We start from the raw sequence: 257,500 nt of genomic DNA, 5'->3' as shown, positions 1-257,500 counted from the left end.
GATGATCCACGACTGTTTTTTGTGATGGTTGTTCACGAGTCCCTTGTTTGTTCTGAAGTTAAACTGAGCTCTGTTCTTCAGAAAAATCCTCCATGTTCTGCAGATTCTTCAGTTTTCCGGCAAACCTTTGAAGGGGGTTATTTTAATTTTAGCTATTGTTTTTGTCTTGTGGACTAAATGTAAACATCTTTTATGTAAAATATCTTACTCAGGACAGTAGTAAATAAAACATGCATTAATTTTGTATGATCTCTCTTATTTTGTTAAAATTGCTCACATTTCCACAGACTCTGCAAGGGGTTCACAAACTTTCAACCAGCGCTGCATATACCTCCGTTTGAATGTGCTTTTGTTTAGTTAGTTATCGCTGCAAAAGACCGTTTTGTAAAATATCACACTGCAGGAAAAACTCATATGTACACTACCAGTCAAAAGATTTTGAACAGCAAGGTTTTTAAAGAATCCTCTTCTGCTCACCAAGCCTGCATTTATTTGATCCAAAATACATTAAAGCAGTAATATTGTGTAATATGTAAAACAGCTGTTTTCTGTGTGAATATCTGTTCAACTGTAATTTGTTTCTGTGATCAAAGCTGCATTTTTAGCATCATTACTCATTAAAGAAATGATAGAAATTAATATTTAAGGTATATAAGGATGCTTTAAATTGATCAAAAGTGATGATACATTTTTTTTTGATGTTACAAAAGATTAATGCTGAACTTTCTGTTCATCAAAGAAACCTGAAAAAAGAAAATACTATGTTTTCAATATAATAAATGTTTTTGAGCAGCAAATCAGAATATTAGAATGATTTCTGAAGGATCATGTGACTGGAAAATTCAGCTTTGAAACCACAGGAATAAATTACATATTAGAATATATTCAAATAAAAAGCAGGTATTTTAAATCGCAAAAATATAAAAAAATTTTTTTTACTACTTTTGCTGTATTTTGGATCAAATAAATGCAGGATTGATGAGCAGAACTTTAAAAATCTTAATGTTCAAAAAACTTTCGACTGGTAGTGTAGGAAAAAGCAAAGGTTTCTGGGGATTCTCTGTCATAACATTATTCATTAAGTGCACAGATATTTGCTTTAACTACAAACACAATGCAATGAGTCCTTCATATCTCATTTTCACAGGTTTTTGCATTGAATATCTGGTGCGAACGGCCTCTTAATGCATTGATTTCTTCATAATGTTTGGGGATTTTCATAAGAAGCTCAGATGTGCTCTACTGCTAAACAGAATAAAATGTTTGCCCATGACTAAATGAAGCGCTCTGTTGTTCCAATGATTCATAAAACACATGAACTCAAGGAAAACTAGTGCTTTCAGACATGGTTTCAGCGCAAATGGGCTGTAATCTATTGGAAGCTGATGTTGGATAAATGTTTAAATACTTGAAGTCAGTTATCATGCTGATTAGTTTTGTTTATTAGAAGAGAATAGTGAAAGTGATATTTGCATGGATGGGGGCAGTATTGCACAACAGAAAGAAATTGTGATGAAAAACAAACAGCATAAAGTAAACAAAACAACTTTCAAACACACATTTAGAATTAATTTTAATCATCATGTGGACAGTCAACATGCGCTTATGCCTCTCACACTGCAAATAATATCTCTACCAAATATTTCACAAAAACTTCAAAGTTTGCATTAAAGGTATGGACTTTTAAATCATTTCCTTGTGCTTTTATGACATTCTGAATTAGTTTAAAAATAAAATAAATTATTTTGATAATTAAAAGAACAAATGCTCTACTTCAGCCCATGTGACAAGTTATTTACAAACAAAAATATGAATTAAAATAAGCTCAAATTAAACGCTGATTACTGTTAGGAAGTGCATTCGTATGATTTCTATACGAGTTCTACTAGCTACAGTGGGTGACATCATTTGGCACCGGAATCACAGAAAAATCCAATAATGATTTCGTCTTGAGAAATAAGACTAGCATTTATTTAAAATCATATCTGGGAAGAAAACCGAACATTATCCAAACAGTGTGGTTTGCATCTCGCAGGATCACAACGCTAGCGCTGCATCTCTTTCACAGAAAAAGAGCCGTTTCCATCCTGCTCTACTGAACCTGACGCACTACTGTAGGGTTAGTTAGCTGTTAGTCCTCCGACTGGATCATACAGTTCTTCAGCGTTTAGGCTATAAGCAGCCAGAACATGATGAGGAGCGCCACGAACAGGAAGAGGCGCGAGAGGAACTGCTCATCTGCCTGCTGAGGGGTTCCTGGAGCTGCTGCCGACACACAAACAGAGAAAACAGGCTCAATGCATCAACACTGCTCTTCACAAACCAACACTCTTATAGCTCACAAAGAGCACAATCACAGCTCAAGAACATCACAATAATCCACAGCACTGCAGTCCATCAGTTAACATCTGGAGAAGACCAAAGCTCAAACACATCCAGCATCAAGATGTTATTAACCCAAATACATCGAGTCCATAATAAAATTGTTTAAAATCTCATAAACATTGAGATATTATCCACCCTTATAATAACATTATTTTTACTGGATATTGTATATAATACAAAGCTGACAATTCTGTGAAGCTATAGGTATTTTATTTTTAAGGTATGCACAGGTGAAATATCTCAGTTTCGTGCTGGAATGCAAGGACTGTTTGTCTAATGATACAAGAAGGATTTTCCTTTTATGATTTATTGTTATTTCTACACATTGCCTAATTTGTCCGTAACAGAGTCGACAAACAATACCATAAAGATATCTGTCTTTTCATTAAAAAACATTTCATTTGGCAAGCACTGAATTATTAAAATGGAATATGTTTTCAATAAGATACTGGAAATAATTTCTGTTAGGGAACAGTTTTTTTTATTAACTTTATGAAATGCTAAATGTATCTCCAATTATAAAATCACTCATAAACCAGATCTTTTCTTCTGTGTTGTGAGTGCAACATTATTATTATTATTAAAGTATAAATGTAGGGCGGGGCTTGGCTCTGTGCATCAGTTGTTGATTGGATGTTGAGATGTGGGCGTGGCTCTCAAAACATGTATGCAGATGAGTTTAAGCTTGCAGGGGCGGAGCTTGGAGACTGGAGAAGTTCTGCATATGGCATCTTTACAGAAACATGCAATTGTTCATAACACCTCTAACATGCATGAATAATTTCTCTTTATATTTTCTTTTCATTCAGTGAAAACATGACTTTTAGTGATATCCTACACTTCCCAATCATTTCTTGATGCCAGTGTTTTTCACACGGTTCAGCACACACCTGGAGGCGGTCGTCCGTCATTGATGTTAAACGCTGTCGCAAAGATCCCGAAAGGAAAAGCCCCGATACCGAAGGACATCTGGAAGCCTCCATCGCCGAAGCCAAAGCCCTGAAACCCCTGCGAACACACAAACACTGCGTTATATTACACTTACATTACATTTATTACTTAAAAACTACATGCAATTTACATCATTTGTGTCATTCCAAACTTTCTTTCAAACATTACTAAATAAATACATTTAAGAGTTAATTTGCAAAAAACCGTGTTTTTTTTTTATTGTGTATTCCAATTAATCTCAATCCACCTGCAGTCATGTAATTTTGATCAGGTAACACATAATTAACAAATACAGCTAACTAACACAAAAACATGATACCGTAATAAAAAACATGATTTTTGAAAACCGAGTTATCTGTTTTTGCAAATAAACTTTTCATAGAATGATAATAAATGGACAAAATTACAACAAAACCCTAAAAATTAAATTCAAGTTTATTTGTATAGAGCTTTTCACGATACAAATCATGGCAAAGCAGCTCTACAGGACACTGTACGTTTCTACATTATATTTAGGAGTAGGTGACTGGCAGAGATGTACAGTAAAAATCATGCAGATAGTTACTAATGACACAAACAGACACTCAATACTATTAACTGCAATGATTATATGCGCTTAAGCAAAATTTGGTAGTTTTATATGTTGTTCCAGGGTTAGCATCAAAAACAAAACAAAATAAAAGCATGAATAAAACAGCGCCTCTGGAAGTCATATGATGGATGTGTTTAATTCAGCAGGTTTGATCCCAGAATAATCAAGTAAATGTGGGTCTGTTCATCATCTGAAGACTCCTCGTCTGAGAGTTTAATGGTGGTTTTTATTCTGTATGATAACGAGCAGCGTGAACATCCTGCTAAACGTCTCCGAGATTAGTGACTAGATGATGACTGCATTCCCATTTAGAGGAAAACTTTAGTTTTTGAATATTTGCATAACTATAAATGAGTTTTATCATGATAAATAATCCTTATGCAAGACCTTCAGGAGTTGAGCGAGAGCAGAATGTGATGCAATCTTAATGTTGTCATCGCGTCGCTGAGCTCTTTCCAGCTTCTGTCCACAGAGACGGTCTTAATAAGCCCCGGCGGGACGCTCGTTTGACTAATGAATTATCAACAGGCCATCATCCACCACACAGTTTCATCACAAACGTCTCGTGCAATGATCCACGCCGCATTGCAAACATCTTTTAGGAGCTTCGGTGGTGCATACATCTCAGAAACTGTCAATGGTCATCGTCTTTTTTTTTTACTCAGAAATTGATAATAAAATCACAAAAAATATCAAAGAAAATGGCAATAAATGAAACAAGCAATGTTGAAGTAGACAGACTGAAATGGAATCTTCTAGTAAAATATACTCCTATAATCTGTTTGGTTTACAGCTTCAAAAAGCATTTTGATGAAACGAAGGAAAAGCTTATGAACCTGGTTATATTGAGTAATAATGAGAATAATTCTCAATACGCAGCTAGTTTACTGTGTGAGAGAAGACTATACTCACGCCACGGTTCTCTGGTTCTGGCCGCTGTCCTTGCGGTCGTGGAGGAGTCCTCTCTCTGAAATCATGAAGGAAAATACACTTTGTGTTTTATATTTCAGTGCATGGTGTGTGTATCACAAGTCAAGTCACATTCATGTCTACAGCGCTTTACACAACACAGATCGAGTCGAAGCAGATCAACAGGACAATTACTGGTAATGTTGTAAAATTGATCAATTATGAAACTAATTTGATTTCAGCTGTCAAGCAGCTCTAAAGAAGACAGTAGAGTCGTTAATCAGATTAATTACACTGCCTGTTCATCAGTTCAGTGTTAATTTAGTATCATTCAGATACTATTATGGTTTTGAATTATTTTTATATGTTTTTGTTTTCATTTCATACTTTAAGATTTAGTCATTTTCTTGAGTGTTTTGTTATTTTTATTATTATTTTTTTTTAAAGATGTCTATTTATTTATTTCACTTTTAGTTTTTTTTTTTAGATTTTAGCACATCAAGTTAAACTGAATTAAACTGAGAAATGTTTCTTGGCAATTAGGTGAAATAAAATGCTTTTATATTTTGTTTCAGTTAGCATTCATTTTATTTCAATTAACAATGATTTTTTTAATTTTTATGATTTTAACTTGAGTTTCAGTTTTTGTATTAGTTAACTATAATAACTCTGGTTAAGGAAGTTAAGGGATATATATATATATTAGTGCTGTCAAATATAAATAAAATGTATTACATGTATATAAATACTGCATGTATGTTATGTTTATATATTAAATATATTTATATACAATATAAATTATATGAATATAAATATAGGCATGAAAATACATATTAACTAAAAAATTTCTAAATATATACAAGCATGTGTGTGTATTTATGTATAAATAAATATAGACAGAACACACATATATTAAGCAAACAAAAACTTTTATTTTGGATGCGATTAATTGTTTGACAGCACTAATATATGCAAGTAAAAATCACATTAATATTTATTTTTGTATAATCAAACAAATCAAATGGGTTTGTCTCATTTGATTATTTTATTTTCTCTTTTGATTTGGATCTTGATGGACACAAAGTCTACTTCGTGCTGCTGCATGATTTCGTCATATTTCTGAACACAAGCATGATTGATGAGGATCACAGAGCTGTACCTGGGGTCCTGTTGGCCGGTGCTGCCTCTGCCGTACAGCGGGATCACTTTATCCCGACTGATGCCGGCCTTACACACGGGACACACCTGTCTGTTGGGCCTGGTCTCCAGCCACTGCAAACACACAGAGACACGGTCAGGAGACTCATACAACGCTCACGTCACAGGAGCATCATCACTGAACACTCACCTGATGCAGACACGGCCAGCTGGGAGGAGAGAAAACACAGCAGTTATTACACGCTCAGCTTTCCTGAGAGTCTCGTGAGCATCACTCAGCAGGCTCTCACCAGAAGAGATGTCCACACAGACTGATGACGGCGTCTTTGGACGTGTCCAGACAGATGTTGCACTCAAACGTGCCGTCTTGAGCCGCCCCCCCCGCTGCTGTTCTCTCCGGACGCCTGTCCATTCACTGCTGATGAAGCTGAGCTCTCGCTGGCCGCTGCGCTGGCCATTCTGCATTCACCTCGATGACCTCAGCACATACACAACCTACACACACACACACACACACACACACACACACATACAGACACACACACACATACAGACAGACAGACAGACAGATCACACCACACACACACACGCACACACACACACACACAGACAGACAGACCACACACAGACACACGCACACACACACACAGACACACAGATCACACACACACACACACACACAGATCACACACACACACACACACACACACACACACAGATCACACACACACACAGACACACAGATCACACACACACACACACACACACACACACACACACACACACACACACACACACAGATCTCACACACACACGCACACGCGCGCGCACACACACACACACACACACACACACACAGATCACACACACAGACATCACACACGCACACACAAATATAAACACACACACACACACACACACACACAGAGTTTGCGCATTTACATAGTAATCTAATTTTAGTTAGATTTTAGTTTGCTGTTTTTTTATGTTTATATAGTTTTTATTCAGTTCTGTTTCAGTTTTGTTTGAGCGGTTTTAGTAAATATACTCAAATGCTGACAGCATACATGACAATGAATACAAATATTTAAGAAAATGTCGATATATATTTACACACATGTGACGGAATGATCTCAGCGCGTCAGACTGATGCTGATTATCTGGTTTGATCGATTATCTAACGCGCAAACAGCTATAGTTATAGAATCAGTGATTATGTTTGTAATAAAGCAGAATGAAACACTACCTGCTCGTCTGCTGCTGTCTGAGCACTGCGTCACAGCTACTCCACCCGGAAGTTAAAGCTCGTCAGACCAGTGGCGTCACTCCTCTCGAAGTGAAATGTCAATTGTATTCTTTGTTGTTTTCCTGTATTATTTATTTTACTCATACTGTCATCCAATGTTGTATTTAATTGCTGTAGTTATTCTTGTTTATACCTGCAGTAATAATAATAATAATAATAACTCCTATCGAAATGAGGCGCCTGTGATCGATACACAAGGCATACTTAATATTTATTTCTATATTCTAAAACAATATATATATATATATAATTCAATCAGTTCAGTGTTTATCAACGACTGTCACGTGATCGCTGTTACTTTTCTCAGCGCTGCTGCGGATCGGCCAATCGCTGTCGTTGTGGTTAGTTGCTAGGTAAGAAATCTTATTTAAGCATTTCCTAGAGATTGATCAGACATTTGATCTCGAATCACTGGAAACGATACATTACATGATTATACATTACACTGTACAAGAGGTGTTTAAGACAGAACTTCTCCTGAGATTTGTGTCTCTGAGCGCCACCTGGAGGAATATCCAGGTAATATATATATATATATATATATATATATATATATATATATATATATATATATATAAAACAATAATAGTAACAATAAATAATAAAATGACAATACTTCAAGAATGTTATGCCTGTATGTAATTCAGTTCTTGAGTGTATGCACTATGCAAAAGATCTTACATACAATTCACCAATCAAGAATATATATAACCTAATACCAATATAAAGTAAATAACATAAAAATATAAATAGATAACTGCAAAGATAATAAATTATAATTATAGTTCACCCACAAATGAAAATAAATGTGCTCATCCTCAGTTCATCTGAGATCAGGATGAGTGTGTTTCTTCATCAGGTTTGTAGAAATGTGTCTCTGCATCAGTGTCTCAGCAATGGATGCTCTGCAGTGAATGGGTGCCGTCAGAATGAGAGTCCAAACAGCTGATAAAAACATCACAATAATCCACACCACTCCAGTCCATCAGTTAACATCTGGAGAAGACAAAAGATGAAACACATCCAGCATTAAGACGTTTTTAACTCAAATACGAGTCTATAATCTATAATAACTCTTCCTCCAGTGAAAAAGTGCATCTGCTGTTGTCTCTCTCATCACAATCCAGCCACATATTTTAGAGCAGTTTTAATCTCTGCTTGATCTGTGCAGATTTCTCTCCTGATTCAGACCAGAACACTTTTTCACTGGAGGAAGCGTTATTATACGTCTTGATGGATTTGTTTCAGGTTTTGTCTTCTCCAGATGTTAACATCAAGGCCTCCTTATACATCCTTATACTTCTTATATCATCTCTCATCATCACTATGTAACAAACATAATTCTGCTGGGAAGGATGTGATTCATTGCTGTTTTTGCATTCTTAAAATAGCATTCTCAGAACTAACTTCCATCAGTTTTGCATCCTTGTTTTAAGTCAACGGCTGTTTTAGTGATTTTAGAGGATCTACAGCTTTTCTCACCAGCAAAGTGCTGCAATAGTGTTTGGACTTCATTTTCAACACACTTCGATTCAGTGTTAGTGCGTGTTGTTTTCTCTGAATGACCCCAGACCTCATGTTTAGTTCTAATACAGCGCGTGAGGAAAGGGGCGGGGCCTGCGTCTGTCTGTCGCGGGGGCGGGGCTTTCGGGTCAGCGGGGGGCGGGGCTTGCCGTTGCCAGGCGCTGGGTCACTTGTGCGGGAAGTGCTGTAACTTCAACGCGTCACAGTCGCGTTACGCACGGATCCACGCAGATTCTGATCGCCGACGAGCTCGAGGGAACGACGCGTTTAACGCGTAGAACTAGTCCTCTATTTAATAACTCAGCAGCTAACTAACAACTACAGCAGCAGCCCGCTAGGTCTCGGATATTAACACTTCTGATCGAGCTGATCGATCAATCAATGATCATGGAGAGGAAGAAGACGGACTGTCCGGCGCTTCCACCCGGCTGGAAGAAGGAAGAAGTGATCCGGAAGTCCGGTCTGAGCGCTGGGAAGAGTGATGTGTATTATTACAGGTGAGTCTGGCTTCTTCTCTGCTATTGTGTTTGTTTGAGTGTGCGCGCGCCGAGGATGCGTTAAAGCGTTACATTGTATCCAGAAGAAGAGCTGAACTCTCTCAGATACACTGTAACTCCTGCTGCGCCGTGAAGTGTGTGTGTGTGTGTGCGCGCGCGTGCGTGTGTGTGTGTGCGCGCGCGTGCGTGTGTGTGTGTGTGTGTGTGTGTGTGTGTGTGTGTGTGTGTGTGTGTGTGTGATGAACTTGTGCGCTTCACCTGTTGAGTCCTCCGCTTTAAATACTTTAAACAGGTACTGCTCATTATTTATGAATAAAGACGTATTTGGAGCAATCATTGTTAAGAATTTGTAAGTAAACAATCACTTACATAAATATGTTTCATTATTCATATAAGTTCAGTGGTGCATGTGTGTTTTTGTGTAAGATGTGAGACTGTGTCATTCTATACATAGACAACAACTGAATGAAAGCAAAATGTGCGTGAATTTTACAATATTTCTCTGAATTTTACTGTACAAATTAAAAAACAGATTTATTTTATTATTGACGCATGGGGAATTAATGATTCAATTAGGGATTGAGTGTAAACCCTTTAAAATAGATTTTTGAAACTGTAAATATGTGCATATGTTTGACAAGAAAATTGTGAAATTTACTAGCAATCTGAAAATAGTTTTCAAAAAAGATCAGGGTTAGATTTAAACTAAAACCACAAAAACATTTGTTATTTTAAGTCAAATAAACGTTAACTAAAATAAAAATATATAAAATATAATATATTTATATCAAAGCCTATAAACATAATAAATAAAATATATAAAAACTAGGCAAAATTTCTCACTTCAACTTGATGTACTAAAATTAAAATTAAAATGGAAATAAAAGTAATGGCGACAACAAAATGACAAACACACAAAAAACTTGAAAATATAAAATAAAAACGAATTCAAAACGTGATGCTAAAGTACTATAAAGTGTCTATAAGAGTGATGCTAAAATAACACTAAATCATACCATTTCCTTCCCTGTAAGGAACTCTCTGATTGTCTGATATGAGCAGATGAGTCTAGTTCTTGTTTCTCGGTGAAGTGAGAAGGCCGAGTGTTGTTCCTGTTTGAACACGCTGAGGCCGTGACCTTGATCTGTGAATGATTCAGTCGTATTAAAGTGAGGAAGAGACTGCAGCAGAGCTCATGAACGGCTCATGTGTCCAGCAGATGATCACAGGCTAGTGTCCGATCCTCCTTGTGCTTGTTTCAAACCCATCAAATCACGATGTGCATTTGTAGCTTCTCCAGACCTCAGAGTTGTCAGTAATGTATCAGCATTGTGTTGCAGTACGTGTTTAGTTTAGTCTCTGATGATGTGTTTCTATGAGTTTAAACATGCAGTCGTGGTTTTGAGCTGGTCACTGCCTCTGAGGGTCCGTCACTGTCTGTTTGATGTGTGTTTGAGATCTGCAGCTGCAGTCTGAGCGGCTTCAGCCAGAGCATCAGCTGTTCACCTGGAACACATTTACAGTGGACCTGGTGTATTAAATGACTGATTTTGAGGAAGAAGTATTCATTTTCATCTGTCTTTTCTGTCTAAGCGTGTGGATTTGAGCTAGTATTAGCTGACGTTATGCTGATAATCAAAAGGCTGACGTTATTTTGGAGCCATACTGAACTTACTGAGCTGAGTTTCACTTCTCAAAACCCTCAAGCGAATCATCTTGCCTTTATTCAGATGGCTGGAGTGTGTTTGTATCTGATTTGTTTTATGTATCTGACATGATAACTGGACACTCCTTATTGAAATAAACAATGAGGTCATGTGACAATATATACTGTATAACTTGCTTTATAAATTGCAGGCGCTGATAGTATGTAAAACAATATTTAAAAATAAAATGGTTAATATTCTCTTACACTGCATACAATATTTAAAATAATTATATGCAATGTTTAGTTAGTATTAAATGCAGAATTTATTTAGTTTAATTTCTAGCATATACAGTCTTAATGAAATATTACCCCAGGATGCCATATATATATATATATCAGCGTTATATCAGTAGGTATCAGCAATGGTTTTTGATAATCTGCATTAGTCAGACACTAAATCAAGGGCAGTGGTTGTGTGATGTGACGGTCTGAAAGCAGACGAGACTCTCGTGCTCAGATTACTGTCGTGTCTGATTACTACTCAAAGTTCATCACACACACGACGCCTGCTACTCTTCTTCAGTCCATCTGGAGAGATTCATGTGTTTTCAGTGAGTCGAGCGCCATGAAGCTGCTGCGTTTCTCGCTGTAAGTGTGTTCACGCACCATGGGGGAAGGGTGTGTGTGAGAGAGTGTGTGTGTGTGCGCATGTGAGAGAGTGTGTGTGTGTGTGTGTGTGTGTGTAAGGTGCCATCATGGCAGCGGAAGGCCTGCAAACTGCTCTGCCATCAGAATATATCTGCAATCCTCAAGTGATGGACTCGGTCTGTGGACATCTCAGGACATCTGAGTGACATCACTTCCTGTTACATTCCATTTAAGTACATGTAGAACTCAATGGATGCTCTGGAGTGAATGGGTGCCGTCAGAATGAGAGTCCAAACAGCTGATAAAAACATCACAATAATCCACAGCAATCCAGTCCATCAGTTAACATCTGGAGAACACAAAAGATGAAACTAATCCAGCATTAAGACATTTTAACTCAAATACATAGAGTCCATAATAACACTTATGAGGCGTTTTGCTTCACACCATCAGCGTGTGTAGATCCAGATGAGAAGGTTTTATCACACTACTTATAGGTGTTTGTTCAGAGGTCAGAGGTCATCCTGATTACACTGAAGGATTCTGGGATTAGTCTTCTTCATCTTGGCCGACCTGTCTCTCTCGCTGATGTTCTCGGCACGCTAATGGAGCTTCATTAGTTTCATTGTTTCTCACTCGAGTGCAAACAGGCAACAAGCCAACAGACGACTTCCTGTTAGTGCTGCGAACTGTGAACTGTTATTGAGTCATTCCCAATAAACTGTGGAGCAGCTGCATGCGTTCGAGAGCTTCATTCTTCTAGCGTGAAGCAGAACGACGGCCGAAGCGCTTCAGTGTTGATGTGGATGGAAAACTGTAGTAAAATCCTCCTGTAGAGCATTTCCTCTCGTGTGACTCAATCTACTAAAATGATGTTCAATGTGAGTGTGCAGTGTGAAAGAGACGCTTAAATTCACCATCGAGTCTTTTACAAGTACAGCAGAGAGTTTTAACAGCATAATGTCTGTACATTAAAATATATAAGTAAAACAGGCATTTCCAACCCAGATATTTATTTATATTTTATTTATATTTTAATTTCCTCACTACAGATAAAAGGTCAATGGTCGCTAATTAAAACAATATATTTTTCTTAATACATTTTTAACACTATTTAAGTAATAATCATTAACAATTATAATTGTTTACAGTTATTTTTTCTCAATTCAATTCATTTGCTTTATTGGCATGACATGCTTAGATACATATTTCCAAAGCATTGTACATAGCAGAATAAAAACTAAAATATATAATATATATCCATAAATAAACAAAACAAATGTAAAATACATCCATATATATATTTATATAAACATTAATGGTACTACTAATGCAGATGTGTTCACTCTTTGTGGCATTTATAAATATGTTGTGCTACCAAAGAGGAAGCAGGTCCTTCAGCGAGTAATATTCTTAATTTGAACTCAGGAATAATGTGCTGTATTTGACTGTACAGTGCGTCTCTTAAAGACGTGTATTTGTCTCAGTGGAGGAGAAAGTGTTCCTCCGTCTCAACTGATCCAGATCTACATTCGTTACAGATTCGCTCTCTCTCTCATATATATATACATATACATACATACATATCTGTCATCTATAAATTATATAGAAATTATATATATTTTAAATGTATAATTTATAAAATCTTTATATAATACTTTTTTGTACTTTTTTATTGCAGGTAATTTTTTATTTACACAGGTGTGTTAACACTTTAAACTGGACACAAATAATTACTGTAATTTAATAAATAATTTTACAGTAATTATTTGTAGTAAATTATTATTGCAAATAATTATGGCAAATATTTTAATTTTTTGATAAATTATTTATTAATGATTACTGATGAAATGGTAACAATTATCTTATTTTACAGTTATTATTTGTGTATGTGTTAGTGTTAGTTCATTATTGACCTTTGACCTCTTACCTTGTCAAAAACAAAATGTTTACACTGCAAATGGGTGTTTTAAACTACACAAATAATAACTATGAAATAATTAATCTTTCGTCATTTTTATTAATACATTTTTTAATAATGATTTGATAAAATAAGCAGTGAATGATTGTTTAGTATCAAATATATATATATATATATATATATTGGTTTATGGAATTGTTAAATAATTCACCCTAAAAAACAAAAAAACAAAAACAAGGTGTTCAGCAGAGTGGCAGTCTCAGCTATATTCACTCTAAATGCTTGTGTTTTTCCATATAATGAAAGTGAATGGTGACCGAGAGCGTGGGTCTGATGCATATCATCTGAGTTTAAGTTCCACAGAAAGTCATGCAGCTTTGACGTCATGAGGGCAAGTAAATGATGACAGAGTGATCATGTTTGGGTGAACTGTGCCTTCAAGGAATGGAGTCAAAATGAGAACGAGTAGCTGTTTAATTGTGTTTTGGTAACTGGTTGAGTGAACTAGTCTGTGACTCTGTGTGAAGCGGGTCAGTCAGATGGAATCTGTCTGTCTATCCATCTGTCCGTCTGTCTGTCTGTCTGTCTGTCTGTCCGTCAGTCTGTCTGTCTATCCATCTGTTCGTCTGTCTGCCTGTCCGTCTGTCCGTCTGTCTGCCTGTCCATCTGTCTGTCTGTCCGTCAGTCTGTCTGTCTATCCATCTGTCCGTCTGTCCATATGGCTGTCTGTTCATCAGTCCGTCTGTCTGCCTGTCCATCTGTCTGTCTGTTCGTCAGTCTGTCTGTCTATCCATCTGTCCGTCTGTCCATATGGCTGTCTGTCCATCAGTCCGTCTGTCTGCCTGTCCATCTGTCTGTCTGTCCGTCTGTCCGTCAGTCTGTCTGCCTGTCCATCTGTCCGTCTGTCTGCCTGTCCATCTGTCTGTCTGTCCGTCAGTCCGTCTGTCTGCCTGTCCATCTGTCTGTCTGTCCGTCAGTCTGTCTGTCTATCCATCTGTCCGTCTGTCCATATGGCTGTCTGTTCATCAGTCCGTCTGTCTGCCTGTCCATCTGTCTGTCTGTTCGTCAGTCTGTCTGTCTATCCATCTGTCCGTCTGTCCATATGGCTGTCTGTCCATCAGTCCGTCTGTCTGCCTGTCCATCTGTCTGTCTGTCCGTCTGTCCGTCAGTCTGTCTGCCTGTCCATCTGTCTGTCTGTCCGTCTGTCCGTCTATCCATCTGTCCGTCTGTCTGTCTGTCCGTCTGTCTGTCTGTCCATCAGTCCGTCTGTCCGTCAATCCATCTGTCTGTCTGTCCGTCTGTCCGTCAGTCCCTCTGTCTGTCTGTCCATCCGTCTCTGTCTGTCTGTCCATCCGTCTCTGTCTGTCTGTCTGTCCATCCGTCTGTCTGTCTGTCCATCCGTCTGTCCGTCAGTCCCTCTGTCTGTCTGTCCATCCGTCTCTGTCTGTCTGTCCATCCGTCTGTCTGTCTGTCTGTCCGTCAGTCTCTCTGTCTGTCTGTCCATCCGTCAGTCCGTCTGTCTGTCCATCCATCTGTCCATCAGTCCCTCTGTCTGTCTGTCTGTCTGTCCATCCGTCTGTCTGTCTGTCTGTCTGTCCATCCGTCAGTTCCTCTGTCTGTCTGTCCATCCGTCTCTGTCTGTCTGTCCATCCGTCTGTCTGTCTGTCTGTCCGTCAGTCCCTCTGTCTGTCTGTCCATCCGTCTCTGTCTGTCTGTCCATCCGTCTGTCTGTCTGTCCATCCGTCAGTTCCTCTGTCTGTCTGTCCATCCGTCTGTCTGTCTGTCCATCCATCTGTCTGTCCGTCAGTTCCTCTGTCTGTCCGTCTGTCCCTCTGTCTGTCCATCTGTACCTCTGTCTGTCCGTCAGTCCATCTGTCTGTCTGTCTGTCCGTCTGTCCCTCTGTCTGTCCGGCAGTCTGTCTGTCTTTCTGTCCGTCAGTCTCTCTGTCTGTCCGTTCGTCCTTCTTTCTGTCCGGCAGTCTCTCTGTCTTTCTGTCCGTCTGTCTGTCTGTATGTCTGTCTGTGTGTCTGTCCATCCATCTGTCTGTCTGTCCATCCATCTGTCTGTCCATCCGTCAGTTCCTCTGTCTGTCCGTCAGTCCATCTGTCTGTCTGTCCGTCCATCTGGCCGTCTGTCCCTCTGTCCATCTGTACCTCTGTCTCTCCGTCTGTCTGTCTGTCAGTCCATCTGTCTGTCTGTCTGTCCCTCTGTCTGTCCGGCAGTCTGTCTGTCTTTCTGTCCGTCAGTTTGTCCGTCTGTCTGTCCCTCTGTCCGTTAGTCTGTCTGGCAGTTTGTCTGTCTGTCTTTCTGTCCATCCGTCAGTCTGTCCATCAGTCTCTCTGTCTGTCCGTTCGTCCTTCTGTCCGTCTGTCTTTCCGGCAGTCTGTCTGTCTGTCTTTCTGTCCGGCAGTCTGTCTGTCTGTCTGTCTGTCTTTCTGTCCGGCAGTCTCTCTGTCCGTCTGTCTGTCTGTATGTCTATCTTTCTGTCTGTGTGTCTGTCCATCAGTCTCTCTCTCTGTCCGTCTGTTCCTCTGTCCGTCTCTCTGTCTGTCTGTCCGTCTGTCTCTCCGGCAGTCTGTCTGTCTGTACTTCTCTCCATCAGTCTGTCCGTCTGTCTGTCTGTCCGTCTGTCTGTCTGTCTGTCCATCAGTCCGTCTGTCTGTCCATCTGCCTGTCTGTCTGTGTGACGACGAGTGGAAACGCCTGCTGGAGCGTCTGGTGTCTCTGTGCCTCGGCCTCGGCTCATATCAGCTTTCAGAAACTCTCAGAGCTTGCGGTTAGCACACTGTGTCTTACTGTGTGTTAAAGGCAGAGTGTGTGTGCAAGTGTGTGTGTTTTCTCGGTTTTGACTCATCTCTGACTCAGCTCATCCGTCTCTGTTGTGGACTCTGCTTCTCACCGCACCGCTGTCAGCGTTCACTGGCTGCACTGCTCTGCTACTCTCGCTGTTTTGCAGCCTCGCAATTAAAGAATACGAGTGTAATGACTCATATGCTGTCAATCCTGCTTAGATTCCTGATTTTTAATTATTGTAATTCTCAGTGAGCTTATTTGACCACATTTACATGCATTAACAAACGATTTACATTCATGATATGTCAACACTTATTGGAAACAGATGTCATGTTCATATTAAGTGCCACCCATGAGTGTAATTAAACATGAAGCATGATTAAAAATGAAACACATGAAATTTGTTGAATTTTAAATCAGTGTCATTTCATGTTTTTAAGAATATTTAAAATGTTTGTATTGTATTATTTTAATCATAAGTTACATTTCCTGCCTTTTAATTTTGTTGAGTATTTATTTCTCTTATATTTCTTTTCCTGGTGCAGTTTGGCCACATCTGCTAATTATATTGCATTTTAAAAGGCCATGTTTTGAGAAAAACATCTTTTGCAAGTCATTTTGGATAAAAATGCCAGCAAAATTTAATGCACTAACTGGTGTCGCTTTATTTATTAGATCAGTTGTTTTTGTGATATTGGAAGATTTTAAAAGGCACACACATTCTAATTGGAAATGATAGTTTTATTTCTGCGTGTTTGTGTTGAGTGTGAATGAGTGGAGGTTCTGTGCGTCTGCAGTGCTTTACGTTCATCCAGCAGTGCTGCAGACTGATAATCATCTCGCCACCGTCTTCACTGTTTACTGCTCTTATTACTGTAACTACAGCGCTATAAAGTGTATTTTTGTCTGTGCTGCCTGTGGCAGTGTGTGTCCCCATGTTCTTGTCCTCTTTGTGGTGAAAAGGGGTAAACCAGAGCGTTACTGCAGATTTGCACATCAGGCCAGAACGCATGCGCCTGTGTGTGTTTGTGAGAGTGTGTGTGACACGTCGACAGATTCACACTGATGATCCAAAGCAGAGTTGCAGAATACAGGTTTATTTATGTGAAGTTCAAAGGTCATAAGGTGAATTTTGGCAGGTTTCCACACGGCAGGGTTTGGCTTTTGAGTTTGGAGGCAGAAATGTGCCGACACTTGTGTTTTGTAGACGTTACGGACGAAACCTGAAGAGGAACGCTGGAGATGAAGGTGTTGCAGTGATTCAGTTAAATAAAACATTTTACACTTATTACTTCAGTTTTCCTCTCATGTTTTAAACTGATTTATTTACAAATCTCATCGGTTGATGTTTTTAAAAGACTTCTCCTGCTCTAATGCCTTTTAAGCAGTTTTCTCTCAGAAATTAATTGTAATTTTCACAAATAAATACTAAGAAACGGCAAGTAGACAGGCTGAAATAGTATTTCCTTGTAAAATATGCTCCAGAATGTTTTTTTTTGTTTTATTTAATGTTTTCATTTCAATATTTTACAACTTAAAAAAACAAACAAAACAATAAATTATTATTTTTTTCACATTAATATTAAGCTAATAGAATTCATATCATTTATATTTTTATTTTATTGGAAATATTTGTTTGTAGTAAAATGTTGTTTTAATAATTTTAATTCTAATAATAATTAGAATTTATTAAAGTTTTTTGTTATAGAATACAGAATACTGACTAACTGAAATATAATACATTTTTGAAATATTATTTTATTTCAGCTAGTTTCCAAAACAACATTTTTATTTAGTTTAACCTGATGTACTTTAACCAAAACTGAAATAAAAACGAACTATATAGACACATTAAAAAAAGCAGAAAACACAACAGAAAATGCAGATAATACATAAATTCAAACAAATTCAAAATATTTAGAATCAAACTATAGTAGCATCTTAATCATTTAAGAAAACATGGATTGAAACATGCATTTTTCTGTGAAGCTGCTTTGCAACAATATGTATTGTGAAAAGTGCTATATATTAAAAAAAGATAAATTTGAATTATGATTATTTCAATTTCTCCAATTTGTTTGCCATGAAAATAGCCTTTGCTGCTGATATGACGTTACGTAATGGGCGAGTAAGTTGGTGTGGACGTGTCAGCCGTACAGCGGTCACTGCAGGTGAACTACTCCTGATGAAGTCTGGTCTGCTGCGGTCAGTCCAAGGGTCAGCACTCCTGCGGACCAGAGCTTATCTGAGAAGATTAGCGCTTTAGTCTCAGGCTGGAAAACATTCAAATCAACAAGAAACAACTCTCACAGCACACTCCACCTCTCTAATATGACGGGTCTCTGAGAGAAACTGCAGGATGGGACTTCATTGTCTGATATCATGAATTGATTGGGTGGTGAAAATGTCTCTATATGAAGGTGGTTTGAAATAATAAAAGGGATTGATGTCAGCTGTTTTGTATTTTATGTTTGTAAGAGTCAGGAACATGAAGATGATAGAGCCTACAGCCAGTTTTGATTTCATGTGAAAAGTGGATCTGTATGTTTTCATTTCTGTTCTTCAGCAGCTGTGACCGCAGTCATGTGCGTCTGCGCAGGTGTTACAACAACCAAAACATACAGCTTTTAATAGTATCACTACCAACAGTTTTCAGTCGGAAGGACTTTTTTTAAAGAAATTTTATTCAAGCATGCATTAAATTGATCAAAAGTGACAGTTTATAATGTTAAAATAATAAATGCTGTTCTTTTGAACTTTCTATTCATCTGTGAATCCTGAAAAATAAAATGTATCAGTTTCCACAGAAATATTGTGCAGCACAACTGTGTTCAACATTGATAATAATCAGAAATGTTTGTTGAGCAGTAAATCAGTATATTATTATGATTTCTGAAGATCATGTGACACTGAAGACTGCAGTAATGATGCTGGAAATACAGCTGCAGATCACAGAAATACATTACAGTTTAACACATATTCACATAGAAAACAGCTGTTTGAAATTGTAAAAATATTTCCCAATTTTTACTGTATTTTTGATCAATGCAGCCCAGGCAGAACTCACCACTATGAACATGTTCAGTCTGAAGCCAGAAGATTACGTTTTTAGAATAAACTAGGTTGAGTCATTCATTGTGTTGATGCTGATGTTTTTTGCTCCAGTCCCACAGGAAAGAAGTTCCGCAGTAAACCGCAGCTATCCCGCTACCTCGGGAACTCTGTGGATCTGGGATGTTTCGACTTCCGCACGGGCAAGATGATGCCCAGCAAGATGCAGAAGAACAAGCAGAGACTGCGCAGCGACTACCTCAGCCTGAGCAAGGTACTGAACAACACAAGCATCTCAGTCTCTCAGAACGCCACACACAGCGCAATCTCGCAGGTCATTTGGTTCATTGGGTTCAGTGGGAAATACCTGTGTGATAATATTTGTATTTGACATCTTCTATAGCGAAATTGATTGGTGATGTACAGCAGTATTTAAAGGGATAGTTCACCTAAAAATGAAAAATCCATCATCATGAGTTGAGTGGAGTTGCATGGAAATGTGTGGAGTTGCGAGAAGATGCATAGAGTTCCATGGAGTTGTGAAGAGTTGTATGGAGATGGGTGGAGTTGTGTTGAAATGCATGGAGTAGTGAGGAGTTTTGAAATGTGTGGAGATGCAAGGAGTTGCGTGGAGTTGTGCGCAGTTGTGTTTATGGCAAGCTCACACTACATGTATGGAAGTCTAGCCGAATCACTGTGCAAGGAAGTTTCGTCTCGTCTGTCGTCGTCTTGTTATAGCTACGCTCATACTACACAACACTGATGAGGTGCACACACTACAACACATTTGGTGAAGAGGCGTTCCCGACCATCAGCGAAAATACGTTTTCTCATAAATTACAGTGAATTATAGGCCATTTCTTCAAGCATGGACGATCAACTCATCCTTTAATTGGTCTGTGCAGTTATTTTATCAGAAAAAAGAAGAAACCACGACAAAAGAGAATATATAGAAACAATGGCTTGGAAGACAGGGACCGTCTGTACTGCAGAAAGAGTTGGAAGTAATTAAACAGTAAAATGAAACGTGGTATTATATACACAATCTATGCCTTTGTTAAATTTATTTCTAGTTAGTTGATTTAATTAATTTAATTATGTGGCTTTTCATTTCTGTTCAAAAAGATGCACGATAAGACCATCTGCACTGTGATTGGCTGGATTAGTTCCATCTTGTCATTGTGTCACTCATTACCAGATCACGTGCGATAATATCAAACAGGATTGAGACAGCTTGGGATCACATTGCTGACCTGCTCATACTTAACAAGCTTGGGTGACCGCAACGAGCACCAGTTTGGTCGTAATCCAGGGGTTTTGTTGCAGACTCTGGAAATGTGTCCGCAACAGCAAAATCCAGCCAGAAATCACGTAGTGTGAGCTTGCCATTAGATGCGTGGAGAGTTGTGTGTTGCTGTAGCGCTCTGATATCTGGCTACCGTAGCTAGTAAAACATGCTCTCTCACCTTTATTTTTTACAGTTCTAGGAGGAGTGGGATTTTTGTGGATTCAAAAAAATTAAAAATAAAAGCCTCAATCGGATTGTAATTTCAGATGTGTTCCGAAGGGTATTTTTACTGCATGTTTTCATGATCAAATAACTACCCAATCAGAGAAAATGCATGTAAATTGGCAAAGTGAGTTCATTTAATCTAAGAAAATTTTAAATTTTTTAAATACATTTTCAAACCAACATTTATGCATGTGACCCAGTTTGGTTTGTGAAACTGAGCTGAGCTGCTGTCTCGTCCGTCCTGTAGTTCTGCTTGCTGATCCTGTGAAGCGTGTCTGGGCACTTCTCTCTGGACTCTGATAGGATCTCAACCTTCATATGCTTTCATTTTCTGTTCAGCAGGCTCTCTGTATTCTTCATTTGCCCTTAATGAGCTGGTTGAAAGAGAAAATCTTCGTCATTATGAGTCATAACGTCTGATGAGGCAGGAAAAGTTTGGCTCAGATTTCTGAGATCATGCATTCATAACTTCCAGAACAGGTCTGTGTTCGGATGTTACAGAGGTGTGGTGACGCGCCTCGCCCCATGACACACTTCTGCCCTACAAATACACACACACACACACACACACACACACTTGCACACACTTGCACACACACACACTCACTCGTGTGTGTGTGTGTGTGTGTGTGTGTGAACGTGTGTGTGTGTGTGTGTATGTATGTGTGTGTGTGTGTGATGTAGACCAACAGAACGGAGCTGAATGTGAATGATCTGTAAACATATGAAAATCACTCATTCTTCTATTATAATCAAGAATGAATGGAATCTTCCTTTTTACAGTATTTATTTATTTATTCATTCATTTATTCATGTATATTAACTGTATTCATATGAATTTTATTATTTTAATGAATTTTACTTATTCTATTAATTTTATTGAATTTTCTTGTTTTATTTATTTTAAACAAACACTTATTGTACATAGTATTTCCTAAATATTCACTAAACATAATCAGCATTGGCTACTTGATCATACTTATTATTTATATGAAATTTATTTAGTTATTTGTTTATTTATTTTAATGAACTGTATTATTTTTATTATTTTGAATTTAATTTATTTCATTGTAACAAATTTCATTTTTATTTTTTATCGTATTAATGAATTTGAATTTATTTTAAATGAACACTTATTGTACATAATATTTCCTCAAAATTCACAAAACAGCAATCAGCAACAGGACGTATATAGTCTATTAATAAGAGACTGGTTTGACTGATGAAGTGTGAGCAGCTTTGTTTGAGGACGGATATGAAGCTGAATCAGCCGCTCTGTTCTTCTGGAAGATCTCTGTATGAATGCCCTTTTCCAGACGGTCCAGCAGTTGTCCTGACTCCTGACCAGATCTTTGAGTTCAGTTCGGTCCGTCACTTTCACTCATCTGATTCGTCTCGGAGAAATATAGTGCAAAATGTGTTTGATTGTTTGTTTACATCATAATAAGTTTTCTTTGTTTTGAATATCTTTCAGTGCTAAAGCCTTTAGTGTATTTTCCTGTTGAAATGAGACCGAAGCGGCAGATTTTCAGCGTTTGGATCCTGATGTACTTCTGGTTGAGTAGTTTGTAAATGCGTCTCTGTGTCTGTAGGGGAAGCCGGATCTGAACACGGCGCTGCCCATCAGACAAACAGCCTCCATCTTCAAACAGCCGGTCACTAAAGTGGTCAATCATCCCAACAACAAAGTCAAGACAGACCTCCAGAGAGCCACGGAGCAGCCGCGACAGGTGACTTCATTCACAGTTTGCAGGTTTAAATGAGCAATTTTGCTATTCACTTTGTTCAGTTCTATTTGTTTTTAAATATTCCTATTTACCTTCATTTTTGTCTTTAATTTAATTTAAATTTAATTTAATTTTATTTTTAATTTTTTAATTTAATTTTTTTAATTTATTTTATTTTATTTTATTTTATTTTATGTTTTGTTTTGTCAGTTACCAAAAACATTTTTAAGTTTTAGTTTGTATTTAACAAGAAATCACTTCAGCTCCATCAAATTGCAATTTTAGTTGAGGTTTGAGTAATTCTGTCATGTGCTTTCATTTTTATTCGTTTTTTATATTTCTATCTAGCACTTATGTATTTAGCAATTTTAGAACTTCAGCTTAAACTTATTTTTACTTCAGTTGATTGCTAATTCAACATTTTAAGTTTTAAGTTTTTCTTCTAGTTTTTATATTATATTTGAGCTTTATTACAATGACTGAAAACCTGAGCTGAAGCTTGTTTCATGTCGTCCTGTTGTACATTTTTGCATAAATACAGCCATAATTAGACCGTATAGTCTGAATATTACATTGGCCAGAAGTATTAATAATGGTAACACTTTATTTTAAGGTGTCCTTGTTACACGTTACATGTGCTTACTATTATAATAACAATAAATTACGTATAATTACATGCAAGTAACCCTGAACCAAACCTAAACCCTAATCATATAGTAAGTACATGTAGTTAATTAATATTAATCAGTACTTGCATGTATAAGTATTAATTATAATTCAAATGATTACTCCTCTCTCTGGAATACTCTTGAAATAAAGCATGCATTTAGTTGCGCTTTAAAGCTGTATCTTCTATTCCCCAGTAGAGGATGCTGAAGGAGCAGTTTTTCTCTGGAGGTTTGGCAGACAGAATGAGCAGAGATGGATGTTCTGTTTTCATTAATACACTCACATTCATCACATGTCAAGCTGCATATAATGAGCAGTTCTGAGTCTTGTTTTCTAGACTCTCAGATATGATGCCTGCTCCAGAAAATATCTTAATAAAGTCAGAATAGTTTATGCAAATTGCAAAGGAAATCTGCTGATTGTGTTCTATTTCCTATATTATTAGAAAATACTAATATTTTCTCACATATATGATGTGAGATTTATTTATTAATTAATCCATGCATTTATGATGTGCAGATCACAGAAATACATTACAGTTTAACAGATATTCACACAGAAAACAGCTGTTTTACATTCTAGTAATATTGATCTATTTTACAGTATTTTTGCTATCACACATCCTGGCGAGCAGAGAGATCAGTAGTTGATGCGTGTCATTAGTTTGTGAAGGTGGTGGATGTAAATGAATATATCTGAGGTTGGATTTATTTATTTCTACGGGTCCCGCGGTGCTCGTGGCCCAGCTGTATTTAAGCTGTCTGTGTCTCAGTAACTCCTGCTGTGTTTATGAGGTTGTTGGGTTTATGTGTCCCGCGGGCCGCCGCTGATGTCTGACCAGCAAACACTCCTCCAGGCCGGACTCGGAGCAGACCTCTGCTCTCATTATGACCTCATTTAGACTCTGAAACACCACCACGTGGCTAATTAGATTCATTATAAGCCTTGAAGATGTTAATGTTAGTGAAGAGCGGCCAGCATCTGCTTATTTAGCATTTATCATGATCGTTATCGTTTACTCATTATCCTTCATGTCGATTCAAAGTGTTTGACTTTCTTTTATACGTGAAGGACAGAGTGGGAAAATTACATTTTCATACACAGTTATTTATACTATTTTTGTGTTTATTATATTTATGTAATACATCATAATATAGCATATAATTATAATGCATTAGTATAATAATATAAAATATTGTTTTGTAAGTATAGTGTATAATATATAAAATATAATTTTTTTATATTTTCAGTTTTAATTTTAGTTGGTTTTACTAACTTTATGTATTTTTGGTAATTTTATCATTTTTAAACATTTCTTTTTAGCCTCAATTTTTTTTTTCAGTTTAATTTTAATATTTATTATTTATTAATTAGTTTTGAATGAGCTTTTATTTTTGTATTTTCAGTTTTCATTTCAGTTGTAGTTTAAGATTTAGTAGTTTTGTTAAATGCTTTTGTCATTTTCATTTTTTAATGTATTTCTACATTGCCTTAATTTTTTTATTTCTGTTTTAGTAATTATAGTACTTTAACATTCATTAATTTGTTTTGAATTAGCCTATTTTATATAACAGTGTTTATTTCAGTTTTTATTTCAATTCAAATTTTAATTCAAATTTGAGTTTTAGTCATCAACACGAAACTCCACGGAAAGACAAGAAACTAAAGTAAAAGAATAAAAGGATGTAAACAATGAGTGATTAAAACAAGGATAGTCAAATGTGTGGGTTACAAACATAATATGAGGTTCTGCATAGAAATGTCCTTTTAGGATGATTTTATGTGCATATGAAAAGGAAAGTCTTTGTGTAGTTCTATGGAGAACGAAGGCATGTTCTTTAGACAAAGGAATTCAAGTCTGTCTTTGTCTTGTATGGGAAGACCTGCCCAAGAGAGTCTGTAGCTCGTGATTTCCTATCACAGGTTTACATGTGACCATCAGTCTTGATTACTTGCAACAAATCTGACGGTCTCCTTCCTGAATTAGAATTATCTATAAGTGTTCTTTTGTCTCAAGGTTGTAAGCTGTTCTGTGAAAGAGGCTTGCTGGTTAGTTTGCTTGCTTCAGACTAGATTGTTACAGCTTTGAGGCCCGTCTTTGAATCTCAGCTCCTCATGAATCGATGTTCTGATGGAATCTTAACTTTGTCTGATTCAGTCTCTGATATCTTACACATTTAACAATTTTTGTGCTTTTTTCTTTTTTTAAATGTTTACTTTTTATTATTTAAATATTTTTAATACTTTAACATGTATTAATTAGTTTTGAATGAACTTTAAGTGAAATATTTTAATTTTAGTTTGTGATTTTGCTCTTTTGTTTGTATATTTCTATTTTAAGTTTTTTGTTTTCAGTTTTAGTACTTAAACTTATTTGATTTCAGTTAGTTGTCTAAGCAACATTTGTGTTTTTGTATTTCTATTGTATTTCACAAAAGCAGTCATAAGGGTAAAGTTTGTGAAATCTGAATAAATAATCTTTCCATTGATGTATGATTTGTTATGATTGGACAATATTTGTCTGAGATACAACTATTAGAAAATCTGGAATCTGAGGGAGCAAAAAAATCTAAATATTGAGAAAATCTCCTTTAAAGTTGTTCAAATGAAGTTCTTAGCAATGCATATTACTAATCAAAAATGAAGTTTTGATATATTTACAGTAGGAAATTGACTAAATATCTTCATGGAACATGATCTTAATATCCTAATGATTTTTGTCATAAAAGAGAAATGTATAATTGTGATCCATACAATGTATTGTTGTCTATTGCTACAGATATACCTGTGTTACTGATGACTGCTTTTGTGCTGCAGGGAGATATTTAATTAGATTTCAGCAGTGTGTTCTTCACAGAGTCTTGATTGGTGTCTGGTGTGTTTTGCGCAGCTGTTCTGGGAGAAGCGTCTGAAGGGCTTGCGGTCGTCGGATGTGTCGGAGGAAGCGCTCAGGACGATGGATCTGCCCAAAGGTTTACAGAGTAAGGCTGGTTGGGTCTGGTTTGAATGGCGTTTGCCGATGGCTGGCTAATGTGGGTGCTGTGGCGCAGGTATCGGGCCGGACTCGTCGGACGAGACGCTTCTGTCGGCCATCGCCAGCGCTCTGCACATGAGCTCGGCGCCCATCACGGGTCAGACATCCTCGGCGGCCGAGAAAAACCCGGCCATATGGCTGAACACGTCGCAGCCGCTCTGCAAAGCCTTCACCGTCACAGACGACGACATACGGTAAGACCTCTGGCAGGTCAAAGGTCAAAGTCATCGTCAGGGTTACGCCACATTACTGTATATGAAACATCAAATGTGTAACTTTATAACATTAATTTTTCATGCATTATAAAAATATTTTAATGCATTAGTTACGCTGGAGAACCCATGTAATGAAGATAATTCCACACGTAACTGCAATCGCAGGTTTCCAACAGAGAGGGAGACAACGAGGCAAAACTTACGGACTGCAGTTTTAAGTTTTTCATCTAATATTTGATCATCTATTAATTTAATGCATTAATTGCATTATTGTTATGCATTAGTTATGCCTTGTAATGCACCTAATAATGATCTCATGAATATTCAGTTATAATACATTATAATGACATACAAGTATTTAATCATTTTAAAGTTGTCTTCTAATATTTATCTTTTATTTTTGCTCAGCTTTATTTAATTTAACAAAATTATTTATAACTTTTAATTTAACAGCAACAATACTGAGAAATACTGGAAGCCTTTATATATAATGCATTATAAAATATTAATGCATTAATTGCCCTGTAATGCACTGCGTGATCTCATGAGTAAGTGTATCACTGAAATATCATTGCCAGTGTTTTGTGATAAAGTTCTGAGCTCATCCGCTCTGTTAATTCTGCCGTGAGGTGGATGTTTTCTGTATTCATCGGCGCAGGGAATCAGTGTCACAGTTCACGCCGAGCCGAAACCCTTCCGCTTCTCCTGAGATTGATGCGCGAGAGTCATTTCACTCCGGCTCCGACGCTAAATTGGATGCTTGCTGTTTGAAAAACACAAGTGAAATAAGATTTTCCTGCTGTAGTTGTTTAGAGTTTCTTCAGCATACTGATGAGACGCTGGGCCTGTGCTGTGGTGCAGTGCTTAAACGCTGGTTAGCAGATTCACTTTCAATAAATGAGTCGGACTGATCAGGGACAAATCAGGCCCGGTTCTACAGGGGTGCACCCTCAAACGAAATCAATAGCACCCTCCGTTAAAGATTTGGCAAACTGGAGATCGGTTTCTATTTCAATGTGTTTTTGCAGCGTTGAGGAGTGTAAACAGTCACAGACATATCTATTGATTTCTTGAATCAGAGGCGTTTTAAGTTTTAATCCACTCACCGAGCTCAAATTTGGAGTTTTTGTTCAGGTGTTGTGTTCAGCACAAATCATCTCATTATAACTAAGTGTAGTCGCGGTATATATACAGTGCCCTCCAAAAGTATTGGAACAGTAAACAGAAAATTGCTCTGTTGGCTGTGGAGTCAAGACATTTACAAATATGATTAAAAGATGAATATGAGATAAAACTACAGAATGTCACATTTTATTATTGGGTGATTCAACACATAGATGTTTTACCAGCTAAGAAGTTCAGCACTTTTAGAGTTCATCCCTCTATCTGATGTGAGCATAAGTATTGGAGCAGTTTCCTCTCAGGTCTTTCTAAGTGATCAGCTGTGTCCTGTTGCATTAATTCTTCAGATATTAAAAGCAGGGAATGTGTCGTATCAGTTATATCCATTACTTCTGTATTCTGAATCTTGCATTCGATGATGACGACACACACAAACCAGGATGAAGATGAGGGAGCTGACTTTGAGAGAAAAGCAAGCAATTTGGATGCTAAAAGAAAAGAGGAAGTCAGTTAGAGCTCTAGCAAAAACAAAGGGCATGGAGAAATCAAGAGTTTGGAAACCACCAGCGACACCAGCAACCAACAACGACCTGATCGGCTGAGAAAACAACAGTAGCTGATGACAGACAAATCATAAAAACTGTGAAAATGAACCCTAAAAGACGTGTCTGTAAAATCAGCAACAACTTCCAGAAAGCTGGGGTGATGCTCTGACAATCTACTGTCCTCAGGAGACTTTGACACAGAATTACAGATGCTACACAGCAAGATGCAAACCTCTGACCAGCACCAAACATAGAAAGACAAGAGTAGAGTTTGCAGAAAAGCACAAAGGTGAGCCAGAAGAGTTTTGGAGCTGTGTTTATGGACCGATGAGACAAAGATGAACCTTTATCTAAGTGATGGGAAAGCACTAATGTGGAGAAATAAAGGGAACTGCAATGATCCCAAGCATACAGCCTCATCTGTAAAGCATGGTGGAGGTGGTGTCATGGCATGGGCATGCATGGCTGTCTCTGGAACAGGCCCTCTCAACTTTACTGATGACTTCATGTATGATGACAGTAGCAGAATGAATTTGGAAGGGTTCAAAACCATCTTGCCTACCAATATTCAAGAAAATGCCACCAGATTCATTGGGAAGTGCTTCATATTGCATCAGGACAATGACCCAAAACACCCTGCCAGTTCAGTCAAGGAGTTTATAAGAGCAAAGAAATGGAAAGTCTCAGATTGCCCAAGTCAATCTCCAGATTTAAATCTGATTGAACATGAATTTCAGCAGCTGGAGAGGAGAGTAAAGGCAGAAACTCCCCAAAACAAGCAACAATTGGGATTGGCTGCATTAAAGGCTGGGAAAAGTATTTCAAAGGATGAGAGCAAGAGTCTGGTGATGTCTATGGGTCACAGACTCACTGCTGTGATTGTGTGCAAGGGATCTGCAACTAAATAATAGCTTTTAATCTTTTATATCTGCCTTATGTTCAACTGTCCCAATACTTATGCTCTCATCAATGAGTGGGATGAACTCTAAAAGTGCTGAACTTCTTAGCTGGTAAAACATGTATGTGTTGAAACGGCTAATAATAAAATGTGACATTCTGTAGTTTTGTCTCATATTCATCTTTTAATCATATTTGTAAATGTCTTGACTCCACAGCCAACAGAGATATTTTGTCTTTACTGTTCCAATACTTATGGAGGGCACTATATATATATATATATATATAAGAAGCACCCTCAGCGATTTTATTCTGGATCCGGGCCTGGGATGAATGTAATGGAGCACAATCTCTCTCTCCTGGAGAAAATTAAATATTTATTTAAAATAAATTATTTTTATTATTACGTTTGATTTAATTTTGTTTGTTTTATTTTTACATTTAATAATTTTTATTATGTATTTTAAAATGTATTTTATTATTCTAAATTATTTATTTAAATGTTTAATTGTTTATTATTTATTTACATTTTTAAATTATATTAACTTTTAGTTACTTTTATTTACTTACTTGCAATGAATTATTTATGCATTTATTTTATATAAATGATTTAAAATGTTAATGATTTTTCATTTTACATTTTGTTTTAATTATTTTAGTTGTTTTAAATGAATTATAAATATAAATAAATAAATTCGTTTACAGTGTTATTATATTAATTAATTGATTGATTAATTAATGCATTATTTATGTTTCTTTTAAATGAACTATTTATTTATTTGTTTACTTAAATACACTTTAAAACTATTAATTATATTTTTTTATTAATTTTCAAATGTTTTTATTTATTTGTTTATTTTTTATAATTCATTAATTTGTTATAATGATTTCGTTGTTGTCTATTAATAGTTCTGTTATTGTTGGTTATTGTTGACACAGATATGTTTCCATACTGAAATATGGCTGGCAGATGGATAATAATCTGATATTTCTCCTACCAGTTCAATGTCTTAAGACAGTTTTCCAGTCCAAAACACAAGGTGGCAGTAGATGCACACACATGCAGCATATGTGTGTGTGTGTGTGTGTGTGTGTGTTCAGACTCATGCATTAGAGATGTGTGTTGTCTGTGAGGGCTGGAGAGATTTCATTCTCTGTGTTTTTCATTTTCTAAGAAGGAAGCGATTGAGAGGTTCATATGAGCAGGACAGTAATAGTATGGCATGCATTAGCGTGTGTTCAGTGCAGATCTTGTGTTGGAAACGCAGGACTGTCAGCCGCTTCATGTGCATCATTATCATTCAAAACGCGCAGCAAATGCTCGCTCCTTCCAACGTCTCGTAAGAGCTGCGACAAAAACCTCCATGAGTGTGTGTGTGTGTGTGTGTGTGTGTTTATGAGCATCTGTTGACAGCAGCATCTGCAGGAATCTACAGGATCTTCCCTCAGTGACACTTAGAAACGTTGAACCCAAACAGTCACGATTTAATTTTTCATCATCATTTTCCACTTCTCTGACCTTTCCCATTAAAGAGATCGTTCAGCCAAAAATGATCATTCCTGTCACTTTATTTCTTCATGGAACACAAAAGATGGTTTGAAGAACATTTGGAACCAAACCTTCTGAAAATGTTTCAGCTTTAAAACAGTCTGTGGAGAACAGCCCTACATAAATACATTTCAGATTGAGATTTGAGACAAACAACATTGGAGCTCATCAGGGTTATTATCAAAAACTAGAACTAATAAACATTTTTGGGTTTGAAATAAAATAAATCAGAATCAGAATGAGCTTTATTGGCCAGGTATGTTTGAACATACGAGGAATTTGTTTTAGTGACAGAAGCTCCACAGTGCAACAGAGAGACAGCAACAGGACACAGATAATAATGATAATAATAATAAACAAAATAATAATAATGTACAAAATGGACAATATTAAAAATAGCACAAACACAATATACAAAATAGATAATTCAGTATGTACAGGTATGTTAGGTGCAAGTTTGAAATGTAATAAGTATGTATGTTAAATAAAAAATAAAAAGTGTGATAGTGTTGTGTGTTTCATGTTTATTGTTAAGAGTTCAAGTGTTCATGAGATGGATTGACTGAGGGAAGAAACTGTTCCTGTGTCTGGTCGTTCTGGTGCTCAGAGCTCTGTAGCGTCGACCAGACGGTAACAGTTCAAAGAGGGAGTGTGCTGGATGTGAGGGGTCCAGAGTGATTTTACCAGCCCTTTTGCTCACTCTGGATAAGTACAGTTCTTGGAGAGTGGGGAGGGTTGTACCAATGATTCGCTCAGCAGTCCGGACTACCCTCCGTAGTCTTCTGAGGTCAGATTTGGTAGCTGAGCTGAACCAGACAGTTATTGAGGTGCAGAGGATGGATTCAATGATAACTCAAGCAACATACAGACAAGTAACAGTAGCCTTAATCATTCAATCAGCACTCAACCAAACAACCTCATGCACTGTATATAGCATCAAAATCTCAGCTAGTAAAGCAGAACTTAGTTTGTAACATTAATGTTGACTCTCAATGAACCACATCTTTAGGTGAAACTTAAAGGAGGTATAAGTATTAAAATGTGTAATGTAAGGTGGCATGGAGTTCCACATCAAGCTCTTCCATCTCAGAAGAAAAGAGAAAGCCGCTGTTGTTGTGGATTTGATTGACAGGCCAGGTCAGAGCCTTCATCAGCTCTCCTCCTCTTCCTCCTCAGGGAGCAGGAGCTGAAGGTGCATCAGGCGCGCCGCAGTCTGGAAGAAGCTCTGATGGCCGACAGTTTGGCGCGAGCCGCCGAGTCCAGACGAGACACACAGGGCAGAGCGGCGTGAAGAGAAACAGGTGAGCAACCTCCAGAGAGGACTTCATTACTGCTGCGCCTCACAGAAATACTCCATTATTCAGAAGATTATATTCAGATCAATTCAGCTCAGGTTTGGTCTCGTCTGACAGTGTCACTGACATCAGATTGATAATGTTACTGTAATTCAAAAGAACAGGTCATCTGAGATCAGGATGAGTGTGTTTCTGCATCAGGTTTGTAGAAATGTGTCTCTGCATCAGTGTCTCAGCAATGGATGCTCTGCAGTGAATGGGTGCCGTCAGAATGAGAGTCCAAACAGCTGATAAAAACATCACAATAATCCACTCCACTCCAGTCCATCAGTTAACATCTGGAGAAGACACTGATGCAGAGACACATTTCTACAAACCTGATGAAGACACACTGGGGACTGAGGGTGAGAACATTACAGCTAATGTTCATTATTGAGTCTTTAAAATAAGATGTATTGGTGCTTCAGTTAGGACCTCTAACTTTATCAACATGGGTTTTGCAGCATCAGTCCTGTTTAATTTCTCCAGGTGTGTAATATTTGATGTTGATGATCGCGTCAGTGATCTCTGTGATTGTGAAGAGCTCACGGTGATGATGGAGTCTCTCTCTCTCTCCGGCTCGGATATCACGCAGCCATCAAATATTCAGAGCCTCATTAAAACGCAGTCACATCACTTCAGCCTCTTCATCATCATCATCTTCTTCTGACTCTTTTTTTTTAATGGGAATTAATAGTTAATATTCCGTCAGTGAGATCCGTTTTTTCCTCCGTCTGAATGCTGATGCTGGACGACAGAAACACGCTTTCCTGAATAATCAGTCCATTGCTTCACTGAGCTCGTTCTCTCTCTCTGAACAATAAAATATCAGAAATATCTGCCAGCTGGAATTAGTGCAACGGCTTTATCTCCACAAGCTCATCTTTATTTTATTTTCTGCCATGATAAAAGCTGTAATGCACATCATGTGGTGTTTTCATGGCTCTTCTCTGCAAACATGCATTAGATGACGACTCTGAGCGCTGTGCTCGTGTCGTTCAGACTGTTTTTGGAGCACTTGTTTTAATTCATGTTGCTCTACTTCTAACTTCTTTTCAAATACATTCAGGGTATGATCATCATGTTCTGGGTCAATTCAGTACAGTGCACCAAAAATCACACTGAAAAACCATATTTGACAACTTTTGCTGGAAACAACCATTGTTTTCTGTGAAATGTGAATATCACAGTATTTCAAGTATTTTGCCTTATTTTATATGTTTAGATGTAGATTTGTTTTTAAATTTTAGAGATATGACGAGTCAAAAGAATTGTAACAAACTCCAAACTACATGACATAAAGGTACAAGAGAAGAGATCAGAAAGATGTTATCTTCTGATCAAGAGCCACTGTGATAAACTGAGCACTCAGTGCTTCTAGAGTCTACTGCCCTAATGATCACTTAACAAGGGGAGCGAGGAGAAAAAGAAATGGATGAAGATGATACTCAGTAACACACACATTACAAAAAAGTAAAACGTGAATATTATAAAAAGTATTTAACACATTGCAAAAAAGTAAATATGAGAACATTAAAAAACTGTATTTGACAGCTTTTGTTAAACAATTGTTTCATGAAATGTAAATATTATAAACAGTTTATTTTGAATTATTTAAATTATTTTTATATAAATATTTATTTTAAAATTATTTAAAATTTATAATAAAAACGATGAAAATAATGTTTTTTGTCATTTGTAAATAATGTTTTTTTTAGCAATAATGCTTCTTACATATTACCAAAACCATTTTTATGAATGTAAATATAAACAAAATTTAAATATTTTGCTTTATTTTATTTAAAATGTAGTTTTTCTTTTACAATTTTACTTAAATAAAAATTAAATTGTAACATTAATACCTCTCACACATTAGAACATTTTTAAAACTGTATTTGACAAATGTTGTTTTTCCTGAAAGAGTATTCTAAGTATTTTGTATTACATTTAATTTTATTTTTTTATGTGCTATCCTGATCATGATTGATGCACATGGATGAACTGATAAAACACCTTCAATGTAGCACACATTTCTTCAAGTAAAATTGTCTGCCAAATGTATAAATGTAAATCAGAGAGTCCAAACTTTCCAGTTCCTGACTCTAAATGAGAAATAGTCTCACAATTTCAAGAAAGCATCCTTGGTTAACCAGTATTTCCAGCATCTCACAAATGCATTGTGGGTCAGATTGATCCAGAACATAATATAAGTTAGAAGAAGCTAAGTTTTTTCACCTCCACTGCCCTGCGTCTCATGTTTTTAAATGCAAAAATACCTTCTGTGTGAATGGCCTCTAATAGTTAGAGTTAGTTAGGCTTCTTGCATTTTAATATTTATATAATTTTCATCATTTTGTTCTGTATGTGAAATGAGTAGCATGAGCTGATGATTGTAAATCATGGTGATTTTATCACACAGATGAAGGTCAGTGAAGTGTTTGCTGAAATGTTGTTTATCTCTGGATGGGATTGAATGTGTTTATGAGGTGACGGCTGCGAGAGGAGCTCCGACACAAAACACAATTTAAATACAAATTAGTGTACGCTCGGAAACCAATAGCATTTGCATTAATTCCACTGGTGTGTTTGTAAGATAAATGAGTCTGTCCTCAGAATCCAGAGCATGCTTCCTTTCATTCAGATGAGCTGGAGCCGCTTTCACACATTCCCTCGCTTTTGTCTGTAGCTCTGCTTTGTTGTGTTTGTTGATGAGGATGGATCGTATGTATGAAGCTTTTCTCAGGAATTTCTCAGTGTTTTTTAGTGCTTTAAAAAACAAATGCATGCAACACCTTTTACTGACACGGGGGCTGCAGGTTATTATAGTGAACTAAACATAAACCATACAATATGTGTTAAATGAAATGTAAATGTTAACTGAAAGGAAATAAAATATTACAAAATATTTGAGCTATTTTCTCATTTTCATTTAGTTTAACTGGATGCACTAACCAAAATTAAAATGAATAAACCGATATAGACATTTAAAACAGTGTTGTTATAGTAAACTAAAACAATACACATATTTTTGTTACTTGAAATAAAATTTGTTACTTCATCTGAAATAAACAATCATTTAAAATTATTTTATTTCAGCTATTTTTTTATTTTAATTTAGTTTAACTTGAAGTTCTAAATAATAAAAAAAAATAATAAAAACTATATAGATATTTAAAAAACAAACCTAATAAAAATCACAAAAACACACAACACAATTACTAAAACTTTAACAAAAATAAAGAAAAAATGAAACTAAGTCAAAATATTAATAAAACATTCCAGTTACACAAAAATAACACTGATTTAAAAAAATTTAAATAATGACAAACACAAAATTACTAAAACTTTATCTAAAATTAACATCATATTAACATCATATTAAAACAATCAAAATATTAATAAACTATAATAGTATTTCAATTAGACTAAAATAACACTGACTTATAAAACCCTTAAGAATGACAAAAACACTAAATTACTAAAACTAACTAAAATGAACATGAAATGGTAATAAATCAAATTAAAACTAATTCAAAATATTAATAAAAACTTGAATGATACTAAAATAACACTTGTAAAAAATGATCTCAACACCATGTTGCTTTTTTCTTGAATTAATTGAATTTTTACAAGATTTAATGAGGAAAAATGTGTAAGTAAATATGCACAGAATATATATATATATTTTTGTTTCATTGAGACTTTTTTTGAAGCAGAAACAATTACAAAGAATTACAAATATTGAGCATAAAATCCTTTTATTTTTGGTTATTATTTGTATTTTGTTTCTCAAGTTTCTCATCTTTTTGAACGAGCAGATAAAAATACTAAAGCAAAGACATTTCAAAATAAGAGTCCCAGTGTATTTCAAGCTAATTTATGAATAAAATCTATTTTTTTTCTGGCTATTATTGGTATTTTGGTCACACAGAAAACAATATCTGGCATTTAAATGAATGTAAACTCTTGTAGTTTCTCTCTGAACTGCCCCGTCACAGAAAAGAAAGACTAGGAACATTATTTAACCTTCAAGTTACGTATAATCTGCACAATAATCTTTTGATTGCCATTCTTTAAACACATTATCAAATATGATCAAAACCAATATCAATGGACCTCCACTTCATGTGTATTGATATATGAGAGCATAAACCAATTTCAATACACATGTAAATATTGAATAAAACATGTCTTGTGTATTTAAACTCACAGTGTTGCAGTTGAATTAAATAAAATCATTTGAGAAGCCTGATTATTTTGAGATTGTATTATTATATTATTCATTTGATTTGTGCAGGTCTTAAAGTAGATTTTAAGAGCTCTGTGTGGATCCGGTCACATTGACCAAACACAACGAGCCTCGTTATAATAGCGCTGTGTTTGTACCCCTGTGAATGTTTAATTAATGCTTGTGCTTTCAGGCAAACTCTTAAATTGTGGGGCAGTTTGTGTTAATTACCCCTTTATCCTGAGATCTCAGCGTAAGTGAAAAGCTTCTGTAATGAAGATGCAAATTACCCGCGCAGCTCCTGGATTGATTGTACAGCTCTCTCTTTATTCCTGTGATGGACACGCATTACAACTTAAAAGCGCCGTATTTATGTACATTACGCATTATTTTTTCAACACTCTGTGTGTGCAAGATGATTTGTGTTTCCTGAGGTAATTAAAAACTTTTTATGATGATTAGGTTTAATTGTGCTTGTAAATATGTGCCATGTATTAGGCCAAATTACTGAGGAAAAAATCTGCATCCACACAGAGAGATACAAGTGTTTTTATATCATTTACTTGTAATTGAATATGGCAGCTTATTGTACGGAAGGAATTAAAGCTCTATTGAGCTCTATATAACAAACTAAATCATGTTTACATGGCATTTCACTGATAAACTTTAAAAGAATAGTGCTAAAATGTGCTCATCCTCAGTTCATCTGAGATCAGGATGAGTTTGTTTGTTCATCAGGTTTGTATAAATGTGTCTCTGCATCAGTGTCTCAGCAATGGATGCTCTGCAGTGAATGGGTGCCGTCAGAATGAGAGTCCAAACAGCTGATAAAAACACCACAATAATCCACACCACTCCAGTCCATCAGTTAACATCTGGAGAAGACAAAAGATGAAACACATCCAGCATTAAGACGAGTCCATAATCCATAATAACGCTTCCTCCAGTGAAAAGTATTCTGGTCTGAATCAGGAGAGAAATCTGCAGATCAAGCAGTGTTTACAAGACAAAACAGCTCTAAACAAATCTGTGGCTGGATTTTGATGAGAGAGACAACAGGAGATGCACTTTTTCACTGGAGGAAGAGTTATTATGGATTATGGACTCGTCTTAATGCTGGATGTGTTTCATCTTTTGTCTTCTCCAGATGTTAACTGATGGACTGGAGTGGTGTGGATTATTGTGGTGTTTTTATCAGCTGTTTGGACTCTCATTCTGACGGCACCCATTCACTGCAGAGGATGTGAATGTGTTTGTTTTCAGTCAGGCGTGAGTGAAATCATGATGTCGATTACTCAGAAAATGCTGTCGATGGAGCTTTTAACAACGCTGTTCTGCTTCTATTGACCCTGAATATTCTTTTATATATTTCCGCTGGTCTCTCGTTCCGTCTGTTTCACTCTGTCATGTCGAGTGGATTTTCCGTGCAGCCGTTATTGATCTGTGTGGATCTCTGAGGGCTTTTTAACATCCGCTGTAGTGAAAGACTCTTCCTCTACTGTAACACTTCATCTTCATCATCTGACCACACACACACACACACAGACAGACACACACACACAGACACACACAGACAAGACACAAACACACACAGACACACACACACACACACACACACACACACACACACACACAGACACACACAGACAAGACACAAACACACACATACACAGACACACACAGACACACACACACACACACACACACAGACACACACACACACACACACACACACACACACAGACACATTTCTATGTTTTATGGAGACTTCCCATAGGCGTAATGGTCTTTACTGTAAAAACTGTATTTTCTATCCCCTAACCCTAAACCCAACCCTCACAGAAAACCTGTTTTTTTAATTGTCAGAAAGCCTGATGTTGTGCTTTATTTTGCAGGTTTGTTAGTGCACTGGAGTCCAGCTCTGCCCACCGTGGATGCCAGGATATGATGTCATCAGTCTGTGTCAGCGGCACACGTTCAATAATCCATTACCGATAGCTTCAACCAAGGCCTTTTTCAACTAGAGCGTATATTTTGATGTACATATCTATATATGATTGAGAACAATGCTTATTTTGTGTCAGACAGAAGAAAGAAAGCGCGCTTTCATACGGGCAAACAGAGCAATACTTCCTCTCGTCGAATCAGGACAGCGGCGCTGGGTTTGTATCGCCAACTCTTTACTTTCGTTTGGTGTCATTGCTCTCTTCAGGGTTTGACTAATTATTAATACATCTGCAAATGTATGAATGAAAAATGCTTATTTAAGAAAAAAATTTTATACCATGAGATACAAATGTGTACATTTCTTGCATTATACTAGACAGAGTAATTAAAAGATTTTATTCACAAATATGATCTTGTGTTTACTTCAACAGACTTTCATCTTTTCTTCTTTAAACTCAAATGTTTGTGTCCAATACACCATTGTTTATACATTGTCTATATATAGAGAGAGAGAGAGAGTTTTTAATAATATATATTATGCATAATTAATTGTAATAATTATATAATTAAATATTACAATTAATTATACATGTTATTATTAAAAAAACTTATTGATGCTTCCATATGCACTTATGCAGATAAACAATTATTTGTGTTTTTTTCTTACATTTTCCAGTGAACATATGTTAGACAGTCTCACTGTGAAATCTGACACAGAACTATATATATTTTTAGGGTCATTTTTGTTAACTTTTACATTTGGTTTTGATGGAATATCAACAGTTTGCCACTTGGACTTTTTTTAGTGTCATTTGGAAGAAGCTTTTGGCTGTGGATCAGATGATTGGTCTGCATGTTGCATCTTTTTGCAGTTCCTGGCCAACTGGTTATATTCAGTGTAACCTAAGCCAGTTTGTTTCTCATTCGGTGTTTGGTGAGTGTTGCTTTGGTCTCCGTTATGACAGAAAATCACTGAATGTCAGCATCTCTCGAGACGCTCACTTGTCTTAAACTTTTCTGCTAATTGGCCGATGCATCAGAATCGACGTGTTCTGCAGAAATGTGTGTAATGAGAACACCAAGATGATCTTCATCTGCTCTTATTTGGACTGAAGCCGGATCCTGTGCATGTGTTAAAGCAAACCACCGAGCATTTGCTCTCAGTTCATGAGAACTTCCTTGATTCAGAAGATTTTCAGATGATTCGCAGAGTTCATTCTCTGCAGCCTGTGGAGTGCAAAAAATACTATTCTGCCTCAGAATCTTTGTCTTGGTTTCCAGTACAATATCTAAACATCATTGCTCCTCTGGTGCGCTTAAAAATTGATGTATTTATTTATTTTTTTTAAGAATTATTTCATCCAAATGGTACGGAACTTGGTAAAGATTTTAGCACATGTAAACACAAAAAATCGTGCATGATTCAAAAAGGTTAAATGGTCCTGAAAAAAAGTAATGCTTGTATTGTTTGTGGTCAAAAATGCTGGCTTTGGAAATGAATGGAAAGTGAATTTCATCTAGTGGAAGCGTTTGGTACTGCGCCTGAACAAAATCTGACTGAAAGCTCATTTTTTGCAATATCATCCTCAAATTTGTAGCACAGCTTCTTTAGATTTATGGCTTTGATTTTCATGCAGTTTTAGAGTGAAATATGTTTTAGAAAATATTTTTCATATACAATTTGAAAGTAGTGTTTTTGTTAACTTTTAACTTTTTTGTTTACAGTGAAGACACTTGGCATATTATTGCTGAAATGGAAAAAAAGTGAAATAAAATCTGTAGAAGTTTGTCAACCAGCTTCAGCAGATTTTTAAGTTTTCTCAACTTGTTTTCAGTTACAATAAAAAGTTGAGAACTCAATTTCTACAAAAACAAGTTGAGAAAACTCAAAAATCTGCTGAAGCTGGTTGCCTTAAACTTTTAAGTTTTCTCAACTTTTTATTTTTTACAGTGTTCTTTAAAAGAGTCTGTGCTCTAAAGCAGTCAAGATTGATGAGTTTCAGTTGAAAATGTCATTTTCATGTCTATGATCAAAAAGTGATTAACGGGTAATAAATGCATTGTAATTAGTGTTGGAAGAAGTTACTTTTAAGAGTAATGCATTACAATATTGTGTTACTCCATAAAACAAATTAACTAATTGCATTACTGGGTTACTTTAGTAGTTACTTGAAAAAAGTAATTTTATTATGTAACTTGCATTACTTGTAATGTGTTACACCCAACACTGATTATAAATACTGCATAAAGAGGTGATTTAGCATAAAATCTAGATTTAGATCGCATCTGCCTCTATTCAACGGGGTGTTTCCCACTCTGGTGGGCCCCAGAGCAGGCTCTGGTAATGGAACAAGAAGTAGCTACTCTCGCAGTTTGGCATCAAGATTTCGTTTTCGCTCACGTGAAAGACTTGGGGTTAAGACTAAACGCAAAGAAAAGTGTGCTTCCTCCAGTACAGAGGACCACTTATCTGGGTGTGGTGTGGGATTCGACCACGATGCAGGCACGTGTCTCCTGCTTGTATCGAGTCGATCCTCGCGACAGTCAAGAGAATGAGAGAAGGCCAGTCACTCACTGTGAAGCAGTTTCTGAAACTGTCGGGTCTGATGGCAGCTGCGTCCAACATGATACAGTTTGGCCTGCTGTACATGAGGCAGTGGTGGCTTAGGACCACAGGGTTTTCCCCGAGGGCCAACCCGTTTCGTATGATCAAGGTCACGCAGCGATGCTTACGTGCCTTAGACATGTGGAAGAAACTGTGGTTCCTGTCACAAGGTCCCGTGTTGGGGTCTCTGTGTCGTCGCGAAACGCTAACGACGGACGCCTCCCTCACGGGCTGGGGAGCTGTCATGAGGGCCGCTCTGCCCAAGGTCTGTGGGAAGGTCCCCATCTCAGTTGGCACATCAACTGCCTGGAGATGCTGGCAGTATTTCAAGCATTGAAGCATTTTCTCCCAGATCTGAGAGGCCATCATTTGCTAGTTCACACAGACAATACGTCTGTGGTCTCTTACATCAACCGCCAGGGGGGTCTGCGCTCACACCCCTGTACAGGCTGGTGCACCAGATCCTCCTGTGGGCTCAGGGGAAACTGCTCTCCCTGAGGGCAGTGTACATCCTTGGGTACCTCAATCAGGGAGCAGAAATCCTGTCGAGATAGGGGCTGAGGCTTGTGGAATGGATGCTCCACACCGAGGTGATGGAGCAGATTTGGAAGAAGTTCGGTCGAACCCAGATGGACTTGTTTGTGTCTCGAGAGACCTCACAATGTCCCCTCTGGCTCCACTGGGGCTGGATGCCATGGTACAGACGTGGCCGAGGCCAATATATGAAAATGAACATGATTTTCATGAAACATTTGTTAATCCCTTATTCTGTGACTGTATAAACTTTATAAGCATTGTGTTGATTTTCTTGTGATATGTGTGAATATGAAACGCTTGCTCAGTGAGAGCCAGGTTGAGGTTCTGGAGAACAGAAAAGTGTTTGTCTGGTTCCTCTGTGTGATGAATAATGTGGATGAGCTGATGAACACGAGTGATCAGAGATGACGGATGAAGGAACGCTGAGCTGTGCTTTCTCTCATAACGCTCATCAGTCTCTGGTTAATGTGTTTGTGGCGTCCACCGTCATTACAGCAAATCACACGTTCAATCAGAAACACACAAACTATCATTTATTTACTACTGCATTGGTCTTCGTGGACAAACAGCGGCTTCACTCGTCTGACTCAATCTTTCAGTCATAAAGCCGTATATCAATATTACACTCTATAATAGCATCCATTAAGCCATTAACAAATATTTAGACTTTCTGTAATGCATCACAGATCGCATTCATTCAAATATTTATAAATATCATTAATGATTCACTAGCAATTTATATTCTTTTGCATATATTTGAAGCTAATATATCTTAGAAATGAACTACTGATCTGTTATGCTGTATGTTGTTTCACAATTTAATGTTATATATGGTACTTGAAATAAAATAAAATGTAAAAAATAAAGCTGTTTTTATTTTTGTTAGTTGCCAAGGAAACGTATATGTAAGTTATATAAATTTTAACTTGATGTAAATTAGCAAAAACTGAAATAAAAAGTAATAAAAGCTGAGTAGACATGTCAAAAACAACAAAAACTAATAAAGATGACAAACGAAAATTTTTATGTATTTTTATTATACATAAAAATAAATCTAAAAATAAAATCTATTCCTATATATATCTATATATATATATCTATATATATATATATATATATATATATATATATATATATATATATATATATATATATATATATATATATATATATATATCTATATATATATATATCTATATATATATATCTATATATATCTATATATATATATATATATATATATATATATATATATCTATATATATCTATATATATATATATATCTATATCTATATATATATCTATATATATATCTATATATATATCTATATATATATCTATATATATATCTATATATATATCTATATATATCTATATATATATCTATATCTATATCTATATCTATATCTATATCTATATCTATATATATCTATATATATATCTATATATATATATATATATATATAGATATATATATAGATATATATATATATTTATTTATTAGGAATAGATTTTATTAATAGATTATTAATAGATTATATAATTTTCAGTATTATCCAACTGTCAGATATGGACACATTATTTTTGTCAATAGAATTAAAAAATAATTGTGTTACTTGTGTAAAAGTTTTTAAATATTTTTTATTTAGAATTTTTCTTTTTTATTCCATTGCCGAAAACAAAACAACAAAAAAGAACGAAATGAGGTCAACTCAGAATTCAGATTAAAAAAGTCAAAATTACAAGATGTAAAATTGTCAAAATTGTGAGATGAAAAGGTCAGCATTCTAAGTTCATCTCACACAATTCAGAATTTTTTTCACAGAATTGCAAGAAGAATGTCTGATTTGTGATTTTATTTTATTTATTTTTTATTCCGTGGCATAAACGGGCTTCCATAATCAGACATCAAATATCATTCTGGTTCATATCATGCGGTTACACCAATTATTCTCCAAAGTCGCTGAAGTCTGACAGCAGCGCTGGTTTAATTGCTGTCCGTCTGCCAAATGAAGCTACACACTAATGAATGACGGCTGGTTCTTCAGCTGATTCCTGATTTCTTGATGTGGATTGTATGATGTGTTTGATATGGTCAGATGGGTTGAGTTCATTGCCCCGGTGATCCAAACGAGCATCATAAAGCAGCCAAACTGTCAGGACCCTCATTAGATCCGATTAACCTACCTGTGAAAACCAGCAGCTTTAATTAAACTCTTCAGTGAGAGTGACAGCGAGTGAATAACAGGGTCGAGTGTGTGTGTGAGTGTGTGTGTGTGTGTGTGAGAGTGTGTGTTAATTAGCGGCCAGCATAACAATGTTTTGACACTCAGAGCTCAGCACACTTAACCGCCTCAAATGTGTCCTTTGACCAAATTAGTGTTCATTTCTGTTCAGCTCTCTTTTATTCACCATCTGCCCGCTTTGCTCGTTTTGTTCCTCATTTTTAAGTCGCTTTGGATAAAAGCATCTGCTAAATGAATAAATGCGACACAACATCTGCTTTGATCAGCAATTAACCCGGAGAAAAACGCAAGAAAGGAGGCATTGCGTCACACCACTGCCTTTCTCTGATGCTGGAATGAGTTTGCAGTGCTGTATACTGAGAAACATTTACTAACTAACAGATTACAGGACTAGTTTACCTAAAAACTCACCCACCATCATGAGCATGTTATTTAATGACATCTTAAACCAAGATGGCGCCGCGCATGGCAGCCATTGTGATTGGCTCTCCAGTTGTTTTAGTGTTTTTGTTAGTTTTTCCTGTTTTTTGTTTGTCTAACACGATCACCAAGAAAGAACTGCTGAACATTCGGCAGAACACTTCCAACACTTTCCAACCGGTTATCGATTATTCGGATGTTTTGCTGAACATAGTAGTCGGCGGAGCATTCTTTAGACACTTTAGGACGCGCAGACGGGGGAAGCGAGCCAGCGCACTTGTGAAGCTCAGACAGCGGGGATTTCGAATGCCGTTGCCTAGCATCCAGCTGGCTAATCTCCGCTCTCTACCCAACAAAACGGACAAACTCCTTCTACTCTCCCGGTTTAACAAAGACTTTTCAAACTCATGACACCATTCCAGACAGCGACTTAAATCTGTCTAATTACCAGCTGATCAGAACAGATCACGACGCGGAATCAACGGGGAAATCGCGCGGTGGCGGGACATGCTTCTACATCAATGAGAGGTGGTGTACAGATGTAACTGTGTTAAAGAAGATGTGCTGTTCAGATCTAGAAACGCTCTTCATTAACTGCAAGCCGTTCTATTCGCCGCGGGAGTTCTGCTCGTTCATTCTCGTGAGTGTCTACATTCCACCGCAAGCGCACGTGAGCACAGCTCTACAGAAACTCGCTGATCTGATCACAGAGAGTGAGCAACAACACCCGGACTCTGTTTTAATCATTCTCGGGGACTTTAATAAAGCAAATCTCTCCCGTGAACTGACAAAATACAGACAGCATGTTACATGTCCCACCAGAGACAGTAATATATTGGATCACTGTTACACAACAATAAAGGACGCATATCACTCGGTTCCACGGGCAGCTTTAGGACTCTCTGATCACTGTTTGGTTCATCTTATTCCAACCTACAGGCAGAAACTTAAATCTGTTAAACCTTTATTAAGGACTGTAAAGAGATGGACTAATGAGACAGAGCGGGCTTTACAAGCCTGTCCCGACCTTACTGATTGGAGTGTTTTTGAACCAGCTGATGATCTGGACGAGCTCACAGAGACTGTAACATCTTATATCAGTTTCTGTGCGGATATGTGCATTCCTACCAGGACTCATCTAACTTATAACAACGACAAACCGTGGTTCACTGCAAAACTCAGACAGCTCCGTCAGGCCAAAGAAGATGCTTACAGGAAGGGGGATAAAGTCTTGTACAAACAGGCCAAATACACTGGAAAAGGAGATCAGAGTGGCAAAGAGGAATTATTCTGATAAGCTAAGGATCCAATTCTCTTCCAGTGACACGGCTTCAGTGTGGAAAGGTCTGAAAGACATCACTAATTACAAGACACCATCCCCCAGCACTGTGGAGAATCAACAACTGGTAGACGATCTTAATGAGTTCTACTGCAGATTTGAAAAAACACCATTCACACCTCCTGCAACCCCTCTCTCCCCCACACCTGCACTGTAGATAAGAGAAGATGACGTGCACCAGGTCTTCAAAAAGAACAAGAGAAGGAAGGCACCAGGCCCAGACGGTGTAACAATCCTGTGCTGACCAGCTGGCCCCCATGTTCACACAGATCTTCAACAGATCACTGGAGCTATGTGAAGTCCCCTCATGCTTCAAACGCTCCACCATCATCCCCATCCCAAAGAAACCCAAGATTACAGGACTTAACGACTACAGACCTGTGGCGCTAACATCTGTGGTCATGAAGTCATTTGAAAGACTGGTTTTGGCTTATCTGAAGGACATCACGGGACCCTTACTGGACCCCCTGCAGTTTGCCTACAGAGCAAACAGGTGTGTGGATGATGTAGTCAACATGGGACTGCATTACAGACTGCAACACCTAGTCAGACCAGGGACTTATGTGAGGATCCTGTTTGTGGACTTCAGCTCGGCCTTTAACACTATCATTCCAAACCTCCTCCTGCCCAAACTAACTCAGCTTTCTGTGCCCACCTCCGTCCGTCAGTGGATCAACAGCTTCCTGACAGGCAGGCAGCAGCTAGTGAGGCTGGGAAAATACACATCCAGCACCCGTACCATCAGCACTGGAGCTCCTCAGGGCTGCGTACTCTCCCCACTGCTCTTCTCCCTCTACACCAACGACTGCACATCTAAAGAGCCCTCTGTCAAGCTCCTGAAGTTCGCAGACGACACCACACTGATCGGCCTCATCCAGGACGGTGATGAGTCTGCTTACAGACAGGAGGTTAAGGAGCTGGCTGTATGGTGCAGTCTTAACAACCTGGAGCTTAACACACTCAAAACTGTGGAGATGATCGTGGACTTCAGGAGAGAACCCCCTGCTCTCCCCCCACTCACCATCATGAACAGCACTGTGACTGCAGTGGAGTCATTCAGATTCCTGGGCACCACCATCTCTCAGGACCTGAAGTGGGACAATCACATTGACTCTGTTGTGAAAAAGGCCCAGCAGAGGTTGTACTTCCTTTGCCAGCTGAGGAAGTTCAACCTGCCACAGGACTTACTGAAACAGTTCTACTCTGCCATCATTGAATCCATCCTCTGCACGTCTATAACTGTCTGGTTCAGCTCAGCTACCAAATCTGACCTCAGAAGACTACGGAGGGTAGTCCAGACTGCTGAGCGAATCATTGGTACAACCCTCCCCACTCTCCAAGAACTGTACTTATCCAGAGTGAGCAAAAGGGCTGGTAAAATCACTCTGGACCCCTCACATCCAGCACACTCCCTCTTTGAACTGTTACCGTCTGGTCGACGCTACAGAGCTCTGAGCACCAGAACGACCAGACACAGGAACACTTTCTTCCCTCAGGCAATCCATCTCATGAACACTCAATAAATAAACGTGGAACACACAACGCTATCATACTTTTTATTTTTAATTTACACACATACTTATTACATTTCAAACTTGCACCTAACGTACCTGTACATACTGAATAGTCTATTTTGTATATTGTGTTTGTGCTATTTGGCACATTGTGAATTTTTGTATATTTGTACATTAAATTAAAATTAAAAATAAAAATAAATAATTTAATTCTTTTTTATTATCTGTGTCCTGTCCTGTTGCTGTCTTTCTGTTGCACTGTGGAGCTTCTGTCACTACAACAAATTCCTCGTATGTGTAAACATACCTGACAATAAAGCTGATTCTGATGACAATATATACAATTATATAGTGCTTATTACATTTTTGTCACAATTCTGAGGTGAAATTAGGTTAATAGTTCAAAATTAGGACTGACTTCTTGTATTTCTGAGACAAAAGTTCACAGTAGGATCCATAACATGCATATAGGAGGAGCTTCTTCCCCCAGGCCATCAGGCTCCTAAACTCTAACTCCGTGTCATAACATCTCACGACTCCATGTAAATACCACTCTATCAATAAGTTATTCATATTTTTTTTCTACCTCGTATTGCTGCTATGTACATACCCTGAACAACTTTTTGCACATTCTTTTGCACATTCCTTCTTATAGTACTATTTAAGTCAACAAACATACCTGCACATTTATATTTTTATCTTTTATTTTATTTTATTCTTTTTATTTTTTCTACTTTTTTTTTTCTTAATATTTATGTACATTCGGTGTTTTGTATTCTATATAATTGCACTGTCCTTGGAGCGGACCTGACTTACATTTCCCTGCTGGTTATACTCTGTATAATTGTGTATGTGACAAATAAAAGTCTTGAATCTTGAATATATGTAGAAAACAGACCGAATTTTCTTTTCTTGCCAGCTTTAAGAAACAGCCCTATAGAAGCTTCTTTTTGCAAAAAATAAATAAATAAAATGAGAATAAATAATTAAAATAAAAAAGACAATTTTTTTTTTAGAAAATATAAAACAATTGTAATTGTAAGTAATTACATATATATATATAAAATAAGTAATTGTGACTTTTTATCTCCCAATTCAGGCTTTTTCCCTTGCAATTCTGAGAAAATAAGTCAGAATTGCTTGATAAAAAGTCACAATAACCTTTTTTTAAAAAATGGAATTGCAAGATATAAACTTAGAATTGCAAGATTTAAGTTCAGAATTTTGAAATATATTTAGAATTTCAAGATATAATCTCAGAATAGCAAGATATGAAGTCAAAATTGTGAGATATAAATGTAGAATTTTGAGTTATAAAGTCAGAATTGCGAGGTGTTAGGTGCGAATTGTGAAATAAAAAGTCTAAATTAGGTTTTCAAGTTAAATGATGTTTTCTATTCTGAAGCGAAACAGGCTTCCGTTCAGCTCTGCTCTGTGGAATGAAGATAAATTAGAGAATTGATTTGCCTCTTTTAATGAATGAGTCAACAACAGAGCAGAGCATTGTGGGACGTGTCTGCCATGTGATTGATTCAGCTTTTATGTAGTTCGCTCATGCCCTGAGTTTGTTTTTTAGAAAAGCCCTAAAATCAGGTGTTATTTCTTCCGTGATAATGTCACGATCCCGTTAGGTTGCTGTCAGAGCTTCTGTTCAGTGGCTTTCTGCTAAAATAGCGACACAGACACAATTGAAGAAGGAAACATTAATCAGGAGATAACAGCAGGAAATGAAAGCATTAATGTCTTTCTGTGAGGCAGAGGCAGAATTAAGGAGAAACACGGAGTCGGCCTGAGCGCCGCTTGATTATGCAGATGAAAAATGTCTTATTAAAGTACAAAGAGCACGGCATTAATGCACGCCGAGCGCGTTTCAAGATGAATTAAGTTGGTTGAAGTTAGCCAGTCGTGAACATGGTTTTATTGCCGGAGGGTCGAGATGTGAAAGCAGCAGACTCTCAAATTGCTTTTGTATGCTGGGCTCGTTTCATATATCTACAGTGACAACATCTGAGGAGCGTCTCGCGGGGCGAAAGAGGCTTGTGGACTATAATAATAGAGAATCCAGAGCTGCTCGTACTGGAGGAGACTCATGCATTTGATGGGCCCTCATTAGCAGCATGCGATGATGCACTGTTGTATTTTTAGGGTTTGTTTGTGTAATGCCCCATGAGGGAATATGCGTATCCACATACTGCTGCAGTTAGACGAACACATGTGAATCAGCTCCACTGCTTCTGTTTGGCCTTCAGTGACTGTTGTTTTATTAGAGAGAGAGAGAGAGAGAGAGTGAGTGAATGTTATCTACAGCTGCTGAGAACATGTTCGTTCAGAGTTTGGACTGTATTCAGTTTTATTGCTCTCTGTCTGTCTGTCCGTCCATCTATCCATCTGACTGTCTTTCCGTCTGCCTGTCTATCCATCTCTCTGTCCATCTGCCTGTCTCTCTGTCCGTCTGTCTGTCTATCCATCTCTCTGTCCATCTGCCTGTCTCTCTGTCCGTCTGTCTGTCTATCCATCTCTCTGTCCATCTGCCTGTCTCTCTGTCCGTCTGTCTGTCTATCTATCTGTCCGTCTGTCTATCTGTCTGTCTCTCCATCCATCTATCGGTCCGTCCGTCTATCCATCTGTCTATCCATCCGTCTGCCTGTCTATCCATCTCTGTCCATCTGCCTGTCTCTCTGTCCGTCTGTCTGTCTATCCATCTCTCTGTCCGTCTGTCTGTCTGTTTATCCATCTATCTGTCTGTCTGTCCATCTGTCTGTCTATCAGTCTGTCCATCAATCTGTCTTTCTGTCTGTCTGTCTGTCTGTCCATCCATCTATCCATCTATCCGTTTGTCTGTCCATCCATCTATCCATCTATCCGTTTGTCTGTCCATCCATCTATCTGTCCGTCTGTCTATCTGTCTATCGTCTGTCTGTCTATCCGTCTGTCTGTCCATCCATCTATCAGTCCGTCCGTCTATCCATCTGTCTGTCTGTCTGTCCATCCATCTATCTGTCCGTCTGTCTATCTGTCTATCCGTCTGTCTGTCCATCCATCTATCTGTCCGCCCGTCTATCCATCTGTCTATCTGTCTATCCATCTATCCATCCATCAATCTTCCTGCCTATAAAATTGCAGTTTTATTTCAATTTCAGTTCTTTTAATTCTGCTTACTTACATTCAGATTTATATTTCAGTTCTGAATCCTGTTTGCTGCCTCATTTCAAATTCAGAAGCCACTCTCAGTTCAGTATCTCTCTCTGTCACATGAGCTTCAGAATCTTGTTGTAAGTAATACATATATTTTTATCCCTCTGTGTCATCGATATTGTCATTTGACAAACTGTTGTTGGCAGAGTATATAGTAGAGAATGAGTCAGTGCACACATATCCGCTAGGAAACACAAAGCACGCTAGAAAAACAAAGATTTATTGATGATGCATGTATAGATACAGTCAGTATGTAGTAACTAGATCATATTTATCATATGCAGATTGATTGCTCTCAAGGGTCTCCTCCATCTTCATCTAAACATTCTATGGAGATTTTTGTCTTTGGCTGCTCACTGCGAGCTTTAAGATATTAATGCACCGTTTTCTCTAAAGCTGCTTTGGAACAACATGGATTATGAAAAGTGCTAAACAAATAAAAATGACTTGACTTATACTGAGGGCAGCTGGAGGGAAAACTAATCCGGGTTACCATACTTACCCTGGGAAAAACACAGAGACACAAAAGATTTACATTTATTCATTTAGCAACCGCTTTTATCCACAGCGACTTACAAATGAGCAACATCACAAGCAATTTGCTGTAACAGCTACAGTATTCATAGTACACAAGCTGGAGGAGAAATGCAGAAAGAGAGGAATGAGAATAGCTTGCTTTTAAATAAGAATACGACTCATGAAGATATCTACGTTACACTGTTAATTTGAACCCTATAAAGCTCCTGTATCATATTTAATATAAACCTATTTCACACTCAATCTACTGCATGTCTTCTGGTTGATAGTTTAGAGTGTTTTATCCAGTAAAAGCTCTTTTAGTGTAATTGTAGAAGGTCCAGCTTCAGCTGCTGCTTCAGAGTCAAATCTTGTCTGATTTTGATCAAGTAAGCGTCAGAATAACTGCAGTCATATCTCCAGATGAACTCTTACTGGACTGAAGCAGCTCAGCTTTACTTGATTCTCCATCAATCAATGTCTCAAATCTGATCATCAGGATCTTTTGAGGAGCGTTTGTTTCCAGAAGCTTTACTTTCTCTGTTCCTCAGCGGAGGAATGATCTTCATCTCACATCTTCTGAGGAGCGTTTATTTCTTCATCTCTCAATCAGCATTGCATTATATGTTTGGATCATTTACATCTCATCTTACTGAGACATATTACTGGAGATATAGGTGATGACTAATATTTAGATAATTTTATGTCAGTATCTGCTGCACTGTTCTCACTGATTTACATTACAAGCATCAGAATTTCATCATCGATAACAGCATCTGCAGCAAATTCATATTTTTGCTTAGTTTGAATAAAACTGAGCTGTTTTTTCCTCCATATTCTCACTGTATCAGACAAAGGTTCAAATATGATACTCAAAAAAAAAAAAAAAATATGCAAACTTTATGCAATATATTGTCTGAAGCTTAATAAACTGATGTTCTGTGAAATTCTTTCATGCTTCACAGAGTTCAGGGCTGGTATGGTTCAGCACTGAATCCTCTGAGGCTCATGACAGGTTGTGAGGTTGATTCAGTGATGAAGGTGTTAATTACAGCCGGTGATTCCCATCAGTGTGTCTGAATCCCGCTCCTCATCTTCACTTTCTTCCCACACAGCAGCTCAATTAAACCTCTGTGTGTCTTTCAGGAGATCATCACAGGACGTCAAGACTGACCTCATTTACTTCATTAAAACACAACCCTTTGCAGGATTCATAAGTCAATGCTATTCTAACTAAAACACATTGTTTTATCACTCAGAAGCATTGCAGAAGAATGAAGTGTGTATGTTGTTTAATGCTGAGTTTCACATAAATGCATGTTCTGGAAGGAAATAAACAGGGTGAATTGTGACGATCTGTTGACTGTAGAGTTGTGAGGCGTCTGTAGTTCTCATCAAGTGCTGCAGTCGCTCATATCCAGCTCTTCTCTTTCATGTCAGAGTTCAGCGCGGTTGAAAGCGGCCGGCGAGATCCTTGAAGCCGGACCTTCTTCATCTGAGCACAGAGATCACAGCGACCCCAGAGATGCTCATCTTTACTGAAGAACATGCGTATGCAAACAGATGCACGGCAGAACTCCTTCTGACAGTCCTGCTCAACAGAACCAGTGTAAGTACTGCTGTATTTACATCCATGCACTAGGCAGACGCTTTTATTAGAGCGGCCAGCACTGCATTGCATTGCATTAAAGATTTGTGTTATATCATTATATTGTGTTATAAGGAAACACCCGTGTTTTGACTCATTTTGTCTGTGCATTATTGCATTGAATCCGGTCATTGATGTTTTTTTGTCTTAAGTAATATTATATATAATAATATTATGCATTAATGCCACCCACTTTTTCAGTGGCACTGGTTTCAGAAGTATTTTTCCATTCATTTAAGCCGTGAATCAAAACAAGCAGCTACAAAGTGAATCACAAAATTACAATCTTTTATTTGAAGCAAAAAACTACAGTAAATGAAAATCAGACAAAGATACAAGACTGTGAACTTAACTGCTTTATTGAGAGATAATATCCCAAAATCCCATGAAGCAATGCAAATGACAAAACAATAAAGAAATTATTTAAAGTTAATGATTACATGTATAGAAACAATATATTTTAAGGTTATTCTAAATGTGCATAAAATATCTAAGTATTTTGAGAACAACTCGATTATGTTATTGGCAGTATACCTCATGGGAGTGGGCGGAGCTCTTTTGATGCATTTTGCTCATCACGACTCTCTGATTGGTTGAATTTTCTGAACAGCATCATGGCTAATGTAAACATAAACCTGATTATTTTGAAAAATAAGTTAAATAATGCAAGCAAATCCATTCAACAAAAACATATACCTTTGGAGCTCACAACAGGTCTGTGTTTAAAAGCTTCTACATTTTCATTAAAAATCACTTTCCCTATAGAGAAAAATGGAGGAAGTTTTCACTGCCAGAATCCAACCGGTAAATCATCACTAGAATGTGAGCAACACACGTACACACACTCACACACTCACACACACACACACACACACACACACACACACACACACATCAAAGTATAGAGAGAATGGCCAAAAAAAAGCATTTGCTTAAATATATTTTAAAATATAAGTAAATATAATTTCTACCAGTATATTTTGGCCTTTTTTGTATAATTTTGAAAAAAAAGAAAAAAAAATACAGATAAATTTAAAAATGTTTTATACAGTATTTCAATCTGAGAAAATATGAGCACATCAAATTCAGCAAGGAACATATCTCACAATGTTCCCAAAAATTATAATATTAAAATATGTAAAAAATGAAAAATTATTAAATCCTCTAGTTCTGATCTGAACCTGAAACAGTATTCTCCTATAAAACATACAATAGTCTTTATACTTTAAAAAATATATATACAGTGCACTACTTTCAGCGGCTATGCAAATAATTCAGAATTCCTCTCTTTATCAAGTACCAAGTCTTTGTTTACTGAATTATAGCTTCTATAATCTTGCATTGTTTTACTTTAACACCGTAGAGTATTATTGTAATGTGATGTTGGTTTATGCTTGATGTTATTATTCAGATCGTCCTCATGAATCATTAAAGAATAAAATCCTCATTGATGCAGCGAGTGAAAGTGACTGAGCAGTGCTAAAGAAACTCAAGATGTAAAGGAAAATAACGCATAAATAAGAAATACTACACAGTGGATGCTTGGATTGTTAATTTTCACAACATCAGACCGTCCAGAAATATAATCCGTTATCAGATCCTTGAAAAATGGGCCAAAATCAGGCCAGCTGCACAGTGCAGGATCCGAGAATGAAATATTAATGCAAACAGCAGTTTTTGGGTGATAGTTTCCAAGTACAGTAGGAGTCCTGGAGCAAGGCGCTGTGTTTGTGCCGCTGCTGGAGGGTTTGATCTGCTCTTGGTGACGAATGGAAACTCAGCGGCTGAGCTGCTCGAGTCAATAAAATAAGTGCTCAAGCTTCAGCTTCATAACCTCAGGCTGCTGTTTGCTTGGAAAGTGCTTCCTCCTCCCGTATCTTTGTCCTTTATCAATATTTCATGGCTTATCATGCCCTCTCGTTTGTTTCCAGATGTAATCAGATTGCTCCCTGCTGCTGCGAGTTTGGACAAAGAACAACCCATACAGAAAAAAAAAAAAAGATATATATATATATATAAAAATATCAAAATATATATTTTTAAATATATATTAAAAAGAATAAAATATATTGTGTGTATAAATATATAGTGTGTGTGTATAAATATGAACTGAAATAAAATAATAAACTTACACTTATTTTATTTTAGCTAGCTCCCAACACAACATTTCTCAAGTTGAAGAACTAACATAACTAAAACTAAATAAATTAAAACCAAAAAAAAAATAATAATAATTTGAATACAAGCTACATAGACATTTCTTTAAAAAAATACACAACTAGAAATTTAACTAAAAGAAAATATAAAAATAAATTTCTAAATATTAATAAAAACTATTATATCATACATATTGTATGCATATTATAATATATAATATATATTAAATAATAATTATATATTATATGAATCTCAATGATACTGAAATAACCTGACGTCGTTGTTCTTGTTCTGTCAAACACAAGTGAGATGTTTATGTTTTCTTCTGAAGGTGAGTGAATCTATATTCAGATGAGATGATTATCATTCATAGAAACTCTGATTTCTGAACACAAGACGAGATGAAACAGCAGTTCAGATGACTTCATTCTGTGCTCTTTAACTCAATGATTTCATTCAAATGTAGACACAAATACTGTCTTTGGGATCAGAAAATCCTTGTGCAGATTACAGAGAGAGCGAGACATCATCAGAGATCTGGAAACGAATCCCTGAACACAGTGAAATGATAGAAGTCTGGCTGTTTCTATGCTGACGCTCACTAAAGCTTCATCTGGACAGAGTCCGTGTCAGTGTGAGCCCATATGAGCTATAACGAGCTGATCATGTGTGTGTGTCGTCTGCAAAATCGACATGATATCACTTTTTTGCATCATTTCTAGCGTCTCCTGTATTTAATGTTATTGCTGGCAGGTATTTTTACGTGATTAGCTGATGATTGTTGATGAATGCTCTTGGAGGGCAAACGCTGCTCATAATAAGAGCTGATTTTTCTGACTTAATGACATTTGAAGCTCTGCAGACGTGTGCTGCTTTTATCCTCCATCACATTATTCCAGCTCCGGCTCTGCTGATTTGAGTGAGCTGACCTTTATATTCAGCGTTACAGCAAACCCAGACTTTCGCTTGACTTCCAGAGAAACACCGCAGATCTGCTGATGCTCCTCTAAACTCCTTCAGACGTCTGCAGTGAGTTCAGCCCAAAGACTGCTCTCTACATCACTGCCGTCTCTCTTTTCTTCTCGTTTACAGAATTGTGATGCCTCATTTGCTTATTTTAGATTGTTTTTTCCTCGAGTCTCTTTCTATAGGAGGCCAGGAGCATCTCAGCGTCTGCTGTTCAATAAAAACGCTTTGTGAGGAGTCTGTTTATCAGACTAGAAAAATCATTTTTGTTTCTTGCTCAATTTGCTTAAAATGAACTAATGTAACACACTTCTCGATCGTTCCCAGCATGCTTTGCACAGGCAGAGTAAATGGTGAAAGTGATGTTTCCAAGCATTTTGGATATTAGATTTTGAAGTTGTGTTGCGTAACGCGTTTGTGTGAAACTGGAGCTTGTGCTTATTTCCAGAAGTTAAAAATAGACTGGAAAGTAAAAGATGCCAGAAGACTGATCTGTCGCACAACGCTTTCCTTTCGCCAGCAAACGCTACAGATGCAAATAAATCTGCTCTTTTGCCAGCGAGTCGAGACTCATTTGAGTGTGGTCTTCTGATGGCTGATTCTAGTTCTCTAATAAACCTGGCATTGAACGTTATGAATACGGTTGGTTTTGTTTCTCTGTATGGCATCCCTGCAACCTTTCAGAAACTTTATTTTTAAGAGGAAGCTTCCTGATGTTCAGAAAGCACACAGTGTTCTTCACACTTCTATGGCAAACTTTGTAAAACCAAGGGCCAAAAATCAAGTAAATATTGCATTATATCGCACTATATTGTATTAAGATGTTTTAAATTTTAAAATATTTAAACCAAAATGTAAAAAAATCTATTTATTTATTTAATTATATAATTTTATTTTTAAGTGTATTTTTAATTTATTCACTTTTGGGAATCCAACTATATCCTTAAAATGTATTACAAAAAAGTTAAATTATTAACTAACTTTTTTTAATCAAATCCACTTTTGGGAAACAAATAGTTCTTCTATGGAAAATGTTTTAATACAAAAGGTCCAAAAATAAAAGGATAAGTGTTGCATTATATCCAACTATGTTTTCTTAAAATACATTACATTTTTTTTTTAAACTTTAAATAATTTTTAACAAAACAAAATTTAAAAAAAATTAATTTCAATGCAAAAAAAAAAAAATTAAAACAAAAATATAATTAATAAATATTGCTACATGCAGTTTGGGCATCTCTGTTCAGTGGCTACGGATAAAATTGTCTAAATGCATGAAGGTAAATTGAATTTTCAGAAAACAAGGCTTGGACTCGATTAAACACATTATAAAGACACATTTCCGTGCTTGTAGATCCAGTTTGTCTTTTCATGGAACAACCTTCATCCCTCAAAAGAACAGATGTCATTTTCAACCAAAATTGGACTTTATAAATGTAAGACTCCAGAACATGAATGAAGACATTGTGCTGCTTAATGAAGAGCGGATATCTGGCTGATAAAACCGCTTTCTGCAGATCAACATTTATGCATTAGAATAATTAAAGTTCATACATTTGTTTTGCTTTTTGAGTAAAAAACGAAGCTTTGTCAGAAACCCTTGTGCTGAATGTTCCTGCTCAAAAAAGACTGTCCTTCTAAAAATAGCTTGTTAATCTCTCATTATCACTGAATCTTGAATGCAATATTTTTATCAAATAATTATATATAATATATTAATATCAAACTTATATAAGTTTCTGTGTTGTGCCTCTGTATCTGTCAAATCAGTCTCATTTGTACACCGTAATTTAGTTTTTTTTAATGATTGGAATACGTTTAAACCAGAAAACAATATTTGAGGTTTCCTATTTCAAAATTTCATGTTTGAGTCAATGTGTTCCTTATAATTTATTTGTAATTATTTGTGAAATTTACAAGCAATTTCTAAAAAAAAACAATTCCAAAATCCTACACCAAAAAAAATTATATTATTTCTCAGGGTTTTTATTGTTAAACTAAAGTATTTTTGCTACTTATATAAATAAAATAAAATGAAAGCAAATAAAAACTCATTTCAGCTAGTTGCCAAGGCAACAACTTTAATTTAAACTTAAATGTACATTATATCTACAAAAACTATTAAAAATTGTGATAAAAACACAAAAGTAGCCAACTAAAATTTTAAAATGAAATATTATGAATTGAATACGTAAAATAAATATATAATACAAATAAATAATATAAAACTAAAGACTAACTGAAAATAGTAATACTATTATTTCATATATATATATATATATATATTAGTAATAATAAAAGCTATAATAGTAGTACGAAGATGTTTTCCCAAACCATGTTGTTTCAAAGCTTGATCTAATAACTCTGAACAGCCAAAATGAAAGTAACAAGAGCAAAATCTCCAGGAGGAGTTGAGGAGTCAGAAAGTGAAGCATGATTTCAGCCGAGAACTGAAGCTATCAGTCGCACTGAATGTTATTTGCTCCAGGAGAGACATTTAACACTCAATAAACGCTCTCTTCTGCTGTCTAACAGCTCAACGCTGCTCAAATACTCTGAAAATCTCCTTAATGAATTGAATTAGAGGACAAATAGTGTCATGAAGAGTCTGAATATGATTAGCCTCCCGCTGCAGATTCAGATTTTATTAGCTGTTTGACACAAAGAGGCTTTGACGTTCAGTACGACAGGAACGGACCACGGTGTCTTCATAGTGTTCACCAATGATGACGCAGGAGAAAACCTATGAAGGTAGATCAGTAGCAAAACTCGAGAGCTTGTTGATCTGAATGTGAGAACTTGTCATATTAACATTCGTATTTGTAAGTTGAAATTTACACTCACAGCTCTGATCTGAAAAGCTGAATCTTTCCATTTGCACACACAGACAATAATCAAAACACCCGTGTTTTGAAGTTGAAGAATATTCATATGAAGGATGTTGCATTATTTGTCTACCAGATAATACCTGTATGACAAGATGAATGCAGTGTCTTAAAATCCTGTAAAAGCTAAGGATATTCAATGAAAATAGTTTCCAGTGTTTTACAAATAACTGATACATATGCATAAAAAACATGTTTCTTTCTGCATGGCAAGTCGAGATGGTTGGCGTTGTTCTTTGGTCAGGCATCGACCAATAAAATGTCTTCATTCGAAGCCCAGCCCAGCCCCGCCCCCGGCTCTGAGCTCTCACATCTGCATTCACAAGTGCACAAGTGAGTTTTGCTACAGGAATACTGCAGGAGTAGCAAAAGTCAAAGCGCTAAGATTTGAAGTTGTACTGCCAGATCTGAGAGGTTGTAAGTGCTGACTTGAGGTTTTACAGTGAAACTGAAGTAAAGCGCAAAAGTACACGTTTGTGTGTGTCATTTTGTGTATGTGAATGTCATTCTACACGTGTAACTATTAATCTGCAACTTCGACTCCAAAACACGGGTGTTTTGATTATTGTCTGTGTGTGCAAATGGAAAGATTCAGCTTTTCGGATCAGAGCTGTGAGTGTAAATTTCAACTTACAAATACGAATGTTAATATGACAAGTTCTCACATTCAGATCAACAAGCTCTCGAGTTTTGCTACTGATCTACCTTCATAAAAACCGTGCAGTGCTGTTAGACTGAGCTGGAAAAACAGCAGAATGACTTTTGAAATCTATAACATTATAGAAACTAAAAATTCTGTGTGTGTCGGAGCAGTTCTTTAGTTCTGTCACATTAGAAATCAGTGTCTCTGGATATGAAGTGTGTGTGTTTTTGTGACATATGAGGACACAAATGTGTATAATGACACAGGTATGACAGGTGTTACAAGGAGAAGGTGATTTATGAGGACATTACCCCATGTCCCCAATTTTCAAAACGCTTATAAATCATACAGAGTGAGTTTTTTTGAGAAGTAAAAATGCAGAAAGGGGTAGGTTTAGGTGTAGGGCGATAGAAAATACAGTTTGTACAGTAAAAAAAACATTACGTCCCCACAATTCACAAAAACAAACGTGTGTGTGTGAGTTATCCTCAGCGGAGGCTTGGATCACGGTTCACTACTATTGATTGACAGTAATATCTGGTTTTCTCGAGTGTGAAGCTGCGTTTGCTGTAACCTCAGCCTGAAATCAGCCTTAAACTGCCTGCTGAGAGTACACACACACACACACACACACACACACACACACACACACACAAACACTTTGTCCAAAATTTGTCATTTTATGCTCAAGAACTGACATTTCTCAGCATGCACTTTAACATAATTTGTGATATACTAAATCACGTTTTGTCCATGTGTAAATGCATGTTGAGAATAATTAATTGCTGAGCATGAAACGCTGAATTGTGCATAAAAAGGCATGATTTTTAGTGTGTAAATGTGCTTATGTGCCGCTCCTGCATGCGTGACCTTTAGTTCAGACTCAGAGATGCTTGACTAAATCTGTTTGGTGTAATTCAAGGCTCTCTCTCATCGCGCTCAACGGGCTCCTACGTCCAGAGATCATGAAGCCGCATGCGGTCTCTCAGCAGAGCCTGAAGCCCACCGGGCCATCGCCAGCCGCATTAACACACAAAACAGCAGCACGTTCATGTCCATGAGATCAGAACTCAGACTCGCTCCTGATGCTCCTAATCGCTCTAAACCAACATCTGACTGACTGAGCTGCTGTCGTGTTCTCATAAAACCACAATCAGACTTTCAGTTTTAGACTGGGGAAAATAAACAGGTGTAGGATTTACTTTGAAGCAATCTTACCTCAGAAATTGCTATTAAATTTCACAAATAAATACAAAAGAAACATTTTAGCTACATTACACACTAAATTTATTTAAATGTAGCTAAAATAAATTGATTACAACCACTTACCTTAAAAAAATTTGTAAATTCAATGAGTAATTTTTTTTTCAGTGAGCATTAAACATGACATTTTGAAATAGAAAGATTGAAATAGTATTTTTTTATTGTTATCATTAACTAAATTATTCAAATGTATTAAAACGTCTCGGGTTTTAATATGTAACCCTGGTTCCCTGAAGGGAACGAGACGCTGTGTCGAAAGCGCTAGGGGAACGCTCTCAGCGTGTCCACGCTCTGAACCAGAGTGTAATCTGTCCAATGGAAGGGCGAGACGTCATAGGCGGGTGACGTCACAGACCGGAAAGCATAAAAGCATGTGTGGTGGAGCCGGCGATTGCTTCCAGGAATGAAGCAACCGCTCGCAGGGATACAGGAAGTATGGCCTCGAGACGCAGCGTCTCGTTCCCTTCAGGGAACCAGGGTTACATATGTAACCCGAGACGTTCCCTTCCAGGAACTCGAGCAGCGTTGAAAGCGCTAGGGGAACAAGATGCCAGACTTCTAAGTACCTGCCCTGTCTGTATCACTAGGAGCACAGCGAGGGTGAAAGAACAGAAGAGCCCGGAGTGGCCCTAAGATCAAGGTCATAGAACCGAACAAAGGTGAGGGGCGTGGACCAACCCGTAGCACTGCAGATATCCTGCATCGAAACACCTGCCAGAAGGGCCTTGGAGGCCGCCATACTCCTGAGGATTCATAAGCAGAGAAATAGTATCCACAATCCACCGACTAAGGGTCTGCTTAGAAGCAGGCAGACCCCGCTTGGCACATACAATTAAGCTTCTGGTCGGGCTCCCCAAAGGGAGCGACAGGCCGTGGTATAGAAGAGGGGACCTAGGAAATAACCCGCTCGAGGGTAGAAAACCGAGAAGGGTGTGGTAGGCCGATAAAGCCAGCACGTAAACCTTCAGGGTGGTGTGAGTTACCCCTGCGGAGAAACGGGCCTGCAGGACCTCCAGCACTGTACCAAACGGGCAGTTAACTGGGCCAAAGTGGCGGTCTCCGCACCAAGAAGTGAAATATTTTCACTTTAGGGCATATGGTTTCCTCGTAGAGGGAGCTCTGGATTGGAGGATGGGCTCAGCAACCTCGGTTGAGAGACCGGAAGCTATGAGCTGCGCCCCCTCAGAGGCCACAGCCACAGCTCTCACAACTCCGGGTGGGGGTGATAGGATAGTGCCCCCGCCTGTGAGAGGAGATCTCTTCTGACGGGAGTCTCCTACGGAGAGCCATCGAGGAGAGAAATCGGGTCCGAGAACCATACTCGGCCCAGCCAGAATGGTGCTACCAAAAGTAGGCTGACCTCGTCCTGGCGCACTCTCGCCAGAACTCCCGGGAGCAGAGCGATCGGGAAAATGTACAGACGAAGCCTCGGCCAAGTCTGTACCATAGCATCCAGTCCCAAGGAGCTGGAGGAACTAGAGGGACAAGCGCTGACTCTTGAGTCGCAAAGCCAAAAACGTTCCACATCTGCTAAAGTGCAAAAGTTATCACGTTGGACGCAGCTGCCATGAGCCCCAGCAGTTTCTGAAACTGCTTGACAGTGAGTGACTGGCCCTCTTTCACTCTCTTGACTGAGGTGAGGATCGACTCGATCCGAGCAGGAGACATACGTGCCTGCATCGTGGTCGAATCCCACACCACGCAAAGATAAGTGGTTCTCTATACTGGAAAAAGCACACCTTTTTGGCGTTCAGTCTCAACCCCTTCATGTGCACGAGAACGACATCTCGATGCCGAATCGCCACCTGCTCTGATCGAGCTAGAACCAACCAATCGTTGATTTAAAAGTGCGGGGTAAGAGTACAAGGCCAACGGGAAGAACCTGATATTGGTAAGCTTTGCCCCCCAAAAGCAAACCTTAGGGACTTCCCATGAGAGGGAAGGATGGAGACGTGAAATATGCGTCCTTAGATCCATCGTGACAAACCAGTCCTCGGACTTGGCCTGAGACACGACTGATGAGTGTAAGTAAGTAAGTAATTTTATTTGTATAGCACTTTTCATACATAAAATGCAACTCAAAGTGCTTCACAAGCATAAAACAAATATTAAAAAAACAACGTCATCAAAAGCAAAATATAAACAAGTATAAGTAAATATAATACACACAAATATAATACACACACTTCACACACTATTATGATCATAAGCAACTGTAAAAAGGTATGTCTTAACACGCTTTTTAAAAATATAAATACTGGTTGACTCTCTCACTTCATTTGGAAGACAGTTCCAAATTTTTGGAGCATAGTGACTAAAAGAAGTACCGCCAGATCGTTTGAGATTTACTGTATAATATGCTAAAAGTCCAGCACTAGAGGATCGTAACGTTCGATTAGGAATATATCTTGACAAACAATCAGAAATATAAGAAGGTGTCAAGTTATGCAATGCTTTATACACTAATGTAAGAATCTTATAGTCAATCCTTTGATGCACAGGTAACCAATGTAATTCCATTAAAACCGGTGTAATATGTTCTCGTTTCTTCAATTTCATTAATACTCTGGCTGCTGCATTTTGTATCAATTGCAGCTTAACCATAGAACCCTTAGGTAGACCAGTATACACAGCATTACAGTAATCAAGTCGAGAGAAGATAAATACATGAATTAGTTTCTTAGCATCGTTAAAAGATAAAAAAGGACGAATCTTGGCAATATTTCTCAAATGATAAAAACATATTTTTGTAACTTGATTAATATGGGACTTAAAACTCAGATCACAGTCCAAAGTGACACCCAAGTTCTTTACCTCTTTCTTGGATTGTAAAGCTAAGGAACCCAATTCAGCTTCAATCCTCTCCCGCTCAGGTTTTTTACCCACAATAAGAATTTCGGTTTTATCTTTGTTTAGTTTTAAAAATTTTGCATTCATCCATTTTACGATGCTGGACAGACAATTAGACAATCTTTCTATTACATCAGTGTCTCTGGGTTCAACTGAAATATATAATTGTATGTCATCAGCATAAAAATGGTAATTCATTTCGTATTTCTGAATTATGCTACCCAAAGGAAGCATATATAATGAAAAAAAGCACCCTGAACTTCAGTCACATGACTGAGCGGTTCAACTGACGCAGATCTACCATCCTTCTTTGGAACAATGAAGTACCGGCTGTAGAACCCGGACTCTCTTTCGTGAGGAGGGACCACCTCGATGGCCTCCTTCCTCAAGAGAGTGTCTACTTCCTGTTCCATGATCAGAGCCTGCTGGGGGCCCACGCACGTGGGAATCACCCCGTTGAAAGGCGGTGGCGGAGCGCTGAACTGAATACAAAGGCCTTTCTCTACAGTACGCAGGACCCAATGAGATCCATTTGGCAGTAGTTTCTACGCTGCCTAAATGGTCTACTAAGGGAACCAGTCTCTCGAGACTGGCCTCTGATGTACCCAGAGCTGCTGGCTCGGTGCCCTGAAGCGGAGGACCGGCAGGAGATGGCCGAACCAGGAGCTCTAGAGACCCCCGCAGGGGTGGCGAGCTTCTCAGCGCCGCTACACTTCGGGGCGGAAGGAACGTCGCTCGCTGGAGCCAGCTGCGCCCTGGAACACTGGCAGGGTTGGCAGACTGATCTCCCGAGGGCACTGGGGGGAGACGGACACCCGATCTGCCCCAGAGGGGTCTGCCCTCGTAAGCCCTGGGCCATGCCCATAGGCTTCTTGGCCGAGAACCCCTTAGACTTAAGAACGGTCCGCAGATCCGGCTTAGCCTTAGAGGTCCCCGACCCAGAGCATTTGTCGCCACGGCCCCACCTCGGTGGGGTGCGCGTAGCCACGCTCTGTTTTGTGCCTCTCTGAAGAGGGGCTGGCACGCGGCGAGGGTTGCTCCCGCCCAGCAGCCCCCTGAGCTAAAGATAGGTGAGGGAGAAACCGCCGAAACGCCGCCGCTTGTCTACGAGCGTCCTGGTACCTGTTGACGACGTAATTGACGGAGTCGCTGAACAGGCCAAAAGGCGCAAGCGGAGCGTCCATGAGGAAGACCCTATCTTCTCCATGTCAGATAGGGTCAACCACAGACAGCGTTTCTAGGGAGCTCAGAGATCAGCTTATATTTCAATCAAATTGAGCCCCTATACCTCGTCCAGCTCTCTAAGTAGGTACGTCAGCTTGGTGCGCCTGGTAACACTTTTTTTCTGCCATTCTTTTCTTTTTTTTTCTTTTTTTTGGTGTGTAGACACGCACCAGCCTGACCTGCAGCCGCGAACCTTCAGAGACAAAGCCACGCAAGGGAACGGATAGCTCGCGAGAGTCTGTTCCACTCGGCGTCGTTTCTGACATGAATGAGAAATGCACGCGTCGTCTCGGCAACGCGCGCTGCAACAGCGAGCTCTCACTCAAAGGGGGAAGAACCGCACACGCGGGCTTCCCCGAGCGAGAGCGCTAGATCTGGGGAATGCAGGAGGAGATAGGGCGAACCCGTCTTCAACCCGTTCGCCAGATCCATGTTGCAATCCCCGCAATCTCACTCGCAGCCGTGCCTCAGCAGCGGCGGGAATGCAAGATGTACAGCGAGGAGAAGCACAATCAGCCCCTTTTTTTTTGGAGCTGACTGCGCGCTGTTCTCATTCATAATATGCTTGTGCAAACACTGTTTCATTGACGCATCCACCTCCTCGGAGGAAGACCTTAGGGAAGGGAAGAAGATAGGGGCTCGCCCGTCATCGTTCCATACTAGTGATAGCTCACTTCAGAGAGCAAGCACAAAACGTGAAAAAAAGTCAGCTCCCTCAAGAGCTAAATCTGCGTGCTCTGGTCTCAAGCAGACCACACACAGACTGCGTGTATCCCCAGCAGTGATATAACGTGTGCAGGGAGGAACACACAGCCCGTAATGCGATCTGCTATCGCCCAAGTGCTTGCACTTATTGCTGGAGACAAATTCAAGTGATTGTGCCAGGACAAACAACACTAAATAAGACTCACAACACAAATCGACAGACACACAGACAGAGTAGCGGTTGCTGAATGACAAACAGCAATCGCCGGCTCCACCGCACGTGCTTTTATGCTTTCCGGTCAGTGACGTCACCCGCCTATGACGTCTCGCCCTTCCATTGGACAGATTACACTCTGGTTCAGAGCGCGGTCACGCTGAGGGCGTTCCCCTAGTGCTTTCGACGATGCTCGAGTTCCTGGAAGGGAACTGAATATATATATATATATATACATATATATACATCTTTCTGAAATATGTAAATCTGGTTCTGAATCTCAGGTGAAATTTGTCCCCCAAATTTTGACCCTCTTCTAGCGGATTACTCAGTAAATATACAGCCTTTGCTTTGACATTCAGGCTTTCAAAGCTATTTATTTGTGTTTCTTCAGAAAAATATGAACTTTTTTTTTGAGAAAAGTTGATGTGCAATGACCCAGTTGATATTTTCCAGAAATATTACAGATGAAATCCATTTTTACTTTCTTTCTGACTCCTGCTTAAATAATAAAAACAAATAAACAACATGCTGAGAGTTCTGCACCTATACACTTCACAGCTGTTTTCTCTCAACATGCTTTTCTTAAATGAAGCTTCACTTGCCCTCAAACCCAGAATCTGCCTCTAGAGTTCCTGCTTTGACTAACCAGAAATATCTGTGCACATTTCAAACAGAATATTACATTTATGACCGCAGCTGGTTATAGAAACAGAATCACACATGCTCTGCAAAGCTTCTATGGAGTCTATAATGTGAACGGTCTATTTCAGTGCAGCATGTAATGAAAGCGTGAGGTCAAATCAATGTCTTATTATCACAGTGAGCTTCAGCCTCCCGCTAAGATTCTTCCCCGCGACCGGAGGTGAAGAAGCCATTAGTACTTGAGAAAAATGATCTATTTATATTTCACATCTACAGCGAGTCATTCCTACAAAAATAATCGCAACTGATTTTATGCAACTCCTACAATTGGTGAGCTGGACTGGCGCCTGTGAATAATGGATGGCGGTCATTAATGAGCAGCTGATTTGCTTGTGCCAGTTCTGCAGGTCTATGAAGACGATTATGAAATCTCCATGGCCTGATGAATCACTCAGCTGCTGTGTAATGGAGGGTTTGTGCTGCGATTTGGCATTAAACTGCAGTATATTTTCACAGCGCTGCGACAGACTCAGTTACAGGTTAGAGATTAATGATCTCCATCCACCTCCTCTCCATTCAGCAGAACCTCATCTATTTGTGATTAAACACATCATGCTGTTGAAAAACCCTGAGTTTGCTGAGATTAAATCAGCCACGAGCACACATTAGTAATCAACAATACAATCAGGAAACATGGCAGGACACTGGAAGGGGCAGTATCCGTGGCCATTTGGTAGGGATGCCAATTCGTCGGTCACCCGACAGCTGGATGCAATAATTGCATGCCAATGAAACATTCCTGAGTTTGGAATATAAAAAAATGAAATAAAACGGTTTTCAGAAATTGCTACTTTTATTTATCAGGGACGCATTAAATTGATCAGAAAAGCAGTAAAGACATTTAATGTGACAAAAGATTTCTATTTTAGTTTCTATTTCAAATAAATGCTGTTCTTTTGAACTTTCTATTCATCTGTGAATCCTGAAAAATAAAATGTATTAGTTTCCTCAAAAATATTGTGCAGCACAACTGTGTTCAACATTGATAATAATGATAAATGTTTGTTGAGCAGTAAATCAGTATATTATTATGATTTCTGAAGATCACGTGACACTGAAGACTGCAGTAATGATGCTGAAAATACAGCTGCAGATCACAGAAATACATTACAGTTTAACAGACAGTAGTCAACATTTGAAGTGGATCAAAAAAGTTAAAGTTGTCCAAAGACAAGAACGCATTTTGGCTTTAGGACAACTTTGATGAAAGGTTTCGATCCACTTCAAACGTTGACTACTGTAGATTCACACAGAAAATGGTTATTTTAAATTATAAAAATATTTCACTATTTTTTACTGTACTTTTTGATCAAAATGCAGCTTTGGTGAGCAGATGATATGTTATTATTATCATCTTATGTAAAAATGTAAGATTTTCATTCCAATTAAATAAGTCAAGAAAAAGATGTTGAACAAGAAAAGTAATAAAAATATTAGATAAAAAACTTGAACTTTAGTTAGTTGCCAAAGCAAAATGTATCATTTTCATTTAGGTTAAGCTGAAGCTCCAAAATTACAAAAAAAAAAACCGACCTAAAACTAAAATGATAATAAATTGAACCTACATTGTACAATTTTAAAACAAAGGTAATGCAATTCATGAAAAGTAAATAAAAAAATTTAACAAATTAAATTTAGTTAGTAAAATAAGAGCTAATTCTAAATATTAATAAAAACTATAATAGTACATGCATAAATCTAAAATAACAGTGGAGTGTACCTGTCTGAATTAATTTATTACTTTCAAACATTAAAAAGACTCTACTGACCTCAAACTGAAATGTTTTATATTCTACTCAAGCCCATTAGGTTTAGCCATCTTTAATTCAGTCTTTGGTCCAGTGATCTCAGAAATCAGATAAGAAACTGAAAGGCAATATTACTCTTATCTTGTGTAAAAAGAAAGACGTTCAGATGTTAGAACTGTTAAATGAGCAAAAGCAATATGCTGAAGTTGATCCTGTACTTTCAGAGTGATGAATGAACCAGAACCAGACGTTTTAAACCAGAACTGTAACATCTCAGTCTTGACTTACAGTTTAATCAGAATGACAAGATGTCCAATTATCAAATTATGGCTTTTTTCATATAATGGCTGGATGCCACTCACTGAATTACAGAAACTGATGAGGACCATGTGAATGTTTCAATGTTTGAATCATTTGTTTTGAATAACATATGAATAATAATAATAAAAAAGCAGGTGATGCAGCTGTTAAATCAGATATCTTTATTATTACTCAGGTATTCTGATATAAACATGTCAGGAGTTTAACTAACTTACTAGTTCAGCAAAAGACTGCCTCCGTCACGACAGCAGTCGAGCTGAAAGATCAAAATGGGAAACTGTGATGATTGTGATCTGACACATTTCAGCATTTCATTTCAATCCACTGAGTGTGTGTTTGAGGATCTCCTGCTGGTTTTGATGGGCTCTGGCAGATTAGAGCCTCCCGCTGTTCCACCAGCAGACCACATTTCCACCACTGAGCCATATGTAGGTCAACATCCCATCAACATACAGTCTATCAGCACAGCTTCTGCTCGGGTAAACAGGTCAACAGGGTATCGCTCTACTGTAGGAACATCAGAACTGTGAAGCTGCCGTAGGACCGAATCACTCACATCTTCTGTTTAGGACACTTTTATTACGAAATTGAAGTTTTATGCTGGCAGATGCATTCAGTGCAGATGTTGAAATGGCCTAGTGATATTGCATTTATACAATATATCTATCTATCTATTTAAAAATTTTAACGAAAATTTGAAATGTTGCACTGGTTGAAATAAAAGTTTATGATTAACAATTACAACAACTAAAACATTTAAGTTAAATAGAAATATAAAAACCCCAATGAAAACTAAGAATATAAAATTAAAGCGATATCAATCTATTGATTCTATAATAGTAAATTAATAATGCTGATTGACCACATAAAAATAGCACTGGCACAAACATCCCTCAAATTTTCTTCAGGAGATATAAACATTTCTTTCATTCATTCATATTGAGCACATTCATTTCAATCACAGTTCTGTTATCCCAGAATTGTTTTTAATCAGTTGAGTGTTTTTCAATCATTTGTTCTCGCGTCTCTGCTCTGCTGATATCGTGAGAGCGGCTCCTCAGTGGCCGTTACAGGTATTCTAGTGAATCACAGGAGATTCACAGCTGATTCTGTCTTCATTATGGATGCAGCAGCAGCGCTTTGTTCAGGTGCGACACACACATCAGCCACACAAACACACACACAAACACAGCTGTAAGCAGCTTACAGCGCTGTCGCCCACCGGTGCAACGCTGCACCTTTTGTTGGCAGTAAATTAGCAGAGCTGTCAGTGAAGCGTGAGAGACTGACAAAGATTCTCTTTCAGCTGAGAGGATCAGAAAACAGCTGCATCCCGAAGCCCAGCGAAGAAAGAGATGCTCTGCTCTTAGACGAAACCTTCATGAGATCTTAAACAGGTTTTTAGCTTTTCTTACAGCAGTGCTGTTCAGATCATTGCTGGAGTGGAAACTGATATATGGAAGCAAATATTTTCAGTGTAAAAGTGTTGCAATGAAACCTCACAGACCTGATTCACCATCTGATTCTGGGACAGAACCATCATGAACCTTCATGCATTTCACAACTTCAAGAGGAACTTCAACTGATGCAACAAAAGAAATGCATATGCATAATTGTTCAAATCAACAGAGATGCTGATTTTAAATAGAACTGTGTCAAAACCAAAACCTACTTAAATCTAATTAAAATGCATTACTCAAGGCTAGACACCACAGGTGAATAGGGTCAAATTAATTTGAACAGAAATCACCATACTTGCCCAGATGATTCCTCACAGTAGATTAAGACATTACATTCTGTATTACAAGTTTATAAATGGTCAAATTTGAATACGCAAATGAGGCATTATCTAATCACATATGCTACAATTACTAAAAAATTATTCCAATTAAAATGTAATTAATTTATTATTATCTTTGCATTAATGTATATTTAAGTAAATAGTAATAAATAAAAATTTAAATAAAAAAGTAAATGAACATAAAAAGTTGACATGGCATCTAGCCGAAATAAGTTTAAAGTGAAGTAGTAAAATTACTACAACAAAAAATTAAATTAATACAAATTAAAGCTAAATAGAAATAAAAAACATAATAATAATAATAATAAAAAAAGAAAATTCAAAATGTCAAAACTGAAAACAGTGTCAAGTTTTCTAAATTGTAAATGCGCAAATGAGAAATTCTCTAATTAAATATGCACTAATTTACATACATTTCCAATAATATATATTCATATTTGCAAGAAATCTGAACATTAGATAAACCCAGGTTTGTTTTTTTTGTTTGATTTTGTTATCACATTTGAGTTAAAGGTTTTTCCAGAGGGGATTCTAGATTTCCCTTTTTATCGCTCCATCAGAAAATAATCAGAAAATACTCCCAACAGACAGAAAACAAACACATTTTCACCATGTTTTTAGGAGGAAAATGTTCATTAAATCAGCGTAAATTAAATATGAACAAACCTTCATAATATAGAGAGGAGGAAAACTGTAAAGATTGGTGTGTGTAAGAAAAAAAAAAAACTAAAGATATTGTTTGGAATTGGAATCTATAGATGCAGATAGATAAAGTGTAATAAAATTAACACTTTATTGTGTACTTTGGATGCTTTCTTTCCACTAGTCTGAAAGAAGACATGTTATGGAAGTACAATAGACCCAAATCTCATAGGTTTCACCCGCAGTGTCAATATGCATATGTCCTATCTCGTTCACCTGGCTGTGGAGCAGAGCCGTCGTGTTCCTGAGGGACGGGCGTCTGATGGTCACAGTGTTTTACACCGGTAAGTCTTCTCATGTCATGCAAAGCATCTGTTGAAGCATATGTCACACACGGCCTCTATTAATCACAGGCATTTACAGGACATCTGCTGTGTGCTGCGAGCGCTGCGGGTGATTCTGGAGCTGACACAGGACTCGTCTCAGTGCAGTATTATTAGAAACATGGTTGATGCATCCAGATCCACTGACTATACATGAGACTGTGATGATCATTGCCCAGGGTTTGCTGGATTCACTTCAGTTCTCGGCGGTTTGATACGGGAACACACTAAATCAACCCGGACACCTTTAGCAGACAAACTCAATACAATAATAATAAAAAAAACCCTTCATATTAAGCACTTCAGAGCAACTCTCATCAACAAACACAGTCAAATGGTGTTCTTTAGTTTTACATGGAAATAAACACTCAATTGTTTTTAGCTGCTTTCCATTTAGTCTCACAATCTTATTCTGAACTAATTAACTAACTACAGATAATAACTAACTGATTAACGACAGACAGACAGACAGATAGACAGATAGATCCAAAATTGGTCTCAACCCACCGCCTTTCTTTGGCACAATGAAGTAAGGGTTGTAAAACCCTGCCTTCATATCGGCTGGAGGGACTGGCTCCATTACGTCCTTCGCCAGTATGACAGTTATCTCCCCACACAAGACATGAGCATCTGCTGCCTTCACTGCTGTGAGGTGGATGCCCCTGAACTTGGGAGGACGCCGGGCGAAATGAATCGCATAGCCGAGTCAGATGGTCCACAGGAGCCATCGAGATGGGCTGGGTAGCGCTACCAGGCACCCAGACACCGTACAAGCGGGACTAGCGGGACCACCGATGTACCCGCAGTGGGGAAGCGAAGTGGAACGCAGGGACCCGGCCCGTGGCGGACCGAAGAGGGGTCTGAGTGTGCGGTGCAATGCTTACCTGGTTCCACAGTCCTGCGGCCTACCTATGCCCAGCTCAACGGAACTGCTTCTGCAGGCTGCTGCGGATGCGGTGCGGGAGCGGACGCAGGGGGCCGCCCTCAGTGACGAGCAGGCCGTGTTGGATTGCCTCAGTCTGCTCCTGTGCAGCCGAGAACTGCTGGGCCATGTTCTCGACTGCGTCGCCGAAGAGGCCAGTCTGGGACACAGGAACCTTGAGGAACCGAACCTTGTTGGCATCCCCATGTCAACCAGACATGTGTGGACATCGCACGACCCAGAGACCGCGCAGTGACCCTCTTTGCTTGTAGCGCGAGGTCAGTAGCGGTACGAAGCTCTTTCAGAACTTCCGGATTGTGACCACCCTCGTGCATGTCCCTCAGTGCTTTTAGTCTGAAGAACCTGCAGTAACGCCGTAGCGTAAGGTGGAGGCAGCTTCTCCACAGGCCACATAAGGGTCGCCGAACAGACCAGACGAGTACCTACAGGCCCGGAAGAGGAGGCATGGTTTGCGTTAAAAAGACGCACCCGTGAATGCTCTTTTAGGGAAAAAGCTCTTTTAGGGTGCTAAAGCGCACAGGGGAGATGGTCGCATGCAACACGAACAGGGGGTAGTGCAACCTGTGTGCAATCCACTTGACACAGGAAGAACCACTGCCTCTGAAGCGCCGTACCGCCAGCACGAGAGTCTTCTGAAGAGCGTGCTCAACTCGTTGAATTCACTCGTCAGCAGAAGTCAGGAGCAGAACGATGTAACCGCTCGGCTCTGAAGCAAAAACCTGAATCTGCGCTGCACCTGTTGCCTACTTATACTCACGCAGTAATCAGCGGCAGCTGGATGCAATAATCTCATGCCAATGTGCATTGGCTCGTTTAGTTAAATTCGAAGTGGATTGGTCTTTCTAAGCGAGATCCCAATTCGTCGGTCACCCGACGTGACCGACTGAAAGGGAACTAACTAACAATAGATAGATAAGTTTGCTAGATAGATAAAAACTAACTAATAATAGATGCAAGATAGCTAGATACAGTAGATAGACAGATAGATAGATAATTAACTCACTAACATCCCCATCATATCAGTTTATTAATCTGCACACATCTATATGATCAATCAGGTTGTGCTTAAACCCTTCAGGACTTTTTGAGAGGAGATATAAAGGCCTTTCTGCAGCGGTTACCCAATCACAGTATTATAATCCTGCAAACAGAATCGAACACAGACACGGTTTATTATCAAAGGCTTTATTTATCAAACAAAAAAGAATGCACCATTCAAATAACATTTCTATATAAAAAGGAACATTGGACTGTTCTACAGTGCATTACAAAACCAGTAATCGTATACAACGTCATGGGTAGAAACAGCCGGAGGGTTCGACTCGGCAGCGGCTGGAAAACCGCATTTCAGATCTCAATCACTACTCTAATTTGGTTAACGATGCTAACATTGGACAATTTAAGGATGAAGTAAAATACACATAAGAATGATTCCTCCTCTCGTGAGCAGAGAACATCTAACACGCCTCATGTTCCTCAACGCTGCCTTCTGATTCTATCATTAACACGACTAATTAGTCCCTGCATGAAGGTGATTCTGAGACACACCAGTGATCAGCTGATCGAGGATCAATGCTGAATTACAGGAAGTTCACTGGAAAATGACGTACAAACGCTGTCAATAAAACAAACTAATAAAAAACATATGACACTTGTATTGTATTCATCAGGAAATGAACTAAGATGTAATTTAAAAATAAGAAAATAAAAACTCTGGACTTTTTATTTTTACAATTCAGACTTTTTCTTGAAGTTCTGAGATGCAAACTCTGAATTCTAAGAAAAAAAGTCAGAATTACGAGATCTAAACCTGCAATTATGCGAAAACGTCAGTCTCACAATTCAGACTTTTTTTTCTCAGGATTGCAAGATATAGACTTAGAATTGTGAGATATTATGTCAAATGTTAGATATTAAGTCAGAATTGGTTAGAATTCAGAATTCAGAATTGCAAATATGAGAGGAAAAAAGTCACAATAGTAAGATATTAACTTATAAACTTGTAATTCTGAGAAACAAACTAAGAATTTTTACTTTTTTTATAGATATAAGAGTTTATATCTCTTTATAATTCTGTTCTTTTCTGCCATGTAATGTTAAAAAAGTTAACTTAAATTTTTTGTCACACTTCTGTACTTTTTCACCAAAATTGTTTGTTTCTGTCAATTGAGTCAATTCAGACTTGTTTTTTTCTGACTTTGTTTTTATTTCACAATTTTGCGTTTATACCTTGTGAAAACTGCAAGAAAAAAGTCACTGCAAGAAAAAGACAGAATTGAGATATTACAAAGTAACAATTAAGATTTCAGACGTAGAAAAGAGCTGCGAGAGGATTCTCGGTTTGTTTTCTACGGTTTGAACTGAATTACATTATTTTCAGGTGAACTTTTCCTTTAAAGCAGGAACTGTGTGAGAAAGATGAACAGACTGTGAGGGAATGACTGCACATCCACACAAACTCTACGCTTCAGATGAAACATTGTGGGAGAATCCAAACGTCAGGAATGTTGTCGATCACATTTAACGTGACACACAGAAAACGTCAGACAACCGAAGGTGTGTTATGATGCTGAAGCAAAATATCTTCGTTCAAAAACACAGTGAAAATCCATCCCAGATTTCCTCCTCCTTTATTCTTCTACTGGGCTAAATAAAAGCTCTAGACTTAATCACATCGTCTTCATAAATTACTGTGAAAGGAACAGTCTAAATCATATATTAAATATATCGTAGAAACCCAACACCCCCGTCCCGAGTCTATGACGCCACAGCGATCAGTCATCAGTCGCTCGCTGCATCTGTACAGTAAAAAACAGCGTGTCGCTACAGGATCTGCACGCTTCCAGAAAAATATCAAATATAGGGACGCATTTCATCCTCCATTCATCATCCATCTTTTGTCTTGCAGCGCAGCAAATAAATAAAGTGACCAAAAAGTGAACAAAAATCTATATAGGCACATAAAAAGTCTTGTTCGTGCTTCCTGACATAAAAACAAACAAACAAAAGAGATGAACGGAAAAGCTGATGGTGTGAGACGTCTCAAAGCTGTCACATTAGCATTATTTGACAAATTAATTCACTCATCTGCCATGTTTGTCCTCCTTTTTCACCCTCTGCTGCCTGACTGATCACCGTCACAGCAAAACCAAACCAAGACCAAAAAACATTTTCTTCTTCAGTGTTTTTGACTTGCTTTCCAGTACAAATATTGCAACATTCCAAAATAAAAGAAGAAAAAAATTATTCTGGTCAAAATGTATTTTAAATATATGTTGTAAACAATGAAGTTAATCAAAATATTGAAAATATATTTATATTCAACCTTCATATACCAAATATATATTTCAAAATGTATTTTAGGGGCAAGAAAATACATTTTGAATCTTACAGCAGCTACATTTTTTGATCAATTTTTTCAGATGTGTTATATGTTCACGTGTTATAGACAACAAATACATTTTAATTTTTTTTCTATAATTGTGAAACGTGAATGCATTTTCTATGACTGAAAATATATGAAGGGCCAAATAATTATTTTTATATTTTTAAAAATACACTAAAAAAAGGCCAAAAATATATTGTAGAAAATATATTTACATAAATATATTTTAAAACACATTTAATATATATACTTTTTGGCCCATTTTTGTATGTTTTAAAATATACTGAAAAATTTGGTGCATGGGGCATTTACTGGAGAAACAAAAGTCTTAGTTTCAAAAAAAAAATGCAGACGGGTTCAGAAAAATAAACAAGTTTTTTTCCCCTTTTTTCTATTTTTAAGTATTGACTTAATTTCTATACCTTTATCAGAAAAGAAGACTTGTTATCTGATGCCATTTTGCTTCTCATGTAAATGCATCTTGATTTAAGATTTCGATATTTTTACCGGAAAACAAGGCAAAAATACTGAGAAAGAAGATCATTTTCGGTTCATTAATCCCTGGATGGAGATGAAATGTGTAATGTGAACTCAAGAGCACACCGCAGGGGTTTACAGTTTCACAGCGGTCAAATAATAAACCAATATGTCGTTTGTGTAGCAAAGAGATTTACAAAGAGACACAACAAACAATCAACAACAAAGATCAGTGCTGCGTGAGCAAAACGATGCGATCTTCTCATCCACGCCGACGGCTTCATCCGACCGCTTTCATACAGGTCCCTAGTGAAGTGTTTTTAAGGGATTTTGGCAGCAATAGATTGGCAAGATGTCAATGAAAGGTTTGCATTTTGGCAACTCGGTCGAGTTTGAGATTAATCGCTAGCAATCCCATGGGAAAGGTTTCCGTCAGTAGATGAAGCTCAGGAATCCTCACAGTCTTCCTCATGGATGGATCTGCGTTCAGCGGGATGGATTCACACGGCCGTGTACGTAAACCAGTATAAAATCTCAGACAGTGTTAGAAAAGAGACGCTGCTTCTCCAGCGGAGATTTGGTTCAGAGTCATTTTCCCTTTATAATCCCGTTTGAGGGGTTCGGGTGAATCAGAGAGAGTCTGCGTCTGCGTCTGCGTTAAAAGGCCGAACCCGTGATAGCGTTGAGCTGCTTCATCAGTCCTTCCAGACTGGCCATCTGCTCGCTCAGATCGTCCTGCTCGTACACCTGCGGAGCAGAAGAGCAGAAGATACTTTTACCTGGTTTGGGAAAGGCCACAGCAATATTGAAAAGATGCACGCAAACAGTTAGTGAGGTTATTGCATGGATGTTATTGATGCGGTGCTCTGGATATCTGCAGCTTTGAGCTCCATCTATAACATCAGACGGCCGTATGAAACACTCACTGCCATCGATGGCTGTGAAAGCTTCAATCGAACTGCTGTTAGCCACCGATCTATTGCATTAGTCCAGAACCACTCAGGAAAGATTGTTTGCTTTAAACGCTCTGACAGACCGATATCGGATTTTAGACGCATGCAACACAGACTGAACAGCACCGATTCTCATTTCTACTGTACTTCTATATTCATGATGCCATAGAACCTTTTTGTCTAAATGGTTCCATAAAGAAGCTTTAACATCTGAAGAACCTTTCTGTTTCACAAAATCTTCTTTGTGGCGAAAGAAGGTTCTTCAGATTATAAAAAGATGGTTCTTTAAAGAACCTTTGACTGATGGTTCTTTGTGGAACCAAAAAAGGTTCTTCTATGGCATCGCTGTGAAGAACCTTTATTTTAAGCGTGTAGTTGTGCAGAATTCATCATTCATTCATCTGAGGACATTCAAAATATGAGGATGTGATATTCTTTATAATCCATATCCTGTCCTTATATTTACTGATGCTTGAGATATTTTAAAATCATTAATATACTATTATAGTTTTTATTCATATTTTACTTTTTATATTCTATTTTCATTTTAGATCAAGCTTTAGTAATTTTGTTTTGTGTTTTTTCATTTTTATTATATTATTATTATTATTCAAAAATATGTCTATTCATTTTTAGTCTTAGCTATTTTAGTTATACATTAATACATTAAGTTAACTAAAAACTAGTGCTGTCAAGCGATTAATCGCATTCAAAATAAGTTTGTTTACATAGTATATGTGTTTGTACTGTGTATATTTATTATGTATATATAAATACAAACACATACAGTCTATATTTAGAATATATTTACATGCATATAATTTATCAGAATCAGAATCAGAATGAGCTTTATTGGCCAGGTATGTTTACACATACAAGGAATTTGTTTTAGTGACAGAAGCTCTACAGTGCAACAGAAAGACAGCAACAGAACACAGATAATAAAAGAATAATATACAAATATACAAATAGGCAATGTACAAAGCAGCAAAAACGCAATATATAATATAGACAACTATGTATGTACAGGTCAAGTATGTGCAAATTAGAAATGAGAAAATAAAAATAAAATAGAGTCTGGTGAATGGATAAAGTATGATAGTGTTGTGTGTTCCACGTTTATTTATTGAGTGTTCATGAGATGTATTGACTGAGAGAAGAAACTGTTCCTGTGTCTGGTCGTTCTGGTGCTCAGAGCTCTGTAGCGTCGACCAGACGGTAACAGTTCAAAGAGGGAGTGTGCTGGATGTGAGGGGTCCAGAGTGATTTTACCAGCCCTTTTGCTCACTCTGGATAAGTACAGTTCTTGGAGAGTGGGGAGGGTTGTACCAATGATTCGCTCAGCAGTCCGGACTACCCTCCATAGTCTTCTGATTTATATTAATACATAAATGTAACATATTATTCTTAAATATATACATGCATGAGTGTGTATTTATATATACACATAATACATATACACAGTACACACACATACTGTATACTATGTAAACAAAAACTTATTTTGGATGCGATTAATTGTTTGACAGCACTATTAAAAACTAAACTAAATGAAAATCAGAAATGTTACCTTGGCAATTATATTTTATTTCAAGTACCAAAATAGTTTTGAATGGTTTTAGTTTTAATTAACTATAATAACCCTGACTGATACTCATAAGTTGATGAAAAGCTAATAATTATTTAAATAATAATTAAACTAACAAAAGTAAAATTAAAATAACAAATAATTTTAAAATAGACACATACATCAATTAGAGTTATTATAGTTAACTAAAACTAGAAATAAAACTATATAAAAAAAACATTTTTGTTGAAATAAAATGAATTTTAATTTAAATAAAATAATACATACAAAAACATTCATTTATTTCAGCTAGCTGCCAAGGCATTTCTAATTTTGGTTTAGTACTAAAATAACTACAACTAAAACTAAAAATAATTTTTACTAATAAATGCCTTAGATTATGGAAATATTAACTTAAAATTATTTTTATTTAACATTCTGAATTCAATTATTCAATGTTTTAGATCAAAGGGCTTTGGCTGATGAAAAAAGTTTGTGAATCCCTGCTTTAATAAAATCAGGAAATGCATTTGTAATGTGTCAATTGTGTAACTGTCTCTTGCATAAATATATCTACCGTAGTATTACCGGTAAACTCTCTCGCACGGGCTGCACTGAAGAGCCATATGAGTGTCAGTTTGTTTATTTGCTTCATCTCTGACGGGAAAAGGCCATTCCAATTACACAGATACCTATCGGATGGACAGAGTCTCCTGACCTTTCCGTCTCTCGCTCATAAACTAGAAAATCCACAGCCATATCATCCTGCAGCCCAAGACTGGTTGCCCACTGAAGCTAAGCAGGGTTGAGCTGGTCAGTACCTGGATGGGAGACCTCCGGTGAAAACTAGGTTGCTGTTGGAAGAGGTGTTAGTGAGGCCAGCAGGGGGTGCTCACCCTGTGGTCTGTGTGGGTCCTAACGCCCCGGTATAGTGACGGGGACACTATACTGTAAAAAAACACAGACTTTCGGATGAGACGTTAAACCGAGGTCCTGACTCTCTGTGGTCATTAAAAATCCCATGGCACTTCTCGTAAAGTGTAGGGGTGTAACCCCGGTGTCCTGGCCAAATTCCCTCTACTGGCCTTTGTATATCATGGCCTCCTAATAATCCCCATACACTTGATTGGCTCTATGACTCTCTCTCCTCTCCACCTGTAGCTGGTGTGTGGTGAGCGCACTGGTGCTGTTGTGCCGTCACATCATCCAAGTGGATGCTGCACACTGGTGGTGGTTGAGGAGAGACCCCCACATGATTGTAAAGCGCTTTGGGTGTACAGCAATACACAATAAAGCGCTGTATAAATGCATCATTCATTCATTCAAAAGTGAGTTGTCTGAGGCCAAATCAAATCCCGAGCACAAACTTCCCACTTTCTCTTGTTATTGTGACATCAATAGTTGAAGACTGTGTGCGCTTTCATCTGCCTGTTCAATGATTCACACCGAAGACGGTACGCCTGCTGTAAATCTTCACAAAATATTAATAACTACACCCGATAAAGCAGAGGCAGGATTGGTCTTTGAATCACAGAAGCATCAATCATTCTTTTCAGAGAAGGAAAACGAGCCAAATTGTTGCTTGAGGTTTCATGAAAATGTTTCTTGTCAGTTATTAAGCGCTCGGCTTACGGCCGAGATTTAAAGTGAATCCCCGCCGAGTCTAAAGCCCTCTGAGAGATTGAAACGAGATGAGGAGATCTGGATCAGTGTGTGTGTGTCTGTACGAGTGTGTGTGTGTGTGTGAGTTTGTTAATGTGTGTGTGAGAGTGTGAGTGTGTGTGAGTGTGTGAGTGTGTTAGTGTGTGTGTGTGTGTGTGTGTGAGTGTGTTAGTGTGAGTGTGTGAGTGTGTTAGTGTGTGTGTGTGAGTGTGTTAGTGTGAGTGTGTGAGTGTGTTAGTGTGTGTGTGTGAGTGTGTTAGTGTGAGTGTGTGTGTGTTTGTGAGTGTGTGAGTGTGTGTGTTTGTGAGTGTGTGTGTGTGTGTGTGAGTGTGTTAGTGTGTGTTTGTGAGTGTGTTAGTGTGAGTGTGTGAGTGTGTTAGTGTGTGTGTGTGAGTGTGTTAGTGTGAGTGTGTGTGTGTTTGTGAGTGTGTTAGTGTGAGTGTGTGAGTGTGTTAGTGTGTGTGTGTGAGTGTGTTAGTGTGAGTGTGTGAGTGTGTTAGTGTGAGTGTGTGAGTGTGTTAGTGTGTGTGTGTGAGAGTGTGAGTGTGTTAGTGTGAGTGTGTTAGTGTGTGTGTGTGTGTTAGTGTGAGTGTGTGAGTGTGTGTGTGTTAGTGTTAGTGTGTGTGTGTGTATGTGTGTGACTCACGCTGGCCGGGTCGTCTTGCTGCTTCTGTCCGTCTTCAGTCGTCTCAGGAGCGGTCGGCACTGAAACAGGCAATAACGGAGAGCGGGCCTTCCCGGCCTGACCCAGAGAGGCTGTCTTCACCTGCGGTTTGGGTAAACTCCCACCTGAGAGCAGAGATACACACAGAAAACATCAACACACCACTCATTACAAGCAAACATACATAAACATAATCTGACATGACTCATTCTCAAAATCCATGAGTTTCTTTCTTCAAGTCAAGTCACCTTTATTAATATAGGGAAAGCCGATTAGTCACCAGAAGAGACGGACGACAGCTCGCGTAAGTGTTTTGAATAACTTGGTCGCAGTTCTATTGTTAAAATTATTTACTTGCTGCTAGGAAGGAATAGTTTGTTTCCTACCTATTTCTACTCTGCATTTTCGAAAATGTATTTTCCAAAATACAGACAGCACATGACATGTCCCACCAGAGACAGTAATATATTGGATCACTGTTACACAACAATAAAGAATGCATGTCAACATGGGACTGCACTTCATCCTGCAGCATATGGACAGACCAGGGACTTGTGAGGATCCTGTTTGTAGACTTCAGCTCCGCTTTTAACACCATCATCACGGAAACCCTTCAGAATAAACTAACCCAGCTCTCCGTCCCAACCTCCGTCTGTCAGTGGATCAACAGCTTCCTGACAGACAGACAGCAGCTAGTGAAGCTTGGTAAATTCACATCCAGCACTCGTACCATCAGCACTGGAGCTCCTCAGGGCTGCGTACTCTCCCCACTGCTCTTCTCCCTCTACACCAACGACTGCACATCTAAAGACCCCTCTGTCAAGCTCCTGAAGTTTGCAGACGACACCACACTGATCGGCCTCATCCAGGACGGTGACGAGCCTGCTTACAGACAGGAGGTTAAGGAGCTGGCTGTCTGGTGCAGTCTTAACAACCTGGAGCTTAACACGCTCAAAACTGTGGAGATGATCATGGACTTCAGGAGAAACCCCCCTGCTCTCCCCCCACTCATCATGAACAGCACTGTGACTGCAGTGGAGTCATTCAGATTTCTGGGCACCACCATCTCTCAGGACCTGAAGTGGGATATTCATATAGACTCCATTGTCAGAAAGGCCCAGCAGAGGTTGTACTTTCTTCGCTAGCTGAGGAAGTTCAACCTGCCACAGGAGCTGCTGAAACAGTTCTACTCTGCCATCATTGAATCCATCCTCTGCACTTCAATAAGAAGTCTGGTTCAGCTCAGCTACCAAATCTGACCTCAGAAGACTACGGAGAGTAGTCCGGACTGCTGAGCGAATCATTGGTACAACCCTCCCCACTCTCCAAGAACTGTACTTATCCAGAGTGAGCAAAAGGGCTGGTAAAATCACTCTGGACCCCTCACATCCAGCACACAACCTCTTTGAACTGTTACCGTCTGGTCGAAGTTACAGAGCTCTGAGCACCAGAACGACCAGACACAGGAACAGTTTCTTCCCTCAGTCAATACATCTCATGAACACTCAACAATAAATGTGGAACACACAACTATATTACATTATCCATTCACCATACTCATTTTATTTTTATTTTCTCATTTGTAATTTGCACATACTTGACCTGTACATAGTTGTCTATATTATATATTGTGTTTTTGCTGCTTTGTACATTGCCTATTTGGATTTTTGTATATTATTCTTTTATTATCTGTGTTCTGTCCTGTTGCTGTCTTTCTGTTGCACTGTAGAGCTTCTGTCACTACAACAAATTCCTTGTATGTGTAAACATACTTGGCCAATAAAGCTCATTCTGATTCTGATCCTCAGTCTGGCCAGACGAAACCAGCAGTTTATTTCTAGGCTGCAGCAAAGTTAGATTGAGCAGAGGACTCACCTAGTTCCTGTGGCTCTTCAGAAGAAGATATTTTAAATTTGAAGAACCAAACAGTTGATGGTCCCCAATGACTTACATAGTATGGAAAAAAAAAAACTATGTACTGTTAGTCGATGGCTACCATCAACTGTTTGGTTTCCAACATTCTTCAAAATATCTTCTTCAAACAGAAGAAAGAAACTCATACAGATTTGAAACAACTTGAGTAAATTATTTTTTTTAAGACAACTAATGAAAATGATATTACTACCCTATTATTTTCCAGAATATAAGTTGCTTTTTTATCATCTATAACGTGCTGTAACTTATATTTCAAAGCCACTTGTATAATACAATTAACATCAAGCATGCAAAACGTTTGGAAGTTTACTTGTGCATTTCCCCAGTTTTCCTTTAAATCAAATAATTTTAGGCATGCCGTTTATAATGCACATTGTTTACAATGGATGCTCTGCACTGAATGGGTGCCGTCAGAATGAGAGCCCAAACAGCTGATAAAAACATCACAATAATCCACACCACTCCAGTCCATCAGTTAACATCTGGAGAAGACAAAAACTCAAACAAATCCAGCATTAAGATGTTTTTAACTCAAATACATCAAGTCCATAATCCATAATAACGCTTCATCCAGTGAAAAAGTGTTCTGGTCTGAATCAAGAGAGAAATCTGCACAAATTAAGCAGGGTTTACAAGACAAAACAGCTGGATTTTGATGTGAGAGACAACAGCAGATGCACTTTTTCACTGGTGGAAGAGTTTATTATTGATTATAGACTCTATGGTATTTTAGTTAAAAACATCTTAGTGCTGGATGTGTTTCAGCTTTTGTGTTCTCCAGATGTTAACTGATGGACTGGAGTGGTGTGGATTATTGTGATGTTTTTATCAGCTGTTTGGACTCTCATTCTGACGGCACCCATTCACTGCAGAGCATCCATTGCTGAGACACTGATGCAGAGACACATTTATACAAACCTGATGAAGAAACAAACTCATCCTGATCTCAGATGAACTGAGGATGAGCACATTTACAACACATTCTCAGTGTGACTTATGTGTGTTTTTTTGTTCTATTTCAACAATGCGATTTTCACTTTTTGCAACTATCCAGAAAAGGTAGTTACAAATTATTTTCATTATTTTCGGCACCAGGATACAGCCCAGTCCTGCTGACCCTGAATGCAACAAAATCATGTGGAAAAATGAATGTAGTTAAAGGAGCCAAATCCAAATCTCCATCCAGAGCTGCATTGGCAGACCTCCAGACGAGAGAGAGACTCAGACTGACAGAGAGAGAGAGAGAGAGACGGGCCGGTCTGCCAGGAGGTGAGACAGGACAGATGGATGGGGTGATAACATCCCTGCTCATCCGTGAGTTTTCTCTCTAAAGACGCAGGAACCGACGAACTGTAATGATGGATGCCGATAACAAGCTTCCAGAATCTCTCACATTCCTCCACCTTAATGAGAGACCTGCGCTCAGCATTAACAGCGCAATTTAACTGCAGAAATTGGCAGCACCTGCTCCAGGAACGGATGCTTTGAGTCAGAAAACCCCAGAAGCTCTTCTGCTTTATCAGTGGCAGTTATTAGAGAGCAGAATTATTGTTGACTGTTAATGTAGAACTCATCTAAGATCCAGGTCTATGAAATCACGATAAAGCGGTTTCATGTTGTTCAGCTGGATGACTTTATCATCCTTAATTTGCAATGCTGAAGTAAGACTTCTCATGCATAAACCCTTTGTACATCAATTAAAAAAAGTTACACAGAGGTCCTTGGAGAACAAAATGTCAAAAAATGGGTCATAAAAAATATTATACATATATAATATAATAACTAATAATAATGACAAAAACACAAAACAAAATTAGTAAAAACTTTAACTAAAATTAACATGAAAGCAAAAAATATAAAACTTAAATTCAAAACATTAAAAGAATAATAATAAATAAAAAAAATAAAAACTATAGTAGTAAAACTATAGTAGTACCCCACTGATACTAAAATAGCACTGGTTTGCATTAACACAGCCAGAAAAAAAAAAAATTATATATATATATATATATATATATATATAAATTAATGCTGTCAAATGATTAATCGCGAATAATCGCATCCAAAATAAAAGGTTTTGTTTACATAATATATGTGTGTAATGTGTATATTTATTATGTATATATAACCACACAGACATGCAGTATATATTTTGAAAATATTTACAGACTGTGTATATATTTATATTCATATAATTTATTATATATATATAAATATATATAAACATAACATATTTTCTGAAATATATACATGCATATGTGTCTAGTAATGTGTATATATATATGATTAACCGTTTGACAGCACTAATAAAAAAAAAGAATAATATATGTCTAAGGACGCATAAGGATTAATAACTGGAAGAATGACAAAGAGCTGCTCTTACATTACACATACAGTAGGTGCATATAACACAACAGTCTCACTACACTAAAGAAAAGCAAAACTGAGCAGCCAAAATATCATATAACCCCATTATGAGTACATTATGAGAAAAGACATTCATGTGCGCAACATCTCTGAGAGATCCAGACCGCCGGAGGGGCTTGTTAGCATGCACACCATGCTAACTGCTCAATGTTTTTCTGATATGGATTTTCAGTCAACTGTAAAGCAATTTATGGGTCGTGTACGTGCTGCTACTGCAACTCGCTGGCTCGTGAACGCTTGTGCTAATCACTCTTCAACTCAACGTTCAATTTCAGACCATTAAAGAGCGATACAAATACCCAGGCTGATCAACATTTTGCTAAACGTATGTTACTTGTATCCTGAGCAGTTTAAAGGTGGTTTTGATGGTCTAGTGTACTAAAACTGGCCTGATGAACCACTTTAGATTGGTTTTGTCCAGCAGGATCTGGACGTGACGCTGTTTTCCCTCTGTTAGAGGTGCATTTGAGTGGTAAGTGATATATTATCACTGTCATTTTTCTTCTTGTCGCTCGGCCAGAGATGATTAGCGCTCATTAACTTCTGCCACAGATCCAGCCGAGAGCCAGAGAGCATCTCATTCAAACTTCAGCTCTCACAGAGACATGAAAAACCAGCCCTTAGAAGATGCTTTAGAGAATACATCTTCAATAGCAAATCATGGCCTTCTTCTGTTCCAAACAGACCCTTGTTCAGCGGGAATGAGGTCACGACGAGTGCCGAGCATTAGATTGAAACACAGATCGGTCACTTCACTCAGAAACACCATCATAAACACAGCTGGGTCACATTTCAACCCCAACCTTTGCATGATGAAAATTAAGCCTGTTTTTAGAGCCTGTTTTCATTATTTTTCTTTGCATTTCAGTAATGAGAATTTCAGGGTTAATTGATGATGCATTATTCAAAGGGTAAAGTATTTATACATATTAGTAGTATTAGCTGATTTGCATTTAATTAGTGCTGATTTAAATAAACAAAACGCTGTACTACAACAATGAGAATCTAATGATCATATAAATAACAATTTAAGCTCCTTAAATGTCCAAACTCATACAGAAACCATAATTATTTGTGTTTGACTGGCATGAAAATAATGTCCTAATGCAAAAAGCCAGAAGAAACTTTTATTTTGCATGACTATTTTTAGAGCCAGTGCATTATTTTTCTTTGCATTACAGTAAATGCACTACAAATGGTAAAGTATTTATTCATAATGGTATGGATTTATGCTGATTTACATTTATTTTATGCTTATTTAAATAAAACATTATACAACAACGAGAGTCTAATGAGAAACAGAAATGAGAAGCTCCTTAAACATAGAGTCCCATATAGCAATGGAAATATTTGTGTTTAATTATCATGAAAATAATGTCATAATGTAAATAAAAACAATACTGGCCTTAAAATAAGCTTAATTTTCTTCAAAACCACATTAAAGGTCAGATTTAAACTCAAAACAAGAATAAATATGAAAATGAAGTCTATTTTTAAAGCTGTTTATTTATTGGCATTGTGCATTATAATTAGGGCCCAAGCCAGTAAGGCGCAGGGCCCTCTTGTTCGTCTAAGGATTTTTTTTTTTTTGACTATCCGGGCACTTTTGGATGCCTTAACGTGCCCAAAAACTCTTGAAAATTGGCACACACGTTGGAATCCGTGGCCATTAGGACACCACAGAGGCTGGGACCCGGGCGTGGCACAGGGGCTCTACAGCGCCCCCTGGAAAACTGTCAGAAAACTTGATGTATAGCTCGCACATACTTGCACGTATTCATATGAAACTCGGTACACATATATAACTCAACAATAGTTATCATATAGAACAACTTCCGCGCAGCATGTCATAGGCTCCGCCCAACAGGAAATCGGCTATTCAGGGCTGTTTAAAAAGTGCATGCTCTGGAATTTGATATACTCCTCGGAGGATTTCCAAACGATTGCCACCAAACTCGGTGAACATGATCTCAAGACATTGGGGATGCTAAATTGCGAAGAGATTTTTGATATCTCGAACGGTTTGCCCGTGGCGAGGCGATGAAGTTATGGCGAAAAATGAGAAACAGGAAATGCCTAATAATGTCCACATACATTGTCTGATTTTAATCAAACTTCAGTGATTTGTTCGTTGTATGATGCCGATCGGATAGATGTGACTATTATGACTGAAAGTTATAGCGCCACCAACTGGCTGCAGGAAGTGTGTTGTTTTCAAAATGCTTTGAATTCAGCATCTTATTTTTACTCGATTTGCTTCAAACTTCATAATAATAATGTCAAAACACGGCCGATGTAAAACTGTGAAGGGAATATTGATATCTAAAATTCTGTTGCCATGGCAACTTGTCAAACTTGAAAATTCTTTTCTGGTGATTTTGAGGCAGATGACATGTTTAGAATGTCATGAAACTCAACACACATATCAGTATTAATGATAGTTAGACACTGGAAAAAGCTCATAAACGGGCGTGAAAGAGGCACTCTATAGCGCCACCTTTTGTCAAAAATGGGGGGGTTAGTTTAAGCTACAGACACCAAACTCGGTACATAAATTGTTCTAATCAAGCCGGACAACTTTCTAATTTACAGTCATTAGCTACGACCAACAGGAAGTAGCTAATAAATATTTTTGACAAAAAAATATTTTTATTTTAATGTCAATTTTTGGGAATTTCAAGCTTCAAATTAATTCATACTCCTCCAAGCAGAAACAAGTAATTCACACCAAACTTTTTTCAACATGATGCCAAGATACTGAAGATGCTAAATTGCGGACGGATTTAGGATATCTTGAACAGTGTTTTAATGGCAATTTATTAAAGTTATAGTAAAAAAGAGAGCACTTTTTTTTATCTTTTAAGAGCAGCTTCCAAACACTTCATAAAACATTACATACACAGAACAAGTCATTCTGAGGAAATGTGATTAATTTCATGAATTTACAATACACTATGGAGAGAAGAACATTTCAAAACTATCAGACAGCTGATTTAACTCTGCTTCTGTGTGACGGGTGGGGGTCAGTTATCTTCCTAACAGAAAAAATAAAAAATAATAAAGCATTTATTAACACACTGAGCAATTATTATGATGTGTCTAAATAATATGATCTATAAATGTATATTTAAATAGTTTATTAATCATTTACTTACACTTCCTAAATGATCTTATGATCTACTGAAAACTCCTAAATAACTGGTTTGTAAATAACATAATAATTTAGAAATGTTAAATTGATCATTAATAAAGTATGACAATACAATTATTAAACATTATATATATGGTCGAGAACAAAAGATTTATAGCTGCCTCTAAATACCTTACGACATCTCTTGAGTGCATGAATGTTTATATAAAACTAATTGTATTAGTAGACTTATGTAAGGTCGGTAGAATGTTCACATACTTGCAAAGTATCCTATACTCAGTTTGTCTGTTGAGGAACCATCAAAATAAAGTGTTAGCATACAGTATATTCATCAGACGCACTACTAATACTCTCATGACTGCTAGTTGACATGTAGTTGCAGAGTTATTTATCAACAGCTGTCTAAAGGGTGCCATCAAAATAATCAAACTGATATTACAATAGAAATGTCTCATATTACACATTCATCTGATCAGATATCTGATCTTATGGCTGTTTGAGAAAAAAAAAATAAAAAATAATAATAATACTAATAATAATTACTGATTTAAGTAAAGTAACATACGTAACGTGGCAAGATATGAGACTTATAATACATAACTATGAGAAATATAATCCATTGTAATTTAAACAGATGGATCGTATTCAGTGTGTTATAAATCATCATACTCTTAAAAGCTATAACCACAAATAAGTAGCTATTATAATACATTAAAATTGTTCTTATGAATATTCTTGAGATTATATAACATATTATAAAGTTATTTATAATGCATTATGCATTCATTATAATGCCTTAAGAATACCTGTATTATGTTTTATAAATACGGGCTTCATAGAAAGTGTTACCATAAATACTATATACTTATTGTTCGAGTTAATTAATATAGTTAATGTTAAAAACTGCTTGGGCCCATCATCGCTGCTTGCAGCTTTAATTTGTCTTTGCATTACAGTAATTAGAATTTGAGGATTAATTGTCATGAAAATGATGATTCAAGTATTTATACATAATGGTAGTATTTGCTGATTTGCCCTTAATTTATTCTGATTTAAAAAAAAAACAAAAAAAAAAAAATTCATTGTACTACAACAATGAGAATCTAATGAGAAACAAATGAGAATAAGAATTTAAGCTCCTTAAACAGGAATTATTTGTGCTTAATTGTCATGAAAATAATGCCATAATGTGAAATAATCATACTGGCTCTAAAATAAGCCTCATTTTCGTCATGCACAATATCTTTTCTTTTGTTTTGGGGTGAAATGTGAGCTATTTTCATGAGATTCTCCATAAGTCAACACTCCTCCCTCTCTCTGCTCCTCTTTGTCTTTATATTCTGACAAATTGCGTTTCTCGGTGGAGGACAGTGTGTGTTATGGTGTGTGAAATGGCTGGATGGTCTAAAGCGCTTCAGGTCCCTCTGCCATGTGATTCCTCACATCATGGATAGTGCTTTAAAAACCCCATTTAACTGGTGGTGAAGTGGTCGTCGCAGGTGTCAGCTCTGAGCAAACGGCCAGTTTCTGTGTGTTTAGATCACAATGTTTCTTTCGCTGCTGCTTAGAGACGCCTGATCAATATTTCACCTCATCCTGGGAAAATAAACGCTTGATAAAAGCCAGAGGAAATACTTTCACCAAAGATAGAACAAATTTGAAAAGCCGAAAATGTTTCAAATTAAAATGCATGGAGGATCTCCGGTGTCAGAGCTTCTCTGGACTGTCTGATGCCATTATGCTGAAAGAGACTCTGGCATGACTGACACACAGGCTGATAGATTGATCCGTCTCTCTCGGGCAGGAAGGAGACGGCTTTAAATTCTTCTTTAAAAGACAGATGGACTCTTCTGAAACAAGAGGAACAAAGGCGAGTCTGTGAAGCTTGCAGACAGTAAATATAAACCCGACAGCCCTCAAACGCTCGGCCGTCTCCTGAGGCTCCATGGCTTTTATTCTGCTGTATTTCATGTGTTTCCATCGTGAGAGTCGATGCACGTCTACAGCGTTTCACCCCGCGGCTGATTTACACTCTCAGCTCCTGACGACAATTAATTAACATGAGTATATCAAAGCATTAGGAATACAACACAAGCTGTGATAACGAACTAACTGGGAGCGCTTACTTGATCGGTTATAACTCACAACGAGAGGGAATGAGATACGATACAAAGTTCAAACGAATGATTAATTTGTCAAACAAGCCTTATTCACATGTGTTTCATGTCAGAGAATAAAAGAGAGACAGAACAACACCGACACTGCGGTCAGAGAGACTCAACAAGAACAGAAAAATGTAATGAAAGAGCCAAGAAAACCATGACTGAACCTCACAGACAGTCAGAACAATAGAACGACTAGAGAGATAGAGAGATAGATAAACAGACATATACAGATAGATAGATAGATAGATAGATAGATAGATAGATAGATAGATAGATAGATAGATAGATAGATAGATAGATAGATAGATAGATAGATAGATAGATAGATCGCTCAGACTGAGTTTCTCTGCTGGATTTCCGAGCAAATCTTTTCATCAGATCTGGGAACGTTTCATCTGCTCTCACTGCTGGATCTTATAATCGGATGCCTGTCGAACATCTGAGCGGAAAGAGTGTCCATTCAGACTCCATTCTCAAGCATAATGGAAAAGCGTCTGGAGCGCCACATACACGAAACGGCTTGAGCAGAACCAATTAAATCCTTACTGTGGGGGAAAAATTTGCTGCTGCGTCTGTCTCTAAATATCTGCTGCAGCTCTGCAATACAGGACTGAAGATCCAGAGAGAGTCAGATCTCCTCTGAGGAAGCAGAAGCCCTGGAGCGTCAGTGTTTGAGAGTGTTTCCACACTGTTATGATGTCTGCAATCGATGAACATTACAGCCACCGATGGGAACTCAACACACACAAACACACACACACACAAACATACACACACACAAACCAAGCACTTTATTCACCGATTCCCACCGAGAGACCCTCAGACCCCAGACTCACAGCAGATACAGCTTCACGTCTCTGCCTCTGGCTACAGACAGCACAACACAACCCACCAGATTCCCTTTTCTGATTCCACATCTCCATTGCCCTCATTCACATGACCAGCACAGCCTACACTTTATTGGTACTGATGCTCCATGAAGAACCTTCAACATTCATGAATCTTTCCATTGCACAAAATAATCTTTATAGTGGAAAAAGGTTCTTCAGATTATTAAAATGTTCTTCACACTAAGAAAGCATGGTTCTTTTAGGAACTGATCACTGAAAGCTTGGTTCTCCATTTCTGCTACAGTTGTTTTCTTGCCGCTGTCACCTTTTGCTTGCTTAGTTGTGCGCGCTTAATTTCTGGTAGTATTGTCACATGATTGCAGACACTATTTGAAGAGAACTGAGCTGGACGATAACATCACTAAATCAACAATGAAGCCACTTTAACTATGGAAAACTGATGTTTACTATTGTCCTCCTGCATTCTCGACACATTACGCTGTAAAGCTGCTTTGACACAATCTGTATTGTATAATGCGCTATATAAATAAAAGTGACTTGACTTCACTTTAGGGAATAAGAAATTATTCTTCTATGGCATCACTGTGAAAAAAAACCCCATTTTGGAACCTTTATATAGAAGAGTTTCTTTAAAGGTTCTTCAGATCATTAAAATGTTCTTTCCTTAAAAACGGTTCATTGAAAGGTTCTTTGAGGAACCAAAAAGGGCCAGAAATCAAACTTGACTAAGGGCCGTCGACCAAAAGTAAATGTTGTATTATATCCAATGATATTATATTAAAATATATTAAATAAAAAATATATAATACTATTAATTAATTATAAATAATATCAAATAATAGTATAATGTTATTATAAATTAATAAAAATAATATAATAAATATATATATAATGATTACACAAACATTTTAATAACATTGTTTTTTAAAATATACAATATGTATTATATTACTTAAAAAGTAACAATTTAAAAATATATATTTTTTAATTAAATTCACTTCTGTTGTTAAATTTATATAACATTTGTAAAAACTAATAATTTTAAATTACATTTTTTACATAAAAAAAATATATATATATATATTTAATTATTAAATTAATTCTCTTACATAATTTTTTTTATTTACAATTCAATGCTAAATAAATAAATAAATACATATACATATATATATATATATATGCATGTATGTATTAGATACTGTACGCATGTACAGAAATATCAATTAGAAATGTTTTTTGCTATTATTCCCCCATTCTTGTAATTTGGCATGGCGTGCAAATCAAAGGTCATCAGGGGCCAGCTAATTTGAGCAGCTCTGTTCTCTTTCTTTCATCTGTTTATGTTTAAGAGTGCAGTGAGTTACTGAATAAAAGCAGACACTAATATGAATGTTTTCATGACTGAAGGAGCTGTACCTGTCATGGGCGTGTAGACCTTGGGCTCGATGGTGCCCATGGGTGGAGGCAGGAGCGGGTTGGTGAAGCTGCGCAGGGGATGCGTGGGCCGCACACAAGCGGTTGGGATGGTGCGGCTGGGAATCTCCTCTGACCCCGGCGGCTCCGACTGTGCCGTGGGAATCAGCGGCTGCGGCTGCTGCGGGGCCATTGGAGCGGCACCCTCCGCTGACATCGCTGAGAAAAACACACAAACACACAACGATTGGGGAAAGCTGAACTTTATGAAAAGGGGAGCCTAAAACCCCAGACAGCAGCCAATCACATGAAGATTTGATGAATTTCAATTTCAAATTCTTTGATGGTGTTTCAATGAATCATGTCCAGAGTTTTTTTTTTTTTTTAATCTCAAAGAAAATATTTTTTTTTATTTGGGGGTTTAAAAGACAATTAATATTCAGTAATATTATCGATTTAACTGAGATCAAAACTTGAACTGAATTAATCTGAATAATGACACTATTGCCTTCCGTAGAGCTGAAATTTACATAATCATTTTATCCAGAGCGACTTGATGATTTGTTTCATAACTGATGAATTTTGCAACATGAACACTGTTATCTTCCTACACATTACACATTACACTGCCCTCTGATGTTGATTTGTTTAAACTGAAGACATATCTTTTTTCTCTGGCTTTTGGATCAGTGTAATTTACTAATCATTTACATTTATGCATTTAGGAGACGCTTTTATCCAAAGCGACTTACATTGCATTCAAGTTACAGTTTTTACATTTTTTATCAGCTCTTGCTTTCCCTGGGAATCGAACCCATGATCTTGGCGTTGCTAGCACCATGCTCTACCATTTGAGCTACAGGAAAGCCATCAGTGTGCTCTCTTATTAGTTTATCTATTTTAATGTGTTGGATTTCCTTGTTAGTTTGTGTATTTTACTGTCTAAAGTTTTTAGAGTATACAGTTGCTGTTCTAAATGTGCTTTAGAAATAAAAATGCCTTAACTTCCTGTTTAATTACTGTGAAGCTGCTTTGAATAAAATGTGTATTGCATAAAGTGCTATAGAAATAGATGTGGAATGATATATCTGAAAAATTAACTTAAAAATGTGAACTTCTTTTTATTTAAGCACATTCTCACTACTATTATGCTAAAATATTCTGATGAATGTAATGCATCTGGGTTTATTTGAACAGGTTTTGTTGCGACGCACTCATTCCATGTCACTGTAATTAATTCAGATGCAGTTGGCATGTTGATAATGTGAGTTCGCCAAAGTCTATTAAAAGTATGAGTGTCCTAGTCATTTGAAAACTTTTTCCAGCTGTAATCATGCATATATATGATGACTGTGTATTAACTGAAGTCAGTCACTGTAGCGTTCGGCCGGTGTTTAGTTTGTGTCAGTAGTCATGAACGCTCAAAGTCTCGGTTGAACTTCTCTAGCTCAGAGCTGTAGTTTGTGTCTGTTACGTTCTCACTAAGAGACGCTTTGAAAATGTCATTTATTTCAATGATGCAAAGAGACTCGCAGCTGCTGCTAAAGGACCAAATCAAATCAATTACTTCTGCTGCTAACAGACTCATTTAAAGCGGAGACTGAAACAGTGCGAGACAGCAGGAGCTGCTTCATTCAGTGCCGCCTCGTCTCTAAACAGCATGTGGTGATGTAGTAACAGCTGACGTTACTCACAAATAATGCTACACTCTAAAAAAAACTATTTTTTGAAGCTATAAATAAAAGATTTTTGGGGTATGTTTTACAGCATGGAGCATGTTATTTGCTAGATAGATATATAGATATAACAAACAACATAATGAATGATAGATAGATAGATAGATAGATAGACAGACAGACAGACAGACAGACAGACAGAGACAGACAGACAGACAGACAGACAGACAGACAGACAGACAGATAGATAGATAGATAGATAGATAGATAGATAGATAGATAGATAGATAGATAGATAGATAGATAGATAGATAGAGTTACCGGCAGCGTAACTGCGGTCGACGCTCAGCGTGGAGAAAGGCATGGGCCGCAGGGTGAATTTGGGGTGTGTGGTGAATCCGCAGGTGGGCGATGGCAGGATGCCCGGATACTGACTGCTGTCCAGCGTGGGAACTGGGATGGCACTGACCACCGCTGGAACACACATAAAACACCACACACACATCAGAAACACACAGCATCTCACCACAAACACAGACATCAGAAATGCAGCAGGTCTGTTTTAGCAGCCTTTCTGGCTGGTTGCAGAAGCGCAGCGGACGGTAATCTGCTAACCGAGGCCGATCTATTTGGGCGATTCGTTTCGCTCATTAATCATGTTTAAATATTTAAACACCTACAAGAGGAAAAGTGTTTAGAATTCAGACCCTTGCAAGCAAAATGTGGACCTCCATTAGTCTATTATAAACTCCTCAATAACCGCGATCCATCGAACAGAGCAGACGGAAAACAGCAGAATAATTATATCTATAGTTATCACTGTAGTTATGATTTTTGTTGTAAACAGGCGTTAAATGTTTGAATGCAGTGGCTCACGTGTGTTGCTGGGCTGAGAGTCCATGGGAATCATCATCTTGGTTCGCGTGGCCCGGCGGGCGGCTAACGATCGCTCTAACGTGGAAATGCTGCTGGAAGCCTCATCCCCGTCTGCACCTGAAGAGAACCACATGACCTTCAGCCACTGACACACACACACACACACACACACACGCTTGCGGTAGAATCAATGAACGCCTCACCTGAGTGGCTGCTCTTGCTGCCCATCTGGCTCTCTGATTGGCTGTGGCTGACTGGTGCCATGTCCTGGCAGCTCTGGATTGGAGACTCGCGGCCGGAGGGGGCAGAGCTCGAGGGCTTCTCGATGTTCTTCAGCTCCATCTCCTCATGGTGGATCCAGAGGTCAGGAGGTCGCAGGTCTTTCTGGCTGCCCTTCCGTTTCCCAGCGCTGTGTGTCGCACGTTTCCTACAGGAACACAGAGTTATATTATATTATATTAATGTTTTGTCAATGTAAATCTAGTGAATAAATATACATGGATCCATATCAGTGTGACTCATGTGATCTCTCTCTTTCTCTCTCTCTCTCTCTCTCTCTCTCTCACACACACACACACACACACACACACACACACACTAAGAGAGTAATAATATCACAGTTCTTATTTTGGAAACATAATGATGTTTTTTGTCTGCAGGGCTGCTGCTCTCAGACTGAACTGTTTTGAAGTGTGTGTGTGTGTGTGTGTGGCAGGTGCTAATGAGGTCTGAACTTGTGGCATCTCACCTTCACACAGACACAGTCTCAAACACTCTTATCTAGAACACACTTCAGCTGGTTAATATCATCTTTAGAGACACTGATGATGTCACACGCATGTCACTAATCTTTAGTGTAACTCATGCCTGTTAACTCTTTCCTCGCCACTGAAGGAATTTTCAGGCTTTTTGTGTTTTCACTGTTATGAAGTAGGGGGCGCTATTAAACATCTTCGGATAGAATACTGAATCTCCGGAAATCAAACCAGGGCAAAGAAGAAGCAGAAACAAGCGATAGTGTATGTAATCAGATGCATATGTAAATTAATGTGATCATCAAGTATTAAACAGCATATGAATCAAAACTTACTGAATGAAATGTTGTCAGGAAGTGGTTTATTACCGTGAAGCTTTTGAATTGTTCGTTCAAAAGATATGTTCGTTCATTCTCGTGAGTGTCTACATTCCACCGCAAGCGAACTGATCACAGACACAGAACAACAACACCCGGACTCTGTTTTAATCATTCTCGCGGACTTTAATAAAGCATATCTCTCTCGCGAACTGCCAAAATACAGACAGCATGTTACATGTCCCACCAGAGAGAGTAATGTATTGGATCACTGTTACACAGCAATAAAGGACGCATATCACTCTGTTCCACGAGCAGCTTTAGGACTCTCTGATCACTGTTTGGTTCATCTTATTCCGACCTACAGGCAGAAACTTATCTGAAGGCCTCCACTGGATCCTTACTGGACCCCCTGCAGTTTGCCTACAGAACAAACAGGTCTGTGGATGATGCTGTCAATATGGGACTGCACTTCATCCTGCAGCATCTGGACAGACCAGGGACTTGTGTGAGGATCCTGCTTGTAGACTTCAGCTCCGCTTTTAACACCATTATCACACCCACATATATACACCCTTCAGAATAAACTAACCCAGCTCTCCGTCCCAACCTCCGTCTGTCAGTGGATCAACAGCTTCCTGACAGACAGACAGCAGCTAGTGAAGCTGGGAAAATTCACATCCAGCACTCGTACCATCAGCACTGGAGCTCCTCAGGGCTGCGTTCTCTCCCCACTGCTCTTCTCCCTCTACACCAACGACTGCACATCTAAAGACCCCTCTGTCAAGCTCCTGAAGTTCGCAGATGACACCACACTGATCGGCCTCATCCAGGACGGTGACGAGTCTGCTTACAGACAGGAGGTTAAGGAGCTGGCTGTCTGGTGCAGTCTTAACAACCTGGAGCTTAACACGCTCAAAACTGTGGAGATGATCATGGACTTCAGGAGAGAACCCCCTGCTCTCCCCCCACTCACCATCATGAACAGCACCGTAACAACAGTGGAGTCATTCAGGTTCCTGGGCACCACAATTTCTCAGGACCTGAAGTGGGACAATCACATTGACTCTATTGTCAAAAAGGCCCAGCAGAGGTTGTACTTTCTTCGCCAGCTGAGGAAGTTCAACCTGCCACAGGACTTACTGAAACAGTTCTACTCCGCCATCATTGAATCCATCCTCTGCACCTCAATAACTGTCTGGTTCAGCTCAGCTACCAAATCTGACCTCAGAAGACTACGGAGGGTAGTCCGGACTGCTGAGCGAATCATTGGTACAACCCTCCCCACTCTCCAAGAACTGTACTTATCCAGAGTGAGCAAAAGGGCTGGTAAAATCACTCTGGACCCCTCACATCCAGCACACTCCCTCTTTGAACTGTTACTGTCTGGTCGACGCTACAGAGCTCTGAGCACCAGAACGACCAGACACAGGAACGGTTTCTTCTCTCAGGCAATCCATCTCATGAACACTTGACAATAAACACGGAACACACAACACTATTATACATTATTTATTCATCACACATACTTATTTTTTTATTTCAAATTTGCACATATCAGACCTGTACACACATAATTATATAATTATACAAAAACACAATTTTCTTGGCTTTTTGATCAAAATGTTACTTAAAAAAAAAAAATGAAACGTACCCACATTTAAGTGTTGATAAAAAAGTATGCATAAAACTAGAATATATTTATATATATATATTTAAGCAGAGGCATTGTATGCTCAGATATTAACACAAAATATTCTGGGGCCATGAAAGTTTTGTGAAAATGATCAAAAATGCGGGTGGTGGCTGGCAACTTTAAAAAAAAATGCAGGCAGGTAAAGAGACAAAACACTAACACATTATATTATATATTAGAGACGACTTTAATGGTGTGAACATTTCTTATCATGATTATAGTGGCCTAAATTATCACGGTTTTCAGCATTATCATGGTATTGGTAAAATGCTTCAAAACTGACACATAAAGTGTTTCAGCAAGTTTATAAATTTTATCATGATTTATCGTCAAACTGGTAATTGTTCCATTCCTATTATATATTAAGTTAAATTCATTAGCAGACACTTTTACAGCATTTAAAGTTATATTATATTAAATTATATTATATTTAGGGCTGTCAGTCGATACATTTTTTTAATCTAATTACATGATGTTTTGATTAATTAATCTAATTAATTGCAAAATAAATTTGACTGTGAAAATACCCCAAAAAGATTATTTAAAGCTATTTTTGTGTTACGTGAGAAAGTATCAATTAGACATTACAAATTGTAGCTTTAGAAATAAATATTTTATTTGATTCATGATAAAATGTATTACACAAACGTTTAGGCTACAACAGCCTAATGTAAACTATGGAACACAAAAGAAGATCATATGAGAAACATCTCAGTATTTTTTGTTCCTACAATGAAAGTAATTGGTAACTAAAACAGCTTTATTACCAACAGTCTTCAAAATATCTTATTTTATGTTCCACAAAAGAAAGTAAAAAAAATAAAAATAAATTATACTCTAAATAAGAAACTAAATCTGCCAGCAGGTGGTGGTAAGTCGTGGCCTAATGGTTAGAGAGTTGGACTCGTAATCCAAAGGTTGTGGGTTCGAGTCTCGGGCCGGCAGGGATTGTAGGTGGGGGGAGTGAATGTCCAGCGCTCTCTCCACCCTCAATACCACGACTGAGGTGCCCTTGAGCAAGACACCGAACCCCCAACTGCTCCCCGGGCGCTGCAGCATAAATGACTGCCCACTGCTCCGGGTGTGTGTTCACGGTGTGTGTGTGTTCACTGCTGTGTGCTCATTGGTTCACACGATTCATTCAAAATGCGGATTCATTCAGAATGCTCGGAGACGTGCAGCAATTCTATTATGGCTTTAAAGGTACATGTATGTTCTCTGCAAAATTGTGCATAATATTGTGTTTAAAATATTAGGCAATATCAACTTCTTATTTACTGAACTGTTATATAAAATCACATTTGCACTCGTGGTATTTGGACATGAACAGTGGTCTCGTCTGGCATTGCTCTCGTTGCTGGTGTGATATCGCTTATAGTTTGATATAAATATGAGACAAAAACTCATACAGGAGTATTTTACCCCAATATCTTCAATTTTATGGCATAACTGCATTGATGGAATATTTGTCATCTGTCAACTGTATGAAATGTAAGATGACAGGTCTGGGGGCGGGGCCAGTGCATTAACTGCGTTAAAATATTTTAATCGCGTTATTGTTTCATCACGAATGAATTAAATTACATTTACATTTACATTTATTCATTTAGCTGACGCTTTTATCCAAAGCGACTTACAATTGCTATATATGTCAGAGGTCGCACGCCTCTGGAGCAACTAGGGGTTAAGTGTCTTGCTCAGGGACACATTGGTGTCTCACAGTGGATTCGAACCCGGGTCTCTCACACCAAAGGCATGTGTCTTATCCACTGCGCCATCACCACCCCATCAAATTAACGCATTAAACTGACTAATTATATTATATTATATTATATCAACAAACTCACTTCCTCTGCTGGGCGGATGAGCGGCGGGTGCAGATCAGGGCGACGATCACCACCACCACCACAGTCACGGCTCCCACAGAAACAACGATGATCACCAGCAGGTTGCTGTTCTTCTGCGGCGTGACGCTGCCATGAGGCGGCCGCATCTGACCGATTGGAGGCTCTGAAATCAACAACACTGAGCTCGCAATGCACACCTCAACATTAGCACTCGTGTTTGTGTGTGTGTGTCAGTTTGGTCCCCTGTGTTCATCAGCATTTCAGATAAATTAGATATTTTGATTAAAATCAGTGCTGCTTCACCCACATCATGTTCAGTCACTTAAAGGCACGGTTCAATTTCATCATCATTTGCTCTCCCTCATGTCCCTCTAAACCTGTGTGAGTTCTTTCTTCTGTTGAGCACAAAAGAAGACATTTTGAAGAATATTTGTTACCTCCATAGTAATAAAATTTACTATGAAACTCACAAATGTTCTTCAAAATTTCCTCTTTTGTGTTCCACAGATTAAACTCAATGACATAAGGGTCAATGCAAATGTCAAGTTTATTTCTAGAGCACAATTTAAAACAACAGAGTTGACCAAAGTGCTTTACACTGATACAAGTATAACAACATTCAAGACAAGACAAACAATAAAAGAGATTATATTAATCTCTTCAATACATTAAAAGCCAAAGAAAACGCATAATGAAAGGTTATTCCACATTTGAGATGCAATAACAGAAAAAAGGTGATGATGACAGAATTTTCATTTTTGGGTGAACTGTGCCTTTAAAACACAAGCCATGAGTGCCAGTGGATGATAACTGCTGACTTCTACATGTCTGAATTGATCATGTTTATTGATGATCTCTAATCATCATGTTGCTTGGCAACTATAATCAGTCCACAGGGGAATGAGCTTAAGAATTCAAATGAGGAATTAATTTGAGTTTACTGTGATTATGACTGTTAAAAGGGTAATTATTTCACTGTTTATTTTACGCTTTATTGCATTCGCAAATGAATATTTTACACCGCCTTGGTCACACACATTCACACATACACATTTAATATCATGTGCTTACAGTAACAGCTGTGATATTCTGCTCATATAAGATCATTCTCACCATTCAGGCTGCTCATGTCAATCGGGTTATTGTCAGAAGGCCAGTAACTGCTGTCTCCATGACGACCTGAGAAAAGAGAGAGAAAAACACTGAGGTCAGAGTGACACACACACATACACACAAAGTGTGCTTTTAAAGCTGTTACTAGGGCGGTACATTTTTGAAAGGTACCAATTTGTACCAATATACTACATGTACTAATATGTATGTACTTTAGGCACTAATATGTGTCTTTAAGGTACTAAAAACGAGGGCTGTGCAAATAATCGAATGCGATGATCATGCGCATCTCGTCAGTAAAGCCGGTTCTGTCTCCATCTCCATCACCTGCTTTCAGATGGAGCAGCATTTACTCCAAAGCACATCAAATGGTCACTGGGGCTCCTCAGGGATCAGTTCTTGGACCCCTCCTCTTCTCCATATACACTACATTACTGGGTCTCATCATACCTACCACTGCTAATGCTGATGACACACAGCTCTATCTCTCATTTCAACCAAATTATCATTTCAAATGCCTCTTAAACACGGTAAAACTACAGTTATTTTGCAACATTGTAAAAAGTGATGCTCTTCCTCAGTGTTTTTGTCATTTTCCAGCACAAATGTCTAACGATTCTTAAATCAAAATACATTTACTGGGGATAAAAAAATGATATTAAGATATTAAGACTTATTTTCTGGGAAATGTATTAAAATAAAATGAGTTAAAGATTTAAATAAAAAACAAATATTTAAAAGTGAGGTCAGATATTTTTCAAATTTTTTTCTTGTTTTAAGTGTAAAGTCACTTAATTTTGATACGTTTTGAAAACAAGAACAAATATCTGATGTTATTTTGCTTCTCAAATAAATGTATCTTGATTTAAGGATGTTTGCATGAGAAGTAAAATGACTAAACCAGGTTTCTACAGCCAGTACTTCCTAGTTCCAAAGAAGGATGGAGAGTTGCGTCCAATTTTAGATCTGAGGCATCTGAACCGCTCAGTCAGCAGACTGAAGTTCAAGATGCTCACACTCAGGCAGGTCGCGTCTCAAATCAAGTCCGAGGACTGGTTTGTTGTGATCGATCTAAAAGACGCATACTTCCAAGTCTCCATTCTTCCCTCTCACAGAAGGTTCCTGAGGTTTGCTTTCGGGGGCGAGGCTTACCAGTATCGGGTACTTTCCTTCGGCCTAGCACTCTCACCCCGCACTTTCATGAAGTGTGTGGACGCCGCGTTAGCTCCGTTGAGGCTGCGGGGCGTCCACATACTCTATTACATCAACGATTGGTTGATTCTTGCTCAGTCAGAGCGGAGGGCGGCTCAGCATCGAGATGCTGTTCTCGCCCACATGAAAGTGTTGGGGTTAAGACTGAACGCCGAGAAAAGTGTTCTTTCGCCAGTACAGAGAACCACTTATCTTGGTGTGGTGTGGGATTCGACCACGATGCAGGCACGTATGTCTCCTGTTCGGATCGAGTCGATCCTCACAGAAGTCGGGAGAGTGAGAGAAGGCCAGCGACGGACGCATCCCTCACCGGTTGGGGAGCGGTCATGAGTGGCCACCCTGCCCACGGTCGGTGGAGAGGTCAACATCTCGCCTGGCACATCAACAGGCTCGAGATGTTGGCCGTGTTTCAGGCTCTGAAACACTTTCTCCCAGACCTGAGAGGTCACCATTTGTTAGTTCGCACCGACAACACATCGGTGGTCTCCTACATCAACCACCAAGGAGGTCTGCGGTCGCGCCCCCTGTACAGGTTGGCACACCAGATGTGTGGGCCCAAGGCAAGCTCCTCTCGCTGAGAGCTGTTTATATCCCTGGGCATCTCAACGTGGGAGCAGAGGCAGGGTGTATTATCCGGGGAATGGATGCTTCATACTGAGGTGGTGAAGCAGATTTGGAGGGTGTTTGGCCAGGCTCAGGTGGACCTCTTTGCTACTCAGGAGACAGCGCAATGTCCCCTCTGGTACTCTCTACGTCCTCCAGCTCCCCTGGGGCCATGGTATAGACGTGGCCGAGGCTGCGTCTGTACGCCTTTCCCCCGATCGCTCTGCTCCCGGAGTTCTGGAGAGAGTGCGCCGGGATGGACACCGGCTGCTATTAGTAGCCCCATTCTGGCCAGGCCGAGTATGGTTCTCGGACCTGATTTTCCTCCTCGACGGCTCCCCATGGGAGATTCCAGTCAGGAGGGATCTCCTCTCAGTCAGCAGACTGAAGTTCAAGATGCTCACACTCAGGCAGGTCGCGTCTCAAATCAAGTCCGAGGACTGGTTTGTTGTGATCGATCTAAAAGACGCATACTTCCAAGTCTCCATTCTTCCCTCTCACAGGAGGTTCCTGAGGTTTGCTTTCGGGGGCGAGGCTTACCAGTATCGGGTACTTTCCTTCGGCCTAGCACTCTCACCCCGCACTTTCATGAAGTGTGTGGACGCCGCGTTAGCTCCGTTGAGGCTGCGGGGCGTCCACATACTCTATTACATCAACGATTGGTTGATTCTTGCTCAGTCAGAGCGGAGGGCGGCTCAGCATCGAGATGCTGTTCTCGCCCACATGAAAGTGTTGGGGTTAAGACTGAACGCCGAGAAAAGTGTTCTTTCGCCAGTACAGAGAACCACTTATCTTGGCGTGGTGTGGGATTCGACCACGATGCAGGCACGTATGTCTCCTGTTCGGATCGAGTCGATCCTCACAGAAGTCGGGAGAGTGAGAGAAGGCCAGCGACGGACGCATCCCTCACCGGTTGGGGAGCGGTCATGAGTGGCCACCCTGCCCACGGTCGGTGGAGAGGTCAACATCTCGCCTGGCACATCAACAGGCTCGAGATGTTGGCCGTGTTTCAGGCTCTGAAACACTTTCTCCCAGACCTGAGAGGTCACCATTTGTTAGTTCGCACCGACAACACATCGGTGGTCTCCTACATCAACCACCAAGGAGGTCTGCGGTCGCGCCCCCTGTACAGGTTGGCACACCAGATGTGTGGGCCCAAGGCAAGCTCCTCTCGCTGAGAGCTGTTTATATCCCTGGGCATCTCAACGTGGGAGCAGAGGCAGGGTGTATTATCCGGGGAATGGATGCTTCATACTGAGGTGGTGAAGCAGATTTGGAGGGTGTTTGGCCAGGCTCAGGTGGACCTCTTTGCTACTCAGGAGACAGCGCAATGTCCCCTCTGGTACTCTCTACGTCCTCCAGCTCCCCTGGGGCCATGGTATAGACGTGGCCGAGGCTGCGTCTGTACGCCTTTCCCCCGATCGCTCTGCTCCCGGAGTTCTGGAGAGAGTGCGCCGGGACGGACACCGGCTGCTATTAGTAGCCCCATTCTGGCCAGGCCGAGTATGGTTCTCGGACCTGATTTTCCTCCTCGACGGCTCCCCATGGGAGATTCCAGTCAGGAGGGATCTCCTCTCACAGGCAGGAGGCACCCTTGTGCACCCCTGCCCGGAGTTATGGAAGCTGTGGGTGTGGCCCCTGAGGGGGCACAGCTCATAGCTTCCGGTCTCTCAATCGAGGTTGTTGAGACCATTCTCCAGTCCAGAGCTCCCTCTACGAGGAAACTGTACGCCCTGAAGTGGAGACTCTTCACTTCATGGTGCAGAGATCACCAGCTCGACTTAGTTAACTGCCCAGAAGGTACAGTGCTGGAGTTTCTGCAGGCTCGACTCTCCGCAGGGTTAGCCCACTCCACCTTGAAGGTCTATGTAGCGGCAATTTCTGCTTACCACACCCCTCTTGCTGGATTGACAGTGGGCGCACAACCCCTAGTTACACGTTTCCTCCGTGGTGCACTGAGGCTAAGGCCTCCGGTACAGTCCCGGGTCCCACCTTGGGACTTGGCTGTGGTGTTGAACGCTCTCAGATCGCCATCTCACTCTGAAGACCGTGTTTCTTCTGGCGATGGCATCTCTGAAGAGAGTGGGGGACCTGCAGGCCTTTTCTGTGGCCCCTACCCATTTGGACTTTGCGCCTGGTATGGCCAAAGCCTTTCTATAACCTCGTGCAGGGTATGTCCCCGAGGTTCCTTCTGTCACACCACAGCCTGTCGTACTGCAGGCCCTTAGTCCTCCTCCCTTTCGGAACCTGACCAGCTAAAGCTAAATCGTATGTGTCCAGTGCGAGCACTGGACGCATACGTCCACAGAGCTGCCATGTGGAGAAGGACGGACCAGTGGCTAGTTTGCTACGGTCCTCCTAAGAGAGGTCTGCCTGCTTCCAACCAGACCCTCGGTCGGTGGATTGTGGACGCCATCCAGATGGCATACGAGACTTCTGACCTCCCCTCGCCCTTGGGAGTCAGGGCTCATTCCACTAGGAGTGTGGCGGCCTCCAAGGCCTTTCTCGCAGGTGTCCCCATTCAGGACATCTGCAACGCTGCGGGTTGGTCCACGCCTCTGACCTTTGTCAGATTTTATGGCCTGGACATGCGAGCCACTCCAGGCTCTTCCATTCTCTTGCCCTAGCTGTGCTCCTTTGGATACACACAGGGCAGGGGAAGTCTGGTGCCGTGGGTATCTCATTCCCCAAAGCGTCGTCAACGCAGCTCGAGTTCCTGAAGAGGAATGTCTTAGTAACCCCAGTTCCTCGAGGGAACGAGACGCTGCGTCACGGGGCCACAGTCTAATTTGTCAAAAACATGAGTTAAGACTTTTTTCAAGGATTGCAAAAACCCTGCTTAAGATAAGTCTTGTTTTCTGAAAAATTTATCACTTATGCTTACACTTAAAACAAGAACCAAATATCTGTCAATGGAGTCAGAAAAATCTCTTTAATATAAAGGGAAAATAAGATATTTTAAACATTGATAAACAGTTTTTCTCTTGTTTTAAGCATAAAGTCATGATGTTAAGATGTTTAGATAAAACCAGACAGAAATACTGAGGAAGAGCAGTGAAGCTGATCTCTGCTCGCTCTGAAAGTGATTCTGCAGGCTCGTCTTCTCTATAATTTCACCAAACTCTTCAGATATAATGAGGTCCCCAAATACGTGAGGACAATCATGGGAAGGTTTCTAGTGTGTGTTGAAGAGCTCCAGTCATTCCCAGTGAAGGTGAGCTGGGTTTCAGTGTAATAAACCGAGGATAAGGCTCTGGAGGAGAATTTGGAGTGTTTGGAGTTTGTTTTCAGTGCTGATGATCTTCAGACTCCAGTGTGTGTGTTTGGTAAGTGGAGCAGGACCCGAGGAACCTGACAAACATCAGTCTCACAGCTCTGATGAAGTTTATTGTGATTTATGAGCGCAGGAATACACACACACACACACACACACACCTTCATTTGCCTTAATTGACTGTGCGTGTTGAGGAGAAACAGTAAAGCTCACTGCACTATTCAGATAAAAATAACTCCAGTTTCGTTTCACGCCCAAGTGAAATGTTGTCTTCTGTTTCTATGCTCCCAGACAAAACTCTTGACTGTCTGTCAAAGATCTGATGTGATGAAGATCACAAACTCTGCTCCTCCTGTCTGGAGCTCATAAACACGAGTGTTTCTTGCTGGACTGAAATGAACCTGAACACGAGAAGATCAGACGAGATTCCTGCCTTCATTCTGTGTATAAACATGAGTAGAGATGTATGACATCTCTTTTATTTTTTCAAATTCAGTTCTCTTTTCTGTTTAAACTGGTTTTGGATGCTGCTTTTTCTGTTGTAATTTTTCTGGATTTTGTTTAATTTGATCAAAAAGTCTAATTACTTGAAATCATAAAGCAAACTATTTAACAACGATTTATTCCAAATTTAACTTTTTTTAGAGTCGTATGAAATAATTTTTATTAATCAAAAAGTACATCTATAATGAAATCAAGAAAAGTATATTAATTGAATTAATTATTTTTGAACAATTTAATAATTATTGCTTTTTTGATTAAATGTTTTATTTTATGAAATGTTATTTATTTATTTTATTTTTCATAGAAAGTTAGTGCTGTCTGTTTTATTTTATAAATATAAATGCCTCATTCATTCATTCATTTTATTTTTTTCTGGATTTATTTAAATGCCTCATTCATTCATTTAGAGCAAATTATCTAAATTTTATTACAGTATTAATAAAATTTATTATCAAAAATGTTTGGAATCAAATAAAGGCATAAAATATTAACAATTTAATTAATCTTTAAAATTTTATTAAATAAAAAGTTAACAATTATTTTATTATTCTGGCAAATAATTTGTGATATCCCTTAAATATAAATTATTATTATTATTATTACTATTATTTTTGTGTCGCTATTATTTCTTATAGTTATTCCAGACTTTTATATTGACATGTTGTTGTAAAAACCTTTTTTTTGTGTGAATCTGATAATAGTTTTCATATTTTTTTTGACATTCTGCATTATAATATAAATTCAATTTTTATGACTGTATTCTGGGATTCCATCCGTGTTCGCAGAAACCATACAAAAGTCAACTGGACAAACACAGCCAATCACACCGATCACATATTGAGAACATTAAGCTAATTGTCAAATAAAATACTGTGTTTATTCACACATATTGTGTTTGCCGACACATTTCTGTCTTTTTCTGAACGTTTCTCTCTGGATGTCAATTAAAAGTATCTGAGGAGTTCCTGCTGCTGCGCGTCTTAATTAACGCCGGGAATCAAAGGAAGGAACTCTCATTAAAGATGGTGCTGACAGTGACCCTCTGTCTGTCTCTCCTCACCGCCGTTATCAGCCCACTATTCCTAACACAACACAGCACTCAAAGACTGTTAACAAACCCCTTTACAATTCAGTCCATTCAGATGGAGAATTATCAGCAGCGGACCAGAGACCAGACACTCTGAAGACAATTCGTAGAGGGGAATTTGTTTAAAGGAAGACGAAAGATGGAGATTAGAGCTGGGAGTTTGGCAAGGAAGCAATTATTCGTGCTCCTTGACTTTAAAACATACACTCTCTCTCTCTCTCTCTCTCTCTCTCTCTCTCTCACACACACACACACACACACACACAAACACTTTAATTTGGGGTTTACGGGGACTCTCCATAGGTGTAATGGTTTTTATACTGTACAAATTGTATTTTCTATCGCCCTACACCAACCCTACACCTAGACCTACCCTTTACAGGAAACTACTGGCAATTTTTGAATTTCATAAAACACCGTTTTGTATGTTTTTTAAGACTTTTGTTTTACGGGACACAGGAAGTGTCCTCATAAACCATATATACCAGTACACACACACACACACACACGTCTGGTTAGCTATCGTTGTAGGGACTCTCCATAGGCATAATGCTTTTTATACTGTACAAATCATATTTTCTATCGCCCTACACCAACCCTACACCTAAACCTACCCCTTACAGGAAACTACAGGCATTTAAACTTTCTCATAAACCATACAGAATGAGTTTTTTTTTTAAAAGTTTTTGTACCCATGGGGACCTCAATTTAGATCCCCAACGTGAAACAAGTCCCCATGAGTCTGTGTGTATGCAGGTTTAAGTCCCCACCAGGATATAAAAAAAACCTGTACACACTCACACACACACACACACAGTTTTGTTTCTTCATCAGGTTTGTAGAAATGTGTCTCTGCATCAGTGTCTCAGCAATGGATGCTCTGCAGTGAATGGGTGCCGTCAGAATGAGAGTCCAAACATCTGATAAAAACACCACAATAATCCACACCACTCCAGTCCATCAATTAACATCTGGAGAAGACAAAAGATGAAACTAATCCAGCATTAAGACGTTTTTAACTCAAATCTGAGTCCATAATCCATAATAACGCTTCCTTCAGTGAAAAAGTGTTCTGGTCTGAATCAGGAGAGAAATCTGCAAAGATAAAGCAGCTTTTACATGCTAAAACAGCTCAAATATGTGGCTGGATTTTGATGAGAGATGACAGGAGATGCACTTTATCACTGGAGGAAGCGTTATTATGGATTCATATTTTAGTTAAAAACGTCTTAATGCTGAATGTGTTTCATCTTTTGTCTTCTCCAGATGTTAACTGATGGACTGGAGTGGTGTGGATTATTGTGATGTTTTTATCAGCTGTTTGGACTCTCATTCTGACGGCACCCATTCACTGCAGAGCATCCATTGCTGAGACACTGATGCAGAGACACATTTCTACAAACCTGATGAAGAAACAAACTCATCCTGATCTTGGACGGCCTAAACGTGAACACATTTTCAGCACATGTTAATTTTTTATTAATTATTCTTTAAATAAAAATAAATTCAATACTTGGGTACTCTATATATTTGTCGCCACTCTACATAATTCATCTGGATCATTTTAGCATTTAAAGATTTTCATATCATGAGAAACAAATTAACAAATGAGGAGCAAATGGACTTATCACGTGATCATCTGCTTACCTTGATCATTGGCCATCTTATCCGGATGCTCAACTATAAGAAAGAAAAAGAGAGAGATGCATCATTATGATACACTTAGTAAAGTACTAGTGATGATTAACACTTATTATGTGTTAATTACGTTAATAACACTTATTATGGCCTAAACACAATTATGTATGTAAATGAACACCCTGAATGATACAGAGCAATAAAATGACATATTCCATGCATATCACTCTGTCCCACGGGCAGCTTTGGGGCTCTCTGATCACTGTTTGGTTCATCTCATACCAACCTACAGGCAGAAATTGAAATCAGCTAAACCTGTATTAAGAATTGTTTAAAGATGGAGTAATGAAATAGAGCGGGATTTAAAAGCCTGTTTCAACCTCACTGATTTGAGTGTTTTTGAAGCTGCTGACAACGATCTGGATGAGCTCACGGAGACTGTAAGTTCATATATCAGTTTCTGCGAGGATATATGCATCCCTACCAGGACTTATTTAGCATTCAAAAATGATAAGCCATGGTTTACAGCAAAACTCAGACATCTTCATCTTCATTAGGCCAAAGAGGATGCAAAGAAATCCAAAATTACAGGACTAAATGACTACAGAACTGTGGCTCTAACGTCTGTCCTCATGAAGTCATTTGAAAAACTGGTTCTGGCTTAAGGTCATTGCACACTGAGTCCGAAATTTTCGCATGAGTTTTTCAGTTTTTTTCGTATTCCCCATCCTTTCCTATCAAAATGCATGCTACGGATGCGAAAACGCAGAAAATCAAACCTGATCCAAATTTTTTTTTGACGGACGGAAGTTTTGGAGGCAGTGTGCAAATGTGATTGACACAACGTTAGGTCGTATTTATTTTTTAACATGCAAAAATTTCGGACTCAGTGTGCAGTGACCTTTACAGAGGCGTCATACCCATTCAAAGTGATTTTTGAGCCAAGTGGATTTTGAATGCAGCTTCCAAAAGACAAAAAATAGCCAATTACTATTTTCTATATTTAATACAATCACATCGGCGTGATTAAATCGTTCATCGCATTATATCATCAGCTGCTAAATTAAAATCTGTGTTCACTGGCTGGCGCTGAGCCAGAGACAGATGCGTTTATATAGCGCTGTGCATTACAACCAATCACACAAGATTCTGTTGAGCTTATGAATGCAATGACCAATCAGAGGCGTTCAGAAGAGTCATCGCTAAAATTCCAGTGTTTTCTTCACTTGCTCGCTGACTGAATACCTCTTTCTGGCGAATTCTCTCGTCAGAAACAACAAAGTGCAAATGTCTGTACGAATCTGTAAGTAAGATATTAATTTCATAGTGTAAACAGCTTCAGTGATTGTAATGGGAGTTTTTGAGAGTGCTTTAACGCTAGACGGTCAGTAAAAATGTTCATTGATAATGTAAATGTTCTTTGCTCTCTTTCTGCAGCTACAATGAAAGTGTTATGCTTAGTAACCTAACTTACAATGTTTTTATTCACAAAGTCAGTCGTATTAAAATATGCACGACACCCATATCTGTTAATTAAGTAAACAGAGAGGTTTTTGATTATTAGGTTACTTTGACCATACTAGATCAACTAACATAATCTATAAAGGTGAGAATCAAGATATTTCATGATATAGTTTATGCATTTGGGAATATTTCGAATAAAAAGGAAAAAATAAATAAAACATAAGTGCTGTTGTGGCTGCTGTGTGTCACATGACGACCCTCCCAACTCGTGCTCCCTCAAAAATAATGAGTACATGACGCCCCCTGCTGGCTTATCTGAGGGACATCACTGGACCCTTATTGGACCCCCTGCAGTTTTCTTACCGAGCAAACAAGTCTGTGGATGATGCAGTCAACATGGGACTGTATTACATCTTGCAGCATCTGGACAAATCAGGGACTCATGTTAGGATCCTGTTTGTGGACTTCAGTTCGGCCTTCAACACCATCATCCCTACACTCCTCCAGACCAAAATAACTCAGCTCTCCGTCCCAACCTCTGTCTGTCAGTGGATCACCAGCTTTCTCACCAGACAGATAGGCAGCAGCTAGTGAGTCTGGGGAAATCCACATCAAACAGCCGCTCCACCAACACTGGTGCCCCTCAGGGTTCTGTCCTCTCCCCACTGCTCTTCTCCCTGTACACCAACGACTGCACCTCTAAAGACCCCTCTGTCAAGTTCCTTAAGTTGGTGTTAAGATGTAACGTTAATATACATCCAGCCTGTTACTTATGTTTTAATCCATTACCATGTTCAAAACAGTTTTTCTGTAATCAAATTCTATAAAAAGAGTCTGATCTACCATGACACATAAGGAAATTGCCTGTGACACATATTACAAAACCATACAAATAAAGTATTTCTTTATGACATACATCGGGGTATTCAATTAAAGTTCCAAGAGGTGCGGCCTCTATATTTTCTTCCAAGCAGAAGTCCAGACAAAAAATAAAATAAATAAAAAAATATATTATATTTTTACATGTATTGTATTAATACATTTAGATACATGCGAGGCCATGAGACAGAAAAAACCTTCTATTTATTTGTTACCACCTACATTCTAGTACATACCTGGATCTCACTCTATTCTACTCCTGTTCTATCATCTATGGCACAACTGTACAATCTATTTAATTTTTTCAATGTATTTTTTCAATTTTTGCCTATTTATATTTACATATGTGTGTATTTGTGTGTGTGCACATCTTGTTCCTGCAGGTCAAAGGTCACAGCAGCAGCTGTTGAGTGTGATAGTGAACATGTGTGAGTGTCTGACCCACGAGAGCCTCAAACAGCTGTAATGATGAAGATTCACCACGAGTCTGTGACCCTTCACACAAACCAACGCATCATAATTAACACCAAACGCCTCATGCTGCCATGAAGAGTTACTAATGAACCCACATAAAGATTTTATTATGAAACGTCATAAACAAAACAAGCAGTGCTTCAATTTAAATTTATTTATGTTATTTGCTAAGGCAACATTTCTAATTTCTTTTAGTTGGAGTTTTCCAACTTATTTTATATTTTATTTTGAATTAGCTTTTATTTTTAGCTTTTTATTTTAGCTAAATTTTTTAGTAATTTTGTTATGTGCTTTTGTCATATTTTATTAGTTATTGTTCATTTTAAATATTACTATTTTGTTTTAATTTGTTTTTATTTCAGTTTTAATTTCAATTTTAGTTTGTATTAATGTCTGGTTAATAATTTTAATGCTTCAAATTAAATGTATTCCCTTTTGTTTCCAAGGAAACATTTCTAATTATTATTTTTTATGTAATATTTATATTTAATTTTGAATGAGTTTTTATTTTTGTACATTTTCACGTTTTGATTTATTTATTTCTGTAATTTCGCATTGTGATTTTGACATTTTTAAATAATATTATTTAGGTTTGTTTTTATTTCAGTTTTAATTCTGGTTTTAGTTCAATTTTAGTATGGAGGGCCAAATTACTCAAAATTCAATAATTCAATAAATGTTGAAATATATAAATAAATCGTTAAATACATAAAGAAATAATTAAATACATAAATAAATCGTTAAATACATAATGAAATAATTAAATACATAAATGTAGAAATAAATGCAGAAATTAATTAATTTATTGATGTATTTATTCATTCATTCATTTATTATTTATTCATTAATTTCTTCATTTATTTATTTACTTTTTCATTCGTTCATTTATTTATTTCCTCCCTCTGCATTTCATTTTCAGGGTTACGGTTGTCGGCACGTCACTCAGTGGGCAGCGTCACCTTTCAAACTCGATTTCTTTGGTCTTTCTAATTTAGGCGTCTTTTTCTTGTTTTTTGCATCACAAGCTATGGCTGAGTATGGTACAGTAATGTTTTTATTTCAGTTTTAGTTTTTATAAATTTACAGTTATAATTTTTGCACTTCAACTGCTAATTTATTTGAATTGCTTAAGTTTTCCATCTCATATTTATATTTTATTTTAGATTTATTTAACAAAAATGTTTTAATAGTTTTAGTTTATGAGAAAAGAATAATAACAATAATAATAATAATAATCATGGTAATTAAATATTGCATAAAATAAGTGTCATATTTATTTAAAAAATGGACTCTTTGTGCAGGAGTATTTTTTATGATTATTAGAGAATCAGATTGCTTCTTTGGCAGCATCCAAGTGTTTACTAGCGTGTATTAATGAAGCACAGGTGATGATTTGAGACACAGCCGCTCACCTTTGGCCGTCCTGTACTGCACGGGCTCTGACAGCGGCCCCACTCCTTTGGCGTTCTTGGCCTGGATGCGGAAGTAGTAGACGGTGTCCAGGTTGAGGTCCATGACCTGGTGCGTGAGCCGGTCTCCGCCGATGGGCTCCATCACCCAGTCGTCGATGGGCATGTTCTTGTCCAGCGTGTAGTACAGGATATAACCTACACAGACGAGCAGGGTTAAATGGGTTAGTGCAGCGCTGACTCTGAGGTCAAAGGTCGAGTCTCTGCTGAGTGAGAATGTGAGTGTGACGCGAGGAAAATGAGGCCGAGATAAAGACACACGAGAGCTTTCAAATGCCAGACGGACCCTCAGCAGCCTCTTAATGGGACTGTGTGTGTGTGTGTGTGTGTGTTAGGTTAAATTTTTCCTGCTTCTTATCAAACTCAATTCAGTGTCTCTGCAGGGACACACACACAGAGATGAAGGTCAAGTGAAGCATCGCGTTTGTGCTGAGACACTAAAAACATCTGTGTGAGCCATCAGAGCAGCATGAGTGTGTTTTAATCACTTAAATTAACAGTCTGTTATCAATTTCTGACCCTCACAGCATCACGACTCTTTTATATCCCTTATAGCATGAATAAATAAATAATTTACTAAAATACATTTACTGAAATATATTTTATACCAAAATATTTCTTGAATATTTAAATATATATATATATATAGTTTTAGTAACGAATAACAACACTGGGAAACACTTTCCTTGAAGTCTTTATTTATAATGCATTATTAAAGTATTTTTATGCATTAATTATGCTTTGTAAGGCACCTTATATTGAAATCATGAATAATTGTAACCACAGTTCAGAAACATAAAAACACATTGTTGCACCTTTATAAAGTATAATGCATGCAATGATCCTCCCTCATTTATCTTACTGTGCTACAAGTTGGTCCCATACAAGTATAACTATGTTAAAACCATTATATACTATTTATAAACAAGCTGTGAAATTGACTTTAGTTAAAAAGCCAAGGAGTTATCATCACTGCAATATTATTAAAAATGATAAATTATTGACGTTTGACAATTTTTTTTATTTTTTGCTGATGTGTGTTTGATGTACAAATTATCTCATGATCTTGCACCACCACCTCTTAAATAATGTGTGACTTTCTGCAGACTAGGACATCAGTTAGAGGTGACTTTTCAACTAAATTTAAGAAAACAGTTTTTGGACAATCAGCTTTTTCAGTTAGAGCAGCAGAAAGATGGAATTTAATACCTGTTTATATTGGAGAGTGTGCAACATTTAGTATTTTTAAAACTACGCTTAAAGTATGGCTTAAGGAAAATCAAATATGTGATCATTGACTTGATTTTTTAATTTAATAGAGTATGATGTGATATTGTATGTGTTGTATGTATTGTTTTTGACTGAATATTGTAATTTTGTAACAACATCCTGCCCAGGGACTTCAGATGCAAATTAGCTTTATAGCTAACTCTAGCACAACACTTTTGTTGTCCATTGTCCCTGTATAAATTAATGAAATAAACTAAACTAAACTAAATTAAAACACAAGACAAACAATAATTTTCAGACGTAACAAAAAATCTGCAAACATTATAATGCATTTTAACTATTGCATAAAATTGGCATTTATCCTAAATATAGCTAACGTAAGATTTTGAAATGTATTTTTAAATACAATTTGAAATATAAATATTTTGGCATATAAAAGGTTGAAACTAAATATATTTTTAATTTAAAAAATATAATTCATTGATCATTTATTTTACAACATATATTTAGCTAAATATTTTGGCCATAAAAAAAAAATCTGTATTTTTGCCGCATGGGATTATTTGTGTCCTGATCAGATTATTATTCATTTATTATTATTATTTGGATGGACATACAAAACAGTCTCTAATTGAATTAATATCCTGTCATGTCATGTGTTTGAGCGTCACCTGTGATTCGTCCGTTGGCCTCCAGCGGCGGCTGCCAGCTAATCAGAATGGCTCGTGGACGTCCCTCTCGGCCAATCACAGTCAGGTCCTTTGGGGCAGAGCTCGGTGCTGACCAATGGAAAGAGAGAGCATTTGTGCTGTATTCTGCTCATGTCAGATTGAGACATTCATATTTAATACCTGTGACTTTACTATCCAATGCTCAGAGATGACGAGCAGTTCTTTAATTCCAGAAATCCACAGAAACTAATTAAACAGCTTCATTAACCCGAGGCCTCCTATGATTGTGATGTTTCATGTTTTCACTACAGTTAGTTTAGACAGTGATATATGGGTCTATTCCTGGAGTAAAGACGCTTTTATAAACACTGTTTTTCTACATGTACAGGTGGGTGGATGAGAGCCATCATAAACCACAGGAAGAGGTGTTTTATAAAGTAGTTATATATACCAAAACTGAGTAATTATATTAACAAACGTTTTGTCAGTGGAACCCCTTTGACATCAAAAGTTAATATTTCTATAACTTATTGCATTTGATTATTTTATCCTCTTTGTTAGGTGTTGATGGACTCAGATCAGATACTAAGGTGGATGTTTCTGCTATAGCACAGTATAAACAGCTGTATAATCAGTGTTTTATAACATAAAATGTACAGGAATGCCTGTGTGTTTGTACCTGCTTCATAAGTGGTGGCGTGTGCCGTCATGCTCCACGTGCTGGACTTGCGTCCTTTAGTCACCATAACAGAGAACTCATACATAGTGTTGGGCTTCAGACCTGTGACAGTGTGACTGAGAGCTGTAGTATCAGCTGACTGAAACACACAGAATCACACGTCATAATCACACATCAAATTCACAATCACATATAATCAAAATTACATGTCATAATCACACCTCACAATCACACATCACACATAAAATTCACAATCACACATCACAATCATACATCACAGTCACACATATCACAATCGCCAATACATAACACATACATCATAATCACACATCACAGTCACATAACACATCACATCACATCACACATCAAATTCACAATCACAATGACAATCACATATTACATCAAATTCACAATCACAAATTAAACATTACAATCACAATACAACACAAACACACATCACAATCACACCTCATAATCACACATCACAATCACACGTCATTATCACACATCAAATTCTCAATCACACATCACAATCACATAACACATATTACAATCACACATCACACATCAAACTCACAATCACACATCACACATCAAACTCACAATCACAAATTAAACATTACAATCACAATACAACACAATCACACATCACACACATCAAATTCAAAATCACACATCAAATTCACAATCACACAACACAATCAGACATCACAGTCACACATATCACAATCGCCATTACATAACACATACATCATAATCACACACCACAGTCACATAACACATCAAATTCACAATCACAATGACAATCACATATTACATCAAATTCACAATCACAAATTAAACATTACAATCACAATACAACACAAACACACATCACAATCACACCTCATAATCACACATCACAATCACACGTCATTATCACACATCAAATTCTCAATCACACATCACAATCACATAACACATATTACAATCACACATCAAACTCACAATCACACATCACACATCAAACTCACAATCACAAATTAAACATTACAATCACAATACAACACAATCACACATCACACACATCAAATTCAAAATCACACATCAAATTCAAAATCACACAACACAATCAGACATCACAGTCACACATATCACAATCGCCATTACATAACACATACATCATAATCACACATCACAGTCACATAACACATCAAATTCACAATCACAATGACAATCACATATTACATCAAATTCACAATCACAAATTAAACATTACAATCACAATACAACACAAACACACATCACAATCACACATCATAATCACACATCACAATCACACGTCATTATCACACATCAAATTCTCAATCATACATCACAATCACACAACACAATCACACATCACAGTCACATATCACAATCACACATCAAATTCACAATCACACATCACAATCACACATCACAATCACATAACACACACATCACACATCAAATTCACAATCACAAATTAAACATTACAATCACAATACAACACAAACACACATCATAATCACGTCATTATCACACATAACAATCATATATCACACACACACACATCAAATTCACAATCACACATCACAATGACAACGACAATCACACATTACATCAAATTCACAATCACAATCACACAACAATCACACGTCATAATCGCATAACACAAATCATATCAAATTCACAATTACACAATCACACATTATAATCACAATCACACATCACAATCACATCAAATTCACAACCACACATTACAATCACACAATACAATCACACATCAGGGTTTTAATCAAACTAAACAATACAATTATTATTTAATTTCAACAATTATAATTTTTACAAAATTCCTAAAACTTTAAAACAGAAAATACAAATTAAATATAGTTCAAAATATTATACAAAAATAGTATATCAATGATACTAAAATAACATGCTTCATGAAACACATTTAAATGTGTTTTTTCCCCACTTTTGTCTCTTAGACTGTGTATTTATTTGATGTCCGTGTGCTGAAGCGGAAGCGTCTGCGGAAGCGTTCAGCCCTCGTGTTCTGCCTCCTCGTGTGAAGACAGACGAGTGTAAAGACCAGTGACTTTTTCCTGCGCGACTTTAACCGAGCAACGAAACTGAGCAACACACTTAAGTATAATTTTTTATCTTCCCTCACACACTCTCCTTTCCTATCCTCTTTCCTTCCCCCCTATCATGTGTTTCCAAACCATTCTGGTTCTCTCTCAACCACACTCTAACATCACACGCAGACAGCAACGTAATCCTGCTAAACTGCGCCCTATCTCTACATCTTCCACTACACCTCTTTCTTTCTCTGTGGGTCTCTGGAATTGTCAGTCAGTTATCCGACGTTCTTCGTGAGCATCGGACTAAACTCAGAGCAGCAGAGAGAAAATGGTGCATATAAAACGATCCGTCGGACCTGAGTAGGTATCAGTCTTTGCTCTCATCTTTTTCTGCTGAAGTCCACTCCAAAAACCTCACATTTCCACAACAAGATCAACAGTGCTCCAGACATGCGTAATCTCTTCAGAACATTTAATTCTCTCCTCTGTCCCCCTCCACCACTTCTATTAACTATAATCTATAAACTAGATTAATCAGTAGTCAGTTCTCACCTCCACACACACAGGACATCCAACCAACTACATCCACTGCTAAAACTCCCATCTCCTCCTTCTGTCCCCTCACTGAGGCAGAAGTATCCACACTTCTCCTCTCCAGCCATCCTACAACATGTCCCCTTGACCCAATCCCCTCACACCTTCTCCAAGCAATCTCTCCCACACTCTTACTGACACTCACACACATCATCAACACATCCCTCCTCACAGGCATTTTCCCCACTGCGTTCAAGCAGGCTCGGGTAACCCCACTGCTAAAAAAACCTACATTAAACACTTCTCTTACAGAAATCTACAGACCTGTCTCTCTCCTTCCATTCATAGCAAAAACACTCGAACGAGTTGTCTTCAACCAGGTCTCATTGTTTCTTTCCCAGAACAACAAACTGGACGCTAAACAGTCAGGTTCAGGAGTGGCCATTCCACTGAGACTGCCCTACTCTCAGTCACCGAAGCCCTGCGAATTGCAAAAGCCAACTCAAAATCATCAGTCCTCATTCTGCTGGATCTATCTGCCGCTTTTGACACTGTCAATCATCAGATCCTCCTGTCCACCCTCTCATCACTGGGCATCAATGGTATTCCAATTCGCTGGTTTGAATCGTATCTCACTGGTAGGTCTTTCAGGGTGGCCTGGGGAGGCATCCAAAGCACATCAACTGGTCATTGGGGTTCCTCAGGGATCGGTTCTTGGACCCCTCCTCTTCTCCACATACACTACATCGCTGGGTCCCATCATACATGCACATGGCTTCTCCTATCACTGCTACGCTGATGACACACAGCTCTATCTTTTTTTTCAACCAGATGATCCAACGGTAGCTGCACGGATCTCAGGCTGCCTGGCGGACATCTCGGCATGGATGAAAGAACATCACCTACAGCTCAACCTGGCAAAGACTGAGCTTCTTGTCTTCCCTGCCACTCCAACTCTACAGCATGACTTCACGATCCAGTTAGGTTCATCAACAATTACCCCATCAACTTCGGTCAGAAATCTTGGTGTAATCTTTGATGACCAGCTGACCTTCAAAGAGCACATTGCAAAGACTGCTCGAACTTGCAGGTTTGCACTACACAACATCAGAAAGAACAGGTCATTTCTGACAGAGCATGCTGCACAACTTTTTGTCCAGGCAATTGTCATTTCTAGTCTGGACTTCTGCAATGCTCTTCTGGCTGGACTTCCATCAAACACAATCAAACCTCTACAAATGATTCAGAATGCAGCGGCACGACTGGTCTTCAACGAGCCCAAAAGAGCCCATGTTACACCTCTCTTTATCTCCTTGCACTGGATACCAGTCACAGCTCGCATCAAGTTCAAGACACTGATGCTTGCGTACAGAACTACCACAGGCTCAGCACCCGCCTACTTTCACTCACTATTACGAATCTACATCCCCTCCAGAAGTGTGAGATTCACTAGTGTGGTACCATCACAGAGAGACTCAAAATCACTCTCCAGAACATTCTCGTTCACCATTCCTGGCTGGTGGAATGATCTTCCCACCCCTTTCCGGATCCCTGTCTATCTTCAAGCAACAACTGAAAACTCATCTCTTTCGACACTACTTGACTTCATCCTAAACTCTAAAAAAACTAACAAAAAAACCAAACACTTTATCTTTCTTGTTATTTATTCCTTCCCTTGCAAGCTTGTACTTATTTGAACAATGCCTCGTATTTGGTGTTACGAGCACTTCGTCTGTCTGATTGCCTCTTCAAGATTAATCGCTTTATGTATTCCCCAATTGTAAGTCACAAAAGCGTCTGCAAAATGACTAAATGTCTAAATGTAAATGCATCTGTATGACGAGCTTCAAGCAATTTAAGCTTAAGATATAGTTAAAGGCTATGGAGTCTGGTCTGATTCAAAGGTTAATACCACGGTACTGACTAATTCCCATATTGGTTTACCATGGTATCCGTGCTATTTGATTGAAAAGCGCTGGTATTGACCTTGTATTTGCTGCTGGTGGAGTGGCTGGTCTTCCACTTGACGGAGTAGTAGCGCACCTCCGAGGACTTCTGGTTCTTGGGAATGGAGTTATCGGCCCAGCTGACGCGCACCGAGTCGGACGTGAGCGCCACGGCCTGCACACCTACGGGAGGAATCATGGGCGTGGACGTATCTGGGATGGGGGTAGGGAATTTATCAAACAGATGGAACAGATCGTCATCGGACGGGTCCGAGGGGTCTGTGTGGAGAGTCATGTTCATGCAGCAAATCATACGTGATCGCAGATGAGAGCGGACAGGACGGATCAGGAATAAAGGAGTGGAAAATGGAGTGACAGGAAAAAAGAGACACAAAGAAGAACATTGAGCTCTAGATAGTGACACAAACAGGTAAAGGTGAAAGTCAGAAGAACTACAGTGTGAAAAGTGGTAACCTGCAGATATAGACCGTAAAAATTCATCCGAATTCTCATATTTAGGTGGATTTAGTTACATTAAATTTAAATAAACAAATAAATACAAAGAAACAGACGAATAAACAATTAAAATTGATTAACTATTAATAGATAAAAATAAATAAATAGATAAAATAATTAAAAATTAATTTTAAAATAATTAATTAATTACTAAATAAATATATAAATAATTTAACAAATAAATAAACAAATTCATTTCTGAATAACTAGACACCTAGATAGATACATAAATAAATAAATAAATAAATAAATAAAACTATTTGACGAATCAAACCAGTTAAATGTTACCAGTTCTAGGTTACCAATTTTTTTGTGTACAGGGTGAATCTCAGCAAACATGAAGGATATTTTCACACATAATCAAAAGGAAAATTAGAAATTAGATTCTGCATGAATAAATTAAGTTTTAAAACTAAGTTCATAATTTTACATTAAACCATTGTTTTCACAACAGTAATCCTCAGCAGCTGATTGTAATGGGGAAAAAAATTATTATTTGTACTGCAAAAGTACATTTATATATAAATAAAGATAGTATTCAAGCTAAATTTATTTTATCCACATTTAATTAATAAAGGAATTGGGACTTGGGGTTAAATGTGTTTAAATATGCACAGAAACATGTTTTTAAAATACATTTCATTTTCGCCAGGCTACATATATTATTGTTTTACTTTCTTTTGATTCTGAAATTAATTTACACTGAATTTAATTTATACTGATTAAATTAACATAGGAATGGGAATTCGGGGGTTAAATGTGCTTAAATATGCACAAAAATATGCTGTTAAAATAAGCTGCATTTTCTTCATGCTAAATATATTTTCTTGTTTCTCTCTTTTTGATTCTGAAGTGAAATATGAGCCGCATGTGAGATTCACCAAGTAAAGCAGATTAATCTACAGCCTCACCTGAGAGACACAGAGAGAAGACAGTTAGTCAAGAAACAACTAACATACAACCCAGTCATCATCATCAGACAAACACACAACTCTATTCATTCTGTCAGTATCAGACACTGCTCGTATCAATCTGACACCTGCAGCAGCTCTTATGTAGTTAATATTCATGTTATTTCAAGTAATTGTTTTTATGGTTTTAGTTTAAGTTAAATAACCCTTATTCTTGTACAGAAAAAAATCCCAGAATGCACTGCAAAAAGTCGAGGGAAATGTTTGATTTAGTTTTGTTTCTATTAAGGCTGTTGTTGTAGCTGCCTTCAGACCAGAGCTGAAACACAATGCTTCTCTACAAATGAAACTCAAGAGACGCTGGTGTCAACAAGCTTTAAACAATCCAACCAGAGACTGAAGCAGCATCTCACAAGCTGGTGAGTCTGTAGAAAAGTTTGAAATGATTCACAGCTGGTTCATTTGATTCATTTATGTGAATCAGTTCAAACTGTTCAGTTCCATTAATCAGTTTAAAACATAAACCAATGATTCAATGATTCATTTGAGTCATCAACCACATTGATTAAATTTCTTCTAATTTCTCTATGCTCACTAAAGTTTCCTCTGATGGAAGAAAAAATCATTTCACAGCAAATATTGAACATAAATATGAAGATACACATCAAATACTGTCCGTATATCTCCTGAAGGTTTGTGATCATATGTGAGACTGGTGTAAAGCACATGGCTATAATCAGACTGGAAGGGAAGCTCAGAATGATCTAAACAGACGATGTTTGGGTGACCCACCTGACAAGGATCTGGTGACGGCGCTCTCGTACAGAGGAACTCCTTCACCTGCGTTATTGAAGGCCTTCAGAGAGATGACGTAATGAGAGCTGGGCTCTGCAAACACAAACACAAACAAACACAAAAACCTGAAGAGCTGGAGATGAGGCCGTTTACAGCAGATATTAACACGCATCGCCTCAGTGAGTGATTCATCAGACCAGAGGCTCTGGATTCATTAAAGCTCTTAAAGCTACAGCACTCAACAGACTGATTCATTATATGGAGGAGAGCGTGGACATTCATATATTATAATTCATTTGTGTTAAAGTGATTAATGCATTTAATGCAGTACCTCATATATGCAGCTATATGAGCTTTAAATTCAAGATATGAGGGCAAAAGAGTGTATTTCTATGTGATATAGTTTAGCAATATCACACCAGCAAGAGTGCCATTTCTCCCTAATATTTGCATCACTGCAAATGTCATATTGATTTAATAGTTCAATGAACAAGAAGTTACTATTGTTACATTTTAGACACAATATTGTCTGCTCAATTTCACAAATGAAAATAGTTCCAATCAAAGTCACAGCAGAACTGATGAACGTCTGATCAACACACAGCGGTAATTCGTTACTGAACGAATCCACGGTTTTGAACAAATCAAGTGAGTCAATGATTCAGTGATTCATTCATAAAGAGCCACTTGCTTAATTTCTTAATGAATCAGCGGTTTGAATGAATCAAGTGAGTCGGTGATTCAGTGGTTAATTCATAAAGAGCCACTTGCTTAATTTCTTAATGAATCAGCAGTTTGAATGAATCAAGTGAGTCGGTGATTCAGTGGTTAATTCATAAAGAGCCACTTGCTTTGTTTCTAAATGAATCAGTTGTGTACATGATTCAATGACTCGCTCGGTAACTTGCTGCCACTTTCTGGTGATTTTAGTTTTTATATTTAGAGTATAGTTTTATTTTTTAAAAGTCATTTCATATGTCAATATTCACTTTTTTATACCATTGATACTTATTATGATTATTTATGCAATGTTGACTCAAAATATCTCTTTCTAAAGGTACTGTTTTGAAATGTTTACTCAATGCTTTTCTTATTTAACACAATAATGGCTTTATCTTTTTTGGAGGCACATCGGCACATAATGCAATTAATGAAATTAAACATTTTAATTGCTTGACAGCCCTAATTATAATTTCATATAATTAATGAATTTTGCAACATTGGCACTGTTGCTCAACTAAACTGAGCTGAATAATGACACTTGCTTTGAAACTATCAGTACTGTATAAAGTACTATAAAATAAATTGACTTGACTTGGCAACAATCACTGACATAAATGTAATTCAGTGATTCAGGGAAAAATAAATGCCTCAGAAGTGCAGAAGGCAAAAATAACGGCAAACAAAGCAAGACATCAAGTGAGGAAATTCAAATGAAGTTATTATTGATGATAATATTCATCTGTACATGAGAAGCTCTCGTCTGTTTCCAGCAGCGCCGCCGCAGGACACGACTGGTTTCATTCCGAGGCTATAATTGATCGAGGCTTTGAAATATTAATTTATGACTCTGTTTGTGTCCGTATGAAACCCCTGAACAAAGAAACAGAAGTTGCTCTTTTCCTCTTTCCATTCGATTCTCTTTTCCTTCTGGGCAGCCGCTCTCGGTTCAATATCGCTGCCATGGTAACCTGTGGATTCCATGTGAAATATTGATAAGGACGTGGCCTTATTTTAGTCCAGAATGGAGGTTAGAGGAGGCCAGATCAGCGTTCGGAGAACAAAAGCCGAGCGCAGGTGAGAATTTCACCACGAGCAAACAGCTGACGAAACCAACGTCCAGGGAGTCGTAAACTCCTCTTGACATCCGTTTTTCTGGGTAATCTCAGAAAAATAGAATAAATAAAATATTAGCGTGCTTTAACACGAGGGAGTGTGTTTGATCTCAAACAAACCCTATTACGTATTCATGAGCACTGAACTAGCCACGCCTCCTCATGAATATTAAAATCTGAGATTTGTCATTGTGTCTTTTGTCAGGCATGATGAGAAAAATTTAATTTACACCTCACTTGTTTTCAAATTAGATGCCTTTAAATAAAATATTCTAATTTCATTCCTCATAATGAATAAATGAATGGGAAGTCATTGCAGTAAATGAATCCGCACTGCTTTTCATAACAAGCACTTAAGAGCTTCCAAATAATAATATTTTGATGAGTGCTGCTCATCATGTGATCAGTGATCTATAATTAGTGATCTGAATGAAAGCAGCATCTCAGAGACTCTCTGATTAAATCAATGCAAATGACTCTCTGATCACATGACCTGACAGAACTGATGAGCCCAGCTCACATTCCTACAATCCTAGGCTAAAATCTGCAGCCTTTGATCGCTGGTTTGACATGTTCACCAACAGCCGATTAATGGCCGTTGCGATCAAATTTTTCCTCTGATGGTGGCAGTGTCACAGAATTCATATGATATAGTATGTTGTCTTTGCTATGATAAACAGCAGTTGCGGCAGGTTTTCTCGCTCGCACCTGTTTTTAACGCGTCTTGAGTGTCGTACAGTCTGACATTAATGACAACTGAGACAACAGTGTGACATGATCATCATGTTCGTACAGTCTGACAAACAACAATCATAAAGGACTAGGGATGTAACTATATTATCAATATCACAATATCAAAACGGTCTCGATATTATCGTGGTCACATGAGACAGTATATCACAAATAAAATGAGGGAATTAGTTAAGAACACGGGTTAATTTTGAACTCTAAACGTGCATTAGATAAAATATTTTAACTTTAAAATGTACAGTTTTTATTTTTTTTCCCCAATTGTTCATTTGTCTTTTTTTCTTTTTAAATATTGCAATAAATTTCATATCGTGGATTCATATCGCAATAATATCGTATTTTGATATCGATATTTTGATATCGTTACTTCCCTATAAAGGACTATTAAACCTCGTACAGTGTGCACTCGGCTTGAGTCGTGTTTCTTACCCAAGTTCTCGATGGAGTAGTAGCGCTGCTTGCTGTCCACTCTCACGGTCTCGGCGTATGGGCTGCCCACTCCGTAGCCGATGATGTAGCCGCGCACGAGGATGTTGGGGTTGAGAGGAGGCGTCCAGCTCATGATGATGCTGTTGGGCAGCGGACGCACATGCAGAGAGCTCGGCTGGTTGGGAACTTGAGTTTCTATGAACGAGAGAAAAGGAGAAGAGAAAAGCGAGGTCATTGCTGAGCTGGGTTCAGCGAGTTCCTTTAATCATTGCTGCAGAGACACCTGAGCGATCATCTCCATTCACAGCTCAACCCAGAATGACTTAACAACTGAGGGAGAAAACAGAATTAGTATGCAATGAAATAGAATGAAAATTCAAAAATTCACAAACAGACAGACAGAACAAATTAACAAACATATGTCAGACAAAATGAACGAATGAATGAACAAACTAATGAATGAACGGATGATAGAGAGATAGAAAGACAGACAGAACAAACATACAAATAAACGAACAAACAAACAAAAGAACAAATGAACAACAGACAGACCGAAATGACAGACAGCATTTATCCAGCATTTATGAAGCTCGACACTCCACCGGTGTTCTCACACATCAAGGCTCGCTCTGTAATCGTCTCTCCTTCAGGCACAGAGCGTCTCTGATTAATGAGTCTCTCAAAGCAGCAAACTAGAGTGAAGTTCACGCAGGTACTGATCAAACCTCACGCCACGTGTTTGATCCGCAAACAGAAACGCGTCTCATTCAAAGGTGACATTCTAACGCCCAACAACGTCTTCAAAGCGCTCCATTAGAACAGACGATGCAGGTGCTCTGCATCGAGTTAAAAGATAATGTAAATGTCAACTACATCTTCATCTATTATATGCTGAATGATGTGCGCTTTTAACTTTCATTGTGCTGGCAGACACACTAAACTCAGACAAACTGAAGCCAGACGTATCGATTCTCTGCTTAAACTGTTTCCTCTTATCGCCCGACGTGCCTGACTTACCATGTCCTCATGTAGCCTGTGGCTACATCTCAATCCACACACTAGTTCAGCAGTAAGCACACTACCCAGGGAATCAGACATTTCCAGGTCCTGGAACGATTGCTCACTAGATAACATTCCCTGCTTCAGGTCAATGAATAATCGCCAGTGTTTAGTAAACATGGTCCTTACTAGTAGTGATGGGAGAAACATAGCTGAACAAAACAATAACTGGTTCGAGGCAAGTGATTCACAAAGGTTTGAAAGCTTCATGAAACAAGTGCTAAACACCTTGAAAATCATCAAAACAGACCGGCCTAACCACCTCAGACTGGTTTAAGCCTGACATATGGATGGAAGCGCCCATCATTAGTGCTAAACCAGTGTTAATATCGTCAATGAAGACAACGACATGCACTGGACAGCTTAGCATGGAAAAGTAAATGAGCTAGGGCTGTGCGATGTTTATTGAGTAGTAGTACTGAACTGTTGTTTTAATGGTGTGCGAGCTGACATTTTGTAACTTTGCAAGTTTTTCAGTGCCGGATGAAGGCAATCAGAATACAATTATAATATAATTTAAGATTTGGAGGCAAAAATGGCCTGTAAGAGTTTTGTTTTTAAAATTTATGTCATGAGGGTTAAATAACGTTAACTATAACAAGAGTGTTGCTTTCCCAAATGTCAGCACGATCGCAAATGAATTGATTTCATAAAACAGCTCAACAATCAAAAGATTAAGCCAAATTTTCGTCTGCGAGCAGCACTGTGTATTTTGTTACTGAATGAAATGTCTTTTTGATCAAATCTTTTCAGTCAATGATTCAGTTTGCCATTTCATAAAGACAATCACTAGCTTTGCTTCTAAACGAATCAAATGTTTTGAGTGAGCGAGTCAATGGATCACTCATTACGACAGGGACTTGCTGCCACCTACTGGCGGCTTTAGAGTCATATTTATTTATCCAAGACAGCTTTAAACCAACCATCTCAAAAACACACTCGGCAAAATATGGTAATTATTCATATTTAAATAATTGTCAATATTGCACACCCCTGAAATAACATAGCATCATCTTTGAAAAACGTTTTCCTAGATTTTTAAAATATATATATTGTAGTACGTATGGTTAATATTATTTGTAATTGTGCAATTGTAATTGATTTGGTCTAAAGAGAGAAGAATTGATGACTATTTTTGTTTGAAGTCTACATAAAAAATAGCTACCAAAATAAAGGCTGGTAACTGCAGTTTGACTAAAAGTTGACAAAAATGCAATGACTTTTTGTCGACTAAAACTATGAAAGACTCAAAAGACTATTAAGCATTTTCGTCTCAAGATAAAGACTAAGACTAAATCAAAAATGCCTGCCAAAATGAACACTGTGCTAAACCTCTCAAATACCATAAAAACAGACCGGCCTAACCACCTCGGACCGGTTTAAGCCGCTCTAAAGAGGGACTTGTGCTTCACTGTGCGTCTGCAGTCGTATTCACCGTCCAGGTCGTTCTCCGGCGTCTCGGCCGTGTGCCACTCGCTGCTGGGCCCCGTGCCATTGACCGTCATGGCTGCCACCTGGAAGCTGTACTGGCTGCCTTTCTCCAATCCTGTCAGACAATAAACAAAGAGCAGGAGTCACAGTGTGTGTGTGTGTGTGTGCGATCATTATTTGCGATTCTAATTAGTAAACAGCAATCAGTCAAGGCGGCGAGGTAAACAAGGTCTCCAAACCTCATCTAAACCGATCAGGATGCATTTCCATCATGTGTAAAGATAAAAAACGCAATTATGATAGCAGGGCGCTGTCATCCCTGAATACCCCGGAGCGTGGGGAATTAGCATAACACACTCCAACGGCACTGTGAAATGAATCCCTTCGGAAATAGTAACTTAGCGAGATATCCATCAAGGGAATAATGGAAATGAATATGATTTTCCAATAAATTCAGAAATCCTATTCAAACAAACACACATCTACCCTCCCAAAGCCTCGGAGGACGACAAATCCGGCATGATGCATCGACTTCTTTAGCATGCATAGAATCAGGCGTTAAAGAAACAAAGCGTGCAACGGAGGAGTGCATCGCATGAGAAACACGGGAATCTGTTCTTCCATTCAGATCAGGGCTGTAACCACCATAGACATTAATACATAATTAGGAAGGGCCAAAAGCAGCGCTCTTTTTAGGATGACAGCTGCCGCTGCAGTCTTAAGGCCCCTTCACACCAAGGACGATAACTATAAAGATAATAATAAAGTTCTCAATATTAAAGAATAGCAGAATCCACACCACAGCTATAACAATAAATGCACAGAGAAACAATATAAGTAGGCAGGGATTACTGTTCACAGAAGCAGAGAGCGAATACCAGCGCAAATGAAGCATCGGTTTAACGCTGAAAGAGAGCGAGAAAAGATGGAAGTTGCAACTGTTTTACGATAGAAATATGGCCTTTTGAGAGAGAGATTAAGTAGGATATGTGCATCTCTCTCTACAAACAATCAAGCTGTGATTTTAGTTACTTCAAAACAGTGGTTTTACCTCCTCATTGCTGAGAGATATAATGTAACGATTCAGTATCGAACAGTGTTTCCGTTGGTTTTCACATTGGTATTTCAAAAGAGGACCATGTTCTTGTTTCTTTATGAGAAGTGGTTTTATTTCATTTTGAGATAAGGACATGTTATGTGTCAAAGCAGTTAAATATATGTCTATATTGCATGTTCAGATCATTCATATTACCAGATGTTTTCTCCGGGAATATATAACGAGTTTGGAAATGCTTAATAAATGCACTGTGCAAATTACACTGTAACTAAACCAATTAGATTTTAGTTGACTAAACCTACTGTAGATTTAGTCGACTTAAACCTTGTAATATTTAGTAAACTAAAACTAGACTAAGACTAAAAACAATTCAGATGACTAAAATGTGACTAAAACTAAATAGCATTTTAGTCCAAAGACTATGACTAAAACTGAATCAAAATTTGCTGGCAAAACTAATACTGGTATCGAAGCTATTTTATTAATAAAAGTCGGGGGGCAGTGTTGACGAAGTTCCTGAATATTTGTTCACGCAGTGCGATCTCTGATTTGTGTGTGAGTGGTGTATGTGTGTGCGTCAATGAAAGTGGCACATTAATATATAGAACTGTGCTTAAACAGGCTTGGAACATACAGTATGTGTGTGTCCCCCGATGTTGAAGACATGGTTACGGCCTTGATTCAGACGCATGTGACGGACTCACCGGTGAACAGGTACCAGAGGTTGTTGGGTTCGATGGCCTCCTGTTCCCCCCGCCGGCCTGTTTTGCGATGGCGGATCTTGTATCCGGTGATGAATCCGTTCTGTGTGTTTGCAGGCGACGGCTGCCAGCTCACCTTAATGCTCTGAGACACAGACCAGAAACCAACACTGAGATCATACAAACATCAGCACCACATCAGTTTATCAGCCAGAGCGTCTGGAATATCTGTTGATGCAAAATTACAAATAAACACGTGACCAAACAGTTTTTAAAGGTTTAGTTTTTAAATATAATTGGTCCCTTTTTGCTCATCAAGGCAGCATTATTTGATCAAAAATACAGAAGAAATTGTGAAATGGTATTAGAATGTAAAACAGCTGTTTTCTATGTGAATATGTGTTCAAATGTAATTGACTGCTGTGATCAAACAAAACAATCATTACTGCAGTCTTCAGTGTCACATGATCTTCAGAAATCATAATAATATACTGATTTACTGCTCAACAAACATTTCTGATTATTATCAATGTTGAACACAGTTGTGCTGCGCAATAAATTGACGAAAAGTGTCAATAAAGCCATTTATAATATTCAAATAAATGTATTGCATTTATATGTGACCCTGCAGCTCAAAAGCAGTCATCAGTAACACAGGTATATTTGTAGCAATAGCCAACAATACATTGCATGGGTCAAAATTATACATTTCTCTTTTATGACAAAAATCATTAGGATATTAAGATCATGTTCCATGAATATATTTTGTTAATATAACAGTAAATATGTCAAAACTTCATTTTTGATTAGTAATATGCATTGCTAAGAACTTCATTTGAACAACTTTAAAGGAGATTTTCTCAATATTTAGATTTTTTTGCTCCCTCAGATTCCAGATTTTCTAATAGTTGTATCTCAGACAAATATTGTCCTATAAATCTCAAATTCTAAAAATGGACCCTTATGACTGGTTTTCAGGGTCATTCTCTCTCTCTGTCACACACACACACACACACACACACACACACTCACACACACACACAATTAAATTTGAAGTAATTTAGTATTTATTGCAATATTTTATCATTTGCACGATTTGCTTGGTTTATTTAATTTAATTATTTTTTATTAAAGTTTCATTTATTTCAAACAATAAAAACATTTTAAAATTACAATAACCCTGTTCAGGATTCTTTGATGAATAGAAAGTTCAAAAGAACAGCATTTATTTGAAACAGAAATATTTTGTAACATTATACATGACTTTACTGTAATTTTTTAATCTTTTCAATGCATCCTTGATGAATAAAAATATTCATTTCGTTCCAAAGAAAAAAAAAAAGCATGTTAATCGCTGCTGCTTCCAGTCATTTTTATTACCGTTCAGACCTTTCCAGCCATCTGTATTCTGCATGGATGCTTATTAATTATACAGGGAAAGGCATTTAATTGTTCAGTAAAGCAGAGGAAGAAATGCATTGATTTGACAGGGTCTTTAGTACAACCTTTACTAGAACTAGTGCTGCTCTCTCTCTCTCTCTCTCTCCAAAGCATCCAAACTCCCAAACACAGATTCATTAACCTTCACAAACGGCCCTGAAACAGATATAAACTGCACGGTGCAGGAATGCCATCATACGCTCAGTGGCATCGAGAGTCTGCGCTGGTGCCATCTGCCCGTTAACATGCAAATAAAGCAATTAAAATTCACAGCACACCGCTGCCAACGTGACACGTCCATCCTGCTTCAGACCGGCCAATCCTGTGGCCAGCGGCACTGCTCCGCTCCTGTTCGGCACACGCTGCATTCATTAACATTCACTGGCACTCGTTCCTGGGTTTGGAGAGTCATCTTAATTGATTACAGCTCATGTGTGTGTGTGTGTGTGTGTGTGTGTGTGTGTGATTATGGCAGTGGTTCAGAATTGTCATTTTGGCCCCATCATGGTGTTAATTATCCCGTGTTGAACAGCGAGAATCAACTCAGAACAATGTGTTGCAGCACGGATCTGTGTGTGTGTGTGTGTGTGTGTGTGTGTTTTCATGGGTTGATGCAGTTCTATAAAGCTGAAATTAGTGGCAGACATATATATTTTGTCATCAGCATTGCACTCTGAATGCAACCGATCGGTGCAATCAATACAAGTCTGTTTTATATCCTCAGCTTCTCTTTTAAATTTCTAGAGGAGCAACAGATTGGAGAGAATCTGACTGAGCGAGTGTTAGAAACGCATTCACAGCTGTGTTTGCACGTCAGTGCTGTTATTCCTAACGAAAACTATTATTTTGGTAATAGAAATAAAGCTGAATTAAAATAAAAATAAAACATAAATAATAGATGAAAAGCTTACTTAAAAATAAGAAATACTGACTTGGCAACAAGCTGAAATAAAATAAAGTACAAAATTATTACAACTAAAATAAAAAGTTATTAAAGCTAAATGGAAATAAAAAAGCACAATATAAAATTACTAAAAGAAATAAAGCTAAATAAAATAAAATACAAATATTAGATGAAAAACGTAAAAATAAGAAATGTTGCTTTGGCAGCTAACTGAAATAAAACAAGTATTACAATGATTAAAACTAGAATATAGTAATTAAAGTTATATAGAAATATTTAAAAAACAAATGAATAATAATGACAAAAATCAAAGAAGTAAAGTCAAAAAACTAAAGTACTAAAATTAACTAAAACTAAAAATGTTACTAAAGTTATAAAGAACCAAAAACTAATAAAAATGACAAAAGCCTAAAACAAAATTACTAAAATAAAATATGTAAATATAAATGCTAATTTAAAACATTAATAAATACTCAAATAGTATCTAATATGATCCTCAGAAACAAACCCAACGCACAGAAACAGAGACGTGAGCCGGGCAGAGGAATAATATAAAAATATACTGTGACTTTTTATCTCACAATTCTGACTTTTTTGTCTTCTCAAAATTACAAGATATAAACCAAGAATTTAAATGTTTTTCTTTTTGGAAAAAGTTGATAACTCAGTTATTTTTTGTATAATTGCGAGTTTGTATTGCAATTCTGATACGGTCTCTTATAATTCTGACGTATTTTCTTCTCATAATTTTAAGTTTATACCTCACAATTCTGACTTCACATTGCAATTCTGGCGTTTTATCTTAGAACTGCGACTTTATATTGCGATTCTGACTTCATATATCACAGTTCTGTCATTGGTTTTTTAGAATTGCAAGTTTGTATCACAATTCACAAGTTTATATCTCGCAATTCTGACCTTTTTATTAGAAGTGTCTATATCACAATATCTTGCAATCCTAACTTTATATCGCAATTCTGACGTTTTTTCTTGGAATTGCAAGTTTGTATTGCAATTCTGACATTATATGTCCCTGTTCTGTCATTTATTTTTTAAATTGTGAGTTTGTATCACAATTCTAAGCTTATGTCACAATTCTGACGTAAAATCTTGCAATCCTGATGATTTTTTCTTGGAATTGTTTTTATTTTTAGAGTTGAGCTTTTGTCATAATTGTGACTATATATATATATATATATATATATATATATATATAGTTTTTATATTTCACCAACAACATTAATATTAAAAATAAAAAGGTCTTTTAAATAATAAATATCATAAAGTCAGCTCTTTTTATTGTCTTATTCTTTTAGACTGTCATCCACTTTCTCTCGTCTGTTGTGAAGCACATAATTAATCTGGAGGGTAAATAGCTCAACTTTATATTCCACAAACGAGCCTCTCGACTAAATCCTAATGGAAAGAAAAGCAAGCTAACGACTCATAAAATCGATAAATATTTAAGATGCTGTCACTGTTGCTGGTGTGGACTCTGCCCTCTCGCCGGCTGTTTTCCTTTATAGAGGCCATCCGTCTGATTCTGCCATTAATAACCACTAGCAGCGCAGCAAATGATGCACAAATAGACAGTTTAATTTTCCAGTGAAAAATGAAAATGTTTGAGTCTGAAAACGAACCTGCTGAACATGATGCATCGCCGTGCCTCTGCCAGCTAGAAAAGAGCATGTTTGGTGAAATATAGTTGTGAATTTGGACCGAACTTACCATTGCGTTCATATTTAATTCTTAAGAATATTAGAGAGAGTCATTAGCGTCAGGGTCGCACATCCCACGTAATACTCAGTAAAACGCCTGATGATTTTCAAAGATGGATTCCCAATGCTCACTGTTGATGATTTAACGGCCGTGAGCTGAGCTGATGTGTGATAGAGACGGGCTGCTGCTCAATCTAATGTCACAATCATCATTCTGCAGCGCGTCAGACGAACAGAATGCATTCTGGGCTCTTTTGTTGGTCTTTGGATGGGCAGAAGCGCAGCAGCATACAATGAAACCCAATTTCCTCTCATAAACAATCTGTTATCGGGCTGCTCAGACAAAACAGCTCATTACAGTGTGACGACTGGAGGACACACACAGACACACACACACACACACACACACACACACACACACACACACACACACACAGACACACACACACACACACACACACACACACACATGTTTGTTTTTGTGGTTTATGGGGACTCTCCATAGGCGTAATGGTTTTTATACTGAACAAACTGTGTGTGCTATTGCCCTACACCAACCCTACACCTAAACTTAGCCCTCACAGGAGACTTTGTGCATTTTTAGATTTTCAAAAAAACACCATTTAGTATGTTTTTTAAGCCTTTTGAATTACGGGGACATAGGCAGTGTCCTCATAAACCACCTTCATATTGTAATACCTCTGTCATACCCATGTCATTATACACATTTGTGTCCTCATAAACCACATAAACACGCACACACACACGCACACACACACACACACACACACACACACACACACACACAGACAGACACACACACACACACACACACAGACACAGACACACACACACACACACACACACACACACACACACAGACACAGACACACACACACACACACACACACAGTTAACCAAAACCGGTCAAGCCACCTTTATTCTATAGCACTTTATACAATTCTGATCGTTTCAAAGCAGCTTCACTGTGATAAAACTACACCATTATCAATCGTCATCATTTAATGAAATGAAGCCGAATAAAATCAAATATATATACTAGATGAAAATTTCTAAAATGAAAATTAGAAATGTTGCATTAGCAACTGACTGAACACAAATGTAGAAGAACTAAAATTACTAATACATTTTTTAAAATAGAAATGTAAACAATAATAGAAGTAATTCAAATGACAAAAAAGCAAATAACAAAATTAATAAAACTTTAAAATTAAAATGAAATCTGAGAACATGACAATAAAAGCTAAATCAAAATATTAATAAATACCAATATATAATAGTATATAAAGAATATATTTATTTATTTATAATTGAATGGAAATGAGAAATGTTGCTACTAGCTGTTACATGTATGATCTGGTTTAGTTTAGTTTCTGTCTCCGTCTTCCTGCCTCGTTTGTTTCCATGGTTTTTGATTAATTAACCTGTTTTCTGTTCCTCCCTGATTACGTTCAGTATTTTAAGCCTGTGTTCTCCCATGTTCCTTTGTCTGCTATTATTTTGGATTTATGTTTGGTTGAGCCCTTTTCAGTCATTGGATTATTAAAAGCAACTCTTTGATTTGGACTCCTTCGTCGTGCGCTTTGTTTTATACACACCAGAGCCCTAACACTAGCTGAGAAAATGTTTAAGCAGAAGTACTAAAATTGAATTTTATTACATTGAATTGAATACACTGATTTAAATCAATGTCTAGTTTAAAAATGACAAAAATTAAGTAATATAATTACTAAAACTTGAATAAACTGAGAATAAGAAAATAAACTAATTCAAAATATATTAATAAATCAATATTTAATATATCTAATATAAACACTAGTACTGTATATAATAGTATTTAAATAAAAAAATATAATGCCATTATATAATTAAAAAATACAAATATATAATAACTGAATTGATAATATCAAAATATAAAATATTGAGAAATTCTTGACATGACAGAGATAAATTCTTAGAATTAGAACTGCTTTTTACTATTATAATAGAGTATAATATAAAATAATGAATGTGAAATACAGTGCATGCTCTTGATGATGATATGATGATATGTGTAATATCCTGTCACCCGTGTGTGCGCTGGACCTCACAGAAATGACATTCGTCCTGAAATTAAATCAGTGCATGAGTGTTTCCGAGCTTGTGTGTTTTACACAGATCTGCTCTCTTCACAGGGTCGCTGTGTGGACATCTGACGAAATCAATCAATCCAGTGAATCCAATCCAAACCTCTACAGTTCAGACTGACCGGGATCTCTGCATATCATCTGTAGTTGTCTCATGAGTGGAAATAATGTGTGTTTGACTGCTCCAGTGTTGGTTTATCAGAGCTTGACTGATATAAACAAACATACACTAATGTGAATGAATAATGAATGAAGCCCTGCTGAGCGCTCTTCATAACACACACATGCTCAACACAACCATACAGAGCTCAAATCAAGACTCAAGCTTCAGGAAAACACTTCAGACTCATTTGAGCACAAGACAGTCACCTCTTGTGTTTTGCAGCATAATTAATACTGAGTGAATGCTGTTGAATCATAACTCACCCGTGAGTAGACGACTTCCAGTGAGATGTTCTGCGGTGGAGCGCTGGGCACTGCGGACACACAAACACACACCACAGTCATCAGGATCAACACTAATGCGTCCCACAGGTCACCTAATGGTCCTGGAGACAGTTAACTGGTTTAGTTAAGTTAGTGAATCTATCTCTCTCCAGCGGGACAGAAGCAGACAGATGTTCTTCCATCAGAGGAACACAATCAATCTGTAAATGAGGCTTCAGATAAACAGGCCGTATCTGAGACGCTCTGCAGGTCAGGAGGTTATCTGAGGACTCGCTGCATGAGTTTGGACTAATAGTTTGCAGACATTAATAATTAACCTAAAGACTGTGTGTGTGTGTGCATGCATGTGCACTTATGGTGTGTGCTTGTATATGCACGTGTGAGTGTGTGTGTGTGTGTGTGTGTGAGTGTGTCTGAATGCATATGAGTGTGTGTGTGTGTGTGTGTGTGTGTGTGTGTGAACAGAAGCATGTGTGAGAGAGTGTGTACATGCATGCGTGTGTGTGTGTGTGTCTGCATGCTTGTGTGTGTCTGCATTCATGTGTGAGCAAGTGTGTCCATACCTCTGTGTGTGCATGCATATCCAAATGCGTGAGTGTGTGTGTGTGTGTGTGTGTGTGTGTGTTTGTGTTTATGCATATGTGTGATTGTGTGTGCATGTGTGTGTGTGTTACGTGTGCATGCATATGTGTGTGTGTGTGCGTGTGTTTATGTGTGCATGCATATGGGTGTGTGAGTATTTGCGCATGCATATGGGTGTGTGTGTGTGCACGCAAATGCGTGTATGTATACATATGTGTGTGCATTGATATGTGCCTGTGTGTGCATGCATATGAGTGTGTGTGTGTGTGTGTGAGTGTGTGTGTGCGCGCGAGTGTGTGCATGCATATGTGTGTGCGTGAGTGTGTGTATGCATATAAGTGTGTGAGTGTGCATGCATATGTGTGTGTGCATGCATGCATATGAGTGTGTGTGTGTGTGTGTGTGTTTGTGTTTATGCATATGTGTGATTGTGTGTGCATGTGTGTGTGTGTTACGTGTGCATGCATATGTGTGTGTGTGTGCGTGTGTTTATGTGTGCATGCATATGGGTGTGTGAGTATTTGCGCATGCATATGGGTGTGTGTGTGTGTGCACGCAAATGCGTGTATGTATACATATGTGTGTGCATTGATATGTGCCTGTGTGTGCATGCATATGAGTGTGTGTGTGTGTGTGTGAGTGTGTGTGTGCGCGCGAGTGTGTGCATGCATATGTGTGTGCGTGAGTGTGTGTATGCATATAAGTGTGTGAGTGTGCATGCATATGTGTGTGTGTGTGTGCATGCATGCATATGAGTGTGTGTGTGTGTGTCTGTGTGTGTGTGCATGCATATGTGTGTGCATGGATATAAGTGTGTGCGTACATGCATATGTGTGTATGTATGCGTGTATGTGTGTTTGTGTATGAGTGTGTGTGTGTGCGTGTAGAATGCCATCACACAATTTCATTAGCGTGACACGAAGGCCTTTAATTAAGCAGTGAAATGGGGAAGGAGCAGCAGCGGCTCATTTGAATCATTCTGTCGCGTGTCTCTAATGGAAGCTGACACGCAATAAATTCCCACAGCCTCTTATAGCCGCGCTGAAGATAATGCAAAGAGACACTGCGGCCAATGAGAGAAAGACACGTGCGGGTTAAGCTGCTCGCACAGACATCTGGAGAAAATCACGCCAATATGAGACAAAGAATCAGAGGAGTGCATGATGGGAATGGATTGGAGCGAGTGGGAGAATGCAGCAGGTCTGAGCAGCATGTTAAGAAGCTCGCACTCGTCTCGCTGTCTCTCTTAAAGAGCCACGTGCTGCACCTCCCCATTTTACATCAGCTATAAACCAGTGCTCCACTGATGGGATTTTTAATGACTGGTGCTGATTTCAGCACTGCAGGCTTTTACATTACATAATAGAGAGAAATTCACAAAACTAATTTAAATATTACATCAGGCTTATGAAATAAAATATATAATATAATATAATATGTTTTCCTCATTTGTCATTTTAGTTAAAAGCATCTTCTAAATAAAATAAAAGGTAGTCTGTCCTTATCTCTGCATCATCTGAATCTACAGCATGACACTGACAGGATAATATAATATAATATCATTCTTGATTTTAGTGTATGCCACTTTAGATAAAAACATCTCCTAAATACTAAAATAAAATAAAGAAAAAAACAAGGAAGAAAAAAATAAATACATAAAATAAAATAATAATAAAAAAAGAATGTCCATGCACATCTCTGTGTCCCGTGACACATCTCTATAGGAATCTACAGGCTCCATTCAAACAATTCAAGCTGGGTGATGCTGATAAGAGCCAGTGATTGAATCTTTGAGAATTACTGCAAACATAATCCTGAGGTTAACACATAAATCAATAGCCTGATGTTAGACAGCTAATGAGAAGGGCTGCTGGGAAATATAACCCGCTTTAGCATTCAAACACCGCTGTGGCACTGAGCTGCTTCTAAAACAGTTTACCTTCAGGCTACAGAGAAACAGCAAGAGACGAACAGACGGACAGCATTCAACTTTAACATCAGAAAACTCAAGCTACATCGGCTCCAGCAGATTCAGACAATGCACAGAGCAGGACAGACTTTTATTTTATTTTATTATTCCAAATGAAAGCGCACGCAGCTTCTCCTGGACAAATGTGATGCAGCAATATCAGAATACATTGTGACAAACTGAGCCAAGATGGCGACTACGAATAAATATATTAATTTTCTGATCAGGAAGGTGTGTGTGTGTGTGTGTGTGTGTGTGTGTGTGTGTTTTCTCTCTCTCTCTCCCTCCAGGGACTCTAATTGAATTCAAGGGAAGATCCCGGCTGCTTCTTGAATGCAGACGCGGTCAAGCTGCAAACAAATCAAACGTGTCTCAAACGTCTCCTGTCAGACTGTCAGAGTTGAGTGACACGCCGTGAAATTGATTGACGCTTCAGATGTGACGGCCTGAATATTACTGCCACATCAAAGCCGTCATTAGTGTGTGATTAACTGGATGGCTTATGGAAACATCTCCTGAACGGCGTGACCCGATCGCAGTCATGAATCATGGATTTGTTAGAGACTGGAATATGTGTTTCAGTGCTGAAGGAACAGACAAACAGACAACAGGAATCATGATGAGCTCAAATCCTTCTGGGAAGTTCATACTCATCAGCTGTGAAGTCAAAATTAGGTCAGATGCATTAAAAACACTTGGGTTGGAGCAAGATTATTATAACTAACTAAACCAAAAATAAAAACATTAGAAAAACAATTGCAATACTTGTAAACTGAAATATAATAAAATATAAAAAAAGTTTTATTTCAGGCAGGGTTATTATAGTTAACTAAAACTGAAACTTGAATAACTAAACTAAAATTACAAAACTGAAAATTTTGAAACTAAATTAAAATATATATATTTCAGGCAGGGTTATTATCGTTAATTTGAAAAACTTGAATAACTAAACTGTCACAAATCCGGTTCATGGTCTTCCGTCCGACTGCCACAAGAGGTCGCCTCTCCATCATATTGACTCTCACACCACACATCACACTGGACTGCATTTCCCATCATCCATTGCACTGATGACACACACACACAGCTGAATGCACTGATCACACCTGAGAATTATCACACAATCACACACCCTACTTAAACCATGGACTTCCTTTCACAGATCGCCGAGTATTGTCTAGCGGTTAGCGCTCTCCTAGTGTTAGCTATGGACCAAGCCTTTCCGTGTTTGTTTTGTGTTCAGTCTCCTGTATTGTTCTGCGTTTATCACTCTCCAAGTGTTAGCTGCTTTACGGAGCCATTCCTAGTTTCCGTTACTTATTTTAGTTTAATTCTAGTCTTTTCGTGTTGCCTTGTATCTTGGATTAACCCTTTGCCTTCCATTTGGACTCTGTTTGCCCCTGCCTGGACCACTGCTCGTGTACCTGGATTACCCCTCTTGTCAAGCCCTGTGGATATTGTTCGCCGATCGAAGACCACACCGGTTTACTTGAGTACTCATCTGTCTTGCTCTCAATATACCTGTTTGCCATTTGTTCGACCCTGCCTGTGTTTTTGACCATGTCTATTAATAAAAGCTTGCACATGGATCCGCACGCCTCACGTTCGCCATGTTACATAAACTAAAATTACGAAACTGAAAAAAAAAAAAAAAAAAACATTAAAACGTTAGCTAGAATTAAAATGAAAATGAAGAAAAAAAAAACTAATTTCTAGTTTTTATTTAGTTTATTTTTTATTTAATCTCGGGTACAACTAAAATAAATCAAAACTTAAATATGACCAAAAACTATATAGACATGTAAAAAAACAAACACACAATGAAATTACTAAAACTTTAACCAAAAAAGGTTTTTTAACTCTACATCTACAAAATGATGACTAAAGAATGTGTATCAGGTATTTTTGCTGTTTTGTGTTATATTGAAATTATGAAGGTGCTGTAAATGAACTAGTTAAATTAATTTCAACAAATTTACCATCCATACAGACGCTGCATTTTTTGTGTCTGAGATGTTTTCTCACTGACATGAACCAGTCTCTGAGCTTTCCCAGTCATAATTACGGGTTTGTGGTGTCGTTCACGTGCGTTTGACTCGTAAACGCAATCTTCCTGAGCTGAGCTGAGCTGCTGGACGAGTCTTACCGTCTGAGAGTGTGGTGATGAGCGTGTCTGTGTCGGAGAGGCCGGGCCCGTGTCGATTGACCGCCAGCACTCGCAGCGAATACTCAGTGAACTTCTTCAGTCCCTCCATCCTGTAGCTCTGACCCACCACCTCCACGTTCTGACCAACAGAGGGAAACAAGCACCGGTCACAACACATTATGCTAATGAGCCTTCAGTGAGCCCCGTCTTACAGACATCACCGACCAATCACGAGCACTCAGCAGTCAGGCTTCTGTAATAATGTATCGTAATAATTTCTAATTCTAACTTTTCTAATGTGAGAATGAAACAGGTCAGACTTCTGTAATAATACGAATAAACTGACTTTTTAAAGATATATTAACCAGGTTTTTTTCAGTTTCAGTTTTTCAGTGTTTGTTAGTCAGGTGGACCCTGACCTGCTCTTTTCCACTGGACGTCTCGGTCCAGAGCAGTCTGTAGCTCTGGATGGGGCCGCTGGCGTGGGACGGAGGATCCCAGGACGCTTGGATGGAGGTTGGAGACGCAGCTTCTGCCCGCAGGTTCTCCACTGGACCAGGAACCAGAACTACACCAACAATCACATCCGGATCGAACAGATGAGAAACACTGCCTCTTCATGGCTTTGAATGTAATGCAAAAGTGTTGTTTGATTTGCTGATCTGGCTGATGTTTTTTTTCAATATTTTGAGTGAGATTTTTATATTTGGTTTTATTTTTTGGGGATTTTGCTGATATTTGTATTGGTGTGTTTTTCCATTCTTTGTTACAATTAACAACTTTTGTATTTAAAAACAACAAACTTGGGGAAAAACAGTTAATCTTTATTTTAAGGTGTCCTTGTTACAGTGTAATTATAGATTTAAGTACTGAGTAATATTAATGAACTACATGTACTTACTATGTGGTTAGGGTTAGGATTTGGCTTAGATTTATTTGCATGTAATTCTGCATGATGTATTGTTATTATAATAGTAAGTACATGTAACGTGTAACAAGGCCACCTTAAAATAAAGAGTTACCGAAAAAACTATATAGGCAAAAAATAATAAAAATTACATTGCTAAAGCTAACTAAAATTAAAAACAGAAAATATAAAAATAAAGCTAATTTAAACATTATTCAAATTTAATTTAATTTTTAAACTACTATAAAAAGTCTTATTTTTTTGTTGGGTGTTTTAGTCATTTTTTTATTTTATTTTATATTTCTTTTTTTTAAATATGCCTATAGAACTTTTAAGTTTCAGCTTTTCATTTCTGTTTATTTAGTTTTAGTTATTTTAGAATGTCAACTTAAACTACATGAAAACAAGAAATGTTGACATGTAGCTGAAATAAAAGTTTGTTTCTTTAATATTTTTATTTATTTATTTATTTTGGATGAGTAGTGATTTTTTATGCTTTTAGTTCAGGATAACTCTGTTTCAGATACAGGAACATCTGAGATGAATGTCAGTGCTGTGAGATAACAGATAACACATCTAAAATGGTCTGTATGCAGATGAGCTCTACATTTACATCAAATTCATATTTCAGAGCTGAAGTGTGTTCGTCTTTCTGGCTGTTTGTGAGAAAGAGCTGCAATCTGGACAGGAAAGGTCAGACGGCTCAATCTTAGCACACGCTCTTCATTAGAAAGGTTAAAGAGCTTGAGTGTGTGTGTGTGTGAGATAATATAATGAAATCTTTCACTCTGCTCCTCTGTGTGTCTTCAGGAGGAACTAGAGCATTATGGGATGTTTCAAACATCTGCACAGGACTGCTGACATTTACAGAGATCTGCAGCATCATCACAATCAGCAAATACTCTCAGAGTGACTGTGATGTCTTCACATGTTCTCCAGACAGTACAGTACATGTTGTGGTGTGTATTTTGAGTTCAGTGGATCTCTTACGCTCGGGTTGCGTGGACAGTCGGATGGCCTCTGAGCTCTCCCCGGGCCCCTGCTCGTTATATGCCACCACCCTGAAGGAGTAAGTGGCCTCGGGTCTGAGATTACTGACCGTCAGCTGCAGACTCTCGGCCTCCGTCATGTTCACGCTGCGCTCTCTGACAAACACACACACACATCAGCGTTTAGACGGTCAGTCAAATAACATGTTCAATCAGTGACACAATCAGATCTACACTCTAACATGAATGCATTAGTAAACACACTTTGCTCATCTGCACATATGTTGGCTAATTTTGTTCATCTATTCATTTATCAGTGAGAAAATAATGCTTTTAACACTGCTTTACTGTTTGAGTCTTGATAAATGTGAAAAATGAACACTAAACATGAAAAATAAACATTGTACACAAGCATTTGATAATGTTAGCATTTAACACATTACAACAAAGTCTAATTTTTGCATCTTAATCCATGTATTTTATTGCGTCCTCAATAAGCACCATTTTTGAAGAGTGCGCATGTGCAGGGAACCCCGGAGTATGACGTAAGAGGGAACCCACGATGAATCAAACATCAAATAAAGCAAAATGACAGGGAACAAAAAATTGTAAATTTTCAGAACTCAGAAGACTACGGAGGGTAGTCCGGACTGCTGAGCGAATCATTGGTACAACCCTCCCCACTCTCCAAGAACTGTACTTATCCAGAGTGAGCAAAAGGGCTGGTAAAATCACTCTGGACCCCTCACATCCAGCACACTCCCTCTTTGAACTGTTACCGTCTGGTCGACGCTACAGAGCTCTGAGCACCAGAACGACCAGACACAGGAACAGTTTCTTCCCTCAGGCAATCCATCTCATGAACACTTGACAATAAAACGCGGAACACACAACTCTATTATACATTATTTATTCATCACACTTATTTTTTATTTTATTTTTATTTTTTCAAATTTGCACATATCAGACCTGTAGACACATAATTATCTATATTATATATTGTGTTTTTGATGTTTTGTACATTGCCTACTTGGATATTTGGATATTATTTTTTATTATTCGTGTCCTGACCTGTTGCTGTCTTTCTGTTGCACTAGAGCTTCTGTCACTATAACAAATTCCTCGTATGTGTAAACATACCTGGCAAATAAAGCTCTTTCTGATTCTGATTATTTTAAGTCAAGAAGAACCACTACTGTAGATATATTGCTCATTGTTCAGCTCATGTAAAGGTAAGGAAAGGGAAAGGGAAGTAATGTGTGGCCAAGTATGGTGACCCATACTCTGAATTAGTGCTCTGCATTTAACCCATCTAAGTGTACACTCAGTAGTGAACACACACCCGGAGCAATGGGCAGCCAATGCTGCGGCGCCCGGGGAGCAGTTGGGGTTTTGGTGCCTTGCTCAAGGGTCTCACCTCAGTCGTGGTATTGAGGCTGGAGAGAGTATTAGTTATTCACTCCCCCCACCTACAATCCCTGCCGGACCTGAGACTCGAACCCACAACCTTCAGGTTACAACTCTGTATCCATTAGGCCACGACTGCCCCCTATGTAGCTCATGTAATGCAGTAAACTAATGTCAGCATAATAATAAATATATAATGTATATAATAAACGTTATTATAAAGTAAGACAGACTGAGACAGACAACAATTCAATAATATTAAACATGTTTCTATGCGTTTACCAATGAATATTCATAATTCGGGATGGATTAGGATCTGATTGGTCGAAACATGATATTATTTCGGCCGCAGGTGAACACGTACCTGTTGATCCCTTCCTCAGAGAAGAAGATGCCGTAGGTCAGGATGGTTCCATGCGGCTCCCCTGGGGGCCGCCAGCCGAGGCGCACGAAGCGGCTGGACACGAGGACAGGGGCCACATCACGAGGAGCGGAGGGGAGGACGCCTGAGCTCGGGGTCACTGGTGGGGGAGGAGAGGAGTAAGTCAAAGAGGAAGTGCGGGGCAGCTGGGGGGGCAGGGTGGGGGGCGTGGCCTCTGTGACCGGGAAGGGTGGGGCAAGAGGGAGGGAGGGGCGGGGCATGTGAGGGGGCGGGACATGTGGAGGGGGAGGGGCAACACAACAGAACGAGAGGAGAGCGAGTAATGAAATGAAAAGATAAGGAAAGAAAACACACAAACAGAAGACATCAGGAAGAAAAGAAAAGAGAGCGATAAGGAAGATCACAGCATCAGAGATCAGGCAGCAGTAAAACACAGAGAATCAACACACACACAGATGAGCAGCCGAGATGACAGCGAGCGTTCGGTGAGATCACAGACAGACCACAACAGCATCAGATCCAGACCGGGATGAGATACACATGAATTCTGTCATTTGAAATCTAGATTCATCTCAGTCTGGACCCGTGAAGCTCTGTGTGTGTATGTGTGTGTGTTGATAGTGATTTCACAGTTCTGATGAGATTCTCTCAATGTCACACGACACATTCACACTCAAACACACAGACACACTCTCACCAGGGAATTACTGTTAACACACACACACACACATATACACACACACACACACAGTGGGTGTTGTAGTGATAAACAGAAGCGATGTTTCCTCACACACTCAGATTAAACACTCGACTGAAGCCAAACTCACACACATGCTGCTGAACAACCGCAAGACTCCACATTACTGTCAGCTTAATACACTACTGGTCCAATGTTTGACATTATTACAATTTTTTTTATGTTTTTGAAAGAAGTTTATTCTGCACATAAAGGCTTCATTTATTTGATCAAAGATACAGTAAATCAAAGCTGATCAAAGTTGTATTTTCAGCATCATTACTCCAGTCTTCAGTGTCACATGATCTTCAGAAATCATAATAATATACTGATTTACTGCTCAACAAACATTTCTGATTATTATCAATGTTGAAAACAGTTGTGCTGCACAATATTTTTGTGGAAACCGTGGCACATTTTATTTTTCAGGATTCACAGATGAATAAAAAGTTCAAATGAACAGTTTATTTGAAACATAAATCTTTTGTAACATTACACATGTCTGTACTGTCACTTTTGAATAATTTAATGAAAGTGACGTGACATACTGCCAAGTATGGTGACCTATACTCGTGCTCTCGTATATTCCTGCTCTGCATTTAACCAAAGTGCACACACACACCGTGAACACACACACACCGTGAACACACACCCGGAGCAGTGGGCAGCATTTATGCTGCAGCGCCCGGGGAGCAGTTGGGGGTTCGGTGTCTTGCTCAAGGGCACCTCAGTCGTGGTATTGAGGGTGGAGAGAGCGCTGGACATTCACTCCCCCCACCTACAATCCCTGCCGGCCCGAGACTCAAACCCACAACCTTCAGGTTACAAGTCCATCTCTCTATCCATTAGGCCACGACTTCATTAATGCATCCTTAATGAATAAAAGTATTAATTTCTTAACTGGCATTGTACATTATGTTACAGATTTGTGAATGAAACAGGATATTTGACTAGAAAATAATGTTTGTCTCCATAATGAACAGGATGGTGAAAGTCTTTCTGTATGACGGTGGATAATACACACATTAAGAGCTACCGATAATGTGATTTTTCTTACTTTATATAAATTCTGAAAACATATTTGAAAACATAAACATAGGTTCACCACGTGGTTATATTATAATTATTAAATTATTTTGCGTCCTCCACATAGTATTTTAGGTTTCGTCTGGGACTGAGGATGTCTCTTATTTAGATATTCAACCACAGCAAGCCCACTGATCTGCCACTTAACATCATATTAAGCAAAACCCAACCCATCGGTAGATAATATCAGTTCACACTCAGGCTTATGGCCTTGTTAGTTGTAGTGGGTGACTTACTATCCAAACTACGGATATCATAATTTTTAATGATCCAGCATCATCTATATTAAAGAGAAAGAATCACTTCATCCAAGGTTTGAATGAAATAGCCTTGACAGACTACTTACACACAACTACTGAAGCACTCTGTTCTCTCCATCGGACTCGTGTGTGTGTGTGTGTGTGTGTGTTTGAGTGTGTGTGTGTGTGTGTGAGGTATAGGGGGAAGCAGGCAGTGGATCAAACCACTGTGAGGCAAGGGGGGGGGCGGGGGCTCAAAACGTTTCTAAACTTTAAATGCTTTTCTTGTGTTTATATTGATGTATATTAATGTCCTGATTTAATTAGGGACTTACACAATTTAGTACAGCACTTTGGTCAACCAATTTGTTTTAAAACTGCTTTATAAATAAATTAAACTTGAAACTTGAAATGTTCTGAAAAAAAAAAAATGAAATTGCCATCTCGCCCCGTCCTAGTTTGTAGTCTTCTGCTCACAGGTGGTCAAAGCGTCCCAAATGTCATTGCTGTATTTCAGTGTAAGTGGCTCATTTCCGAGCACATGCTCCTCCTGACAATACAGAGAGCATTAGCGCTGGCGCTCCTGACGGTGAAGTACAACAGCCGCCGAGGAGCATGAGCGTTAATGCAATTGCGAGCCGCGGTAGAGACTACTATTCTGTGCAGCTGAACAGACAAATGTTCCCTGAAGACTCTGTACTCTAAGGTGAACATGAACATCAGGCCTTTCAGAGAGGATTTTCATCACAGTGGGGAGTGAAACTCTGAGAACATGGACTGAGCCGCTTCACAGGTTACTATAGTACAATCACAGATCATTACACGCCCCTCACGCATGCAGTATTTCATTCACACACGGTGAGCGATTCAGTGAGGTCCTGTTCGGTATAATTCATGTGCTTTTCATAACACATCATTTCTAATCCACTGTACATACAAATCATATTTCAGTGATCAAATATCATTTGGCTGTAATGAACAGGGAATTGAGCATTATATCATGGTAATTGGCTATTTGTATTTTCTGTTTCTGTTTATTTCACTTTTAAAGCACACATTAATACAACTATTGGTGCCCAAGGTGCTGTAAAAACTAAGTAAAACAAATAAAAACCAACAACATACAGAGATAAATTTGTGTCGTTTTAAGAAGGTCTGCAAGGTAAGGAGGTGCCAAACCATTTAAAGATTTAAAAACAAACAATAAAAGCTTGAATTCTATTTGGAAATGTATTGGCAGCCAATGAAGGGAAACTAGAACTGGTGTGGTGTGCTCTCATTTTCGAGAGCCTGCCAGCATCCTAGCTGCTGCATTTTGGACAGCCTGCAAACGCGACAATGCTTTTTGGCTAACTCTCATATAAAGGGAATTACAACATTCAAGCCTTGAAAAAATAAAGGCATGGATGACTTTCTCAAAGTCTTTAGAAGAAAGAAATATCTTTACCTTAGCCAAAAGTCTCAAGTGGAAAAAGCAGGATTTAACGACAGCATTAATTTGCATGTCAAATTCAAAAGCTTTATCAAATAAAACAACCATTATATCTGCGTATCGTCTGCATAACAGTGAAATGAGACATTATGCTTCTTAAAGATAGACCCCAAAGGGATATTTCATATATAGAGAAAAAAGTAATGGAGCAAGAATGGACCCTTGAGGGACGCCACAGGTGAGAAGAACTGAGGTAGATAAAAATTCACCAACATTAACTGCAAAGATTCTATTTGATAAATACGACTTAAACCACTGAAGAGCCACACCTTGAATTCCTGCATATTGCTCAAGACGAGAAACAGTATCAAACGCTGCACTAAGATCTAAAAAAACTAGGATTGCAGAGGCTCCAGAGTCAATGGTTAATAAAATATCATTGTAGACCTTTAAGAGTGCCGATTCTGTACTGTGTTTTGCTCTAAAACATGATTGGAAAACCTTGAGTACTGAATTTTTCTCTAAAAAGGGCTGTAATTGAGTGAAAACTACTTTCTCCAAAACTTCGGTCTAAAATTTGAACAAACCGTAGGATCTAAATAAGCTTTTTTAATAAGAGGCTGCACTATTGCATGTTTAAAATAGACAGGAACAGAGCCTGAGACCAAGCAACAATTTATTATCGTCATGACACTTGGACCAATAACACTAAAAGCGTGTTTAAAAATGCGAGTAGGGATAATATCTTGATGGCAAACTGTTGGCTTCAAATGTTCAATGATCTGCCCCAAGGTTTCATAAGATACAGGCTCAAACTGAAGAGCATGTAGATGGGGCTGATGAATCGTAATCCGGTAGTTGAATAGATGATCTAGTATCTTCAATCTTCTCAAAATATTTAAGACAATTTTCACAAGTTTGTAAAGAGGCATCAAGACAATCAGGAGCAGGAGGATTAATGACAAAATTTAACGTATTAAACAAAACTCTAGGTTCACGAGTTCGCACTAACATATAATATGATTGAGCAATTAGTAAGCATATTTGGCGTGTTGTCAGGAGGGAGGGCTCCGAGCTCGGGATGGAGCCTGAACCCAGAGAACTCGCCCCTCATCCCAAGAATGGGATGACATCTAGTTTGGAGTGCGGAGTTGGGCTGGAGGCGGGATGCTGGAAAACTGTCATAGAACAGAGGTGAGTTGGCTGTATATATATATATATATATATATATATAAACACCTGATGTGCTTGTTAAGGTGATTATCTGATCGTGCTCCTCCCGAACCTTGTTAATAAAACATCAGTTGGTGCCGATTTTTTTCAATAACATTAGAGAAATAATTTACCCTCACTCTATTTAATGCAGCATAATTATAAAATCTTTTTTATTTATTGATTTATTGATTAAATAAGATGCAAACTCCTCCAGATCCAAACTCTTTTCCTTTACATATCACCACTGTTTAATAGTATCTGAATTCTGACTCTGAGCTGGAAATATTCATTAAAAACATCCTGAAAGCGTACATATATATTAGAGTAAGAAGATGAATGTAAATGCATGTTTAGATGAATCACTGGTGATTAAATGTACAAGAACAGTCAATCATTCCGCTCTATGATCTTTATGAAATAATAAAGCGTGTGTTTGTTTATCTGAAGTGAGCGGTACAGATCAAACCTCATCTTGACCTGCGTCTCAAACACTGTAAGACTGTAAAACTGAACATCAAACGCAGCTTCAACTGAATCCACTTAAAAACTACCTTCACGACCCTGATTCCATCGAGACGCTCAACACACACCGATGAACACAATGCAGACGGGTTCAACGTGTGTCACGCTTACATTCATCTCTGCTTCGTCTCACACACACACACACACACACACGTTTACTCAGCTATCTAAATGGGGATATTCTATAGGTGTAATGTTTTTTCTACTGTACAAACCACATATTTTATTGCCCTACACCAACTGCAAACCTAAACCCACCCCTCACAGAAAACTGCAGGCATTTTTACAATTTAAAAACAAAAACAAAATTTATTTAGTTTACAAATGAGGACATCCCCAACAGGAGGTTTGTAGAGATCATGTCAGGTTTGGCTCACTTTTTGGGTACAAATCTGTTCCCAAAATATTAATGTTAATAGGTACACACACACACAAAGATAAAAGGCATGTTTATCACGCTAAAATTAATTTATGGAAAGATGCCTTAATTAAACTAGATCATTTAAAACTATTACTTTTGTACAACAATTATCATCGTTATTTTTAAAACATGACTTTTCAAAGTTGTAAATAAAATAAAGATTATTGGACTGTTAAAAGAAAATACTATTTTTAGACATGACCTCTTTAATGTCTTACAATCTTAATTTTTTATTTAATTTTCTTTTTTTAATTACATTGAGTATTTAATGGATCCATCCGCTGATCCACAAGATCAAGGGAATATCAGACGAAAAATATATTTCAAGCAGCATCTTGGAAGTGTCACTTGCAGCGCAACTGAAAAAAGATAAAAGTTCAAATAATAAAAATAACAAACAAATAAAAAAACAATCATTTTTTTAAGTTGTAAATAAAATGATTATTGGAGTCAGTCCTTTTACTTCAGCATTTCATGTTCACTTCAAAGTGTTAATGACTGCTTCTTTGTAATTATTTGAGGAATTTGCTGGCGGTTTCTGAGTGAAGATGGTTTGAGAGTAAATCCTGCATGAGGTTGTGTTTATAATGTGAATGTGTGTGAAACTGGAGGTGACACTCGCAGTGCCGTCTCGTTTGTTTTGCACGGTGAAACTGCAGCACTATCAATCTCAGACTCAATCTATTCTCTTTCCAATTTAGTGCATCCCGTCCCAGGCATCCGTCTTCCTGCTGAAATACTCCATCAAAGCAGGCTGGGTTTCTGAAGCGTTTCTGTCTCTCGGTTATAAAGCGGACAGCGAAGGAACATTAGTGTGAGATGGACAATATTTCCTTCTCCGTCCCGAGCGCGAGCGCAAACACTGGCCCACAGCTTTATAAAGGTGTGCCGGGGGCTCCATTAATAACGGGACGGTCATTAGAGAGCTGGAGATCCATCGTTCAGATCGAATGCTCCTGGACTTCAGAGCGCCTCCAGATAACAGAAGATGAATACAGAAGAGTCAGGGCTTCTGCTCTTCCTCTGGAGCACGGATCGCTTTCTCAAGCGTGTGACAGACGTGTTACAATCCCATCAAACCATCAGAGACATGAAACATCTCATGCATCTACTGGAGCTGATGACACATATATATATTACACACATATTCATAACTCCTAAATGTTAAATAGAAAGTTAAACATTACAGATTCATAATCTTCAACATCAACGACTAATATCCAATGATAAGTATTATACGTATATCAAACTGTACACATATAGATGAATAAAGTCATGCATACTGATATAAATCTCATCTGGTTGATATTTTATATCTCCAAATTAATGTGACTATAAGAAATAGATGTTAGAAAATTTGAATTATATATTTTTTGTAAATTAGCTTTAAAATAATGTGCATTATGAAGAGAGATCTACAAATAAAATTATGTGACTTGATAGTAATAAATGAAATAATGGACAATTATACAATCATATCAAATGTAAAGTATATAATATACAATTAATATATAATATACAAAATAAAACAAGTCTAGTTAAATCATCAAGGCATGAGTATCACAGTTTTTCTCTTCACAAGCTAGATTTTTATTGTATTTTACTGTACACTTATTATTATTAGCCATAAATAATTTACATATCATGAATATTGAATATTCCACCAGCTATAATCCATATTATAAGATATTTTATAGAAACATTAAGATTATTAATTTCCGTAAAGCTATTTTGAAACAATACATGTTGTAAAAAGAGATATACTAATAAAAATTATATTCATAATTTTGAGATAATACACAATTATACAAACATATTAAATACAAAGTTATATAATACAAAAGTAATATATTATGCAAAATTAAGTAGCGTAAAAGTCTACTTAAATCATCAGGTTGTTTTTAACAGGTTTTCACTTGATTATTTCAACTAGACTTTTACTTCTTTTTGTTTTTTTAAATGATCACTAATATATATTGAATATTGAACCATCAATATCACCAGCCATAATCCACATTATAAAATATTTTATAGAAACATCAGCATTATTAATCTCTGTAAAGCTGCTTTGATATACAAATAATACTGTTATAAAACACAATTACACCTATAAAAAAATATATAATCGTAGCGGGTCTAGACTAGAGTCAGTCTGATGTTTAATATCTGTGATGGTTTGATGGGATTGTGACACGTCTGTCACGGTCGACTACAATCCAGAACAAAATACATTTACTACAATCAATTTACATCATTTTAAAGCTCATACATAAATATTGAGCTACACATCAAATAATGTGAAAATCATCACCGGGTGACGTTGAATTAACTCTACGCATTCATACACGCGGCTCCAGAAGCTTTCATTTCCACCGTCCATCTACAGTCAAGCACACTGATGAATTTAATTGGTGAAAGGTAACGTCTGATTTAAGACAAGTGCTTCCGATGAGGTCAAAATATGACCTGACAGTTAGTTAGCAGGTTACAGAGCCCTAGTTAGTTCCAGATGAGTGTGGATGCATGTTTAGTGTTCATCATCTCAAACATCTGTATGTGTTTCAGCGATGGATCGCAGCACTCTAATCTGGCCATCGGTGCACTCCTTCATTACTCTTATGAGACGACTCATTTCAGAGCCTCGTCAGTCAGAGAGAAGGAACGAATCACACCGGCTCTAATTTACACAATAATAATCATTTGGCAGCTCAAGCATGCAGATAATCGGATGAGCGTCTGATTGAAAGCTCCAGTGGAGCGTGAACACGGCTGTGACTGATGCCTATGACACAAAGCTTTCGTTATTCCATCGTACTCTGAACCCACGCACAGATCAACTCCGCATTTGGAATCACAGAATACAGGTTCAGCTCAGAAAAACACAAAGACAGGAAAGCTTGTTTCCGCAATTGGATAAAAACGGTAACTGTGATTTGTGTCTTAGAATTCTGACCTTTTCTTGCAAATGCGAGCTTATTATCTCACAATTCTGAATTAGAAATATAAAGTCACAATTCCGAGAAAAAAGTTGAAATTGTGAGATAAACTTTCAATTGCAAGATATAGTCAGAATTGTGTGAAAAAGTCACAATGGCAATATATTTATATCTCACATAACTGTGACACACACACACACACACACACATAACTGTGACACACACACACACACACACATAACTGTGACACACACCACACACACACATAACTGTGACACACACACACACACACACACACGTCTCAGATGGGTTCAGTGATGACTCTGTCTGTCCTGTGAGGGACGGTGGGTCAGTCTGTCTCAGCAAACCCACGGCTTCATCATCAGCTCCTTCAGTTCGGCAGATCCACTGACCGTAGGACAACATCACAGCCCAAACCTGCTCATCCAGCTTCAGCATCACAGACTCCATATTCAATAAAACAAGTATTATTGTTCTTAAACATGAAGTCATTTCAGCATCACCAAACAGAAGCGAGTTAGAAGCTGTCAGCCGGGCCACTCAAACAAGTATATCTCCTGATTCTGTATATTAAACCAAACTACTACTCAACACAGAAAAAATACACAATTTGAGAACTACAAAATCACACATTTTTATTAATTTATAAGTTATGTTGCATTTATATAAAGCTAAGAATTAAGAATGTCTAGTTCACTATGCAAATACAAAAAATGGTAGATAAAATATAAGGTAAAAATATGCAACAAAATGAATACTTTGTTTATGAAATCTATGAAACGGTGTAAGGTATGTAAGGTGTGATTTGCAGTTGTGTATAAAGGTCATAAGAAATTTTAAGCAACTGTTGTTTTTGCATCATTTATGTAGATTCAATTTAGTAGTGGAAGTGATGTTTGTGCACTTAAAATAAGCTGAAGCATCTCCGAAACGTCAATATAAAAACACTTTATATCCAATCAGAGTGAGCTAATATAGACAAGTGTCCCATCCCCTAATTATTTGTTTGACATTATGTTTTAATTATACGGTTTTGTATTTTAATTATCACTAAACCCGTATTTGATTGCTATTAGCTTATAAGCCTCAAGCAAAGTTAGTAAGAGTCTGACACAGGTTCAACACGCAGAGTAGGTTTGTTTTGTGTGAAAACAGGACTGAAGGCAGACTGCTGAGAGAAATTATATGAAAGTATGTATGCTTGAATTAATTGTATGAATGCATGACAGGGCATTTGCTTTTCATCTTCCCAGCATGTAATGCATAATAAAGCAGTGTTTATAAATGCAGCACTGCTTTGTTTAGGGAAACAGCTCTATTTCTGCTGTTCTTTAAGCGCCACCTGCTGTCAGACAGTGGAGTTACATTCACATTCAGCCTGTCTGCCGTTTCTGTTCAAACCAATGCCAAAATCTGATCAAATGTTTGTTGCAAATCTTAACTTAGCAAATCTAAATCTTAATAATAATCGACTAACTGTTAGTCGACGAAAAGAGTCTTGGTAGACCAAAATTTTATTAGTCGCAGAAAAAAAAAAATCTAGTGGTGCTCAATCTAATGTTAACCTAGAAAAATGTGTGCTTTTCAAGTGTCTGTGCGGAGTCTGAAAGCTGAAAATTAGTGCTCTTAAAATACATTTTTGGTCATACAGATAAGAGTAATACATCTTTTGAATCTCTCTGTTTATTTGAATGCACTCACAATAACAACAAAACATTGTGCTTTTGTAAAATAATGAAAGGAAACATGATGCGCTTTCTGCCGTCTTGGTCTTTGTTAACTTGAGCGCGGAACTCCGAAACTGTGTATATTTGCCTTACAGATGAAAATGATATCTATCAAGAGCAAAATTTATATTTTCAAATGAACCAATTCAAATGGAAATCAAATATTCTCAGATTATGTAATCCGTATGAAACATACAGACAGGCGCATCACTACTGCAGAGATGACGAGTCAGCGTCACCGACTTGAGCCGAAGAAACAGAAAGCACTAGTTTATCAATAAATTATTAAAATATTAACGCAGCCTCATCACTGTTTTTCCCTGAAACTTTCATAATCATTAGACTACTTCTGCTGGTGTGCTGTGCCAAGCTTTAGGCGTGCGCTTGAGCGCTTATTAGGCTATGTAGGGAATTAAAGGCCCATTATTATGATTGAAATGGTTTATTAATAAACGTGCAATTAGTTGACTAATGCTTTTTCTACTGTACAAACTGTATTTTCTATCCCCTTACTCTAAACCTTCACACAAAACTACAGGGATTTTTAGATTCTTAGAAAACTTCATTCTGTGTGAATTACAAGATCGTTTCCTCATAGGGACCAAAAACAAATGCCCCCACACAGTCAAACATTTAGTGCTATTACTATACTTGTGGGCTATAAACCCATCCATGAAGTTGTTTCCCCATAACGTAGTGAAAACCAGCACACACACACACACAGATGTTGAGATCTGATGGAGCGGAACCATTTCTATCATATCTGTGGAAATGAAACCCATCAAACCTCAATCATCTAGAAATGAGCACAATATCCCGAGAACACACAGATCTGTCTGACACAAGTCTGCGGCTAATAAATGACCCATCCGCTCTCATCAAGAGTTAAGTCAACACAGAGATCAATCTGTTCCAGTTCATCCTGCTGTTAAAGTAAAGCAGAGATACTGAGTTCACCTGATCTGCTTGTTATTGGTCCAGTTCCTCGTTAGAGCCAGCGTCATAACGAACGCTGGACGCATCTGTATCCTCGGCCTGCTTCCGTTCGCCAGCGCCGTCTTATTGTGTCTGTCAGCGGAGCGCCCATGAATAATTCAGCTTCGTCAAATCCATTTACATAAAACACAGCATCCGTGTTCCCATGTCAAACACCGCTCCTGATGGGAAGACGGCTCCAGGGATGGCAGACGCTCTAGGATGGGTCATACTAGCTGGTTGACCGTTTTAATGTCCAGACAGAAACCAGTTACCATTAGGGTTGGGAGATGAAAATCAATTCCAGAATCGGAGACTTAAGGTCAGGAATCGGATCCTTGTTGTAACATTTAAAATTCAATTCCACCTTTCAATTCCTGTGTGTGCATCTTTTTTTTTTTTTTTGGCGAAAAAGGGCTGTTAAAATGTGTTTGTCTTTGAATCATTCATTCAAGAGATTCATTCAAAAACACTGATTCATCCAGTAATGAAACGAGTACATCTTGAGTGAGTCATTGAATCATTCCATTCAGAAATTACAACAGATTTTGTTTAGTTGTCTAATATTTTTTCTTCAGAATTGAGTGAGAACTACAACCTCCATTTACAAAAAGAGTCTCAATTAATCCAGAATCATGCCGCTGTATTTTTCACACAAACAGCTCCACTTTTTATGTAGCCAGCTGATTTTTGTTCATGTGATTCAGCAGCAATTAAATATTTTGCAAAAAAGAAACAGAATAAACATGTTTGATATCTAAATGTTTTTTTTTTACCACATTGGAATCGAAACTGGGAATTGCTAACATTAATCACAGTCAGCAGTGTTTCTGAGGAACTGACTGGAATATGGAAGTGCAAATACATCAACGCTTTTACAAACATCCAGAAACAGAGGCGTTGGTCTTTAATGCTTGTCTGAGGAAGGACAGAAGGCCAGCGGTTCCCTCCGGCAAACGAAGCACTGTGAACACTGCAGTGACCTGAACAAACACAATCACAAACCCAGCTGACTGAACCAAATCAGACACAGGAAACTTCACTGGAACCACAGGAAGAGGAATTTAATGAACTACAATTCAAAAACATCTACAGGTGATGCATTCTGGGAAATGAAGTGTTCCTCCACCCTGACCACAAACAGTCTGTGGCTAAAACACTGTAGAAATGACTTCTCTAAGCAAATAAAGCAAAGGTCACATTTAACAAGAAAATACAGTTTCAAAATTTCCAATTTAATTCATTGTGTTACTTATGTGTAGTTTATGTGTAATTAATTGTGTAAGTAATTAATTGTGAAATGAATCCTAACCCTAACCCTCAAAGTAAACAAAAGGTTAAAGTATTACATATGACTTAATATACTAAATACAACTAAATACATATTTCTATAAGCATGCATTTTATAATCTTTGTTTTATTTACAACTTCAAAAATAATTTGTATAGTGTATTATATATATTATACAGTATATAGTATCATTGATGTACTATTACAGTTTTTAGTTTTCATTTTATATTTCTTTGTTTAATATACATTTTATTGTTATTCATTTTAATTTATTTTTTTATTATTTTGATTTTTTTTGTAATTGTGTGTGTTTTGACATTTTTATTAGTTTTTTTATGTCTACATAGTTTTTATTAAATTGTAGTTGTAGTATACTTACTTTTAGTTATTTTAATACTTAAACTTGAAAAAAAAAACATTTGAAACATTTATCCATTGCCTATAAACCTAAAAACGGCTTTTTAACCTTTCAAATAAGGCTTTGTGAAATCAGCCTTCATAAACTTTGCTTTGCTATAAAAAATTACAGCTCAATATGAATTTAATTAATTCTGCTTCCTTACATTCAAAATTGCACTTCTGCATCGCTTCAAATTCAACTCAAACTCTGAAGATGAGGCACAGTCCAGCTGATTTAATTGCGTAAATCAATCATTTAATCGTCATAACGCATGTATTTTTGAGTTTTTGTGCTCGGTAATTTCAGAAAGCTATATTGACCGTGTTCTATGATCTGAATGACTGAACAGACACACACACGTCAGTCTTGCTTTCACATCTTTCACAAAAAAACGAAACATAAACCTTATGAATTCACCGCTATATCAATTCAAACAGATTTATAGCTCTAGTTACTGCATTACACACTCAGACAGGTAAAAGAAGCCGCTTTAAAGCAAAGCCTGATGTATTTCTAGTGATAACAGGATTTCACAAAGCGCCGGTAATGGAGGAGTGAAGCAGCTGTAGATGGGAACATCTCAAACACACAGCAATAAATGTGCAAATGAGACATTTCAGCACAAAAGGCATCTTGTAGTGAAGCACAGGACTGTGTAGGGTTCCTGTAGCTGCACTCAAGCCTGTTTAAATACAAATAAGCAATCGCAGCTTTTCTATTATTGCACATGAATTATTGAGCAACACGACCGGCATGTTTACAGCTACGACTGCTGCGGCATGACAGAGAGACACAGACAGATCGAGGGGAACAGAACAGAGCGGTGACAGCGGCTGATTTCATCCCGTCACTCAGACAGCAGCATTTGCATTCCTAAAGATGTCCCATGATTCCCAGCGGAGCCGCCCATCCCGCTCCCATCAACCTCGGCTGACACGTCCTGAGAGAAAACACTCACACTGCACCCAGCAAAAGAGCCGACGCTGCTAACAAACACCCAGAGCTTTTGTTTCTGTGAGATTTCATGCTGATCTCCAGACCCATGTGTTGGCCAATCCAGTGTTAGACACAAGCACAACTATAATAAATCATTACATTATAAGTACAAAAGCTTGTCTTGTAAATAAGGACATACCACACTCTTCTGTTGTTTATATGGAGTGTAATAGACTAAAACAAACCTAAACACAGGAAGAAGAAAATTTGAATAAGATAGAATAATCATAAATATATGAGACAGTTTTGTGTTGGTCCATGCGTCTTATTAAAATGACTATGATAATGAAATCACAGACTGTTAATTACACAGATGAGATTTAAGGATAGAAACACTTGCAGAGAGACACGCAGGATGTGATCCAAACACTAGTGAGTCACCTACATAGACGCCTTCTAAGGGAGCATAATGATTCACAGCACAGAGAATGATGAGTGAAAGAGGTATCTTAAACAATTGTGTCCCTGCAGCACAGAAGCAGTCATCAGTAGCACAGGTATATCTGTAGCAATAGCCAACAATACATTGTATGGATCAAAATTATACATTTCTCTTTTATGACAAAAATCATTAGGATATTAAGATCATGTTGCATAAAGATATTTAGTAAATTTCCTACCGTAAATATATCAAAACTTCATTTTTGATTAGTAATATGCATTGCTAAGAACTTAATTTGAACAACTTTAAAGGAGATTTTCTCAATATTTAGATTTTTTTGCTCCCTCAGATTCCAGATTTTCTAATAGTTGTATCTCAGACAAATATTGTCCGATCATAACAAACCATACATCAATGGAAAGATTATTTATTCAGCTTTCAGATGATGTATAAATCTCGAATTGACACTTATGACTGGTTTTGTGCTCCAGGGTCACAAATATAAACTAATGCACTGAATCAGTGCTTTCCTGAGCTGAATTCATCTGCTCCTTTAGTGTTAAACCAGAATCAGCATCAGAATTATAATGGTACTGGAAGTGACACCTACTTAGGGAGCTCACTAGGGTTTGGAACAGAGGCTAGAGGGTTAAAAGGTTAAAAACATAATTATTATTTAGTAATAATAATGATTTAACTGCATGGACACTATCAGATGAGAACAAAACTAGAACTGAATTGATCTGGATAATGACTTCTGTATAGCTGCTGAATTTGAATTTTTCCACATTAATATAGTTATTTTCCTGTTTTGAGAATCTGTCCTGTATAAAGCGCTATAGATTCACCGAGTCATTCTCCATCTGAGTGTTTCATGTGTTTGCACTGCTGTCAGACTCAAACCCCGGCCTGGATCTGTGTGTGGATGGACTGGGATTTTACTGACAGCTCTGTGAATCCCTCACGTCTTCATCTCATCACAAATCATAGATACAAACACCAACGATCAAGAGACATCTGATCATTGGTAAACACACATTAAAATAAAGGCTTCAAACCTTTTTATCAGAACTGTTTAGAAGCCTGACTCATCATTTAAATGCCACTATAGTTTTTATTCATATTTTGAATCAGTTTTTATATTTTCCATTTCAATTTTAAATAAAGTCTTAATTTTGTTTGCCTCTGTCAATGTTTGTTGTTGTTTATTATTTTAATTTTTTTTCATTAGGCTTTTTTTGTTGTTGTTATTTTAGTACATCAAGTTAAACGAAATGAAAACAATTAATGTTGCCTTGCAAGTGGTACGTTTATATATATATATATAAATATATATTTTATTTATAGTTCATGTTTATTTTATTTCAAGTAACAAAAACTGTTTTAATGGTTTTAATTTTAGTTTGAGTTTTAGTTTTAGCAAAAGCTTTAGTAATTTTCTTGTTGTCATTTTTGCATGCATCTCAGTTAATGTTTATTTTATTTCAGATAATGTAATGGTTTTAACCGATTTAATGGTTCAGTTTTAGGTAACTTTATAATGTGGTGTCATCCTCATGTCTCATCCTCGTCTCAGATCATCTCCTCTGATCTTATTTTCATCTCAGATCATCTCCTCTGGTCTCATCCTCATCTCCTTTGGTCTCATCAGTGTCTCAGATCATCTCCTCTGGTCTCATCCTCGTCTCAGATCATCTCCTCTGGTCTCATCCTCGTCTCAGATCATCTCCTCTGGTCTCATCCTCGTCTCAGATCATCTCCTCTGGTCTTATTTTCATCTCAGATCATCTCCTCTGGTCTCATCCTCGTCTCAGATCATCTCCTCTGGTCTCATCCTCGTCTCAGATCATCTCCTCTGGTCTTATTTTCATCTCAGATCATCTCCTCTGGTCTCATCCTCGTCTCAGATCATCTCCTCTGGTCTCATCCTCGTCTCAGATCATCTCCTCTGGTCTTATTTTCATCTCAGATCATCTCCTCTGGTCTCATCCTCATCTCCTTTGGTCTCATCAGTGTCTCAGATCATCTCCTCTGGTCTTATTTTCATCTCAGATCATCTCCTCTGGTCTCATCCTCATCTCCTTTGGTCTCATCAGTGTCTCAGATCATCTCCTCTGGTCTTATTTTCATCTCAGATCATCTCCTCTGGTCTCATCCTCATCTCCTTTGGTCTCATCAGTGTCTCAGATCATCTCCTCTTGTCTCATCCTCATCTCAGATCATCTCCTCTTGTCTCATCCTCATCTCACAGCATCTCCTGTGGTCTAAGTTTCATCTCAGATCATCTCCTCTGGTCTCATCCTTGTCTCATTTATCCGGAATGGATTGAGTTCACACTCAGGCTCCGTGGAGAGCAGCTTTTGTGTGTCTGTCAGGATGGCTATTGAATTTAATAGAGTGTGTGATGGTTAACTCTACAGTGCTATTCTTAAGCACTGACAGCAGTAATGAGACTGCAAGTGTCTCTCTCTACTGGCATTACGGGATGTCTGAACACCAGGCTCTCATAAACCCTGTTAAAATCACAGCTCTGCTTGAGCTGCAGTCGCACCATGGCAACTGTTGTTTCTGCGCAGTGAATGCAGACGCCGTCTGCGACGTTTACCGCAGGGATCCGTGATTAAAACAGCAGGAACCGCAGAGGAACCGAAGAGCTTTACTCTCATTCCTGCTTAATTAAAACCTTCGCTTGAGTGTCAAACCGCCACAAATAGTTTTTTGATTGACATGACATCGTGATTCAGGTATTTTTAATCTTCTCACATTTCTGTGGGAAACTTTCATCAACAGCAGATGGTTTTTGGCAGAAGTTGCATTAGCGGCAGACAGATTGATCCCAAACCTCCCACAAACACACTCTAATGCGGTACGTGTGTCCATAAATGAGTGTGTTTCACAGCAGATGTTTGCAGTCACTTTAAAGGAAAGTTTGAGGTTCAACTTCACTTCCTACAGTGACTGATGATCCCATACAACTATATGCGGCTAAGGGACATTTGAAATTGTTTAAAACTTCTATATTATCAATATTAGCAATATATTCTGGTACATTTTGAAATAAATACTGTAATTTTGTGATGTTTCTCACCAAAGCTGCATTCATTTCATCAAAATTACAGTCAAAGTGAAATATTTTTACAATTTCAAACATCTGTTTTCTAATTTATTTTTGTAATTTATTTCTGTGATGCGCAGCTGTATTTTCAGCATCATTACTCCAGTCTTCAGTGTCACATGATCTTCAGAAATCATAATAATATACTGATTTACTGCTCAACAAACATTTCTGATTATTATTAATGTTGAACACAGCTGTGCTGCACAATATTTTTGTGGAAACCGTGAAATAGAAAGTTTAAAAGAACAGCATTTATTTGAAATATAAATATTTTGAAACATTATAAATGTCTTTACCGCCACTTTTGATTAACACATCCTTGATTAATAAAAGTATTAACTTCTTTAATTTCTACTGACATAAGTAAAGTAACTAAGTAAATCCTGACGAACATGCAGTTTTTCTTATTTCTGCCCTCTAACCGTCAGTCCAGTGACATAATCTCAGTGTGTGTCTGTTAATTAAGATCATACAATTAAGATTTCAAACTTCATTAGACCCTCAAATAAGATGAGGAACGGCTGCCTTCATCTCCAGATATCAGATCACCATGATCAGATGAAAGCCCTGCAGAAAGCGAGTGAATAAACGAAACCTCGTTACAGGCCCATAAACACAAGAGCTGCAGGAAATCAGCATGTGATGCTTAACGAGCTCTGTGTGTGTGTGTGTGTGTGTGTGTGTGTTTTTATTTTGTGTGGCCATGTTGAGAGGAATCAGGAGTAAGTGCAGAGGAGTTATGTGAGCTGTGTGAACATGCACAAAAATAGATTCAGTATTCCTCAAAATCAATAAAAACAGTTAAAATGCAAACCTCAAGAATATGAGGTAAACATGCAATAATTAAATGTGTGAACTTACATTTCCTTCAGCCTGAGGCTTATTCATTTCACCTTTGGAGTCAAAGGGCTTTTACAATAGCTAAAAATACGAGATCCTATTGAGGGAACAACATCAGTTTCTCATGGCCACCGGTTTAATCATGCAACCTGGGATTATCAGAGATTGAGCAAATATATTTATCCATCCCACAGTCCTTTGATCATGTCTTTTTATGTAATATATGTGAAGCTATATTAGGCTATTTATAATTATAAATATGTAATAATAATAATATAATGTATTATTATTATAATACAGCTCTGAACGTTAAGAGATCGAAATGAAGGGAAAATAAATAAACTACATAACAACGAATATAAAAATATTACCAATAATAATAATAATAAAATACATGGATTTACAAGACTTGTGGGATGGATAAAAATGTTTTCTTGTCGGCCTATTTTATTATATGTACTTTATGTAACATTTATTCATCATAAACTTAATTGGAATGCTGCTACATCGCGTGCAATACAGTCCACTTCAACCACCAGAGGTCGCTGTATACCTAAAAGCACCAGCGGGTAAAATTGAACCATGCCATGACTACTGTTTTGATAATGCTATAAAAGTGTGCACATTGAGAGAAATAAACAGCAGATGTACATAACTTCTTTAACTTGAGCAAACACTGCTAATACACACATACGTTTGTTAATAAAATGAAAAATGCATGTTTTAAAGCTAGTGAATAAAAGGAAACGATCCACCCGCATGCCTCTGCTCAATGACGGTGCCTGGATCAGCTGTGATCTGTGTCTCGGGCCGATGACGTCACTTCCAGGGAGGCATGCCCAGGCCTGTTGTACACGCCCCCCGTCCCTTGACTCCACCCCCATGTCAAAACAGTGCCTCAAAGTGAGACGCGCAGAAACGTGAAGCGCAAATGAGAAAACGGTATCGCAAGCTCAAACTTGACTGAAACGCAAAATAAAAGCAGCGTTGTAAATAAATTATAAGCTATGGCCATGGAAAATATGTACTGCAAAATCATTGCTTTTGCTCTGTTTCATGTATATTTTGCAATTCATTATTTTTGTTTACAAAAAGCTCATTTATTTTTCTCAGTACTTTCATTTTCGTTTGCAAACCTTTATTTTCTTTTGCAATGCTTCAATTCTCTTGCAAATATACATGGCATTAAATTGATTCCATAAAGCCCAGCCCCGATTTAAAAAGTAATGCAAAAGTAACGTAACACATTACTTTTCATAAAAAGTAACTAAGTAATGTAATTAGTTACCTTTTTAAGGAGCAATGCAATATTGTAATGCATTACTTTCCCCAACCCTGGTGGTAATTGTGGTATTTTGGCAGAAACTTGGCTCACCAATGAGATTAGACCGGAGGCGGAGCTTCCTAATGTGTATACAGGTATAAGCAGAAAGCAGTCGTTCTGCATGACGGTCACGGCAGGTTCAGCCAGAATCTCACACTCATTTGAACACCAGGAGAACTTCATCTCTACATCACTGTCTCTCTTCAGATAAAGACCTGGATCAGTGCTCTACACGCACAGCACAGCATTCTGGGAAACACTCTCAGAGATCACACAGATCCGGATCTCAAGACTAAACCTCACAAACGCACGTCCTCTGAAACAAATGCTTTCTCTGTCACACACACACTCGCACTCACACACACACACACACAGAGCGTGTGCATGCGTGCAGATGAGGGATGCTCACAGGTCTCAGATCAGCGCATGAGCGTGTTGGATCTTACCGGGCTGCAGCAGGATGAGTTGAGCCATGGCCTGACTGTTTCCTGCCTCGTTCTCAGCGATACACTGATAGAAACCCTCGTCTGAGCGAACCAGACCCAGAATCTGGAGATGACCGCCGTCCTGCAGACCACACACGGGACAATCAGCAGACTTCAGGACCTTCTCACATGTGAGCTTAAATGAGCTCATACACTTATGATATATTAACACATTACAGAGAGAGAGGAAAAAACTAACTATACGTTTCTCGTAAGATATTTTAATATGAATAACATTTATAAATAAAAATAATATAATTAATGATAAAAATAAATAAAAATAAATTATTAAAATTAAATAAATTAAATAAATATGAATAATAAATAAAAATAAACAAATAAATTAATTAATAAATAAAAATGAGTGAATGATTGAATGTCGATGAATACATGAATAAACAAACAGACAAACATACAAATAAAAGCTAAATAAATGAATACAAATAAAATAAATAAAATATGTTTATAAACAAATAAATAAAAAATCAATCAATTAAATAAAAAATAAATAAATAGATGATGAGGATGATGATGAATGATTGAATTAATGAAAATAAATGAATAAATAAATGCATGAGAACCAGTGAATAAATAAGAAAGGAACGAACAAACAAACAGATAAATAAGAATGAATAAATGAATTCTACGTGTGCTGTGTTAAGCTAACGGGACTTGTTATAGCACTTGTATATTATTGCTCTTTTGTTGGTTTAGATTGCTTCTGTTGTCCTCATCTGTAAGTCACTTTGGATTAAAGTGTCTGCTAAATATAAATATAAATGTAAATGTAATTTCTCATCCTAGTGATCTGAACCAAACAAACTTCCTCCTGATTCTGAAACACTAGCTATTTTTCTCACCACGATCTGGAAGTAGTCGCTGGGAATGACGGCCTCTCCGTTCTTCACCCAGCGGACGGTGGGCTGCGGGTTTCCCGTCACGGCACACTCCATCTCGATGTCCGTGCTTTCATACGCATACGTGTTCGACGGATAGCTGAGGAACTGCGGCGGCACTGAGAACAGAGAGAGAACAACAGCATAAACATCACAGCATCATCACAGACACACGCATCTGCATCAGCGCCATCATCAAACTCTAGAGGGATCTATTATGATTTCAGTCTTTCAATCTCTGATGCTTTGTTGTTGTATTTCATTTGTCTGTTCAATGAAGAAATGTACGTGCATGAAATATAATATATATTAACGGCTGCATTCCTCATTTGTAAGTTGCTTTTGGATAAACTGAAAATAATAAAATAATATAAAACTTTGATGCATTTCTCATTTGTAAGTTGCCTTTGTAGAGTGCTTAAAATCGCTCACATCTGAGGGTGCATCGCAGTGAGGACGCTCCCTCAGAAGGCAGCAGACTATGTAGACAGCACAGCTGTGTGTGGAATATGAACATATCGGCAGCAGACAGAGTATCTGAACTCTGCTTCACATAAATCAAACTCAGCCAATAAATCAACATAATCCGGTCAAATCTGCAGCCACAGCGGAGCAGCTTAACCTGAGCGAGACCGACACAGATCCACACACACACACACACACACACACACACACACACACACACAGAGAGAGAGAGACGGACGGACAGCATCATTAAAGTCAAAGCACAGACTGCAGTCCAGCTCATTTTCCTCTCATTTCAGCAGGAAAATTACGTATCGATCGGCTTCATCTCAATAATAGTCTGAACGCTCATCTTCAGACAGCCAGCATCAGTCTGATTGGAATGAGACGGATTTGTGATGTTTGTCCTCTTTAAAGAAGAGAAACGAGTGAGACGTAGAGCCAGAAACAAACCACAGCAGAACGAGACCATATGATTCATTTTACTGTGTTAGTATTGAAAATTACCCAAAATTCATTTTCATAATATCATGTTCATTCATATTCATTATATATTACAACACATATTCATTGAGCCCAGCTGAGCTAACATTTATTTAAAAAAATAAATTATTTAAAAAAATATCGGTAATTACTGAAAATTATATATTTTTAAAATTATCTTAATGTTGCTTTGATTATTTAGAATATATATATATATATATATATATATATATATATATATATATATATATATATATTTATTAGTTTATTTAATAGGGACCATGCATATTCATGAACATTGTTGTATGAAAATACACCGTGTAAATATGCCAGAATTAGTAACAATAACTACTTTTCATCTGCAGTCGCTAGGCAGGTAACATAAAAACAACCAACAATAATACAACATTCATTCACTAGAAATGAAAAAAATACACATAATGATAACAAACAACAAGCAAAACAAAAATACATATTGGAAAAGACATTATTCATCCACCTCTATACTGCATTCAATTTAACAATGAAAGTGTATAAATGTGTGACAGTTAAAAATGAGTACATCTCTGATTTTCTAGAAGCCACTGTTTCAAGTGAGTTTTAAAGGTGCTGGGAGTAGGACACGCTCTTATTGGGAAGGGCAAACTATTCCAGAGTTTACCACCTATTATTGACAATACGTTTTGTCCAAAAGTGGTACGTCTAAATGGTATCACACAGTCCCCATTTACAGAGGTAATGAAGAAGTGTGTTGTGTAGTAAGTGCACTCAGAAACCAGCAGTCTCAGTGCGCTCACAGCCGCTTCAACTGCTTATATTTGATAGTTTGATTACACAGAACGGTGAAACCCATAACTAGTTAAGAAACTAAACTATCCTTCAGTCTGAAAAACACAAACAAGCGGATGCAGAGAGCCAGAGATCAGACAGAGACGAGCGGATCCGGTGAAGACAGACTCAGACGAACACAAACACAGAAACATGAGAATATTCCCTCTGAACTCGTCTGAGAAACTATTTCAGTTCATTACATCTGACAAACCAGCTCCACCGCCACTGAAACACTGAGCTTCAACCACAATACAAATATTTTAAAAAGTAATTGACTTTATATCACAGGATTCAGATTTGAAAAATAAAAAAATCAGAATGAGATAAAAACACATTATTTTTCATTTTTAAATTTTTTCATGGTGGAAAAAAAGAAACAGAATTGTGAGATGTAAATTCTGAAACATGTCTTGATTTAATAAGAATCTTTAGACATTTGCACTGGAAAACAAAGAATAACAACTATCAAATTTTAATTTAATTTAATTTTATAGTGAGAATAGTGAGGCCGCTGCATGGTTTGAAGTTAAAAACGTCTTAATGCTGGATGTGTTTCAGCTTTTGTCTTCTCCAGATGTTAACTGATGGACTGGAGTGGTGTGGATTATTGTGATGTTTTTATCAGCTGTTTGGACTCTCATTCTGACGGCACCCATTCACTGCAGAGCATCCATTGCTGAGACACTGATGCAGAGACACATTTCTACAAACCTGATGAAGAAACACACTCATCCTGATCTCAGATGACCAAATGCTCATTTATGGGTCAACTATTCCTTTAAGTGCAATCCCTGTTTGCAGTATGGGAATCATGTGTAATGCAGACTCTAAAGCTACTCTTTTCTCTGATTCGCTGTTGAACTGGAATCAAAGCAGGCGTGATGCACTGAACACATGATCAATAAGAGACATGAGCTTTATGAATGCAGACGCAGCACTCCAGGCCCGAGGCCACGTACTCTAATTAATTACCCGGCTGTTCATTAGCTCAAGCACGTTCTTCCCAACAATCAGAGCAGCGGAAGCCGTAATCTGCATGTTGGACGCGTCAGCATCGATGCGCCATTAGCTGCTGTATCTTTATCTGTGCTGTATTGCACTAATTAAACCCAAACGATTTCCATTAAAGCTGGTGTCTCCTCCATCACCGGCGGGTTTGAACTAACTCACCAATTACAACGGGTTAAAAACCACCAAACACCAGTAATGATGCTCTCAACATACTCAATTACAGCATATAATGAAATCAATCACACTTATGAAACATTATGAGACTCAGAGGAGCAGGAAGATGCTTCTTAAAGGGACAGTTCACACAGAAATCATCATTCTGTCATTTACTCTCATCATGTCACTCAAACTGTGCGATGTTTGTTCTGTACAACTCAAAAGAAGATATTTTGAGATTCTGAAAAACTATAATATGTAATTTTGTGTTCTTCAGATGAAAGTAATCCATATAAATACGTTTCGGTGAAAATCAATTTAAATTAAATGTTACAATATTACTGTAAACTGTATATATGCAGCTAAAGATTTTGGAGTCAGTAGATTTTTTAAATGAATACTTTTATTCATCAAGACTGAAGTAAACTGATCAAAAGTGACAGCAAACACATTTATAACTAAAAAAGGTTTCTATTTCAAATAAATACTGTTCCTTTGAACTTTGTATTAATCAGATAATTATTTAAAATTAGTTTTTTTTAATGCATACATATATTTAACTAAAATTAAAATCTTGTTTTTTTTATTATATTAGAAATGCTAAAAAAAAAAGTATATATATATATATATATTTATCTTTTAAAATGAAATATTTACCATTTGTCAGTTCTATTTGAATTAAATTAACGAAAATAAAATTGAAATAAAAAATTTATAATAAAAAAAACCTATACAGGCATATAAAAAATGACAAATACACACAACATTTCTCAAATTTGAACTAAAATGAAAATTACAATGGAAAATATAATAATAATTATAATAATATACAGTATGTATCCAACTCTCATCTATACACGGAGCAGAGGCTGATGGGAAGGCGTTTGACCTGATGTGAAGTCTATAGAGCGATTCATTCTCAACGCACCTGAACGAACACAAACAATACGACCTGAACGGCCTCATGGTGTCAACTGATGAAAGGAAAGGATATTAGAATCGAAGAACAGCTCTGCTCTCTCTCTCTCTCTCTCTCTCTCTCTCTCTCTCTCTCTCACACACACACACACACACACATATTAACATGACAAAAGAGCAGTGCAGGGAGAGTGGACCGTCGTAATGACTCTCATCCTCAGCCATTCAGACTGAAAACACACACCATTCACTGCAGTAAACATCTGTCACACGAGTGTGTGTGTGCATGAGTGTTTATGTCTCAGGAGGGAGTCAGTGACAGCCTGTCGCGCCGTTTCTGACATTTAAACCGTCCGCGGTCCCCAGCGACATGTGTGTGTGTGTGTGTGTGTGTGTGTGTCGTCTGTAAGCGTGTGTCGGGGCCCATCAGCACTCAGAAGGAGCTGCAAACACAGTGGAAGGGAAACCAGTTGTTATGACAATAAAACCTCATTTCAATTTGTATTCTCAAACAATGATACATAATTTATGAATCTAGAGACAGAGAGGACAGCACACGCAGAAATCACCCATAATCCTCCACTCATGGGCATTAGGATTACACACACACACACTAATTACACACGCACTAATTAAACACGTCTGTTTACACTACAGTAAACACACTCAATCACACACACACTCAATCAAACACACACGCACGCACGCACACACACACACACACACACACATATCTATTTGAATGTGCATCTGTCTGGTTTGACTGGCTGCTGTGTATTTTTGGATTCTCTGAATGAGCACAGCATGAAGCTGACCTCGTCACAGATCATAATCACTGTCAGTCTGACGGGAAAATCACTGTATGAGCATGAAAACACACTAACATGATCAATATCAGCCGTACATGACCTGACACACAACATCAGACCGCTCACGTTATTTCAGATCATTAACCGGACTGTTAAAGAGGCAAATGAAAGTCTTTAGGATTGGAAATAACAAACATTCATTATCTGAAGCACTTATTCTCATCCTGAATGCACTGCTGATTCCTTCACATGCTCCCTAGTTAGGGAATAAAATACTAGAATGTAAAACAGCTGCTTTCTGTGTGAATATGTGTTAAAGTGTCACATGATCTTCAGAAATCATTATAATATGCTGATTTGCTGCTCAAGAAACATTTCTGATTATTATCAATGTTGAACACAGTTGTGCTGCTCAATATTTTTGTGGAAACTGTGATACATTTTATTTTTCAGGATTCACAGATGAATAGAAAGTTCAAAAGAACAGCATTTATTTGAAACAGAAATCTTTTGTAACATTATAAATGTCTTCACTGTCACTTTTGATCAATTTAATGCATCATTATTGAATACAATGACAGTATAAGTTATGCTAGTGTATGTACCATGCATCAACGAGTTAACACACACACACACACACACACACTCTCTCTCTCGCTGTGGTTTAATCTGTGAAAGGAGCAGGATTAACACTCATGTCAGTATTAACATTTTTAGTGAGTCAGTTTTAGTGAGTTTCTGATGTTCCAGCATCATAAAAGTGCGGCGTGGGCCGCGAAGAGCAGTAATCTCTCCAATCATCCGATTTACTACTCTTGTTCTAATGCGCTGTCCCTCATGTGACCTCTGCCCAACACACACACACACACACACACACACACAAATATATTCTATTGTGTTAAACCTATAATATTTCAATAAATGCTGTTGAAGGATCTGATCTACAGTTGTGTGTGTGTTTGCGTATGTTACAATGTGTGTGTGTGTGTGTTCGTATGTTTCAGTGTGTGTGTGTGTGTGTGTGTGTATGTGTGGGGGAAGTTCATCATAACATCATCGTATCTTCAGTGTCTGTGATCATTTCTACTGTAATCTGTCTCTACTGTAAACACTCCCAGCATCACGTGTGTGTGACTGAAGCTCAGATTCCAGCTGAGATGTGAAATAAACCTGCAGATGAACTAAAGGAGTGCTGTCTGACAGCGGGATGAACAGATTATACACCGATCCGTTGCTGGTTTGACTGGCTGCTGTGTATTTTTGGATTCTCTGAATGAGCACAGCATGAAGCTGACCTCGTCACAGATCATAATCACTGTCAGTCTGACGGGAAAATCACTGTATGAGCATGAAAACACACTAACATGATCAATATCAGCAAAATGAAAAGGCAAATGAAAGTCGTTAGGATTGGAAATAACAAACATTCATTATCTGAAGCACTTATTCTCATCCTGAATGCACTGCTGATTCCTTCACATGCTCCCTAGTTAGGCTGCACACTCTATAGTGTAGATGGCTCAGAATACAGTAGAAACTGAAGCTGTTTTCATTCAGTCATCATAATCATGTTGATTTACACTGAGCAGGTCATTATGGTGGCTAATCCGGTTAAGCGGGTCAGGGTTTTGTTCCTGTAATCTCAATCCCGGTCCGTCTGTGTTTGCTAGAGTAGCTGGATTTCCCAAACATTCGGTTAATCTCATTTCACAGTATTAACAAACACAATCCCATTTCAGTCACTAGAGTCAGTACACACTCGCTAGTGCTCACGAGAAATAACAGGACAGTGATACACATTCAGTACTAATTAGTTCAGTCATATAGGAGTGTTAACCTGCACATTAACACGGTATAAGAGCCTCCGAAACACTGGAGTCTCGGGCTAATGTTGTTTTTTTTTTAACAAAGTCTCTTCTGCTCATCAAGGCTGCATTTACTTGATCAAAAATTCTGTAAAAAAATGGCAAAATATTATTAGAATGTAAAACAGCTGTTTTCTATGTGAATCTGTGTTAAAGTGTAATTTATTTCTGTGATCTGCAGCTGTATTTTCAGCATCATTACTGCAGTCTTCAGTGTCACATGATCTTCAGAAATCATAATAATATACTGATTTACTGCTCAACAAACATTTCTGATTATTATCTATGTTGAATTCAATTTATAATTTTGTGGAAACTGTGATACATTGCCATAAAATAAGATAAATTCATACTTTTATTCAGCAAGGACACATTAAATTGACCAAAAGGGACAGATAAGACATTTATAATGTAACAAAAGATTTATATTTCAAATAAATGCTGTTCTTCTGAACTTTCTATTCATCTCTGAATCCTGAAAAATGTATTATCTCAAGGTTTCCTCAAAAATATTGGACAGCACAACTGTTTTCAACATTGATAACTGTTTGAAATTGTTATAATATTTGGCAATTTTACAGCTATATTTGAGTTGTGAAAATCAGTGCTAAAAGCAGTAGAAGGAGAGTGCAGTAATGATCATAAGTGCCTGAAGTGTTTGTGCTGTATGGTTAGTATTATTAGGTAAACTGTTTAAAGCAGAGAGCAGCTATTAACTGACTGACTCTGACAGGCTTATGTCACGGGTACTTTTACACTGATTGTGTTTCCTCCTCTTTCCCAGTCAACCATGAGTGAACTGACTGGCAGCAAAAACACACCGGACAGTCCAGCGGACACCTTATTATCTGCTGCTGAAGCCTTGGACACACACACACACACACACACACACACACACACACGCACACACACACGTGGTCATGGAACGTTTTTCTGAACATTTGTCTAATGTTGTTACTGCTTGTTTCAGAACGTTCGGATAACATTAAAGTAACGTTCATTTAAAGGGGTCATATGATGCGATTTCAAGTGTTCCTTTCTCTTTGGAGTGTTACAAGCTGTTTGTGCATAGATAAGATCCCTGAAGTTGCAAAGACTGAAGTTTCAAAACCAAAGAGATATTCTTTATAAAAGTTAAGACTCGACCACACCCCAGCTCATTCAAACAAGCCCCCCCATGTCTACATCACAGTGTGGGAAGATTTGCAAAACACTGCCCAAATGTACACGCAATGAAAGAAGGCGTAACTATTATTCTGGCTGTAGTGTTGTTGCTGCCGCCGGCGTCAAGTACATTTTCAGCCTGTAAGTACATTTTCTTATTTAAAGAATTCGCCACTGACGATTCAAACGTGAGTTTTGAGCAGTGTAGAGTAGTGCTTGTTGTTTATTGTTTCTCCGATCACAAATGCAGACATGGTAATGTTACGCAAAAGACAGTATAAGTCATTATAATCAGTAATTATGTCCCCACTGGATGCAACAAATGCCTCGTTTATAATGGGCTCCTCGTCTCGCCAGGACAAGCCATCACAATACGGTAAGGGGCGTAACATTTCCGTCACGTGCTTGAGGTATTCGGCCAATCATAATGCACTGGATAGCTGGCCAATCAGAGCACGCCTCAGAACGATTAGCTTCGTAAAAATCGACGCGTTTCAGAAAGGCAGGGCATAGAGGAGCAACAATAATGTACAGTATGCGGAAAATAATGTGTTTTTTGAACCTTAAACCACATAAACACATTGCATTACACCAAATACACAAAATAATGTTCTTTTTAGCAACGTCATATGACCCCTTTAATGCTTGCAAAATGATCAAATGGAATGTTCCCTTAACACTTATATAATCCAAAAAAAATTAAAAATTAACCAAAATGAACCAAACAACATCTTTTGTGAATCACAGAAGAAAGAAAGTCACAACATAAGGGTGAGTAAATGATGACAGAATGATCATTTTTTGGGTGAAATATCTATTAAATTTTCTGGTTTAGCCAAAATAAGCACTGCTTCAATATGTTTCTATAGGTCCAGTTTCCAACAAAAATAACTGTGTGATCTATATTGACTCCTATCGTGATTTAAAGGCATTGTTCACCCACAAATCCCCATTCTGTCATCGTTTTCATGCCATTAAAACCTGTATGACTCTCTTCTTTGTTCTGTGGAATATAAAATATTATATTTTGAAGAATGTTTGAACCCAAACAACACTGGAACAAACCGACTTTCATCATGGACAAAAACACTGGAACATTTATTCTTTAGTGATTCACAGAAGAACAAGTCATAAAGGCTTGAGCAACATGAGGGTTGAGGGAGTAAATGATGAACTGTACCTTTAAGAGGCAAGAGATGTCAAATGCATGCTGTTTGTAAAGTTTCAGAGTCTTTAGTTGAAGGTTTCAGGTTTGTTTCACATGATCACAGACGCTGAAAACAATACATGCTCGTTAAATAAAAGCTGTGCATTCAGAAATCCTGGTTTCTCATCCTCTCTCAGCTTTATATCCATGCAAACCTATATCTGTGCAAAAGCAGCGGCAAACTCATGATTAAAAAAGATCTCTGCCAGCAAGCACTCATCACATTCATGCATTTTAATCAAAAAACAGATTTAAACACTTTCTAATGAATGCGAGCCGTGTTTGGCCTGTGCATTCAATGCATCTGATTACGTAACGAGAAGAGATGACATCTAACGAAATGTGCCTTTAACGCATCATTACACTCAATAAACGCTGATATTTTTATTGAGTGTCTCACTGAACGTCATCTGAGGAGAACAGACGCCTGGAGATCAGCCAGAAAACTCTGAAATACCAAAACAAAGGCACAAAATAATTAACTTCAAGCACGAAGGAGGAACCAATTAAAAGTTCTGGAAAGTTTCTGACCACCAAACTTAGGTTTAATGAAAGGATTCGCACGTGTCGTGTGAAATAATTGCTGTACGTTTCTGTTTCCTACACTCCATCTGTTCTCTGACGCACACAGAGAGCTCTCGGTTCGAGGGCACTCACTAGTGTTCATCCGGAGCGGTGAGAGGAGAGACTGTGATGATAATGTTTGTGCAGCTGGGATCTGTGATGGGATGGAGGTTGGCGGCGCATGACGGCGCTCATGAATACTGTACTGCTCATGAATCCTTCAGCTCCACACACTGAGATCACAGCAGCTTTAGAAAGCCTCTGAGATCCAGCGTTCCTCACTAGAACATCTCGACCCGCTTCTACAGGACACTCTGGAGTCTGAACGCCACGGAAGCACACTTCAGACAGAAAACACAGGGCACCGACAAAACACAGGGACAAACTACACACTACATGAGCCACCTTACTTTATTCTAAACATATTACAGACATGTTACAAGTTACATCACAACATGATTTTTTGGGTCAAAAAATCACTGAATATTAAAACATAAGGTTGAATAATTTAAATCATAATATGATTTTTTTATATCAATATGATATTATTATTCATTATTAACTTTTTTTAAATGAATACATTTATTATAAATGATTAACTGTTTTGTAATAATTAAATAATTGCTGAATATTAAAATACTTTATAAAAAATTAATGAAATTAAATATAAATGTTTATAGGTTTTCTTTAAAATTCATATACGTTTGCAAAATTTAAATTTATTATTAATTAACTTTTTTTTTTTTTTTTTACACTAATACATTTATTATTACTTATTAACTTTTTCCATAGAGTGGAAAAATAGCTGAATAAGAAAATAATGTAAATAAATAAAGTAATATTAGTAGTAATATTAATTAACTACATGTACTTACTATACGATTAGGGTTATGATTAGGGTTTGTTTCAGGGTTATTTGTTATTATGCATAATTAATTGTTATTATAATAGTAAGTACATGTAACGTGTAACAAGGACATCTTAGAATAAAGTGTTACCCAACTAAACAATGTTATTCGAAATACTATTCAGATTATATTATTCAAAGTAACCATCCGAAGAGGATTTAAATTATTATGAATCCAGTGGATTATATAAAATTGTTAAAACTGTATAAATTGAAATGCTAGTTGTTTTAGTAACTTTTCGGTTGTGTTTGGAGTTCATCTTCTCTGTGACAGGCTGTGTTGTTATTGCTAACTAAAACTAAAATTATAAAAAATCGAGTTTAATAATTGAAATAAAGCTGAAATAAAAAAAAAATTAGGTGAAAAAAAAGTTAATTAAAATGAGAATATTTGCCTTGGCAATTAACTGAAAATAAGTTTAAGCTGAAGTACTAAAAAAATAAATGCATACATTCATCCATACATAAAAACTCCAACACTGAATGCACATGTGCGTCTGAAAGCAGATCATCTTCCACATTCATCTTTATTTCTGCTGAAAGAGTCTCCAGAGCACTGGCGCTCTGCTCTCACACGTCTGCTTTATTTGATTTACAGGCCAGAATAATAATAATAATACAGCCGCCGCTGGATGTCAAATATCCTGCGGTGGTTCTATAATTGGATTAAAGGCCAGAAACTCGCTGTAGAACATGAACACCTGAGAAGAGTCAAACCCACCGCATGAGAGAGAGGTGATGGAAACTGTGCTGATCGGGTTTAGTTAAAGCGCAGGTAACTTACACACAAGCTGGAGCGGTTTACTAACGCTTTGTGCATCAATCAATCAATCAATCAAAGCTGAACGCCTCTCCATGCACTGCACACAAAATAATAATAATAATGAATAAAAAATACAGCAGATCTGAGGAACAGAACTAACTGTTGAATAATGTATGACAGGTGTTTACCAGCGTCCAATCAGAACACAGAATCTCAACCTCTGCTTTGATGAATTAAACATCTACAAAAGCACAGTAAGCTCACATAATAAGAGCTGTTTATGAACACAGAGAACTGACATGGAGAGCAAAATAAAAACAAGAAGAAAACCTGATTTCAAAGAGCTAATGATCAAACAGAGAATCTCACAAAAGAAGATGAAACTCATGGAAATGAGAATCAGATCAACAAACGAGCGAGTCTCTCACCAAAGGTTCTCCAGAAGTTTCTTGGACATCTCTTTAATCCCACACAAACTCAAACTCAAACTCCTGCGTTCAGAACAACACATGAATATTAAAGTGTTCATCCACACGGACTGGAGCTAAAGAGACTCCATCAGCAGATGTTTGCAGCTGTTCACTCAGTCACTGATGGAGGAATATACAGTCACTGCACGTCTAACGGACTGGATTCATTCATTCCTCGTGTATTTATTTAGGCTTGCACTATTCTGAAACTCTGTATTATGACCACTTCTCGTGTTTATTTGCCTCTTTATGAATCGCTTGTTGTTTTCCTCACTTGTGGGTCACTTTGGATAAAAGTGTCTGGTAAATAAACAAATATAAATGTAACCATAACACCATATCAGCATTAAAGGATATATTCATGGAAAAATCAAAAGAAAAAAATATCATAACAACAATATTTCAATTAATTGTGTACAAAAATTTAACTATTATCTCTACAAACAAAGAAAACAAAAATATTACAAAGAAAGAAAGAAATAGCATATATAACTAGATAAAAAGTTTGTCAAGACAAACTTTAGGTTGCTTGAGAAAGCCTAATACTGAAAGTTTACAGCAGTTGTAAAATCTTGAAGTTTGAATATTTAGTTAGATGTTGATAACATGTTTCCAGCATGATTAGCATGTGTTTAGCATGATTAGCCTGTTACTAGCATATTGGTGGCATGATTAGCATGTTACTAGCATTTTGCTAGCATGATTATCAAGTGACTAGCATGACTAGCAAGTGACAAGCATGTTTTACTAGCATTATTAGCAAGTGGCTAGCATGTTGCTAGCATGTTTCTAGCATGTTAGCAAGTGACTAGCAAGTTGCTAGTATGATTAGTAAGTGACTAGCATGTTACTTCCATGACTAGCAAGTGATAAGCATGTTGGTAGCATGACTAGCAAGTGACTAGCATGTTGCTAGCATGTTAGCAAGTGACTAGCAAGTTGCTAGTATTATTAGTAAGTGACTAGCATGTTACTAGCATGACTAGCAAGTGACTAGCATGTCGCTAGCATTTTGCTAGCATGATTAGCAAGTGACTAGCATGTTGCTAGCATGTTTCTAGTATTATTAACAAGTGACTAGAATGTTTGCTAGCATGATTAGCAAGTGACTAGCATGACTAGCAAGTGACTAGCATGTTGCTAGCATGTTAGCAAGTGACTAGCAAGTTGCTAGTATGATTAGTAAGTGACTAGCATGTTACTAGCATGACTAGCAAGTGACTAGCATGTCGCTAGCATTTTGCTAGCATGATTAGCAAGTGACTAGCATGTCGCTAGCATGTTTCTAGTATTATTAACAAGTGACTAGAATGTTTGCTAGCATGATTAGCAAGTGACTAGCATGACTAGCAAGTGACTAGCATGTCGCTAGCATGTGAGCTGTGCTTGCCGTGGCAAAACTTGGCACTAGGCCGTCAGTAGAGCCTTCAGTATGATTGTAGATAGCCAACTCCCATGTCTGTATGATGTTGTAGAGCTGAGATATGGCTTCTTTATGTTGCTATACGGTTGCTAGGGTGCTCTATATGGTTGCTAGGGTGTAGCTGCACAGTCGCCATGGTGATACTTACAGACTGGTTTTTCAGCCCAAACAAAAGAGGCCACCCCCATATTTATACCTTTCTGGTGCTGAGAAATTGCTTATTCATGTGTTTGTTCAGTTGCTAAGGTACTCTAAATGGTTGCTATGGTGTGGCTATACAGTTTATGGGATGGTATTTAAAGACTATTTGACAGTCTGAATCAACAGAGCCCAACGCCATGTTTCAACAATGTTTTGATGCTGAAAAATAGTTTATGTCCTTTTACCGTTGCTAGGGTGCTGTAAGTGGTTGCTAGGGCATAGCTATGAAGTTGTCATGTCAGTACTTATTGGCTGCTTGATAGGCCGAGTCAAATGAGCCCTCCCCCTAGCCTCTGTGACCTCCTGATCCAAAGATATAATCTCACTAATTTTGTGCCGATGTTAAGTTTATGGGACTTTTTCGCCCACATTTTTTCGTCCACCAGACGAATACCGTACACTTTTGATCTGTTTTCAGTGGAGGTCTATGGGGTGGTTGCTAGGGTGCTGTAAGTGGTTGCTAGGGTGTGGCTATGAAGATCATAGGTCATTACTTATTACTTAAAAGATGAGTTAAATGAGTGTGGCGGAGTTACAGAGAGAGAGAGAGAAAGGGTTCCTAAGGGCCTGTGTGTGTGTGTGTATGTGTATGTGTGTGTGTGTGTGTGTATGTGTGTGTGTGTGTGTGTGTGTATGTGTATGTGTGTGTGTGTGTGTGTGTGTGTGTGTGTGTATGCAGGTGAGTAAACGCAGACAGAATGATCACATTTGTCTGTATTCCAGTAATGAGTGTGTGTTTTCTGTGGCTCTGAGGGTAATTAAACAGGAATAAACTCACCGAGCACGGAGAGCTCGCAGGATGCAGAGATGTTCTGCTGTTTGCTGTGAGCGATGCAGGTGTATGTTCCTGAGTCGTCGTCTGTGACGCTGCTGATCAGAAGGTTGCTGCCGCTCAGGAGAAAGTATTTCTTTGATCTGACGGAGAATCAGACACAGAAACACTATCAGACTCGACAGACGCAGCAGAGATGAAGAGAAAAGAGAGTCGCTGCTCTCGGCTGACGATAACAGAAGATTAATAACATAAAGATCAGCTGATTTAGTGATCAAATATACTATAGTACCATCAGTGTTCGGAAGGTTACTTTGGGAATGTAATAGGTTACAGATTACAAATTACACTACTTACTTTTCAATTACTTTATTAAAGTAATGTAACTGATTACATTTGATTACTTTTTGATTACTTTTCTGAATTTGTAATGTTTTCAACTGTTTCAAACATGTAAACCGGGCAGGGTAAACCTTATGGTGCGTTCACACCAGACGCAAACGAAGCGTTGAGCGCGAGTGATTTACATGTTAAGTCAATGCAAAGACGCAAATAGACATCCTGCGGCACGAATTGAGCGTTTCGGGTGTTTGAAGCCTGCCAGAAGCCCCTCCCTGATGCGAATTCGCGTCTGTTGTGAAGTGAATTTCACGTGAGAATGAAGCGAGTAAACTAAAATGTTCAAGCATCCAACTACTCGCGAATAGCGTGATTTATTCGTGCAAGTCGCTTCTCGTGTGAACACACTGTTACAGTAATACTCAACACTGATTACTGTCACACTTTTGAAATCCTTCATCACTTGAATTAAGATTATATTTCAATTTACATGGTGTTTGCATATAAATGTATCTTAGCAGTGTGTGGAGACAACCACCCTACAATGATAAAAGTCCATTCACTCCTGTTTTTAATCCCCCAAAATCCTAAAGAGTCTCAATTATCAAGCCGTTTTGATTTTCTGAGCAGTATAATGTCATATTGCTCAGGCCCCGCCTACAGCCGCTGAAGTGCTGTCCAGTATTAGCATATTTTCGCCTTCAGCCAGTTCATTCCATCATTTTCTCCACACTCCAGCAGCTGTAGAAACAATGTCTTGTAAGCAATGCAGGTGTTTTGTAGTTTTGTGATGTAGAAGAACATAAGAATAACATAAGGTGTGAACAGAGTAAGGTAAAAAGGGTGTTGTTTTACACAACCACTGAGGAATTGAGAAAGTATGTTGCAGACTGTCCATGAAGACCCGAAAGAATCAAACCAACTTGTGGAAGATCAATGTCCCTTTGAAGCACATCCACCACAAAATCAGACTTACTTTGAGATCATTCTGAGGTTACATACATTTTTAAAATCATAACAAGAAATATTGGTTTCACTTTATTTTGATGGTCCCTTTAACACATTCTATTGACTATAAGTAATGTTGCAACTACATTTCTACGAACTCTAATTAGTGTTAGTTGTGTATTAGTTGACTGGTAGGGTAAGGGTTAGAATAAGTTAACATGTTCTTGCAAACTTACTTATATTCAGTAGAATATCTGTTGGGAGACCATCACAATAAAGAGTTAGTAGAAATGAAGCAGACAGTCTACTAATACTCTGATGAGAGTTTGTTGACATGTAGTTGCAACATTACTTATAGAGTCAACAGAATGTTCAAAAGGGACCATCAAAATAAAGTGTTACCGAAATATTTTATTAGCTATGATACTGTTTTTGAAACCAAATCTTTGCATAGCTATGGCAGGAAACACTGGAATCTAACAATGCCTTGGAAAAAATAGTTGATCTTTAAAAAATTAATATGCATATATAGGAAATAAAAGAGTTATCGAATAAGCATGTTCTAAACTCCTGAAACATTGGTGTTTCATATTTTAGAGCACTCACTGCAATGTATGAAAGAAATCAATTAAATCTGTATGTGGGAGTGTGTGTGACAAAAGCTGATGTAACCCCCTTTGTAATCCTTAACATTAACTGTAATTTAATTAAACTTCTTTTTCTCAGTAACTGTAACTGATTACAATTACTTTTATTTTGTAATTAAATTACGTAATTCCATTACATGTATCTAGTTACTATCCAACACTGAGTACCATTCAAAATTATTTTCTGACTCTTAAAACTTTTAAAAAAGTCTTACCGGCCCCAAGCTGTTAGCCAGCAGTGTAGCTATAATGTAATTCAGCAGCAGTTTGTGATGATGTTTGTGCTGATCTGGTGTGTCAGTGATGTGTTTCTCCTCACCTGCTCTGGATCAGCTCGCTTCCTCTCATCCAGTAGAAGGATGGGTTGGGATAGCCGGAGGCGGAACATTCTAGAACCGCATCTCTGCCCTGTAGAGCCGTGACCTTCTGAGGCCTCTGGAGGAACGTCAGCGCTCGCTCTACCCCGGGCTCTGCACACACACACATTAGATTACACACATGCATCTGATTGTTTATTCTCGCCATCAGCACCACACACACACAGGTCAGCAAGCATCTCCTGAGGCGTATGTGTGTGTGTGTGTGTGTGTGTGTGTGCATGCATAATCTGAGCGCTCCTGCACACACACACACACACACACACACACAGAGGTTTCACGTCTAGTTGCATGTCTGTGACCTCTGAACATTCAGCTCAAACGGTGCTGTGTTCATGTTCTGAAGCCTGCAGCGGCGTTTCCTCCCAGAATGCTCTTCTTTAGCCGTCTCTCCCTCCAGAGATGATTCCTAACGGCCCTGAGCCAAAGATCCAGCATCATGCGGACAGAAAACAACCCAGTCAGCTCTGGCCGGAGGGGATTCCAGCGTTTCTCTCTATTCTCTAGCCCTGCACCTGCTGTCTGAAAGCAACTGAGACGATTAATAAACGCAGAAGGAACATTCAGATCTCAGGAACTCAAGTCTAGACTCACACATCCAGACTTGAGAGTATCAGATTAAACTGTGATTCCTCAATCATCACTTTCAGAATTTCATCATTCATGAAATAAATAGAAATCGAAACTTGAGATGGAGTTTCGTTCAAACGTCTGTTGTTGTTCATCTAGATGCATTAAATGTCAACAGTCTTACTAACGATCACAGCAGGGTTTCTGTTCCTCACGACAGAGAAACCAGCTCCTGAAGAGCAACACTGAGATATGAACACAAATACAGCCTGTGTGTTTACACTCTCATGTAGAGAGGTTTTCCAGCCCAAGAAATAGTTGTTTATGCTTGTGGAACAGATCAGTATAAATGTGTTTCTGCATCAGTGTCTCAGCAATGGATGCTCTGCAGTGAATGGGTGCCGTCAGAATGAGAGTCCAAACAGCTGATAAAAACATCACAATAATCCACACCACTCCAGTCCATCAGTTAACATCTGGAGAAGACAAAATCCAGCATTAAGATGTTTTTAACTAAGTCCATAATCCATAATAACTCTTCCTCCAGTGAAAAAGTGCATCTCCTGTTGTCTCTCACATTAAAATCCAGTCTCATATTTGTTTAGAGCTGTTTTGTCTTGTAAACACTGCTTGATTTGTGCAAATTTCTCCCCTGATTCAGATCAGAACACTTTTTCTCTGGAGGAAGCATTATTATGGATTATGGATCATATTAGAGTTAAAATGCTGGATGTGTTTCATCTTTTGTCTTCTCCAGATGATAACTGATGGACTGGAGTGGTGTGGATTATTGTGATGTTTTTATCAGCTGTTTGGACTCTCATTCTGACGGCACCCATTCACTGCAGAGCATCCATTGCTGAGACACTGATGCAGAGACACATTTATACAAACCTGATGAAGAAACGTCTCGGTTACGTATGTAACCCTCGTTCCCTGAAGGAGGGAACGGAGACGTAACGTCAGTGTGACTGACTAATGGGAACTCGCTCGAGAGCCCAATCACCTTCGAGTGTTAACAAAACAAGCCAATGACAGTTGGCGTGCGTGTTTCGCCACGCGCACCCCGCCCCGCAGTGCGGGTATAAAAGGAGAGCGCGTGCAAACGCACATCAGTTTTTCGCTGAGGAGCCGAGACTGTGTGCCCCGGCCGTACAGCGGTGGTACAGCAACTATGGCGACGGGACGTTACGTCTCCGTTCCCTCCTTCAGGGAACGAGGGTTACATACGTAACCGAGACGTTCCCTATCAGTCAGTCACGTTCGACGTAACGTCAGTGTGACTGACTAATGGGATCCCTTGGAAAACGCCACTATTGCTGACCCCCTCCAGTGCCCTGCGGAAGCCGGCAAGTCCCCGACACCAGTTGGGGTGGAAGATAGGACAAGGCCTAGGCAGGGATGACAGCCACTGCTGTTCCGTACAGTGGGTATGGATACACTGGGAAAGCGTACCACAAGTAGGGGAACGCTACGGAAGCCACATCCTGCGTAAGGAGGTACCACGTGGCAATTACACATATGGACTGACCAAGGGCAGTACTACATATGGAAGTCTCTGAGGTAGACTCAGCCAGCCTGGGGTGAGATAACAACACAGCAGAGACGGCAGAAGGTCTCTGCCAGGGAAAGACACGGGCTCACCGTGAGGGGAACCGCACCGTGGAAGAATACACATGTGGGACCACCCGAAGGGGAATCACTACACACGGGCACCTAGCCCAGCACAAGGGCTGACCTTGGGCAAACACACGAGTGCTGGACCTGGCGTCTGGCGTTCCGCCACGCCTGACTGCCGAGGGTGCGGGAGGAACTTCAACAGGGTTCGCCATGGGGAACTGAACTGAGAAGCAACAAGGCGCACGTATCCGGTCCGTAGAGGGGAATGGCGCAGCAAGCGAGATTGACACCGAGCAGTGTCCCAGTGCTACTGGCCGTCTGAGCCAAGTACACGGGAGGACACGGGCTCTACACGGAGATTATAAAATCTCGCAAACGTGTTAGGTGCCGCCCAGCCGGCAGCTCTACAAATGTCTGCTATCGAGGCGCCCCGCGCCAACGCCCAAGAGGAAGCAATGGCTCTTGTAGAGTGTGCTCTCACACCGAGGGGGCACGGTAAGCGCCGGGCCTGATAGGCCAAGACTATAGCCTCGACTATCCAGTGGGCAAGTCTTTGTTTGGAGACAGCCTTCCCCTTCTGCTGTCCCCCGAAGCAGACGAAGAGCTGGTCTGAGGTCCTGAAGCTCTGCGTGCGGTCCACGTAAGTGCGCAAAGCGCGGACGGGACAAAGCAGAGCAATGGCTGGGTCTGCCTCCTCCCGGGGCAGCGCTTGCAAGTTCACCACCTGATCCCTGAAGGGTGTGGTGGGAACTTTGGGCACGTAACCAGGCCGGGGTCTCATGACAACGTGAGAGTCATCCGGCCCGAATTCTAGGCACGAATCGTCGACCGAAAATGCCTGCAGGTCCCCTACCCTCTTGACCGAGGCCAATGCAGTGAGGAGCGCTGTCTTCAATGACAGAAACTTAAGCTCTACTAACTGCAGAGGCTCAAAGGGCTCCTCCCTCAAGGCCAACAGGACCAAGGGGAGATCCCAAGAGGGTACCAGATGAGGGCGCGGAGGATTTAACCTCCTCGCCCCTCTGAGGAACCTGACGACCAAGTCGTGCTTCCCTACAGACTTACCGTCTACTGCATCGTGATGTGCGGCAATAGCGGCGACATACACTTTGAGGGTGGAGGGAGACAGCCTTCGCTCCAACCCATCTTGCAGGAAAGAAAGCACGACCGCGATCGGGCATCCCCGGGGGTCTTCCCGACGGGAAGAACACCAATCGACGAACAGGTTCCACTTCAGCCTGTAAGCGTGTCTTGTAGACGGGGCTCTAGCTGAAGTGATTGTGTTTACTACCGATGGAGGTAGCCCACCTAGAACCTCCGCGTCCCGTCCAAGGACCATACGTGGAGATTCCACAAGTCTGGACGCGGGTGCCAGAGGGTGCCCCCTCTCTGAGAAAGGAGATCCCTCCTCAGAGGAATTTGCCAAGGAGGGGCTGTCGCGAGGAGCATGAGTTCTGGGAACCAAGTCCGACTGGGCCAGTACGGTGCCACCAAGAGGACCTGCTCCTCGTCCTCCCTGACTTTGCACAGGGTCTGCGCGAGAAGGCTCACTGGGGGAAACGCATATTTGCTTAGGCCCCGAGGCCAGCTGTGTGCCAGCGCGTCCGTGCCGAGGGTACCCTCGGACAGGGAGTAAAACATTTGGCAGTGGGACGTGTCCGGGGAGGCAAACAGGTCTACCTGAGCGTCCCCGAAGTGTCTCCAAATCAGCTGGACTACCTCGGGGTGGAGTCGCCATTCTCCCGGAAGGGCGGGCTGACGTGAGAGCTCGTCGGCTGCACGATTGAGCTCGCCAGGGATATGAACAGCGCGAAGCGACCTCAGATGCTTCTGACTCCAAAGGAGAAGATGGCGAGCGAGTTGCGACAGGCGACGGGAGCGTAGACCACCCTGGTGGTTGATGTACGCAACGGTCGCAGTGTTGTCCGTACGGACCAGTACATGCTTGTCGTGTAGCAGCCCTTTGAAGCGGCGCAGCGCAAGCCATACTGCTAGCAACTCGAGGCAATTGACATGCCACTGCAACCGGGACCCTGTCCAGAGCCCTGCAGCTGCATGCCCGTTGCACATGGCTCCCCAGCCCATGGCAGAGGCATCTGTTGAGACAACAATGTGCCTGGATACTTGCACTAGGGGAACTCCTGCCCGAAGAAAAGCAAGATCCGACCACGGGCCGAAGGTCTGACGGCAGGACGGGGTAACTGAGACCCGGTAAGTGCCGCGTCGCCATGCCCATCTCGGGACCCGGTCGTGAAGCCAATGCTGAAGCGGTCTCATATGAAGCAACCCGAGCGGCGTGACAGCGGCTGCGGATGCCATATGCCCCAGGAGCCTCTGAAAGTGTTTCAGTGGAGCCGCTGTCTTGCGCTGGAAAGACTCCAGGCAGTTCAGCATCGACTGAGCACGCTCTACTGAGAGACGTGCTGTGAGGTTGACCGAGTCCAACTCCATACCGAGAAAAGAGATCCTCTGCACAGGGGAGAGTTTGCTCTTTTCCCAGTTGACCCGAAGCCCCATCCGGCTGAGGTGGCCAAGCACCGTGTCCCTGTGATCGCACAACAGTGCTCGAGACTGGGCCAGTATGAGCCAGTCGTCAAGGTAGTTGAGAACGCGAATGCCTGCTTCCCTTAATGGAACAAGGGCTGCCTCCACGACCTTGGTGAAGACACGAGGCGACAGGGATAGCCCGAAGGGGAGGACTTTGTACTGATATGCTCGTCCTTCGAACGCAAAGCGGAGAAACGGTCTGTGTCGAGGCAGGATTGAGACATGAAAGTACGCGTCCTTCAGGTCGATCGCTGCGAACCAATCGAACGGACGGATGCATTGAAAAATGCGTCTTTGCGTCAACATCCTGAACGGGAGCTTGTGAAGGGCCCGGTTCAGGACGCGCAGGTCCAAGATTGGTCGTAACCCACCGCCTTTCTTGGGTACAATGAAGTATGGGCTGTAAAACCCCGACTTCATCTCGGCTGGAGGGACCGGCTCTATCGCGTCCTTCGCCAGCAGGACCGCGACTTCCGCACGCAAGAGAGGGGCATCCTTGCTCAACACCGAGGTGAACCGAACGCCCCTGAACTTGGGGGGACGCCGGGCGAACTGAATCGCGTAGCCAAGTCTGATGGTTCTCATGAGCCAGCGAGACGGCCTGGGGAGCGCTAGCCAGGCCCCCAGAAACCGTACAAGCGGGACCAAGGGAGCCACGGACGTACCCGCGGCGGGGCAGCGAAGTGGAGCACAGGGGCCCGCCTCGGAAGGCAGTGCGTTCCGAAGTGGGGTCTGAGTGTGCAGTGCGACACTTACCTGGCTCCAAGGCTGAGCAGGGGGCGCGGGAGAAGGCATCGCGTCCTCGGACCGGACCCTGCTGCTCATAGGCGAAAGGAGAGGGGGACGGGAGTGTGGAGACGGGGTCTCGTGCACTGCCATCCTCGCCCTCTTGGGACCCGGAGAAAAAGGAAACTGCTCTTTTTTTGAGGTTTTGGGTACCACTGGCTGGAGAGCCAGTGGCGGAACAGAATAAAAAGGGAACAAAAGATTCTCCACCCGGCCCTCCTCCGGGGGAAGGAGTGGTGCACTCACCATCTCCTGAAGAGCAGGATCCAGAGACTCCGGGTCGCCCGTCTCAGGGCCGCCGCTTGCCCTGGCGCTTCGCAGATTTGGCAGGGGCAGAGACGGGCTGCGCCGCTTTCCTGCGGCCAGCTTCACGCTGCGGCCGTTGTGAAGGCTGCTGCTGGGGCCGAGCTGGAGCGGAGGTGGAGGCCGCAGGAGGGCGCCCTCGGCGACGAGCAGACGGAGGGGCTGCAGCCGGCGGTGGGGTGGAGACAGCAGCGGACCGCCGGGGCAGGATGTGTCGAAACGCCTCTGTCTGCTGCTGTGCGGCGGAGAACTGTTGGGCAAAGCCCTCCACCGCTTCGCCGAATAGGCCGGCCTGGGAGATCGGGGCGTCTAAGAAACGGTGTTTGTCAGACTCCCTCATATCCGCCAAGGTCAGCCATAAGTGGCGCTCCTGGACCACCAACGTGGACATCGTCTGACCCAGGGCCCGCGCCGTGACTTTCGTCGCCCGTAGGGCAAGGTCCGTCGCTGTGCGCAGTTCCTGCAATCCGGCTGGGTCAGCACCACCCTCGTGCAACTGCTTTAACGCCTTGGCCTGGTGGACTTGCAGGAGGGCCATGGCGTGCAGGGCGGAAGCGGCCTGTCCAGCAGCACTGTAAGCCTTGGCCGTCAGAGCGGACGAGAACTTACAGGCCCTGGACGGAAGGCGTGGATTACCCCTCCAGGCGGCAGCGCCCTGCGGGCAGAGCTGCATTGCAATGGCGCGCTCAACTGGGGGGATCTCCACATACCCTTGGGCCGCCCCACCGTCGAGGGTGGTGAGGACGGAGGAGGCACTAGGTCTGTTTCGGGCAGAAAAAGGTGCCCTCCAAGACCTAGTCACCTCCTCATGCACTTCCGGGAAGAATGGAACCGGAGGCGGTTGCCTGCGATCGGCCTGCGCCCCCAGGAACCAATCGTCCAGCCTTGAGCGTTCGGGAGAAGGAGGAGGCCTCCAGTGCAGCCCGATGCTCTCAGCGGCCCGGGAAAGCATAGCAGTCAGTTCTGGATCTGACTCGGTCAACACCACTCTTCCTGATGGAGGCAGCGCAGCCGAATCATCATTTCCAGAACCTAGCTCATCCCCCGATGCAGTGACCGACATCCTGTCATCTGCTGGAGCTCCGAACGAGATGCTGGGCCCCGCCCTGTCCGAGGACTCCACAAACTCGTCCGGAAACCCCAGACGGTGCGATGCGCTAGAGGAGTGAGAGGCCCGCGGAGACGCACTCGACGGGGAAGCTCTCACTGTGATCCTCAAGTCACCCTGACCATGAGCCGAAGTAGCCCTCCGAGAACCGGAGGAACTAGAACGGGGCATGGCAAGGGGGATACCCCCCCGCTTGACGAGGAGGTATCTGGAGCGCAGCATCGCGATGGTCATGTTCCCACACAGAGAACATGAGTCATCCACGAGCGCTGCCTCAGCGTGCTGAAAGCCCAAGCACGAGACACAGCGATCGTGACCATCAGATGAAGCCAGGAAACGGCCACATCCAGAAACACACGAGCGGGAAGCCATCTTTAAAAAGACGCCCGTCGCTCGTGGAGCTCTTTCAGAATTTGCTCTTTTAGAAAAGTGTTGAAGCGCCCAGGAGAGGTCGCAGCGCGACCGCAGGATGAGAGCTGCAGCACGCCGAGATGAAGCAGCAGCACTGGATCGCAACCTCCGCTGACGCGCCGTAACACCAACACTCGTCAGCTGTCTTGTACACTCTCGGAGATTCGCAGCAAGGCTCGGCTCCGAAGCGAAAAGCTGATGTGCGTTTGCACGCGCTCTCCTTTTATACCCGCACTGCGGGGCGGGGTGCGCGTGGCGAAACACGCACGCCAACTGTCATTGGCTTGTTTTGTTAACACTCGAAGGTGATTGGGCTCTCGAGCGAGTTCCCATTAGTCAGTCACACTGACGTTACGTCGAACGTGACTGACTGATAGGGAACACACTCATCCTGATCTCAGATGAACTGAGGATGAGAACATTTGCATTTTCTTTGGCTTAACTATTCCTTAAATGTCCATTTCTTTGCATTTCCCCTGATTTTGAATCGTGATTTCATGCGAGTGTTAGTTTAAACGAGTATAAACGAGATGCTGATGATGATTCGAGTGAAGGTCTGGAGTCATTAGCAGGACGCTGAGGTTTCTGGACTCAAACACAACTAATGAGTCATTGATTCTCGTGCATCGATCAACAGAAATGTCAGAACTGCAGAAATCATTCAGAATCCTCACAGAAAAGGACAGACTGATATTTGAGCTCCGATACCTGCTGCTGGAAAACAAGAACTTCTCCCAGAAACCACAACACCAATAATGAGTGAGGAAGAGCCCAGTGCATTCTGGGACACGATACACAGAGACAGAGCCTGCGTCCCAATGTGCATACTATCCATCCTAAATTTTATGTGATATTAGTCAATTTCAATACTATTCCCATCACTTCTGGGTACACATTTGTGGATTATACAAATTAACACAATTATTTCATATATAAATCATACCATTTCATATTATTTAATATGCTTTTTTTTCTTTTTTAATGGCCAAAGTAAATATATAATGAGTGTTTCATATACAGACTGACTTGAAATTGTTTCATAATTGACAAACTTTGCAACAATGACGCCGTTATTGAAAGTGAACTGAATCAGCATTGATCTAAATAATGACTATTGTCTTCAGCTTTACAGATGAAATTTGAAATAATTTAATAATTTACCTTTATTTCTACAGCACTTTATACAATACAGTTTGTTTCAAAGCAACTTTGCAGTAATAAACAGGAAAATGTGTAAAAAGTTGTAAAATTAATCAAATATGAAACAAATTTAAGCTTTAACAACACAACAGTGTAATTATTCGGATCAATAAACTTCAATTCAGATTAAATTCAGTTCAATTAAAAAACATTATCAATGTTTTAAAGTTCATCAATTATAAACGGAATAAAATTAATCGCGATTGTTTCACGTATAATGTGTTTTTGAATTTCTGGCCACAGTAAATATATCATGAGTGTTACTTTTAACATAAAATGATCTGAATAATGACTATTGTCTTCTGTAGAGCTGCTTTACAGCTGAATCTGAATGTTTCATAATTGATGATTTTTTCAACGTTAAAGGGTTAGTTCACCCAAAAAGGAAAATTCAGTCATTAATTACTCATCCTCAAATTGTTCCAAACCCGTAAGACCTTCGTTGATCTTCAGAACACAAATTAAGATATTTTTGATTAAATCCAAGAGCTCTCTGACCCTGCATAGACACCCACACAACTGAAATGTTCCCAGGTCCAGAAACAGAGCAAGGACATTGATAAAATAGTCCATGTGACATCAGGGGTTCAACCGTAATGTTATGAAGCTACAAGAATACTTTTTCAGAATACTTTCCACAATGGCATGTAGCCGCTGCAGACAGGATGAGGAGCACAAAAAGTATTCTCATAGCTTTTTCTGTGAATTTTTCTGTGACGAGTCACTAGTTAGTGGAGGTCAGCAGGTCACTCGTTAGTGGAGGTCAGGCGAGTCACTAGTTAGTGGAGGTCAGTGGGTCACTTGTTAGTGGAGGTCAGGCGGGTCACTAGTTAGTGGAGGTCAGCGGATCACTATTTAGTGGAAGGTCAGGCGGGTCACTAGTTAGTGGAGGTCAGCGGATCACTATTTAGTGGAAGGTCAGGCGGGTCACTAGTTAGTGGAGGCCAGCGGGTGACTAGTTAGTGGAGGTCAGGCGGGTTACCAGTTAGTGGGGTCACTAGTTAGTGGAGGTCAGGCGGGTCACTCACCTGGTATGACGCGCAGGTCGGCATCTGTGCCGGTGCGGGAGCTGCTGGGGTTTTCTGTCAGACAGCGGTACGTGGCCGAGTCCGGCGGCTGGACCCTGCTGACCTGTAGAGATCCAGAAGGCAGGATGACCACTCTGCTGTCGGGGTCAAAGATCAAGGGCAGGTCCTCCCTGTTCTTCTGCCAGCGCACCAAGGGCATGGGCTCACCAGTCACCTCGCAGCGCAGCAGAGCCGTGTCACCTAGATGAGCTGAGACCGACTCGGTGGGGACGACCACGCGCAGAGGACCTGAGGGAGAACCAGACCAGAGAGAGAGTTAAATACACTGACATGCCATGCGCTTACGCATTTATTTACTGTTTAACAGGGACAGTACAGAACAGTTTTGAGCAGCTGATGCTTCTCTCTCAGCGCTCATATGCAGCACTTGTTCCTGATTACGCTTTTACTAAAAACCTAGGAAACACAACAACCAACAAAGAATCTAAAATTTAAAACATGTAGAGAGAGAAAAAAAATTAATGGATGAATTAATGAATAAAAAAGAAAATAAACAAATACAAAATTAAAATTAAAATAACAAATTAATTGTTGGCACAAAAAATGACAAACCATCTAAAATATAAAACACAGAGAGAGAGAAAAAAGAATGAATGGATGAATAAATGAATAAAAACTAAAATAGGCAAATAATTAATAAAAAATTTAAATAAGTGAATTATTGGTACAACAACGGACAAACAATCCAAAACGTAAAACCCACAGAGAGAAAAATAAATAAATACTGTACATAAATAAATAGGTTTTGGGGAATTAAAAAGTTTTGATTTAAAATAAAAATATTTTTGAAAGAAAGAAAGAAAAAATATTTTTTAAATAAATTAATCAGTAATTTCTAAGTGAAACACCAAAGTTTGTTCAGCCTTCAAAACGTGTCTTCACATTGTCTTATAATGTCTTTCAAAATATACCTTTTGGCTTTAATAAAATTTCCCCAAGAAACAGGTAAGAATGAACAGTCTGTCCACCATGATTTCTGTTTAAACACAGAAACTTTTCAAAAACAAAGCACTTGAACACGACAAACTTCAGTAGTGGGAAGTACGAGGTTTCTGATTAGAATGCGATGAAGTTCATGAATACTGTTATGTTAATGTGATTATGCTGATAATTAGACTCATATGTCTGTGTAACGTATGCGGTGACTCAATCGCTCATGCTAACAGTGTGTGGTGTGAGTGTGTGTGTGTGTGTTCACAGTCCAGTATCACAGCAGCTCACACGGGAACCACAATTATTCCAGAATATGCTGCCGGAGTCTTATCGCTGTGATTATTGTTAACATCGTTTCCTAACTGCCTCCAATTACAGTCGGCAGCGCACTAGCAGCCGACGGCCAAACACACACACACTTACACTCACACACACACACACTTACACTGTATTAAACTGTGTGTGCTATTGCCCTACACCAACCCTACACCTAAACTTAGCCCTCACAGGAGACTTTTCTACATTTCCCCAAAAAACTCACTTTGTATGATTTATAAGCGTATTGAAAAATGGGGACATGGGGCAATAAGAAGGTCCTCATAAGTCACCTTCTCCTTGTAATACCTGTCATACCTGTGTCATTATACAAATTTATGTCCTCATTTGTCACAAAAAAATGCACACACACACACACACACAGCTGTATGTGACCTCTGGTTACTGCTACAGAACATCAGCAACATCAAACCGAACAGACTGAGGCTGATATATATATGATCATCACTTACAGAAACACATGACTGCAATCATCAGATAACAAAACCAGCAAATCAGCATATTAGAATGATTTCTGAAGGATCATGTGACACTGAAGACTGGAGTAATAATTTTTCTAATTCAGATTTGATCACAGAAATAAATTACAGTTTAATGAATATTCACAGAGAAAACAGCTGTTTCACATTGTAATAATATTTCACTTTTTTTTTTGGATCAAATAAATGCAGCCTTGGTGAGCAGAAGAGACTTTTTAAAAACTTTTCCAGCATTTGAACCCACTGTGACCTACAGCAACACCACACACACACACACACACACACACACACACACACACACACACACACACACACACACACACACACACACACGCGTGTTGTGAATGTGCTGAATGCGAGCATTTCCTCTGCTGATGAGAGACACGCTGCGGCCTGTGATTACAGAGCTTCATTATCTGCTCTCATTAAGAGGGTGTTCATATGCAAATGAGCGGGCAGAGCGTTTAAATCTAATTAACACAGAAAGAAAAATGAGGAGGAATAATTCTGCTTCTGCATTCCCAAAATGGAGCGAGAGAGAATAGGATGATTATGCCACGGGAGAACGAGAAGTGAGGGGGGGGGGGGGGGGGGTGGACGAGTGGACGAGTGAGGAAACTCAATTGACTCTTACAATCTTCCCTCATGTTGAAGGTGATGTAATGTAAAACATTAAAATAATAAAATTAAAAAGGTAAAAATAAAAAGTTAAATAAAATGAAATAAAATAGATAAAAAAATATAAGTAAAATAAAATATGTAATAATCTAATAATAATAATAACAATAAAACATTAATAAATTAAAACTAAAGCAAAATAATAACATTTGAAACAATAAAAGAAAATGGAAAATAAAATAGATCAATTAAATAAAAGCTAAATGAAAATGAAAATTAATACATTACATTAAATCATTAAATGAGTTTCCTTTTCCTCCAGTGTTTCTTGCTGAAGCTGATAGAGGAAGAGGATGGATGATGAAGGCTAAGATCTTCACTCATAACATCCACCTGCACATCTGAGTCATTTGTCATGAATCAGAGAGATGGAGAGTTTGATTCTCTGACGTTCCCGGACTCGTGTTCAGCAGCACGTCTAACTCGCATCATTAAAGCGTCTCTGAACACGAGCGCCGCAAATGTCACGAACCCTGAGTCACCGTTCACTTCCGTCAGAGACGTTCAGAGCTTCTCCACGGCTGTTTGCATCCCTTCATTTGTGTCTGCTTTCATTACAGTGACTCCATGTGAGAATAACCTTCAGAAAAAGCCCTAATGTTTTACATGCTGAAATATTTGCATTTCTCTTTAAAAACTGATTTTAAAAGCTGAAACCCATCAAAATATTCACGAGCCGGTTATCGTTAGGAAAGTCATGGTCAAATGACTTATAAGAGGTCATTGTACTATAAAAAACATCCTGTAAGTTTCAGAATTCAAAACTTTGTTAGTCTAAAAACAGCTTACATTGAAGACAGTCTGCCAAAACGACAGCTTGTGGAATGTTCTACTCTATGATGTAATAGTGTGGATAAGCTCCACCTCCACAGAAGATGATCAACGCCTGCTTCAACAGCACTGCCTGTTTAGCCACGCCCACCAATCTACATCGCTGCCTGTTTAGCCCCACTCACAGATTCTACAGCACTACCTGTTTAGCCCCGCCCACAGATTCTACATCACTGCCTGTTTAGCCCCGCCCACAGATTCTACAGCACTACCTGTTTAGTCCCACCCACCGATTCTACATTGCTGGCTGTTTAGCCCCGCCCACCGATTCTACATTGCTGGCTGTTTAGCCCCGCCCACCGATTCTACAGCGCTACCTGTTAAGCCCTGTCCACCAATTTTACATCGGTGCATGTTTAGCCCCGCCCACCGATTCTACAACACTGCCTGTTAAGCCCCGCCCACCGATTTTACATCGCTACTTGTTAAGTCCCGCCCGCCGATTGTACATCATTGCCTGTTTAGCCCCGCCCTCCGATTCTATATCACTGCCTGTTTAGCCCCGCCCACCGATTCTATATCACTGCCTGTTTAGCCCCGCCCACCGATTCTATATCACTGCCTGTTTAGCCCCGCCCACCGATTCTATATCACTGCCTGTTTAGCCTGCCCACTGATTCGCGCATGTATTGTAAATAACGAGAGAGACAAACACAGGTCTATGCAGAAACCAAATGATAATAATGCTTATTCAGTGCCAAGCTGTGGAAAAACAGTCTTTGCATTGCCTTCCTTCTGATCCCAATGTTAGGAAAGAGTGAATGAACTTTATTTTTAATAAAGATCCAGACCGCGTAAGTAACTCGGTCCTTTGTTCACTTCATTTTACAGCGGATTCGTTTACAAACAAGACACAATTTGACATGGGATTTTCAAAAAGATTGAAACTAAAAGATGATGCTGTCGGTGCTATATTGGATCTGACAGTAATGTCACAACACAAGTGTGAGTAAATGTTTTCATTACATGATCACTATTGCTGTGTCTCTTCTTACAGTTCGTTTGATATGTATTTATGTGTTTTTAACCTACACCACAGCAGCACCTATCTGTGAGGAATATACGCTGTCAATCATACACAACTGTTAGCCAATCATAGCAGTGGGCATTTACTTTATTATTTATTTCATTTATTACTGAATAAGTATATTACTTAAATGAATAAAAAGAAAATAATTACAAGCCAATAATCATCAGGAAGGTCACAGTGGCACAAAGTCAAACAAACGACACTCTTTGTTCAGCTGTTTACCAGTGATTTCTGTCGCCTTTATGCCAGTGTGTTATTGAGTCGACACAAAGGCCAGGGCCCTGGCAAACTAATTAAGCTCTTCTTCTACAGCATGCAGTCTAATGACCCACAATGCTTTGCTGCAGAGCAGCGGCTGCTCTCCTGCGTCTCTCTGCTGATCACCAAGCGTTTCTGCGGTCACTGCTCTGCTAATTAAACGCGCGCTGGCTCATAATCCGTCAGTGGCGTTCGTTACGCCGGGTTCGTTAAGACGGATTCAGTCGATTCAGACAGACGGCAGGCGGGAAACAGGCAAACAAAACTTATCAACTGGAGTTAGTGACCCAACTGAGCTGCACTTACAGCATAAACCAGCTTCACTCTTCATCTCAGACTGTAGATTCTGCTTCATTACCAGACGAACGAGCAGAAATAACAAGTATGAGGAAATTGAAATAGAAATCATGACTGAAAAAGACCAAAATAAAACAATCAATAAATAATGACTACTATTAAAGGTTATTATAGTTAACTACAACTAAAATTAAAACAATTAAAAATGTAATTTCTTGAAATAAATGTTATCTGAAAAACAATTATTTTGTATCTATAAAAAACTAACTTTTTATTTCAGCCAGTTGCCAATGCAACATTTCTCATTTTCATTTAGTAATAAAGGGGTCCTATTATGCTCTTTTACAAAGTCTTGATTTTGTTTTGGGGGTGAACTAGAACATGCTCTCATTGTTCGAAAATCACATTATTTTTCACATTATTCCAATACCTTTCTCCCCAGCCTGACACAAACGACTCGATTAGTTCCGGGTTTGATGAAGGCTCGCCTTCCGAAAAATGAAATGTGTTGTGATTGGTTAGCTATCCCAGTGTGTTATGATTGATGAACAGCTTAGACGGTGTTTCAGTATTGCCCCGTCCCTTGCCAAAACAGCAAGTTCTTCAATATTGCTATTTCAATTCAGACCTCGAGAATATTGAACAAGCGGATCGCACAGAACCTTTGCATGCACAGATATTACAAGACATATTAAAGTGGTAACGTTATTGGTTTTTTTTTTTGGCTAAATCACGTTTTAGATGAGATGTCAACAACAGCTTAAAAATAACTGCATTGACTATGTACAGATAAGTGCAATGGTAATATGTATTATGTTTATTGTTCTCTAATTCTAACATTATAACATGAATTGCAGTGTGTTATGGGCTGTGGTTGTAGAAGAATGCGCACGACGAGGAGTGGACGAAAATTAGTATTTTTATTAAGCTTCAACACACTTAGCCATTAATACAACATTAAACAAGGATTAAGGGAGAACTGAGGACTTATAAAGGGACCAACTAAACGAGGAAACAAGATAATTAATTAAACACAGGTGATGAGAATGAATGATTAACTAAACTAGGACATGAACTAATGAGGACAACTGGAAACAAAACCAAATAAGGGCAAAACAGAACTAAATGGTAACCAGACCATGACAGCTATCGCCCCCCTCCCGGAAGGTGCGCACTGTATCAGTCACATAGGGGAGGCGGGCGCCCTGGAGGCTGGAGCAGGGCCAGGACAGGGATTATTTTTTCATTATATTTAATGCTATTATTTAATATATTTATTTATTTATTTAAATAATACTTCTGGTGAATTGCCAAACCATGAAAGTAAAGCACAGATGTCTCATGTTATTAATCCATGAATGAATGAGTTCAGATAGCGTGATTCAGGAAATCCTGTGCATGCTGTGTGTCTGCTGCAGGTGCAAGAGTGACCGGATCCGCAGGTCAACACACTTTGATGGACAGATCAAAGCTGAGACGTGCTGACAGAAGCGCAGTGAATGCAGGAGCTTCATCGGAACACAGACACAGAGAATGAGGAAAACACAGACAGAGCAAAGATCCCGCGCTGTAATTACTCCCGAGCCGCGCGGATGAAAGCCTCTCCTCCATCAGCCTGAAATATTCATGTGGAGTGGATGATGGAGGAGCGTCTTCAAAGAGAGACAACACATTCTGACCCCTAACAGAAACACAAGCCTGCATACTGACTGCCATTAATAATAATAATCATTTAAATAAAATACAGAAATAATTTTAACAAATATCATTGTTTGTTTTTTATTTATTTATTCTTTAATTTTCCAGGAAGGTCCCATTGAAATGAAAGGAAATCTCTTCTTCCTGGCAGTCCTAGTTATTATTATTAATATTATTTTATTAATATATGAGATATTATACAATATTTTAATTTTATTTTGTTTTATAATCAATATTACTATTTTTACAGACTTTACTATTTTATATCATCCATCAAAAGACACAATTCAAGTCTTGATACTCACTGTGATTATTATTATGATTGTCAGTAAACCTGTGAATACAGTGAATGCAGATTGTGATATTCCTTTGAAGAAATAGACACTCGAAAAATCATTTATGCCTAAATTTAAGATTTATACATTTGAATTGCATGTAAGACTTCCATGCATTTGTTTTAAAATAAACGTCTTAGGTTACGTATGTAACCCCAGTTCCTCGAAGGAACGAGACGCTGCGTCAGGAGACACTTTGGGGAACGCCTACAGCATAAGCGGCTCTAAATACCAATTAAATCTGTCCAATGGATGGGAGGGACGTCACGGGTGAGGTGATGTAATGACCAGCTGGTATAAAAGCACGTGCGGTGAAACCAGCGTCAGCTTCTAGAATGAAGCAAGCACTGGCAGGGATGCCGGAACTGTGGCCTCGCGACGCAGCGTCTCATTCCTTTGAGGAACTGGGGTTACACACGTAACCTAAGATGTTCCTCTTCAGGAACTCGAGCTGCGTCAGGAGACGCTTTGGGGAACAAGATACCCACGGCACCAGACTTCCAAGTCCCTGCCCTGTGTGTATCCATACGGAGCACAGCTAGGGTGAGAGAACGGAAAAACCTGGAGTGGCTCGTATGTCTAGGCCATAAAACCTGACAAGGTCAGGGGCATAGACCATCCCGCAGCGTTGCAGATGTACTGGATAGGGACACCTGCGAGAAAGGCCTGGAGGCCGCCACTCCTCGTGGAATGAGCTCTGACTCCCATCGGCGAGGGGAGGTCAGAAGACTCATAAGCCATCTGAATGGCATCCACAATCCACCGACTGAGGGTCTACTTGGAAGCAGGAAGACCTCTCTTAGGGGGACCGTAGCAAACAAGCAACTGGTCCGCCCTTCTCCACATGGCAGCTCTGCTCACACTGGACAAATACGATTTAGCTTTTGCTGGTCAGGCTCCCGAAAGGGAGGACGACTAAAGGCCTGCAGTATGACAGGCTGTGGCGTGACCGAAGGAATTTCGCAAAGTCCAAGTGAGAAGGGGCCACTGACAGGCCGCAAATCCCCAACTCTCTTCAGAGATGAAATCGCCAGAAGAAACACGGTCTTCAGGGCGATCTGAGATCTCCTCAATAGGCTCGAATGGAGGCCTACAGAGAGCATCAATACCACAGCCAAGTCCCAAGGGGGCCCGGGACCGTACTGGAGGCCTTAGCCTCAGTGCACCACGGAGGAAACGTGTAACTAGCGGGTGTCTGCCCACTGACTGTCCACCAAGAAGGGTGTGGTAGGCCGAAATTGCCGCCACAAAAACCTGGTGGAGTGGGCTAACCCTGCGGAGTGTCGAGCCTGCAGGAACACCAGCACTGTACCAACCGGGCAGTTAACTGGGTCGAGCTGGCGATCTCCGCACCATGAAGTGAAGAGTCTCCACTTCAGGGCGTACAGTCTCCTCGTAGAGGGAGCTTTGGATTGGAGAAATGGTCTCAACAACCTCGGTTGAGGGACAGGAAGCTATGAGCCATGCCCCCTCAGTGGCCACACCCACAGCTTCCACAATTCCGGGCGGGGATGCACAAGGTGCCTCCTGCCTGTGAGAGGAGATCCCTCATGACTGGAATCTCCTATGGAGAGCCGTCGAGGAGGGAAATCAGGTCCGAGAACCATACTCGGCCCGGCCAGAACGGGGCTACTAATAGCAGCTGGAGTCCGTCTCGGCGCACTCTCTCCAGAACTCCGGGGAGCAGAGCAATCGGGGGAAAGGCGTACAGAGGAAGCCTCGGCCACGTCTGTACAATGGCATCCAGCCCCTCGGAGCAGGATGACGTAGAGAGTACCAGAGGGGACATTGCGCTGTCTGAGTGGCGAAGAGGTCCACCTGAGCCTGGCCAAACACTCTCCAGATCTGCTTCATCACCTCGGTGTGAAGCATCCATTCCTCGGATAACAGCCCCTGACTCGACAGGGTGTCTGCTCCCACATTGAGATGCTAACTCAGACACTCAGAAGGGAGCGGCATGCTCAAGGTGACCCTCTATAGTGAGGGGAGCAATGCTAGCTCTACCAAGGCAGAGCTCTGGAGAGCGGAGAACTTAACTCTCAGCATGAGAGGGAACTCAGATGCTCAGAAGGGAGTATCCTGTCATCACACTGATCCATCAGAAGCACTATTGTACAGCAAAAAAACATCACACGCCAAAAAATCATGTTCCTAATGACTTGCTGTCAAACTAAAATATCTAAAAATACTTTAAACAAGATAAATTCATATGTGCAACAACAATGCATAAGGCATGATTTTTTTTCATATAGTAGATCAGTTATTTGTAGATTATTTAACTTATTAATTTATCTGATGCTTATTAACTTATCTAAATGTGTCTTCAATTCTTCTACAAAACACACTTAGTAAAAACTTACTCATGCAGTGCTCATGCAAACATCTCATGCAGTGATGTTTCTCAAATCTCATTTTAATAATATTTAGATATTTTCAAACGGGAAAACACTGCAAAACAACTAATTAAAACAAGTTAAGAAGTCTTTTTTGCAGACAATTTTGAAAATGAGAAATGAAAAAGGCTTTCAGTGCAATAAGACTAAATACGCTCTCATTAAAGACACAATCGATGAAAACAAGACTTCATATCTCATGCAATGATGCTTCTCAATGAAATGTGTTTTGTTCCAAGAACTTTCAGGCATTTTAAATGAAAAACAAAGCCAAAATATCATTTAAAAGTAATTAAGTGAGTAATTTATGGCCAATATTTTCACTTGTTGCATCATTGCATCTCATGCAGAGATGCTTCTCAACTAAATTAATCTTTTTTTAAAGACTTTTTAGACATTTTAACAGGAAAACTAACTTTTTTAGTCAAAAAAGACTAATTAAAACCCATTAAGAAGTCATTTTTTGTCACTGTAACTTTATCTCCCTCGGTTTGAAGCACTGATCTCAGAGGGTTTGTCTGTTGCTGATGGACGGTTTAACTCTGACGAGACGCTGATATCTGACTCACACACACATCAAACTCCTCTCCCCCTGACATTTACAAAGAGTCAAACGCTCCGCTCTTCTGAGGACTCTTCAGACACTTCCGTCCGTCTGTGAGCGGCTGAAAGGTTACTGATGCCACTCCGCTCAAACGGCCCACAATGTACTGCACTGTAGCAGAAACACACTCGTGTGTCCTGAGAGTGTGTGAGAGCAGAGCGATGTCTGATGTTTCTCACTTTATACCTCAGATTTCTTCAGACTGATCAACTCTGATGCTCCAGACTTCCAGAAAGGCTTATTCTCACCATGTTTGCTTCTGGAATCTCTGATTGGCTCCACAAGAGCATCATAATATATATATACAATATCTCACAGAAGTGAGTACACCCCTCACATTTTTGTAAATATTTTATTATATCTTTTCATTTGACAACATTGAAGAAATGATACTTTGCTACAATGTAAAGTAGTGAGTGTACAGCTTGTATAACAGTGTAAATTTGCTGTCCCCTCAAATAACTCAGCACACAGCCATTAATGTCTAAACTGCTGGACACAAAAGTGAGTACACCCCTAAGTGAAAATGTCCAAACTGTATATATTCCAAAATTGTAAAATAAAAAATTGCCGAGATACTCAGCCGAGATACAGTCACTCCTAAAAACAAAGAATGAATTGGATTGGATTGGATTGGATTCAATTTATTGTCATTGCACATGTAGGTACAAGGCAACGAAATGCAATAAAGAAGAGAATACAGCACAACATGAGGAAAGAGAGGAGAAAAAAATAGTCCTCATACTACGCTCCTGAACGAGAGTGCAGTGTGAGAACAGACAAAAACCTCAGCATAGAGCACAGTCAACACAGGAACATAACTTGCATAGTAATCCAATTCAGACGAAAACAGCCATCCGGCCTGCAGCCATTACAGCGCGAACACAGACCCGTTATCAACTGACGGGATGAAGCGACGAAGGCGTGGGATGGGGGTAGGGAGGTGGATGACAATCTGTATATATGAGCGTATGAGTGTGTGTATGTGTAAGTTCGTGTGCCTTGAAATCCGTTGCACCAGTACTCCAAACCAGTTGTCTCAGTTCGCAGGTTGTGGTGCGACATAGCAATTGCCATGGAAACGACCTTGGCCAGAGCCCAAGCACCCGACAATAACAAGGTGTTTGATGGGGGAGGGAAGAAAGAGCATCTCCCTGCAGTATTCACAGGAGAGTTGATACCAGAGCGGCCTTGCCAAGCCGTTCTGTTTTGGGAAGCCGGAAAGAGATAAGATTGTTTTGACTTTGGGCGAACAGCTGTCTTCTGGTTTCACAGCTATTCTCATTGTCCATTCTGATCTCCTTGTCCATCAATTTTCCTTTCCAAAGCCGAGAGCTTAGCCGTGATCGAATCCATATTGCGGTTAATCGTCTCTGTTCAGAGGCGACCGCTCTGCCAACGACCTCAATCATGACGGGCAGCCTTGAGAGGTTTTGGATAGCCAGTCCTGTCTCCTTAATTTTCCGATAGTTTAGGGCAACACCTAATCCAAACAGCAGAAACCCAGTTATCATGGTTCCGAATAAGAAGATGTCTTCAATGTCCTCCACGGAGAGAGCCGCCAGACACACGACCCGCCATCTCTCCCACGCGTCCATCGTGTAGCCAGCAGCAAACGTCCCACCAGGACATTCCGGTTCTCCAGATCCCGATCTTCTAGTCGAGAAGATGGTGTCAATTGCGTTAAGAGACCAGTTGATCAGATCCATAATTTCGGTTTTGTAAATAGTGCAGCGAGAGTCTCTTAAGAAGGACAAGACAATACGAGAGAGCAAGCAGGGAAGTTCAGGATAGGGAGGGTAGAAAAATGCGACCGCCTTCGAACAGAGCCAAACGAGAGCCTACATGAAGCCCACAAAGCTGTCCTGTCCTGCCCTGGATCTCCCACCCTTATAACCTCCTTCACTGCTGTAAGAGCAGAAATCCAGCGAGCCCTCCGGACTATGGAGAACACCTGGTGGGTGCACAAGGCGCAAGAAATCCATAACCTGGTAGATTGCAATAACACTCAAGGCTTTTACAATGCCTTAAAAGCATTGTACGGCCCACAGGAAACGGGCGATCGCTGCAGTCCAATCAGCTGATGGGTCCACGCCCCTCAAGGACCGCTACGACATTCTTGCCCGTTGGGCAAATGATTATGAGAGTCACTTCAACCACACCAACCTTGCTGACCCACATATCCTCGATAATCTGCCAGACCTGCTACCAACCATGCACTTGGACACCCCACCACTTTACTCTGAACTCCGGCAAGCCATTGCAGGGCTGAAGATCAACAAATGCTCTGGACCCGACGGAATCCCTGCAGAGGTTTTCAAACACGGAGGATATATCCTCACGCGTCATCTGCACCTCCTGATCCAAAACATCTGGGAACATGGGACCCTCCCAGAGGACTGGAAGGATGCTAACATCGTGGTTATTTACAAGCAGAAAGGAGACAGAGCAGTCTGCGGTAACAGCCGCGGGTTATCTCTCCTCTCCATCGCAGGGAAAGTCCTGGATCCCGAGTAAATACAAAATTGAAATAATTTTGGTTGTGCCACCCTTTGCAGCAACAACTGCAATCAAGTGTTTGCGATCACTGGCAACGAGTCTTTTACATCGCTATGGAGGAATTTTGGCCCACTCTTCTTTGCAGAATTGTTTTAATTCAGCCACATTGGATGGTTTTCAAGTACGAAGGACTGTTTAAGGTCATGCCACAGCATCTCAACCGGATTTAAGTCTGGACTTTGACTTGGCCACTCCAAAACCTTAATTTTGTTTTTCTTGAGCCATTCAGAGGCTGGTGTGTTTAGGATCATTGTCCTTCTGCATAAACCAAGTGCGCTTGAGCTTGAGGTCTCAAACTGATGGCTGGACATTCTCCTTCAGGATTTTCTGATTCGTTGTTCTGTCAATTCTGTTCTGTCGTCCTAAAAATGGCAATAAGAATCATATGTAGAGTTGTTTAGGAATCAGAATCATTTAGATGCGTGTGATTATCCGCAGAGACAGAGAGATAGAGAGAGAGCCCAGCACTCCATCAGCAGATTATTCTCATTAATGTGCTGTAAATTGTCTTTCTCTCCTACCATTTGAACATCTCAAACAATGAGTCCTGCTCATTTAGGAGCGGCTGGGAAGCACATGAATGAAACGGACTGTTTGCCCTGCATTATCAGCGGCTCCTAAAGTGTTTCGAGAGCAGAAAGCTGAACGAGTGGAAATGAGAGCGTTTAATGTCCCTGTGAAGGTTATTGAGCTCCAGCTGCTAAATCAGCTTTATTTCATAAGAACCGCCTCTAAGCATCAGTCCGTGTGTTAAACAGGAGCTAATCAAAGCCCAAACATCACTCTAACATCATCATCCCATCAAACACACGTCTGTCCATATTAATAAACAGCTTCATATTAATAAACAGAAAAATAACAGAATCACTGATAGAAACTCAACTATGAGTCAGTATTCAGCAGCTCTAAAAGACAACAGTGCCAATATTCAGACTGATTCAGTTCAGTGTTGATTCAGATTCAGAATCATATTTTAATCGTGATCGTGATATCTGCTTCTCTTAATTTATTAAGCATAATCGTCTGCTGGTTATTTATCCTGAAAATGTTTCATCTTCATTTAGTATTTATGTTTTCATGAGTGCTGGGTAGTAATCTGGGTTACGTAATCAGATTCCAAAAATGTTACTTTTTTTATGGATCACATGATTACATACTGTACAGCTGTGGCCAAAATGATTAGAACACTAGTATTTTCATACTCAGAATTTGCGCTCTGCATTTAACCCATCCAAGTGTACACACAGTAGTGAACATACACCCGGAGCAGTGGGCAGCCAATGCTGCGGCGCCCGGGGAGCAGTTGGGGGTTCAGTGCCTTGCTCAAGGGTCTCACCTCAGTCGTGGTATTGAGGGTGGAGAGAGTGTTGGTTATTCACTCCCCCCACCTACAATCCCTGCCGGACCTGAGACTCGAACCCACGACCTTCGGGTTACAAGTCCGACTCTATCCATTAGGCCACGACTGCCCATAATTCATAATTGTAATCATAAACACATTGGTCTGAAGTGCAAACAGTGATACCTTTTACTTATTTGTTATTCTTCCAGTTATTTACCTATTTTTCCTGAAGCTCAAACAGTGAAGCAGACGGTTGCAACACAAGGGCCATGGAGTCAAATCCTAGAAAATGCACGAACTGATAAAAATGTAAATGTGTACTTCAAAGAAAACATTTCAGTCCATCTCAGGCTATCTTCAGTGCTTAATCCTCTTCAGTAAGTCAACAACTTGACTTTTTTATGCAATTATTATTATTATTTTTTTTGTTATTTAAATTTTGTAACTTCTTGTCATTATATGAAAATCTTCAGTAAAATATTTTGTTCTCAATGCATCTTGGACTTTGAACTTTTGTTTTCTAAATATTGAAATATAAAATAATATCAATACAGTACATATGTAGTTCCCTTCAAAGGTTTGAAGATTTTTAAATGTGTTTAACAAAGTATTTTCTGCTCACAAAGGCTGCATTTATATGATCAAGCATACAGTAAAAATTGTGAAATATTATTAGAATGTAAAACAGCTGTTTTCTGTGTTAAACTGTAATTGATTGCTTTGATCAAAGCTGTATTTTCAGCATCATTACTCCAGTCTTCAGTGTCACATGATCTTCAGAAATCCTTCTGAAACAAAGCTTTTTGCTACTCAATATTTTTGTGAAGTATGATTTAAAAAATAAATTAGTATTTGCATTCATCATGAATGCATTAAATTGATCAAAAGCAAAAGTAAAGACATTTATGACATTACAAAAGATTTATATTAAATTCTATTAAATAAATGCTGTTGCTGCCCAAAAATATTGGACAGCACAACTGTTGTCAACATTGATAATAATCAGAAATGTTTGTTGAGCAGCAAAACAGCATATTTTAGAATGATTTCTGAAGGATCGTGTGACACTGAAGACTGGAGTAATGATGCTGAAAATTCAGTGCTGCATCACAGAAATAAATTACAGTTTAACAAATATTCAAATAAAAAACAGCTATTTTACATTCTAATAATATTTCACAGTTTTTTCTGTATTTGTGATCAAATAAATGTAGCCTTGGTGAGCAGAAGTCATTAAAAAAATCATAATGTTTCCAAACGTCTGCACTACAAAATTATTTCCTCTGACTCCTTTATATCTGTACAATTGATATGAATCTCAAACTCTCACAGAAGAACCACCAAATCATCCATCAGCCTATCAGGACAGATTGTGGCCAGAGATGCAAGCGGGTAAGCGGGAAAAAAGGTGAGAACATTGTGCGGATCGGAGGCATGCTCCACATGGAATTTCTTTAAAGATTTTGCTTTACATGCTCATTTGTAGTTACTTTAAGGTATTTTTTCAAATATTTTTTATTACCATATATTCCCAAAACTGCAATTTTTCAACAAAAAAACAACAAAACAACAACAACATTTTTTAACATTTTGTTGCAACATTTTACAAAAATCAAGAATGAATATATTTGCTCAAAATCCCATGTTATGAGAGATGAAGTGCTATGCAGGCTATTTAAGACAATATTGGCTGATTAGACGGCAATGCTGACCTAAAATGCAAAACGTTTGCCTTCTCTCTCTTCACCGTTCCCACATCTCAGACCTCAAATACATAAAATATTACCCTTTTTAGACATAATTTCTAAAGTAAAGAGTAAACAAAATAGTATGCAAAACTTACTCAAATAACCAGTTCTTTATTTACCCTTATAAGGCTCTCAGTGGATCAAAGCTAATCTCATAGGTGACCTATTTTGACTTAAAAGTGAGTTGTCACTGATAGGTGATGAGTTAGAATCTATGGTGGCGACTTACCGGCGACAGTGACTTTAGCGGTGCGGCTGACGATGGCTCCGATGCCGTCCAGCATGGCCAGGCACTGGTACGAGCCCTCGTCCGGCCGGTGGTGGCGTGAGTGTAACACGTTCTGCACCAGGATCGACCCGTTCAACAGCTGCTGTCTGCGCTCGTCCACCACAGCGCTCAGCAGCACGCCATCCTTCTTCCAGGCGATGACTGGAACACCCTGATCCGAGCGTGCCTCACAGTCCAGCTGCAGCACGCCGCCCCGAACCGTCACCACGTCCTGCGGTTCAAGCACAAACCGCAGCTCCACGAAAGCCCGCCGAGGATGCGCGCCTGCAGACCCACAGACAAAGAGAGCGTTACAGAAGATCAGAAACCCCAAAACCATTATTAAATAAATTGACAAAAATCTAAAAGACACTCATGATGAATCTCTAAAAATACACTTTGACCTTCAAAATAGACTCCAATGCTACTCAACCCTAAACAGTTGTTATTTATTTATTTATTTATTTATTTATTTATGTTGTTGTTGTTATATATATGTTAATGCTTTGGCAACATTGTGTTACACAGTCATGCTATTAAAGCTGAATTTAACTGAAAATTGAATTGAATTGAGAGAGTGTTACAGGATATCAGGAGAGTCCAGAAACAGAGAGAGAGTGTTACAGGAGATCAGCAGACTCCAGGAACAGAGAGAGAGCGTTACAGGAGATCAGCAGAGTCCAGAAACAGAGAGAGAGCGTTACAGAAGATCAGCAGAGTCCAGAAACAGAGAGAGCATTACAGGAGATCAGCAGACTCCAGAATCAGAGAGAGAGCGTTACAGAAGATCAGCAGACTCCAGAAACAGAGAGAGAGCGTTACAGAAGATCAGCAGAGTCCAGAAACAGAGAGAGCATTACAGGGGATCAGCAGACTCCTGAATCAGAGAGAGAGCGATACAGGAGATCAGCAGAGTCCAGAAACAGAGAGAGAGAGAGCGTTACAGGAGATCAGCAGACTCCAGAAACAGAGAGAGAGCGTTACAGAAGATCAGCAGACTCCAGAAACAGAGAGAGAGCGTTACAGAAGATCAGCAGACTCCAGAAACAGAGAGAGAGAGAGCGTTACAGGAGATCAGCAGACTCCAGGAACAGAGAGAGAGCGTTACAGGAGATCAGCAGAGTCCAGAAACAGAGAGAGAGCGTTACAGAAGATCAGCAGAGTCCAGAAACAGAGAGAGCATTACAGGAGATCAGCAGACTCCAGGAACAGAGAGAGAGCGTTACAGAAGATCAGCAGAGTCCAGAAACAGAGAGAGCATTACAGGGGATCAGCAGACTCCTGAATCAGAGAGAGAGCGTTACAGGAGATCAGCAGAGTCCAGAAACAGAGAGAGAGCGTTACAGAAGATCAGCAGAGTCCAGAAACAGAGAGAGCATTACAGGAGATCAGCAGACTCCAGGAACAGAGAGAGAGCGTTACAGAAGATCAGCAGACTCCAGAAACAGAGAGAGAGCGTTACAGAAGATCAGCAGAGTCCAGAAACAGAGAGAGCATTACAGGGGATCAGCAGACTCCTGAATCAGAGAGAGAGCGTTACAGGAGATCAGCAGAGTCCAGAAACAGAGAGAGAGAGAGCGTTACAGGAGATCAGCAGACTCCAGAAACAGAGAGAGAGAGCGTTACAGGAGATCAGCAGACTCCAGAAACAGAGAGAGAGCGTTACAGAAGATCAGCAGACTCCAGAAACAGAGAGAGAGAGAGTGTTACAGATCAGCAGAGTCCAGAAACAGAGAGAGAGAGAGCGTTACAGATCAGCAGACTCCAGAAACAGAGAGAGAGCGTTACAGAAGATCAGCAGACTCCAGAAACAGAGAGAGAGAGCGTTACAGATCAGCAGACTCCAGAAACAGAGAGAGAGCGTTACAGGAGATCAGCAGACTCCAGAAACAGAGACAGATAGAGTGTTACAGATCAGCAGAGTCCAGAAACAGAGAGAGAGAGCGTTACAGATCAGCAGACTCCAGAAACAGAGCGAGTACTTCCTCAACAGACAACGAAAAAGCCATTTTTTGGTTGTTAAAAGAAAGGTGCGCTCATTCAAAACAGTTGCGTTCCATCCTTTGCTGGCTGTGCTGATTTAAATCTAGCATGTCTGTTGTGTATCGTGTCGCAAGTTCAATGACGCAGGCAGTGACGATTTTCTCTAGCCAATCAATGATCAGCAGAGTTTACACGTCATGTTTGGGTAACGGTACTGCTCGCTTAGAACATCAGCATTAAAAAAATTGTATTAATTGTATTAAACAAAGTACCAGGTACCAGGTACTGTACCCAATGGAAAACCCCCCAAAAGTGAGCCGTACTTCAGTGCTCAGCATGATAAACCCTTCACTGCACAATGCACATACCCCGCTTATTATGCAATATTTTGGTTCATTTGATCTGGCTTTCAGCTCCCAATGAGAGGCCGTTCACACAAGACATGTTTTTGTGTTCAACAGAAGCTAGATGCAGTGAAACACAGCAGAACCGAGTCTGAGACGCATTTCAGGGTTTTAACTTGACACAGAATCCTAAAAACATGTAAATGATGCATTCAATCAAAAGTTTGGAATAATTACGATGTTTTTAATGCGAAAAAGTCTCTTCTGCTCACCAAAGATGCATTTATTTGATCAAAAATTCCAAAATATTATTAGACTGTAAAACTGTTTTCAACATTAATAATAATCAGAAATGTTTCTTGAGCAGCAAATCAGCATATTAGAATGATTTGTGAAGGATCATGTGACACTGAAGACTGGAGTAATGATGCTGAAATTCAGCAGAAATGCTGGTCTGGACGAGCTCTTGAGACACAAACTCAGAGTAGAAGACTCTCTGACGAATCTGCATCGCTCACAGACGACAGCTCTTCTTCATGGAGTGCCGTCCTGAGATGGAAATACTTTCACAAAGACAAAAAGAGGACAGAAGAGATGGGACGGAGCAGAATGGATGTGGGGAGAAACTGAGAGCATCCTTTATTTGATGCGCTGAAGCAGATGTAATTGAAAAAAAAACTGTCAGGTTTCCCTCAGCGGCGGATTTTAATGCGATAGTCTGACAGAACGACACGCTCCGCATGTGCAATGAGGCAGACGCACGGATCTGAGCTCTGAAACACACACACACTTCATCTGTAAATTTAAGTCTCACTGCTGTACTAAAATCTAACTTCTAAACTCTAATGTGTGTTGTACAGAAAGACTCTCAGCATCACATCGATCCCTCATGGAGACGATCCTGTCCTACCGTATACATGCTTCTCTGGGTAAACATGTTTTCAAATCCAGTCCACACTGCAAGCAATACAAAAATAAATATATATATTTAAAAATATATATATATCCTAAACACAAACAGTGAGGATAAATGAACATATTTTTCAAAATATATTTCATTTAAATCCTGCCAAGCTGCCTAAATATTTCAGGCGCTTCGGATTTCAGATATTTTCTGATATTTGGGAGGAGTTTTATTTTTTTAATTTTTTTAAATAAACTGAAGCCATGAAGAAGAAATACCCTAAAGGTAGATAAATAACAGTTTTTCTCAATTGCTTTGGCACATTTTTCGAAACATTCTCTAAACTGTGAGTGCAAATGTCACAACTGTTTACTGGAACTTCAGAACTTTATTCCATGTCTGCAAAATGTAGTTACTCACCCAAAACGTTTCATTTATGCTTCAAAACCTAGTTATCGTGTCAGTAATTTGACCAAGGCCACCAAAATATAAAGTATTTTTGTCATCGTGTGAGCCACACTGGTCAAAATGTTTCGTTGTTTTTTCACCATGACAGTCAGCCATGGAAATTAAGGTTTTATAAAAAAAAATCTGATATTTGTTGAGAAGAGTCAATAGTACATAGAAAACAAAGTATATGAACATTTGTATTTATACAGTACATTTATTTTTGTACGAATGTATTACATGTAAAGTAGTGTGAAGTGTAACAGTGCACTCTGTTAGTATTACCTGATGTAAACTATGGCAACAGTTTGGATGACAGTTACTGTACTGAAATGCAGAAGGCTGCACTTCTTATGCATGCCATATTTCCTTTCAAAAGTACAAATTTACACATTACTGTATCTGGGATATTGATTGAAAGAGACTGTTTCAAAATGTTTGAATTATTGAGGACATGGTCGATCTCCCAATTTTTAGCTCCATGATTGACAACATTATTTCATCTGATATGCACCTCTGTCCTTGGCCTCTTCTTCCTCTTCCTCTTCCTCTTCCTCTGTTTTGCCTCTGTACACTTCCATGCATCCTTACTCCTCTTCTTCCTCTCGGCTGTTGACCCTGATCGTTTTCTTGCTGTTCATCCATCGTCAGAATTTCTAACTCTTGTGTTGTCCTCTGTCTATATACAGTATGCTTTCCAATTGAAGGGTCATGAAATGCACGTTTGAGCTATTTCAGAGAATTGGTTTATAATTGGTTGATCTATATTCTCGTCGTTGGTGAAAGTCAAGATTCACTTGCACAATTCATGGCAAATTTACAAAAAGTCTAATAGAGATGTGTAGAAAATATGCTTGACAGTTTATAACAATTAGACCAACCATTTTGCATTTAATGACTTTTACGATGAACTAACGACTAGATGTTTTGAGGGGTATTTAATACATTTTGAGCAACATAACAATAGCAACTGATAATGTAGGAAACCACAGACAAATGTACATAATCAGTTGCATGAATGTACCAAAGCAATCACAACTTGTTCAAAATAATGAGAAACTGCTTTTATGATGTGCACAAGTGACTAGATGATGTGGAGGTTGAACAAGTAGTTTTGAAAAATGTATTTCTGTTCTGAGAAATGCACCAAAGCAACTGAGAAAAACTGTAATAGAGTGATAGACAGAACATTAGAACGATAGACAGTATGATATATAGAACATTAGAACGATTAATAGAACGATAGAATGGAAATGTTAAAACAATAGATAAAACAATAGAATGATAGAAAGATAGCTAGAATGACAGATTGAACATTAGAATGATGGATGGATAAATGGATGGATGGATGGACGGACAGATTGGTGGACAGATGGATGGATGGATAGATGGCTGGATGGACGGACAGATGGATGAATAGATGGTTGAATGGATGGATGGATGGATAAATGGATGGATGGATAGATTGGTGGACAGATGGATGGATGGATAGATGGTTGGATGGACGGACAGATTGGTGGATAGATGGTTGGATGGACGGACAGATTGGTGGACAGATGGATGGATGGATAGATGGTTGGATGGACGGACAGATTGGTGGATAGATGGTTGGATGGACGGACAGATTGGTGGACAGATGGATGGATGGATAGATGGTTGGATGGACGGACAGATTGGTGGACAGATGGATGGATAGATGGTTGGATGGACGGACAGATTGGTGGATAGATGGTTGGATGGATGGACAGATTGGTGGACAGATGGATGGATGGATAGATGGTTGGATGGACGGACAGATGGATGGATGGATGGTTGGATGGATGGATGGTTGGATGGATGGATGGATGGATTATGGATGGATGGAGGGATGGACAAATGGATGGATGGATGGATGGATAGATAGATAGATAAACTGATAGCCGAATGGATGGAGGGATGGATAAATGCATGGAGGGTTTAATGGATAGACTGATGGACGAATGGATGGAGGGATGGAGTTGTGTGTCCCAGGTTGAGGCGGAAGGTTCTGTGATCCTCAGGTAAGGACTGCAGAGCAGCGCAGACGTGACACTGAGTGCAGATTCACTGGACAGAGACACAAACTCAGTCCTGCTCTTCATCTCACGGAAGGTGATGATGAGAGAAAGTGCTGGAGAGAAATTGTGATTGAACGCGACCCGACACACAGATTAAAGCAGAGTGTTATTATCCTGCTGCTATTCAAACACACGCACAGGTCACAGAAAACATCAGAAAAACCACCCTTACTGAGAAAATATGACAAACATACGGGACCACAGCCACCCTGATCAGCACTGAGAGTGTGTGTTTGTGTGTTTGTGTGTGTTTGAGAGTGCTGATCTCCTCACATCCCATCCAGTCTCTCATATCTCCTCATCTCTTCAATATTGCCTGTCACCATGGTTACCGTGTGTCCGGTCACCTTATCGATCTCTCAGTCACACACACACACACACACACACACACACACACACATACACACACACACACACACACACACACACACACACACACACACACTGCTGTAGGTCAGTCATCAGTGATTTGACGTTCTTACGAGTGAAACACAGACGGTGACATTCAGATCAAATCAATCAGAACTCAATTCAAATCCATTTTTCTCAGTTTTGATGTTATCATTTCCCACAATGCAATGCTCTCAGACAGACCTGCACCTTCTGGTGTGGCAAACTAGAAACAATTTAATATAGTCACTAGTGCTCATACGCACACACACAGGGATGGAAATGGGGGGGGGGGGTGGAGTCTGGGGAGTGAATTTCGAGGGGGGACGGCGTTTCATTTCCAACTGGTTAGATTTATTTGAAAATTGAAGTGATTTCTATATTTTATCCATTCAAAAGACTACAAACGTGATCCCAGTTCTGCATAAACCGTAGTGCAGTGCAGACTAGACAACGGGATATTTGTGTCTATGGTTTGCTGGGCAATGCCATCTTTGATTGGCCATCAAGAGCAGACTGCAGCCAATGGAAATGCTTCTCTATTGCTGCGCATGCTGCTCCTCACAGCACAATTTATACAACAGATTTATACATTATTGATTTTATTCAAAAGTTAATATAACGACTTACATCTTAGGAACACTTGTCTGATCTGTTCAGAACTATTTTGTTGATGAAATAAAGTCACAGCTGAGCCACTGCGCATCTCCAAGCAAACAGCGCTGTTTCGATTATGAATGAATATTTGTTTTTGAACAAATCTAGTGAGTCAATGATTCAATGATCCATTCATAAAGAGTCACTTGCTTCATTCCTTAATGAATCAGCCGTTTGAACGAATCGATTAGATGAATGATTCAGTGACAGACAGTGACTTGCTGCCATCTACTGGGAGTTTCATTTTTAAAGTATACATTTTAATTGTTTAATGTTTCTATATTCAATCTCATAACATTGTTTTATTAAATGTATTAATGCCACCTCTGAGTCTTGTTAAAACGTCTGTAAATATTCCACATTTGTGCTCTTCTGTTCCGTGCAAAGATGAATTAATGATGCTGATTTCAGGTCTTCCTGATTGTATCTTATTATTTTAAATGAATTTATTGTCAAATAATGTTTTTTTTTTTTACAAAAAGTTAATCAATCTATTTTTGGCACAACATATGACATACATTTAATAAAGTTAAAAATGGCATTACAAAGGTTAAGAAAATACTTATAATAGTAAAGTTAATTTCTGTCATTGATCAGAAGGTGTTCCTAATGTATTGTTTTAAGTAGAAGCACTAGTGCTCCTGAAAAGAAACGTAAGTGTAGAGTCCATAAGAATGTAATGTTACCTTTTAAAACTAATTGAAAACGTTTTTGCAAAGTGTAAACTATTAAATATAATCTAGACATCATGCAATACTGTACCGCTAAATAAGACGTGTTTTGAGGGCTTAGCTAATCAGGCCAATCATTGAGAGACAATCATTCTAATATTTTATGAAATCATTCGTTCATTTCACTATCAATGTTTTTTTTTTTTTTTAAACACAAGAGGTCATTAATAATAATTATATTATAAGATGTACAAATTCAAACACAACGCATCTTTAATTTGGGCAGAATTGCAGCTGCCTGTCTTAATGTACAAGAAGGTTTAGAGAAAATATGACATAAATTCTTAATTAATGTTTTTATAGATTATAAATGGTTTTATGATTAAATACATCTGAAAGGTAATCTAAAATTACCATTGTTACCCCCCCTTTCCAAATTAGAGTCCCCCCAGTAAATATCGGCCATTTCCACCACTGCACACACACACACACACACACACACACACACACACACACACAGTCAGGTCTGACCTTTGCGTTTAATCCCAATAATCTCATTCTGAGAGTGTAGAACTCGCTGTAACATCTTTAATCATTTAAAACATCCTGTCTGCAGTCGAGAGACACAATGACACAGAGATAGAGAGAGAGAGAGAGAGGCATAAACACCCTCAACATCAGATCTCACAGAGAGGAACGCGTAGATCATCACTAATGAAACCAGATCCTACAACATCTAGAATGAGTTTTTCTGGCTAAAAGTTTGTTATAAATTATCAACATGATCAAACTCTGCTGTCACACTCAATCTACTGCATGTCTTCTGGTTGATAGTTTAGAGTGTTTTATCCAGTAAAAGCTCTTTTAGTGTAATTGTAGAAGGTCCAGCTTCAGCTGCTGCTTCTCGTGGCAAATCTTGTCTGATTTTGATCAAGTAAACGTCAGAATAACTGCAGTCATATCACCAGATGAACTCTTACTGGACTGAAGCAGCTCAGCTTTACTTGATTCTCCATCAATCAATGTCTCAAATCTGATCATCAGGATCTTTTGAGGAGCGTTTGTTTCCAGAAGCTTTACTTTCTCTGTTCCTCAGCGGAGGAATGATCTTCATCTCACATCTTCTGAGGAGCGTTTATTTCTTCATCTCTCAATCAGCATTGCATTATATGTCTGGATCATTTACATCTCATCTTACTGAGACATATTACATTTACATTTAGTCATTTAGCAGACGCTTTTATCCAAAGCGACTTACAAATGAGGACATATTATTGGAGATACAGGTACATCACAAAAAATTAGAATATCATGAAAAAGGTCAATGGTTTTTTGTCACTCATTTCAGAAAGTGAAACCCATATATTATATAGATTCATTACACAGAGTGAAATATTTCAAGCCTTTATTTCTTGACATTTTGATGATTATGACTTACAGATAATGAAAACACAGAATTCAGTGTATATTACATAAGCTCAATAACAAAAGGATATTTTAAACAGAAATGTCAGGCTTCTGAAAAGTATGTTCATTTCTATGTACTCAATACTTGGTTGGGCCTCCTTTTGCATGAATTACTGCATCAATGCAGCGTGGCATGGAGGTGATCAGTCTGTGGCACTGCTCAGGTGGGATGGAAGCCCAGGTTGCTTTGATAGCGGCCTTCAGGTCATCTGCATTGTTGGGTCTGGTGTCTCTCATCTTCCTCTTGACAATACCCCATACATTCTCTATGGGGTTCAGGTCAGGTGAGTTTGCTGGCCAATCAAGCACAGTAACACCATGGTCACTGAAGCAGCTTTTGGTAGCTTTGGCAGTGTGGGCAGGTGCCAAGTCCTGCTGGAAAATGAAATCAGCATCTCCATAAAGCTTGTCAGCAGAAGGAAGCATGAAGTGCTCTAAAATCTCCTGGTAGATGGCTGCGTTGACTGTAGACTTCAGAAAACACAGTGGACCAACACCAGCAGATGACATGCAGCCCAAATCATCACTGACTGTGGAAACTTCACACTGGACTTCAAGCAACATGGATTCTGTGCCTCTCCACTCTTCCTCCAGACTCTGGGACCTTGATTTCCAAATGAAATGCAAAATGTACTTTCATCTGAAAACCGGACTTTGGAGCACTGAGCAACAGTCCAGTTCTTTTTCTCCACAGCCCAGGTAAGACGCTTCTGACGTTGTCTCTGGTTCAGAAGTGGCTTGGTAGCTCTTTTCCTGAAGACGTCTGAGCGTGGAGACTCTTGATGCACTGACTCCAGCTTCAGTCCACTCCTTCTGAAGCTCTCACAAGTGTTTGAATCAGCTTTGCTTGACAGTATTCTCAAGCTTGTGGTCATCCCTGTTGCTTGTGCACCTTTTCCTACCCAATTTCTTCCTTCCAGTCAACTTTGCATTTAATATGCTTTGATACAGCACTCTGTAAACAGCCACAGCTTTCAGTAATGACCCTCTGTGACTTATACTCTTTGTGGAGGGCGTCAATGTTCGTCTTCTGGATCATTGCCAAGTCAGCAGTCTTCTCCATTATTGTGGTTTCAAAGAACAAGAGATACCCTGAATTTAAACTGTAGGGATGGTCATTAATTGAAACTCAAATGTAAATATTCTAATATTTTGAGATACTGATTTTTGACTTTCGTGAGCTGTAAGCTCTAATCATCAAAATTAAAACAAATAAACTTTTGAAATGTTTTACTTTACATGTAATGAATCTAAAATATATGAAAGTTTCACTTTTTGAAATAAGTTACAAGAAAAAATTAACTTTTTCATGATATTGTCATTTTTTAGATGTACCTGTATAAGTAATAACTGATATTTAGATAATTTTATGTCAGTATCTGCTGTCCTGTTATAAAGATCTCATTGATTTACATTATAAGCAGCAGAATTTCATCATAGAAATATCAGCATCTGCAGCAAATTCATATTTTTGCTCAGTTTGAGTCTCTGAATAAAATTGAACTGTTTATTCCTCCATATTCTCACTGTGTCAGACTATATGAGACAGAAAAGCCTGGTGTATGATGCTCAACAAAAACACATATGCATGTTTTTTTTAACACTTCGTCCAAAGTTTTCAGTAAACTGTACCATTTAAAGTCATCCAGATCATGTTTGTTGGACTTGTATTTCATATGTCAGTCTGTACATTCAAAGCATTCAAAGACAACTAGTCAGTTCTTAACCATCTTAACCAGTGACACTCACACACCAAACTACAGAGGGTTTGATTGAAGACTGTGTCTGACAGAGAGAAGCTGCACTGCTAACGGCTCCCCGGGGACCAGCGGAGATCAGGGTGAGACAGCAGCTGCTTCACCGCACTGAGTCTGGAGCACAGATGGGGCACACACACACACACACACACACACACACACACACACACACACACACACAGTGTTTTTGGTGAAATGTGGGGACATACCATAGGCGTAATGATTTTTTTACTGTGCAAACTGTATGTGCTATTGCCCTACACCTAAACTTAGCCCTAACAGGATACACACACACACACACACACACACACTGCGGCTGTGTCAGAGAGAGATGCAACCTGACAACCAGCAGAAACACAAATCAAGATTATAACGATCCTGCTTATTAATAATGAATCAGTCTGTCTGTATCAGAGATCAGATCAGGCCAAAACGCATAATAGAGTGCTTAAAAACGATCATTCTGCCATTAACCTGCATGATGTTCTCTCTTCAGTCAAACACAAAAGAAGATATTCTGAGTGCTTTATTGTCCACGCAGTGAAGTCAACGGGGTCCAATGTTCTTTTGCATTCCACAGAACTCACAGGTTCATAATGACATAAGGGTTAGTAAATGATGACAGAACTTCTTTTAATATAATATTCAATATTTCATATTTATATTTTTTTTTATCAAATTAATTTATACATATTTTATAATTTATAAATATTTCAATAATTAAACACATTTATTCACACGTTCACATGACAGCTAAACAAATAAAATATTTTTAGTAAGTGTTTGATTTTAAATGTTTTTATTTAGACAAATATTACTTATTGTAAAATCACGGTTTAATTTATTTTTAGCATTTCCTCATCATTTTCAAGCGCAGCCTGACAGCAGAGTGTTTGATTCGGTTGTGTTCAGCGTTTCGTTCACGTGTGTGTGTGTTTAATGCGGCGCAGGTACGAGACCTCGAGTTCTCTAACGCCGCTGCTCATTTGACTAAAACGCAATTACCCACGAGAATGGAATAAATTATGCAAATCAGCCTTGAACTCCTATTAATTCTGCTGTTTATTTGTCAGACGTCGTCCGGTGAAGCTGGCGTTCACAGAGCTGCAGCCAGCGCCTGGAATTAAAAATCAAATCCCAAAAACTGCATTGCAGTTATACACATATATAATCTGATGTGCTGCTTGTTTCACTGTGATCTGTTTACAGTAAAAGCTGCACCACATGAACTTAAAACATGTTTAGAGTCGCTTATAACGTGCATCTAATAAATGCAACATGCAGCAAACAACTTCCCTAGTTTGTAATGAGAAGTGTTTAAAAATCTGTTGGAGAAGCATTGAAAAAAAAAAAAAAGTGGTTTTCTGCAAAAATAAAAGCTCTGTAGTTTCTATTTGCTTCTCTATTTCTGCCACAGGACTTGCATCCTGAGGCAACTAGGAGTTACACAATCTTCAGTTTGGATCCAAGATCTGAGAAGAGATGATGCCAATCCCCCAGAAGACCTCAGATGATGCTAACCCTGGAAAAACATAAAACTACCACATTTTGCTTAATCACAACGTGTAATGGTGATTTTTTTTACTGTACATTTTTGCCACAGTCACCACTAATAATAGTAATAATTATTATTATTATCATCATCATCATAGTCATCATCGTTGTTGTTGTTATATACATTTAAATTATTATTATTAAATAGTTACAGTGATGTTCCTTTGATAAGATAATTTTTTATAATTAGATTTTTTTTATTAATTAATGTATGTATGTATATATATTTTTATTATTATTTTTATAATGCACATGCAGTTTCATGGCCAGTCTGAAGGAGAGAGCGATAATGCCTGATGAAACGCCGCTGTCGCGCTGAAGGATGCATGGCTCCGATCATCCATCTCAATAGCTCAGCATGAAGGTTTGGAAATTAGCATGTGTCCTTATCAAAGCCATGAATCTCTCTCTCTCTCTTTATGGCTGCCGTCCGCGACACGATTTATATCCGTCTGCACAAAAAAACAAACCGTGGCAAATTACTAAGTTGACTGATGCATATTAATTGCGCGGATCGCTCGCGGCTCTGATCACTCCAAGAACAAGCAACTGATGCTGCAGCATCCTGATTGGCTGAGCGAGAAGCATGCTGGGACGGCGCAGGTTTGACCCTCATAAGTTTGTCAAATGACCCCGGCCACCATACGGCATGAGCGCTAACGAGAGACGCTCCACATATGTGCCAGACGATTAACATCAACCACGTATGTTTTCACAGTTAGACTATCATAGTCTTCCATGACAGGGTTAACTCAAATTAAAACCAATAAAAAATACTTGAAGTTAACTGAAATTAAATTTAATTAGTTCTGGGCAACGATTAATCGTGAATAATCCAAAATAAAAAATTTTGTGTACATAATATATGTGTGTACTGTGTATTTATTATGCATATATAAAGACACACACATGCAGTATATATTTAGAAAATATTTAAGTTTATATTCATATTTTTATATTTTATATTATATATAAATACATTTAATATATAAACATAACATATTTTTCTTGAATATATACATGAATGTGTTTGCATTTATATATATATATAATAAATACACCTGTTCAGTTGCTTGGTAACACAAATTGCTAATCAGCCAATCACGTGAGAGCAACTCAATGCATTTAGGCATCTAGATGTGGTGAAGACGACTTGCTGAAGTTCAAACCCAGCATCAGAATGAGGAAGAAAGGGGATTTAAGTGACTTTGAACGTGGAATGGTTGTTGGTGCCAGACGGGCTGGTCTGAGTATTTCAAAAACTGCTGATCTACTGGGATTTACACGCACAACTATCTCTAGGGTTTACAGAGAATGGTCCGAAAAAGAGAAAATATCCAGTGAGCGGCAGTTGTGTGACAAAAATGCCTTGTTGATGTCAGAGGAGAATGGGCAGACTGGTTAGAGATGATAGAAAGGCAACAGTAACTCAAATAACCACTCGTTACAACCAAGGTATGCAGAATACCATCTCTGAACGCACAACACGTCGAACCCTGAAGCAGATGGGCTACAGCAGCAGAAGACCACACCGGGTGCCGCTCCTCAGCTAAGAACAGGAAACGGAGGCTACAGTTCACACAGGCTCACCAAAATTGGACAATAGAAGATTGGAAAAACGCTGCCTGGTCTGATGAGTCTCGATTTCTGCTGCAACATTCAGATGGTACGGTCAGAATTTGGCGTAAAGAACATGAAAGCATGGATCCATCCTGCCTTGTCTCAACGGTTCAGGCTGGTGGTGGTGGTGTAATGGTGTGGGGGATATTTTCTTGGCACACTTTGGGCCCCTTAGTACCAATTGATCATCGTTTAAATGCCACGGCCTACCTGAGTATTGTTGCTGACCATGTCCATCCCTTTATGACTACAGTGTACTATCTTCTGATGGCTACTTCCAGCAGGATAATGCACCATGTCACAAAGCTCAAATCATCTCAGACTGGTTTCTTGAACATGACAATGAGTTCACTTTACTCAAATGACCTCCACAGTCACCAGATCTCAATCCAATAGAGCAGCTTTGGGATGTGGTGGAACGGGAGATTCTCATCATGGATGTGCAGCCGACAAATCTGCAGCAACTGCGTGATGCTATCATGTCAATATGGACCAAAATCTCTGAGGAATGTTTCCAACACCTTGTTGAATCTGTGCCATGAAGAACTAAGGCAGTTCTGAAGGCAAAAGGGGGTCCAGCCCGGTACTAGCAAGGTGTACCTCATAAAGTGGCCAGTGATTGTATACACAGCATGAAAACATCTATTATGTAAACAAAAACCTTTATTTTGGATGCGATTAATCGCGATTAATCGTTTGATAGCACTATATATTCATATAATTTATATTATATATAAATATATTTCACATATAAACATAACATATTTTTCTTAAATGTATACATGCATGTGTGTGTATTTATATATACATAATAAATATACACGGTATACACACACACATTATATGTACAAAACTTTTATTTTGTATGCGATTAAAAACTTTATTTCAGCTATAGACAAATAAAAAAATAAAAAAATACTAAAAATGACAAAAACACACACAATTATTAAAACTTTAACTAAAACTAAAAAAAAGGGAAAGTGTAAAACAAAAAACAGATTCAAGATATTAATAAAAACTACTGCATAAACATGAAACATATGATCAAAATGAAATCAATAGTTTCAAATGTTTGCATTGTTTTTATTTTGATTATGACATTCGCAATGCTCCACGTTTGCAGTTTTGTAACTTTATGTTTTTGTCTGATTTTCAATTACAGTTTTGCTTCAAATCAAAGTTTGTACCAAATTCTGTACACCGATCTTATTAATAATATAACGGCTTTCTGACCAAACTTCTTTGCTGTAATGTAATTGCACAGCCACATTAGAGCCATTAAAGCGCTCAGATCATCCTGACCTTCAGCACACACACACACACACACACACACACACACACACACACACACACACACACAGAAATGTGACAGAACATTTAAATCAAGTATATATTTACTGAAATCATTCTGTTTGTGTGGTCTAATGACGATGCGGCTTATGAGAACGTGTTGTAATTATGTGTCATGCAAAACGAGTCAATTTCATCAGTGCAGATTATAAAACATCAGCAGCTAATCTGGATTAAAAAGATGATTTATGAGATTAAAGCACATTAAATAATATGAGATATCATGAGAGTCTGATTCCTGTGTGTCTGTCTGACTGAAGCTTCTCCTGCTTTCAGATGAATAGATAGATAGATAGATAGATAGAGAGATAGATAGATAGATAGATAGATAGATAGATAGATAGATAGATAGATAGATAGATAGATAGATAGATAGATAGATAGATAGATAGATAGATAGATAGATAGATAGATAGATGCCAAATTTTATGGCATTACCAAATGAGGAAAAATTAAGTCACATTTTAGGTTGAAAATTGTATGCAATTATTATTATAAGAAAAAAATATTTCAATATTTATATTACATTAAAAATAAATGTAAAAAGTAAATGAATATAATATAATGAATAAGAATAATCAGGTATCCTGGATCCCCTAAATATGTATTTACATTTACATTTATTCATTTAGCTGACGCTTTTATCCAAAGCGACTTACAATTGCTATATATGTCAGAGGTCGCACGCCTCTGGAGCAACTAGGGGTTAAGTGTCTTGCTCAGGGACACATTGGTGTCTCACAGTGGATTCAAACCCGAGTCTCTCACACCAAAGGCATCTGTCTTATCCACTGCGCCATCACCACCACCTGTTTATATATTTAATATTTATTATAATATAATAAATATTATATATATATAATATTTATTTATTTTAAACGGAAAACATCGACATGACAAAAGAAAAGGAAATAAACAACAGCAACAACAAAACAGTTCTTCACAGTTCAATTAATTTCTCATGTATGTATATGAGGGAAAAATGTGTAATTTAATAGAATTTTATAGAATGATCAGATTTTTTCTCTGCGGTCACAATGAGACTCATTTTAATTTCATTGACTAGTCTGCTGGTACCCGGTGACTAGAGACGCAATCAGCTGAACTAATGAAGCAGCTTGAGCCGGTGATCAATGGATGGGTTGGATCTGATGCAGTGAGGAAATCTCCTCTGCTGACCACTGCTGCAGTATTGATCTGACCCCGATGTCCATCACACCCCGCTGACCAGCGGCTCTGCATTGCTCAGAGTCAGTAGAAGTATATTTTTATTCAATGCCATGTAGCATCTTAGGCTATTTTCATGGCAAAAAATATTTAAAAAAATACAAGTATTACAAATACAATAAAACCAGCAAACAAACACACACAAGTTATATTACACAAGATTTTCTTTACATTAACACATGATAACAATTCTAAAACGTTTTCTGAAAAAACTTATATAAATTATATTAAATGACTCTTTAAGTGAGTTCACTTCATCAAAGAGTTTTCTATGTACATAAAAAGCTGGACAGTCCAACACTCAGAGTTACAGCGAACGGACAGAGCACTCATCACTGAAGAGCGGAGGAGTCACATTATCAGATCATCAGATCCACAGATCATCACATTATCAGATCATCACATTATCAGATTATCAGATCATCACATTATCAGATCATCACATTATCAGACCATCAGATCATCAGCTCCACAGATCATCACATTATCAGATCATCACATTATCAGATCATCACATTATCAGATCATCACATTATCAGATTATCAGATCATCACATTATCAGATCATCACATTATCAGACCATCAGATCATCAGATCATCAGCTCCACAGATCATCACATTATCCGAACATCAGATCCACAGATCATCAGATACTCACATTATCAGATCATCAGCTCCACAGATCATCAGATACTCACATTATCAGATCACCAGATCATCATATTATCAGATCACCAGATCATCACATTATCAGATCATCAGATCATCACATTATCAGATCATCAGATCATCACATTATCAGATCATCAGGTCATCACATTATCAGATCATCAGATCCACAGATCATCAGATACTCACATTATCAGATCACCAGATCATCACATTATCCGAACATCAGATCCACAGTTGATCATATGATCACATTATCAGATCATCAGATCCACAGATCATCACATTATCAGATCATCAGATCCACAGATCATGATCATCACATTATCAGATCATCAGATCCACAGATCCTCAGATCATCACATTATCAGATCATCGGATCCCCATATCATCAGATCATCACATTATCAGATCATCAGATCATCACATTATCAGATCACCAGATCATCATATTATCAGATCATCAGATCCACAGATCATCACATTATCATACCATCAGATCATCAGATTATCACATTATCAGATCATCAGATCAGGGTCTGAGTCCTTCAGTGTCGCCCAATGATTATGATGATCATATGAGCACAAGTCAATGCAAAGAACCCTTCACAGGTGAATGCACTGCCTATTATTAAGCCAGAAGCCTTGGAGTTGTGATTGATGATAAGCTGAATTTCTCAGTCCACATTGCTAAAACTGCCCGGTCCTGCAGATTTGCATTATACAATATTAAGAAGATCAGGCCCTTTCTCTCGGAACATGCAACACAACTCCTTGTTCAGGCTCTTGTTCTGTCCAGACTTGACTATTGCAATGCTCTCTTGGCATCTTTCAGCCAATTCTATTAAACCTCTACAATTAATCCAAAATGCCGCTGCAAGATTAATCTTTAATGAGCCAAAAAGAACGCACGTCACGCCTCTGTTCATCAGTTTGCACTGGCTACCAATAGCTGCTCGCATTAAATTCAAGGTATTAATGTTTGCCTACAGAACCACCACTGGCTCTGCACCCCTTTACCTAAATGCATTAATTCAGAGTTATATGCCCTCTAGAAGCTTGCGTTCTTCAAGTGAACGACGCATTATTGTACCATCCCAAAGACACACAAAAACACTTTCACGGACTTTCTCATTAACTGTTCCCATCTGGTGGAATGACCTGCCCAACTCAATCCCAGCAGCCGAATCCTTACCCATCTTCAAGAAACGGCTAAAAATCATCTGTTCCATCTTTACTTGACCCTCTAACTCTAGCACTCTCTATTCTAATTGTATTTTATCTTTATGTATATGTCTATATGTCTTTTTATAAAAAAAAAATAATAAAAAATAATTATCTGTACTGCGTTAGGCTAACCAAGACTTGTAATAGCACTTGCACGTTGTTGCTCTTTTGTTGGTTTTGATTGCTTCTTATGTCCTCATTTGTAAGTCGCTTTGGATAAAAGCATCTGCTAAATGACTAAATAAATAAATAAAAATAAAGCATTTTAATTAACTTGTAAATAAGTAATATTTGATATTAAATATTTATATATGTAATGTCATATTTAAAATAATACCATACATAATATTTTTTGCAAATATTTCACTTTTTTTTTTTTTTACCTGTTTATACTTAATGTGAGGAGATGTGCAGAGAGACAAAATACATTTGTTTAAACATTTTGATACCTTAGTGTTGTATATGAAGTAAACTTCAAATGTGAAGAGATCTGCAGTGCAGTGAGACTTAATATCTTTATCAGCGCCACATATGAAGTAAAACTGTCTTCAGGGCCGGCGCTCCGCACACGCACATCACGCACTGCGCGTAGGGCACCAAGTGCTTGGGGGGGCACCAAAAAATCTGGGTCGTGAAAATATCATCACAATATAGGCTACTAGTATAAATAACAAATAAAATATGTCTAGCATGTTAATATACAAACGCAATACAAAAGTAATATAGGCCTAGACCAAATTAGTCGAGAAAAAGGTGAATCTCTGTGCCAGTCTCCCTCTGGTGCCCCCCCTTCCCCACCTCCCAGTGGTCTGTTCAATTATGCTTCAATCAATTTCAAATTTGGCCGACACCGACCTCAGACATGGCCTCGAAAAGGCACCAAGAGTCGGGGGCGGAAAAAAGAAAAAAGAAGAGACAGCGGGATGATGCTCGCGCGTCGCTTGCAGGTAAGACAATGTTTTAAATAAAGATGTTAGTTTTGTGCGTGTAGTATGCATGTCCAGGGGCGTCGGCGCGTCCGCGTCGCTAGTAGTGCAAAAGATCCGGGGCTTTAGCCCTGCATGTTGAGTCTTTTATTTTAACGGGGTCCGGGGGTTTCTCCCCCGGGAAATTTTGAAACTTGGGCTGTTAAAGATGCAGTTTGTTTGAGAAGGAAAGGAAGGCCAATCGTTGGGGTCCTCATCGTCATATTTGAATGACAAATAAAGCTAATTTTCCCCCTAGGTAGGCTATACGTTACAGATGTGTGTGCATATAGCTATTAGTGCAGAACGTTCCCTATTGTAATTTCTTCGCTTCAATATAATGCCTATCTGCCTCTTGGTAAGGTGAACTTTAGAAAAACCCTGCAACTGAACGTGATGTGATTTTGCCAAATTAGACCGCTTAGATAAAGTTTTTTCGTTGTTGTTCTATGCGGTCATTTTCAAGAGGTTCGGCCAAGGGCGACATCTGTTGGTGAAACTGAAATTAGAAAAAAAAAAAACACAATCTCAGTGTTTGTATATTTTCATATTCACAGAGTTGTCAAATTATTAGGGCTGGGAAAAGATTAATCTCGATTAATCGCATCCAAAATAAAAGTTTGTGTCTACATGATATATGTGCGTGTACTGTGTATAATTATTTTGTATATAGAAATTATATATACAAAATAATTATACAAAATTATATATACAAAATAATTATACAAATTATATAAATTATATATACAAAATAATTATACACAGTACACGCACATATATCATGTAGACACAAACTTTTATTTTGGATGCGATTAATCGAGATTAATCTTTTCCCAGCCCTACAAATTATGTACAGAATTATTATATTGTGCCTCATCAGACCTCTTTTAAAGGTAAAATAGAGTTTTGAATTTTAAATGTTCCAGTGACACATAGGCCTATATAAAAGACTAATGTGTGCAATATTTTTGTATGATGGTTGATGGTTCAATCAAAAATGCATTTCAGTAGAATCCCTGAATATTTTGTCTTGTATTTCTGAATGCAGGGTCAATGCTAAAATACATGCAAGGAGCAACTCAAGGCCAGGAGTATGTAGAAGTAAATTCTACTGTGCAGTTATGTATGGTTATTTGCAGTTTAAAATGTGCACTTTAAAATTCATACTTCATAAAATTCATACACTTATACTGTTATTTGCACTTTAAACTTTTTTTGCACTTTTAACTTTCTGTGTTTACATTTGTTCTGTTCCAATTATTTATTTGCAGCAGTTATTTTGGAAGTAAAGAGAACCTAACTAAGAAATTCTGAATGGTAGTTATTTCTTTGGTGGTGGTGGGGGGGGCACCGCCAAGCGTTTGTGCTTAGGGCACCCAAATGGCTAGCGCCGGCCCTGACTGTCTTAAGAAGTTTTGTATATACAGTCATTTAACTGGAATAGAGATCAAAAGACTAATTGAAACCAGGGGTGGACTGGCCATCTGGCAGACCGGGCATTTTCCCGCTGGGCCGACGTACTTTTTGGGCCGGGCCTATACATCTTCTCATACCATATTTGTCTGATCGGCCCATAAAACTCATAGCAGCCTATAGTTTTTCTGCCTAAATAGTTGACGGCGCTGTGGTCTTTGCGGCTGTTTAATGTATTTGTCAAAAAAAGTCGCTTTAGGATTCCCCCCCCCAGACAGACCGGCCCATGAGACATTTAATCAGCAGCCCATTGGTTATTTTCTTAATTAACATTGGGCTGACCCAATCACATCTTTAAACAACTCCCCTCTCTCTCTCTCTCTCTCTCTCTCTCACACACACACACACACACACACTCACACACACACACACACACACACACACACACACACAGTAGTGTATTGTAATGAAGTAATAATACAGTACTTCGTTACAGTACTTAAGTATTTTTTGGGAGTATCTGTAGCCTACTTGAGTTTTTATATTTCAGCCAAGTTTTACTTTTACTCCACTACATTTCCTAATTAAAACGTATACTTTTACTCTGATACATGCAAACTAGTGCGCGCACAATCGCGGATGATATACAGTATATCTGTGTGTGATATACAGTATATCTTCTGCAATAATAGGGTAAGTGTTGTTGTAATGATGTGTGATATGACATTATCAAGTAGGCTATATCATCAAATCACACACAGAGTGCACGCACTTGATTTATTAATGTATTAAACAATTCCAGGCATTCTAAATTATAGACGGCAAAATGCTTCTGTATGCTTTTTATATTTATATAATATAGTTAACTTCTATATCTATATCACACAAAGGGTACCGTTTTTCTGCAGATATCAGCATGAACACATTTAATAATCATTTCATACAAGTTCAGTAAAGCAATAACTAAATAGTGACTTACATTTTAGACTTATTGCTTGTTTTTGCTAAATTTTGCCAAAGAAAATAGTTCCAAACAAAGATCACAGCACTGTTTTTCATCTCTGAGCAATGGACGGTGTACTTATTGAATGAATCCGCTTTTTGAACGAATCGGTTGAATAAATGATTCAGTGATTCACTCATTAAGACAGTCTAATGCTCTGGTCCTGAACGAATCGGTGGAATAAATGATTCAGTGATTCACTCATTAACACAGTCAAATGCTCTGTTCCTGAATGAATCGGTGGAATAAATGATTCAGTGATTCACTCATTAAGACAGTCAAATGCTCTGTTCCTGAACGAATCGGTGGAATAAATGATTCAGTGATTCACTCATTAAGACAGTCAAATGCTCTGTTCCTGAACGAATCGGTGGAATAAATGATTCAGTGATTCACTCATTAAGACAGTCAAATGCTCTGTTCCTGAACGAATCGGTGGAATAAATGATTCAGTGATTCACTCATTAACACAGTCAAATGCTCTGTTCCTGAACGAATCGGTGGAATAAACGATTCAGTGATTCACTCATTAACACAGTCAAATGCTCTGGCCCTGAATGAATCGGTTGAATAAATGATTCAGTGATTCACTCATTAACACAGTCAAATGCCCTGTTCCTGAATGAATCAGACAAAAAGGACCTCAGATCAGATCAATACTGTCCCAGATCCCACTGATCCCATCAAAATGCTTCGTACATCAGACTCCTCACCAGAGAAGAGCAACTAACACTCAGAACTCTGCTTATTAAACTGCAGAAACCAGCAGGAGAACACTCCTACTGTCCATACACAACGCTCTTAAAGGTACAGTATTCAGTCTGGGCTAAAGCATTAAAGCCTGTTCAACTGAAAGGTTAAAGATGCTGGGCAATGATCCCGAAAATATAAGATTAGTCCTAGGTTCCAGACTGTGTACGAAAACAAAAATAAATAAACAAATAAAAAATAGATGAACAAATAAAACGTAAAATAATAATAATAATAAAAATGTAAACAAAAAACTAATCAAAATGACAAAAGTCTGTAACAAAAATCTTAAAAAACTGAAATAAGAATAAATAAATAATAGCTAAACAGAAATATTAAAAATAAATTACAAAAGCATCACAAGATAAATGAGTAAAAAATACTAATAAAGAAATTAATAAATATAAAAATGACTAAACATATAAGCTAAATAGAAACATTTAAATAAAAATAATAAAAATGACATCACATAACAACATTACTAAATAAATGAATAAATACAAAAAAACAAACAAACAAAAAAAACTAAATAAGCTAGATAGAAAACATCATAAAAAATAAAATAAATAATAATAATAATAATAAAATGACACATAACACAAGAGCATATAACCTAAATGATGAAACAAACTCAATTACTAAACTAAAATATATTATAAAAGTGCTATAAAAGAATATGAATAATATTAAATGCCAGAAACGGAGGAGTTCTCTGGTCAGGAGGAGCATCAGAGGATCTGGAGAGATGCGAACATCTCCATTCAGAGAAACACACGGCTGGGATCCAGAGAGCGCCGAGGAAGAGCTTGTTTCCTGAGATCTGAGTATTAACACTGACTCTCTCTCTCCGTCTGAACTAAAGCTTCTCTGCTCGTCTGGACTCCAGCGCAGGACACTATTAATATCACACACAAACACCTCGCAGATGCTGCAGACAGCACTTCATGCCACTTCTGGGCAAACTTAAAATGCATTTGTTCAACTAACTACGAAAAAAGGCATTTGTGACTTTGTATCTCACAATTCTGACCTTTTTTTCCTTGCAATTTTGAATTTATAACTTGCAACTGTGATTTTTTTTGTTGCCACCAAACAAACAAATAAACAAATGTGCATTGTTCTGTTGTAAAGGAATGGTTATATTTTAATTTGGTTACATTTTAAAAGATTAATTAGAAATCCAGAATAATGAGCTGAAACAGACTTTGGGGAACAATTAAAAACTCAAACTGTGCTCTGTAGAAATGAGCATGAGTCTGTTCAGAGCAAACAATCAGAGTTGAGATCAGCAGAGGTCATAAAGGTCAAGAGGTTTGCTGACCTGGGTTCTTGTGTTTGAGGGGCTGATGGACCCCTGACTGATGACACACAATGGGCCCCATTCACACGCTGTCCCCCATATGTCGGGGCCCTCAGAGGGCCGATCTGTCGCTCTATTGTCCCCGGAGCTGACAGCAGTTGTGCAGGCCATGCGTCACAAACAAACAGGATCATATGAAGATGTTCTGATCACAGATTAACCTCAGATCAGCATCAGTCTGACCGCAGCGCACCGCACACGCTCTCCATATGCTCATCCACAAAACAACACACTGCCAGAGGCATTACAATCAACTAAAATCACACTCAAATTATTTGTGTTACTCGAAATAAAAAAAATGGTAACTGAGAATATATATATATATATATATATATATTAAAGAACTTATTTTATTTATAACTTATTTTATTTAAACTAGCAAGGAAAAAAAAAAAGATTTACATTAACCTAAAAAATAAAATATGTGAAAGTTAAATTTACACTAAAATCTGAAATAAAAATGAATAAAAACTACATAGACATATATAAATAATAAAATAAAATAAAAACAATACAAAAAAATTCTAGTTGAAACTGTTAATAGAAGCTACAATAGTTACTCAATGATACTAAAATAAGATGCATCAGATGCTGTCTGTTCGGATGCAGTGTTAGATTCAGCCTGTAAACACATTCAGAGGAACATCAGACGCTTCTGCATTTAATAACAGCTCTATCCATGAATTATGAATGAGTTCAGCGAGAGAACATTCAGTTTACTGTACAGATTCAGGATCATCTGCAGCAATACATTTACAGTCATGCATTCAGAAGATGATCTTATCCAGTTGTATCCATGCTTTCCCTGGGATTCAAACCCATGACACTGGCGTTGCAAGCACTATGATCCGCTGGATGAGCTACAGGAAGGCTGTATTACAGTACATGATGATCATTAGATGCCTGATATGAGATTTCATGATCATTGGTTGCATACACTGTAAAAATGAACTTTTTCCTCAGTATTTCTGTCTTGTTTTCCAGTGCAAATGTCTAAAGATTCTTAAATCAACATACATTTGCTGGAGATTCAAAATGATAGAAGAAAAGAATGGATTGATTTCTGAGATACTGATCGAGATTCAGAAGAAACTGCTGATGAACTAGTTTTCTCTTTGAATGAAGTAGATTTTTCTGAGCTCAACGACAAACGTTTCTTCTTGTTTTAATCATAAACTCACGTCACTTTGATCAGTTTCTCAGAAAACATTTCTCATGTCATTTGAAATCTTTTTTAGATGTTTGCACTTGAACACAAGACAAAAATACTAAGAAAATCGTTTTTTTGATTGCATTGATTTTCTAATTGACGAGCAAAAACTAGCATTTGCATGAATCCGTTACTGTATCTGTCAAAGATGGTCATCTCATAAACAGCTGCTACATGAGTAATACATCTCAAAGATGATAGAGTTCAGTGCTGAAGGTGTGTTTGACTCTGCTGATCTTCAGGTCGAACGCTGCTCTGTTTGTAATAATCGGTCTGATCTGTGATCTCAGAGCTCACGACGCTGCTGGTCTGCAGAAAGGACACGTGTGACGCTCACATGAGCAATACTAATTACAGCTTTAACCAGCGGCTCCTGAATAAACTCCTGTTAGCAAAGTCAGCGGGTCTCAAACACACACACACACACGTGTCTTCCAGCAGACCTTCAGAGAAGGTCTGACCGATGACCTTTGACCCCGTGCAGAGCTGCAGGGTGGGGGGGGGGTGCTGAATATTCATGAAGCTGCTGTTTACTCAGCACTGACTGTCTGTCTCTCTTGTGTGTGTGTGTGTGTGTGTGTTCTGTCATACGTGTCATGCATGCACATACATCTAATACATCTATAGATAGTCAGAGGATAAACTACAGGCCAAAAGTTTGTAATAATTAAGATGTTTTTGAAAAAAGTATCTTCTGCTCACCAAGGCTGCATTTATTTGATTAAAAGTACAGTTAAAAAATGTCTAAATATGATTATAATTTAAAACAGCTGTTTTCTATGTGAATATCTGTTAAAGTGTCATTTATTTCTGTGATGCGCAGCTGAATTTTCAGTATCATTACTCCAGTCTTCAGAGTCACAAGATCTATTATTCTACAATATTTTTGTGGAAACCGTGATACATTTTATTTTTCAGGATTCACAGAGTTCAAAAGAACTGCATTTATTTGAAATATAAATCTTTTGCAACATTATAAATGTCTTTACTGTCACTTTTGATCAATTTGATGTGTCCTTGACGAATAAAAGAATGATTTTTTTAACAGAAAATGCAGCTTTTGAATGCTCGTGCATCACTCGTCATACATGTCAGAGTTCCTGGAATCACATCTTCTCCTCTTGGATCTGTTGATTATTTCTCAGGAACCTGTGAACTGTACGAGAGCCGCAGCTCTTCTGAATCCACACGTCATTACAGACGCCACATGAAGAAAACCAGCCGATAGCACCTGACTAACCAGACTCACCAGAGGACAGCAGAAGAGAACCACTGATTCATCACACTTGCACATTTCTAGTGTTGGATGCTGATGTGCTGCACTCGTCTGATCTGTTTGATTTGTGTCGTTCTTTTCATAACACACATTATTTGAAAGCAGCTTTACAGGAATGTTCATGTTTATAATATCTAAATGCCTGATTGTGCACACTGAGTGGTTTAGAGCTGGACAACATAGGAACTATCATGCAGGTTTTCTATACAGTGCACATGATTGTGTGTGTGTGTGTGTGTGTGTGTGTGTGGCTTCTATCAGTCAAGGTTTAACAGGTTAACCCAGAGTGAATGTGTGAGTGCAGTCTTACATTAATCTGTGATTTGACAGTAGCGTTTAGAGAGATCAGCAGACGACAGAGAAATGATTGAGGTCTGCCGGAGTTCTTATTTCTATATCTGTACTTAAAACAATGTAATCTCTATGTTCATATGAGCTCGGGCCACGACCGCAATCAAACACGGCAGCGTTCGGTCACACACCTGTCACTCTCACGCTCTTTAAAGCTGTCGACTGAATCCGCAGTGATAGAAGCGCCTGGGTGTGGGTTTGAGCGACACACGTGACAGAAACACACATGAAGCACTGCTCATCACAGCCTCACAAACGAGTCACGGAGGTCTGAGAGCAGAGACAGCTTCGTTTGGGTCTGTTCCTCAAACATCACAACATCACGTGGATCCAGGAGACTGGACTATAGTGTTCAAGGTCAAATATGGACTGCTCTTATCATACTTATGCTGATCGCTTTTGCTTTTTGGAACCTAAACTTTCATTGCACAAAAAACATTAATATTAATTTAAAAAACGGAAAAAAGTAAATTGCATTAATATATATATATATATATATATATATATATATATATATATATATATATATATATATATAAAACATTAATTTAATTTAATTTTGTTTAGTTAAATTTAAATATGTAAAAAGTATATTAACATTAAAACATGCAAAAATGCAAATTGCATTAATATTGAAAAAGAAAGAAATAATTCATTTAATGTAATTTATTAAAAAAAGTAAAGCATTACATTAAAAATTAAAGATGTAATTTGCATTAATATTAATAAAAGGAAAAGCATTAATTTAACAATGTTATTTATTTACATTCAAAAAAATGGGTTACACTTTATTTTAAGGTGTCCTTGTTACAGTGTAATTATACATTAAAGTACTGAGTAATATTAATTAACTACATGGACTTACTATATGGTTAAGGTTAGGATTATGGTTTGGTTTAGGGTTACTTGCATGTAATTATGCATCATTTATTGTTATTATAATAGTAAGCACATGTAACACATTGTCAGGATTGGACCCGTTTTGTCATGTGTTTCAGTTCCTGTTTTGCCTTATTTGGTCACCTTCCTGTCCTTGTTTAGTCATTAGTTGATTCCTGCACCTGTCTGTCCCACGTTCTCCTGAGTTTATAAATCTGTTCAGTTCATGTTTGTTGGCTCTACTTGTTTCCACGTGTGTTTGCTCAGCTCCTGGTGTGATTATTCCCAGTGTTTCCTTGATTAAAGACTGTTTCCTCGACTCCTACGTTCTCCCTAATGTGACGCACGTATAACAAGGACACCTTAAAACACAGTGTTACCAAAAAAATACATTACTATTAATTCATATAAAAATGCAAATGCATTAATATTAAAAAAGTAATAAATAAATAAATGCAAATACAATTACACTAACATTGCATGTGCAAAATTCAGATTCAGGACACGTCCTCTGAAAACAATCTCCTCAGCTAAATGAATCTCGTTCTCAGGATGTGTCGATGATTTTCCTGCATAAGTATTAGATATTTTAGAGTAAATGATGACAGAATTGCTGAAGTATTCCTTTAAGAGTTTCTGTGCACCAGTGTAACTGTAAACACACACGAGTACAGTCAAGAAACGACACACACACACACACACACACACACACACTCTCTCTCTCCCTGTTGTAAAAGATGCTCCTTCCTTCAGTAAACGACTCGTCATCTTTCTCTTATACAGCCGTGTCACGCTATAGTTACTCTGAGCGTCCAGAGAGCTGTTAAAGCCAAACGCTCTATAAACACAGAGCTATTACCATGATCACATTACTGCGTCCGCGATGTGAACGCGTTCCAGTGTTTCTAATGCGTGTGTTTGTGTTTGTTACGACTGCAGTTTGCTAGCTGACCATCTGACATCAAACACGAGCGTGTGTGTGAGGTCAGAGGTCAACTGGCCGCTCACAGAGCTCTCTCTCTCTCTCTGAGAATGTTAGTGTGTTTCAGAGTAAAACACTCACATCAGATTAAAGTTTCTTCTTAATCTGCTGGCCATTTGGCTCCTGCAGCGCTTTATTAAAAGCTTGTATCAAACACCGCTGCCCTAGAAACGCTGTAGCAGTCAGACCTCTGTCGTGTGTGTCACGTGTTCCTGCCTCTTGTGCCCTTATTTGGTTTGTTTCCTGTTCTCGTTTCATGTCATTAGTAGTTTATTCGTGTCTAGCCATGTCCGTTAATTTGCCTGTGTATTTATAGTCCTGTCTGTGTAGTGCCATTTCGTCTGGTCTACTCGTTACTCCCCGGTGTTTGATGTCTGCCTTGCCTTGTCCTGCCCTGTCTTCTCCAGTAAAGTATGTCATTTGAGTTTACCTCCTCGTATGCGTGTTCCTTGTTCCTCCCTCGTGTGTACACCGTGACAGTAGCAGTCCGCACTGACCTTTGACCTCTCGCCTGCCGCTGTGTTTGAAGGTTAGCGCTGGCGTCTGGAGTTTAACACGCGGCTAATCATCTAAATTTACTGCTGCTCTCTCGGGGAGAATCTGGACGGCTCAAGCGCACAACACAACACTCGACACGAGGGGTTTGCGATATATCATCTACGATAATATCGTAAATGTTGTTTTATCGATGTGCAATTTGACATTATTGAGTATATCGCAAAACCAAACAAAACACACCTACAGAGTGCACGCTTACATTACATGAGGAAGGTTCTTTCACTGCAAGATTCGATCCGTTAAAATGCATTAAGAATGATCACATATGAGGGTAGACAATGTATATATTTATATAATTTCATATAGCTAATCAATATCACACGCAGAGTGCAAAAATCAGCATTATTACAAATATGACATTGGTTTTATACAACAGTTCAATGAAAGTTAATATTCAGAGACTTTTAGACACAATATTGCCTGTTTTTCTCTATTTCGACAACAAAAATAATCCCAAACACAGCCACAGCACTGTTTTGTGTCTCTGAGCAACATGACGGTGTTTGGTTCCTGAATGAATCAACTGTTTAAATCATTCGGTTCAAACGCAATGACTCACTTTAACAGTGACTTGCTGCCACCTGCTGGCGGTTTTAATTTCACATTTAAAGTATGTTTTTATTTTTTAAATAATTTCAAATATCAAAACCTTATTTATGCATTTGTAACTACAGCTTAAATTTATTCCTGTCTTGCATTAAACAGTGTGTAAATACATCTAAATGTCTCTTCAGACGCAGCGTCTGTGTTTCCTCTGCAGTGCAAAGATTAATTTTGTTGATACTGAGTTCATTTGTTTGGTAACAGCCCAAATGTCATATTATTCTAATTCACTGATTAAATGTAAGAATTTGACGCAAAAGATGGTGTAGACTTTTATGTATAAAATAATGGCTTTATAATAGTAAAAATGAACATAAAAGTTAAAAATCAATTTAAACTTATTGAAAAAATATACATTTTTATCACCACCACACAGAATATGAAGAATATCCAAAACCTTAGGAGTCAGCTGTCCACGGTATAGTCGTTAAGATACCAGCACACTCGATAAGCAATAAAATTCCAGAAAATATTGAGATATTATATAACCCCTACCCCTACTCAACATCTCTTTATAGTGCTGTTTACTGTTCTGAACTACAGACGAACTCATCCAGCAGCATTTGAGCTCCAGACGCGAGCGATACTAAAATCACACTCACAATTCCCCAGCAATCGCTTAGCAGCCGCCCAGATATCCCCTGGATGCTGTGTTGATGATTGATGCTGAGCTGCTGCCGTCTGTCTAGTGCAGGGCTGGGCGATATGGCCAGAAATTCATTTCTCTGTATTTGCAATTTACGGCATATCATTATATTATAAAATCTGTGTATATATATATATACACAGTATATATATAATATTTCACATACTGCCCAATGTTGTCCAACTAAACAATACATATTAAAAGCTATGAAAACAAATAAAGTGAATGTAAGCCTATATATTATGTGCAAAAAAGGGTTAAAATCACATTTCGTATTAAACTACTGTATATCAATATAAACAGTATTGCCTCATACCATATCACTTGTGAAGAATATATAGATATATCGTACAAACACGATATACCGCCCAGCCCTAGTCTAGTGTTGGTAGTTAAGTACGGGAGCAGCCCATCGGTTAGTCCTCTCTCATAACTGCAGATCCAAGCATCACCATCCATCACCCACCAGCACATGCGGAATAATGCATGAAGCCTGACAATCATGGCGCCGCACATCTCAATTAGGATCCAAGGGGACCGCAGGTGAATTGGACCCATGTGACTGGGAGAATTGAAACAGCATCATTTTTCACAGAACACAGATTGGATTCCAGCAGAATGTAATGTGATCCCAGTTAGTGCTAGCATGCTTTAATTGACATGATGAAACGGCAGGTGAAGGACAATCGCATCCCATCCTCCACGGGAATAACCATTCCCAGATTCCCAATCCATTCCGACGGCACACGCCACTCAATGCTGCGGATGGATTTAAGGAGACAGGTCACCCAGAGATCATCATTTACTCGCCCTCGTGTCATTCAAACCGGCATGACTTTCTCTGACAGTCTCGGGCACCGTTCGCTTTCATTATATCTTTAGCATCACAGAGGAAAAGAAAGTCACACAAGACTGAATCCATATGAAGTGATTAAATGATCACAGAATGATGATTTCTGTGTCCACTATCGCTTTAACCTTCCATTCTGCTCTTTCACAACACATTATTCTGTTGTTGTAAATATATAACCTGAGATTATGTGATACATGCATTTGAACTGAATGCAACAAAATTATGAACAATTTCTAATTATCATTGTGAAAATAGCCCATTTGTTGTGTATGAGAACATATTTTTGGAAAATAGTCCATTACGTTAAATTGAATTCCCTTTTAGTTCTACATCCTTAAATCCACATTTGAATGAATTCTGCATTCTCGTTTACTGCCTCACACTTACATTCCGTTCAAATTCAGAAACTGTAAAGAGCACAGCTGTTTATTCCCTAGTGTTGCTGTTGAAAACCAAATTCATGTTCATGTTCAGTAAACCAAATGACTATTTACAAATTATTCACATTTATAAACCAAGAAACAGCTGATGAGACTCAAAATAAGCTTCATAAACATTGCCCCCATATTTAAAGGAAAATAATTAATCCAACAAAATAAAGTCTGCATTGGGCTGGCATGTCAAATATTTTAGTAATATTAGAGACAAATAGCATAAAGGGAAGATCTTAAAGGCACAAACAGAAACATGTCAGTGAGTCGAGGCACCAAAAGAAAATACACATCTACAGTAAATGCTCTCAAAACCTCGTTTAGATCAGGGATCCTCAAATCTGGCTCGCAACATCCACTTTCCTGCAGAGTTTAGCTCTAACCCTAATCAAACACATCTTAGCATGCTAATCAACGTTTTATCATTAGAAAATCACAGGTAGGTGAGTTTGATCAGGGGTGGAACTAAAATTCCGTAAAATTTACAGTAAAAAATCGGCAGCTGTGGTTTCCAGAATTTTACCGTAAAAATACGTTAGCAACATTATAGGTTTTAACTTAAATTTACATTTAAATACCGTAGTTTCATTAACTGATATAATGTTACTAAACCAACCTACTGAAGTACTGAAATCTGTTTAGTATCTTTGTAATACACTAATAACCACCAAAAGCAGGTGTTGATGAGAAAGACACATGAACCATCACACTAACATATACAGAAGGTGCACGGTGTCATTCACTCAAACACTAAACATGAAACTAACATACTGCATTCATTTAACAACATTAGATATAACATACAACCCTAATGTACAAAACTTATAAGAAAAAACTAAGAACAAACAGTTATTTCAACAAAAATCATCAAATCTGAAATGTAGCACAGGGAATTCTGGGAATGTCAATTTACGGACGGTTATTCACTGTAAATTATACTTTCTTTGTCCACTACCAAAAACAGTATACTACCGTAAAATTACATGTAATGTCCAATACAGTTTTTAACCATATATAGTATGGGAATTTAACATTTTTACAGTCCTTTACCATTAAATACACAGACACTCGCGAGCCAGATTTGAGGATCCCTGGTTTAAATCAAAATGAAACCGAACTGGACTGGCTGATTAGTTCAGGCTGTAAGTGCACACAGGGCCGGATAATCTGTGACTAACTAGTTCAGATCCACCCGTTTAATCTGACGAGAATGAAATCAGGCGAGACTCAACATCTGGCGGCAAGACGAGCCAAAAATCGACACGACTCTGTGACACGAAAACATCCCGATCCGGACCAGAGCCACAGGAGAGCCACATATGAGGCTTTCCACGGCAGACGAGGGCTGGCAAACACAAGTCTGCAGCTGAACTGTGATCAGCGGTTAGATACGCGACGGATTAGACGGGTTTGAAGCGCGGCGGTGCGTCTGAATCCAGGCAAATGAAGAGCCGTCTGTGTTTCTCACCCATATGGCACTGCGGCGGACGCGAGCAAACACGAGCTGATTCTGTTTACTAGCACACAACAACACAGAAATCGATTCTACATATTATACAGATTCTACATTTCCTTTAAGGAGCACTGCATTGATTTCCAGGGGCTTTCTTTCTCTTTGTAAGGGCAATTGTTATAATGACCTTATTAAATGTATCTGTTTATTATTATTTTTATGTCAAATACTTGCATCTAACAGCTACTTCATTCAGTCACAACACTAGACTGCTATCAATCCATTTAGCATTTCTGAACAAATGCCATATTTACATCTTTATTTAGGTAAAGCAGGTTGGGAAATATATAGGCCTAAATGCAATTTAAAATCAGTAATCATTCATATTTTCTTATGTATTTGTATAATTTTCTTATTTGATTCATATAAAACATGATTGGTTTTATTTTAATATCTTTATGAAAATATCCCATACGTTGTGCATGAAAACATACTTTGGATAATTCAAATTGAGTAATGAAATATACATTTTTAGCATGTATTGCATGAATTTAGTTGAATTTCATACTATTTTAGTTCTACGTCCTTGAATTCACATTTGAATTCCAGGCCTGCATCGTTTACAACCTCACACTTTTCAAGAAAGGAGTCCACAAGTCATTAAATTCAATTCTAAACAAAGCACAACTCTTTTTGATGTTGAAAACAAAATATATGTTCCGTAAAAATTGTTAAAACACATTAAATGACTATTTAATGACAATGCATTTATTATTTAAATACAATGTATTCACACTGCAAAGTTGGAACAGAAGCTGCATTTATGTTTGTTTACACATGCCGCTCACGTACATATATTTACAAACATACTGCATAATGTAAATGGCCTCTGCAATATCATCCTGACAAAATCATTACTGATGATTATTGCTCTTGATACGGTAATAATGATTAAAGTCAATAAATAGGAGTGTTTTGTGGGAGAAAAGCATGTCATTCTGGCTACAGACTAAACAAGCTAAGAACAGTTTATGAATTTGTTTACTGTTTTTTAGAAAACCAAGGCTTCACATTAGTCATTTCAGTAGCATGAAATCAAATCAGTTATTCGGACTGGGAATAAATGGCAGATAAAGAAACACTGAAGACATCAGTCTAATGTGAGTTATGCATAAACACTATATAATAATCACTAATAATCACTGAAGCTGCAGTCTCTGACTTGCATCTTTTCTGCACTTTGCTGTTTATGATGAGAGAATTGGCTAATGCAGATTCAGAATTCAATCAACTACAGAAATGCATGTGATTGGTTATCATGCTCAATGCTGTAAACTGTGTGAAAAAAATCTAATGCAACATGAGCTAATCTACTGTAAATGTAACTCTTTTTATTCACTTCACATTCCAGTTTCATCACGACAGCGTGACACATCTACATAGATCCTTCTGTTGAGTTTTGTTGGCATTTTTGCTCCGAGCTCGCGTTAATTTCCGACCATGGCACCAGCATGTGAAACAGAAATATGAACCGATCCAAAACAAGCCATTTATTCCATGCAAACTCCCTTGAACGCAGAGCTCATAATGTGAGACTCGTTCATCATGCGCTTTATTTGACCTTGAAGTCGTTCATCTGTAAACGCGACAGACGCCGTGAGGCCACGAGCATCGCAATTACACCAGCGCAGACGTGAAGAGCAACACGCAGACATTTACATGATGGATCAACCCGGTCCGGACGGAGAGCGATGGAAGCCATTACCCACAATCCCCGGCCTCCAGGTTCTTCTATGGCATCACCGTGAAGGACTTTGCCAGCAGCTCATGACGTCAGTGTTTTCAGTGTCTCGATTTAAAGTAAATGATCCCCATGAACTCCATCTGCATCTGTGACGAGTTTGAGACAATTCAACGTTCATTAGAAAATGAAATGTGCACAAAACATCGTCACAAACTAGTAATGAGAATCACTTATCAACAGAAGCTTTAACCCAATAAAGCCTGACATATGAAATAATAGCCAGAAAAATCTAATTTTCTGAAATGGAATAGTTCATAGAACCTTCAGCCATATAAAAGAAATAAAAGCTTGCATGTGTTTTTTGTTGAGTATAATATTTGATCCATAAGGCTTTTCCATATAGTCTGACACAGTGAGAATATGAAGGAATAAAACCTGCTGAATTTTATTCAGAGACTCAAACTGAGCAAAAATATTGAATGATATGCTGATATTTCTATGATGAGATTCTGCTGCTTGTAATGTGAATCAGTGAGATCTTTATAACAGCACAGCAGATATTGACATAAATGATCTAAATATCAGTCGTTGCTCTATATCTCCAGTAATAGGTCTCAGTAAGATGAGATGTAAATGATCCAAACATATAATGCAATGCTGATTGAGAGATGAAGAAATAAACGCTCCTCAGAAGATGTGAGATGAAGATCATTCCTCCGCTGAGGAACAGTGAAAGTAAAGCTTCTGGAAACAAACGCTCCTCAAAAGATCCTGATGATCAGATTTGAGACATTGATTGATGGAGAATCAAGTAAAGCTGAGCTGCTTCAGTCCAGTAAGTGTTCATCTGGAGATATGACTGCAGTTATTCTGATGTTTACTTGATCAAAATCAGTCAAGATTTGCCACGAGAAGCAGCAGCTGAAGCTGGACCTTCTACAATTACACTAAAAGAGCTTTTACTGGATAAAACACTCTAAACTATGAATCATGCAGTAGATCACTTAGAGGTCTTAGAAATTCATGATTAAATATGATACAGCAGCTTTATAAGGTTATATTGTTTTTCTTTTATACTGTACAGATAATATTACAGTGCTAGTTGTTATATAGTTTAATATTTGACCAGACAGCCACAGTGTGTTCATGCATCTCTCCTGCTGATTCCTGCCGTTTTCTTGCTTTTATTCATTCACTGTTTCCAGACTAAATTTCCCGTCCTGATCCGCGGCGCTCTATATTCTCCTGCCGCCGTCGGCGTGATATATGAGTGCCATCACTGAAAATAATGGTGTGTCTCGGGGTAATCTTTTATTTTGCTGCTGCGAGGCCGAGCGAGGTGAGGACAGGCGCGTCTGCGGCCGGAGCGTTCTTATAAAGCCAGGGTTTCAGAGCGATGCACACACAGAAAATGCGAGCTGACGACGAGGTAATAAGATGTTACCAGCCGCACTTTCACCTCCATCACGGTGTAACCTTCAGCGCGGTGATTTAAAGCCAATCTCTCCACAGACACCAGAGAAACACGTCCGGGTCAAACCTCCCCTCAAAACACAGAGCAATCAGAACTTTATACTGTTCTTGAGGAAAAAGAAGTTTGTTTTATTGGATGGTTTAGATGTGATAATAGCTTCAGTGACATTTACAGCAGCATCCAACTCTTTTGCTTTGACCTGTTGCTGATCTCATTATTCTCTGTGGTGATTCTCATTACTGTAATACAGTATTTGATTTCATTTGTTTGACTGATAGTGGCATAAATAAGGCAAAACATCAAATACTACCTTGATACACAAATGCAGTTTTGTTTTTAATTATTAAAAAAATATGAATAGTTATTCTTTAAGCAAACATAATAAGAATGCCTTATTGTCATGAAAATAATGTCACAGTGCAAAACAAGATATTATTTGTAAATATTGGTTTTCAATATTTAAACTATATGATGTTTAACATTTCATGTTTAATTCAATGTGTTACTAGTCTTTTTTTTTTTACTACATTGATACACAATTTTTATTTATATATATATTCCTGAATATTAGCTTCATTTGCTTTAAGCAAAATATAAGAAAATTAAACTTCTGATTAAAAAAAAAATTAAGAAAAAATTAAGTCCTTAAGAATCTACACTGTAAAAATGTCTTTCTGAAGATTATTGGAGTATGTGTTACCAAAAATAATACTATATCGGTCTTTGTACTTCAAAATGACCTGTTTAGTTATTTGCAAGATTTACTAGCAATTTCTGAGTGAGACCACTGCTGTCCACCGTCCAACTGCGTCTCATCACACAGTGATTGATCAGATGGACTCAGACTCGGCCTGATGCTTCTTCTGAGAACTGAAGCAGTGAGTGAAGATGAAAGCAGGTGTGTGGCGAACAGAAGCGATGGAGACACGCTCAAATGGCCTTGGCCGTCTCCATCCTCAGCGCTTCCAAAGGCAGTTAGAGGAGCGTCAGTGAGATGGGCTGCTTGGCAGACGAGGCTTTGGCAGCGGCTCTAGTATTCAGAACGTGGTTGAACGCTGGGAAAGTCAGTCCTCTTGGCATGGCGAGGCAGGAACCATGGGCTTTGGACTCAAGAAGGGACACCTACGGTTCCAGATCACACGCATGACCTTGAGACGAGATCTGGCATCATCTCTGCTCCATTCATCTCCTCGTATTTTTCTGTGTGTGAGAATCAGCCTTATGTTTAGCGACAGATGATCAGCCAGGACCATCATTCAGCCCGTGTTTGAGACGATCGGCATCTGTGCACTCCATAACACAAGTGTGATTGTGTTCAATCTACAGACAGTTTATGACAAATAAACCATCTCTGTTCTCAAATGCCTTAAAATATGTGTATATACACTACTAGTCAAATGATTGGAATCATTAATGTTTTTAAAAGAGGTCTCTTCTGCTCACCAAGGCTGCATTTATTTGATTAAAAATGCAGTAAAAATTGTGATATGTTTTTACAGTTTAAAATATCTGTTTTCTATGTGAATATGTGTTAAACTGTAATTTATTTCTGTGATCTGCAGCTGTATTTTCAGCATCATTACTGCAGTCTTCAGAGTCACATGATCTTCAGAAATCATATTTGTAAAAATATTGAGCTATTTTCCCTGTATTTTTTATCAAATAAATGCAGCTGTGATGAGCAGAGGAGGAATTTTTTTTAAATAAAATTGTATTTATTCCAGTCTTTTTGACCAGTAGTGTACGCCGCTCAACTGGATATCTAGGAAGCGGTCTCTGAATGAAGCGGCGATGCGGTGACTGACCTCGACCGGAGGATCTGATTGGCCTGGAGCTGATGAACAGGCTCATTAGTGAAACGCAGCGCTCTGCTGGCTGATTGCTAACTCTCTTGGGCGACTTCATATGGCTGTGTTTCATATACTGCCAGGACCTGAGGGAAAGCAGGAGGCTTTCAATCACAGTTTTGGCAGCGCTTGCGCCTGTAGCGCTTCCATCTCTCTGAGAGCCACTAGTTACCTAGAGTGCCATTTTGGAGGATTTTCAGCTTTTTTTAAGCACCTCTGAAACACAGAAGTCACTTTATGTTTGGAGAGGCTCTCCAGCACTTTCACCACAAGAGAACCTCAGCGTTTGATTCACACGAGCCCCGGCCGTCGGATAGATCGCGTTTCTTTGATTCACAGTTAACCGGCATGTAATCCATTATTGTACTCTACTAATAGAGTTCAGACCCATTTCTGACTTGTTTTCTCAGAAACAATGCGACGATTCACACAGACCTGCAGATGCTGACTCCACGCTTCGCCTGAAATAACTCCTGCTTTATCAGAGGAAAGTATTTATAGCACAAACTGAACCCAGAACAGCACTGATACATCACCAACAATAAGAACAGCAGCACACTGGGACACATTTCAGATCACACTAATGGTTACAAAAGTTATTTTTGTTGGAAATTCAACCCAAAAATATACTGTAACAATGCCTATTTTGTCTAAAACAGTGAATTAAAGAGTTATTTCACCCAAAAATGATCATGACGTCATCATTTACTCACCCTTATGCCGTTTGAACATGAGATATTTTGAGAAATGTCAGTATTTTTTGTCCATACAATGAAAGTCAATGTGGTCCAATACTATCTGATTCCCAATGTTCTTTAAATACAGGTTTTAATGGCATGAGGGAAGTAAATGATGACAGAATGATGGGTGAACTATCCCTTTAAATCACAAAAGAACCATTTCTGATCACACTGAATTGTAAAAGTTATTTTTGTTGGAAATTCGACCCAAAAATATACTGTGGCAATGTCTATTTTGGCTAAACCAGAAAATTTAAGGGATAGTTAATTCAAAAATCATGATTCCGTCATTGTTTACTCACACTTGTTGTTCGAACACAAGACATTTTGAAAAATATAATCGTGTTTTTTGTCTTACAATGAAAGTCAATGGGGTCCAAAATTATCTGGTTCCCAATGTTCTTCAAAGTATATCCTCTTCTGCTCCATAGTCAAGTCAAGTCAAGTCAATATTATTTGTATAGTGCTTTTAACAATGCAAATTGTGTCAAAGTAGCTGTACATTGGCTTGATATAGAGCTGGGTGGCTTTATATCAGCTTTACAGTATTTAGACGGGGAAATAGTTTGTAGAAATAGTGTCATTCTCCTCTCCATTTTCCATAGAAGAAAGCCATGCAGGTTTAATGGCACGAGGGAAGTAAATGATGACAGAATGGTCATTTTTGGGTGGACTATCACTGTAAATCAAGTAAGGAGTCATTTTAGATCACACTAACAGTTGTTTTTGTTGGAAATTCGAACCAAAAATATGCTGCAGCAATGCCTATTTTGGCTAAATTAGTGAATTAAAGGGACAATTTTGACAAAAATTGTCATTCTGTTATTGTCAGGGTTGTGGGGCGAAGGGATGAGGCGAGGACTCAGTACTGCAGAGAATGGGCTTTTATTAATAATAAAAATAAACAAAACCAACCAAAAGTACACCGTAGGGGAAAAACAGGACAGGCTTGGCAAGGCAAGGCAGGGCAGGACAGGACAGGACAGGGCAAGTCAAGGCAAGGCAAGGCAAGGCAAGGCAAGGCTTGGCAAGGCAGGGCAGGGCAGGGCAGGGCAAGGCTTGGCAGGGCAGGATAGGACAGGACAGGACAGGACAGGACAGGACAGGACAGGACAGGGCAAGGCTTGGCAAGGCAGGATAGGACAGGACATGACAGGACAGGGCAAGGCTTGGCAAGGCAAGGCAGGATCAGCACACGACAGGGGAACATACAACGACGAACTGGCCCAGGACTGAACACACAAGGAGATTATAAAGGGAGCAAATGAGGAGGGTAATGAGGTAACAGGTGGGGCAAATTAACCAATAATCAGGAAACAAGGTGGGTGGGGTCAAGACAATTGACATGAGCACATGGCACAGAGAACTAAACAAGACCAGCCATGTGCTCAAACAAAACAAAAAGCACATGGCCAGCAAAACAAATCACTAGCCATGTGCAAAACAGGACACGAACACGCAGCTAATGAGAAGACTCATAAGCCGCGTGCTCTCAAAAAACAAACATGAAAGCACGCAGCCAGTGAAAAAACACCAGCTGCATGCAACACGGAGCAAAACAAAACGAGAAAAAGCACGTGGCTGAAACCGAACTGCGTGCCGAACAAAACACACACACACACACACACAGAGGACAGAGGAGTGCACGGCCCGAGCGAACTCGAAATCGCATGCTCCCCAGCAAGAACAAACCTGGAGCGTGAGTGTCCGAACCCCGACACGAAACCAGAACAGAGTCTGAACAAGTGCCGGGATCCGAACACCACGCCCCAACATGAAACAGAGCACGCAGACGAGAGAGCGCGCAGCTCCAGCACACTCGAAGCCGCACACTCACCAGAAAACAAGACAAGAAGGGAGTGTCAGGGCTCCGTCACAAAACCATGAATAAACTAGACCGAAGTGACAGAACCCTGCCAGTTATCAGTTTACTGACCCTTATGTCATTTGGACACAAAAAAAGATGTCTTGGAAACGTTTCAGGGTTTTATGTCCATAGAATGAAAGTCAATGGGCTCCAATGTTGTTTGGTTCCATCAAAACATCTTCTGTCTTTCACAAATTACAATTTTTGAGATAATTTTGGACCCCATTGACTTTCATTGTATGGACAAAAAACACTGACATTTCTCAAAATATCTCATGTTATAACGACATATGGGTGAGTAAATGATGACATAATGATCATTTCTGGATGAAATATCCCTTTAAGTACTTCTCATTTGATTATTTTGGCTTTATACTTGATGGACACAAAGCAAAGCATCAGATGATTCATATCAAATGAAAGAATCAGTGTAAACAGGGATTCACATGAAGTTCAACTCAACTCAACTTTACAGTCATCCTTCCACATACACAGTTTACAGAAGAGTGAAATGTTGTTTCTGATGAACCAAGGTACAAAGACACTGACAAAATAACTATACACATGCGTTTATAATTAGCCATGAGAGCACATTAACAAGGGCAGAAGTGTTGAATGAGGCAGAAATGTAGGAATGTAAGAAATGTTAGAAGTGTAAGAATAAAGTGGTAGTACATAATTGAGGTGGCTCAGAGCAGACTAAATAATGTGGAGTGTCCTAAACTAACTTGGAAGTGTCCTTCAAAACTAAAGACTCAAAACAGACTAATAATGGAAAACATCAGTGAAAATAAAAATATCAACATCGAGACCCGCTTCTACGATCACACCAGTGCTTGAGCCAAACTACATCATCAGCAACAAACACATGTGATATATATTCATCTACAAGCGCTCAGTGCAAACAAACGGTCCCTGAGCGTGTGGGATAATTCAGGTCAATGAGCTTCAGTGGAAGTGACTCGGGGAACTAATGCTTCATGCAATTACTGCAGGTTAAAGCAGAGGCGAGGCTCTACCTGCTGGGATAAATGGCTCTCTAATCAGCCGGGTTGGCATTTGCCTCGACCCGCCCGCGCACGTGGGGAAGCTGGATAATAATGAACCCTAATGGCGGCGGTCTGACGTGGATCCGGAGCGCGTGTTCGCTGCGATACACTTCAGCTGCTCCACACTGCATTTGTATTCTGGAGGCGACTGGCCATGAGCCCGGCAGCTAATGCATCTGTATCGCCCACCGCTTCCCATCATGCCCCGCGGCCGACGTGTGGCACAATCCATCAAGTATTCATCAGAAAATAGCAAGTCCAATAATCCTGGTCTCTCTCTGTGAAGTTCCTCTGGGAGCCGCCGCACGCACACAAATAATCAGATGCTTCTCAAACGCCTGCTATTTTAATCATCAAATGCCTTGCTGATTTATTTTTAGCCTCTTAGTCTTCTCTCAGGTACAGTACGCAGCAGTACTAGTGATCTGAGCTCAACTAGTCCTGCAGCGTTTGTGATTCAGACGATAATAATTCCTCAAATCAAGACCGAAACACTGGGAGGCACAAAACCAATTTCTGATTCCTGATTATTTAAAGGACTTAAAATATTAAATGATCTTCAAGGAGATACTGAAAAATAACAGTTTTACTCTTAATTGCATGCTTCATATGCTGGAGAAATTCAGATGTTCACGAGCCCTTTTGATGAAGACAAGCAGACTGCCAGTAATAGAATAAGAAGCACATTAAAAACAACAGAACAAACAGGGCTATCTAAGGGTGGTAGTCAAGTGAGAAACACTACAGAAACCTGAAGACATGTCTGGTTTAACCTTTAAAATGTTAAACTGTCCACCCTGAAATATAACTAATGCAAATTCATGAGCAAAATCTCTCAAACATGTCCTCTGTCCTCATTAATTAGCAGCTCTTCATTAGCAGATCACTTCATCGGTTCTAGGTGAGTTAGTGTGACAGCTAATTAAACTCACAGTCGAGAGTTACAGTCAACATGAAACACTATGACATGAAGAAATGTGAATAGTTCATAATAAGAGCAGAATATGAATTTAGGAAGTGTTTTTGAAGAGTCTAAGTGTGTCATTTCTGTGCTTCTACTTGAAAAATAATGACTGTTTTCAAACACTGTTCTGTCATTGGACAGTCAGACTGATAGCCCGCCCCAAACTCACATGATTGGCCGAGTCAAAGGCTACTCGTATAAACAGGCAACACTGCCAAAAACGAACTTTCACACTCTTGATATTTTGGTGAAAAATTATGAAGACAAACAATTGTCTGTAAAATAATGTGACAAACTGTTTATAAAGAGTCTGAGTGCATTGTTTCTGTGCTACTGACTGTTTTCAAACACTTGCATATCATTGGTCAGTCAAACAGATAGCTCCGCCCTAAACTCTCATGATTGGCTGAGTCAGAAGCTGACATGTCAGGCTGTTCAAATGTGAGCCTGGACCACAAAACCAGTCATAAGGGTCACTTTCAAAAAATGTTAAGATACAGCTATTTGAAAATCTGGAATCGGAGGGTGCAAGAAAAAAAAATCTAAATATTGAGAAAGATCGCCTTTAAAGTTGTCCAAATGAAGTTCTTAGCAATGCATACGGTAGGAAATTTACAAAATATCTTCATGGAACATGATCTTTACTTAATACCCTAATGAGAAATGTATAATTTTGATCCATAAAGTGTATTGTTGTCTATTACTACAGATATACCTGTGCTACTGATGACTGCTTTTGTGCTGCAGGGTCACATTTAAACAAAGGAATGCTGTGAAAGCGATACAATGTTTCACTCTTATACTGAAAATGAAAGTGACACAACAAACCAGCGGATCACCGTTAAAGGATTCAACACGAGCTTAAATGATTCATCTCTGTGTATAAAAGCTTATTCTGATGTTTTCTGGTCATGTGTGGGGGTCCAGTGTTTCTGATTGATGAGGTGCGTCAGCTCTTTTCTGATTGATTATTGATTGCTGGGCTCTGGCTGAGGAAACGTGCCGTCATTTCCATCAGCTCCTCGTTACCGGAGTGGCTCGCCGCTTAATCTTCAGGGGAATAATGGAAGCAGGAATAGCTCGTCTCTCTCTCTTTGTGCCGCAGACGCATCTCTCTGAAGATGCTGCGGCGCGGATCGATGGTGTGGGGGGCTGGGAACGGAGGGAGATGATTTTAAGTGCACGGGCGGCATAAAAATGGCTTTCTTGATTCCATGCAAGAGTAATAAACCACATCCGTTTGAAATTCCATTAGCGGCGGCGCACTCCCTCCCCCTCGGAGCTTTCAGTCGTGTGCCAGCGCATGTTAATCGAGCTCTCTAGCCGAGGACGCGCCGCCCGACAGAATGCAAATGACCGCAGCTCCTGTGCTGGGTCACACAAATGCCACTGTTTCACATTCTAGGAAAACATCCTTTCTCTGAGCGCTCGCTCCCTGGACGAGCAGAGCCAGAGCCACGGGCCAGAACTGGTTTAATCTAAACTGATCCAACAAGAACTTGTGTTTAATTAGCCACTCTCTGCTGCTGGAGCAAACGTGAACGCTGACAAACAAACCAACCAGCACCACACACACACACACACACACACACACACACACACACACACACACACACACACACACACACACTCACACACACACACACACACACACACACACACACACTCACACACACACACACACACACACACACACACTCACACTCACTCACACACACACACACACACACACACACACACACACACACACACACGCACGCGCACAAAGAGCAGGCTAAAGTGAGTTAGCACGTTAGCGCCTGTCGTTTAGCTTCGCCTCCAGCTGTATTTGCCCTAGGATTGCAGACTTTTATTTATCCAGACTGGAATCAATCGGCCCCACCTCAGGGACCAGACGTTTATTCATAATGGATTTGAGAGCCGCTTTGATATCTGCCGAATCTATAAACTCGCCGGAAGGGAATGGAAATAGATGTTAAGAGGATTTAGCGGCCGATCAACAAGTTTCCAGCACCGAGCGAACCTCCGAAGCTGAAGCGGCTGAGAGTACGAGCGCTGTGAGCATCAGCAGGATAATCTTTCCATTGATGTATGGTTTGTTATGATCGGACAATATTTGTCTGAGATACAACTATTTGAAAATCTGGAATCTGAGGGAGCAAACAAATCTAAATATTGAGAAAATCACCTTTAAAGTTGTTCAAATGAAGTTCTTAGCAATGCATATTACTAATCAATAATGAAGTTTTGATATATTTACGGTAGGAAATTTACTAAATATCTTCATGGAACATGATCTTAATATCCTAATGATTTTTGTCATAAAAGAGAAATGTATAATTTTGATCCATACAATGTATTGTTGGCTATTGCTACAGATATACCTGTGCTACTGATGACTGATTTTGTGCTGCAGGGACACATATAGGTGTTCTGTCAGCCGCAGAAGATGCTCTGATTAAAGCTGAAGCTCCTCCATCTATCCTGCTGAAGAACACACACGCCGCTGCCCTTTAGTTAACAGGCAGCCGAGGAACGGTGTTTCCCGCATGGCACAGTCAGGTGGATATAAAACCGTCACACACAGGATGAACGGTGTGTGAAATGACCTCTCCTCGTGTTATCCGGTCGAGCAGAGTCCAGGTTAATCCGAGCTCCAGATGGAGAACTGTCTTTCTCCGTCTGTCTCCCCCCCCAGATCGGTTTTCAGAATCGGAGGATCACAAAGTGTTTCATAATTTGGATTACTGTCTGTGAATATTAAACCAGAAAAAGACTGCTGTGTAAAACTGAAATCTGCATGTTGTGCTTGTGTCAGTTTGCTATACTACTAACAATAATAATTTACTAAAGCAGCATGTCTAACCAATTGAATTCACAAAAATGTAACAATTTAATTATTAACAATTATTTTTTTAAATGATAATAATAGGGCTCTATGAAATGTTTTTTTAAATCATTATTTCTTCAGAAATTCTGTGTTGTCCATTTAATTTTTTTTCTGGATTAATGGTTTAATACATTTTTATTTTTTAATCAAAAACGGTGGTAATCAAATTAAGGCATAAAGTTAATGAATTTTTTATCAAATCAAATTTTAACAAAAAGTGCTATTTCATTCAATTCAAGCACGCAAGACAAATTGTGATATTCTTTAAAAAAATAAAGTTTTAATTATAATAATTTATTGTTATTATTACTATTATTATATAATTTATTATTATTACTACTAAGTACATTCTGCTGTATAATAGTAAAATATTTATGTCATAATGTTTTCTAGTTAAGCCAAACCTTTATTTTGGTGGGTTGTAGTGAAGAAACAAACATTTTCTGTAAAGCTGGTTTGAATGATTTGTATGGTGAAAAGCACTACACAAATAAACTTGAATTGAATTTGACCATTATAATGGAAAATGTTAACATATGAGAGTGATATGATGAACCGAAGCCCATCACAAGCAGCTATTAATGATAGAAAATGCACCGTGTCATTCACACAAACACTAAACACCATCATGGTAACACACACGATACTGAAATAATGTAATAAACATTCATTTAACAACATTTGATGTAACATACAACCCTAATCTACAAAACTAAGAAGAAAAAACTAAGAAGAAACAGTTATTTAAAAACAAATGTCACGCAGGGAATTCTTGAAATGTCAATTTATGTCTTTTCACTGTAAATTATACGCTCTTTTTCAGTATATTACCGTAAATTATATGTAATGTCCAATACAGCTTCTTACCGTATATAGTAGGAGAATTTACCGTTATGCTGTAGTATTTTTACAGTCTTTTACCGTTAAATTCACTGCTATTTTTTACATGCTGCTGACCACATGACGCTTCACGAGCCTCGAGTGTGAGAATCCACAGAAACACACCGTCCTTAATCTGAGCGCTTCTCCAAATCTCCATTGTTTCCATAGAGACACCGAGCTCAGCGTTTGCTTCTGGAATCTCAGGATAAGCGCTGGATCCAGAAGAAGCTCTTCACCTGCATTAGCTTCGCTCGGCTCGCTGAAGGTCGGCCATACACAGGCATAATTAGACAGTCGTCCTGTAGGCGCTCGTTTATGAAAAACAGTCCCAGAGCTGCGCGCCGGCTGCAGATGGAGATATTATTCAAATATAATTGGCCATAACAGAAGGAAAATTAAAGGTTGAAGATGCCGTGCAGAGCATTTACTGCATGATTCAGCGCCTTTCCAAACACTGTTCTGGAGTCTAAAGATCATCTGCTAGCATCTCCAGCTCTGAGATATCACTACAATTAGATCATCTGAGCCTAAACTCCACAAACGTCCTGTTACCAAACATCATGTGACGAGTGAACTGCTCTATATGGTCAAATATGTGAAGAACAACCGAATCTCCAGAAGATCAGTGTCTGAGGAGGACAGAGTTCAGTGTTCATGACTGAAACTCAACATTAATGTAGAAATGCTTAAACAGATGCAAGAAATAAAAGATCCATCGCAATTTAGCACGCAAAAAAAGACCAATTGGAGTTCAGTATGCAAATATCACAGCCCTCGTTTACGTTTCTAATGAGCTGTGGCTTTGATCTACAAAATGATCTACAAGAACTATTAATAGAGTCGTTAACGTGAACATGAAGCGTGTGGAGCTCAATTAATTCATTAGAGGAATAAGAAGTGAACAATAGTTCAAATAAATAAAATGACAAAAACAATACAATGAACAATGTTAAAAGCAGAAAACTCAAACTACTTATAAAAATTATAATAGTACTAAATAACACTGATCAGCATCAAAAAAGAAGAGAATTGAAGTACAACAATAACTAAAATACTCAAAATACAAAATAACATTATTAAATAATAAAGCATGTCTTATTACAGTTCTGCAGACACACAGATGATTCCACAAACTAATAATAACCGCAGATGCTTCATATCGTCGTTTTTCTCACTGGGTCTGAAACGTAATTTCGCCTCCGTGTTCAAGCGAGGACGCGGGACAGACACAAAGCATCATGGGAAATGAGTGTTTGTCCTTTATCAAACAAGCCATCTGAGTTCAGGAAGGCGACTCACAAAGAGACACAAACACATCTGAGATCTGATCACACACACACACACACGGGTCATATGGTATTTCCCTCATAAACACACACTGATTCTTCCTCCTGAATATCAGTGTGTGTGACCGTCATGCTTCACGGAGGAGCTGCAATATTCCCACATCATTCCTGCGCTGAGACATCCTAACGAGAGACACACTCGACACACAGCTCATGAAGCGTGGCACCAGATTGTGTTCATTAATGACTTCACCTGAACCGAACCAGACCAGATCAGATCAGATCAGACCAGACCAGACCAGATCAGACCAGATCAGACCAGATCAGATCAGATCAGAGCGGTCCTTCACTCTCCTGACTCTGACTCGGGCTGCTTTTACTTTTCTGACACTATTCTGACGGATCAATGAAACACAGTTATTTCAGTCTCATGGTGATACTATTATATAGTTTTTTGTATATTTTGAATTAGATTTTATTTTTATATTTTCTGCTTTTGTGTTCATTTGAGTTAAAATTTCAGTAGTTTATTTTTTTTATTCATTCATTTTATTTAATAAATATTTTTCTTAAATAATATTTACAAAAAATTTTTATATATTATTTTTTATATTTTATATAAACATATATTTTATATTTTACATATAGTTTCTAATAATTTTTTATTAATAAACATTTTAAACATACTTTTGCTAAATATTTTTTATATTTTCACTAAATATGTTTGATATTTTATGTATAGATTTAAAAAAAAATTAATAAATAATTTGTTACACAATATTTTTTATGCACTTTATTTTATTTCATTTAACATATTTTATTTCAAGTAACTTTATTTTGGCTATTTTAAATTGTAATATTTCACAGTTTTTACTGTATTTGTATCAAATAAATGTTTGTTTAGCTTATTGGATTTATGCAAAATCAAATCTAGAAAAAAGTGCATAATTGTACATATTTCTTCTTTTATAAAATACGAAAACATACTTCATCTAAATAAAATAAATAATATAATTTGACTTATAATAATTGAAACTGTGCAATCACAATGCCTCCTTCATTCACATGTATCCCAGAGTGCTGAGCTCAGGACTGTTTTCCCTGAAGCTGGCAGATGAACCGAGACGTCCGTCACATGACAGGTGTGTATTTCTGAGGAGCATCAGTCACATCATGAGATCTGGACTAAATATCTTTGTATGTTTTTTTATATTGTTACATTATTGATATTGTATCATATCGGGACAAACCCTGTTAAATAGCATATCTTCAGCACAGAACAAGTGTTAAAGATGCTTTACAGATGGACATTTCTCTGAATCATACTTCAGTGAATTCTATTCTTGTCATTCCTGTTCAGCTTCACACTCATCAAGAGGACGGTCATCACAGCTGGAATCTCTTCCGCTCATCCTTTATCCATTCTTCCCTGAATATGAGAAGTAATCTGCTCCAAACTAAGAAGCATCAGGCTTTAACAGAAGCAGAGTTATTCTGTGTCACGACACACTTTCAGTCTAATGCTCACGCAGCTCAACTCAACTCATGTTTGAGGATCTTTAAAGCCTCTGGATCTGATGAAGAGTAAACCACAAATCTTTCTTGCCATTGTGTGTCAAATCTGTTTCTTAACGAGTCGAATAAACAAGCTGTGATTTGACTTTTATGCAGAGTAAACTCATAGATTGATCCATAATGATAAATCAATACTTATTTAACAAAGAGAAAAACAGACATAAACCGACCAGAATATCCCAGTGAATACAGTTCCTGTGTGTATTTTAAGCAGCGCTGCCATCAAGAACACTAACGTCATGACAAACATATTTACAGACTCTTAATGCATTATTTCAGAAGCGTGAGATTTTTTATAATTTTTTGTTGGTTGTTTGTGTTTTTATTTATTCATTAATTCATTCTTTTAGGTACACCAAAGTTAAGCTAAATGAAAATGTTGAAAATACTATAAGAAAAAATAAATAATATTTATTTATTAAAAAAAAAAATTAATTTCAAGCTACAAAAATTTGTTTATATTGT

General features: G+C 38.7%; 3 protein-coding genes and 1 pseudogene across 5 annotated transcripts in view; 2 read left to right on the top strand and 2 right to left on the bottom strand.

Moving 5' to 3' along the window:
• LOC306869671 (uncharacterized protein) overlaps positions 1-1,280 on the top strand; it is a 3,831-nt gene extending 2,551 nt beyond the window's left edge. Inside the window, exon 3 of one of the 2 annotated variants that reach the window (XR_013784187.1) lies at positions 288-1,280. The gene's annotated coding sequence lies outside the window, so the exon portion shown is untranslated. The other variant, XM_079416526.1, reaches the window with a different exon arrangement.
• Positions 1,281-1,422: 142 nt separating this feature from the next.
• Positions 1,423-6,591, bottom strand: LOC306870284 (E3 ubiquitin-protein ligase RNF185-like; annotated as a pseudogene). Its single transcript, XR_013785812.1, has 6 exons — positions 6,286-6,591; positions 6,186-6,204; positions 5,997-6,109; positions 4,841-4,895; positions 3,276-3,393; positions 1,423-2,265 (listed from the first exon to the last, which is right to left on the bottom strand). The product of XR_013785812.1 is annotated as an E3 ubiquitin-protein ligase RNF185-like (transcript).
• A 2,364-nt stretch (positions 6,592-8,955) lies between these two features.
• On the top strand, positions 8,956-38,568 carry LOC306869423 (methyl-CpG-binding domain protein 2-like). Its single transcript, XM_079416193.1, has 7 exons — positions 8,956-9,322; positions 19,499-19,658; positions 22,490-22,627; positions 26,184-26,274; positions 26,344-26,521; positions 31,832-31,956; positions 38,113-38,568. The coding sequence occupies exons 1-6, from the start codon at positions 9,207-9,209 to the stop codon at positions 31,944-31,946; spliced, it is 798 nt and encodes a 265-aa protein (XP_079272319.1). The 5' UTR covers positions 8,956-9,206; the 3' UTR covers positions 31,947-31,956; positions 38,113-38,568.
• A 37,585-nt stretch (positions 38,569-76,153) lies between these two features.
• Positions 76,154-207,960, bottom strand: LOC306870488 (netrin receptor DCC-like; the record flags this gene model as incomplete). Its single annotated transcript, XM_079417801.1, has 28 exons — positions 76,154-76,243; positions 80,325-80,467; positions 92,288-92,503; positions 94,282-94,434; positions 94,837-94,953; positions 95,040-95,263; positions 99,452-99,614; positions 100,565-100,630; positions 108,892-108,924; positions 113,112-113,306; positions 115,070-115,177; positions 115,749-115,887; positions 120,356-120,594; positions 122,535-122,630; positions 125,552-125,746; positions 128,046-128,156; positions 129,803-129,944; positions 136,435-136,484; positions 141,153-141,291; positions 141,572-141,720; positions 143,050-143,204; positions 144,820-145,051; positions 164,944-165,064; positions 165,843-165,997; positions 179,894-180,030; positions 182,141-182,291; positions 191,772-192,059; positions 207,582-207,960. 28 exons carry the CDS (start codon positions 207,958-207,960, stop codon positions 76,154-76,156), a joined length of 4,386 nt encoding a protein of 1,461 aa, XP_079273927.1.
• Between the last annotated feature and the right edge of the window lie 49,540 nt (positions 207,961-257,500).

Source organism: Barbus barbus (assembly GCF_936440315.1).
Source record: "Barbus barbus genome assembly, chromosome: 5".
NCBI classification, from domain to species: Eukaryota; Metazoa; Chordata; class Actinopteri; order Cypriniformes; family Cyprinidae; genus Barbus; species Barbus barbus.
This window is presented reverse-complemented; position numbering and strand designations above follow the sequence as displayed.

Coding starts and splice junctions, on each gene's coding strand:
- LOC306869423 (XM_079416193.1), top strand. CDS start 9,207: ATGATCATGGAGAGGAAGAAGACGGACTGTCCGGCGCTTCCACCCGGC. Junction 9,323..19,498: donor AGTGATGTGTATTATTACAG/GTGAGTCTGGCT, acceptor TTTTTGCTCCAG/TCCCACAGGAAAGAAGTTCC. Junction 22,628..26,183: donor CCACGGAGCAGCCGCGACAG/GTGACTTCATTC, acceptor TGTTTTGCGCAG/CTGTTCTGGGAGAAGCGTCT.